The sequence below is a fragment of the Pituophis catenifer genome, unplaced genomic scaffold, assembly GCF_029215685.1.
Source record: "Pituophis catenifer annectens isolate HBS135680 unplaced genomic scaffold, rPitCat1.0.hap2 SCAF_1, whole genome shotgun sequence".
Lineage (NCBI taxonomy): Eukaryota > Metazoa > Chordata > Lepidosauria > Squamata > Colubridae > Pituophis > Pituophis catenifer.
Genome location: NW_027256881.1, coordinates 7483001 through 7771358, shown reverse-complemented (window position 1 = coordinate 7771358; position 288358 = coordinate 7483001). Strand labels below are relative to the sequence as shown.

At 43.1% G+C, this 288358-nt stretch overlaps 5 protein-coding genes across 11 annotated transcripts; 1 reads left to right on the top strand and 4 right to left on the bottom strand.

Annotated features, from left to right (window-relative positions):
- Positions 1-18927: 18927 nt before the first annotated feature.
- On the top strand, positions 18928-54499 carry NOS2 (nitric oxide synthase 2). The gene is made up of 23 exons (XM_070945411.1): positions 18928-19052; positions 23640-23802; positions 25403-25494; positions 25598-25739; positions 28134-28273; positions 29077-29251; positions 29709-29810; positions 30727-30921; positions 32624-32706; positions 33063-33207; positions 34810-34914; positions 35009-35058; positions 35331-35505; positions 36925-37057; positions 39238-39316; positions 41657-41835; positions 43704-43882; positions 45554-45755; positions 47518-47605; positions 49284-49405; positions 50152-50300; positions 51977-52171; positions 54317-54499. Exons 1-23 carry the CDS (start codon positions 18943-18945, stop codon positions 54443-54445), a joined length of 3132 nt encoding a protein of 1043 aa, XP_070801512.1. The 5' UTR covers positions 18928-18942; the 3' UTR covers positions 54446-54499.
- Positions 54500-59493: 4994 nt separating this feature from the next.
- LOC139308439 (galectin-9B-like) lies at positions 59494-84108 on the bottom strand. The gene is made up of 13 exons (XM_070931966.1): positions 84037-84108; positions 80213-80224; positions 77592-77680; positions 73725-73932; positions 73046-73165; positions 72008-72052; positions 71398-71442; positions 67311-67430; positions 66036-66080; positions 63255-63299; positions 62387-62475; positions 60481-60643; positions 59494-59718 (listed from the first exon to the last, which is right to left on the bottom strand). Exons 1-13 carry the CDS (start codon positions 84106-84108, stop codon positions 59572-59574), a joined length of 1200 nt encoding a protein of 399 aa, XP_070788067.1. The 3' UTR covers positions 59494-59571.
- A 2965-nt stretch (positions 84109-87073) lies between these two features.
- Positions 87074-120374, bottom strand: LOC139308490 (galectin-5-like). 5 transcript variants are annotated; one of them, XM_070932043.1, is made up of 13 exons: positions 120238-120374; positions 113484-113528; positions 112168-112212; positions 111514-111558; positions 109242-109286; positions 108594-108638; positions 107205-107249; positions 105374-105418; positions 98434-98553; positions 93590-93634; positions 90948-91036; positions 89720-89882; positions 87074-88739 (listed from the first exon to the last, which is right to left on the bottom strand). In XM_070932043.1, the coding sequence occupies exons 1-13, from the start codon at positions 120238-120240 to the stop codon at positions 88593-88595; spliced, it is 882 nt and encodes a 293-aa protein (XP_070788144.1). In that variant the 5' UTR covers positions 120241-120374; the 3' UTR covers positions 87074-88592. The 5 variants fall into 5 exon arrangements, with proteins under 5 accessions (XP_070788144.1, XP_070788146.1, XP_070788145.1 ...); XM_070932045.1 differs by lacking the exon at positions 107205-107249; XM_070932044.1 differs by lacking the exon at positions 108594-108638 and having other exon boundaries at positions 120238-120372.
- Positions 120375-123799: 3425 nt separating this feature from the next.
- On the bottom strand, positions 123800-147560 carry LOC139308489 (galectin-9B-like). Of its 2 annotated transcripts, XM_070932042.1 has the most exons (9): positions 147352-147535; positions 138949-139037; positions 135060-135267; positions 133603-133722; positions 132162-132206; positions 129036-129080; positions 126914-127002; positions 125009-125168; positions 123800-124228 (listed from the first exon to the last, which is right to left on the bottom strand). In XM_070932042.1, exons 1-9 carry the CDS (start codon positions 147379-147381, stop codon positions 124082-124084), a joined length of 933 nt encoding a protein of 310 aa, XP_070788143.1. In that variant the 5' UTR covers positions 147382-147535; the 3' UTR covers positions 123800-124081. The 2 variants fall into 2 exon arrangements, with proteins under 2 accessions (XP_070788143.1, XP_070788142.1); XM_070932041.1 differs by lacking the exon at positions 132162-132206 and having other exon boundaries at positions 147352-147560.
- A 7230-nt stretch (positions 147561-154790) lies between these two features.
- Positions 154791-239668, bottom strand: KSR1 (kinase suppressor of ras 1). 2 transcript variants are annotated; one of them, XM_070932040.1, is made up of 19 exons: positions 239621-239668; positions 212779-212926; positions 207394-207859; positions 201774-201778; positions 195034-195094; positions 193549-193632; positions 190442-190503; positions 188411-188517; positions 186847-187015; positions 183980-184021; positions 181546-181600; positions 180035-180086; positions 178859-179241; positions 177006-177102; positions 174852-174985; positions 169380-169511; positions 165862-165997; positions 162318-162451; positions 154791-155419 (listed from the first exon to the last, which is right to left on the bottom strand). In XM_070932040.1, the coding sequence occupies exons 2-19, from the start codon at positions 212885-212887 to the stop codon at positions 155341-155343; spliced, it is 2307 nt and encodes a 768-aa protein (XP_070788141.1). In that variant the 5' UTR covers positions 212888-212926; positions 239621-239668; the 3' UTR covers positions 154791-155340. The 2 variants fall into 2 exon arrangements, with proteins under 2 accessions (XP_070788141.1, XP_070788140.1); XM_070932039.1 differs by lacking the exon at positions 183980-184021.
- Positions 239669-288358: the final 48690 nt, after the last annotated feature.

The following is a 288358-nucleotide window of genomic DNA, read 5'->3' as shown; positions in this document are numbered from 1 at the left end:
CAGCAGAAATGTTTCTGGGATGGCTGACAAAATGTCTGGGTGAGTGGATGGATTTTTTATAGAGTCCTGAGGTTTTGTGATTGAGATGCTCCTGGGGGTTGTGCAATGTAGTAAGCCTTGTGTCTTTTGCTATTTCAATGGTGGTCGGTTAATCCTATTGTGTCCTAAAGGTCATGTCCTGTCCTTAGAATTTGGGTGGGGGGAATGTAAATTCTTAATCCCATCAGCCCCAGCTTTCTGTGACCACTGTGGCTGAAGGCATTTTGTTTTTTCTCCATTTCTCCTTTGGGGGAATACAATATTCTGCCTCTTTTAATATTCCCCAAAACATTTCATTCTCTATGGGCGGGGGGGGAGGGCTTCCCACATTTGGGAGGCCCATGGCAACACCTGTGCTAGGCCTCCTAGTTCCTCCCCCATCCTCCGCTTAATGACCCACAAGTTTGTTTAATAATTGCATCGGAAACAACAGGGATAGAGGGTCAGAAGAGGGGTGTGGGTCTTGTGGATGCTTCACTTAACAGCCATCATGACTTTTGACTGTATTGGGGAAGCTCCGTTACAGTTGTGAGTCCAGGACTACCTATATTTGTTAGCTGCATCTTTTACTCACTTGATGTAGATTCTTTGCACACTAGAAAAATGGCAAAAATCTGCAAGAAGTTAAAATTGCCCGGATTGTTCCCAGCGTCCCTCTGTTTTTGCCATTGCAGTCACAATATATATGGCTTGAGATATAGAAAAAAGAGTTGGGCTGAAAAAATATATTTTCAACATATTATTTTTCAATTTTATAGCTCACAGTGGCTTTTCAACAGCATCTGATGCTGAGTTTGCAGCAGGATAGCTTCCTCTCGTACCACTAGATTGCTTTGCAAATATCCAACAAAGGTACACAGTATATACTGAGAAAAACAGAAAGGAAGAGACTAAATTTCTGTTCCTTTTTTGTTTGGTTGTCATCACTGAGGTCAGCCAAGTCTGCCGCCTGCATCAAACTCCCAAACGGAAGTGACACGAGAGGGTGAAGATGGGACACAATGAGGACACAGTACTAAACACTATAAAGTTCCAGAGTTTTCTGCAAATCAATAGATTTTTAGTTTGGGGTGGAATTGCATAATACAGAATCTTAAGATAAGTAAAAGATTAGAAATGGATTTCTGAATAAATCAGTGCAATCAGTACAGTACAGTACTCAATTTACGACTTTAAGCAACAGATTGTCAGTTGCCTGTGATGACTGGGGAATTCAAGCAATTGACTTGAGGTTGTCTGTTTCTTGTTTTGAAAATAGACTTTTCTGTCATGTGTTTTCACTTATTTATTTTTACTTACTGGTATTTTTTCCACCCTGATGTTTGTGGGGCCAGATTTTCATTCATTTGTTCATTCATTTTGGGATGGGCAGAAGATGGACTGATTCATTTCTCTCCTCAACCTGATTTCCCAGCAAATTACATAGGTCAGTTGAAAATTTCTGGGCAAGCTTCTTAATTCAGATGAGAAACTGAAATTAATGGAAAACTTTTCCTAGCAGGATCTGGTTTGGGGCATCCCCTGATGCATTGGATGTGCCTTCAGTAGCTCTTCTTCTCTAAAAATTATTCCAATTTGTTTGTTGCAGTACAATTTAAAAAAAAAATCATCAGCAGGCCTTTATCTCAAGGCTGTTCACTTAGCTGGGTGCTCCAATGCCATTTCTTTTTAAACATTTTAGAGCTGCCTTTGTTTTGCCATCTCAGGATACTCAGAAAATGTGCAGATTCTTTGCAGGCAGCCTGTGGAAAACCACCAATATTTTAATTTGAAGAAACAAAAGAAAAGTGCTGCCAAATAAATTGGTGAAGTATGGAAAGCGATCAAATGATGAATCCATAAAAACAAGATTTTCTTTCAGAAGCCCTACAGATTTTCATGGAAGTAATTTCATAGAATTGGAGTTTTAGTCTGAAGCTTTTTTCTGGGGGTGGGGGTGGGGGTGGGGAGGGGTAGCTCTTAAGCCATTTTGCTCCCTCAAATCCTCACTCAATTTCAGTTGCAGAAATGTGAAAATCAGAAGCATCCTTTCTAAGCCAGAAATGCAAACATATGTAAGCCTCAAAATAAGTGTTAATTCAATTTCTTTTTAAAAAAGCAAAAATCGCAAGGTATCAGCTAGCAACTTTTCAGTTTTCTAATAAAATTTGTTAGTCTGAAAAAGTGCTGGCAGATTCCTTCTAATTTTTGGCTACCAAAAACAAAAACAAACATCATTCTCCTTAACAGGGTTAAATTTGATTTCCATCCAATTTTAGTAAGTATGTAACTATGCAAGTGATTAAATTCAGGTTTAACAGACATTTGGATTGAATGGACAAGCCTCATTAATGCTCCATTGAATGGAGATGTTATTACATGATTGTGAGATTTAATGGGGACCGTTGTCAGGTGAGGATATAATGACACCAGTTTGTTAACATCCTCTGGTGTTGTCCTAAAGGTGCTTTTTCAAAAGGCAACTGGACTTTCCTGGGTGTTTTTTTTTCCTTGAAAAGGTTTCACTTCTCATCCAAGAGGCTTCTTTTAAACTCTGATGAGAAGCGAAACATTTTCAAGGAAACCCCCCCCCCAAGAAAGTCCAGTTGTCTTTTGAAAAGAATTTTGGGTTGAAAAGAATCAACCGTGACCTGGTTGATTGAGAATCACCATAGACCCGTGATGGCGAACCTATGGCACACGTGCCACGGGTGGCACGCGGAGCCATATCGGTGGGCACGCGAGCTCAGCTCTGGCACATATGCACGCAACAGCCAGCTGATTTTCGGGCCTTCCTGGCCCACTGGAAGTTCGCAAAAAGGCCATTTCCGGCCTCCGGAGAGCCTCCAGGGAGATGGAGAAGGTCATTTTCGCCCTCCCCAGGTTCCTAGAAAGGCAAAAAAGGGGCCTACTGGGCCTGCCGTGCCATCATATGCCAAAAGCGAGGGAAGCGTGTGTGTGTGTGTGTGTGTGTGTGTGTGTGTGTGTGTGTGTGTGTGTGAGACGCATACATTGCGGGGGCGGGGCGCATTGAATTACACACCTAAACCCCCTGCACTTCCCCCGCTTTTGGCACGTGATGGCAAAAAGGTTAGCCATCACTGTCATAGACACTCCCTGGTCTTACTCTCTGTTGAACTCTAGAAAGATGCCACCACCACACAGTTTTTCTTATTACTCTCCAGCTTTGTTTTATCTGAATAAAGTCTTTGGCTCTTCATAAAGTCATGGTCATGAAACCCACTCAGAACGATCCTCTTCCAGGTTTCTAGAACCAGGCAAATACAAAAACAAATCAAAATTTCACTTAAAACACCAAATGACCAGTGCAGAAAAGAAAACAAAGCACAGCCACTTTAAAAATCATTCCCTGACTGTTCTCTGGGAGATTTTCCTCCATATCTGAGATGATCAGTGATATATACTGTAATTGTATGAAGATGCAACCCACTTGTCTAGCAGTCTCTGAAGTTGGACTTCCAAGCAGACGGTTGGGATTTTAACGTTAGTAACTTTTTTCTCCCTTCTTGCTTTTTTTAGGCTGCTCATTCGTGACCTGCCCAAATTTGTATTGCGTCATCTTCATGAGACAGCTTGGATCCTTCCCCAAAAAGCCTCTGTGCCAATCAGTTTTGTTCCTCTTAGGATAAGGAATTGCAGGACAGGGTGGCCCCAAAGCGAAAGGGAAAAGATTGGATAAGTTCAACACGCTTGAGTAGGTTGGTTCAAGATCAGATTATCTTATTTTGGTTTGGTCCTTGAGTCAGTGTTAAGTCCTGGTGACTGCGGGTTTCTTGGCAAGATTTCAGAAGTGCTTTGCCATTGCCGACATCCCAGGGCTAAAAGGGAGTGACTGGCCCAAAGTCCCCTAGCTGGCTTTGTGTCTGAAGTGGGACTAGAACTTTCTGGCCTGGTGGTTAAACCACTGTACTAAACTCTCCCATTGCCCTTACTCTTCACTCCTACCCAGACAAGTCCCTGCAGTTTTCTTGGCAGGTGTCTATGGAGATTCTCCGTCATCCAAGTCACAGAAGAAATATCCTTCTGGGTTCAGCTCCAAGTGTGGAAAAAGACACTGGAAACATGGAGACTGCTTGGAAAGATGGTTTAATGGTGGACAGGATCACATGGTTTGAGTTCCTGAACAGAAAGGGGGCAAGACCCAACGAGTCCCCGGGTTTTATGCCCTCTCTGGCTTTGAATTTCTTGGAGCCCAGAAAGAGTATCCTGATTGGTTGTCAGACTCTCAGGGGGTGGGGGTCTTAGCTAGCCTTGCTGGCTGATGTAATCTTTCCAGGTGCCATGTGGTGAGTTTCTGTTGCTAGATGGGTCCTATTGTGTTGCAGATGATGGTCCTTTGACAAAGGATTGGGTTTCTGCCTCTGGCCCATTAACAAAGGGTGGGGGGGTGGCAAGAAGGTGGGAGCTGCTTCGTCTTTAAAACATGCTTCTCCATTTCTCATACAGGGAAACATAATATTCTGCCTTTTTAATATTTCCTAAAATATTTCATTCTTCTAGGAAAGGGGTGGGTGCTAACTTCCTACATCCCAAAGGTGCTTTTTTTCTTCCCAAGAGGCAACTGGACTTTCTGGTTTTTCTTTGAAGGCATTTTGCTTCTCATCCAAGAAACTTCTTCAGCTCTGAAGAAGCTTCTTGGATGAGAAGCAAAACGTCTTGAAAGAAAAACCAGAAAGTCCAGTTGCCTCCTGGGGTGGGGTGGGGGGGAAGCTCCTATGGGATTTTCTTGGCAAGGTTTTTCAGAATTGGTTTGCCGTTGACTTTGCCCCTAAGGCAGGACTAGAATTCATGGTCTCCCAGTTTCTAGACAAATGCCTTAACAACTACGCCAGATTAACTCTCATGAAGTTAGGTTTCCATGTGAAATTTATCTCTTATGCCAAATTGGCTCTCTATTAGTTCATATAGTATACAGGCATACGGACTATATTATTTATTTATTTAATTTATTTATTTATTTAATTTGTATACCGCCTTTCTCCAACAGGATTCAGGGCGGTGAAACAGCCACGGTAAAACATAACATATAAAATTTAAAAGCAGTTTAAAAAACATTAAATAATTTTGGCCATCAATTTAAAACAACCCAGTTAAAACTTTATTTATTTATTTATTTATTTATTTATTTATTTATTTATTTATTTATTTATTTATTTTATTCAATTTGTATACCGCCCTTCTCCTAGTGGACTCAGGGCGGTGCACAGCCAGAACTAAAACACATACCAATACAAAATTTAAAATTATTAAAAGAATTACATAACTTTGGACCAAATTTAAAACAATTCAAATTAAAACCTATTGACAATTTAGAAGCTAAAAAACTAAAAAAGACTAAAGAAGGGGGGGAATTATATATTAATGGAATTAATATATAATTTTTTTTTACTAACGGTTCTGTGGGCCTGGCTTGGTGGGCGTGGTGTGGCTTGGTGGATGTGGCAGGGGAAGGATATTGCAAAATCTCCATTCCCACCCCACTCTGGGGCCAGCCAGAGGTGGCATTTGCCGATTCTCCAAACTACTCAAAATTTCCACTACCGGTTCTCCAGAACCTGTCAGAACCTGCTGGATTTCACCCCTGACTCAACAGCTCCTGACCCGGTTGGCCAAGGATAATTGGAAGCAGAGTCCAATAACCTCTGGAAAGTCACAAATTGTCTAGTCACGTGTCAGATTAACTGGTCACTATGGCATAACAAGACATACCATGGTTTGAAGGGCAGCAGTTTTGGGGACAGTGCACTGCTCAGTCTTTCAGCAGAAGGACCACACTCTAAAAAGTGAATGAGGCCAGGAGAAAAAGTAAGCAGGATTTTTTTTAAAAATGCTTTAAACTGAATTCAAAATGTCACTGCAATACAATTACAGTACTGCAATTATATTCAAGGATTTGTTTTCTTCTTTATGTTATTTTATGTTAAAAATTATTTTTTCATCATTGCATCATCGCGCCTATCAATAGGATCTGATTTGGAGGAAGAGAAAACTCAGCTGAGTCTTGGGAATTCCCTAGTTAGTAAGTCCCACAAGATGCCTGTGAGTTTTAGAAAAATAAATAAATAAGCAAACAAACCTAAATATTCGTCCTGGCCAATAAAACTGTGTTGCTAAACATCCTGCACATTTGTGAGGAAAGTGACTCATCTGTCACTCTTAAAAGTAAGGGACTCCCCACCTATCTTTGCTTGCATTTAAAGAGAGTATAAAATGCAATTGACTTTGTTATATGGTCCAATGAGTGGGTGAATATTCAGAGAGAGAAGAACCTTCTGGCTACAAAGATCTTGCAACAGACAGGTTAAAGAAAGAAAGAAAGAAAAAGCTCAAGGTAAGATCGTTTTCTCCTGCCAGCTGTGTGAAAAGGAATGTTTAAATCTTTGCCTCTGTGGGGCAGCAGAGATTTCTCAAGTTGGATCAGTATAGATATTTTGGCTGAGAGAAGAAATTGGCCAATATTGTCTCGGGCTAAAATGCAAGAGAAAGAAGACTGATGCAGATGCTTGCTGAAGAAACATGCAAATCCCTGGCACGGTTTTTGTCTGTTAGGTTTTGTATGGCACAGGTAACTCCAGAAAGTTCTAGGAACTCAGCCAAGCAGACGGTTCAGCAGACTCCAAAGTGATTTTTTAAAAAATCTGATCCAGGCAGCAGCAGGAACTGATTCAAGAGCTCTGGATCTCAAATCTGCAACGGAGGAATTATGCTGAGGTGTGTGTCCCGCTGAGTTTCTTGGTCTGGTAAGTTCATGGGAAATTGCAACTTTCCTAGGACTTCCTTTGCTCTTGGCACCATCTTCAAATTGATTGGAATTTTGTACAAGTTGAGACTGTGGGTGATTTTAATGCATGGGGGCAGGGGGGGTGTATGTCTTACAAGTTGGTTTAAAAAGCAGCCTTGGAGTAAGCTCTTTAAAGAAATGATTGCAATGCCTTTTACAAATTTAGAACAACTGGATTCTTTTGCACGAGTCCCTCAAAAAGCAATCTACTCCATTTCATCAAATGAAATAGAACAACGGCGATTATTTTGTGATTCATAAATATAGTATGGCGTTTAATGTTATCTTTCAAGAGTTTTTTTTTTACACACACGAATTTTGGATTCAGTTCTGCCCAAATCCATTTACTTCTGGACTAAATTAAAAACAAACAAACAAACAAAGGCTTGTAGATTTTATGTATTTATTTTATTTGTAAAATTTATATACTGCCCATCTCATTATTTGGGATGAAGCTGGGAGGCTGTAGATTTGCATTATAACTCCACTGGCTGCATTAAAGAAAAAGTCGTTCAATATGTTACACTTATAACTGACAATTGGTGGTATTTAGGATGAGTATTTAATGCATTAAGATTGAAAGTCTCTGTTTAGATCTGTAGCCCTCTCTATTTAGGGAGGTTTATTCACTTATAAATATGAGATTTGGAGTTGCACCTTAAACTTTGTCCATATGTAGCAATATGGCTTAAATATGCTTCCTTGTGCTCTGATGAGTGTAATGTACATATACATATATACCACGGATCCTCTAGAGACAGTAGTGATGTTTGGTTTAGAAAGATGGCTGAGTGATTTTGGAGCAGTGTTTCTCTCTTAGCCCAACCAACCTAATAAACTTATACCAGAATAGAATAAAATAACAGAGTTGGAAGGGACCTTGGAGGTCTTCTAGTCCAACCCCCTGCCCAGGCAGGAAACCCTTCACCACTTCAGACAAATGGTTATCCAACATCTTCTTAAACATTTCCAGTGTTGGAGCATTCACAACTTCTGCAGGCAAGTTGTTCCACTTATTAATTGTTCTAACTGTAAGGAAATTTCTCCTTAGTTCCAAATTGCTTCTCTCCTTGATTAGTTTCCACCCATTGCTTCTTGTTCTACCCTCAGGTGCTTTGGAGAATAGCTTAACTCCCTCTTCTTTCTGGCAGCCCCTGAGATATTGGAACACTGCTATCATGTCTCCCCTAGTCCTTCTTTTCATTAAACTAGACATACCCAGTTCCTGCCACCGTTCTTCATATGTTCATACCTCACAGGGTTGTTGTGGGAAAAACAGGAGGAGGAAGGAATATTAGCTACATTTGTTACCTTGAGTTATTGTGGGGTAAAAAATAAATATAGATACATAGATAAAAGACAGATAACTTTGCCCATTTAATATTTGTTTAAATATTACCTAATTATCATTCATGCCCATGCGGCGTGTTCCCCAGTTTTTACATGAAATTGCAAAATAATGGCGTTTCTACATTTTTTTAATGGAAGGAAGCCAGTAATGAAAGTTTCACTCTGTTTTGTAGAGAATGAGAGCCAACTGCTTAAAGGTTAAAAGTACAGGAATGCCCCTTTGAGTTTATTTATCAAACTTGGATGAGTTTCATTAGTGCCCTAGATATGCCTGTGTGCTTTTTTCTTTTTTGCACCTGTACGGAAATGATTTCACATTGCCTTCTTTAGGATTGGTTTTGGATCAGCCTATTGCCTTGAGATTATTATTATTCTCTTTTATTCATTAAACATGAAACTCAGTCAACTGGACATTTAAAAATGTGTCACAAATACCATTGACTGGTGCTAATGGTTGATACGGGTTGCTGCCAGAGTCCTAGGTATCAACCAAGTACCTTCTTAAGATGTACGATGTTCCGAGTAGCGCAGTATTTTGCAGTTCCGCTGGTGTTATTGCAGGAAGCTGCAATTTCTAGAAGTGTTTTGTGTAATTCGTGGACATGGTACCAAGTGCCCCGATGACAAGTAGTAGATGTATAGTAGATGGCTTATCTTGCCATGTTGGCTTGAGATTTGGTATCCCAGTTTTGTGTTTCGTAGGATTATTGTCAATGGAATTAATGCGATGTTGAACAGTAGTGGTGAAAGTGAGTCCCCCTGGAAGATTCCTCATCTGATGTTGACTTCACCAATGTTCTCCCCATTTGCTGTTAGAACTGTTTTCCATTTTTGCATATTTGCTATTATTATTATTATTATTATTATTATTATTATTATTATTATTATTATTATTATTTTGTCTCCCAAACCATCTTAGCGTTTTGAGTTCAACCAACATCACCTCTTTCGTCACCACTCCCTACCTGTGTTGATCAGGAAGTAATAAGAAGGACAGAATTAACAGAAGGATGCTTCTAATGACAGGAAGGGACTTTTTCTTAATGGGATCTGATTGTGAAAAACATAGGAAGAGCTTCCCTTGGCTACGTTAAGCACGGTGCAGAATCTTTATTTAACCCTGTTTCCTTCCTGGATATCAGCACCAAAGACTCTAGTGCAAGGTCTTCAAACTTGGCAGCTTTAAGACTTGTGGACTTCAACTCCCAGAATTCTCTAGCCAGCTAGGCTATCATAAGTCTTAAAGCTGCCAAGTTTGAAGACCTCTGCTCTAGTGTCAAAATAGTTCTGGAGAAGAGCAGGAGTGCTTTCATGCGGGATATCTGTTTTCTACATACGGGTAGTCCTCGACTTATGACCCATCATTTGAGCGACTCAAGTTATGAGCTACCTGAAAAAAGGGAGTTACAGTTTGGTTCTGAACTTCCAATGGTGGTGGGTCTTTCCAGAGGTCATGTGATCACACAATTGGGCACTTAGCAACATGGCTGCATTTATGGTTGTTGCAAACATTCTGCGGTCATGTGACCATGTATTATGATGGCTTTGCCAAATACTAGAAACCATGAAAAGAGAACAATGGGTTTGCTTAATGACTTTGCCACTCTTTTCATGACAGTAGCATTCGTTTTATGACTGCGGCATTTGCTTAACGAGCAGGCTGCATTAGAATAGAATAGAATAGAATAGAATAGAATAGAATAGAATAGAACAGAACAGAACAGAACAGAACATAACATAACATAACATAACATAACATAACATAACAGAACAGAACATAACAGAACAGAACAGAACAGAACAGAACAGAACAGAACAGAACAGAACAGAATAGAATAGAATAGAATAGAATAGAATAGAATTCTTTATTGGCCAAGTGTAATTGCACACACAAGGAATTTGTCTTTGGTTCATATGCTCTCAGTGTACATAAAAAGAATAGATACATTCGTCAAGAATCATAAGGTACAACACTTAATGATAGTCATAGGGTACAAATAAGCAATCAAGTCATACTAGGAAACAATCAATATCAATATAAATCGTAAGGATACAGGCAACAAAGTTACAGTCATGCAGTTGTAAGTGGGAGGAGATGGGCGATAGGAACGATGAGAAGATTAATAGTAGTGCAGACTTAGTGAATAGTTTGACAGTGTTGAGGGAATTAGTTGTTTAGCAGAGTGATGGCGTTCGGGAAAAAACTGTTCTTGTGTCTAGTTGTTCTGGTGTGCAGGGCTCTATAGAGTCGTTTGGAGGGTAGGAGTTGAAACAGTTTATGTCCAGGATGTGAGGGGTCTGTAGATATTTTCACAGCCCTCTTTTTGACTCATGCAATATACAGGTCCTCAATGGAAGGCAGGTTGGTAGCAATCGTTGTTTTTTTTTTTTTTTTTTTTTTTTTTTGCAGTGCTAATTATCCTCTGAAGTCTGTGTCTGTCTTGTTGGGTTGCAGAACCAAACCAGACAGTTATAGAGGTGCAGATGACAGTAATATGGTCATAAATTGAGAACTACCTATATTAATCTGAAAAACCTGGAAGCATTATATGGTTATTTTGAAGCAATTGCCATGGGACTTGTATACAGTCTGTGGTGGAATGTAATCACACAATTGAAGCCTTGCTCTCCTTTTATGTGCAAGGTGGCCATCTTGTCTTTTTGGTCCCGCCCGAACAACCCTGACCTTCCCTTTCTTTTAAAACAAAAAAAAATCTTTCTCTCTTCATGCCTGCTATTTATTTCCTTTGCAGAAACAGATTTTTTATCTTGCTTGGCTAGGATTTGAACGGCACCCAAATCGCCTTGGTCTAGATTATGCAGAGAATGAAGTATCCGTGGGCGTTACTTTGTGTGCCACCATCCAATCACTCCGAGTTGTGGGAAGAGATGGATCTCAACAATAATACGGAAAAAGCAAATGAAAATGTCCACAGGTGAGGCTGCTTCACGTTTCTCCTTGGCTCGAAATCTGGAAATTACCTGAGAAATTACATTCTATTGGAAAACGGCCAAGAAAATTCTCTTCCCCCCCCTCTCTCTTTCTCTCTCTCTGTCTCTTTCACACACACACTCTACAATCTGTAGCATCATGCAGCCATTTGGAAGGTGATATAGTAGTGAAGGCTGGGCTAGAAAATGGGAGACTTGAGAGGCCTAGTGCTCTTTTAGGCACAGAAACAAACTGCACGATGTTTGGCCAGTCCGCATTTCTCAGCCCAACCCACCTCACTGGGCTGTTGTAGTGTGGGAAAAGAGAAGAGGGCATTATGGATATTATAAATCTCATAAATGAAATCTGTGTCCCTCATTTGTGCCATCACAAACCATGATACAATAGTCAGATAACTCTAGAACAGCGATGCCCAATCTTTCCGGGCCATGGACTGGTATCAGTCCACAGGCCGAGGGTTGGGGACAGGGGTGGAATTCAAAATTTTTTACTACTGGTTCTGTGGGCGTGGCTTGGTGCGTGTGGTGTGGCTTGGTGGGCATAGTTTGGTGGGTGTCGCAGGGGAAGGATACTGCAAAATCTCCATTCCCACCCCACTCCTAGGGGAAGGATATTGCAAAATCTCCATTCCCACCCCACTCTGGAGCCAGCCAGAGGTGGTATTTGCCAGGTCTCTGAACTACTCAAAATTTCTGCTACTGGTTCTCCAGAACCTGTCAGAACCTGCTGAATAGCACTTCTGGTTGGGGAGCTCTTCTCTAGAAGATGCAGATATCTATTTGTGTGGAGATGGCATCTTAAGTCTAGGAAAATCTCAGCCATGGTATTGAGAGTGAGCCCTGGGTGAGCCCTCTTTCTTAGTACAGCCTACCTTACAGGACCATCATCCGAACAGAACAGCAAAAGGAAAGCTCAGCCAGGAACGCCTTAAAGGGAAGGTGGGAAAACATGATAAGGTTTTTTTTTTTTAAAAAAACCCTTTTCCCTTGCCCAGCATGGAAATGAAAAGGAAGGGAGACAAGTTCAAAAATCATTATTATTATATTCTACAGGAAAGCAATGAAATTCACAACTATTTTCTTAACAAGGGCGCATCTGGAATTCTTTGAAATATCCACCCAGTTAATTCCCCAAAGCCATCCATTCTGTGAATGGCTTTCCCTGTCTTTGTTTTGTTCCTATAACCAACTTGTTCCCCATTGATCTCTGAAGCAGCTTGACGTGATTCTTTGTTTAGCTCAATGGGTGGTATCCTGGCTTAGCACTCCCTCGACCCACCACCAGCACCCCAGGAAGCCTCTCAGATTTATCAAAGCAATGGGAGCATCACTAGTTCTTTCACACCTGCTTCTCCCCCCTCCCCGTCTCTGTCTCTCTCTCTCTATCTGTCTCTCTCTCTGTTTCTCTCTGTCTCTCTTTGTCTCTCTGTCTGTCTGTCTCTCTCCCCACCCCCAAGTGTTCAAGCAGTTGTCCTGTTGGCTTAATTTTCTCTGGTGTTAGTTTTTCTTTCTGCTGGAAAGATATTAGAGAAAAATACTTTCATCCTATCACCTTTATTTACAAGCAGTTCTCGACTTACCACCATTTGTTTAGTAACCATTTGAAGTTACAACGGCACTGAAAAAAGTCATTTACGATGGGTCCTTGCACTTATGACCGTGGCAGCATCCCCACAGTCATATAATTAAAATTTGGGCATTTAGCAACTGGCATGTATTTATGATGGTTGCAGTGTCTTGGGATCATGTGTGACCTTCCCAGCCAACTTCCAATAAGGAAGGTCAATAGGGGAAGTTGGATACACTTTTAGAATAGTGTGATTCACTTACAAACTATTGTGATTTGCTTAACAACCTTGGCACAAAAAAAAAAGGTCGTAAAATCAAGGACAACTCACTTAACAACCACCTTGCTTAGCAATAGAAATTCTAGTCCCAATTGTGGTCTTAAGCCGAGGACTACCTGTATTAATACACCAACATAGAAGTTCTCAGTTTTGCTGCATTATTTAAGGCAGTGGTGAAATGTAAAATTTGTTACTACTGGTTCTGTGGGCGTGGCTTGGTGGTGGTGGTGGTAATGTGACTGAGTGGGCGTGGCCAACTTTTTTTTTTTTTACTTTTAAAACCATTTTTTCTACAACCACTTCAGCCGAAGAGGTTGTAGAAAAGATGTTTTTAAAAGCCTCTGACGATCCCAGCTGAGCCGCGCAATCATCAGAGGCTTTTTTTTTTTACTTTTAAAAGCATTTTTTCGGCCGAAGAGGTTGTAGAAAAAATGCTTTTAAAAATAATAAAAAAACGGTCTGATGATCGCATGGCTCAGCTGGGCATGGGGGGGGGGCAGGGATTTTTGCTACCGGTTCTCCGAACCACCCGCTGCCATCGCTACCAGATCGGGCGATCCGGTCCAAACCGGGAGCATTTCAACCCTGATTTAAGGGCATCCATGGAAGGGAGTATGTCAAAAAAAGTCGAGATGGTAGCTACAACTATGCAGTCAAAATGTCACCCTTTTTTGCCAAGCGTGGCATATGAACCACATTAAAAAAAAGAGGCAGGCTTTGAACCCACAGCCACAGTCCCTATCTTGACAGTTTCCTCTGGTAAATTCTCCTGACAATGGGCATTTATTACCTAGTGAGGTTTAAACGATTGCATTACCTTTGAGTAGTGCTTCATGAATGGTCCTTCTTCTCCATAAATAAGATTTAACTCAAAACTGAATGAGAGTTTTTTAATTATTCCCTGGATATTTAGGAATGATTCTATTTTAATTGAAGTGTATTTTAATTGAGTGGCATCACCATATTAATACATTACTAACCTTTTTTCATACTCATATGTCGTATGTATGAGTGCACAATGAAAATACCTTTTTGGATTCCTAGGATATCATGATCCTAGCTTATTCACACATTGACATTACAGCTGTTTATTTATAGTTGCTCATGAGTGTTTTTTCTTGCTCTGGAAAATCCACTTTTTAATACATGAAACAGTGATACCAAATATAATTTCTAGTTTTTTAAAAATCCTCAGCAATGATGGTTGTTTGCAGGTGCAGTTTCCTCAAAACATTTTTTCCCCCAGTAGTCATTTGCTTTTACAACTTTAAAGGTAAAGGTTCCCCTCGCACATATGTGCTAGTCGTTCCTGACTCTAGGGGGCGGTGCTCATCTCCGTTTCAAAGCCAAAGAGCCAGCGCTGTCTGAAGACGTCTCCATGGTCATTTGATTGGCATGACTAAACGCCAAAGGCGCACGGAACACTGTTACCTTCCCACCAAAGGTGGTCCATATTTTTCTACTTGCATTTTTTTATGTGCTTTCGAACTGCTAGGTTGGCAGAAGCTGGGACAAGTAACGGGAGCTCACCCCATTACGCGGCACTAGGGATTCGAACCGCTGAACTGCCGACCTTTCGATCAACAAGCTCAGCATCTTAGCCACTGAGCCACCGTATCCCTTTTTACAAAACTTTTTTATTTTTTATTTTATTTTAATTTTTTTTTACAACTTTAGGAAAGTATAAAAATAAATTTGAGGAGATATGACTTCAGATCTCCATCTTAGCCAGAAAATTATCTTGGTATCCTTGGATCAGTCTCTTTCAGCCTGCTTTATCTCTTACTGTCTAGCAAGAGTGGCGACAGTGGCTTCCAAAGAAGATAACATTACTAGTTGATATCCTTCTTTTTTTCCAAAAAGAAAAAAAAAATGTTCCATCCAGGTCAGGGCAATCATTAATGTCATCCTTGACTTATGACCACATCTGGGACTTGAACTTCTGTTTCTAAGTGAGGTGGTTGTTAAGTGAAACATGCCCAATTTTATGATCTCTTTTGCTGCAGTTGTTAAGCAAATCTGGCTTCATCTAATGACTTTGCTTGTTGGAAGATGACTGGGAAGGATCCAAAGAGTGATCACACGGCAACTGTCCTAAATACGCACCAGTTGTCACTTGTCAGAATCTTGATCACATAACCATGGGGATGCTACAACAGTCATAAGCTATCATAACTATGAATGAAGTCAAGGATACCTGTACAGCCATTCTTCTCTAATAGGATCATCATAAAGGACGGGAGTTTTTGGTTGTCTTAGGGCCCGATGACTCAGTGGTTAAAAACACACTTTTTTGGTTGGAAAGTTGAGAACACAGGTTCGAGACCTGAGTGTTGCGCAAGAACTCCCGTTCCTGTTCCAGCTCCTGCCCACAACGCAGTTCAAACATATGCAAATGCAAGTAGATTAATAGGTACCACTTTGGTGGGAAGGTAACAGCACTCGGTGCAACTTTAGTGTAAGAGCCGCAGTGGCACAGTGGTTAGAATGCAGTATTGCAGGCTAACTTTTCCCACAGCCAGGAATCGATCCTGACTATCTCAAGGTTGACTCAGCCTTTCATCCTTCCGAGGTCGGTGAAATGAGGACCCACATTGTTGGGGGCAATAGACTGACTTTGTAAACCTCTTAGAGAGGGCTATATGAAGCGTTATATAAGTCTATAGCCATGCTGGCCACATGACCATGGAAAATGTTTTAGGACAACGCTGGCTCCCTCAGCCAAGAAACAGCGATGAGCACCACACCCTAAAGTCGGGTACAACAAAACAGAGAAACTTTTACTTTTACCTTTTCTCTGGAAATATGTGATCATATCCACTTATTTAGCATAGACTGAATGCTTTACCATCATGCACTTCACAAAGGATTGTTATTTCTCTTTTCTTCTAGTGAGGCAAAGCAGGAAGGTGCTCTTGTTAAGAGCCTGAGCAGGAAACCCAATGGCATCACATTGCTTGAGAAGGCAAAAGAAGTGAGTCTGGTTTTGGGGTCCCTCTATCCAGGAGTGGGCTGCTGGGGATTCGCAGGTGTTCAGGAGAACCTCTAGCTAAGATTCTGTGCAGTTCGGAGAACCCCCAAATCCCAGTCTTGGCTGGCCCCGCCCACCCCTCCCCTCCCAGGAGTCCCCACACGGCCCATTTTGGATGCAGGTAAGTGCAGGGCGCGTGCGGAGGCCTGGGGAGAGTGAAAAATGGGCCTACCGGAAGTTTGGGAGGCCTCCAGAGGGCCTTCGGAGCCTGAGGAGGCCGTTTTTGCCCTCCCAGAGGCTCAAGAAAATCCTCCGGAACTTGGGGAGGGCAAAAACACCCCACCCCCCTGCCATGCTACAGGAAGCCAACCAGGCCACACCCACCATTGCCACGCCCACCCAGCAACTGGGCAGAGAATCCTTTGCTAAAATTTTTGTAGCCCACCCCTGCCTCTATTCAAAGTTAAGACTAAAATACAGAGGATAAGCCAATTAGATAACCCTGCAAGAGGCCGGGAACGATTTTGTTTATTTGTTTATTCCTTTATTATTACATTTACTAGCCACTCATCTTGTGGTTCAAGGTAACTCTGACCAACATAAGATGGTCACCTTCATCTGGAGAGCAACATAATCCCAGTAGCCAGACGAAGATGTCATTTGTTCAGTTTGGGCTTTAGTACATTTTATGAAACTTAGCTTGAGTTAACATGGCAAGTTAAATGACAACTGTAAAATGACAATTGTGAGAGTGTGCCCAAACCTGTGTCCATAAAAACATGCATCATGAAGACGGTTACAAATCTAGTTGCTAAATCTGATTAGTTTTTATTGTTTCCTGTATAGCATCAACTCCAATTCATTTGGTAGTTTTGTGTTCAGAATATTATGCAAAGGCAGACAATGTAGTACAGTAATCAGTTGACAGGTATTCGGGTTAAATGTTTTATGCTGAATTCAATGTCCTACTCAGCTCTGAAGTTTACTAGTGTCTTTGGCCCTTGAAACGAGTTCTTGTGAAGATAAAAATAAATAGTTCTATTGGATGGATGGATGGATGGATGGATGGATGGATGGATGGAAAGATAGATAGATAGATAGATAGATAGAGATAGATAGATAGATAGATAGATAGATAGATAGATAGATAGATAATAGCTAGCCAGAAAGAAAGAAAGAAAGAAAGAAAGAAAGAAAGAAAGAAAGAAAGAAAGAAAGAAAGAAAGAAAGAAAGAGTTATATTGGATGGATGGATGGCTGGCTGGCTGGAAAGAGATAGAGATAGAGATAGATAGATGATAGATAGATAGATAGATAGATAGATAGATAGATAGATAGTCAGACAGACAGACCTGATTTTTAGAGGAAGACAGCAATCAAATACAAATCAAATCTAATCAAATGCCTTGTTTTTGGTTTCTTTTCTACTCAGAAACTTCTCCAGAATAATACCATACAAACATCTAGATGCCCAAGGCATTTAAAAATTAAAAATTGGGAGACTGGAACAATCCTTCAAGATGCATTGCACCATGAGGCCAAAGAGGTAAGAGAAATGCTTAAGATTTAGGTGTTTTTTCTACCTCTCTAGCAGACCACACACGCGTTGAAGTGGCCATAGCAGATTCTCCTCTACTCAGAGAAAGATGAAGAAGACTCTTTAAATAACTGAAGGTTTGTTATCTGTCATTCCAAGTGGCGGCCATAACGGTTACTGTTAGAAGCTTAAAATTACCAGGAAGGCGTATCCTCATTAAAATTAGAAAAAAACTATACTAATGAAAGAAGTTGACAGGGAAACAATTTGCCCAGGAAGGTAGAGGCCTTCTTTTCACTATTCCTGCTTCAGCAGAGTTTGAGCAAGCATCTTTCAAGAATCCATTTGGATTCCTGTTCCAAACACAAGTTGGATTGCTACCGCTTCACTTTTGGGTTCTATCTGTAGGTTCTACCTAATAATGTTTTAAAAAATTATTAAATTCGAAAATAAAAAGAATACACAAAATAAATAAATAAATACATACATACTTACATACATACATAAATACATAAAAGAAAAAAACCTAAAAATTAAACAGGGGCATGTATTCACGTACATAGTTGTACAGTAAACATTTCAGTGAAAGGAAGCCATCATTTGTTACAGTCATCCATTAATTGATAAATTGATCATGTGCCATCAAATTGTTTTCAACTTCTAGCAACCACATACCATAAGTAGATCTTCTCCAGGACGATCTATCTCCAACCTGGTCCTTCAGGTTTTCCAATGGTTGATCTATCTTGCTGCTGGTTGTCCTCTTCTTCTCATTCCTTCCCCCTTTCCCAGCAAGAGAGCCTTTTCCAGGAAGCTGGGTTTCTATATAAGTAGGATAATTTGAGCCTGATCATTTGTACCTCAAATGAAAACTCTGGATTGATTTGCTTAATGATCCATTGGTTTGTTTTCTTGGTTGGTCATGTTATTCTCAGGAGTACAGTCATCCATAACTAATCCGTATTGATCTGAGATCCTGAGCAGATTTTTTCCCCATACTGTGCTTTCCATTGTAAGGGCAACGTTTCATTGAGACGGGTATTAAACCAGTGGTGGGATTCAAACGGTTCTGTTCGGTTCGGGCGAATTGGTAGCGGCAACTGCAGTAGGCCCTGCCCACATGCCCGGATGTAATTTCACCACGTTTTGGAGGTTGTGTGCATGTGTGCACGTGCGGAAGGTGTGCGCGTGAGCAAAGAGCATGCACAGAAGGCTGAGCATGCGTGGAAGATGGTGTGTGTGAGCAAAGTGAGCACGGGTGTACGAGCGTGTGTGCTCACATTTGCAAACCGGTAGGGAAGGCCAGTGAATCCCACCTCTGTTAATTAAACCACCCCAAAGGTTAAACCTAGTACCTGTGCCTACTGCTGATTCTAGAAGTGTTTGCTAATCCATCCCTTTTGCCTGTACATATTTTTTTCCCCAGGGTCTTAACTGTCAGAACAAAGTTTGCCAGGGATCTCTCATGAATCCGAAAAGGTTAATCCGAGGTCCCCGAGAGGAACCCATCCCCAGAGACAAATTACTACTTCAAGCAACTGAGTTTATCCATCTTTTCTACAACACACTTCAAAAGTGAGTCAGGTTTTTTGGGGTTTTTTGGCTTATTTTGAGCTTCTATCCTGTGATTCACTTCCTTTCGGCAATTTCGGAAGACCTTTTTAAAGCTTCAGGCGGTGATTGGCGTAATAGCATTACTCTAATTGTAGTGCTAACGGAGCAATAAACTGCCTTTGTGTTGTCTTAAGTTTGTAAGTGAAACAAAAAGGAAAGAGCAGGTAATCAGGGAATGCGTCTCTCCGGAATTATAGAAAAGTAGTGTGGGAAGAAATGTCCATCTGGGTTCAGTTCCAAGTGGGGAGAAAGACACTGGAAACATGGAGGCTATTTGGAAAGATGGTTTTTAATGATGGACATGGTTTTGAGGTCCTGGGCAAAACAGACACATGGGTGTGTGTGAGAGAGATTTATACCCTCTGTTGGGCTTTGAATTTGAGCTTATATTCTGATTGGTTGTAGACTCCCATGGGGCCATGCAGGGGTTTTAGCTAACTTTGTAGGCTGTCTGTGTCCCAGGCTTGGTTGAGCCTTGCTGGGTGATGTAATCTTCCCAGGTGCCATGTGGTGAGTTCTGTTGCTAGATGGGTAGAGGGCTAATCCTATCTTTGTTGGATCTTGGGTGCGGGCATTTGCCTATGAATAGAACTAGCTATCTCTTTATCTTTTAAGTGCAGACATCTGCTGTGGGCTATTGAGGATGGTTGGGGCTATTAAGAGTGAGTTTGTTTCCTGCCTAAAAAAGCATTTCTCCATTTCTCATCCAGGGAAATATAATATTCTGCCTTTTTAATATTTCCTAGAATATTTCCTTTCCTAGAAGAGGGTGGGTGTTAACTTCCTACAGCAGAAAAGAACAAAGAAAAATTAGAGAACATTTACATTTGAACTCTGCTTTCAGACATCCAAGCTGCTTTACATACAATCCTGCAACCAAAATCAAAAACATTTGGGGGGAGGGCGGAATCTGTGAGAGAGGGACTAACGCTGGTCTTGATGTTCTGACATTTTTGTCTAGATAACGCAAATTATATAATGATGCAATGATGCCCACGACATTCTTGTATCAGGCATTTGTGGCAGGTGCAGGGACCCACATCTTCATTCTCAGCTCTTGCATCCTTGGCAACTCAGATAAAGGGACAACTTCACAGATAGGTAGTTCTACCACCTGCTCTCCTTAAGCCATTCTTTCATGCAGAGGCAGTCTGGAGCAGCCTCACGCTCCCTTTGAAAGGAGGAAGAAACCTGTCATGTACAAAAAGCTTTGTCTCTCGGGTCTAGAGGCGAAGGGTGAGGAGCGCACAGAAACGAAAGCCTTGAGAGGCCTGACCTTGTTATCTCCAAATAGCTGCTGACAAGAGATTAGAAATATAATGGCTGAAAATCACAGTTTCTGAACTCCGGGAGAAATCAAAAGAGGGGGAGAGAGACGAAGGGAAGCTAATAGGATCCGTCAAGACAGATGGAGGCCTCAGCAGGCCATGTTTGGCCTACAGGACTGAAATTTGTTCGGGTAATTATTCATTTAGAACAGAGGTTCTGACCAGTTCTGGAGAACCGGTAGGGGAAATTTTGAGTAGTTCTGAGAACTGGTAGTAAAAATTCTGACTGGCCCCGCCTGCATCTATTCTCTGCCTCCCACGTCCCAGCTGATCGGGAGGAAATGGGTTTTTGCAGTAACCTTCCCCTGGAGTGGGGAAGGAATGGAGATTTTACAGTATCCTTCCCCTGCCACATCCACCAAGCCACGCCCACCAAGCCACACCACACCCACCAAGCCACACCATGCCACGCCCACCAAGCCACACCCACACCCAAAAAATTTTTGAAACCCACCACTGATTTAGAACATAAGAATCTAAGCAGTGCTCTGTTGGATCAGACTCCTGGCCCATTTCATCCAGCAGTCTATTGTCACAGTGGCCAACCAACTGGCCAAGGAAACCCATAGCCTCCCAGCAGATGGCCTCCAGAGATAGTCCCATGACCATCAAGGCTAAGATTGGTCCAATGGCTGCTTGCTTTACTATATATGCATTGCGTGCAATACCATATTTTTCGGAGTATAAGACGCTCCGGACTATAAGACGCACTTTCCTTTTTTGGGGAGGAAAACAAGAAAAAGAGATCTGCCTCTGCCTCCCAGCAATTTTGCCTCATTGCAGCAATCAGCCAACAGCCTGCTTTCATTTTCGTTTTCAGCATAGCTTGATTAGCACAAGAAAAAAAATATGCTCCCAGCAATTTACCTCCTTGCAGCAAGCAGCAGAGGCCCGCGCAGCTATAAGCAATGGCAATCCCTGCAGCCTGAAACAGCTGAGAGTCAGGAGGCCGATCCAACGAACAATCAACTTGTGCTAATTAGGCTGTGCTGAAGCTGAAATGGGCTGTTTCTTCTTGCTGCTTGCTGCAAAGAGGTAAATTGCTGGGAGGCAGAGGCCAAATGGTGGGGGCCAGTGGGTGGGCGGGGCTACATTCGGTGTATAAGACGCACCCAAATTTTCATCCCCTTTTAGGGGGAAACAAGGTGCGTCTTATACTCCCAAAAATATGGTATAACAAAAGTCTGTATTATTTAGTATCTTGCAAAATCTAGGAAGAGTTTCCAGTTGAGACTGTAGAGAGCTAACAATTTCCATTCCGGCTGCGTTCATAGATCTAGTATGGCATAGCATGGTTTGCTTAGTTCTGTGTGTGAACATAGCCATCTTGGTTCTGTAGGAAGTTAGCACCCACCCCTTTCCTAGAAGAATTAAATATTTTGGGAAATATTAAAAAGGCAGAATGTTATGTTTCTCTGGATGAGAAATGGAGAAAAATGTTTTAAAGACGCAGCTCCCATCTTCCTGCTCCCACCCTTTGTCAACGGGCCAGAGGAAGAAACTCAATCTTTGTCAATGGACCATCATCTGCAACACAATAGGACCCATCTAGCAACAGAAACTCACCACATGGCACCTGGGAAGATTACATCAGCCCGCAAGGCTAGCTAAGACCCCCACCCCCTGAGAGTCTGACAACCAATCAGGATACTCTTTCTGGGCTCCAAGAAATTCAAAGCCAGAGAGGGCATAAAACCCGGAGACTCGCTGTATCTCGCCCCTTTTTCTGTTCAGGAACTCAAACCATGTGATCCTGTCCATCATTAAACCATCTTTCCAAGCAGTCTCCATGTTTCCAGTGTCTTTTTCCCCACTTGGAGCTGAACCCAGAAGGATATTTCTTCCTACAGTTCGTTCTACACACCACGGTGAATGGAAGCAATGACTTACTATATGAACCCAGGTTTTATCTTTCTTTATCTTTATCTTTTATTAGATTTGTATACCGCCCTTCTCCTTTCGGACTCTTATATATCTGCTAAGATGAGATTCATCTTTCTTCAATGTTTGTTGACTTCGGTCACTTTTAGTCATGTGGACTTCAACTCCCAGAATTCCCCAGCAAGGTAGCCTGGGTTGAAGTATATATGCATGTTAAAATGGTTGAGGTTGGAAGACAGCTGTCTTAAATCAAGGCATTTTTGTGCCTGCTTATGGCTGGCAAAAGAATATTTAACCATGTAACTGGAGAAGAAAAAGGGAGCTGAAGTTTCGTAAATGTGCATGTGCTTTTTTATATGTTGAAGGCAATGGTGGAACAATGATATAAATCAGGCAGGTTTACTTGTCATTGATGGTTCTCTCCAGGGGTGAAATCCAACATTTTTCCCTACCGGTTCTATAGGCGTGGCTTGGTGGGCGTGGCAGGGGAAGGATATTGCAAAATCTCCATTCCCACCCCACTCTGGGACCAGCCAGAGGTGGTATTTGCCGGTTCTCTGAACTACTCAAAATTTCCGCTACCGGTTCTCCAGAACTTGTTAGAACCTGCTGGATTTCACCCCTGGTTCTCTCCTTGCACTGGTTGTGTGGCATCAAATTGTTTTTGACTCCTAACAATTACATCAATTCCCCTCCCAATCCTGGTTTGATTAGTTATGGCTTAGGCCAGGGGTCCCCAAACTTGGCAGCATAGCTGGCTGGAGAATTCTGGGAGTTGAAATCCACAAGTCTTAAAGCTGCCAAGTTTGAAGACCTCTGGCTTAGGCACAGAATATGAAGGTAGCTTCTTTACTGTTTATTGTTTATTGGTTTACAGCTTTGCAGTTTGAGAAACTACTGTACTGATTGTAGCTGATTAAACAAACCATGTTTAATGGCAAGTTATTAGGTGAAGGATCTCTACTATCTAGAAAGCTGTATTTTTAATGTTTGGAGCCAGAGTTTGCAGACGACTTCTAATCTTACAAGCAAACAATGATGTTATTGGCGCTACAAGGGGGGAAAAAAGTCTTATTATTATGACTCCTGCGGCAATGTGTCAAGGTAATGAGGAATTTTACAGGCTGTCTTCTCCTCCCAGGAACACCATCAATTCAGGATCGCCTGATAGCCATAGGAAAGAATGATGGTTTTCAACATTCACTTGTTTCTTCTGTGCATCTCTTTGATTGACAAATCCCTGAATGATTTTGGAAAACTTTCTGAATTATGTTAGCTTTACCAATATTACTTACTGCCCTGTTCACCACTGTTGCCATTTCCTTTATTTTCTTTGCAGGGCGGAAACGGAAGAGCACACAACACGGCTGGAAGCAGTGGCTCAGGAGATAGAAAGAACAGGAACTTATCAACTCACCAATGAAGAGCTTATCTTTGCCACAAAGCAAGCCTGGAGAAATGCTCCTCGGTGCATCGGGAGAATCCAGTGGTCCAATTTACAGGTGATCCATTTGCTTTTGCTCTTCCAGACTTAACCAGATTCTACTGAAAAAGCCAGGCTTCGGCTCATCCTATTCCATAGTGATAGGTAAAGATTCCCCTAGCACCGGAGTTGGCAACCTTAAACACTCAAAGAGCCACAAAGGTCCTAACTGGAAGCCCCCATTCAATTCTGGAGCCGACCGGGAGTCCGGTTCCCCCACCATAAAGTCTCCTCCTAACTCGGCCTCCTTTTTCCTCTACCTGTCCTAACCAAAAGCCCTATAATTGTGGAGCTGACCAGCAACAGGGAGCCACAGCAGAGGGATGAAAGTGTCACATGTGGCTCCAGAGCCGCGGGTTGCTGACCCCTGCCCTAGCACATATGTGCTAGTCATTCCCGACTCTAGGGGACGGTGCTCATCTCCGTTTCAAAGCCAAAGAGCCAGCACTGTCCAAAGACGTCTCCGTGGTCATGTGGCCGGCATGACTAAATGCCAAAGGTGCACAGAGCACTGTTACCTTCATATCAAAGGTGGTCCCTATTTTTCTACTTGCATTTTTTACATGCTTTGGGATTCCTAGGTTGGCAGAAGCTGGGACAAGTAACGGGAGCTCACCCTGTTACGCGGCACTAGGGATTCGAACCGCTGAACTGCCGACTTTTCGATTGACAAGCTCAGCGTCTTAGCCACTGAGCCACTGCAAAATACCTCCACAAAAATTATAAGACAAAGAATGGAACTCTGGCCCAGCATTCTAGGACTATGTTTAAGATGCTCTGATGATGTCAACGACAAGGTTAGAGATAGGAAAGAATAGGCACACATATTATTGGACTTTACAATCTTAGCAAAGATTTAAATTCTTGAATCCCCAATCTGCCTTTTAGAAGTTCAGAATGTGTAACCTGAAAAAAAGCATGTTTCAGAGAACAATGAAAATGATGAATGAGATGAGAGATTGATACTGTTTCTTTGACCTTCTAGGATAATGCTTCTCAACAACTGTAAGCTGTGCCTGGGGAATTCTGGGAATAGAAGTCCACACAGCTTAAAGTTGCTGAGGTTGAGAAATATTGCCCTAGAGTAGGGGTTTCAAACTCAAGGCCCAGAGGCTGGATCCGGCCCTCCCGAGCTCCGTTTTCACTGTCAGAGGGTTGCAGGAGACGACATCTCAAGGAAGCCCATTTTTGCTGGCAGAGCGCTTGGGCCACCACAGGTGCCCCCGACACGACTGATGTCAAGCTGGCCACACCCTCCCAAGGTCAAACACAACCCTGATTCCGCCCTCAATGAAATCGAGTTTGACCCCCCTGTCCTAGAGAGAACTCTGATATAACTTACAGGCCGTGGAACACTGAAGGTCTCCAGGAAATCTATTTCAGTATGATGGATCTATTCTTGATCAAAGTTGGAGCTACATGATCTATAAGTGTCCTTTCTGTGAGGTTATTATCTGCAAAACATGCTAAACTAACTGGTTTCTAAGAGTCAAGTACGAGTTATCTAAGAGTTATTTAAGATTGCAAAAGTTATATTTCTTGCATTGGGTTGGAAAACGACCTTGGAAGGCTGTATTACTAATATTAAGTTTTCTCATTTACCGATTAATGCCTTTTAGGTGTTTGATGCTCGCAGTTGCACTAATGCTAAAGAAATGTTTGAACATCTTTGTCGCCATTTGGAGTATGCTACAAATGGAGGGAACATAAGGTATGAGCCATTTTTAATATATATATATATATATATATATATTTCATCGGGATCTATAGAATCACTGAGTAAGCTGTCATTCACTCCCACTCTCTTGAAACAGGTCCACCATCACTGTCTTCCCCCACAGAACTGATGGAAAGCACGACTTCCGAATATGGAACAATCAACTCATCCAATATGCTGGCTACCAGATGCCAGATGGATCCATTGTGGGAGATCCAGCCAACCTGGAGTTTACACAAGTATGTACAAAATAAATATCGAGAGTAGTGCATTTTTATTACCATGTTTCCAGGGGTGAAATGCTCCTGGTTCGGACTGGATCACCTGATCTGGTAGCGATGGAGGCGGGTGGTTCAGAGAACCAGTAGCAAAAATCCCTGCCCCTCACCCCATGCCCAGCTGAGCCGCACAATCATCAGAGGCTTTTTCTTTTAATTTTTAAAAGCATTTTTTCTACAATCTCTTCGGCTCAAAAAATGCTTTTAAAAGTAAAAAAAAAAAAAGCCTATGATGATTACGCGGCTCAGCTGGGATCGTCAAAGGCATCGTCAGCTGATGATCCCAGCTGAGTTGCCTGATCGGCAGAGGTTTTTTTTTTTCTTTTAGAAGAAAAAAAGCCTCTGCCGATCAGGCAACTCAGCTGGGATCGTCAGAGCCTTTTGAAAGCATTTTTTTACAACCTCTTCGCCAAAGATGTTGTAGAAGAAATGGTTTTAAAAGAAAAAAAAATTGGCCAGGTCCACCCAGTCACATTAACCCCCCCCACCCAGCCACGCCCACAAAACCATTAGTAACAAATTTTAGATTTCACCACTGCATGTTTCCCTGAAAATAAGGCCCTGTCTTATATTTTTTTGCCATGTGCTCAAAAGCCCGATTGGGTTTATTATCAGGGGACGTCTTATTTTGGGGGAAACAGGGTACTATTGTTAATTTATTAAATTTATATTTTATTTATTTATTTATTTGTTTCCCGCCTTTATTATTTTTATAAATAACTCAAGGTGTTGAACATACCCAACTTCCTCCTCCTATTCCTCTCCCACAATAACAACCCTGAGGAGGGGATTGGGCTGAGAGAAAGTGACTGGCCCAAAATAACCCAGCTGGTTTTTCTGCTAAGGTGGGAGTTGAAGGCATGGCCTCCTGCTTTCTACCTTGATGCTGTAAGACTAGGCCAAACTGGCTCTATGCCGTCCATCTCCCTGGCGGCTTACAACACCTTAAAAGCACAGTATAAAACAACGAGAGCATTAAAACATGAAAAACATTCAGTGTTAGCATTAAAACATTAAATGTTAACAAGAAATTAAATAAAAGGGATGAATAAATGACTGGGATGGAGGTAGGATCTATCTACTATAGAGCCAAGGTGGAACAGTGGTTGGAGTGCAGTACTGCAGGCTACTTAATTCAAATCTCACCGTCTTAGTTCGATTCTCACTGGCTCAAGGTTGACTCATCCTTCCATCCTTCCGAGGCGGGTAAAATGAGGACCCAGATTGTTGGGGGCAATAGCTGATTCTGTAAACCGCTTAGAGAGGGCTGTAAAGCACTATGAAGCGGTATATAAGTCTAAGTGCTGTTGCTATTGCTACTAACCACCTCCAAAGTGGAACATCCCCATCGAGACCTCAGGGCAGTGGCAGGACCAGGTTTTGAGAGCCCTTCAGAAGAGCAAGATGGTAGGGGCTAAGCTCACCCTGTTCCAAAGGGCAGGAGCCACAGCAGAAAAGGCTCGTCTCCTAGACCCCACCAGCCTAAATTCCTAATATACCTCTTCTGCAGGAGTGAGTGGGCTGGGCCAGTCCCATTGGATGAGAGACTGTTCCTCAGTTAATCTGAATCCATGCCATAAAAGGCTTTGAAGATGATGATAACACACCTTGAACTGGACCGAAAAGCAAACCCGCAACCAGTGCAGTTCCCACAGCAGTGGTGTTACCCGGGGTTACCACTACAGGGATGCCTAAAGCTGTCTGTGCTGCTACATTCTGCATCCCCCTTATGGAATGCATTGCAATAGTCCAAACATGAGATGATCAGGGCATTCCACCCAGAGGTGGGCTTCAAAAATTTTAGCAAGGGGTTCTCTGCCCGGTTGTTGGGTGGGCGTGGCCATAGTGGGCGTGGACTAGTCAGTCTCCTGCACCATGGTGGGGGGGCATTTTTGCCCTCCCCGGGCTCTAGAGGCTTTCTTCGAGCCTCCGGGAGGGCGAAAACGGCCTTCCTAGGCTCCGGAGGCCCTCTGGAGGCCGGAAACAGGCCCGTTTCTGGACTTCCTGAAGGCAGTAGGCATGTTTTTTGCCCTCCCAAAGCCTCCATGTGCACCCTGCACTTACCTGCATCCAAAACGGGCCACGTGGGGACTCCTGGGAGGGGCGGAGCGAGGTGAGAGGGACCAGCCAGGAATGGGATTTGAAGCTTCTCTGAACTGCACAGAATCTTAGCTAGAGGTTCTCCCGAACCCCTGCGAACTCCCAGCAGCGCACCTCTGATTCCATCTTTACCAAAACTGCATCCAGTTCCAGAACCCATAAGTCATGGTCTTTGGGCATTCAAGAAGCCGAATACTTTGTCTCCTCTCAAGAAAGAAAGAAAAAGAATCACCACCCTTCTTTCCCTTCTCTCAGCTCTGCATCCAGCTTGGCTGGAGAGCCAAATATGGCTGCTTTGATGTGCTTCCACTGGTCCTGCAAGCCAACGGCCAAGACCCAGAATTATTTGAATTGCCGCCAGAGCTCATCCTGGAGGTGTCGATGGAGCATCCCACGTAAGCATCTTGGCTTCAGATGACAGAAGCCCAGACCTGTTTGTGATGGGTCAGGTGGAGGACTCTTATCAAAGCAAGATTGTTTGCTGAGAGACCTTGGGACAGGTTGGCTTGGCTTTTGTTTGGTTAAATGATGTTGAACTTGTCCTTGGAGATAACAGGCACGTAAAATTGAGCCGAAAGTAAGGAAACGGCAAGAATGTTTAGTCCCGAAGCTTTGCAGCTTTTCTCATCTTGTGTTTAATCAAAATGAGTTTTTTTTTCTCTCTCTCTCTTAATGATATAATTGGGGAAAACTTTCAGCAGATGCTAAGGCCGCTGTTACAAAACAGAGTCCAGACATAGATAGCAGGGCCATTATAGTCCAAATTTCCAGTTACTTGTGTTTTTCCCCTTCCAACAAAGTAACTTTTTTTTTTTGCTTTAATTTATATGCCGCCCTTCTCCGGAGACTCAGGGCGGCTTACAATGCATTAAGCAATAGCCTTTCATACTTTTGTATATTTATACAAAGTCAGCTTATTGCCCCCACAATCTGGGTCCTCATTTTACCTACCTTTGAAAGGATGGAAGGCTGAGTCAACCTTGAGCCTGGTGAGATTTGAACTTGCAGTAATTGCAAGCAGCAGACGTTAATTACAGTGCTTTAGTCCACTGTACTACAGGCTCATTTAATGAGAAGTGGCTGTTGAGGAACTGAGGTGCAGCGTGAATTTAACAATGAAAGAACCAATAGGTTACCCAGTCAAAATAATGGATAATAGATGGCTTGTTAACACAACTCTGTGTAATCCTTTCTGCAGATATGAATGGTTTAAAGACCTGGACTTGAAGTGGTATGCAGTTCCAGCTGTGTCTAATATGCTCCTTGAAGTTGGTGGGTTGGAATTTACAGCTTGTCCTTTTAATGGCTGGTACATGGGGACTGAGATTGGGGTACGGGACTTCTGTGATGTCCGGCGCTACAATATTCTTCAGGTAAGCCTTTGTAAAGATTGGTTGGGGGGTTAAGGTGTGTTTCAGGTGGCCAGAGGCATCTGCAGAGGGTGGGTGGGTGCAGACGATGAAAGCTGTATTTATACCATTTCAATGAAGCTACTGTGTTTCCCCGAAAATAAGACCCTGTCTTATAATTTTTTGAACCCCGAAATAAGCGCTTGGCCTTATTGGGGTGCGTGGAGCAAGACGGGGCTCCTCTTGCAGTCTTACCTGATTTCCAGCTCTGTATCCCTAACCCTAATCAGAGGAAATGACGGGGACCTGCTGCACATGTGTTTAAATATTTTCAGGGAGGGCTTATTTTCAGGAGGGGGCTTATTTTAGTGCATGCGCTCAAAAACCCAATTGGGCTTATTATCAGGGGATGTCTTATTTTCGGGGAAACACAGTAGAATATGACACATTGTGTGTTCCCCATTTTGTCTGCTTGATTCAGGAAGTGGGGAGAAGGATGGGCCTGGAAACAAACAAACTCTCTTCCCTGTGGAAAGACAAAGCTGTTATAGAGGTTAACATTGCTGTGCTCCATAGTTTTCAGGTGAGTGGAAAACGGAGAGGCAAAAGGTCGCTCTTCTCTATTTCTAGCCACTTCCTTTGCAGCGAGAAGGTCTGAAGTTCAGAACTGGGTTTTTTGTTTTTTGTTTGTTTCCTTCAAAGAAGAAAAGGCTTTGTTGGAGATCTTTGCAAGCAACTAAATCAACCATGGATTGGATTAGTTGCTTCTAAATCAATTACCCATCATTCTCTTGCTAAGCAGGATAGTTGTTAAATGAATTTTGCCCCATTTCATGACCTCTCTTGCCACTGTGGTTAACTGAATTGCTGTAGTTAAGTTACCGACAGGGTTGTTAAGTGAATCGGGCTTCCCCATTGACTCTGCTTGTCAGAAGGTCGCAAACGGTGATCACATGATCCAGGAATATTGCAACTATCATGAGTACATACCAGTTGCCAAGTGTATGACGAATTTGGATAGCAGAGGTGCTATTCATCAGGTTCTGGAGAACCGGTAGCGGAAATTTTGAGTAGTTCTGAGAACCGGCAAATACCACCTCTGGCTGGCCCCAGAGTGAGGTGGGAATGGAGATTTTGCAATATCCTTCCCCCAGGAGTTGGGTGGGAATGGGGACTTTGCAATATCCTTCCCCTGGAGTAGGGTGGGAATGGAGATTTTGCAATATCCTTCCTCTGCCACGCCCACCAAGCCATGCCCACAGAACTAGTAGTAAAAAAAATTGAATTCCACGCTTGGACCACAGGGATGCTGCAATGGGTGTAAGTGTGAAAAACGGCTGTAAGTCGCTTTTTTTCAGTGCCGTTGTAACTTCAAACGGTCACTAAACAAATGGTTGCAAGTCGAGTACTGTCGATAAGGCCATGGACTTGTGCCTGAAAGTCTTAACCAATGTGTACACTGGAGCCAAGTAAGTTTTGCATTTCTGTGACTCTTCTAGAAACAAAGCATCACTATCATGGACCACCATTCTGCCGCGGAATCATTCATGAAGTACATGCAGAATGAATACCGGATTCGTGGTGGGTGTCCGGCAGATTGGGTTTGGCTGGTTCCTCCCATCTCGGGTAGCATTACACCTCTCTTCCATCAGGAGATGTTGAATTACATTATTTCACCCTTCTATTATTATCAGGTGAGCTAAGTTCAATTCAGTGGATTGCGTGGTTCATATTAGCATCTTTCAATTCAAAATCAGCTTTTATTTTTGTTTTTTTTCCCATGAAACATTGGAAAACTGGCTTTTGTCATTAATTTATTTATTAGATTTGTAGTTTATAAGTAACTCAAGATGGCTACCATACCTAGTATTCCTTCCTCCTCTTATTTTCCCCACAACAGCCCCATGAGATAGGTTGGGCTGAGAGAGAGTAGCCTGCCCGTCATCCAGCTGACTTTCATGCCTAAAGTGGGATTAGAACTCACAGTCTTCTGGTGATTGGCTAAAGTTACCCAGCCAGTTTTCATGCCTAAAATGGAACTGGATCTCACAATTTCTTAGTTTCTAGGCCAGAAGCTTAACAACCATAAATTGGCTTCCATTAGGGATATATAGGATGGATGGATGGATGTGTCCAGGTAATGAAGATTTAAAGCTGACCAGCCGTTGTAAGGCTGTGAATCAAGATGATGAACTGAGGATGAGTCAGCAGGGTTATTGCCCTTTAAGAAGCTGTCTATATAAAGGAGGCCATGAGAGGGCGTATCTCTCTCCTCGTGTATCATTCTCCTCGCCATGTTCTATCTGCATTGTAGTTCTCTGTGTAGAGTTGAAGAATGATTGCTTGTCTGGTATGTGCCTACCACGTGTATGTCTGTAAACAGAAGTCTCGTATATAAACCACTGTTTGTAAGACAAACATCTGTGTCCTGTATTTTGCTCCTGGGTTGTCTCAAAATAGCGGTCATGCTGTAAACACTCTGACAAGATGGATGGATGGATGGATGGATGGATGGATGGATGGATGGAGTAATTTCCCCAGGTTCTAAGTATTATTCCCATGAAAATTGAGTCCAGACCACCGGTTTATCTCTGCCACCAACTAATTCAAACTTAGTCCTTCCTTCCTTCCTTCTTTTATCCTTTTCCCACATTTAGTTCTAAGCAGAAATTTAGAAAAGATAATTTTGGGAAGCAAGGAATAGCTTAGAACATTATTAAGGGAGCAATTGTTTATGATCAACACAAAGTATAAATATATTATAACTAGACTTGGCAATGATAAGAGCTATGGTGGCTCAGTGGTTAGAATGCAATACTGCAGGCTACTTCTGCTGACTGCCGGCTGCCTACAGTTCAGCAGTTCGATCCTGAGCGGCTCAAGATTAACTCAGCCTTCCATCCTTCCGAGGTCGGTAAAATGAGGACCCAGATTGCTGGGGGCAATACGCTGACTCTGTTAACCACTTAGAGGGGGCTGTAAAGCACTGTGAAGCAGTATGTAAGTCTAAATACTATTGCTATTGCTATTTGTCAAGGAGTAACCCTCCTTGAAGTCATCCTTAACACATAGCAATATCCAAGTGTATCTCTATGTGAAGCTTCCTTGATTCCTAAAAGATTTCAGAATGGCCCAGAAGTAGACACAGATCCATATGAAGAAATACAATTTACCAGTGCTCCAAGTTTAATTTAGCAAGTGCAGAAATCCAATTGTTTCCCACAACAAAGGGAATAAGGGATAGAAGCAGAATGAGGAAAGAGCCAGTGAAGGAAACATGTGCAGGAGAAGTCATAGGTCTGTGGAATCAGTGATAGCTTTATAAGCAAAATTGGGTAACTGGCTTAAATCATGGTAATCTGACATTGAAATGACCAACTTCTCCTATCCTTCCAGGTGGAGGCATGGAAAACACACATCTGGAAAGATGAGAAACACAAGCCGAAGAAAAGAGAGATCAGATTCTGCATATGGGCCAAGTACGTTTCCAGGATAAATTATAATATCCGTCAGGGGTGATAATGCTACCGGTTTGGACCGGTTCGGCAGGAACCAATAACGATGGCAGCGGGTGGTTTGGAGAACCGGTAGCGATGGCAGCACAAGGCTCTGCCCACCTGCCCGGTCGTCGTTACTTCCTGGTTTTAACCAGGAAGTAACCTGTTTTTTACACTCTGCGCATGCGCAGAAGGGTTTGCACATGCGCAGAGGTTTTGCTCGTACATGTGACGTGTGCACTTCCGAACCGGTAGGGAAGGTAAATAGATTTCACCCCTGATATCCATCTGAAAATCTACTCTTGGATCTGGATCAAAGAAAATGTTTCTCTTTGCAGGGCTGTGTTTTTTGCGTCCTCATTGATGCGAAGAGCCATGGCTGTCAGGATCAAAGCAACAGTGCTCTATGCAACAGAAACAGGGAAATCAGAAACTCTAGCTCGAAAGCTGGGGGATATGTTCAATTGTGCCTTCAGTACCAAGGTAAGATGCCTGGGATTGACCGGGACCTATAAATATTGTTTTACTTGTGAAGAAGAGCAATATGGGTAGTCCTTGACTGACGACCACAACTGAGCCCCAAATTTCTGTTGCTAAGCGAGACAGTTGTTAGGTGAGTTTTGCCTCATTTTTACCTTTCTCGCCACAGTTGTTAAATGAATCACTGCGGTTGTTAAGTGAGTAACACGGTTGTTAAGTGAATCTGGCTTCCCCATTGACTTTTCTTGTCAGAAGGTCATAAAAAAACATGACCCTGGGGCATTGCAACGGTCATCAATGCGAGCTAGTTGCCAAGCATCCTAATTTTGATCATTTGATCATGGGGATGCTGCAACAGTTGCTAAGTGTAAAAAATGCTTGTAAGTCACTTTTTTCAGTGCTGCTGTAACTTTGAAGTTGAGGACTATCTGTATTATTACAGATACTTAGAAAATAGCAATAGCAATAGCACTTAGAATGTGCAGAAATGGATAGACTAACGCTTACTATTAAGGATAAAGAAGAAACTGAATATTTTTTGATATGGGACATATTTTATCAATGGCTAGACAATAGAAATAGAAGTTAGAAAGGAGGAGACATAAAAAGAGGAAATGTTTAAGTGGCGAGTTGTTAAAGATGATGATGTTAAGTATTATTGTTATTATATTATTATGTTATTATATAATTACTATTATGGTGATGAATACCACAACAAAGATGTGTATTATGACTATTTAAACATATATACCCAGACCACACACTGTCTGATGAAAATTGATTTTTTTAAAAATTATTATTTTTAATTTGATTTATATGCCGCCCTTCTCCGGAGACTCAGGGCGGCTTACAATGCGTTAAGGAATAGCCTTCATACTTTTGTATATTTATACAAAGTCAGCTTATTGCCCCCACAAACTGGGTCCTCATTTCACCTACCTTAGAAAGGATGGAAGGCTGAGTTAACCTTGAGCCTGGTGAGATTCGAACTTACAGTAATTGCAGACAGCTGGTGTTAATCACAATGCTATCAGTCTGCTGAGCCACCAGGCCCTGTATGTTATATAAATAAAACAAATAAAACACAAAAGCACTTAGACTTATATACCACTTCACAGTGCTTTTCAGCCTTCTCTAAGCAGTTTACAGAGTCAGCCTATTGCCCCCAACAATTTGGGTCCTCATTTTACCCCCCTTGGAAGGATGGAAGGCTGAGTCAATCTTGAGCCTGTGAGATTCGAACTGCCAAATTGCAGGCAGCCAGCAGTCAGCAGAAGTAGCCTGCAGTACTGCACTCTAACCACTGCACTACCGTGGCTCTCGGTGCAGTGTCCCTGCCTTCCACTTATATAAAGCAGAGAGGGTTTATGACGTAGACAAGATAGCTTTCAGAGAAGCTTGTCTTCCACAATGTATTGTGTTAGTACTAAAGCTTGGCTATGTTCTTAAGTAACCTGTGATCCCTTGAGTTCACTTAGCAACTGGCTATATGCTTTTCAGGTTCTGAAAAAAGATGGACAGTGAATGTTATTTTTTGCCTCACCATGTTTTATCCACTTCCATTTACCTTCTCCAGTTCCTGATAACATTCCTTTCTCCTTTTAGGTTACCTGTATGGGGGATTACAACCTAAAAGACCTTGAGAAGGAAAGTCTACTTCTGGTGGTCACCAGCACTTTTGGAAATGGTGATGCACCAAGCAACGGCAAAGTAATACTTTTAATGCATGCTATTATATATTGATTTTCCAAAATCAGTCAAACTATCCATGCAATATAACAATCTTTTTTTTTTTTAATTATAGACTCTGCAGAATGCCCTCTTGTCAATGAAACAACTGAGTAACAAATTCCGGTAATTACTTCCAGAATTTTGCTTATCCCAGTTAACCAATTCCTATTCTTTATTGAACTGTTGTAAGTCGAGGACTGCCTGTATTCTCAATTCTATCAAGCAGCAGGCTTGTGAACTTTTCAATAGGTTGTTAACAGAGGTACTTCAACAGGAATAATCTCAGAAGGAAAAATGCCTGTTTTAAAATGAGATCTCCTCCAACACAAACACTTTGTTCATGATAATATTTTTTTAAAAAACCCAGCATTAATGCAGCTTTTCTCTTGGAACAGGTATGCCGTCTTTGGCTTGGGTTCAAGCATGTATCCAGAATTCTGTGCCTTTGCCCGTCTTGTGCACCAAAAACTTGCACAGTTGGGGGCATTTCCAGTCAGCCCAATGGGTGAAGGAGATGAACTCAACGGGCAAGAAGAAGCTTTTCGGAACTGGGCCGTTCTAACATTTCAGGTAACTACAATAACACAATAAATTGATTGTTTCCTAGTATGATTTGATTGCTTATTTGTACCCTATGACTATGATTCTTGACGAATGTGTCTTGTCTTTCTATGTACACTGAGAGCGTATGCACCAAAGACAAATTCCTTGTGTGTCCAAACACACTTGACCAATAAAGAATTCTATTCTGTTCTGTTCTGTTCTGTTCTGTTCTGTTCTGTTCTGTTCTGTTCTGTTCTGTTCTGTTCTGTTCTGTTCTACTCTACTCTACTCTACTCTACTCTACTCTACTCTACTCTACTCTACTCTACTCTACTCTATAACCTTGATGCCCAGTGAGTCTCCGAGTTTCCAATGTCTCGGCAGCGGATACCAGAATCTAATGATTTAGCTCAGTGTCTTTCAAACTTGGCAACTTTTAAAATGTATGGACTTCAACTCCCAGAATTTCACAGCCAGGATGAGGAATTCTGGGAATTAGTCCACTCATCTAAAAGTTGCCGAATCTGCAAAACACGGCTTTAGCCGATTTCCCTGGGAGAAATGAGGGGTTTGAGGTTTGGCCCAGCCCAGAAACATTATTTATCCTGGGGGGGGGGGGAGAGCCAAGAAAGGAAGAATCTAAATGAGATAAATACAGTACAGAAACAATAAATGACTTTTATAGAAAGGTAACCCTAGCCTTAGTATACAGATAGTTTTCATTTTGCAACCACAATTGGGACTGGCAACTGCAGTTAAGCAAGGAGGTTGCTAAGTGAAACCACAACTGGATTTAGGGTCTTCTTCCATTTTCCTTGGCTTTACAACCTGCAAAGGTTGTAAATGCAAAGATTGGTCTTAAAATTACTTTTTCATCCCCTTCCTAAACAAGGCAGTCATTTAACAAAAACTACTTGCATGTGTTCACCAATTGCTGTTTTATTTCTTGTTTCTTCTTGTCAAAAGCCTGTGTAGAGTCTGCATTTACACCCCATTGCCGATTAGCCAGGCTATTGAATTAACAGGCTCTTTTCTTGGTCTTTCTCCTCTCATTCCCAATGGTGTCCCCTAGTTATCCATTAAATTGTTCTAAGGCACAATGGGGCTAATCTTCTAATCCAGCTTTGCTTTCTAAAGAAGCACATCGTGTCACTTCCATGCATAATGGATGTTAATTACATTGAAAACTCTCACTTTCCTTCTCCATACACATATTAGCCTTGGCCTCCCCAGAAGCTTTATTGTTTGCGTGATCTTGGCAGTTGCTGTGCTGTGAATTGAAACCAGTCTTTTTAAACAAGCCACTTGACTGAAATTAATTTCATTTACTTTTAACCCCCTAACTGGAAGGTTCAAGATGACTAACCCAAAAGCTCAAGATGATTACATAGAATCCTCCATAACCCTAACCCTCCATCTATTCTTTTTATATATATATTTGAGAAGACTGCCTGTGAAATTTTTGATATCCGTGGAAAGCACAAGATCCTGTTACCAAAAGAATATACATGTAAGGAAACCTGGAACCCCAAGGATTTTAGGATTGTATATGACTCTCGGCCATTGGATTTAGAGAAAGGTATGTTCTCCTCTGATCCTTAAATGCCTTTATTTTTAATTGAATGTTATTATCATCACTTTGATCTTTTTTAATCAGTATTTTTCAACGTTGGTGACTTTAAGATGTATGGATTTTATGCTGGCTGAGGAATTCTGAGAGCCCATACTTCTTAAAGTTGCCAAGATTGGAAAACAGTGCTTTAACTCATGGAGTACATCCTAGTAGTTATTAGAAAAATATTTCAAAAATCAAAAGGAATGGGTACTGAATTTGAACAAAATAACCTGTTTTGGGGGTTTTGTTTCAAATTCAGGACAAAATTAAGCATTTTGTCTTGAGTTAATCTACCTGAGGAAACAATGGCAACTTGAAACAAAATTGTGCTTCGTTTTTTTATCACAGGCCTACAAACAAGGTAGAATAAAAGTTAATGCTGAGTCCTATCTACAACATAACTTAACATAAAATTGGCCAAATGGAAGATTTAAAAATAAATATCTATATTTTATTTTATTTTTTTAAAAAAAATCATATATATTATTTTATATTATTTTACATTATCTTATTTGTACATTAGCAAATGGATAGCTGTGTAAACACTCACTTTTATGTTCTAATGAATAGAAAGGAAAAAACAAGGAATTATTTCCAATTCTCGTTCCATACACACTCTGTTGAATTCGTTCCATCATTAAAAGGTGCCAATTGTGTGTTTCAAATTTTATGTTTTATTCCAAGCTCATAACAAAGCATATTCCCCATTTTGTGCCCATCCATTGGGTGACAATGTATGGTAATTATAATTTCAATTATACCTTTGAAATCATAACTGCCAAATCACATTTTCAGATGAGTTATATATAAATTGTTAATAAACTAAAATTGACATTTGCTTCTCTTCAATTAGTCAACTTGCATGTGTTAAAAACAAAACAACAACCACAAAATACAGATTTTGGTTGTGCAGAGACTCACATTCAAAAGGCAATCAAGTAGTCCTTGAATTGCAACCTATCACTTAATGGTTGTTTAAAGATTTGAAAAAAGTAGGTTATGACCTCTCCTCAAAATTATGACTGCAAACCCATACACAATCTCTCTCACACATACAAACATACACACACGCTAGACCCATATTAGAGCCAGAGGGAGTCAAGCTATTCTCCAAAGCACCTAAGGGCAGGACAAGAAGGAACTGGTGGAAACTAATCAAGGAAAGAAGCAATTTAGAATTAAGGAGAAATTTCCTGACAGTTGAACAATTAATCAGTGGAACACCTTGCCTTCAGAAGTTGTAAATGCTCCAACACTGGAAGCTTTTAAGAAGATGTTGGATAACCATTTGTCTGAAGTGGTGTAGGGTTTCCTGCCTAAGCAGGGGGTTGGACTAGAAGACCTCCAAGGTCCTTTCCAACTCTGTTATTGTTCTGTTCTGTTCTGTTCTGTTCTGTTCTGCTCTGTTCTCTTCTCTTCTCTTCTCTTCTCTTCTCTTCTCTTCTCTTCTCTTCTCTTCTCTTCTCTTCTCCTCTCCTCCCCTCCCCTCCCCTCCCCTCCCCTCCCCTCCCCTCCCCTCCTCTCCTCTCCTCTCCTCTCCTCTCCTCTCCTCTCCTCTCCTCTATTCTATTCTATTCTATTCTATTCTATTCTATTCTATTCTATTCTATTCTATTCTATTCTATTCTATTCTTCCATTTTGGGCACTTGGCAACTAGCTCATATTTATGACTGGTTGCAGCGTCCCATGGTCATGTGAATGCAATTTGCAATGTTTTTTGGTTTTTTTTTGCCATTTTCCAGCCAAAAATGTCCATTAGATAAGCTAGATTCAGATTACATGATCCGCTTAATGACTGCAGTGACTGGCTTAACAATAGTTGCAAAAGGGATTGTAAAATCAAGCCCAGTCATTTAACAACCCAATTTACAACCGCAACAGCTTACAAACAGAATGCCAGTCTCAATTGCGATTGTAACTCAAGGACTACCCATATGTGACAGGAGGGCAGCTGGGTGTGCAGATGGCACCTACCAAGAACACCTGAAAAACAGGTGCATCTTTCCCACAGCTGCTCCAGCATCTTGGGGAAAATTGCACTGGGTTTAACATGTCTTGGGATGCTTTTAATATGTTATCTGGAATGGTCCAAATTTTTTTAAGCTGTGACAAAAGACAGTTTGTTTCTTTGTTTTCTCTGTAGCACTTGGTGATATTCATGGGAAAAATGTAGTTCCATTGACCCTCAAATTTCGGCAGAATCTTCAAAGTTCACAGTCCAGGTATTATTTCCTGCTTGCCATACTTCCTTTTTTTTTTTTTAACCCGTTAATCTTCTAACTGCATATAAAGTATGCGTTCAAATTTGCAGAAAGATTTTATTTTTAACTTTGTGCCACGTAGAGGTTGTATTAGCCATTGTGTATTTAGATATGCATTTTGACCAGCATTGCCTAAACCAGGGGTCAGCAACCTATGGCTCTGGAGCCACATGTGGCTCTTTCACCCCTCTGCTGTGGCTCCCTGTCACTCAAAATATGCGTCACAACCACCAATGTGTGACACTCGCTGGCACACGATGTATTGAGCTTTTCAACCCCCGATAGGCCAACCATGGATAAATCCAAGAAAAGAAAAGTTTCAGAAGAAAACAAAACGTTTAATTCAACTACATATGCTAGTTTTGTGGCTGCTCAAGAAATAGTCAGGCACGGGAAGGGTTTTGTGGCTCCCGGTGTTTTCTTTTCTGTGGGAAACGGTCCAAATGGCTCTTTGAGTGTTTAAGGTTGCAGACCCCTGGCCTAAACTTTTTCCATGTGATTATATATACAAACATACTGTTATATTTCAATAAAAGAATTACATAGTACCGATAAGTGGTTACATAGAATTGTTCCAAAATAAAATAATGTTGAAAACCACTGAATTTTAGCTCAATATAAGTGTAGGAAGAAATATCCTTCTGGGTTCTCCAAGTGGGGAAAAAGACACTGGAAACATGGAGACTGCTTGGAAAGATGGTTTAATGGTGGACAGGATCACATGGCTTGAGTTCCTGAACAGAAAAGAGAGGCGAGATACAGCGAGTCCCCGGGTTTTATGCCCTTTCTGGCTTTGAACTTCCTGGGGCCCCGAAAGAGTATCCTGATTGGTTGTCAGACTCCCAGGGGGTGGGGGTCTTAGCTAGCCTTGCTGGCTGATGTAATCTTCCCAGGTGCCATGTGGTGAGTTTCTGTCCTAGATAGGTCCCATTGTGTTAGTTTCTGTGGCTATTGTGTTGCAGATGATGGTCCATTGACAAAGATTGAGTTTCTGCCTCTGGCCCATTGACAAAAGGGGGGGGAGGCAGGAAGTGGGGAGCTGCTTTGTCTTTAAAATGTGCTTCTCCATTTCTCATGCAGGGAAACATAATATTCTGCCTTTTCAATATTTCCTAAAATATTTCATTCTTCCAGGAAAGGGGTGGGTGCTAACTTCCTACATAAGGAAGGGAGACACTTCTTTTTAAGGGCCAAAAGCTACATTCAGTCTTTAAAAGACCTGCCAACCTGTATGTGGCAATAAATGTGGGGTAAGAAGAAAAAAAAATCATCCTTAATCTTCCTTTTTCTTGCTGGAAAAGGTATTAACATTTTTCAACCCCTTGGTGTTAGTCAATTATATCTTTGAATATATAGAAGTTTAATGTCCTTGTCTAAAGAGATTCTCAATCATCCAGGTCATGGTTGTCCCAAAGGTGCTTTTTTCTTAAAGGTAACTGGACCTTCTTGGTTTTTTTCCTTTGAAAAACGTTTCGCTTTTCATCCAAGATCTGAAGAAGCTTCTTGGATGAGATGTGAAATGTTTTTCAAAGGAGTAACAGTAACAGAGTTGGAAGTGTCACTGCGTTATGCGTTTTGTCAGCTGAGCTTCCATCCTAAGACTTACGGTAGCCTGGCCGAGAACTTTATCACGTCTCTGTAGCAACAGAGATAAGACTGTCTTGTGATTTCTGAGCTACTGTGCATGTCCAAGTTTAAGGAAGAAACTTCCTGATCTTTTTCCTTTGTCCGGTAACGATGTAGTTAGTAAGTTTGTTTTATTTCTTTATAATAAAATGTTTCTTAGAATATATTTCGGGTTTTCTTTCTTTAAAGTATACAGCATGGAAAAACAAGATCCATCCGTCTCTAATCAAGTGCAATTACCCCAGGGGGGGGAGTACCGAAGCTGATTTACGCTTCGACAGGAAGGGACCTTGGAGGTCATCTAGTCCAACCCTCCTGCTCACGCAGGAGACCTGTACTAGGGATTCGAACTGCCTACCTTTCTGATCAACAAGTGCAGCGTCTTAGCCACTGAGTCACCTAGGGAAAAATACAAGAAAAAACAAGAAAATCCAGTCCTTGTTGTCTATCTCGTTAGCTTGTGGTTTATGTAGCTTATGGCCATAGAACCCTTCCCTCAACTAAAAATATAATGACTTATACTGAAGTTCAAAATTCTTCCCATAAATGGTGTCAAAGAATCACACCGTAATGCTTCCCACATGAAGTTTGAGAAGTATCCCGTCTTGTGATTTTAACAAGGAAATCCTGTGACGGTTGACTTAAAATGGGTTTGTGTTTCCCTTTCCTTTTCAGCCGTGTTACCATGCTAATTAAACTTTCCTGTGAAGCCAATCAGGAAATCAACTATCTCCCAGGGGACCATCTGGGGATCTTCCCTGAAAACCGAGAAGCTTCGGTTGATGGCATCATCTCCCGCGTTGCAGATGCTCCTCCGTTCAATGAAATCTTTAGACTGGAAACATGCCATGATCGTAAGTTAGGAGTCCCCTTTCCAACTTTTTTTGCTATGGGATATGAGGGATATGATAACTCCACATTAAGAAAACTAAGATCGTGGCCCTCTCAATTCCTGGCAAATAGATGGGGAAGAAATAGACGTAGTGCAGTGGTGAAATGTAAAATTTGTTACTACCGGTTCTGTGGGCATGGCTTGGTGGTTGGGGGTGTGTGCGTGTAATGTGAGGTGGGCGTGGCCAACTTTTTTTTTTTTTTTACTTTTAAAAACATTTTTTCTACAGAAGGCTCTTCTGCCGAAGAGGTTGTAAAAAAATGCTTTTAAAAGCTCTGACGATCCCAGCTGAGTTGCCTGATCATCAGAGGCTTTTGTTTTCTTTTAAAAACATTTTTTCTACAGCCTCTTCGGCCGAAGAAGTTGTAAAAAAATGCTTTTAAAAGCCTCTGATGAGAAGAGGTTGTAGAAAAAATGCTTTTAAAAGCCTCTGATAATCCCAGATGAGCCGTGCGATCATCAGAGGCTTTTTTTTTACTTTTAAAAACATTTTTTCGGCCGAAGAGCTTGTAGAAAAAATGCTTTTTTTAAAAAAAAATAAAAGTCTCTGATGATTGCACGGCTCAGCTGGGCATGGGGGGGGGGGGGACAGGGATTTTTGCTACTGGTTCTCTGAACCACCTGCTGCCATCGCTACCGGATCAGGCGATTTGGTCTGAACCGCGAGCATTTTACCCCTGATGTAGTGACAGATTTTATTTACCTGGGCTCCAAGATCACCGCAGATGGGGACTGCAGCCAAGAAATTAAAAGATGCTTGCTCCTGGGGAGGAAAGCTATGGCAAATCTAGACAGCATGCCAAAAAGCAGAGAGATCACCCTGCCAACAAAAGTGCGTATAGTCAAGGCTATGGTTTTCCCAGTTGCAATGTATGGCTGTGAAAGTTGGACCCTAAGAAAGGCTGAGTGCCAAAGAATTGAGGCCTTTGAACTCTGGTGCTGGAGAAGACTTGATCAAACTGGTCAGTCCTAGAGGAGATCAACCCTGACTACTCTTTAGAAGGCCAGATCCTGAAGATGAAACTCAAATACTTTGGCCACCTAATGAGAAGGAAGGACTCACTGGAGAAGAGCCTAATGCTGGGAAAGACTGAGGGCAAAAGAAGAAGGGGACGACAGAGAATGAAGTGGCTGGATAGAGTCACTGAAGCAGTTGGTGTGATCTTAAATGGTCTCTGGGGGATGGTTGAGGACAGGAAGGCCTGGAGGAAAGTTGTCCATGGGGTTGCAATGAGTCGGACACGACTTCGCAACTAACAAGAACTAATGAGCGGCTATCTTTCCAAGAAAGGGACAATGCATATCCAAATGAATTTGGAGTGAACAGGAAAAAGAAAAGGATACCTCTTTTATCTTGGCATTCAGCTCTTTTCCAATTCGGCAAGAGTGGGCAGCATTTTAGCCTTTCATCTCCCAAAGGGACCTCATAGTGAAGCGATGGCCTTATCAGAAAAGGCGTGTGTGGGGAATTTGGGGCTTCCTTTGTTCCATTTGGGGAGTGGCATTTTTGTTAGCTATTTTCCCCCTGAGTAAAATAGGTGTGTTAAGTCAATTGAGAGTTTAAAGCTCCTTGTTTTACTACTTTCACACTCCAAAATGGAAAAGCCATCCATTCTAAATTGGGTAGCATGATTTAAAGGCTGTGGGGATGAGGTATCCCCCGCAGGGATGATACTGACTTCAATTAACAGTTCAGGTCAACAGGAAAGACCGTTTTGGAAGACAACTGGTCAGATGTATTTATTTTTGACATAGATGAAGTCTCCCCCCAGCTGATTTCCTCTGTTGACTCCCAGAATATATTCTCACCCATTTCCTCTTTCATTCCAGGTGGCTACTGGACTCCTTACAAAAAATTTCCAGCATGTACACTCTCCCAAGCTTTGATGCATTTCCTTGATGTCACCTCTCCTCCTTCCCAGCAGTTGCTAAGATCATTTTCCCAGCTGGCAGAAGATAAAAGTGAGAAGGAAAGGCTGAATCTCTTGTGTCATGTGAGTTTGGGGCTAGTTACAGGCAGGGAGAGAAAATGTTGCTTATAGAGCATGTCTCTGTTTCATCTGCTAGCAGGTGGCCAACCATGGTTGATCTTCAAAAGTTAGGCAGGGTTGGACTTGGTTCTAACGCCAGTTGGTAAAAGCACACTTGGAATATTTCATCCAGTTTTGGTCACCACAATATAAAAAATATATTGGGACTCTAGAAAGAATGCAGAGAAGAGCAACAAAGATGATTAGGGAACTGGAGGCTAAAGCATAGAAAGAACGGCTGCAGGAATTGGGAATGTATGGTTTAATGAAAAGAAGGATTAGGGGTGACATGATAGCAGTCTTCCAATATTTGAGATGCTGGCACAAAGAAGAGGGATCAACCTATTTTTCAAAGCACCTGTAGGCCGGACAAGAAGCAATGGATGGAAACCAATGAAGGAGAGAAGCAACCTAGAACTGAAGAGAAATTTCCTAACAGTTAGAACAATTAATCAATGGAACAATTCGCCTCCAGAAGTTGTGAATGCTCCAACACTGGAAATATTTAAAAAGAGATTGGACAACCATTTGTCTGAAATGGTATGGGGTTTCCTGCCTGAGCAGGAGGTTGGTCTAGAAGACCTCCAAGGTCCCTTCCAACTCTATTATTCTGTTAGTGGTTGGGTGAGAGACCATCAGGAGATTTTATGGCTGTAGACCATACTGGGAAGTTGAAAACATTCCAATAGCAGATCACTTTTGTCCTGCTACTAAAAAAACTACATCAACATGCCTGTATGGTAATCCGGAGTCAAGCTCAATTCAACAGAATCTTTAATATAGCTACAATAATGCAACCCTAGTGAACTGATCAGGGATTGGTAACATAATACCGTATTTTTCGGAGTATAAGACACACTTTTTTCCCTCCTAAAAGAGGCTGATACTCCGAATGTAACCCTGTGTCTTATACTCCGAATGTAACCCCGTGCGCGGTGCCCAAAATGGCTACCCGGAACAGCTGCTGCCTTCTCTTACCCCTTCGCCTGCTTTAGTCTCTGGTGCTCCCTCCAACGATCAGCCGTGCTTTTGAAGCTGTTTTTCAGCCCTAACACAAGCAAAGCAATCCTCCGTGCTTTGCCTGCTTTTCTAATTGCTGCTCCCTCTGACAATCAGCTGTGCTTTAGAAGCTGTTTTTTAGAAGCTGTTTTTTAACCAGCCCTAACCTCAAAACCAGTGAGTGAACTAATGTGCTGAAGCTGACCAGGCTAAGGACTAGCCAGATGAATACCTGGTAGGCAGATTTTTTTTTTCTTATTTTCTTCCCCAAAAACTAAGGTGCGTCTTATACTCCGGTGCGTCTTATACTCCGAAAAATACAGATAACTGTATTAAGGATAACACATTTCCATCTCTGGCTTTGAGTCAAGTTTATGCCTATTGTTATTTCTATGCTCTTTTCCTGTTTAATAGCAATAGCACTCTTAGACTTATACAGTATACCGCTTCATAATGCTTTACGGCCCTCCCTAAACAGTTTACAGAATCAGCATATTTCCCCCAACAATCTTGTGTTATCTCTTGGAATTTTATAAGGTACCATTGTTTCTACAACAGGCTGCACCCCCATTTTGGAGGAGATATAAATCCATAAATAAACACCAATTGCCTGAGTATCTGTATGTTTGTTTTTCACTGTAGAATTTGGAGGAATACAACAAGTGGAAATTTTACAACAGCCCTACTATCTTGGAAGTCCTGGAGGAATTCCCATCCATCAAGCTCTCAACATCCTTCTTACTCTCTCAGCTGCCTTTACTCAAGCCCAGATATTACTCCATTAGTTCTTCGCAGGATTGGGCGCCCCAGGAATTACACTTGACTGTGGCTGTAGTGAGCTATAGATCTAGAAGTAAGTGTTTCTTTCTGTTCTGAAACTTCATTTGGCCCTGTGACTGCAGTGATTCTTCAACAAATGTGAGAGCCAGTTTGGTCTAATGGTTAAAGTACCAGGTTAAAAACTAGGAGATGTGAGTTCTAGTCCCGCCTTAGGCATGAAAACCAGCTGGGTGACATTGGGCCAGTCATTCTTTCTCCACCCAGCCCACCTCACAGGATTGTTTGTTGTGGAAAAAAAATAAGAGGTGGAAGAAGTATTAGCTATGTTTATTCATTTATTTATTTTGTCACATTCCTATGCTGCCCAACTCTCAAAGGACTCTGGGCAGTTTGCCACCTTGAGTTGTTTAAAAATAATAAAAGCAGAATAAAAAAAAAATTAAAAATGTGCTTTTGAACAGCTCAACAGATATTTATACTCCAAGATTATAATCTTTTTCCAGCTGTGCTAGGAATCATCCATTCTTGGAGATGATAAAAAGTTCCTGCAACTAGAACAGTAAATACAGGTAGCCCATGATTTACGACCACAATTGAGCCCCAAATTTTTGTTGCTGAGACAGTTGTTAAGTGAATTTCCCCCCATTTTACAACCTTTCTTGCCACAGTTGTTAAGTGAATCACTGCAACTGTTAAGGTAGTAACCCTTAAAGCGCTCTATGGCATAGGACCTGGGTATTTGTGGGACCGCCTTCTGCCATCGATAGCCTCCCACCGACCAGTACGCTCCCACAGAGAGGGACTCCTCAGGGTGCCGTCAGCCAGGCAATGTCGGCTGGCGACCCCCAGGGGGAAGGCCTTCTCTGTGGCAGCACCTGCCCTCTGAAACGATTTGCCCCCGGAGATACGAAGGATATCGGATCTCCGGGCCTTTCGCCGTGCCCTAAAATCTTTTCTTTTCCATCAAGCAGGGCTGGCGTGACACTTCCCCCCTTTTTTTAGTTTTTAAATTGTCAATGGGTTTTAGTTTGAATGTTTTAAATTTTGGGCCAAAGTCATGTAATTCTTTTAAAAATTTTAAATTTTGTATTGGTATGTGTTTTAGTTCTGGCTGTGCAGAACTGTGAATAAAATAAATAAATAAATAAATAAATTTATTTTTATTTATTTATTTTATTAAACTTATATGCCGCCCTCTCTCCCAAAGGACTCAGGGCGGCTCACAATGATAAAAAACACATAAAATTCAGTATTCAAATATAAAAACCAATGAAATCCCCTTTAAAAAACCCCTTCAGTCCAATCCAGCCAGGCCAAATAGCCATGTTTTGAGGTCACGGCAGAAAGAACGAAGGTCAGGGGCCATCCGGAGCTCCAGGGGGAGCATTTGTTTAACATGGTTGTTAAGCGAATCTTCCTCATTGAGTTTGTTTGTAAGAAGGTCGAAAAAAGTGATCACATGACCCAGGGAGACTGCAATCGTCATAAATATGAGTCAGTTGCCAAGTGTCTGAATTTGGAACATGTGACCATGGGAATGCTGTAATGGTTGTAAGTGTGAAAAATGGTCATGAGTTACTTTTTCAGTGCCCTTGTAACTTTGAATGGTCACTAAATGAACTGTTGTAAGTCGAGGACTACCTGTATACTGAATTCTCAGGAGGTCTTTTCCAACAGCAAAATTCAAAAGCATTAATATCCTTCTTATCCTCTAAGTAAAATCACCATGCTGCGAAGTCTGTCAGCTCACCTTTCTTGTGATTTCAGCTAAACCTTCTCAAAATACTTCACCAAAACATCATATGTGTGGCCTTTTGCTCTCCCTTTCTTCTCAGATGGAAAAGGTCCAGTGCACCATGGGGTATGCAGTGCTTGGTTGAACGCAATGGCCCCGAAAAAGACAATTCCCTGTTTTATTCGCAGGTAAGATCGCAGCTGAAAAAATAACTTGTAACAAAAACTTGAGTTCTCAAACTGAAAAATACCCAAACGGTATCATATCAGGGGTGAAATGCTCCTGGTTCAGACCAGATCGCCTGATCTGGTAGCGATGGTGGTGGGTGGTTCAGAGAACTGGTAGCAAAAATCCCTGCCTTCCCCCCCCACCCCCGCCCAGCTGAGCTGCGCGATCATCAGAGGCTGTTTTTTTTTACTTTTAAAAGCATTTTTTCCTGCAACCTCTTCAGCTGAAGAGGTTGTAGAAAAAAAAAAAGCCTTTAAAAGCCTCTGGGGATCCCAGCTGAGTTGCCTGATCATCAGAGGTTTCTAAAAGCATTTTTTTCTGCATTTTTTTTAGGCCGAAGAGGTTGTAGAAAAAATGCTTTTAAAAGTAAAAAAAAAAAAAGTTGGCCACGACCACCCAGTCACATTACCACCCCCCCCCACCAAGCCACGCACACAGAACTGGTAGTAACAAATTTTAGATTTCACCCCAGTATCATATGAAATACAGGTTGATTCTGTTAGGGATGTAAAGCACATGGACTAATTTTTGGAAAGCGTATGGACTAATTTCTGTACTGTTCAAAGACCTGTAAATAGAAATTAAGAAAACAAGGGAATGGGCTCCACCTTAGTCTTTTCTCCGAGCGAAAATAAAAATAAAATCAGACCAACGAGGCCTAAACATTTCCAATTGGCATAGGTTGAATCTATCTCAATGTACAGGTAGTTTTCTCTTATCGACTGCCCCATTTAGCACCCTTTTGAAGTTACGACGGTGTAAAAAAAACAACAGCTTTGTCACCAATCCTCGCATTTATGACGGTCACATTGTATCATGGTCGCATGATTGCCATTTGCATGCTTCCTAAGAGGCTTGTGACAAATAGAGTTAAGGGACAACACAGAAGGAAAATCGTAAATCAGTGATGCAGAATAGAATAGAATAGAATAGAATAGAATAGAATAGAATAGAATAGAATAGAATAGAATAGAATAGAATAGAATAGAATAGAATAGAATAACAGAGTTGGAAGGGACCTTGGAGGTCTTCTAGTCCAACCCCCTTGCTTAGGCAGGAAACCCAATACCATTTCAGACAAATTGTTGTCCAATCTCTTCTTAAAAACTTCCAGTGTTGAAGCATTCACAACTTCTGGAGGCAAGCAGTTCCACTGGTTAATTGTTCTAAAATCTGTCAGGAAATTTCTCCTTAGTTCTAGGTTGCTTCTCTCCTTGATTAGTTTCCACCCATTGCTTCTTGTTCTACCCTCAGCTGCTTTGGAGAATAGCTTGACTCCCTCTTCTCTGTGGCAACCCCTGAGATATCAGAACACTGCTATCATGTCACCCCTAGTCTTTCTTTTCATTAAACTAGACATACCCAATTCCAGCAACCGTTTCTTTGTGAAGAAGTGTTATAAGTCCGTTGTGATTATGTGGTTTTCTGCTTAGCGACCGTAATGCTTAGCAATAGACTTGCCAGCCCCAATTGTGATTGCTAAGTGAGGACTACCTATATCTCTTTGAAATCTAAAGGAATTAAGACACATGATCTGTTGCAAGATAATCTGAGAAGTGTACATTCATGGAAGAAGAAATACTTACACTTCATGCTTCTCTAGGAGTAAGATATTTTGTTTGTCTCATTGTTATCTAGTGCTGCTGGATTCCAACTTCCAAAAGATCCAAGAAAACCGTGCATCCTGATTGGTCCTGGTACAGGAATTGCTCCTTTTAGAAGCTTCTGGCAACAACGACACTTCGACTTAGAAAAGAAAGGTGAAGAGGGCTTTGCTACTTTCTGAATGATCTGGTTGGATAAATCCATGCGTAACTGAAATGGGCAGTGTTTAGGGGTTGGCATTATCTAACAATTATCACTAGCAATAGCACTTGGGCCTATATAACACTTCATAATGCTTTACACCCCTCTCTAGACAGTTTACAGAATCTTGCCCCCCAACAATCTGGGTCCTCATTTGACCAGCCTCGGAAGGATGGAAAGCTGATTCTTGAACCAGTCAGGATCGAACTGCTGGCAATCGGCAGAGTTAGCCTGCAATACCGCATTCTAACTACTACACCACGGCAGCTCTAATTAGAAATTAGACTTTCCAATTTCTTATTTGGGGTCATGGAATACAAGCCTTACTCTTTTGGAACAACTGCTTAAACCTGTGAAGTAGATCTCGAAAAGAGAAGATGTTAAGATAGGTCTAAAAGTTAACCCCAAGTTAATTTGAGGCAGCCTTTTACGCTTCCTTCATAAGACTCGTGTTCAGCTGTCTCACTCAGTGCTCCAGTTAAGTCATTAAATTGTGATTTTTTGCAACATGGCTTTGTTCCTCTTTAGATGACACCGTGAGTTGCTTCTCTTCTTTCAAAATGTGATAATGTCGGGGCATTTAGGGGCCCTCCTGTTTGTTCTGCTGACTGGGACACTGGACTCCTTCTCCATATTTAGACCCAAACAGTGCCTTGAGCTACCTAAGAAGCCCAATTGATTTTGGCCTTCTGGTTTTTAGGGATCCAAGGGAGAGGTCTGATCCTGCTGTTCGGCTGCCGGCACTCCAGCCTGGACCATCTCTATCGAGAAGAAATGGAGGAGATGCATCGGAAAGGGATTCTCCAAGAGGTCTACACAGCTTACTCCAGAGAGCCCGGGAATCCCAAAGTAAGCCTCCGTTGCATCTTGCCTTTGATATTTTGCTCACAGCAGAGCACTAAATTGTATCCAGAAAGTCCCTGTGGTCAGTGATCAAAATTCAGACGCTTGTCAACTGATTCATATTTATGACCATTGCAGTGTCCCGGGGTCATGTGATCCCCTTTTGCGACCTTCTGACAAGCAAAGATCAGCGGGGAAGCCAGATTCACTTAACACCTGTGCTACTAACTTAACAACTGCAGTGACTGACTTAACAACTGTGGCAAGAAAGGTTGTACAATAGGACACTTAACAAGCATTTCGCTTAGCAACAGAAATGTTGGGCTCAATTGTGGTCATAAATTGAGGGCTACTTGTATGTGTTCTTTATCTTCTCTACCTAAGTAACCTCATCAGCTCAAGTATGTATGGCAGCAAAGCCCACACTTGCTTGCAGTAATGAACTTACCTACCCTGTTTCCCCCAAAATAAGACACCCCCTGATAATAAGCCCAATCGGGCTTTTGAACGCATGGCAATAAGGCCAAGTGCTTATTTCAGGGTTCAAAAAATATATAAGACAGGATCTTATTTTCGGGGAAACACAGTAGTTGGATCACGAAAATTCTGCAAGCAACCAACCAACTTCCAAGAACTGCACAGTTCTACTCTGAGCTATAGATAGTCTCTTCTAATAGCATATACGTTATGGGTGCTGTGCTCTAAAATATTGGGATTCTACTAATTATTTCTCCCAGCTGTGGCATAGATTGTCCAACTACTGGGGCTAGACACCCTATTGCAGTGATGGCTAACCTTTTTGCCGTCGCATGCCAAAAGTGGGAACGCGGGGGGGTCGTGTGTGTGTGTGTGCCCACACCCATAGTTCAATGCGCCCTGCCCCCCCGCGCATGCGTGCATGACCCCCCCCGCCCTCCCCCCCCCACTTTTAGCACGCGATGGCATGGTGGGCCCGGTAGGCCCGTTTTTCGCCCTCCCCAGGCTCCAGAGGCTTTCTTGGAGCCTGGGGAGGGCAAAAATGGCCTTCCCCACTCCACCTGGAGGCCCTCCAGAGGCCGGAAATGGCCTGTTTGCTGTCTTCCAGTGGGACTAGAAGGCCCGATTTTTGCCCTCCCCACGCTCCAGAGTCCAGAGGCTTTCTTGGAGCCTGGGGAGGGCAAAAACAGCCTTCCCCACCCCCCCGGAGGCCAGAAACAGCCTGTTTCCTGACTTCCGGTGGGCTTGAAAGGCCCAAAAATCAGCTGGTCGGTGCACACATGCATGCCGGAGCTGAGCTAGGACAACACTCACGTGCCCACTGATATGGCTCTGCGTGCCACCTGTGGCAGGTGTGCCATAGGTTCACCATCACGGCCCTATTGCCTTCCAAATATTTTGAAGTATACTTCGATTTTCACCTTCTCTTCTTCCTTATTTTTGGAGTGTACGTTTGTCAGTCTTTTTAAAAAGAATTATTCACTTGTAATTTGCTCTGCTCTAAAAAAGCTTTGTAGCCAAAGCATCCCAATTCCACGCCTCCAACAGATAAATGAATTTCATAATCCTGGCTACCAGCCTCACTGGGGAGTGCTAATGGGAACCCAGAAACTTCTGGCAAGCACTAGATTAATGATCCACTTTATGAAGTGATTAAATATTGCAGCTTTCCAAGAAAAAATCTGAATGATATGCAAATGGTTCAGGTTTATGTGCAGGACCTCCTTCGGAAAGAATTAGAAGCAGAGGTATACAGGCTTCTCCATGAAGAAGAGGGACACCTGTATGTCTGTGGGGACATCCGTATGGCCAGCGAAGTGGCTAAGACCTTAAAAGAGATGTTTGCAAAGAAGCTGAGCTTGACCGAAGAGGAAGCAGAGGATTATTGTTTTCAGCTGAAGGTATGATGACCCATTTCCATTTGGTTGGCTGCCAAACTCAATCCTAATCCTGAACTTAATCCGCATTGTAAACATGGTCTTGTAAATGGGCTGAAATCATCCCCCAGTGAGAGTTCTCAACTCATGTCTTGTCATTTGGGGTCATCCAGGCTTCTGGCATTCCTCAACAAAAGGAGGCCGAGTTTATTATTTGGTTGAATGACTTTAAAAATGATCTTCTAAGTGGGCAAGGAAAAGTCTTTGAGGAGCACAAATACTGTGGGAAGTCTTAAGAAGCTGGCAATCTTTGATTTTTAGATAGGCTTTCCAAGCTCAGACCCTAAAAATGGATTCTAATTTCCATCATCTTGCTGGATTAGGGGGTGGCTCAGCAGTTAGGAAGCTGGACTTGTCGACTAGAAAGCCAGTAGCCCAGGTTCAAGACCCGAGCATTACACAATGGGCTGAATTCCCGTCCTCGCCCCAGCTCCTGCCAACCTAGCAGTTCAAAAGCATGTAAATGCGAGTAGATAAATAGGTACCACTTTGGTGGGAAGTTAACAGCGCTCTGTGATGTCATGCTGGTCACATGACCGTGGAAAAGTCTTCAGACAGCACTGGCTCAATGACATTGAAACTGAGATGAGCCCCACCCCCTATAGTTGGCAATGACTAGTGGAATCAAATCTGCAGGTACTCCTTTACCTTACCTTTACACTGAATTAGAGACAATTACTTTAAGGGTGAGCTTAATTCCCATTTCAGAATTGACTAGTTCTATCTTCTCCTCTCCTGTGGCTTTTGGCTATATTATGAGTATCTTTATTTCTGCAAAGTTTTGAGGACAGACCACAAAGTTTAAATACTACGACTGTTAACTTTGTGGTTACTTTTCTTATCAACTATTTAAATATTTACAAATATATAGCATTGATTTCAATTTTTATCAGACTTACGATAGCCTGAACTGCCTTGGATTAAGAATAGGTAAAGGTAAAGGTTCCCCTCACACATATGTGCTAGTCGTTCCCAACTCTAGGGGGTGGTGCTCATCTCCATTTTAAAGCCGAAGAGCCAGCGCTGTCCGAAGACATCTCCGTGGTCATGTGGCCAGCATGACTAAACGCCAAAGGCGCACAGAATGCTGTTACCTTCCCACCAAAGGTGGTCCTTATTTTTCTACTTGCATTTTTTACGTGCTTTCAAACTGCTAGGTTGGCAGAAGCTGGGACAAGTAACAGGAGTTCACCCCGCTACACGGTACTAGGGATTCGAACCGCTGAACTGCTGACCTTTCAATTGACAAGCTCAGCATCTTAGCCACTGAGCCACCGCATCCCTTTGGATTAAGAATATCAGGATGGAAATGTTTAAAAAGAGATACATGGGTTCTGCATGTATCTACATGTGTTTGTGGTGTTCAGTTTGATAGTTGCCATTATTATGGTTTGCTGCACAGCCAGTCAGCTGTTTAAACTGGATTGGGAATTTTTATCCCGCTACTGAGTACTTCCAAGCACCTGGGATAGTCAGATGTTGCTGTTTGAGAGTGTTAACAGTATCATTGCAGGATGTAATCTGTTCCAGGTAAAGCTGACTTTTGCAATTGACTGATGTTGGTTCTGTCAATGCTGCCCAAATGCAGAAGGAAAGCAGAAGTCTTGGACCCCAGATCATGGAATGATCAGGAGGGATCCAATAAGGCTTTTAACTAATTCAGAAGTGATGATTGGCCTCTGCCAGTATGGGCCCCACTCTGTAACCAAGGTAGCTAAGATAACCTTGGAGCTGGTGGGGAGGACTTATTAGATGGCAATCCTGGGCATCTCAATTTATATATTGAATAAGTTGAATAACGTATTTATGGAATATTTCCCCCCAAATTAACTGAGTTTGCAATGTTGGAAGGGTATCCACAGCAAATGATCAAAATGAAAGGCAAGTAGCTGCAATCCAAGCCTTTCCCCTTTTTACATGCATGTAACAAAAGGATCATGGAATTGCACTCCCTATCAGTCAGATTTTGACCCTCCCTACGAATGCTGCTGGTCTGAAGAATTTGTGTTTTAATTGAGTCCTTCCATCCAGGCCTCCATTTAAAATTCCACAGGAATAATACTAAAACAATTCCACCGATTCTTAACTTTCCTTGTTTTGTTTTTACAGAGGCAGAAACGATACAAAGAGGACATATTTGGAGCAACGTTTCCAAAAGAGAACCAAAGAACCATGGAAGAAATAAAAACTGAAGGACCCATAAAAGTCTTACAATCTCAAGCCCAGCTAAAACCTTAACCCTAACTTCCTACCCAGAGGCCTTCCTTAGCCTCAACGGGGGTCCCCAAAAGTTGCTTTTACAGCAGCGTCTGCCAACGTGGACCAAATAAGCAGAATTTGCACCACAAAACCAAATAGTTTGGGTTTTGGATAAAACACTACATACTGTACTATTTTATTTAATTATATTTAATTCTTTTAGACTATGTCTATTTTATTGGAACTTTTGTAGTGATCAGTCTTTATTATATTATTATTTAAATTCCATTCTTGGACAAAGGGGGGCAGCTTTTGTGGGCTGTTTTCACCCCTGCTTTTGTATGTTCAGAAGAGAAACGGCTAACCTCATTTAAAACCAAAAACTGGAACTGCTTATAGGTGCTTGCATAGGGGCATCTGTGGGAAAGATTAAAAAATCAAGATGACAATAGTAATCACATGACTGCATGCATATCACACGTAAAAAGGGACCGGAATTAATTATGCCATTGCAGTTGCCATCCTGACTTTTCTGACTTCCTCTATGGATGCTCCTGGCCGCCCATAATATGTGCCTGAGGCATTGCTGTTGAAGGTCATGTTTTCTAGGCACACAATGTTACAAGGAAAGGAGTGTGATTTCTAGATCGTAGCTATGTTACTAGGGTCCTTCTTCTTCCCAGGGCTGAGAGAGGCACTGGCTGAAGGGTCACTCAGCAGACTTTGTCCCTAAGAAAGGACTAGAACTCAGAGTTGTTAGCCAGTGCCTTAACCTTTACACCAAGCTGGCTCTCAACACCACATCACAACCCGATTTCACATTCCAATAGCATCAACCCATCCCCAATATGTTACTACAGTATTTGCTGAAAATGAATCTACTCTTCTGAGAACTTCACCGATGGCATTACAGCCACCTTTCAAACAGAGGACCAGCATTTGTTGAGAGAGAATTGGTATTGATGATCTTTAATAAGAATTCTGTCTCAAATGGTGGGCTATCGATTATCCCACCTTGAATGCCCTTCAAGAGCCTGTCTTGCCCTCCTGAAGGAGCCGGTCTCAATCAGCACAGGGCAAATAAAATCAGATCATCTATTGACTTGAATATGTTTTTTTGTCTCACATCTTGGGGAATTGGGAAGGATCAATGTGAGGGAAAGAACTGTGCAACAGGACTTGAATAAAACCATTTGTGAGTTCCTCATTGGCACTATTCATTTTTCTACTTGACTGTGTAAACTTTGAAGAAATAACTGTCCATCCTAGATTAGCAGAATTCTCCAATCATTCTCTGTCGTGTTCTGAGTTCTGCATCTGGTGTCAGAGCTAGATTGCTGAGGAACCAACTCCCAATTTTTAATTGATTCACATCTGGATAAATTTGGAGTTTCTTTTGACAAGATGGGTATCACCTCCACACATTGGGCTGTTTTTCATGGACCAGTTTTTTCCATCTGAGCAATTCACAAAGTTGCTGGGCTGCAGTTCTTTGCTGTCAGGGGAGCACTTGACTATCTCCATCCATCCATCCATCCAAATGTGTTATAGCTGTCTAACTCCAATACAGTCTTTGTAGAATAGTGAGTGACCTTCCTGAATCGGGTTATGGCTCTCCCAATCACACAAGGATCATTCTAGTTGCTTTCCCCAGAAGCTATCATGAATAGCACACAGAGGTGGGTAGGCTAAGATGCTGGCCTCACTGGTGTGTGTGTGTGTGTGTGTGTGAGAGAGAGAGAGATATGGTAAAGAAGACACTTTCTGAAAGTGTGTGGTTTGGCACCACTTTGTGAGGAAGCAAAGGAACAAATGGCACAGAAATGGCCATTCTCTGCTCATTTGCTATTGTGATGAGGGCTGAGAAGTCGTTCTCTTCTTCAAAACTGTCTCCCCTCTAAGGTAGAGCAGGAGAATCTGCTCTGAGATGATAACACTTAGGTTCCTCTGTGCAGATCACTAACATCCTTGACTGATGCGTAAAGTTTTCCTTTTTTATTCCCCATCTACATTCTTTGTAAGTAATGTCTTTTTAGATAGTAAATTCCAAGATAGGGCCTATTATTTTGAAAGCTGTTTTTCAGCAAGGAAAGTGCTTATTAAATACTCTGACCTCATCATCATCTTCTTTTAAAGACCACATAATCCCTTGTGGGTTGGAGTCTTGGGCAACTGAATGGAGCTGAGTGTTTACTGGCCGGATGCCCTTCCTGTTGCCAATGCGGAGATTGTTTCAGCTGAAAAATTCTCCTTGTGCCTGGAGAGAGAAATATCTGCCTCTACCTAGGATCGAACTTACAGCCTCCTGATTGTGAGGTGAGAGCTCCACCTCTAGGCCACCGCACCACTCTATTAAATACTCTGACATCACCCAAATAAATTGGGCACCATCTGTCAGGAATATTATGGGTACTTGTCCCATTGAAGTTCCTTTCCCACTTATTTAGCCCAAAGCAGCTAAATCCTGAAATTTCCAATGTGTCTAATTCAGAATCAGAATGTCAGTTTACCACACTTGAGTCAACAAACAAAACTAGATATGAACAAAACTAGTTTATTCAAACAATTAGATTGGAATGGGGGGAACAAACCTGAACTTACATGGTTCTTAAACACTGAAAAGAGCATTTATTCAACTTTAGGTAGTAAAGCTCAACATTTTACATTTTACATCAATTGCACATCTATCCAGTGGTCGGATGAGCCACGGTGGCGCAGTGGTTAGAGTGCAGCACTGCAGGCTACTTCTGCTGCCTGCCAGCTGCCTGCAATTTGGCAGTTCAAATCTCACCAGGCTCTAGGTTGACTCAGCCTTCCATCCTTCCAAGGTGGGTAAAATGAGGACCCAGATTGTTGGGGGCAATAGGCTGACTCTGTAAACTGCTTAGAGAGTGCTGTAAAGCGGTATATAAGTCTAAATGCTATTGCTATTACGATTCAAATAATTAAACAACCGGTTCTCTGCCCTAATGACCGTCTGGGTAGGCCTGTGACTGGGTGGGCATGGCCAACTCGACGTCACTCACATCGAGGGGAAACTCGTCTTGCCTGGCCTCTCCTCGCCAAGCCTCACCCGTCCCCTCCTCTCCCAGCCACTCCTTGTCACACTTGCCTCTCCTCGATTTACAACCACAATTGAGCCCAAAATTTATGTTGCTAAGTGAGAAATTTATTAAGTGAATTGTGCCAAATTTCACAACTCTTCTTGCCACATTTGTTAAGTGAATCACTGCAGTTGTTAAGTTAGTAACACGGCTGTTAAGTGAATCTGGCCTCCCCATTGACTTTGCTTGACAGAAGGTTGCAAAAGGGGATCACATGACCCTGGGAGACTACCATCGTCATAAATGTGAGACAGCTGTCAACCATCTGAATTTTTATCACGTGACTGTGGGGATGCTGCAATGGTCGTAAGTGTGAAAAACAGTCATAATTCACTTTTTTCAGTGCCATTGTAACTTTGAATGGTCACTAAATGAACTGTTGTAAGTCGATTATCTGTACAAAAATACAAAAAGCTTCTTTGCTTGTAAAAAAGCTGCCCTAAATACCAATCATTAGATTAAAAATGGGGGAATACACACTGAAGACAGTTACAACCATCATGAAACCTAAGCCATTCTGTCCGAATAGTCCGAATACTTTCTTTTCCATCAGCACCTGCAACCCGGAGTTACAAATCAGGCAGGGTGCCACAGCACCTTGTGGAATTAAAATAGTTAAAATGCAACAATAACTATCAGCAGCCACCTTTTGCTCATAAAGTGAAACCCTTTAGCAGAGAGGTCATTTAAGCGTTCCAGAAAGTGGGTGGGCATACTTGGGCTACAAAATGCTGAGCTAAAGAGACAAATTAACAAAGTATATAGGGGACCCAGGTTCAAGTGTCTGCCCTCCCAAACTTGTCAGGATTACAATAAAATTAGTACATGCCACAGATATCTAAATAAACTTCAAACCTGGTGCCATGTTACTAAGTCTTATCATGAGAGAAAATTAAAATGAATTGGAGGGAGGATCCACACCCCTACCCCTACCTTTTTTTTAAAAAAAAAAATCTTACTGTAAGTGAGCAATCATGTGCCTTGGCCACTCCGAAGCAATGCAAGAGACTCCTGTCCCAAAGGTGCCTTTTTCAAGAGGCAACTGGACTTTCTGGAAACCAAGAAAGTCCAGTTGCCTCTTGAAAAAAGCACCTTTGGGACAACCACGACCTGGATGACTGAAGAATTCCCATAGACAAGAGACTCCTGTGCTCAGTGAACTGACAAAGCACCCTTTCCCACCCAGGAGAAGCAATCCTTAGATCCACTGGCACCACTTAAAGATACAAGCTGGTCTCACTCACCTCACAAGATATTCTAAGGCAATCATCCAGATTTAAGGAAAGGTTGCATTGGAGGGAAGAGGGAAAGACGCAGCTTGAAAAAGATTTTTTTTTTCTAGGCAGCATTGATTAACTCGATCAGGCAGGTAGCGGCGGTCCGAAAAGATTACCTCATTGCTTTCCAATGTGTGTGTGTGTGGGGGGGGAGACCTCCCGAAGCCTCCCCTTTTTTGTAAAAAACAAAGAAGTCAAAGTTTAGCCAGATCACTCCATCTAGAGAAGATTACGGATCAAGGGAAGAAAGAGGCCCACAATCTCCCCCTTCCACCCTTAATTGTGGACAGAGGAGGCAAGGAGTGGCTGGGAGGGGATTCAGCATGTTGGAAGAACACCCCAAAAGGACAGTGCCAGGAACCAAAGCAGTGTAAAAAATCTTAAAACAACCCTTCCCCTTTAAAAAAGTCAAGCCCCAGAGTAAAAGTACCAGTAAAGGAAAAAAAAAACTCCAGATAAGCCCCCCAGGCTACAGAAAGTCTGGGCATACTGCCAAGAACCATTAACAGCTGTTACAATGTAAGAAGGTTTAACCACAGAGGCAGTTTTTGAAAACACTTAAGCAGGACAATAAAAAGCAGGATTAGGCTAGAAACAGAGGCACACCAGAATGTCTCCTTCCTGCCTTCTTGACAGGATTAACCCCTTAAGGTGGGGAAACAAAAGACTGTTGGAAGGAGATTTCGAATTGCTCAGAAAGTTAACTACCAGTTCTCCCAAACTGGTGTGAACCGGCTGAATCCCACCACTGCATCTATCCAAACATGGACTTCTGTTGACGACTTTAAGCCTGGATGTTGGTCAATGTTATGTCACCGCCCACTTCGAGCAGATTTATCTGATGCAGGTTATGTATGCGATGGTTGTAGTTAAACTGATGATGTCCGTTCACAGCCACCTTAAAGCAGTGTGCTTCACACTGAATCAAGATCTATAAAAAGAAAATGCACATTTGTGATCACCTTAATGGGACTGGATAGTATAACCCAGATCTTTAAATTTTTATAACATCACAAATTACCCATTTCCCAGACAACAAAACAGCAAAGATATTTCACAGAAGCACCTGCAAGATCTGATGATGTCCTCAAAGTGACTAAATGATGAGTATCCAGAACAACTAAAAGTAACTTTGATACAGATTTTAATTCAGTTCTGAGACTTTAGCCTAATGCATGGATTGGTACTGCACCCCAAATTTGGATTTATCTTAGAATCATATTTCAATTTTACAAATTTAAATCAGAATAAATGCTTAGTATGGTAATAAGGATGAAATGAATACACTGTATTATATTATATTATTTATACATTATATTATTGGTAACATAGTATAGTGTATTATTTTATTTGGCGATTTATGTTGTGCTAACCATGGTTCTGATATTTATTACTAGTTCAGGTTTAACAGTGATTTTAGTTGGTGACTGAATTGTGAAATAGTGATTTACTTTATGGCCACTGTAAAAATAGTTGTAAAATCAGGTCTGGTAACTGGATGACTTGATTTTCAACCGCACCAACTTATGACCAAAAATCCAGTCCTAATTTTCATTATAAAGGAGGGTTGTTGTATGGGCGAACCAAGGATCCTGAAGTTCATGCATTAGGCTAGCCTGATAAATGCCAATTTAAGTCAGTTCACACAATCATCTGGCCCAGGTGGAGCAACCCAGGTGGTGCTTTGACTTACGGTAAAGGGTTGGCCACGCAACAGAGGCATCCCACAGGGCAGGTGTCGCTCTGCTGAGCCCCAGCACATGTTGAGCTTAGAGTTTCGAACAATCACGTTCTGATCAAACCGTGGGTTGAGATGGAAAGCAGTATCGTTCCCCACTTTCAGATTGATGTGGAACCTACATGAAAAGACCCAAATGTTGCGCTGCACAATTAGCAGGAAACTATCCACATCCAGAAACTACACAATGGACATTCCAACTTCTGAAGATATTATATTGCTGATTCAAAAGCCATTATTAATCTCAAAGGCGTGTGAACCTGGTAAGCAAGAATCTTTTTGCCAAATAGATTTTCTTTTTTAAGGATTTCATCAAGAGATCTCCACTTCTAGAAAAAAGGGGTCACTCGATAGATGACAAATAGATATAGATAGATGAGAGATAGAGAGAGAGAGAGAGAGAGAAAGAAAGAAAGAAAGAAAGAAAGAAAGAAAGAAAGAAAGAAAGAAAGAAAGAAAGAAAGAAAGAAAGAAAGAAAGAAAGTGTTTTCTGACCTAGGCTTCCTTAGAAATTAAACAGCACAAACTTAGTCCCGGAAAACCTCTTTAATTCATATGGCTTTAAATTAATTTCATTTACAGTCTGCAAGGCTTGATAAACAGTCTTTGAGAGGAAGGTTATTAACACCCACCTATCTCATGTGGAGCACTGCCGAAGAGCTAATTTCCAGACGCAGGGCAAGGCCAAACAGAGTCACAAACAGAAGTTTCAAATCTTGAATCGGCCAGATGAACTAATTGCTTCCTGCAAAAGCTCATGTCCCGTTCACTTCTCTTTTATGTCTTATGGGAGGGGCCAATCATCTCTAAGCCTTCCTCCCAAGTCAACCCTGTTTCCTTAATTGTTCCTGTCTCCTGGCAGCTCTGCGCATGCGCACACTGGGAACAGGCCCACGCTGTTCTTCTGCCTCACTGACGTCAGACTCTGGATACTCTGGAGGCAGCAAAGAACTACCAGACAGCCTTGGCCCCCTCTCTGCCTCTGACTCAGAGCCCTCATCCGAGCCTTCCCCAGACTCCAGGATTGGCCCACGTTCCTCCCCAACCTCCTCACTGTCTGAATCTGCTGCCAGCTCTGCTGGCTACTGGCAGGCCACAACAGAGAGAGAGAGATGATAGATGATATAGAGATTATATAGATAGATGATAGATTATAGACAGAGAGAGAGAGAGATAGATAGATAGATAGATAGATAGATAGATAGATAGATAGATAGATAGATGATACAAATAGATAAATAGATAGACTGTATATAATATAGAGATAACCACATCGTATCCTATCATGCATGGAGTGTGACTAGTAACAATTCTTTATTTTTATTTGCACTTGAAAAAAATAAAAGTACAGCAAAGCTCATTTTATCATATTTAGTACTTTTGGAATGGGTGTGTGCATCCTTAGCTGTGTATCCTTTCCGCTCATTTTATTTCATAGGTCAAGGTAACAGATTTGAACCATGAAGGCTGGTGACAGAGAGGTGTTCCTTTTGTCACCCAACTGGCTGGGCTTCTGGTTGGCCAACTTTGTTCCTGGAAGGAATATTTAAGAAGTATCACCAACTCACTCTAGGCACACTGATGTTCGTTTGCGGTAGCCCTTTATCACCTGTTGATGAAGCCTCCCTTTATTTTCTTTTTCCAAACATGTTTATTTACTTTTTATGGCTAAAGATAAAATACAAAACACAGAAACACCCGTGCATTAGACAGTCGTCTCAAAGGTGCTGTTTCAAAAGGCAACTGATTGTTTTTAACTGTGCAGCCCAAAATCATTCATTTGAAAGGAATTCAGAATAAATGAATTCAGAATAAAATTGTGTGGAAGGAAGTTTTACCAACAATATTTCTTAGCGTTTACCTGTGAGCACAAGGGGACACAGAGCCTGAGACTATTATTGATTTGGATGGGAAAAAGCCACCACAGATGGTAGTTCGGTAAGGGAGAGACTGTGGAGAGAACACAAACACAAACAATATTAGAATTAATCTGAATTTTTTTCCCATTTTGCACTTTCAAGTTATCAATCAGAATTTAGAAAAGGCCAATTGGTGTATACAGGGGTTCAGTGGAGTGAGTCTGAAAAAATCAAAATGTCTGAGGCCACCACATAATCAAATCCTTGCTCTTTTTAATGTGGATGCTCATTCACATAAAAAGAGAACAGAACTTCTATTGCCATGTTGACTGTTGTCCCTTTTTTTTCTACTCAGGAACTCAAGCCATGTGATTCCTGTCCACCATTAAACCATCTTTCCAAGCAGTCTCCATGTTTCCAGTGTCTTTTTCCCCACTTGGGTGGGGAATGGATGGACATTTCTTCCAATAGGATGGAGAAAGTTAACCAGGGAATTTTGGTGTGCGAACTTTAGTTCTGGGTTTTGCTACACTGTAATCCACTTGGCTTTTAGTAAAGCATTCCTTTCACTACAAACGGAGTTGAGGGTCTTTCTTGACTAAAGGACCAAGTCGGGGCAGGTCTGACAGTGATGTCCTGATTCACATAATGTGCAAACTTGGTGACTGGGTCCCCATGCTGAGTCAAAATTCCTACCCATGCTCCTTTGTGCCCATTTTAGAGGATTCCTACCTGAGTAATATCAGACCCCTAAATGTGTGGGACTTTGACCCCCATAATTCCATGCTTGCCTAGGGTTGAAATCCTTCATAATTGATGGGCCAGAAAAAAAACGATGTGCAAATATTGGTAATATGATAAAAGACTTACATAAATTTGTGGCTGAAAGCATTGTCCAATGGGATAGGCAATTGGCTATGAAGAAAAAAGGATAGTAGTCAGGATTTTACATATGAAGGTTTTAGATTTTAATTTTTTTTTAAAAAAAATCCAAATATACACATAAGCCAAACATTTGTCAAAAAGCTTGGGAATCCAACAATTCTTTAAAGCAGAACTGATAGTAATTCCTATTCAGCAAAACACATTTTTAATCCTGGTTCCTCCTCTTTCTGCAAGAGTTAACTGCTTTGTTATGCCAGCTACAAAATGTCTGCCATTTTAGTTACCCATAATGCCTTCTGACATCCTTACCTAGGAAATTTCGATAGCAGCTCACAATGGATACTCCAGTTTCCCCAAAACCCCAGAGTATGGCAACATCACAGTCAGGATGCCAAGACCAGGTACAGCATGAGTATAAATTTCCCAACCAAGAGCCCCCGACAGCTGTTCTCCCTGTATTTCTCAACCTTGGCAACTTTTAAGATGTATGCATTTTAATTCCCAAAATTATCCAGCAAAGATGAAGCTGACTCCACGCATCTTAAAGTTACCACAATTGAGAAATACAAATTGGGAGAAATTTGTAGGCATCTGGTACAATTCACAAAGACACCACATGCATCATGATGTCATTGTATATCTTCCCTTTTGTGCCAACTGGGTAGTAACACCACACCAGGGGTGAAATGCTGCCAGTTTGGACTGGTTCACCCGAAACTGTAGTAAAAATTGCTACCGGTTTGGGCAAACCAGTAGTAAAAAAAATGCTACCGGTTCAGGTGAACCTGTATTTCCGATCAGCTGTGCCGTACGATTTATATTCGCTAGAAAGGAGGAAATCCTGCTCTTCTACTTACCTTTGCAGACTCAGAAAAGGCTTCTTAATCCTCCTTTTTCAGTGCTGCGCAGTAGTGCCTGCAGTGCACATGCACGCAAAGCGTGCTTTTGGCGCACACTGCGCATGCACACGCAAAGCAAAGCAGTAGCAAAGCGAAACGGTAGCAGACTTCAGAGCATTTCACTCCTGCACCACACCATGGGCTGCACTTGATCTTGCAACTCTTGCATCCAGCTCTCTGAAGTAGAACCCAACTGTCATCTATCCCTGCCAATGTTTATGAATGAAATCTTCCTGTTTCCATCTCTCTGTTTCTCAAAACATTGCTCAGTGTGGCAGAGTCCTAAACAGTAAAGACTGTTCTGCTTTCCGCAGAGTTTGTATATCTGTAGGCTATTAGTGTTCTCTAAACATGTATTGAGCTCCATCTAGTGGCCAAAGATAAAACCTTTCATTTTTTAGAAAGCTGATTTTAGTAGTAGTGTGGCCCTACAGAAGGCCCATCCTCCCTCATTCTGGGAAAAAAAACACACCTAAGTGCATCCTGAGAAGCCAGGCTCCATTTTCTAACATTCTGAGGACGCAAAATCACCTGGAGGAATCCAGACTAATCTGTGGTGCATGTTTATCATAGGACAAAAATCCATGTCCCATATACATATATAGCATTGCTGGTGAAACTTGGACTTTATCTGTATTTGTTCATTGTTACACTCATCAGCAACTCAATATTGTTTATTTTGTATTCAGGTTCTTACTGTATGTACTGGCCTGTGGGGCTGCCCTTGAGATACTCAAAGGACCAGCCTCCAGCACCTCAGCCTTGGCCCAGGCCCGCCAGGTGCTAATCTATAACTTGATGGCAACAATCTGAGCCGGAACGTGGTCAGCCATAGATCCTTGGGGCAGCCCTGGAGCCGGCAAGGAACCGCTGCACTGCCTCAGCACCGCCCCCTGGATGGATGGAAGAAAGGAAGGAAGGAAGGAAGGAAGGAGGGAATGGGAAGGAGGGAGGGAGGAAGGAATGAAATGGGAATAAGGAGAGAAGGAGGAAGGAGAGGGGAGAAAGGAAGGAAAGTGATGGGATTGAGAAGGAGAGAAGGAGAAAGGGGCGGGGAGGGAGAAAGGAAGGAAGGGAGGGAGGAGATGGGAATGAGAAGGAGGGGGAGGGGAAAGAGGGAGGGAGGGAGGGAGGGAGGAAGAAAGGAGATGGGAATAACAAGGAGAGAAGGAGAAAGGAGAGGAGAGAAAGGAAAGAAGGAAGGAAAGTGATGGGAATGAGAAGGAGAGAAGGAGAAAGGGGAGGGGAGGGAGAAAGGACGGGAGGGAAGGAGGGAGGAGATGGGAATGAAGTGGAGGGGAAGGAGGAAGGGAGGAAGAAAGGAGATGGGAATAACGAGAGAAGGAGAAAGGGGAGGGAGGAAGGAGGGAGGGAGATGGGGATAAGAGGGAGGGAGGGAAGATGGCCACACCCACCATGGCCACGCCCACCTGCCCCCCCCCAAGGTCAACCACAACCCTGATGTGGTCCTCAATAAAATCAAATTTGACACCCCTGACTGGCAACTATCTCAGAATTAATTCAGGCCAAATACGTTTACGTTAACCATATTTTTCTATTTTTTTATTTGTTAGTTAGATTCATATGCCATCTTTCCTTCAAGCATTCCTTTCCCCAAAGTCTCTACCACAACAACCCTGTGAGGTAGGTTGGTCCAACAAACAAGAGGTGGTACGACGTCATCCAGTTTGGAAACCGGGATTTCTTTAGTCTAACATCTTAATCACTTCACCACACTGGCTAATACTATTCCAACTAGACTATTTCTCTACTTCCTTCCCCATGGTCCAAGAACAGTTACAACAGGGGAGAAAAAAAGGAGACATTTCCATAGGTTTTTTTTTTAGAAAAGGACTGTATATCATACCTGTTTGGGTGTTGGGCAAATTGGTTTGCAACAAACTGGATGGGTCTGGGGGGGAAAAACAGAAATCAAAGGAAATTGTATGAGCAAGTATCAAAACGAAGAGCGACTTCCAGATCAGTGTTTCTCAACTTCAACAATTTTAAGATGTGTTGCCTTCAACCCCCAGAATTCCTCAGCCAGTGAAAAACGCTTTTTAGATGGTAGTGTTGCTTAATGAGCAGTCATTTAGCGACTGTCCAAGGTTATGACACACACACACACCCCGAAGGTAGTTACAACCTGGTTTCAGAGGAATACACACTTCTAGTCACATGACCACATTTTGGAAACTTGGCAATTGGCTCACTTTTCATCAGTTGCAATGTTCTATGATCAAGTGATTGCAATTTATTTTTGCTGGTTTCCATCTTTTTTGGTTGGTTTCTGCTAAAAACACCCCCATGGGAGGGGACTCCCTTTATGACTGCAGCTTTGACTTTACAACTGCTGCATTTGCTTAACAACTGTCCCAAAAAAAGTTTGTAAAATCAAGTCAGTCACGTGGATGCCTCAATTTATGATAATCATGACTTACAGACAGAAATTCTAGGCTCCATTAGAATCGTAAGCCAAGTACTACGGAGTAAAGGACTAAAAATGTGGTGCTTTCTGACATCCTCTCACAACAATCTTGCTAAATATCAAAAGATGGAGGGGTGTGATGGGTTCTCCACTGCCACTGGTCCTGTCACAGCACCCAACGGGGTCAAAAAAATGAAGATGGCGTCTTAATGCCATGCAATCAAGGTTGTGTCTCAGTTGAAGTGCATGATGTCTGTGACACACAGGAGGGATTGTTGGCATTAGGCCACCACTTGGACTTTTTTGTTTTATCTTTCCCCCATATCACCTGGGAAACTGCAGAAAATGTTTGCGTTATTCAAAGACTGGAAGGAAAGAAGAAAGGCATATATTTAATCCCAAGAAAAATAAGGCAGAAGAGCCCTGGTGGCGTGGCAGACTAAAGCACTGTTATTAACATCAGCTGCCTGCAATGCAGTTCAAATCTCACCAGGCTCAAGGTTGACTCAGCCTTCCATCCCTTCTAAGGTAGGTAAAATGAGGACCCAGATTGTGGGGGCAATAAGCTGACTTTGTATAAAATATACAAAAGTATGAAGGCTATTGCTTAACGCATTGTAAGCCGCTCTGAGTCTCTGGAGAAGGGCAGCATATAAATCAAATTAAAAAAAAAAGAGGTGTTTTATAAATAAAATGAATCAATGGAATACTTACAAATGGACCTTGGAAGCTGACTGAGTCCACATCTAGTTGTCCTGAAATTCCGACGTTATTTACTTGGGAAAGACAGACCTTCTGTTTGAATTCCAAATGCAGCTTTCCATCTACGTGAACCTGGCAGACACAGAAGGAAGCATCTTGTCATATCTTTGCAACAAGAACAACAGAGAAGAAAACATCTGTGGATATTCTCTATCATCCAGCAATTATATGCTGCCCCATGGTGCTTTAGAGTTTACAATGTCAGCATATTGCCCCCCACAATCTGGGTCCTCATTTACTGACCTCAGAAGGACGGAAGGCTGAATCAACACTGAGCCAGTCAGGATCAAACGCCAGACTGTGGGCAGAATTAGCCTGCAATACTGCATTCTAACCTCTGCACCACCAGGGCTCCAGGTCACGGTTGTCCCGAAGCTGCTTTTTAATTTAATTTTATTTATTTATTTATTTATTTATTAATTTAATTTGTATACCGCCCTTCTCCCAGAAGGGACTCAGGGCGGTGAACAGCCAAAATTAAAAAACATACAAATGCAAAAGTTAAGATAATTAAAAGAATTAAATCATTGGCTACCCAAATTTAAAACCCCAAATCCATAAAATTTAAAATCCCAATTAAAAAACCATTTAGGCTAGGCTGGCTTGATGAAATAAAAACGTCTTCAGGGCTTTACGGAAGGTCCGGAGGTCCGGGATCAATCGTATTCCAGGAGGCAGCTCATTCCACAGGGCGGGTGCCCCCACAGAGAAGGCTCGCCCCCTGGGGGCCGCCAGCCGACATTGCCTGACCGACGGCACCCCGAGGAGGCCCTCTCTGTGAGAGCGTATTGGCCGGTGGGAGGTTATCGGTAGCAGCAGGCGGTCTCGCAAATACCCTGGCCCTAAGCCATGGAGCGCTTTAAAGATGAGAACCAACACCTTAAAGCGCACCCGGAAGACCACCGGGAGCCAATGCAGCTCGCGCAGGAGAGGTGTTACGTGGGAGCGCCACGTCGCTCCCATAATCACCCGCGCGGCCGCATTCTGCACCATCTGGAGCCTCCGGGTGCTCCTCAGGGGGAGCCCCATGTAGAGAGCGTTACAGTAGTCCAGGCGTGACGTAACCAAGGCATGAGTGACTGTGCACAAGGAGTCCCGATCCAGAAAGGGGCGCAACTGGCGTATCAGGCGAACCTGATAAAAAGCCCCCCTGGCCACGGCCGTCATATGCTCTTCTAAAGACAGCCGTGTGTCCAGGAGGACGCCCAAGTTGCGAGCCCTCTCTGTGGGGGTCAGTGACTCGCCCCCAATAGCCAGAGATGGCACCAGCTGGCTATACCGGGACGCCGGCATCCACAGCCACTCGGTCTTGGAAGGGTTAAGCCGAAGCCTGTTCCTCCCCATCCAGACCCGCACGGCCTCCAGACACTGGGACATCACTTCGAGGGCATCATTGGGGTGGTCTGGGGTGGAAATGTACAGCTGAGTGTCATCAGCGTACAGATGGCATCGCACCCCAAAACCACGGATGATCTCACCCAGCGGCTTCACATAAATGTTGAACAGGAGCGGCGAGAGGACCGACCCTTGCGGCACCCCGCAAGCAAGGCGCCTCGAGGTCGACCTCTGCCCCCCTGCCAACACAGACTGCGACCGGTCAGAGAGATAGGAGGAGAACCACCGCAACACGGTGCCTCCCACCCCCAGTCCCTCCAGCCGGCGCAGCATGATACCATGGTCGATGGTATCAAAAGCCGCTGAGAGGTCTAACAGGACCAGAACAGAGGAACAACCCCTGTCCCGAGCCCTCCAGAGATCATCCACCAATGCGACCAATGCCGTCTCCGTGCTGTACCCAGGCCTGAAGCCGGACTGGCACGGATCTAGATAGACGGTTTCATCCAGGAACTGTGGGAGCTGTCGCGCAACCACACTCTCCACAACCTTCGCAACAAAGCGAAGGTTGGAGACCGGACGATAGTTTGCCAAAACGGCCGGGTCCAGAGAAGGCTTCTTGAGGAGGGGCCTCACCACCGCCTCTTTCAAGGCGGGAGGCAAGAAACCCTCTCTCAGAGAAGCATTTATAATCCTCTGGAGCCAGCCTCGTGTTACGAAAGACCCAGTCCTCACTGTTTGTGGCTGGTCCGTTAGAAAGTCTTTAATCCAGTCACAGAGGGAAAGAGGGAAAATGCAAGTCAGTCAGCTTTTCAATAAGGATGCTCGGCAGAATGGTGTTGAAGGCTGTAGTCCATGAAAAGCATTCTGACATAGTTTTTGGGTTTCTCTAGATGACTCACTACGGAATGTAAAGCAGTAGCTATGGCGTCGTCTGTTGACCTATTCCCCCTGTAGGCAAACCGGTATTGGTCAAAATTTTGTGGGAGTTATGACCTAAGGCAATGATGGCTAACCTTTTTTTTCCTCAGGTACCAAAAACGCATGTGCGTGTGATAGCACACATGCCCACACCCATAATGCAATGCCCCCCATGCACACCCTGCCCCCCTGCGCATACACGTACAACCCCCCCATGCTGCCACACCCTCGGCATATGCGTGTATGACCCCACCGTATTCCCCCCACCAGACTTCCGGTAGGCCCATTTTTCACCCTCCACAAGCTCCAGAGGCTTTCCTGGAGCCTCAGGAAGGGCGAAAATGGCCTCCCCTGGCCCACAGGGGCCGGAAACGGCCTGTTTTCGGACTTCTGGTAGTCCCGTTTTTTGCCCTCCCCGAGGGCAATCCAAAATGGGCCGCGTGGAGACTCCTGGGAGGGGAGGGGCGGCATGGGCATGAGCACACGTCTCCCGCATGCATGGCAGAGACCCGAAAATTAGTTGGCTGACGGGAGGCAAGCGTGCATATGCAGTGGAGCTGACCTAGGGCGATGGCTTGCGTGCCTGCAGAAATGGCTCCACATGCCAACTGTGGCACGCGTGCCATAGGTTCGCCATCACGGACCTAAGGTGTTGAAGAACCAATCTTTTGAAGCACTTCATCACTATAGACGTTAATGCAATAGGTCTGTAGTCATTCAGGCAGTTAATTGCTGTTTTCTTCGGGACTGGGAAGAGAGTGACTACTTTCAAGCATGAGAACACTGGCTGTTTGTAAGGCCAACTGGGAAGTCACAAACCATGTTTTAGAAATGATAAGGACTAGATTCCTCAAAAACACTTAAACCAAGTTGAGATTACTGTTGGTCCTTGACTTACAATGGATCGCTCAGTGACAGATCATCCAAAATGGTACTTGCAACCTTGTTGCGAAGTTACAAGAGCCACCCTTCTCTCCCAATTGTGTTTTGGGCATTTGGCAACGGGTCTGCATTTATGGCCATTTCTAATGTCCCTCTTATCATGAGACTGCAATTTAAGATGTTTTTGTAGAAAATCAGCATTTACGCATAATTTTCGGCAAAAATGGCCCATAGTAAAAAATGGTTCACTTAATGAACCCTGCAAAAAAGGCAACAAAAACAGATCCGATCATGTGATGATCTACATTATGACGGTCACAACTGATGACCATAATGGGAAGGCTCCATTGGGAGACTGTATGGATTACCCAAAGTGGGTAAGAGACTGGATGAGTTGCTCTGTGAAGGAGACGGTTTCTAAACTGATAAATAAAAATAAAGACAAGATCCAAAAAAAGTGTGCCCCAAACTCCATCGGGTTATGTGTGCATTGATGGGGCCCATTTTGCATTTGAGATAGCAGTTTTGCATTCAGCAAGGGATGCTTTGAGACATTTTGTATTTCACATATTTTGAAAAATGCTTTTCCATTGCTACAAGGTAAAAATCGATAACCAAACCCAAGTGTATTTTTTAAAAAAGATGGTGATTATAACCCATGAAGACGACATCGTCTTCATACCACATAGGAGGAGATGTTCACAAGATACTGGATCTCCAAAGGATGCCCTTTGTGGAAAACCATATCATATTTCCTTTCTTCTTCCTGCTGCCAGCCGCCCTTTTCATGTGAATTGCATACAATCAAAGTTGTGTCTCTGTTGAAGTGCATGATGTCTGTAACATGACACATGAGGGATTGTTGGCATTTTTTTTTAAAGAAAATGACCGTATATCGTACCTGTGAGGTTGTTGGGCAAATTGGTTTGCAACAAACTGGATAGGTCTGGATAAAACAGAAACCAAAGGAAATTTTATGAGGAAGGATCAAACTGGCTCACTTTTCATCAGTTGCAATGTTCCATGATCACGTGACTGCAATTTATATTTGCTGGCTGGTTTCTGTTAAAAACACACCCATGGGAGGGGACTCTCTTTATGACTGCAGCTTTGACTTTACAACTGCTGTGTCTGCTTAGCAACTGTCACAAAAAAAGCTTGTAAAATCAAGTCAGTCACATGGATGCCTCAAGTTATGACAATCATGACTTACAGACAGATAATTCTAGACTCCATTATAGTCGTTAGTCATGGACTACAGACTAAAGGACTAAAAATGTGGTGCTTTCTGACATCCTCTCACAACAATCTTGCTAAACATCTAAAGATGGAGAGGTGTGATAGGTTCTCCACTGCCACTTGTCCTGTCACAGCACCCAACGGGGTCAAAAAAATAAAGATGGCGTCTAATGCCATGCATTCAAAGTTGTACCTCTGTTGAAGTGCATTGTGTCTGTGACACACATGAGGGATTGTTGGCATTTTTTAAAGAAAACAACCATATATCATACCTGTGAGAGTGTTGGGCAAACTGGTTTGCAACAAACTGGATAGGTCTGGAAAAAAAACAGAAATCAAAGGAAATTGTATGAGCAAGTATCAACCTCAACAATTTAAAGGTGTGGCCTTCAATCCCCAGAATTCCTCAGCCAGTGAAAAACGCTTCTTAGATGGTACAGGTAGTGTTGCTTAATGAGCGGTCATTTAGCGGCTGTCCAAGGATATGAAAACACCCCTGAAGGTACTTATAACCTGGTTTCTGACAGAGGAATACACACACCTCTAGTCACATGACCACATTTTGGAAACTTGGCAACCGGCTCACTTTTCATCAGTTGCAATGTTCCATGATCACGTGACTGCAATTTATATTTGCTGGTTTCCAGCCTTTTTGGCTGGTTTCTGCTAAAAACACCCCCATGGGAGGGGACCCCCTTTATGACTGCAGCTTTGACTTTACAACTGTTCCGTTTGCTTAGCAACTGTCACAAAAAAATCTTGTAAAATCAAATCTATCACGTAGATGCCTCAAGATATCACAATCATGACTTACAGACAGATAATTCTAGGCTCCATTAAAGTCGTTAGTCATGGACTACGGACTAAAGGACTAAAAATGTGGTGCTTTCTGACATCCTCTCACAACAATCTTGCTAAACATCTAAAGATGGAGAGGTGTGATAGGTTCTCCACTGCCACTGGTCCTGTCAGAGCATCCAACGGGGTCAAAAATATCAAGATGGCGTCCAATGCCATGCAATCAAAGTTGAGTCTGTGTTGAAGTGCATGATGTCTGTGACACACATGAGGGATTGTTGGCATTAGGCCACCACTTGGACTTTTTTGTTTTATCTTTCCCCCATATCACCTGGGAAACTGCAGAAAATCTTTGCATTATTCAAAGACCGGAAGGAAAGAGGAAAGGCATATATTTTTCCCGTCTAAGTACTCCACACATTTAATCCCAAGAAAAATAAGGGTAGCCATTTGTTTATCAGAGAAGGCAGAAGAGGTGTTTTATAAATAAAATGAATCAATGGAATACCTACAATTGGACCTTGGAAGCTGACTGAGTCCACATTCAGTTCTCCTGAAATTCCGATGTTATCTACTCGGGAAAGAGGAATCCTGTGTTTGAATTTCAAATATTTCTTTCCATCTACGTGAACCTGGCAGACACAGAAGGGAGCAGCTTGTCATATCTTCGCAACAAGAACAACAACAGAGAAGGAAATGTCTGTGGAGATTCTCTATCATCCAGCAATTATATTCTGCCCCATGGTGCTTTAGAGTTTACAATGTCAGCATATTGCCCCCCACAATCTGGGTCCTCATTTACTGACCTCAGAAGGACGGAAGGCTGAATCAACACTGAGCCAGTCAGGATCAAACACCAGACTGTGGGCAGAATTAGCCTGCAATACTGTATTCTAACCTCTGTGCCACCAGGGCTCTAGGTCATGGTTGTCCCAAAGGTGCTTTTTCCAAAAGGCAACTGGACTTCTTTGTTTTTTCTTTAAAAATGTTTTGCTTCTCATCCAAGAAGCTTCTTCAGTTCTGATCCAAAGAACTGAAGAAGCTCTTGGATGGGAAGTAAAATGTTTTCAAAGAAAAAAACCCAGAAAGTCTACTTGCCTTTTGGAAAAAGCACCTTTTGGACAGGAACCAAAACAATGGTTGAACCCACCTAACAAACTAACCCATGAAGAGGATTTATCGTGTCCGTACCACATAGGAGGAGATGTTCACAAGAAACCGGATCTCAAAATGATGCCCTTTGCGGAAAACCATATCACATTTTCTTTCTTTTTGCTGCCAGCAGCCCTTTTCGTGTGAATTGCATACAATACAGTTCTGATCAAAACGGACGTTGAAATGGAAAGCAACATCTGATCTGGGCATTTGGCAATTGCCACATTGAAAGTCAACCCGGAATCTGCAGAGAGAGCAAGAAAGAGAAATCATCAGGATGAGGACCATGTGGTATTAAGGTAAATTGAAGAAAGAAGGCGGCCCTGGAAAACCTCTTACAAATGATATTTTTATTCATTTGTTCCACAATACCAGTGTTTCTTAACTTTGGGCACTTGAAGATGTACGAACTTCAACTCCCAGAATCCTCCAGTCAGCATTTGAAAGTTCCCTAGGTTGGGAATCATCGCCAGCACAGGCTTGAAATGTTAAATTTGTGTTTTTGGAACAATCCTGAACTGAATGCATTCAAAGCAGGGTTACTATTCAGCAGGTTCTGACAGATTCTGGAGAACCGGTAGCGGAAATTTTGAGTAGTTCAGAGAATAGGCAAACACCACCTCTGGCTGGTCCCAGAGTGGGGTGGGAATGGAGATTTTGGAATATCCTTTCCCCAGGAGTGGGGACGGAATGGGGATTTTGCAGTATCCTTCCCCTGCCACGCCCACCAAGCCACGCCCACAGAACCGGTAGTAAAAAAAAAATTGAATTCCACCACTGATTCAAAGCTGTAGAGATGATAGTAGATTTTAGGAAAATCCGGTTGTGGCCCTGTGGGAGTCCCGTTCAGAGGAGGAGTTGGAACTGGGACCTTCCCACAGAGATGGCACACCTCTCCCTCGGCATGTTTGGAGAGGCCAGGGGCTGAGGGCGATGCTGCCGCAGGCCCCTCAGGCATTGGGGGAGGTGGTCGACTAGATGGGGAGCTGCCTGGCTTCATGGACGCAAGGGAGGATGGGTTGCTGACAGGCAGCGGATCTCCCCTGGTGAGGAACAGTTCTGTCCTCCACTCGATCCAAGGGCAAGGAGACCGGAGCGTAGGCAGACTTAGTATTCTATTATGATTTATGTTGATTGTTTATTTAGTATGTTTATTTATGACTATCACTGAGTGTTGTATCTTATGATTTATGATTATTGTATTTATGATTATGATCATGATTTATCACTTGTTGCTTGTATGTACACTGAGAACTTCTGCACTGGAGATAATTTCCTTGTACTTGGCCAATAAAGAATTCAATTCAATTCAATTCAATTAAATCCAAATCCAAATCCAAATTCAAATACAAATCCAACTCAACTCAACAGTATTCTACTCTACCCTACTTTACTCTATAGTACTCTACCCTACTCTACTCTATAGTACTCTACCCTACTCTACTCTGTCAGGGTTCCAAGTAATACATCCATAGCAAACAGAACTCTGAGGCAGGTAGATTCCTCAAAGAACAGTTTTATTGGATATATCATATTGGCACAGACTGGTGAAAACCGACTCTAAAGGTTCCTGCGGTTTTCACCTAATTAAAAGTAAACGTTTCTCCCTTTCCCCAAACCAGGGGTCTGCAACTTTAAACACTCAAAGAGCCGTTTGGACCTGTTCTCCACAGAAAAGAAAACACCAGGAGCCACAAAACCTGGGTGGGCATGGCCAACTCAACGTCACTCACTCACTCCCACCCAGTCACATGACACACACCCCAGCCATTTTGCAGTGCAATAGGTGCTGAAATTTCAATCAGACTGAGGTACCCTTCATACAGGTAGTCAACTTATGACCAGCTGCTTAATTTGAAGTTACAGTGGAGCCCCACGGGGCTACTTATGACCCGATTACAAAGTTTCAAGTGTTGCCAGGTCATATGAGTGCATTTTAGGAACTTGACAACCAGCCTGCATTTATAGCTGTTTGCAGTGTCCTGTGGTCACATGACCATGTTTTATGACATTTTTGCTGAAAACCAGCATTTACTTCCAGTTTTTGGCAAAATCAGCCTATAGTGAATGATTGCTTCGTTTAATGACTGCTGCAAAAAAGCTCGCAAAATTGGGTCGGTCACATGGGTGACTTGCTTTACAACCATCAAAAAGATGGGCTCCATTACTGCTGTAAGTTCTATATTTCCACCATGTGCGTATGAGAGAGACATTCTCCTTGTTTAATTCCTAGGATTTTCAAACAGATTTAGTTGAAAGACATCCAATTTTATTCTGTACAGAACTATACAGTTCAGTTCTACACTTTACAACCGGGGTGGAGAACTATGGCCCTTTTACGATTTGTGGATTTCAACTCCCAGAATTCCTGAGCCATCCATGCCCACAAGTCATAAAAGGGCCTGTATTGCCCCATTCACTCACACACACATGTAAGTATGTTTTAGAGAATTTATTAATGTTCCCCAGCAGATCCCTTCACCCATCCTCAGAATTGTCCCAAATAAAGCCAGCCATAAGCAGGCCAAGATTAGTCTACAGGTCAATGGCCAATAATCCATAAAATAATAGAAAGTTGCTCCAGCAAGTAAGTCTACAAAACAAACTTAAATCCATGAAGCAAAACTAAAAGTACATCTATGACAACTCACTTGGGAAGAGAAGTTCAGAGTCTCCAAGGCAGTAAATCAAACAGGAAGCACGAATAAACACACAGCCATAAACCAAACACGTTGTTCCCACAACACCTCACTCTGCCTGCCGTGACAAATAGCTTTCTGGTGTAGCCCATCAAGACAGGTGGGCCTTCTCCCAAGTAATCTGGCTGATCTCCTTTGCTCTTGTCTTTTCTTTGCCCTGCGTGCTCTCGGATCCACCGCGGAAGGCAGCTCCTCCTCCTCGTCAGCCGGATCTTCAGCATGGGATTCTACTTTTATGCATGCTTGCTATCAGCTGCCATAGTAACGGGGAGGGGGGCATGCCATTTGGGTTGGGGAAGTGAGCTGGTGAGATGAAGACCCATGTGCACTAAAAGGAAAGTTTGCTCTCATGAATTACTGCGCTACTGAGTGAGAGTTGTTTACACCCTGTCGAGGCCAACTATCCTAGGACTCCAGATGAGCGAAATACCTGACGACGAGCTTCATACAATAATATACTGGATATCGATTGGACACTCAGCATGCGACCCTGGTGGGAGGGTTTTGGGGAAACTTTCAATCTGTAACTTTCGCGCCTTTTGAATCAGATCTTGCCTTCCTTTCGCTGCTATCATTTCAAACTCAGTAAAAGTACTCCTTTTCTATCACAATGGAGTTGGAGGTTTTCTTTCTTGGGTTTTGAACAGAGGCAGGCCTGACACTCCTCTTCACTCACCTGCAAACTGTCCCCAGCCGAAGGCCCCCCCCCCCCCGTAAATCTCTTTCAGGTGGCAGTTCAGAGTCATCAATTAACCCACTTCCTCATGTTCCAGGAATGAGTTTATTCTCCTTCATGGCATCCTCCGAGGAAGAGGAGTCCAAGGAAGTTGTCCAAAGGAGACATCACAGGGTCATGGTTCCCCAACCCTGTTTTACAATATGAATGTGCTGGGAATGAGTTTGTTTAAGAAATGTTTGTATCATACAGCAACATGAGTGAAGATTCAAATTGACCAGCAATGTCTTTGTACTTATTTGCAAAACTTCAAATCTGTTGGAAAAGCTTCGTTTTCTTACAGAGCTCACTCCCATCAATGGTAGATGATGGTTATACAAGGAAAGGTCCACCTTGTTCAGAGATGGATCTTTCTTCTGGTTGTGGCTTTACTAGTTCCCTGACTGTCTAGATATTTTGAAAAAAAAATTGGATTTTTTTGGTGGAACTTCCCATACACCCCTTTTCTTCTCCACTTAAACGACTCACCTTCTGCAGGACTTCAAAACATTTCCGGTGACTAATACGGTCATCCCATCTTTGAGGCCACCACTAATGGGACCAATAAAAGGAACAGTCTGACCAGAAGTTAAAAGAAAAAAAAAATAGTCATTAAATGGAGAATCTGCTGCAGCTCAAAGACATTAATTCAACTGGTTCATGAATAAATGCTTGGGAAATGCTTGGGTAAAAGAAAAAGGCTCTGACGACCGCACGCCACAGCTGTGATTGTTGGAGCCTTTTTTTTACCTTTTAAAAGCATTTTTTTACAACCTATTTGGCCAAATAGGTTGTAAAAAAATGCTTTTAAAAGTAAAAAAAAAAGGCTCTGATGATCGCGCAACACAGCTGAGATCGTCAGAGCCTTTTTTTTACCTTTTAAAATCATTTTTACTACTGGTTCCAAAGAACCGGTAGTAAAAACATGCCTAAAAAGTAAAAAAAAAAGTTCCAACGATCAGCTGAGCAACACATGATCTTCGGAACTTCCTTTTTTTTTTACTTTTTAAAGCATTTTTAACTACCAGTTCTGGAAAACCGGTAGTAAAAATAATGCTAAAAAAGTAAAAAAAAAAGGAAGTTCCGACAATTGCACGTCGCTCACCTGATCGTCGGAACTGTTTGGTTTTTTTTACATTTTTTACTACCAGTTTGGTGAACCAGTAGCCTTTTTTTACTACCGGTTCAGGCGAACCGAACCGAACCAGGAGCATTCCACCCCTGCTGGAGGTGCTGGGCAGGGAGCCCTTTCCTGCCTTTACTTCCCTGTGCTTGGGACATGGCTGATCTCCACTCAAGCATTTGATAATGAAACCACTCCACCCTTCCCCCCCTCCCCTTTCTCTAGCTTCACTCCTCCAGGCTTGCAGCAGCTGCTTTGCAAAAAAGTTGGGAATCCCCCCCCCCTTTCCAGAAATGCCCACTGACAAATCTTTCCAGAAATAGCCATCTTGTAACATTTAGGTTTTGCTATGACAAATTGTCAGAATCCTGAAAGTCATTTGATTTTGTGGTTTTAAAGTATATAATGAAATATTGAATAATGGGAGGTTGCCAATCAGCCTCCAACCGTCCCTTTTGACTGCTTGTCTGATTGACCCTCATTGCAATGTGATTAATATAAGTGCCCTATGTATGCTATGCTTTAAATTCTGAATCTTAAAGTAAAAGCTTTTAAACATCTACTTCTGCTTCACTGACTATGCTAAAGCCTTTGATTGTGTGGATCACAGCAAATTGTGGCAAGTTCTTAAAGAGATGGGAGTACCAGACCATCTTACTTGTCTCTTGAGAAACCTATATGCAGGTCAAGAAGCAACAGTGAGAACTGGACACGGAATCACTGATTGGTTCAAAATTGGGAAAGGAGTCCGGCAAGGCTGTATACTGTTGCCCTGCCTACTTAACTTATATGCAGAGCACATCATGAGAAAGGCGGGGCTAGATGAATCAAAAATTGAAATTAAGACTGCCGGGAAAAATATCAACAACCTCAGATATGCAGATGATACCACTCTAATGGCAGAAAGCGAAGAAGAACTAAAGAGCCTCTTGATGTGGGTGAAGAAGGAGAGTGCAAAAGTTGGCTTGAAACTCAACATTAAGAAAACTAAGATCATGGCATCCGTCCCTCTCAATTCCTGGCAAATAGATGGGGAAGAAATGGAGATAGTGACAGATTTTATTTTCCTGGGCTCCAAGATCACCGCAGATGGGGACTGCAGCCAAGAAATTAAAAGACACTTGCTTCTGGGGAGGAAAGCTATGGCAAATCTAGACAGCATAGTAAAAAGCAGAGACATCACCCTGCCAACAAAAGTGCATATAGTCAAGGCTGTGGTGTTCCGAACTGCAATGTATGGCTGTGAAAGTTGGACCCTAAGAAAGGCTGAGCGCCGAAGAATTGAGGCCTTTGAACTCTGGTGCTGGAGAAGACTCCTGCGAGTCCCTTGGACTGCAAGGCCATCAAACCGGTCAGTCCTAGAGGAGATCAACCCTGACTGCTCCTTAGAAGGCCAGATCCTGAAGATGAAACTCAAATACTTTGGCCACCTAATGAGAAGGAAGGACTCACTGGAGAAGAACCTAATGCTGGGAAAGACTGAGGGCAAAAGAAGACAGAGAACGAGGTGGCTGGATGGAGTCACTGAAGCAGTCAGTGTGAGCTTAAATGGACTCCAGAGGATGGTGGAGGACAGGAAGGTCTGAAGGAACGTTGTCCATGGGGTTGCGATGGGTCAGACACAACTTCTCAACTAACAACAACATTTCAAGTATTTCATCTCTCTTTGAAACTTAACAAAGTCAATTTAAAAAAAATAAAATATTACATTAAAAAAAACACCTGCTTGTGCAGGGGGTTGGATCAGAAGACCTCCAAGGTCCCTTCCAACTGTGTTATTCTGTTAAATAAGGGATGAACCTCATCCTAAAAAGCCACATAACCTGACCTTGGCTCAATCACAGTTATTGAGCCACAGTTATGGAAGCGCACCAGGAGAACTGCCCGCCACGAGATACTGAATTATAGGACGCCTGGCGTTGTAAAGTGAAGTGGGTGGGTGGGAATCCCGTTCCGTCCCTTCCCTTCTTAAGCAAACCCAACTTACCATATTCAGCAGCTGGCAGTGGAATCCGAGAAAGAAAAGGAAATTCCGGCAAGTTTGTCTAGTTTGGCGAGAGGACTTTTTCCTCCCAACTTAAGGGAAAGAGATCTTCGCACATGCAGGTTCGCGCTTAAATGGAGCAGAGCGGAGCCACGAGGTGGGGGAGGTCAAAGAAAGGGGCGGAGCCTTTCTGGAGATGGAGGGGGCAGAGGGAGGAGATAAGTTGGGAGGGGGGGTCAGTGCTGCTCCCTAAAAGGCCGGAGTGGCTTGAATGTGAGGGGGTGGGATGCTGGTCAGGCGCTCTGCTTGCCCCCATTCCTTACGCCCCCTCGATCTTCCACCCACTCTCTGGTTTTTCCCTATCGTTAGTCACGGAGGTGGCTTGGAAGTAGGTTATGGGTCAATTTAAGGTAGAATTGCAACATGTCAATAAGGTCATACCCATGATCGGGGTCATGGGACCAGAATTGAAATATTGCGGGGATTCACACGACAGGGACGAACCTGCAGCTAACTGCTTTCCAAAGTCAGCCTATTTTGTGGGGAAGGGGGAATCTCATAAACCAGAACCTTCCAGTGTGATCAAGAGGCAGACTACAATCTCCATAATCCTTAGCCTTTTGTCCAGAATGGTATAAGGTCTCCTGCTCGAGAGGGTGGGGGGCGGAGGTTGGGCTAGAGAAGACCTCCAAAGCCCCTTCCAATTCTCTTATTCTGTATTCTGCTCCTGGGACAAAGCATCTGGTGATACTTCAGCGACATCAGATATGACCAAATGAAAAGAAAAAAAAATCAACTTGATTTTGACAGGAGTCAGTAGAAGTGGGGGTGGAGCAAGTAAGTCCTCCTGCCTCCTTAGCTACCATTAACCACACATGCGGTTTCTGCAGGACTCTGGTGGATAATCTTTGGTTTATTTTCACTTTTCTTATTTTTACACTGAAGGGGCTGGGCAGGGATCCCCTTTCCTGCCTCTCTATTTCCCTTTGCTTGGGACAGGGCTGATCTCCGCTCAAGCACTTGACAATGAAACCGCTCCACCCTTTCCCCCCTCCCCTTTCCCCAGCTTCATACCTCCGTGCCTGCAGCTGTTGCTTTGCAAAAAAGCTGGGAATCCCCCCTACTCTTTTTCCAGAAATGCCCCCTGACAAATCTTCCCAGAAATGATCCAGCAGCATGGAAGGGAGAATAAGAATTAGACCCATCAGCAAACCAGGGTGTTCATTTTTCTTCTTTCAATATATATTTTGTTACGTTGGCATGTTCATAAATTGGACCTGTTGCTCATGATTTTTTTCCAGAAGTTTTGAACCCTCTTTTATTACCTTTGTCAATGACTCAAGGTGGCCAACGGGATCTAATAGTCCTTCCTCCTCTGATTTTGTTTGAAAAAAGGTGCCACGTTCTAAACCTTCACTAGCTATAAAATGCCAACTCAGAGCCTGGTCTAGCAAAGTTAGAATATCAAACACCAAACATAGAATAATAGATTGGAAGGGATCTTGGCGGTCTTCTAGTCCAGGAGTCCCCAATCCCCAGTCCATAGAATGCCAGTGTTGGAAGAAATATCCATCTGGTTCAATTCCAAGTGGGGAGAAAGACACTGGAAACATGGAGGCTGATTGGAAAGATGGTTTATTGATGAAGCAGAACCACATGGGTTTTAGGTCCTGGGCAGCTGAACACATGGAATGGAGAGAGAGAGGTATTTATACCCTCTCTTGGGCTTTGAACTTGAGCTTCCTGTTCCTGTGGCAAGAGCATGTATTCTATTGGTTGTCATACTCCCAGGGGGATATGCAAGGGTCATAGCTATCTTTGTAGCATATCTGAGTCTCAGGCTTGGTTGAACCTTGCTGGGTGATGCAATGTCCCCAGGTGATTTTGCAATGTGGTGAGCTCTGCTGCTAGATAATCCTATTATGTCCAGAAGGGTCATGTCTTAATCCCATCACCCTGGAGCTGGATATCTTTCATTTTGTAGATAGGCTGGCCCAGTCCTCCTTAATTGGCACCAAATATCTGCTGGGGGCAGGGAGCTGGTTTCTGTCTATAGAAACATGTTTCTTCTTTAGGGAAATATAATATTCTGCCTTTTTTCAAAATATTTCATTCTAGGAGAGGTGACTTCCCTCAATCTCCCCTTTGGGCCATTAAAGTGTGGGTTTCACACTTTTTCTGGTCCAAGATTAGGAATTGATCTGATCAGGGAGAGTTGATTATTTTAAATTTTTTTTCTGATGCAAAGAGGGAGGCATTGATAGAGGTATCAGAAAAGGATTCCTTCAGTGGCTTCCAAAAGGAGAGCTTTCAACCCATGAAGGTCTAGCAGCCAGGGCAAAAGTTCTCAAAATAAATTTACAGAATCCAATTTTCTATGCCAATTATTTTTAGATGTTTGATGTCATTTTCTGTGAGCTTCCAGTCAGGTTTGAAGCAAGCACAAGCCCAAAAATTCTTCACAGCCATGGTTTTGCTTTAAATAACTACCCATTTCTAAGGGTGGTTTCCTGAACCTGCCTTAGCTCTTAGTTTAGTGCATCCAGGGTTTGTGAGGCCAAATTCAGTTTAGCCAGTGTGCAATCCAGGCAATTAATATGTTTCAAATTATACCCTAGGAGGAGCCCTAGGACTCCTACTAATGAGACCACCAGTGGAACATACTCAGCCTTGCTGGGCAGCATCATTTGTAAGTCACAACCAGGGCTTGGGGTTTGGAGATCTCTTTTCTGCTACCTCTTCAAGTGAGGGCATTGCCTTAGGGGGCATGCCCCCTCCCCCATGGAATTGGCAGTGAGGTATAACTGCTTGGGCCTTAGTGCCACAGTGCAAGAACCAGTCTAGGAGAAGCTTTTGTCTGGAGGTAGGTGAAGGGAATAGCTTCAGTCTGATTCTGAGTGGGATGTCTTGTGTGTGTGTATGCAGCTACTTCTACAATACAGGGAATACAAACTTGCTGGGCAAATTTCCCTCTCAGAAGTTGTGAATGCTCCAACACTGGAAGTTTTTAAGAAGAGATTGGATAATCATTTATCAGAAGTGGTGTAGGGTTTCCTGCCTAAGCAGGGGGTTGGACTAGAAGACCTCCAAGGTCCCTTCCGACTCTGTTATTCAATATTTTCATTTGGTTGGCTGCCAAACTCAATCCTAAACCTAATCCGCTTTGTAAACATGGTCTATGGAAGGGGCTGAAATCATCCCCCCAGTGAAAGTTCTCAACTCATGTCTTGTCATTTGGGGTCATCCAGGCTTCTGGCATTCCTCAACAAAAGGAGGCCGAGTTTATTATTTGGTTGAATGACTTTAGGAATGATCTAAATGGGCAAGGAAATGTTTTTGAGGGACACAAATACTGTGGGAAATCTTAAATTGGCAATCTTTGATTTTTAGATAGGCTTTCCAAGCTCAGACCGTTAAAAAAATGGATTCTAATTTCCATCATCTCCCAAATTATAGTCCAGCATACTGGATTAGGGAGTGGCATGGTGGCTCAGCAGTTAAACTGGACTTGTCAGCTGGAAAGCTGGCAGCCCAGGTTTGTTACCCAGGCACTACACAATGGGCTGAACTCCCGTCCTCGCCCCAGCTCCTGCCAACCTAGCAGTTCAGAAGCATGTAAATGCGAGTAGATAAATAGGTACCACTTTGGTGGGAAAGTAACAGTGCTCTGTGACATCATGCTGGTCACATGACCATGGAAATGTCTTTGGACAGCACTAGCTCACTGATGTTGAAACAGAGATGACAAAAGTAATCGCATGACTGCATGCATATCACATGTAAAAAGGGACCTGAATTAATTATGCCATTGCAGTTGCCATCCTGACTTTTCTGACTTCCTCTGTGGATGTTCCTGGCCGTCCATAATCTGTGCCTGAGGCATTGCTGTTGGAGGTCATGTTTTCCAGGCACACAATGTTACAAGGAAAGGTGTGTGATTTCTAGATCATAGCTATGTTGCTAGGATCCTTCTTCTTCCCAAGGCTGAGAGAGGCACTGGCTGAAGGGTCGCTCAGCAGACTTTATCCCTAAGAAAGGGCTAGAACTCAGAGTTGTTAGCCAGTGCCTTAACCTTTACACCAAGCTGGCTCTCAACACCACATCACAACCCAATTTCACATTCCAATAGCATCCAACCCATCCCCAATGTTACTACAGTATTTGCTGAAAACGAGTCTACTCTTTTGAGAACTTCACCGATGGCATTACAGCCATCTTTCAAACACAGGACCAGCATTTGTTGAGAGAGAATTGGTATTGATGATCTTTAATAAGAATTCTGTCCCAAATGGTGGGCTATCGATTATCCCACCTTGAAGGCCCTTCAAGAGCCTGTCTTGCCCTCCTGAAGGAGCCGGTCTCGATCAGCACAGGGCAAATAAAATCAGATCATCTATTGACTTGAACATGTTTTTTTGTCTCACATTTTGGGGGATTGGGAAGGATCAATGTGAGGGAAAGAACTGCGCAACAGGACTTGAATAAAACCATTTGTGAGTTCCTCATTGGCACTATTCATTTTTCTGCTTGACTGTGTAAACTTTGAAGAAATAACTGTCCATCCTAGATTAGCAGAATTCTCCAATCATTCTCTGTCGTGTTCTGAGTTCTGCATCTGGTGTCAGAGCTAGATTGCTGAGGAACCAACTCCCAATTTTTAATTGATTCACATCTGGATAAATTTGGAGTTTCTTTTGACAAGATGGGTATCACCTCCACACATTGGGCTGTTTTTCATGGACCAGCTTTTTCCATCCGAGCAATTCACAAAGTTGCTGGGCTGCAATTCTTTGCTGTCAGGGGAGCACTTGACCATCTCCATCCATCCATCCATCCAAATGTGTTATAGCTGCCCAACTCCAATACAGTCTTTGTAGAATAGTGAGTGACCTTCCTGAATCAGAATATGGGTCTCCCAATCACACGAGGATCATTCTAGTTGCTTTCCCCAGAAGCTATCATGAATAGCACATGGAGGTGGCTAGGCTAAGCTGCTGGTCTCACACGGGGGTCATATGGTGAAGACACTTTCTAAAAGTTTGTGGTTTGGCACCACTTTGTGAGGAAGCAAAGGAACAAATGGCACAGAAATAGCCATTCTCTGCTCATTTGCTATTGTAATGTTCTGACTTTGGCTTCCAGAGAAAGCACAAGTCACAATTTTAGTCCTAAAATTGAGACGACTGTGAATTGTGGTCATTCACAGCCCGTAATGATTCACTAAGTCTGTTAAGATTCTGACAGATGTCTGCTCGAGTTGACACAGTCTTTCAGGGTAATATTGATAAGCACCCACCTTTATCTCCCTTGAAATGCTGCCAGAGACCTAGTTGTCAATTAGTTTTGCAAGGCCAAACGGAGCAGAATCAAACGGACTTCTCAGAGCTTGAATTGACTATATGAAGTAATTGCTTCTTGCAAAGGTTCACATCTGTTTGCTCCTCTTTTATGTCTTATGGGAGGGGCCAATCAACTCCAAGCCTTACTCCCGAGTCACCGTTTTTTTCTTTAATTGTTCTTGCCTTCTGGCAGTTCTGTGCATATGCACACTGGGAACAGGCTCACACTATTCTTCTGCCTCGCTGATGTCAGCTTCCGGAGGCAGCACATAACTACCAGATGGCCCTGGCCCCCTCTCTGCCTCTGATGCAGAGCCTTCGTCTGAGCCTTCCCCAGACTCCAGGACTGGCCCCCGTTCCTCCCCAACCTCCTCACTGTCCAACTCTGCTGCCAGCTCCGCAGGCCACCGATGGACCACAAGATGTAATGAGGGCTGAGAAGTTGGCTTCCTCCTCTTCAAAACTGTCTCCACTCTAAGGTAGAGCAGGAGAATCTGCTCTGAGTGTCAAGGTTCCAAGTAACACCCCCAATGAAATCAAACTCCGAGGCTTGAAGTTCCTCAAAGCTAACTTTTATTAGAGATGTCATATTGGCATATCTGGGAAAATCCGAATCTGAGAGCTTCCGGGTTTTCCACACCCAAAAGAAAGTTCAAGACCTTGCCCCTCTCCCACATGTCCATCACACATCCAATCAGTTACTGTCCAGAACAGACAATAGCTCCTCATTCTTCTCCACACAGCTGCAGGGCCCCATGGCCTTGACCAGGGGTGGGTTCTACTTACCTTTACTACCGGTTCACAACGGGGCCGCGCGCGCACGTCGCTTTGCTCGTGCGCTCTTCTGCACATGCACAGAAGCGTTCTGATGATGTCATGGGTGGTAGGCGGAGCCTCCCTCTGGTTTTACTACCAGTTCTATAGAACTGGTCCGAACCGGGGGCAACCCACCACTGGCCTTGACTTTCTATAAAGAATTTTATTGTGACTACATATCTTCTTCCCTCTATGCAATCCCCCCTCCCAATTTCCCACAGTAGGATTTGTGGCAGGCCTGAAGCCTGAAGGCACAAAGGTAGAAATATGGCTTCCAGGTCTGACACTGAGATGATAACATTTGGGTTCCTCTGCGCAGGCCACTGACATCTTGACTGATGATTAAAGTTTTCCTTTTTTTCTCCCCAGCTACATTCTTTATATGTCATGTCTTTTTAGATTGTAAATTCAAAGACAGATGATTATTGTGTAAACTGTTTTTCGCAAGCAAAGTGCTTTTTAAATACTGTGACATCACCCAAATGAACTGGGCACTTATCTGTCAGGAATCTTATTGGCACTTGTCCCGTCGAAGTTCTTTTCCCATTTACTTAAATTCTAGAGACCAAAGTAGCAAAAAGGAAGGATGAAATCCTGAAATTTCCATGGTGTCTAATTCAGAATCAAAATGTCAGTTTATCACACTTGAGTCAGCAAACGAAACTAGATATGAACAAAACTAGTTTATTCAAACAATTAGATTGGAAGGAAAAAAACAACTATGGTTCTTAAAAACTGAAAAGAGCATTTGTTCAAACTTTAGGTAGTAAAACTCAACATTTTACATCTATTGCATATTTATCCAGTGGTGGGACTCAAATAATTTAACAACTGGTTCTCTGCCCTAATGACCAGTAGGGTAGGCGTAGCTAACTCAGCATGACGTTAAGGGGCTCCTCGCCCGGCTTCTCACCCCGCCCGGCCCTGCCTCACCCCTCCCCTCCCAACCACTCCTTGTCACACCCAGCCTCTCCTTGACTTATGACCACAATTGAGCCCAAAATTTGTGTTGCTAAGTGAGAAATTTATTAAGTGAATTTTGCCCCATTTCACTTTTCTTGCCACATTGGTTAAGTGAATCACAGCAGTTCTTTAGTTAGTAACATGGCTGTTAAATGAATCTGGCCTCCCCATTGACTTTGCTTGTCAGAAGGTTGCAAAAGGGGATCATATGACTCTGGGAGATTACCACTGTCATAAATGTGAGACAGTTGTCAACCATCTGAATTTTTATCATGTGACTGTGGGGATGCTGCAACGGTCGTAAGTGTGAAAAACAGTCATGTCACTTTTTTCAGTGCCATTGTGACTTTGAATGGTCACTAAATGAACTGTTGTAAGTCAAGGATTATCTGTACAAAAATACAAAAAGCTTCTTTGTTTGCAAAAAGCTGCCCTAAATACCAATCATTAGATTAGAAATGGGGGAATACACACGAAGACAGTCACACCCATCATGAAAACTTAAACTATTCTGTCCGAATACTTTCCTTTTCATCAGCATCTGCAACCTGGAGTTAAAATCAGGCAGAGCACCTTGAGGAATTAAAATAGTTAAAATGCAATGATAACTATCAGCAGCCAACTCTTGCTCATAAAGTGAAATCCTTTAGCAGAGAGGTCATTTAAGCTCTCCAGAAAGTGGGTGGGCATACTTGGGCTACAAAATGCCAAGCTAAAGAGACAAATTAAGAAAATATATTGGAAGTACACCCCAAAAGGACAATGCCAGGAACCACTAAAGCAGTGTAAAAAGCTTAAAACGACCCTTCCCCTTTAAAAAAGTCAAGCCCCAAGGTAAAAGTACCAGCAAAGAAAAAAAATAAAAACTCCAGAGAAGCCGCTCAGGCTACAGAAAGTCTAGGCGTACTGCCAAGAACCATTAACAGTTGTTACAATGTAACAAGGCTTAACAACAGAGGCAGTTTTTGAAAACACTTAAGCAGTAAAGATAAATTTAAAGATAAGATAAAGTTAAGTAAAGTTAGGCAATAAAGATAAGCAGAATTAGGCTAGAAACAACACACAGAGGCACACCAGAATGTTGCCTTCCTGGCAGGATTAACCCGTTAAGGTGGGAAAGATAAAAGGCTGTTGGAAGGAGGTTTCTTCCAACAGCCGGTTCGCCAAACTGCTCAGAAAGTTAACTACCAATTCTCCCAAACTGGTGTGAACCGGCTGAATCCCACCACTGTATCTATCCAAAAATGGACTTCTATTGGCGACCCTTAAGCCTGGATGTTGGTCAATGTTATGTCACCGTCCACTTCAAGTAGATTTATCTGAAGTAGGTTACATAGGTGATGTTTGTAGTCAAACTGATGATGTCCATTCACAGCCACCTTAAAGCAGTGTGCTTCACACTGAATACAGATCTATGAAAAGAAAATGCACATTTATGATCACCTTAATGGGACTGGATAGTATAACCCAGATCTTTAAATTTTTACTTTGTCTATTATAATAATAAATTACCAATTTCCCAGACAAAGCAGCAAAGGTGTTTCACAGAAGCCCCTGCAAAATCTGATGATGTCCTCAAAGTCACTAAATGATAAGTATCCAGAACAACTAATACAGATTTTAATTCAGTTCTGAGATTTTAACCTAGTGCACCCCAAATTTGGATTAATCTTAGAATCATATTTCAATTTTACAAATTTAAATCAGAATAAATGCTTCGTATGGATAAGGATGAAATTGATACACTGTATTATATTATATTATTTATACATTATATTATTAGTAACATAGTATAGTGTATTATTTTATTTGGTGATTTATGTTGTGCTAACCATGGTTCTGATATTTATTACTAGTTCAGGTTTAACAGTGATTTTAGTTGGTGACTGAATTGTGAAATAGTGATTTGCTTTATGGCCACCATAAAAATGGTTGCAAAATCAGGTCTGGTCACTGGATGACTTGGCTTACAACCGCACCAATTTATGACCAAAAATCCAGTCTTAATTTTGATTTTAAGCAGTGTAGCTTTTAAACGAGTGTTACTGTATGGGTGAACCAAGGATCCTGAAATCCATGCATTAGGCTAGCCTGATAAATGCAAATTTAAGTCAGTTCACACAATCATCTGGCGCAGGTGGAGCAACCGAACTGCTTTGACTTACGACAGTGGTTCCCAAACTTTTTTTGGCCATGCCCCACCTAAGCATCTCTAAAATCCTGATCACTCCTCCCCATCCCCCATGACATATAATTCTTACTATTCAAAAGTGACTCCTACTCAGCAGAGGAAGCTATTAACTTGGTTTAAACAAGGTTCCAATTGCCCCCATTAAAAATAAAATTGTCCCCCTGTGGGGCGTGGGCCCCACATTGGGAACCACTGACTTACGGTAAAGGGTTGGCCACGCAACAGAGGCATCCCACAGGGCAGGTGTCGCTCTTCTGAGCCCCAGCACATGTTGAAGTGAGAGTTTCGAACAATCACGTTCTGATCAAACCGTGGGTTGAGATGGAAAGCAATATCGTTCCCTGCTTTCAGATTGATGTGGAATCTATATAAAAAGACCCAAATGTTGTGCTGCAGAATAAACAGAAGACACCCACACACACACATCCAGAAACTACACAATGGACATCTGAAGATATTGTATTGCTGATTCAAAAGCCATTATTAATCTCAAAGGTGTGTGAACCTGGTGAGCAAGAATCTTTTTGCCAAACAGATTCTCTTTTTTAAGGATTTCATCAAGAGATCTCCACTTCTGGAAAAAGGGGGTCACTCGATAAGATGATAAATAGATATAGATAGATGAGAGAGAAAGATGATAAATGATGGATATAGAGATGAATCGATAGATGATAGATAGATAAAGATAGATAGATAGATAGATAGGTAGGTAGGTAGGTAGGTAGGTAGGTAGGTAGGTAGGTAGGTAGGTAGGTAGATAGATAGATAGATAGATAGATAGATAGATAGATAGATAGATAGATAGATAGATAGATAGATGATACAAATAGATGATAGATGATCATATCCTATCATGCATGGAGGGTAACTAGTAATGATTCTTTATTTTTATTTGCACTTGAAAAAAATAAAAGTACAGCAAAGTTCATTTTATCATATTTAGTACTTTTGGAATGGGTGTGTGCATCCTTAGCTGTGTATCCTTTCCGCTCATTTTATTTCATAGGTCAAGGTAACAGATTTGAACCATGAAGGCTGGTGACAGAGAGGTGTTGCTTCTGTCACCCAACTGGCTGGGCTTCTGGTTGGCCAACTTTGTTCCTGGAAGGAATATTTAAGAAGTATCGCCAACTCACTCTAGGCACACTGATGTTCGTTTGTGGTAACCCTTTATCACCTGTTGATGGAGCCTCACTTTATTTTGTTTCCCCAAAACATGTTTATTTACTTTTTATGGCTAAAGATAAAATACAAAACACAGAAACACCCGTGCATTAGACAGTCGTCTCAAAGGTGCTGTTTCAAAAGGCAACTGACTGTTTTTAACTGTGCAGCCCAAACCATTCATTTGAAAGGAATTCAGAATAAATGAATTCAGAATAAAATTGTGTGGAGGAAGTTTTACCAACAATATTTCTTAGCATTTTACCTGTGAGCAGAAGCAGACACAGAGCCTGAGATTATTATTGATTTGGATGGGGAAAAGCCCCCACAGATGGTAGTTCGGTAAGGGAGAGACTGTGGAGAGAACACACACAGAAACAATATTAGAATTAATCTGAATTTTTTCCCCATTTTGTACCTTCAAGTTATCAATCAGAATTTAGCAAAGGCCGAATGGTGTATACAGGGGTTAAGTGGAGTGAGTCTGAAAAAATCAAAATGTCTGATGCCACCACATAATCAAATCCCTGCTCTTTTTAATGTGGATGCTCATTCACATAAAAAGAGGACTGGGCTTCTATTGCCATGTTGACTGTTTTGACCTCCTCCTGGGGACATCTTGGATTATCCACCTAAGCGTAGATTTTTCCCCTGAGAAAGTACCAATGGTCCTTCCTGGTCATAATTGTAAATGTCCACTATTGGCCTTAGCCTCTGGCATCATTCAGGTTTTTTCCAAAGCACTAAGGCCGTACCATGATTCACTGCTGACCTCTTAAGATTTTTCTTCAAAACGTTTTCTGGCCCAAGCCATTCAAATTTCCCACAATGCCCAAGGAACCTAGTTCAATCTGGTGCACTGTGAGAAATTCCAATGATGCTCAAGCCCAACCCCCAGCACTGATTCCTTCCTATTGCAGCTCTTATTAGAAAAGATTACTAAAAGATTATTCGAAGTCCAAAGAGCTTCCATTTTATGTGACCTCGCATTCCTACGCAACTGCCGAGATCAACATTTAATCCCCACAGCTTCCAATTGAAATTCCACTCCAACTCTGCAGCCACCAAACACATCATGAAAAGAACAGAATTGGCCCTAATCAGGGTGGATTTGATTTAAATTGAGTTGATTTAAATCACAATTTAAATCATGATTTAAATCACTAGTAAAAAGGCTTGATTTAAATCAATTCGATTTAAATCATAATTTTTAAAGAGCAACTGTGTTGCAGAATATACAGCCTCATGCTACATAACTAAGCTCCATTTCATGCTGAATAAACCAAATTATTTATGTATCTTAAATAGAAAACTATCTTACGATAGATTTTTACCCCAAAAGTTTTTTATTAAAATAATTTCGATAAAAATCAAAAAAATCCAATTTAAATCAAAAAAATCAGATTTAAATAAAAAAAATCTGATTTTTTTGATTTTTTTAAAAAAAAATCATTGATTTTTATCCACCCTGGCCCTAATCAGAAATGAACTTCACACAAAAAGATTCCTCCTAGACCAAATCAACAAAGATCTCCTCACACTTCACCTCAAACTCAGCAACAAAATCCACCCCGCACTTTGGGACAACTCGCCGTCTGGAGAGCAGAAACAGAGATCACCCTCAAGACAGACACACACACCAACAAACTCCAAAGACTACTAGAACTCCAGAAACAAACCCCTCCCCCCTCATAGCCACACATGAAACAAACAGTGCATAACATCTCAGATAGGATCCTCACCAAAGCCGAAACCAATGTCCTTTTCTAAGGATTCAACATTGCAGTCGCTCCCAAACACATCCCCACTGAAACCATTATATGCGGAGCTGAAACCAGCCTGACCAAAATCACATTGCTCCTAGAAGCACGAAGCCGAAAACACCAGCCTGAAGATGACGAATGAGACTTTGTCGAAACATCGCCAAGACACTTCCAATTTTACGCGGGAGAAAACCCAAATAACCAAAGACCTACACACACACACACACACACACACACACACACACAGATATATGTGTGTGTGTGTGTGTGTGTGTGTGTGTGTGTATTACAAACTATTCTAAAAATACGAGTTCCAGGTATATTAGTATGGCTGACCAAAGCTTAGTAAAATAAAATTTAATTCTTTTAAAATTTTAAGTTCCGGAGTTTGCAGGATGTCTGCTTCTTTCTTTATGTGTGTGTGTGTGTGTGTGTGTGTGTGTGTGTGTGTGTGTGTGTGTGTAGATGGGGAAGAAATGGGCTCCAAGATCACTGCAGATGGGGACTGCAGCCAAGACATTAAAGATCACTTGATCCTGGGGAGGAAAGACATGGCAAATCTAGACAGCATAGTAAAAAGCAGAGACATCACCCTGCCAATAAAAGTGCGTATAGTCAAGGCTATGGTTTTCCCAGTTGCAATGTATGGCTGTGAAAGTTGAACCATAAGAAAGGCTGAGCACCAAAGAATTGAGGCCCAAAATTATTTATTCAAATATATTTGGACAGTAAGAGACCAGGGGAGGAGAAGAATTGGATGGAGAAAGTTAACCAGGGAATTTTGGCATGCAAACTTTAGTTCTGGGTTTTGCTACATTGTAATCCACTTGGCTTTTAGTAAAGTATACCTTTCACTACAAATGGAGTCGAGGGTCTTTCTTGACTAAAGGACCAAATCGGGGCAGGTCTGACAGTGATGTCCTGATTCACATAATGTGCAAACTTGGTGACTGGGTCCCCATGCTGAGCCAAAATTCCTACCCATGCTCCTTTGTGCCCATTTTAGAGGATTCCTACCTGAGTAGTATCAGATCCCTAAATGTGTGGGACTTTGACTCTCATAATTAGGGTTGAAATCCTTCATAATTGATGGGCTAGAAAAAAATGACATGTGCAAATATTGGTAATATGATAAAAGACTTACATAAATTTGTGGCTGAAAGCATTGTCCAATGGAATAGGCAATTGGCTATGAAGAAAAAAGAATAGCAGTTAGGATTTTACATGAGAAGGTTTTAGATTTTAAAAAATATCCAAATATACACATAAGCCAAACATTTATCAAAAAGGTTGGGAATCCAACAATTCTTTAAAGCAGGACTGATAGTAATTCCTACTCAGCAAGACACATTTTTAATCCTGGTTCCTCCTCTTTCTGCAAGAGTTAACTGCTTTGTTATGCCAGCCACAAAATGTCTGCCATTTTAGTTACCCATAATGCCCTCTGATAAACTTACCTAGGAAATTTCAATAGCAGCTCACAATGGATACTCCAGTTTCCCCAAAACCCCAGAGTATGGCAACATCACAGCCAAGATGCCAGGACCAGGTCCAGCATGAGTATAAATTTCCCAACCAAGAGCCCCCGACAGCTGTTCTCCCTGTATTTCTCAACCTTGGCAACTTTTAAGATGTATGCATTTTAATTCCCAAAATTATCCAGCAAAGATGAAGCTGACTCCACGCATCTTAAAGTTACCAAGGTTAAGAAACAGTGGACAGTGGATGCTGATGCTAGTCTTCGTCTCAAATTCTTGCCAACTGTCTTCAAGCATTTCCCAGCAACCACTTCTGTGTTATTTTACATATTTCATTTATGTCACTGTTCATTTTAATCAAATAGCTCTTGCAGGCATCACAGCAGTTGAAAAACCTACCGTACCTGTTTTAGCAGAGGCGAATTGGGAGAAATTTGTAGGCATCTGGTACAATCCACAAAGACACAACATACATCATGATGTCATTGCACATCTTCCCTTTTGTGTCAACTGTGTAGTGACACCACACCATGGTCTGCAATTCATCTTGCAACTCCCAGCACTCTGTTTATGAATGAAATTTTCCCGTTCCCAGCTCTGTTTGGACAACCATTTGTCTGAAATGGTATAGGGCAGTGATGCCTAACCTTTTTGCCATCGCGTGCCAAAAGTGGAGGTTGCACAGGGGGGGTCACGTGCATGTGTGCCCATACTCATAATTCAATGCGCTTCCCCCCACTTTTGACACATGATGGCACGATGGGCCCGCTAGGCCCGTTTTTTCGCTCTTCCCAGACTCTAGAGGCTTTCTAGGAGCCTGGGGAGGATGAAAACAGCCTTTTCCACCCACCCCGGAGGCCCTCTGGAGGCAAGAAACAGCTTGTTTCCTGACTTCTGGGGGGCTGGGAAGGCCCAAAAATCAGCTGGCTAGCACGCACATGCGCACTGTAGCTGAGGAAGGGCAATATTCGTGTGCCCACCGATATGGCTCCGCGTACCACAGGTTCGCCATCACGGATATAGGGCTTCCTGCCTGAGCAGGGGGCTGGACTAGAAGACCTCCAAGGTCCCTTCCAACTCTGTTATTCTATTCTATTCTATTCTATTCTATTCTATTCTATTCTATTCTATTCTATTCTATTCTATTCTATTCTATTCTATTCTATTCTATTCTATTCTATTCTATTTTCTATTCTCCTAAACAGTAAGGACTGTTCTGCTTTCAGCAGAGTTTGTATATCTGTAGGCTATTATTGTTCTCTAAACATGTATTGCGCTCCATCTAGTGGCCAAAGATAAAATCTTTCATTGTTTAGAAAGTTGGTTTTAGTAGTGTTGTGACCCTACAGAAGGCCCATCCTCCCTCATTCGGGGGTGGGGGGAGTGGGGGAGAAACACACCCAAGTGCATCCTGAGAAGCCAGACTCCATTTTCTATCACTCTAAGGATGCAAAATCACCTGGAAGAATCCAGCCAAAATCTCATATACACCCTCCTGTTCGTTTAATGAAGCTTCAAGATCTCAATAGATGGTCTGGTTTATTGAAGGATAGGTGGGCTTAGCTGGGTGTCAAGCTACACACAAGGTACAGGTAGTCCTCGAATTACGACCACAAATGAGCCCAGAATGTATGTTGCTAAGTGAGAAATTAGTTAAGTGAGTTTTGCCCCATTTTAAACCTTTCTTGTCCCAGTTGTTAAGTGAATCACTGCTGGAGTTAAATTAGTAACACAGTTGTTACTGTGAATCTGGCTTCCCCATTGACGTTGCTGGTCAGTTGTCAAGCATCCAAATGTAAATCACGTGATCATGGGGATGCTGCATGGTCATAAGTGTGAAAAACGGTCATAAGTCACCTTTTTCAGTGCCTTTGAACAGTCGTTAAATGAATTGTAAGTTGTAGACTACCTGTAAAGTGTAGTGAGGATAAGGACCATACCACTTTGCTCTGCAGGAAAGGGGTGCGGTTACTGAATGTGACCTGGCTAAGCAAATACCAACATAATAATACACATAAAGATCAATATCTAAAGTCTGTCTTACGATATTATTTAACTTCCAGGATGAGTGATTAGATCTATATAGAGATAGACCTCGACTTATGATCATAACTGAGCCCACATACAGCAAATGCAGCGGACACTTTTTTACTAGAAATTGGAAATTAATTCTAGTTTCCTGCAAAAATATAAATTGTGCTTATATGATTAAGGATGCTGCAAATAGCCATAAATGTAGGCGCTGGAGAAGAGATGTTGGAAATTAGAATCTGGGTCATAAGGAGTTTTTTCAGACTCTGTTGTAACTTCAAAATGGTTGCTAAGTTGTGGACTACCTACAACAGGGGTATCAAACTCAAGGCCCCGCCCCCTGGATGGAAAGAAGGAAGGAAGGAATGAGATGGGAATAAGCCTCATTGAGCCTTGGTGGCGCAGCGGACTAAACTGTTGTTAAAGTAGCACTTAGCTGCCAGCTGCCTGCAATTACTGCGAGTTCAATTCTCACCAGGCTCCAGGTTGACTCAGCCTTCCATCCTTTCGTAGGTAAAATGAGGACCCGGTTTGTGGGGGTAATAAGCTGACTTTGTATAAAATAGAACACCGCTTAGCCCCCCCCCCCAAAAAAAGCTCTACTAAGCAGGTATATACAAAAGTATGAAGGCTATTACTTAATGCATTGTAAGCTGTCCTGAGTCTCCAGAGAAGGGCGGCATATAAATCAAACTAATAATAAATCAAACTAATAAATAAGGAGAGAAGGAGAAAGGTGAGGGAGAAAGGAAGGAAGGGAGGAGATGGGAATGAGAAGGAGGGAGGGGAGGGGAGGGGAAGGAGGGAGGGAGGAAGAAAGGAGATGGGAATAAGGAGAGTAGAGAAAGGGGACGGAGGAAGGGAGATGGGAATGAGAAGGAGGGAGGGGAGGGGAGGGGAAGGAGGGAGGGAGGAAGAAAGGAGATGGGAATAAGGAGAGTAGAGAAAGGGGACGGAGGAAGGGAGATGGGAATGAGAAGGAGGGAGGGGAGGGGAGGGGAAGGAGGGAGGGAGGAAGAAAGGAGATGGGAATAAGGAGAGTAGAGAAAGGGGACGGAGGAAGGAGGGAGGGAGATGGGAATGAGAGGGAGGGAGGGTAGACGGCCACGCCCACTGTGGCCATGCCCACCTGGTCTCCCAAAGTCAACCACAACTCTGATATGGCCCTCAATGAAATCAAGTTTCACACCCCTGACCGACAACGATCTCAGAACTACTTCAGGTGAAACACATTTAAATTAACCAGATTATTTCTATTTTTTTATTTGTTTGCTTGTTAGATTTATATGCCATCTTTCATTCAGGAGCATTCCTTCCCCCAAAGTCTCTACCACAACAACCCTGTGAGGTAGGTTGGTCCAACAAACAAGAGGTGACCCTAAGTCATCCAGCTTGGAAACCGGGATTTCTTTAGTCTAACATCTTAATCACTTCACCACACTGGCTAATACTATTCCAACTAGACTATTTCTCTACTTCCTTCTCCATGGTCCAAGAACAGTTACCACAGGGGAGAAAAAAAGGAGACATTTCCAGCCTCAACAATTTTAAATGTGTGGCCTTCAACCCCAGAATTCCTCAGCCAGTGGAAAACGCTTCTTAGATGGTACAGGTAGTGTTGCTTAATGAGCGGTCATTTAGTGACGCTCCAAGGTTATGACAATCACCCCCTCCCCCGATGATACTTATAACTTGGTTTCTGACAGAGGAATACACACACCTCTAGTCACATGACCACATTTTGGAAACTTGGCAACTGGCTCTCTTTTCATCAGTTGCAATGTTCCATGATCACATGACTGCAAATTATATTTGCTGGTTTCCAGCTTTTTTGGTTGGTTTCTGCTAAAAACACACCCATGGAAGGGGACTCCCTTTATGACTGCAGCTTTGACTTTACAACTGCTTAGCAACTGTCACAAAAAATCAAGCCAGTCACGTTGATGCCTCAACTTATGACAATCATAGCTTACAGACAGAAATTCTAGGCTCCATTACAGTCGTAAGTCAAGGACTACCTGATAATACAAAAATGTGGTGCTTTCTGACATCCAGAACAATCTGGATTTTTCACAACAATCTCACTAAACTTCAAAAGATGGAGGGGTGTAATAGGTTCTCCACTGCCACTGGTCCTGTCAGAGCATCCAACGGGGTCAAAAATATCAAGATGGCGTCCAATGCCATGCAATCAAAGTTAAGTCTGTGTTGAAGTGCATGATGTCTGTGACACACATGAGGGATTGTTGGCATTAGGCCACCACATGGACATTTTTTTAATCTTTCCCCCATATCACCTGGGAAACTGCAGAAAATCTTTGCATTATTCAAAGACCGGAAGGAAAGAGGAAAGGCTTATATTTATCCTGTGTAAATACTCCACACATTTAAACCCAAGAAAAATAAGGGTAGCCATTTGTTTATCAGGGAAGGCAGAAAAGGTGCTTTATAAATAAAATGAAATCAATAGAATACCTACAGTTTGACCTTGGAAGCTGACTGAGTCCATATCTAGTTGTCCTGAAATTCCGACGTTATTTACTTGGGAAAGACAGACCTTGTGTTTTAATTCCAACTGCAGCTTTCCATCTACGTGAACCTGGCAAACACAGAAGGGAGCAGCTTGTCATATCTTCGCAACAAGAACAACAGAGAAGATAACGTCTGTGGAGATTCTCTATCATCCAGCAATTATATTCTGCCCCATGGTGCTTTAGAGTTTACGATGTCAGCATATTGCCCCCCACAATCTGGGTCCTCATTTATGACCTCAGAACGATGGAAGGCTGAGTCAACCTTGAGCCAGTCAGGATCAAACTCCAGACTGTGGGCAGAATTAGCCTGCAATACTGTATTCTAACCTCTGTGCCACCAGGGCTCCAGGTCATGGTTGTCCCAAAGGTGCTTTTTCCAAAAGGCAACTGGACTTCTTTGTTTTTTCTTTAAAAATGTTTTGCTTCTCATCCAAGAAGCTTCTTCAGTTCTGATCCAAAGAACTGAAGAAGCTCTTGGATGGGAAGTAAAATGTTTTCAAAGAAAAAAACCCAGAAATTTTGGAAAAAGCACCTTTCAGATAACAGAGAAGGAACCAAAACAGTGGTTGAACTCACCTAACAAGTTAACCCCCGTTAGCAGCTTATGAATAAGACAAATTCAAATCTTTATTGTCAATGCCTTGGTAGTACAGTGGTCTAAGGCACCCTGTTATTAAGCTGGTTATTAAGACCAGCTGCCTGCAATTACTGCAGGTTCGAATCTCGCCAAGGCTCAAGGTTGACTCAGCCTTCCATCCTTTCTAAGGTAGGTAAATTGAGGACCCAGTTGTGGGGGCAATAAGCTGACTTTGTATAAATATACAAAAGGATGAAGGCTATTGCTTAACGCATTGTAAGCCGCCCTGAGTCTCCGGAGAAGGGCGGCATATAAATCAAATTAAAAAAAAAATGCACAACATGTGTACAATGAGATTGGCTGAGCCTCCCTTAGTGCAACACCCCCAACACAAATACATCTCAATAACTCACAGTGAAAGAAAGAAAATCCCTAACCCAGTAAATCATACTAACAAACACACAATCCTCTATACATATATGTGCATAACATTTTGTTGTTATTAGTTGCGAAGTCATGTCCGACCCATCGCAACCCCATGGACAACGTTCCTTCAGGCCTTCCTGTCCTCTACCATACTCTGGCGTCCATTTAACCTCACGCCGACTGCTTCAGTGACCTCGTTCACTGCCGTCCCCTTCTTCTTCTTTTGCCCTCAATCTTTCCCAGCATTAGGCTCTTCTCCAGGGAGTCCTTCCTTCTCATTAGGTGGTCAAAGTATTTTGAGTTTCATCTTCAGGATCTGGCCTTCTAAAGAGCAGTCAGGGTTGATCTCCTCTAGGACTGACCGGTTGGATCGCCTTGCAGCCTAAGGGACTCGCAGGAATCTTCTCCAGCACCAGAGTTCAAAGACCTCAATTCTTTGGTGCTCAGCCTTTCTTAGGGTCCAACTTTCACAGCCATACATGGCAACTGGGAAAACCATAGCCTTGACTATACACACTTTTGTTGGCAGGGTGATGTCTCTGCTTTTTACTATGCTGTCTAGATGTGCCATAGCTTTCCTCCCCAGGAGCAAGCGTCTTTTAATTTCTTGGCTGCAGTCCCCATCTGCAGTGATCTTGGAGCCCAGGAAAATAAAATCTGTCAGTATTTCCATTTCTTCCCCATTTATTTGCCAGGAATTGAGAGGGCCAGATGCCATGATCTTAGTTTTCTTAATGTTGAGTTTCAAGCCAGCTTTTCCACTCTCCTTCACCCGCATCAAGAGGCTCATTAGTTCCTCTTCGTTTTCTGCCATTAGAGTGGTATCATCTGCATACCTGAGGTTGTTATTTCTCCCAGAAATCTTAATTCCAACTTTTGATTCATCTAGCCCCGCCATTCTCATGATGTGCTCTGCATGCATATAAGTTAAATAGGCAGGGCAACAGTATACAGCCTTGCCAGACTCCTTTCCCAATTTTGAACCAATCAGTGGTTCGGTGTCCAGTTCTCACTGTTGCTTCTTGACCTGCATATAGGTTTCTCAAGAGACAAATAAGATGGTCTGGTACTCCCATCTCTTTAAGAACATTTGTTGTGATCCACACAATCAAAGGCTTTAGCATAGTCAATGAAGCAGAAGTAGATGTTTTTCTGAAACTTCCTAGCTTTCTCCATGATCCAGAGTATGTTGGCAATTTGATCTCTAGTTCCTCTGCCTCTTTGAAATCCTGCCTGTACTTCTGGTAGTTCTCGATCCACATACTGCTGGAGCCTAGCTTGTAGGATTTTAAGCATAACCTTACTAGCATATGAAATGAGTGCAATGATGCGATAGTTTGAACATTCTTTGGCATTGCCTTTCTTTGGAATTGAAATGAAAACTGACCTTTTCCAATCCTGTGGCCAGTGTTGAGTTTTCCAAATTTGCTGGCAAATTGAATGTAGCACTTTTACTGCATCGTCTTTTAAGATTTTGAATAGCTCAGCTGGAATACTGTCTTCTCGCTTTGTTGTTGCTCAGATTTCCTAAGGCCCATTTGACTTCACATTCTAGGATGTCTGACTCGAAGTCAGTGACCACCCCATCGTGGTTATCAGGGATGTTAAGCTCATTCTTGTATAGTTCTTCTGTGTAATTTTGCAGCCTCTTCTTAATCTCTTCTGCCTCTGTTAGGTCCCTGCTATTTTGGTCCTTTATCATGCCCATCTTTGCATGAAACGTTCCCTTCATATCTCCAATTTTCTTGAAGAGATCTTTGGTCCTCCCTACTCTATTGTTTTCTTCTATTTCTTTGCACTGTCCATTTAAGAATGCATGGTTTTAGTTGCTACCTCTTGTACAATGTTGCGAACCACTATCCATAGTTCTTTAGGCACTCTATCAGATCTAATTCCTTAAATCTATTTGTCACCTCTACTGTATATTCATCAGGGATATGATTTAGTTCATACCTGAGTGGCCTAGTGCTTTTCCCTGCCTTCTTCAATTTAAGTCTAAATTTTGCAACAAGAAGCTCATGATCTGAGCCACAGTCAGCTCCTGGTCTTGTTTTTATTGACTGTATAGAGCTTCTCCATCTTTGGATGCAGAACACATAATCAATCTGATTTCTGTGTTGACTGTCTGGTGATGTCCATGTGTAGAGTCGTTTCTTGGGTTGTTGGAAAAGAGTGTTTGCTATGACCATCGTATTATCTTGACAGAATTCTATCAGCCTGTGCTCCGCTTCATTTTGTACTCCAAGGCCAAACTTGTCTGTTATTCGGGTTATCTTTTGGCTTCCTACTTTAGCATTCCAATCCCCCATGATGATAAGGACATCATTTTTTGGTGTTAATTCTATAAGGTGCTGTAGGGCTTCATAGAACCAGTCAATTTCATCCTCTTCAGCACCAGTGGTTGGGGCATAGACTTGGATTACTGTGATATTGAATGGTTTGCCTTGGATTCGAACTGAGATCATTCTGTCATTTTGGGGATTGTATCCCAGTATTGTTTTTCCTACTCTTTTATTGATTATGAAGGCTACTCCATTTCTTCTGAGGGATTCTTGCCCGCAGTAGTATACCTGATGGTCATCTGAATTAAATTCACCCATTCCTGTCCATTTTAGTTCACTGATTCCTAAGATGTCGATGTTCAGTCTTGTTATCTCTTGTTTGACCACGTCCAGCTTGCCTTGATTCATGGATCTTACATTCCAGGTTCCTATGGAGAAAAGATCTTTACAGCATCGGACTTTCCTTTCACCACCAGATGCATCCACAGCTGAGCATCCTTTCGGCTTTGGTACAGTCGCTTCACTCTTTCTGGCACTACTAGTACTAGCTGTCTGCTCTTCCCCAGTAGCATATTGGACACCTTCCAACCTGAGGGGCTCATCTTCCGGCATCATATCTTTTTTCTTTTTGGTACTGTCCATGGGGTTTTCATGGTGAGATACTGGAGTGGGTTGCCATTTCCTTCTCCAGTGGATCACATTTTGTCAGAGCTCTCTGCTATGACCTGTCCGTCTTTGGTGTCCCTGCATGGCATAGCTCATAGCTCCATTGAACTACACAAGCCCCTTCGCCCCGACAAGGCAGTAATCCACGAAGGGGTGCATAATATCACATTATGATATATTGCACCAATATGAACATGTTGCACATTGCGCCGGCGTCTATCATACTACATCATTGGCATCCTTCAGTTTCAAGAGACTATGGTATCGTGCTCTGGAAAGAGGTCCTAAAACAGCATCTAGTGTGACTAGAAAGGCCAATTCGAGAGTGGCAATCCCTTCCACACTGAGGGCAGATACACTCTGTCCCCTGCCCAGCCCCCGGATTTCGCTGGTTCCGGGACTGCCTCTTTGCCTCAGCCTGCCAAACAAGTGTCTCTTCGAATTGGAGAAGGCCATGCTGCATCTTTAGCATCCAAGCTGAACGATCGGAGGTCAAGGTTTCCCAGTTGTTAATGTCCATTCCCAGGGCTTTTAGGTCCCTTTTGCAGATATCCTTATATCACAGCTGTGGTCTCCCTCTGAGGCGCTTTCCCTGCACTAATTCTCCATACAGGAGATCTTTCGGAATCCGACCATCAGCCATTCTCACGACATGCCCCAGCCAGCGTAGATGTCGCTTTTTCAATAGTGTATACATGCTAGAAATTCCAGCACGTTCCAAGACTGCGCTCTTTGGGACTTTGTCCTGCCAGGTAATGCCAAGAATTTGTCGGAGACAGCGCATATCATACTACATACTTATGATGTTATGTTGCTTTCAGGAGTCTGACAACCCACGGATAAAAGCTGTTCTTCAGCCTGTTCGTACGACTGGCTATGCTTCTGTATCTCCTGCCCGATGGCAGGAGAGTAAAGAAGTGCTGACCAGGGTGTGAGTCGTCCTTGAGGATTTTCCTCACTCTTCAAAGGCAGCGAGTCCTAGTGATTTCGTCTAGTGATGTCAGGGAACAGCCTATGATGTTTTGAGCCATGCTTATCACACTCTGTAATGTCTTTCTATCTGTGGTTGTCAAGCCAGCATACCATACCATAATGCAATACGTGAGGACGCTTTCTATTGTGGCCTGGGAAAAGGAGGTCATCAGTTGTTATTCCGCCTTGTTCTTCCGCAAGACCCTAAGGAAGTGGAGTCTCTGTTGGGCCTTCCTGGCCACCTGGATTGTGTTGTTTTTCCAGGTGAGGTCTTCGCTAAGATGGACTCCCAGGAATTTGAAAGAGGGGATTCTCTCCACACAGCCCCCCCCCTCGATGTAAAGCGGGGCAGGTTCCTCTCTCTTCTTCCGGAAGTCTAGTACCATCTCCTTTGCCTTGCTGATGTTCAGGTGCAAGTTGTTTTCTGAGCACCATATGGATAATTTTTGAGCCTCCCCCCGTATGCTGCTTTGTTTGCATCTGTAATAAGACCCAGTATGGTGGTGTCATCTGCGAACTTAATGGTCATAGTGGATGGGTCAGAAGATACACTATCGTATGTGTACAATGAATACAGGTTTGGACTGAGCACACAGCCCTGAGGAGAGCCAGTGCTGAGCTTCAGGAGGACGATATAAAAGACCCAGTCCTCACTGTTTGTGGCCGGTTCATTAGAAAGTCTTTAATCCAGTCACAGATGGAAGAGGGAAAATTCAAGTCAGTCAGTTTTTCGATAAGGATGCTCAGCAGAACGGTGTTGAAGGTCTATGAAAAGCATTCTGACATAATTTCCTGGTTTCTCTTCTAGGTGACTCACTACGGAATGTAAAGCAGTAGCTATGGCGTCGTCTGTCAAATTATTCCCCCTGTAGGCAAACCGGTATTGGTCAAAATTTGCTGGGAGGCATGACCTAAGGTGTTGAAGAACCAATCTCTCAAAACACTTCATCACTACAGACGTGAATACAATAGGTCTGTAGTCATTCAGGCAGTTAATTGCTGTTTTCTTCGGGACTGGGATAATAGTGGATGCTTTCAAGCATGATGGAACACTGGCCGTTTGCAAGGCCAACTGGGAAGTCACAAACCATGTTTGAGAAATGATAAGGACTAGATTCCTCAAAAACACTTAAAACACTTAAACCAAGTTGAGATTACTGTTGGTCCTTGATTTACAACAGATCGCTTAGTGATCCCAATTGTGCTTTGGGTATTTGGCAACCAGTCTGCATTTATGGCCATTTGCAATGCCCTTCTACCATGAAACTGCAATTTAAGATGTTTTTGTAGAAAATCAGCATTTACTCCTAATTTTTGGCAAAAATGGCCCATAGTAAAAAATGATTCACTTAATGAACCCTGCAAAAAAGGCAACAAAAACAGGTCCGATCATGTGATGACCTACATTATGACGGTCACAACTGACGACCATAATGGGCAGGCTCCATTGGGAGATTGTATGGAGTACCCAAAGTGGATAAGAGACTGGATGAGTTGCTCTGTGAAGGAGACGGTTTCTAAACTGATAAATAAAAATAAAGACAAGATCCAAAGAAAGTGTGCCCCAAACTCCATCGGGTTATGTGTGCATTGATGGGGCCCATTTTGCATTTGAGAGAGCGGTTTTGCACTCAGCAAGGGATGCTTTGAGACATTCTGTATTTTACACCTTTTGAAAAACCAAGTATACTTTTAAAAAAGATGGTGATTATAACTCATGAAGAGGACTTATCGTCTTCATATCACATAGGAAAAGATGTTCACAAGAAACTGGATCTCCAAAGGATGCCCTTTTCGGAAAACCATAGCATATTTCCTTTCTTCTTGCTGCCAGCCGCCCTTTGTGTGTGAATTGCATACAATATAGTCCAATGCCATGCAATCAAAGTTATGTCTCTGTTGAAGTCTGTGACACACGAGGGATTGTTGGCATTTTTTAAAGAAAAGGACCGTATATCATACCTGTGAGGGTGTTGGGAAAATTGGGTTGGAACAAACTGGATAGGTCTGGATAAAAAACAGAAATAAAAGGAAATTGTATGAGGAAGTATCAAAACAAAGAGCGACTTCGAGGTCAACGTTTCTCAATCTCAACAATTTTAAGATGTGTGGCCTTCAACCCCCAGAGTTCCTGAACCAGTGAAAAACGTTTCTTAGATAGTACAGGTATTGTGTCTTAATGAGCGGTCATTTAGCAAGGCTCCAAGGTTATGACAACCACCCCCACCCCCGAAGGTACTTATAACCTGGTTTCTGACAGGAATACAGGCACCTCTAGTCACATGACCACATTTTGGAAACTTGGCAACTGGCTCACTTTTCATCAGTTGCAATGTTCCATGATCACGTGACTGCAATTTATATTTGCTGGTTTCCAGCCTTTTTGGTTGGTTTCTGCTAAAAACACACCCATGAGAGGGGACCCCCTTCATGACTGCATCTTTGACTTTACAACTAATCTATGCAAGATTAGGTTAAAAGATTCGTCTCCTCTCTCTCTGTGTGTACACACACACAGAGAGAGAGGAGACGAATCTTTTAACCTAATCTTGCATAGGCGTGTGTGTGTGTGTGTGTATGGCTTTTTTTGTCCCCCTCTTATCCCTTCCTTCGATTTCTTTTTTTCTTGGAAACAAAGGAGGTGCAAGGACGACAGGTGGGATTGTCCCAAAAAGCGAAACCCCAAAATTAAAAGAATGGCTTTTCAAATCCTTAAAAAGTTACGATGCCAACCCTGGGCCAGTTATTTCTCTTTTTCCTTTGGGGGAGGGAAAGTTGCCTTCTCCCCCAGGAATGGGATGGGAGGGGAAAGAAGGAAGGAAGGAGATGGGAATGAGAAGGAGAGAAAGAGGAAGCAGGGGAGGGAGGGAGGGATAAAGGAAGGAAGGAGATGGGAATAAAAACGAGAGGAGGAAGGAGAGGGGAAGGGAGGGAGGGAGCAAGGAAGGAAGAAATGGGAATGAGAAGGAGGGAGGGAGGAGATGGGAATAAAAAGGAAAGAAGGAGGAAGGAGAGGGGAAGGGAGGGAGGGGGCAAGGAAGGAAGGAGATGGGAAGGAGAAGGAAGGAAGGAAGATGGGAATAAAAAGGAGTGGAGGAGGAAGGAGAGGGGAGGGAGGAAGGAGATGGGAATGAGAGGGAGGGAGGGAAGCTGGCCATACCGACCCTGACTCCCACGCCCATCCAAGGTCAACCATAATCCTGATGTGGTCCTCAATGAAATCGAGTTTGACATTCAGTCACTCAGTCTGTCTGTCTGTCTATCTATCTATCATATATCTGTCTGCCTATTATCTATCTATCTATCTATCTATCTATCTATCTATCTACCTACCTATCTATCTCTATCTACCTACATCTATCTATCTATCTATCTATCTATCTATCTTTCTGTCTGTCTGTCTGTCTGTCTGTCTATCTATCTCTATCTACCTACATCTATCTACCTACCTACCTCTATCTATCTATCTATCTATCTATCTATCTATCTATCTATCTATCTACCTACATCTATCTATCTATCTATCTATCTATCTATCTATCTATCTATCTATCTATCTACCTACCTACCTACCTACATCTATCTACCTACCTATCTATCTACCTACCTACATCTATCTATCTACCTACCTACATCTATCTATCTATCTATCTATCTATCTATCTATCTATCTATCTATCTATCTATCTATCTATCTCTATCTACCTATATCTATCTATCTATCTATCTATCTATCTATCTATCTATCTATCTATCTATCTATCTATCTATCTATCTGGACTGTTTGTCATACCTGTGGGAATGTTGGGAGAATTGGATTGGAACAAACTGGATAGGTCTGGGGAAAAAACAGAAATAAAAGGAAATTGTATGAGCAAATATCAGAATGAAGAGTGACTTCTAGGTCAGTGTTTCTCAATCTGAACAATTTTAAAATGTGTGGCCTTCAACCCCATAGAATTCCTCAGCCAGTGAAAAACGCTTCTTAGATAGTACAGGTAGTGTTGCTTAATGAGCGGTCAGTTAGCGACGCTCCACGTTTATGACAACTGGGGTCAAAAAAATGAAGACAGCGTCTAATGCCATGCAGTCAATGTCATGCCGGACTCAGGGCGGTGTACAGCCAAGATAAAAACCAGCAATATAAAAGTTAAAAACAATTTAAAATTATTAGATAGATTTTTGCAGGAAATTCTAGTTTCCTGCAAAAACATAAATTGTGTTTATATGATTAAGGATGCTGCAAATGGCCACAAATGTAGGCCTATTGTCAAGTGCACAAAATGTGGTTATGTGACCGTAGGTGCAGGAGGAGTGATATACGATGCCAGTCCTTGGCCAGTCATTTCTTTTTTTCTTTTGGGAAAACAACAAGCAGCAGGTATCTGAGTGGGCCTCCCGGGCTCTTAATAAGGGCCACATTTAAATGCTGAGGGGCAAGGGGAAGTCACCTTCTCCACCAGGAATGGGAAGGAAGGAAGGAAGGATGGATGGAAGGAGATGGGAATGAGGAGAGAAAGAGGAAGCGGGGAAGGGAGGAAGGAAATGGGAATAAAAAGGAGAGAAGGAGAGGGGAAGGAGGGAGGGAGGGAGGAAGGAAGGAGATGGTAATGAGAAGGAGAGAAAGAGGAAGTGGGGAAGGGAGGGAGGAAGGAAGGAAGGAAAATGGGAATAAAAAGGAGAGAAGGAAGAAGGAGAGGGGAAGGAGGGAGGGAGGGAGAAGGAAGGAAGGACATGGGAATAAGGAGAGAAGGAGAAAGGGGAGGGAGAGAGAGAGGAAGGAGATGGGAATGAGAAGGAGAGAAAGAGGAAGTGGGGAAGGGAGGGAGGAAGGAAGGAAGGAAGGAAAATGGGAATAAAAAGGAGAGAAGGAAGAAGGAGAGGGGAAGGAGGGAGGGAGGGAGAAGGAAGGAAGGACATGGGAATAAGGAGAGAAGGAGAAAGGGGAGGGAGAGAGAGAGGAAGGAGATGGGAATGAGAGGGAGAGAGGGAAGCTGGCCATGTCGACCCTGGGTCCCACGGCAATCGAAGGTCAACCATAATCCTGATGTGGTCCTCAATGAAATCGAGTTTGACACCCCTGATCTACAACAATCTTAGAACTTGTTCAGGCCAAATACATTTAAGCTAACCAGATCTATCTATCTATCTATCTGTTGTCTGTCTGTACTGTATGTCATACCTGTGGGAATGCTGGGAAAATTGGGTTGGAACAAACTGGATGGGTCTGGGGGGAAAAACAGAAATCAAAGGAAATTGTATGAGGAAGTATCAAAACGAAGAGCGACTTCCAGGTCAGTGTTTCTCAGCCTCAACAATTTTAAGATGTGTGGCCGTCAAGCCCCAGAATTCCTCAGCCAGTGAAAAACGCTTCTTAGATGATACAGATGGTGTTGCTTAATGAGCAGTCAGTTAGCGACGCTCCACGTTTATTTAATTTAATTTAATTTCCAATTTATATACCGCCCTTCTCCCTGAGGACTCAGGGCGGTGTACAGCCAAGATAAGAACATAGAATACAAATATTAAAAACAGTTAAAAATATATATAAATTTGGCCCGAAAGTTAAGAAATCACAAACTGATTAAAAGAATTTAAAAATTTCTTCTTAAGACAGCCCGGCTTGCTGGAAAAGATGGGTTTTAAGGGCACGACGGAAGGCATTGAGGTCTTATGACAATTGGGGTCAAATTATGACAACTGGGGTCAAAAAAATGAAGATAGTGTCTAATGCCATGCAGTCAAAGTTGTGTCTCTGTTGAAGTGCATGTCTGTGACACACATGAGGGATTGTTGGCATTTTTTTTTAGTAAAGGACTGTATATCATACCTGTAAGGGTATTGGGCAAATTGGGTTGCAACAAAGTGGATCCATCTGGAAAAAAATAAAAATCAAAGGAAATTGTATGAGCAAGTATCAGAACAAAGAGCGACTTCTAGTATTTGAGTATTTCTCAACCTCAACAATTTTAAGATGTGCGGCCTTCAACCCCAGAATTCCTCAGCCAGTAAAAAACGCTTCTTAGATTAGGGGCTTCAAACTCAAGGACCGGGGGCCGGATCCAACCCATGGGGTGATTAGATCTGGCCTGCAGGGCCACCCTGGAAACGGCAAAGAACCAGCCCACAGTGCCTCTGCCACCGAAAACGGAGCTCGTGAGGGTTTCAATCCGTATATGGCCTTGTTCAATCTATATACATAACCGGAGCCTAAGCCATATATATATATATCTCCTCTTCTAAGTCAGCATTTAAATAAGCTGTATAATGATATATAGAATATTTTTATGAAGCTGCTAACGTTATTGCAAGCCTTATTGTCTCGCTTTTCACAGTAGGTGCAAAAATCTCATCATAATACATGTTCTTTCTTTGTGTGAATCCCTGTGCAACTAATCTTGCTTTATATTGTAATTCATTATTATGTAACACTTTCTTCTTGTAAACCCATTTGCACCCTACTGCTTTTTTCTCTTCTGGCAGTCTTATGGGAGTAAACCAGGGGTAAAATGCTCCCGGTTCTGACCAGCCAAGCTCTGACGATCCCAGCTGAGTTCCTTTTAAATGGCTCGTAGCAAAAATCTCTCCCCCTCCCCCCCTCAGCTTGCTTACCTTAGCTGCTGGTCGCAACACCTTGCTGTAATCCCTGCAACTGCAATCGATTGCATCAGCAAGCAACTGAATCTCCCTGCCTACAATCAAGCAGGCAGGGAGTTGTGGAGCTTTGCTGGCTGAGGAATTCTGGGAGTTGAAGTCCACAAGTCTTAAAAGTTGCCAAGGTTGGAGACCCCTCTTCTATTGGATAAGTTTTTTTCCCCTTTGGGAGCTTTAAAAAAATAGTTAATTGGGTTTTTTGTTAGTTGTTCTTTTTTTAGACCTAGCCATTTAAAGTTTAGGAAGTTTTAAATTTAGCTGCTTTTATATAAAAGTAAAAATAAATTAAAATAAAACAATATTTGTGCAGCTTTCTGAGATTTAGTGTGTTTCTGTAGTGTTTCACTCTAACTACACAAACATACAAAATTTCACAAAGCTGAATGTGGAATTTTGTGTGTGTAAAGTGTGAAAGTTGGTTTTTTGGGCTTTTTGTGGCTGTGTGAGGTTCCTGCTTGTTGCAGGGGCCATTTTGGGTCTAGCACAGCTGCTTTTACATTGTGGGTGAGCCAGTTGTGTTGTGTTGTGTGTGTGTAAAATGTGAAAGTTGTTTTTTTTTGGGGGGGGGGCTTTTTGTGGCTGTGTGAGGTTCCTGCTCGTTGCAGGGGCCATTTTGGGTCTAGCACAACTGCTTTTATATTGTGGATGAGCCAGTTGTGTTGTGTTGTGTAGGTTAAAAAAGGGCAAAGAAGTGACATTGACTTGGCCACGCCCACCTTACCAACAAGCCACGCCCTCCCAGTCACCTTACCACCAAGCCACGCCCACTAATTAAGCCACGCCCACAGAACCGGTAGCAAAAAATTTTAGATTTCACCCCTGGAGTAAACACCCGATGCACATCCATAGATTTCATTTCCTCATCCATAGCCTCCTTCCATTTTTTTTATTCTATTTTGGGCAATAACAACATTTCATGATAACTTTGAGGTTCATATCTTACACTGTATGCTCTGACCTTACTAGCAATAAACCTTGCAGGATGTACACCCTTGTTACTCCTGTCTGATCTCCTAGGCATTATATGTTCCTGTGTTCCTGTTTCTGGCCTCTCCTTTTCTATTTCTGTGTCATCTGTGCTTTCATGCTTTATCATAATTTCCTGACAGTTAGAACAATTAATAAGTGGAACAACTTGCCTGCAGAAGTTGTGAATGCCCCAACACTGGAAATTTTTAAGAAGATGTTGAATAACCATTTGTCTGAAGTGGTGTAGGGTTTCCTGCTTGGGCAGGGGGTTGGACTAGAAGACCTCCAAGGACCCTTCCAACTCTGCTATTCTATTCTATTCTATTCTATTCTATTCTATTCTGTTCTGTTCTGTTCTGTTCTGTTCTGTCCTGTCCTGTCCTGTCCTGTCCTGTCCTGTCCAATCTATCTATCTATCTATCTATCTATCTATCTATCTATCTATCTATCTATCTATCTATCTGGACTGTTCGTCATACCTGTGGGAATGTTGGGAAAACCGTGTTGGAACAAACTGCATACGTCTGGAAAAAAAAAAACAGAAACCAAACGAAATTGTATGAGCAAGTATAAAAACGAAGAGCGACTTCGAGGTCAATGTTTCTCAATCTGAACAATTTTAAAATGTGTGGTCTTCAACCCCAGAATTCCTCAGCCAGTGAAAAACGCTTTTTAGATGGTACAGGTAGTGTTGCTTAATAAGCGGTCATTTAGCGACGCTCCAAGGTTATGACAATCACCCCCTCCCCCGATGGTACTTATAACCTGGTTTCTGATAGAGGAATACACACACCTCTAGTCACATGACCACATTTTGGAAACTTGGCAACTGGCTCTCTTTTCATCAGTTGCAATGTTCCATGATCACATGACTGCAAATTATATTTGTTGCTTTCTAGCCTTTATGGTTGGTTTCTGCTAAAAACACACCCATGGGAGGGGACTCCCTTTATGACTGCAGTTTGACTTTACAACAGCTCCGTTTGCTTAGAACTGTCACAAAAAAAGGTTGTAGAATTAAACCAGTCACGTAGATGCCTCAAGTTATGACAATCATGACTTACAGACAGAAATTCTTGGTACACATGAGGGTTTGTTGGCATTTTTTTTTAGTAAAGGACTGTATATCATACCTGTGAGGGTGTTGGGCAAACTGGGTTGCAACAAAGTGGATCCATCTGGAAAAAAAACAGAAATCAAAGAAAATTGTATGAGAAAATACAATTTGTTTCTCAACAAATTTCAGTGTTTCTCAACCTCAACAATTTTAAGATGTGTGGCCTTCCACCCCCAGAATTCCTCAGCTAGTGAGAAACTCTTCTTAGATCAGGGGCGTCAAACTCAAAGACCGGGGGCCAGATCCAGCCCATGGGGTGATTAGATCTGGCCCACAGGGCCGCCCTGGAAACAGCAAAGAACCAGCCTGCAGTGCCTTTGCCAGCGAAAATGGAGCTTGTGAGGGCTGTGTGTGGCCCTCCTGAGAACCGTTTTCTCTGGCAGTGGGTCGCAGGAGGCCATCCCAGACATAAACAGAGCTTGCGAGAGTTGCATGAGGACCTCCCCGAGCTCTGTTTTTGTTAGTAGAGGGTTTCAGGAGGCTGTCGCAGCCGAAAATGGAGCCTGGGAGACTGTTTTCGCTGGTAAAGTACTAGGGCCACCAGAGGCAACCCCACGACATGAGTGACATGCTGGCTACACTGACCCTGCCCACATCCACCCCGGGCACCTGAGGTCAAACACAACCCTGATGTGGCCCTCAACAAAATCGAGTTTGATACACATCTTAGATAGTACAGGTAGTGTTGCTTAATGAGCAGTCATTTAGCGGCTGTCCAGGGTTATGACAAGCCCCCCTCCCAAGGTACTTGTAACCTGGTTTCTGACAGGAATACAGATACCTCTAGTCACATGACCACATTTTGGAAACTTGGCAACTGGCTCACTTTTCATCAGTTGCAGTGTTCCATGATCATGTGACTGCAATTTATTTTTGCTAGTTTTGGTTGGTTTCTGCTAAAAACACACCCATGGGAAGGGATTCCCTTTATGACTGCAGCTTTGACTTTACAACTATTGCGTTTGCTTTGCAACTATCACAAAAAAAGCTCGTAAAATCAAGCCAGTCACGTGAATGCCTCAACTTATGACAATCATGACTTACAGACAGAAATTCTAGGCTCCATTACAGTTGTAAGTCAAGGACTACCGGATAATACAAAAATGTGGTGCTTGTGAAGTTTAGCAATCTCGCTAAACTTGAAAAGATGGAGAGGTGTGATAGGTTCTCCACTGCCACTGGTCTTGCCAGAGCACCCAATGGGGTCAAAAAAATCAAGATGGCGTCTAATGCCATGCAATCCAAGTTGTGTCTCTGTTGAAGTGCATGATGTCTGTGACACACATGAGGGATTGTTGGCATTTTTTTTAAGTAAAGGATCGTATATCATACCTGTGAGAATGTTGAGCAAATTTGATTGCAAGAAAATGGATTGGTCTGGAAAAAAACAGAAATCAAAGGAAATTGTATGAGCAAGTATCAGAACAAAGAGCTACTTCTAGGTCAGTGTTTCTCAACCTCAACAATTTTAAGATGTGTGGAGAGGAGGCGGGCCCAGCTGTTAAGGAGGAAAGCTGTGGAAAGCTCTGTTATAGAAAGTCATTTTTCCAGCGAATTCCAACTGATCGGTGGACTTTGTGGAGTCCTAGTTCCCTTGGAGGGGGATTGGAAGAAAGAGGCGCTCTGCGGTGTAGCTCTTGGCAGCAGTCGAGAAAGCGAGTGGCAGAAAAGCCTCGGCAGTCAAAAAGTCAAAAATCAAAGTTGTCAAAGCTGTGCCACATGTGCAGCCATGAAGAAGTGAACAGGGAAGCCCCCAAGTCTGCTCCAACAAGTGGCAGACCCATCCCACCTGTGAGAGGAGATAGTAATGGATTTTATCATAGAGCTCCCGAACAGTGGGGGGAATATGGTCATTGGAACAGTAATAGACCTGCTCTCCAAACAAGCCCACTTTATAGCTTGCTCAGGTCTGCCATCAAACTAACAAACTAACAAAAATATTTGTAAAACATATCTAAAGACTACTCCACGAAATACTTAAGGCTAAAACTCCCCTGCAAGAAACTGGGACCAAAACTCATAGGACTGTTCCCAATAGTGAAAGTGACTAATCCAGTTACATTACAGCTGAAGCTTCCCCTCCTACTAGGGACCGTGCATCCAGTTTTCCACAGCAGCTTGCTGAAGCCAGCTGTAGAGTCTCAACTAAGACCAGACGACCAGCCAGCCCTCAAGCCAATCATAGTGCAAGGAGAGACACATTACGAAGTGAAGAAAATTTTAGTCTCAAGGTTATACAAAGGGAGGCTACAGTACTTAGTACAGTGGAAAGGATATCCCCTCTCAGAAGCCATAAGGGTAAGCTTCCGGTTGACGTCACAGCGGGAATGGCTGGAGAATAGCGGCGCTGTGCCGGGTTTTGTGAAATGCAGCCAGCAACTGCTTGCCCAGAGATCCTAAGGGATCAAGCCACCCTGGAGGGCTGGTGAAGAAAAGAGAGGTGCTTCATTGATCACGAGGAAACCACAATTTCCTCATTGATCCAAAGAAAGTTCTCCTGAACAGCAGCAAGGACAACGGCCATTTTGGGCAGTCAGAAGGTGGGATAATAAGGATACTAAGATCTTGTGCTGAAGCGATGCGTGGACTTAGCAGTGAAACTCTAACCCCTCTGACTGGTTGACAATCAACTATTTTTTTATTTTTATACTCTGTTAAATGCTGGAATTGGAAGCAGGGGAGCCATCTACTGGAGGACGAAGATTACTGCAAAGTGTGAAATTAAAAGAAAAGTGATGAAAGGAGAGAAAGTAAACAACACCTGGAAGGCTATTTGACCTTGACTTTATCTTAGTAGGTGACTTGGATGCTTGGAAATATTTAGTGAGCTTTTTGAAGATCCACAAGACAAACTAAATTAAATACTAAAACTTTATTGAAACTGTGCATTGAAAAGTGGATTTGAAAGATTTGAGGGGACCTGGTGGGCCAAGTTGGATTTGGGTTATTAACATTACATGACAGATCATTCTACGAAGCAAAAGAAGAAAAGCAATAGAAGGGAAAAGAAAAAAGAAAAAGAAGAAAAGATAAATAAGACTTTAAAATCTGGACAATTGGGAAGGTCTAAACTGGAAATTATAAAGACTGTAAAGCATAAATGTATAGATTTTAAGGACTAGAAATTTAAGGAACTTGAAGGAATAATTTTGGGATTGACAAATTTTTTATTAAAAATTGACTTTTTTGGAGTTTTTAGATATTGGGATAATGGTATATTAGAGGAATATTGAGTAATTTTTAATATATTAATTTGGTACAAAATGATCCAGCAGGAGACAATAAAGTTCTATGAAGAAATGTTAGTTAAAAGTATTTACAAAAATGTGACAAAAAATCATAAGGAGATTGAAGATTAAATATTCATGGGAATATTTAAAGATGAAGGACCTGCACTATCATGCATATTAAGGTCTGAAGGGCCGAAATAAAATCAATGTTAATTTGGGTGTTGAAATTGTGACCTTTAAGTATATCAGATTGGTGTTTTGCAGCCCTGGCAGGTGCTTAGCTTGCAAAATGTTGTAGGCAAGGAGGAAGCGTATGCTTAAAGTGCATGTAAAAATAACCATGTTGTAACATTTAGGTTGGAGGAATGGACAACTGGTCCTGTTGCTATGACAAGCTGTCAGAATCCTGAAAGTCATGTGATTTTGTGGTTTTAAGGTATATAATTAAATATTAAAGTTAAGAATTTTGCAGAGACACAAAAAAGAATGTTGATGGAAAGAATTAATATACAGCTAGTTTAAAAAGTGAAGTATTTAGGAATACAACACCAAAATGTGCAACAATCAAAGAGGATAATTATATGAAACTGGTGAGGCAAATTAAACAAAATCTGGAGAAATGGAAAGACTTACAATTGTCACCATCAGGAAGAATAGCTACTATAAAAATGAACATTTTGCCAAGAATACTATACTTATTTCAAACCATACCAATAAAGCTGGAGAAAAAAATACTTGGAAGAATTAAATAAAATAATATTAAGATTTGTTTGGTTAGGAAAGAAAGCCAGAATAGGCTTAAAAATGTTGCAAGAAACCAAAAAAAAGAGAGGGGGTTTTGGATTACCAGATTGGGAATTGTACTACCAGGCCTCGGTACTCACATGGGTGAAAAAATGGATTAGCTTGAGACATATAAGATTTTTAACCTTAAAAGGGCTTGATCTTCAACTAGGGTGGCACACCATTTTATGGTATGGGAAGAATAAGATACGTAGTTATTTCCAGAGACACTATGTTAGGAATGCACTGTTATCAGTCTGGTTTAAAATAAAAGAACAACAAAAGCCAGAAAATACCAATCTGGCTTTCCGCTGTGGAAGCACTGGTACATCCTAATGTTATTAATGTTATTAATATAGAAAAAAATGTAAGATACAAAGACATTTTGAATGATAAAGGAGAACTAAGGGATAGATATCTCATGGTGGCCACATGCAGCTACAATCTCGTTATGAAAAAGATGCTAAAATGTACCGCTGTAATAAAGAGTTAACAGAGTTAGACCACATATTAACTGGAACAGATGATAAATTGATAAAGAAATTATATTGTTATATATCTATCTATATATAAAAGCGAAATACCATTCATGCATCATCACAAAATCTCCAGAACCGTAAAGCCTACAAACTTGATATTTGCCATGTATGTTCCTCTTGGCTTCTAAGAAAGGATTTTTTGAAATGTCCATCAGAGCATTATATTTCCTATATTATTATTAACACGCTCTGATGCTAAGGAGTTTTCCTCCCCCTCCCCACCTGAAAAGAAATCTGTTCCAAATGCAAAACACAAGCAGAGGAAAGGAGTTTCAGTTTTACTTTCAAGACAGCAAGCAGGGGATAGGATAGGGGAGGCTTCTGTGGGGCAAGGTTGAAGGAGAGAAGGGGGATAGGATAGGGGAGGCTTTTGTGGGGCAAGCCTGAGGGAGAGAAGGGAAGAGAATAGGGGAGGCTTATGTGGGGCAAGGCTGAAGGAGAGAAGGGAATAGGATAGGAGACGTTTCTGTGGGGCAAGGCTGAGGGAGAGAAGGGGATAGGCTATGGGATGTTTCTGTGGGGCAAGGCTGAGGGAGAGAAGGGGATAGGATAGGGGAGGCTTATGTGGGGCAAGCCTGACAGAGAGAAGGGGATAGGATAGAACATCTTTCTGTGGGGCAAGCCTGAGGGAGAGAAGGGGAGAGGAGAGGCCGATCATAACTATTCATTAATTTTCAAGCTGTAAGTGTTGATTTTTCAAGCCTGATCACATAGTTTCGTAGCGGAGAACGGGTATTCAGCTAATTAAGTATAAATGATTGCCCGGGCTAAAAACTTTCGCTATGCAATAGAATTAGATAAATGGCAGAAACTATGGGACAGAAATGTTAAACTGACTATGTCAACTGCATATAAAGAAAATCTGTATAAAATGTTTTATAGATGGTGTTTCGCACCGGCAAGATTGGCTAAAATGTATAAAGATAGATCTGCTAAATGTTGGAAGTGTAATCAATCATTGGGCTCATACTGTCATATGTGGTGGACTTGAATATTTTTTGATGTGGGATGTATTTTATCAATGGTTAGACAATAGAAACCGAAGTTAGAAAGGAGCTAAAATGTTAATGTGGAGAGAATTCAAAGATGATGAAGTTATTTATTATTGCTATTATACTACCGTGTTTCCCCAAAAATAAGACAGGGTCTTATTTTCTTTTGATCCCCGAAATATGACCTTGGCCTTATTATTGGGGGGGTCTTATTATTTTTGAGGTGCAGGAGGCCCCTAAACATCGGCCAACTGCAGGGGGACTGGTGCCGGAGTGCCGACCAGTTGCTTCGCTGGTGCCGTTCAGGCCGCTGCCTCCAGCAATCGTGGCAGCTTTTAATTTGCTTCCCTTGCAAACAGCACGAGGTGAGGAGGGGGGGGTGAACGGTGGGGGAACATGCCCCACGCGTACCTGCCATACATCTGGAACGGCCTCGCAGAGGCCCCTCCCGCAAACCGTAGCTTGCGCACCCCTTCTCTTAGTGGCGGCCACAAAGAGCGGCCACAAACAAACTCTTGCCAGCCCTAGTCCTGTCAACCTAGGGGGAGGGGGTACTGGCACCAGAGCTCTGAGCAATGGCCGGTATGGGCTGTCTGCGCAGCCATGAAGTGGGATCGGCATGGCCGGTTCTTGCCCACAGCATTGCCGGTGAGGATCAGGTCAGAGCCGCTGCCGCCCAAGATCAGGAGGCCAGATTCGGTGAGCCGGACATACCGCTGCCACTCAGGAAAAGAAAGAGGAGGCACTGCGAGAGAGCCCATTTCTGACGTTCTTCTCCTCCTGGGCGGCAGCAGCGTGTTCAGCTCCCCGAATCAGATCTAGGCCGGCGAGGGAGAGTAGTAGGTGGGGAGGCGGAGAAGCGAGACACATGGAGTGCCATCTCTTCTCCCCTCCCTTACCAGCCATGGTAGGAGCTGGAAATCAGGTAAGAAGTGAGACGCAATCCAAAGTACTTCATTGTAATACACCATTCCCCTCTCCTGTATACAAACCCCAACCTAAGTGGCAAGCTAAAAATGAAAATAAAAAACCTGAATGTTTTAGGCAACAGCTCACCCGAAGGAAAAGCTGTTTGAGTTTCTGAGCCCACCAAGTGCTGGAATTTATTGCAGCGAATAAAAACAGACAGCTGACATAAAATTCCAGCAGGTTCTAACCAGTAAAAATATTTATCAAGCTAACAAGGGAAGGACTTTTTCATGTAACAATAGCCCAATGTGGGGAAGGCATGTCTTTATATTTTACCTTTGGGTTGAAGCCCCATTTCGTTCCATGCCTCTTGCTTCTCCACCTCCCCACCCCTTCCAAAATCAGGCTTGCCGATGTCAGCCAGCAAGGGGGAGTGGCGGGTGGGGAGACGGAGAAGCAAGAGGCATGGAACGAGATGGGGCTTCAAGTCTTTCCCTTGTTAGCTTGATAAATAAATGCTGTTTACATGGCAGTTGCACATGCATCTAAGTATTTGGGGGGGGGGTCATTTTCGGGGGGGCTTATTATAGTGCATGCGCTCGAAAGCCCAATTGGGCTTATTATCTGGACATGTCTTATTTTCGGGGAAACACGGTATTATATAGTTATATTATTAATATTGTGATGAATATAACAACAAATTGTGGACCTTGACTGTTCAAATAACTGTACCCAGATCACACACAGTTTGAGGGAAATGGAAAATAATATAAATAAAACAAATAAAACTTTTATTTAAAAAATGAAATATTGATTAATGGGACATTGCCAATCCACCTCAAGCAATCCCTTTTGATGCTTGTCTGACTGACCCTCATTGCAATGTGATTAATATAAGTGCTCTCTGTTTGCTATGCTTTAAATTTTAATAAACCTCTGAATCCTAAAGTGAGACTTTTGTGGTGTGCTCTCTGTTCAATTGTTATTAAGTGCAGCTATGCCCAATGATCTGTTTTTTTCCCCCCCAACACTGTGTATTTTCACTTTTATATACTGGACATATATATTATACCTAGTTGTAAACTCGGAATAAGAATGATTTTCTTATATAATTCTAACTCTATTTTGATGTCCAATCTGGGTTTTTTTATCTGATGTTTCCGTGCTTTTATTTTGATTAGGAGTTAAGAAATTATTTTTACTACATATTTACATCTGTACTGCAGAAAGTTCCAAATAAATCTATTTTGTCACTTTTTAACTTTCCCCCCTTTTTGATCCCCTTTCCCTCAATTTTTTTTTCTTTTGGTTATTTTGTATTTCAAGTATTTCATCTCCCTTTGAAACTTAATATTACATTTTAAAAAACTGCTTGTGCAGGGGGTTGGATCAGAAGACCTCCAAGGTCCCTTCCAACTATGTTATTCTGTTAAATAAGGAGTGAACCTCGTCCTAAAAAGCCACATAACCTGACCTTGGCTCAATCACAGTTATTGAGCCACAGTTATGGAAGCGCACCAGGGGAACAGCCCGCCACGAGATATTGAATTATAGGCTGCCTGGCGTTGTAAAGTGAAGTGGATGGGTGGGAATCCCGTTCCGTCCCTTCCCTTCTTAAGCAAACCCAACTTACCATATTCAGCAGCTGGCAGTGGAATCCGAGAAAGAAAAGGAAATTCCGGCAAGTTTGTCTAGTTTGGCGAGAGGACTTTTTCCTCCCAACTTAAGGGAAAGAGATCTTCGCACATGCAGGTTCGCGCTTAAATGGAGCAGAGCGGAGCCACGAGGGGGGGAAGGTCAAAGAAAGGGGCGGAGCCTTTCTGGAGATGGAGGGGGCAGAGGGAGGAGATAAATTGGGAGGGGGGGTCAGTGCTGCTCCCTAAAAGGCCGGAGTGGCTTGAATGTGAGGGGGTGGGATGCTGGTCAGGCGCTCTGCTTGCCCCCATTCCTTACGCCCCCTCGATTTTCCACCCACTCTGTGTTTTCCCTATCGTTAGTCACGGAGGTGGCTTGGAAGTAGGTTATGGGTCAACTTAAGGTAGAATTGCAACATGCCAATAAGGTCATACCCATGATCGGGGTCATGGGACTAGAATTGAAATATTGCGGGGATTCACACGACAGGGACGAATTTGCAGCTAACTGCTTTCCAAAATCAGCCTATTTTGGGGGGAAGGGGGAATCTCCCGAGCCAGAACCTTCCAGTGTGGTCAAGAAGCAGACTACAATCTCCATAATCCTTAGCCATTTGTCCTGAATGGTATAAGGTCTCTTGCTCGAGAGGGTGGGGGGCGGAGGTTGGGCTAGAGAAGACCTCCAAAGCCCCTTCCAATTCTCTTATTCTGTATTCTGCTCCTGGGACAAAGCATCTGGTGATACTTCAGCGACATCAGATATGACCAAATGAAAAGAAAAAAAAATCAACTTGATTTTGACAGGAGTCAGTAGAAGTGGGGGTGGAGCAAGTAAATCCTCCTGTCTCCTTACCTATCATTAACCGCACATTCTGTTTTTGCAAGATCCTGGTGGATAATCTTTGGCTTATTATCACTTTCTTATTTTTAGGCTGGAGGGGCTGAGCAGGGATCCCCTTTCCTGCTTCTCTACTTCCCTTTGCTTAGAACAGGGCTGATCTCCGCTCAAGCACTTGATAATGAAACCGCTCCACCCTTTCCCCCCCTCCCCTTTCCCCAGCTTCATACCTCTGTGCCTGCAGCTGTTGCTTTGCAAAAAAGCTGGGAATCCCCCCTACTCTTTTTCCAGAAATGCCCACTGACAAATCTTCCCAGAAATGATCCAGAAGCATGGAAGGGAGAATAAGAATTAGACCCATCAGCAAACCAGGGTGTTCATTTTTCTTCTTTCAATATATATTTTGTTATGTTGGCATTTTCATAAATTGGACCTGTTGCTCATGATTTTTTTCCAGAAGTTTTGAACCCCCTTTTATTACCTTTGTCAATAACTCAAGGTGGCCAACGGGATCTAATAGGCCTTCCTCCTCTGATTTTGTTTGGAAAAAGCTGCCACGTTCTAAACCTTCACTAGCTACAAAATGCCAACTCAGAGCCTGGTCTAGCAAAGTTAGAACATCAAACACCAAACAGAATAATAGATTGGAAGGGATCTTGGAGGGCTTCTAGTCCAGGCGTCCCCAACCCTCGGTCCACATGCATGCCAGAAACCTGCCAGAAATGGGAACCTTTACCTTTATGAATGCTGCTGGTTTGAACAATTTGTGTTTTATTTTTTTTAATTTTTTTAAAAACAATCTTTATTAAGCATAAAAAGATAAAATATCACATTAACTACATACATTATAAAATATGAAATAAAGAAAGATAAAAGAACAATAAGAACAGAAAGGAAAAAGAGAGACAAAAAAGGGAGAGACACACAAAAGAAAGAGAAGAAACAACAAAAAAAGAAAAAATACAGTATAATAATATATATATTGTAGCTTGTATTACACTTTGTGTTTTAATTGAGTTCTTCCATCCAGGCCTCCATTTAAAATTCCACAGGAATTATACTAAAACAATTCCACCGGTTCTTAACTTTCCTTGTTTTGTTTTTACAGAGGCAGAAAGGATACAAAGAGGACCTATTTGAAGCAACGTTTCCAAAAGAGAACCAAAGAACCATGGAAGAAATAAAAACTGAAGGACCCATAAAAGTCTTACAGTCTCAAGACCAGCTAAAACTTTAACCCTAACTTCCTACCCAGAGACCTTCCTTAGCCTCAGCGGGGGTCCCCAAATGTTGCTTTTACAGCAGCGTCTGCCAACTGGACCAGATAAGCAGAATTTGCACCACAAAGCCAAATGCATGTAGTTTGGGTTTTGGATAAAACAGTACAGACTGTACTACCATGTTTCCCCGAAAATAAGACCCTGTCTTATATTTTTTTGAACCCCGAAATAAGTGTTTGGCCGTATTTTCCGGGAGGTCTTATTATTTTGGGGCACGTGGAGCAAGATGGAGCTCCTCTTGCAGTCTTACCTGATTTCCAGCTCCGCATTTAAATATTTTCGTGGCGGGCTTATTTTTGGGGGCGGCATATTTTAGCACATGCGCTCAAAAGTCCAATTGAGCTTATTATCAGGGGATGTCTTATTTTTGGGGAAACAGGGTATGTTATTTAATTATATTTAATTCTTTTAGACTATGTCTATTTTATTGGAACTTTTGTAGTGACCAGTCTTTATTATATTATTATTTAAATTCCATTCTTGGACAAAGGGGGCAGCTTTTATGGGCTGTTTTCACCCCTGCTTTTGTATGTTCAGAAGAGGAATGGCTAACCTCATTTAAATTTCCATTCTCTGTCGTGTTCTGAGTTCTGCATCTGGTGTCCAAGCTAGATTGCTGAGGAACCAACTCCCAATTTTTAATTGATTCACATCTGGATAAATTTGGAGCTTCTTTTGACAAGATGGGTATCACCTCCACACATTGGGCTGTTTTTCATGGACCAGCTTTTTCCATCTAAGCAATTCACAAAGTTGCTGGGCTACAGTTCTTTGATGTCAGAGGAGCACTCGACTATATCCATCCATCCATCCATCCATCCAAATGTGTTATAGCTGCCCAACTCCAATACAGTCTTTGTAGGTAGAATAGTGAGTGAATGCTACAGATTATGGCTCTCCCAATCACACAAGGATCATTCTAGTTGCTTTCCCCAGAAGCTATCATGCATAGCACACTGAGGTGACTAGGCTAAGCTGCTGGTCTCACACGGGGGTCATATGGCGAAGAAGACACTTTCTGAAAATGTGTGATTTGGAACCACTTTGTGAGGAAGCAAAAGGTACAAATGGCACAGAAATGGCCATTCTCTGCTCATTTGCTACTGTAATGAGGGCTGAGAAGTGGTCTTCCTCCTTTTCAAAACTACACAAAGACAGAGATTATTATTTTGTAAGCTGTTTTTCAGCAAACGAAGTGCTTGTTAAATACTCTGACATCAGCCAAATGAACTGAGCACTTATCTGTCAGGAATCTTATTGGCACTTGTCCCGTGGAAGTTCTTTTCCCATTTACTTAAATTCTAGAGACCAAAGCCGCAAAAAGGAAGGATGAAATCCTGAAATTTCCATGGTGTCTAATTTGGAATCGGATTGTCAGTTTACCACACGTGAGTCAGCAAACAAAACTAGATATGAACAAAACGAATTCATATGATTCTTAAACATTGAAAAGAGCATTTATTCAAACTTTAAGTAGTAAAGCTCAACATTTTACATCAATTGCGCATCCATCCAAAAATGGACAACTTTAAGATTGGATGTTGCCTTCCTGCCAGGATTAACCCCTTAAGGTGGGAAAGACAAAAGGCTGTTGGAAGGAGGTTTCTTCCAACAGCCGGTTCACCGAACTGCTCAGAAAGTTAACTACCAGTTCTCCCAAAGTGGTGTGAACCGGCTGAATCCCACCACTGCATCTATCCAAAAATGGACCTCTATTGGCGACCCTTAAGCCTGGATGTTGGCCAATGTTATATCACCATCCACTTCAAGCAGATTTATCTGAGGCAGGTTATGCATGCGATGGTTGTATGCAAACTGATGCTGTCCATTCACAGCCACCTTGAAGCAGTGTCCTTCACACTGAATCCAGATCTATGAAAAGAAAATGCACATTTGTGATCGCTTTAATGGAACCCGATAATACAACCTGGATCTTTACATTTTTATTTTGCCTATTAACATCACAAATTACCCATTTCCCAGACAGCCAAGCAGCAAAGCTGTTTCACAGAAGCCCCTGCAAAATCTGATGATGGCCTCAAAGTCACTAAATGATGAGTATCCAGAATAACTAAAAGTAACTTTGATACAGATTTTAATTCAGTTCTGAGATTTTAACCTAGTACATGGATTGGTACTGCACCCCAAATTTGGATTTATCTTAGAATCATATTTCAATTTTACAAATTTAAATCCGAATAAATGCTTAGTAATAAGGATGAAATATATACATTGTATTATACTATATTATTTATACATTATATTATTAGTAATATAATATAATGTATTGTTTTATTTGGCGATTTATATTGTGCTAACCATGATTCTGATATTTATTACTAGTTCAGGTTTAACAGTGATTTTAGTTGGTGACTGAATTGTGAAATAGCGATTTGCTGTATGGCCATTGTAAAAGTTGTTGTAAAATCAGATCTGGTAACTGGATGACTTGGCTTACAACCGCACCAACTTATGACCAAAAATCCAGTCCTAATTTTGATTGTAAGCAGTGTAGCTTTTAAAAGAGTGTTATTGTATGGGTGAACCAAGGATCCTGAAATCCATGCATTAGGCTAGCCTGATAAATGCCAATTTAAGTCAGTTCACACAATCATCTGGCACAGGTGGAGCAACCAAACTGCTTTGACTTACGGTAAAGGGTTGGCCACGCAACAGAGGCATCCCACAGGGCAGGTGTCGCTCCTCTGAGCCCCAGTACACGAACTTAGAGTTTCGAACAATCACATTCTCATCAAACCGTGGGTTGAGATGGAAAGCAGTATCGTACCCCGCTTTCAGATTGATGTGGAACCTACATGAAAACACCCAAATGTTGAGCTGCACAATTAGCAGGAAACTATCCACATCCAGAAACTACACAATGGACATTCCAAGTTCTGAAGATACTATATTGCTGATTCAAAAGCCATTATTAATCTCAAAGGCCTGTGAACCTGGTGAGCAAGAATCTTTTTGCCAAACAGATTCTCTTTTTTAAGGATTTCATCAAGAGATCTCCACTTCTAGAAAAAAGGGGGTCACTCGATAGATGATAGATACAAAGGTAGATACAGATACAGAGATGGATAGAGATAGATAGATAGATAGATAGATAGATAGATAGATAGATAGATAGATGATATAGATACAGAGATAGATACAGAGATAGATGATAGATGAGATAGATAAGATATAGATTAGAGATAGAGATAGATGATAGATACAGATAGATGATAGATAATATAGATAGATGATAGATGGATGATAAAGATAGATAGATGATAGATAGATACAGAGATAGATGATAGGTAATAGATGATAGATGATAGATAAGATAGATGATAGATAGATAGATAGATAGATAGATAGATAGATAGATAGGTAGGTAGGTAGGTAGGTAGGTAGGTAGGTAGGTAGATAGATAGATAGATTAGATAGACAGACAGACAGACATTACATAGATAAGACAGAGAGAGGCAGGCAGGCAGACACATAGAGGATCGTACCCCATCATGCATGGAGGATGACTAGTAATGATAGGTAACAGCTCTGAACCATGAGCATAGGTGACAGGTGTGTTCATTCTGTCACCCAACTGGCTGTGCTTCCTGGTTGGCCAACTTTCTTCCTGGAAGGAATATTTAAGAAGTATCGCCAGGGTCGCTCTAGGCACGCTGATGTTTGTTTGCGTCCCGTCTGCAACTTCTTAAAATTGCAGCATCTTTTCTAGAAGTCAGCATGATCCAGGAAGAAAAAAATGCAGGCTGTTTCAGAATTTACTGACAAGTGCAAAATGAGCCCCCTCATGGGCCACAAAACACCATTTTCCCTTTGAATTCAAAGTGCTGCACAAATATATTACCTTCAGTCACTGCAGCTACGTCACAATCAATTGGTTAGTCTTTAAGATGTCTCAAAGGTTTTTCTTATGCTGATGTACTTTATAGACATTTCAGGTTTATATAGATAGTCCTCAACTTATGACTACAATGGAGCCCAACATCTTTGTTGTTAAGTGAGAAATTTGTTAAGTCAGTTTGGCCTCTTTTAATGACCTTTCTTGCCACAATTGTTAAGTGAATCACAGCAGTTGTTAAGTTAGTAACATGGTTGTTCAGTGAAACTGGGCTTCCTCATTGACTTTGCTTGTCAGAAGGTCGCAAAAGTGAATCACGTGACCCCAGGATGCTGCAACCGTCATAAATATGAACTAAATATGAATTAATGCCAAGCCTCTGAATTTTGATCACGTGACCATGAAGATACTGCAACGGTCATAAGTGTGAAAAACGGTCATAAGTCATTTTTGCCGGTACCGTTGTAACTTTGAATGGTCACTAAATGAACCGTTGTAAGTCGAGGACTACCTGTACAATATCCTGGTAGATGATACCACTTGCATTAGACAGTCGTCTCAACGGTGCTTTTCCAAAAGGCAACTGACTGTTTTGAACTGTGCAGCCCAAAACCATTCAATTGAAAAGAATTCTGAATAAATGAATCTGGAATAAAATTGTGTGGAAGGAAGTTTTACCAACAATATTTCTTAGTCTTTACCTCTGAGCAGAGGGGGACACAGAGCCTGAGACTATTATTGATTTGGATGGGAAAAGGCCCCCATAGATGGTAGCTCGGTAAGGGAGAGGCTGTGGAGAGGACACACACACAAAAACAATATTAGATTTAATCTGCCTTTCCTCCCCATTTTGTACCTTCAAATAATCAATCAGAGATAGCAATAGCACTTAGTCTTATATACCGCTTCACTGTGTTTTATAGCCTTCTCTAAGCGGATTACACAGTCAGCCTACTGCCCTCAACAATCTGGGTCCTCATTTTTACCGACCTCAGAAGGATGGAAGGTTGAGTCAACTTTGACCCGGTTAGAATTGAACTACCAAACTGCAGGCGGCCGGCAGTCAGCAGAATTAGCCTGCAGTAGTGCATTCTAACCACTGCGCCACCACAGCTCATCAACAAAGGTCGACTTTATACAGGGGTTCAGTGGAGGGAGTCTGAAAAAATCAAAATTTCTGAGGCCACCACATAATCAAATCCCTGCTCTTTTTAATGTGGATGCTCATTCACATAAGAAGAGAACAGAACTTCTATTGCCATGTTGACTGTTTTGATCTCCTCCTGGGGACATCTTGGATTATCCACCTAAGTGTAGATTTTTCCCCTGAGAAAGTACCAATGGTCCTTCCTGGTCATAATTGTAAATGTCCACTACTGGCCTTAGCCTCTGGCATCATTCAGGTTTTTTCCAAAGCACTAAGGCCGTACCATGATTCACCGCTGATCTCTTAAGATTTTTTTTCAAAAAGTTTTCTGGCCCAAGCCATTCAAATTTCCCACAATGCCCAAGGAACCTAGTTCAATCTGGTGCACTGTGAGAAATTCCAATGATGCTCAAGCCCAAACCCCAGCACTGATTCCTTCCTATTGCAGCTCTTATTAGAAAAGATTATTAAAGTTGGGTTCACACTGGCTCATTTTATTAGATATCTTAGATTTATGCCTTCCTTGTCTTCTGGAGCCTCAGGGGGCATATATAACACTCCCTCCCTCCATTATCTTTGCATAACAATGACACAATGAGGCTGGTTGAGCTGTGAGAGAACAGCACGCCCAAAGCCCCCCATGGCAGATGGGGGGCTTTGAAGCGGAGTCCAACACCTAATTGCCCACATTTGCTCTCCCACATGCTTAATCCTTAAGACATGTTAAGAACTCCTAGTTGCTGAGTTCCCATATCAGGCACAGCCTACACTAAATCAACAACATTATGGCTGAATGTGATTGTCAGGACTGCCATCATTTGCTTGAGTTTCACTTTCGCTGTCAGTCTGAGGGCGGGAGTCGAAGGGGAGGAGGTTGAATGCTTGGGAGAAAGTGAAACTAATGAAGCCAACTACTCATCCTACCACCCAGAGAAGGTCAAAACTCTGGGAATGGAATGCAATGACTCACCAACCCGCCTGCCGTGGAAGCAACTGTTCCCAAAACTATTTATTCAAAACATACTTGGACAATAAGGGACAAGGGAAGGAGAGGAATTGGATGAGGAAAGTTAACCAGGGAATTCTGGCGTGCGAACTTTAGTTCTGGGTTTTGCTACACTTGTAATCCACTTGGCTTTTAGTAACATATACCTTTTATTACAAATGGAGTCGAGGGTCTTTCTTGACTAAAGAACCAAGTCGGGGCAGGACTGACAGTGATGGCCTGATTCACATAATGTGCCACATGGTGAACTGGGTTCCCATGCTTTTAGAGGATTCCTACCTGAGTAGTATCAGATCCCTAAACATGTGGGACTTTGACTCTCATAATTAGGGTTGAAATCCTTCATAACTGATGGGCCAGAAAAAAACGACAAGTGCAAATATTGCTAATATGATAAAGAGCCTTGATAGTACAGTGGTCTACGCACCCTGTTATTAACACAGCTGCCTGCAATTTACTGCTGGTTCGAATCTCTCCAAGGCTCAAGGTTGACTCAGCCTTCCATCCTTTCTAAGGTAGGTGAAATGAAGACCCAGTTTGTGGGGGAAATAAGCTGACTTTGTATAAATATACAAAAGTATGAAGGCTATTGCTTAACGCATTGTAAGCCGCCCTGAGTCTCCGGAGAAGGGCGGCATATAAATCAAATTAAAAAAAAAAAAATACTTACATAAATTTGTGGCTGAATGCATTGTCCAATGGGATAGGCACTTGGCTATGAAGAAAAAAGAATAGCAGTCAGGATTTTACATGAGGAGGTTTTAGATTTTTTTAAAAAATATTCCAAATGGATTAGTTTTTATGGGTTAGTTTTTAATTGTATAGCTTTGGGGTTTTAAATTGGGGGCCAATTGATTTAATTTATTTTAGCTATCTTAACTTTTATATTGTATGTATTTTAATTTCGGCTGTTCACCGCCCTGAGTCCCCAGGGGGAGAAGGGCGATATATAAATTCAAATATAAATAAATAAATAAATAAAATAAAAATATACACATAAGCCAAACATTTATCAAAAAGCTTGGGAATCCAACAATTCTTTAAAGCAGGACTGATAGTAATTCCTACTCAGTAAGACACATTTTTTAATCCTGGTTTCTTCTCTTCCTGCAATTGTTAACTGCTTTGTTATGCCAGTTGCAAAATGTCTGCCATTTTAGTTACCCATAATGCCCTCTAACAACCTTAACCTAGGACAGGGGTCGGCAACCTGTGGCTCCGGAGTCGCATGTGGCTCTTTTAATCCTCTGCTGTGGCTCCCTCCTTTCATCCCTCTGCTGTGGAGAGAAGCAGCTGACGCCGCTGCTGTTACCGTCTTCGTGGCCTGCCCACTGCTCTTGCAGCGCCTTGCGCAGCACAGTGAAATTTAGCATGCTTCACAATGGAGGAGATTGGGTCCCCCCCCCTCCTGAAGCCCATTATGACATGGAGCCACAATGCGATCCTGCCACACTCGCCCCGGCAAGAACAGCAGCATTGGCCATGGGGTGGGCCAGTGTCGCGGGGCGGAGAGTAGATCACGTGTTTCCCCAAGTGACCGAGGTGCATCCAGCACCAACAAAGGCTGGAAGTAGCTGCCCATTGTTTCCTGCTACAGTCTGTTGGGGGGGGGAAGAGAGAGAGAGGGAGAGGGGTGGGAGTGAATGAGGTTGAGTTGGCCACGCCTACTCAATCACACCGGTTGTTAAATTATTGGTTCCCGGTGTTTTCTGTGGGAAATGGGTCCAAATCAGAGGTGGGTTTCAGCAGGTTCTGACCAATTCTGGAGAACCGGTAGTGGAAATTTTGAGTAGTTCGGAGAACCGGTAGTAAAAATTCTGACTGGCCCCTCCCCCATCTATTCTCTGCCTCCCAAATCCCAGCTGATCGGGAGGAAATGGGGATTTTGCAGTATCCTTCCCCTGGATTGGGGAGGGAAAGGAGATTTTACAGTATTCTTCCCCTGCCACGCCCACTAAGCCACACCCACAGAACCGGTAGTAAAAAAAATTGAAACCCACCACTGGTCCAAATGGCTCTTTGAGTGTTTATGGTTGCAGACCAGTGGTGAAATCCAATTTTTTTTTTACTAGCGGTTCTGTGGTCGTGGCTTGGTGGGCGTGGTGTGGCTTGGTGGGCGTGGCAGAGGAAGGATACTGCAAAATCCCCATCCCCACCCCACTCCTGGGGGAAGGATATTGCAAAATCCCCATTCCCTCCCCATTCTGGGGCCAACCGGAGGAGGTATTTGCCGGTTCTCCAAACTACTCAAAATTTCCGCTACAGGTTCTCCAGAACTGGTCAAAACCTGCTGAAACCCACCTCTGAATGACACCACACCATGGGCTGCAATTCATCGTGCAACTCTGGGCTCTCTGAGGCAGAACCCAACTGTCATCTCTCCCTGCCAATGTTTACGAATGAAATCTTCCCGCCTCTCTGTTTCTCAAAAGATTGCTCAGTGTGTGGCAGAGTCCTAAACAGTTAGGATTGTTCTGCTTTCAGCAGTTTGTATAGCTGTATGCTGTTCTTGTTCTCTAACATGTATTGAGCTCCATCAAGTGGCCAAAGATAAAAGCTTTTATTGTTTAACTTTTAAAAAGTTGGTTTTAGTAGTGCTTTGGCCCTACATCCCTCATTCTGGGGGGGAAAAAAACCTAGGTGCATCCTGAGAAGCCAGACTCCATTTTCTAACATTCTGAGGATGCAAAATCATCTGGAAAAATCCAGCCTAATCTGTGGCGCATGTTCATCGGCAGACAAAAATCCATGTCCCATATACCGTACATATAGCATTGCTGGTAAAACTTGGACTTTAACTGTAATTTATTAAACCAGCAACTCAACACTGTTTATTTTGTATTCGGGTTCTTACTGTGTGTATTACTATTTTCCCCAGTTTCACCATCCTGTTCCTTTAATAAAACGTCAAGATCTATCTAGATCAGGAGTGTGTCAAACTCAAGGCCCGCAGGGTGCTTAGATCTGACCCACGGGGCCACCCTATATACAGCGGACCAGCCTGTGGTGCCTCTTTCTGGGAGTGGGTTGCAGGAGGCCGTTGCAGCTGAAAACGGAGCTTGGGAACCCGTTTTCGCTGGCAGAGTGCTTGGGCCACCACAAGCGTCCCTAACACAAGTGATGTTGAGCTGGTCATGTCCACCCTGGCCACGCCCCCCAGCCCCCCCGAGGTCAAACACAATCCTGATGTGGCCCTCAATGAATCGAGTTTGATACCCCTGACCTCCAACTCTCTCAGAATTCAGGCCAAATACGTTTACGTTAACCAGATTATTTCTATTTTTTTTAATTTGTTTGCTTGTTAGATTTATATCCCATCTTTCGTCTAGGAGCATTCCTTTCCCCAAAGTCTCTACCACAACAACCCTGTGAGGTAGGTTGGTCTGACAAATATACTACGTCATCCAGCTTGGAAAGCGGGATTTCTTTAGTATAACATCTTAATCACTTCACCAAACTGGCTAATACTATTCCAACTAGAATATTTCTCTACTTCCTTCTCCACGGTCTAAGAACAGTAACAGGGGAGAAAAAAAAAGGAGACATTTCCATTTTATATATATATATATATATATATATATATATATATATATATATATGTATATGTATATGTATATGTATATGTATATGTATATGTATATGTATATGTATATGTATATGTATATGTATATGTAATATGTATATGTATATGTATATTTGTTTATGTATATGTATATGTATATGTATATGTATATGTATATGTATATGTATATGTATATGTATATGTATATGTATATGTAAGGACTTTATGTCATACCTGTGAGAATGTTGGGAAAACTGAGCTGGAACAACCTGGATAGCTCTGGGGAAAAAACAAAAATCAAAGGAAATTGTATGAGCAAATATCAGAACGGAACGCTATCTCTAAAGCAGGGATCTCCATCCTTGGCAACTTGGACTTGTGGACTCTGAATTGTGAATTCTGGGAGTTGAAGTTCACAAGTCTTCAAGTTGCCAAGGATGGAGGCCCCTGTTCTAGATCAGTGTTTCTCTACCTCAGCAACTTTAAGATGTGTGGACTTCAACTCCCAGAATTCCTCAGGCAGTGAAAAATGCTTTTTAAATGGTACAGATAGTGTTGTTTAATGAACTGTCATTGAACGATGCTCCAAGTTTACGACAAACACACACATACACTGAAGGTACTTACAACCAGGGGTGAAATTCAAAATTTTTCCCTACCGGTTCTGTGGGTGTGGCTTGGTGGGCATGGCAGGGGAAGGATGTTGGAAAATCTCCATTCCCACCCCACTCTGGGGCCAGCCAGAGGTGGTACTTGCCAGTTCTCCGAACTACTCAAAATTTCTACTACCGGTTCTCCTGAACCTGTCAGAACCTGCTGGATTTCACCCCTGCTTATAACCCGGTTTCTGATAGAGACATACGCACACCTCTAGTCACATGACCTCATTTTGCACACTTGGCAATTGGCTCAATTTTCATCAGTTGCAGTGTTCCATGGTCATGTGACTGCAATTTATTTATTTATTTATTTATTTATTTATTTATTTATTTATTTATTTATTTATTTATTTATGGTTAGTTTCCAGCCTTTTTGGCTGGTTTGTGCTAAAAACACGCCCATAGGAGTGGACTCGCTTTATGACTGCTGCATTTTGCTTAACAAATGTCACAAAAAACGGTTTCTAAAATCAGGTCCGTCATGTAGGCGCCTCAGTTTACGACGATTATGACTTAACGACAGAAATTCTAGGCGCCATTACAGTCATAAATCGAGGACTACCTAAAATTATAATACACAAATGTGGCGCTTTCTGACATCCTCTCACAACAATCCCGCCAAACTTCAAACGATGGAGAGGTGCGATAGGTGCTTCACGGCCGCTGATCCTGTCAGAGCTCCCCCCCCCCCAAAAAAATCAAAGATGGCGACTAATGCCATGCAATCAAAGTTGTGTCTCTGTTGAAGTTCATCATATTTGGGACACACATGAGGGATTGTTGGCATTAGGCCACCACCTGGATTTTATTTTGATCTTCCCCCCTCAAATCACTGAGAAACTGTCAGAAAATCTTTGCATTATTCAAAGACCGGAAGGAAAGAAGAAAGGCATATATTTATCCTGTTTAAATACGCCACACATTTAATCCCAAGAAAAATAAGGGTACCCATTTGTTTATCAGAGGAAGGCAGGAGAGGTGTTTTATAAATAAAATGACATCAATGGAATACCTACAACTGGATTTTGGAAGCTGATCGAGACAACATCTAGTTCTCCGGAAATTCCGATGGTATCTACCCGGGAAAGAGGGATCCTGTGTTTGAATTCCAAATACAGATTTCCATCGACGAGAACCTGGCACACAAAGAAGGGAGCAACTTGTCAAGTCAGAACAAGAACAAGTTACAACAAGAACAACAGAGAAGGAAATGTCTGTGGAGATTCTCAATCATCCAGCAATTATATACTGCCTCATGGTGTTTTACAGCACTTGCTGGGTGATTTATGATGTCAGCATATTGCCCCCAACAATCTGGGTCCTCATTTACTGACTTCAGAAGGATGGAAGGCTGAATCAACACTGAGCCAGTCAGGATCAAACTCCAGACTGTGGGCAGAGTTAGCCTGCAATACTGCATTCTAACTTCTGCCCCATCAGGGCTCCAGGTCACGGTTGTCCCAAAGGTGCTTTTTCCAAACTGGATTTCTTTGCTTTTTCTTTGAAAATGTTTCACTTCTCATCCAAGAAGCTTCTTCAGTTCTGATCTGAAGAACTGAAGAAGCTTCTTGGATGAGAAGCAAAATGTTTTCAAAGAAAAAAAACAAACACCAGGAAGTCCAGTTGTCTTTTGGAAAAAGCACTTTTGGGACAACAGAGAAGGAAGCAAAACAATGGTTGAACTCACCTAACAAGCTAACCCCAGTTAGTAGGTTATGAATAAGGCCAACTGGGAAGCCACAAACCATGTTTTAGAAATGATAAGGACTAGATTCCCCAAAAACACTTAAACCAAGTTGAGATTAGTGGTGGTGCTTGACTTACAACCAATCACTTAGTGACGGATCACTAAGCGAAGTTACAAGGGCCACCCCTCTCTCCCAATTGTGTTTTGGGAACGTGGCAATCAGTCAGCATTCACAGCCATTTGCAGTTTCCCACGGTCATGTGACTGCGATTTACGATGTTTTTGTAACAAATCAGCGTTTACTTCCAATTTTCAGCAAAAATGGCCCATAGTAAAAAATGGTTCACTTAATGAACCCTGCAAAAAAGGCAACAAAAACAGATCCGATCCTGTGATGATCTACATTATGACGGTCACAACTGATGACCATAATGGGAAGGCTCCATTGGGAGACTGTATGGAGCACCCAAAGTGGGTAAGAGACTGGAAGAGTCGCTCTGTGAAGGAGACGGTTTTTAAACTGATAAATAAAAATAAAGACAAGCTCAAAAGAAAGTGTGCCCCAAACTCCATCGGTTTATGTGTGCATTGATGGGGCCCATTTTGCATTTGAGAGAGCAGTTTTGCACTCAGCAAGCGATGCTTTGAGACATTTTGTATTTCACACATTTTGAAAAATGTTTTTCCATTGCTACAAGGTAAAAATCAAAAACCAAACCTAGTGATTTAAAAAAAAAAAGAAAGATGGTGATTATAATCCACAAAGAGGAGATGTTATCTTCATACCACATAGGAGGAGATGTTCACAAGAAACCGGATCTCAAAAGGATGCCCTTTTCGGAAAACCATATCATATTTCCTTTCTTCTTCCTGCCAGCCACCTTTTTCATGTGAATTGCATACAATACAGTTCTCATCAAAACGGACGTTGAAATGGAAAGCGACATCTGATCTGGGCACTTGGCAATTGCCACACTGAAAGTCAACCTGGAATCTGCAGAGAGAGCAAAAAAAGAGAAATTTACAGATTAACAGGGTTGGAAGGGGGCTTTTAGGTCATCTAGTCCAACCCCTCCCACCCATCTGGATGAGGACCATGTGGTATTATGGTAAACAGAAGAAAGATGGTCCTGGAAAACCACTTACAAATCTTGTCTTTTCTCTGCCCTACATACTCTTGGATCCACCATGGAAGGCAGCTCTTCTGCCTCTTCACTGACCTGCAAACTGTCCCCAGCCAAAGCCCCCCATAAATCTCTTTTGGCCAGCAGTTCAGAGTCATTAATTACCGTATGTTTCGGAGTATAAGACGCACCTTTTTACCCCCTAAAAGGGGGTGAAAATTTAGGTGCGTCTTATACACCGAATGTAGCCCTGCCCACCCACTGGCCCCCACCCTTTGGCCTCTGCCTCCCAGCAGTTACCTCCTTGCAAGCAAACAGCAAGAAAAAACAGCCCCATTCAGCTTCAGCATAGGCTAATTAGCACAAGTTGATTAGATCGGCCTCCCGATTCTCAGCTGATTTGCTCTCAGCTGTTTTGCACAGGCTCTTCTGCAAGCTCTTGTTTTGCAAGCTCTTTGCTTGCTGCAAAGAGTGCTGGAGCAGATTTTTTTTTTCCCTAGCTAAAACGAAACTGAAAGTAAAGCAGGCTCTGCTGCAACGTGACAAAATGAGGCAGGGAGAGAGATTTCTTTTTCTTTTTGCTCACCAAAAAAGGTAGGTGCAAACAATGGGAAACTTAGGGCAAAAGAGGAGAGTTCAAGATTTTAAAACACAAAAGAAAAGAAGGTCTATTTAACTAGGGAATTGTAATAATTGAGATGCTATTAATTGTATATTGTGTTGAAAGCAGAAATGGTTAAGTTGTGGTTTGGAGGAATATATGGGGAAAATTATTTGGTTTATTATTATTGGTAAATATAATTAATTGATTTGTAAGAAATTGGATTGCATAAAAATAATTGGAATATTCATGTTCATATTGATTAATATACGAAAAAGATAGTTATAACCAATTGATTTATATAAAAATGTTGAATTTGTATTAAACAATTGTAGTATTAAATAATTAACCAATGTGAGGATGGATATAAAAATAGATGACAATGGGAAGGGGTATAATATAGAATAGAAGGGAAAAATTGAATTTGATTAAGATTAGAGTTGAGAATGAAGGGTAATATTGGTTTTTTTTAAAAAAAAATAGATGTGGAATAAATATGGCAAAAAGGAAATATAGAAATTGTAAATTTAATTGAAATGACTAAACACTGTTTAAATTGTTTAAACACTAAACACTGTTTAAACCAGCCAAATACTCTGTTCAAAGAAAATACATTGTATGTTTGTATGTGTGCTTGTCTAAAAAATAAAAAAAACTTTTTAAAAAAAAAACAACCAAAAAAGGTAGGTGCGTCTTATACTCCGGTGCGTCTTATACACCGAAAAATACGGTAAACCACTTCCTGATGTGCCAGGAATGAGCTCATCCTCCTGCGAGCCGGCCTCTGAGGAAGAGTGAGAGGAGTGGTCCAAGGGAGACATCACAGGGTCATAGTTCCCCAACCCTGTTTTACAATATGAATGTGTTGGAATGGGTTTGTTTAAGAAGTGTTTGTAGGTTCAACCTGACCAGCAATTTCTTGGTACTTATTTGCAAAACTTCAATGAAGTTCAACAGAGGATGCTGTTAATATGACTGCACTACATCCTACAACATCTTGAATCTCCAAAGACCTATGCAAGGGTCCTCTTTGTAGACTTCAGCTCAGCATTCAATACCATCATTCCGGATATTCTTCTAAGTAAACTAAACCAGCTAGTGGCACTTGACCACACTTGTAAATGGATCATAAGCTTCCTAACAGACAGGAAGCAGCAGGTGAAGCCAAGCAGAATCACATCACATGCCTGCACAATTAGCACAGGGGCCCCCCAGGACTGTGTGCTCTCTCCACTACTCTTCTCTCTATACACCAATGACTCAGTGGTGGGTTCCTCCCGGTTCGGTCCGGTTCGGCAGAGCCGGTAGCGGTGATGATATGACGTCACCGAACCGGTTCTTTCCCCCGCCCTCCCAACCCCCCCGCCCTCCCACGTTATTCTTACCTTTTATTTGGTCCCACCCCCAATTTATTGCTGCCTCCTGAGTCCCAGCTGATGACTAGAGGGAAAAAAAACTGTTTAAACTCTTGCCGCCGGGCTTCAAAGGGCCGCCCTACAGCTGATCAGTGTTAAAAGCAAACAAATGAGTCAGGTCGTAAGTGCGAGGACTGGTTGTAAGTGCGAGGACCTTCCAGAAATGACTCTGACCAGCTAGCCACGCCAACCTAGTCACATGACCTCCAAGCCACACCCACAAAATAAGCCACGCCCACAGAACCGGTAGTAAAAAAAATTAGAACCCACCCCTGCAATGACTGTATCTCAAATGATCCCTCTGTTAAAATACCGAAGTTTGCAGATGATACAACAGCGATTGGTCTCATTCAAGACAACAATGAATCTGCATACAGATGGGAGGTTGAACAACTAGCCAGAACAATCTTGAACTAAATACACTCAAAACTGTAAAAATGGTGGTGGATTTTAGAAGAAACCCACCTATACTACCACCTCTTACAATACTAGACAACACAGTATCAACAGTAGAGTCCTTCATGTTTCTAGGTTCTATCATATCTCAAGACTTAAAATGGACACCTAACATCAAAAACGTCATCACAAAACCTCAATAAAGAATGTTCTTTCTGCGCCAACTCACAAAGCTCAAACTGCCCAAGGAGCTGCTGATCCAGTTCTACAGAGGAATTATCGAGTCTGTCATCTGCACCTCCATAACTGTCTGATTTGGCTCTGCAACCCAACGAGACAGACAGAGACTTCAGAGGATAATTAGAACTGCAGAAAAAACAATGGCTACCAACCTGCCTTCCACTGAGGATCTGTATACTGCACCAGTCAAAAAGAGGGCTGTGAAAATATTTACAGATCTCTCGCATCCTGGACATAAATTGTTTCAACTTCTACCCTCAAAACGATGCTATAGAGCACTGCACACTAGAACAACTAGACACAGGAACAGTTTTCCCCCGAATGCCATCACTCTGTTTAACAACTAAGTCCCACAACACTGTCAAATAATTTATTAAGACTGTACTACTATTATTATTCTCTTCCTTACTAGTATCCATCTCTTCCCATTTATTACTATAACCATGTTGCTTGTATCTTTCAATTTGTATTGTTTTTATTTGTTTCCTAGTATAATTTGATATTGTTTCCTAGTACAATTTGATTATTAGTAACCTTCACTATCACTAAGTGTTGTATCTTTTTATTCTTGATGAATGTATTTTATTCTCCTTATGTACACTGAGAGCGTATGCACCAAAGACAAATTCCTTGTGTGTCCAATCATACTTGGCCAATAAAGAATTCTATTCTATTTTATTCTATTTTGTTTCAGAACTCATTCCCATCCCATCAATGGGATAATTATTGTAAATGATTGTTATACAATATGGACTGAAAGGTCCACCTCATTCAGAGATGGAACTTTCTTCTGGTTGCGCCTTCACTAGTTCCATGACTGTCTAGATATTTTGAAAAAATCTGGATTTTTTGGTGGAACTTCCCATACACCCCTTTTCTCCTCCACTTAAATGACTCACCTTCTGCAGGACTTCAAAACACTTCCGGTGACTAATATGGTCATCCCATCTTTCAGGCCACCATAAATTGGACCACTAAAAGGAACAGTCTGACCAGAAGTTAAAAGAAAAAAAAAATAGCCATTAAATGGAGAATCTGCTGCAGCTCAAAGACATTAATTCAACTGGTTCATGAATAAATGCCTGGGAAATATAATAACATGTCTGCCTCCATCCTACCCCAAAAGTGCTTTAAAACACTTTTTCTCAATCTGAGAACTTTCAAGATGTATGGACTTCAATTCCCAGCATTCCCCAGGTCCACCACCAGTAATAGTTTGTCCAACCAAAAGCACCTGACAACTGTTAAACCGGTATTTGTCAACCTTGGGTAGTCTAAGATGTCTGGACTTCATCTCCCAGAATTCCCCAGATAGAGAGCTGCTTGAAGGATTCTGGGAGTTGAAGTCCATACCTCTTAAAGTGCCCAACATTGAGACACACAACAATATACACAGAGAGTAATGACTGAACCTCAGTCTTTACCCAGGCATATTTTAGCTTCACTTTGCATCTTAATTTATTTATTTTATTTATGTTTTTAGTATATATCTTTGGGAGTACGTGTTTATCTTTTATGATTTTAAGCAGTGGTGGGATTCAAATCATTAACCAGTTCTCTGCCCTAATGACCGGCTGGGTGAGCATGGCCATGATGGGCGTGGCCAGGGGGTGTGACAGGCAGCACTCGGCCTCCCTGCAGCCTCCTGGGAGCAAAAGCGAGCCACGGGGGGCGGGGGTGTGTGCCGCACCCCGTTTTGGGCCTAGTAGGCCTTCCTGTAGCCTCCTGGGAGCAAAACCGGGCTGCGGGATGGGCATCGCAACCCAACCACCCCGCGGCTTGTTTTGGGCCTAGTAGGCCTCCCTGCACTTACCTGGGAGCCAAAATGAGGCGCATGGGGACTCCTGGAAGGGGAGGGGCAGGGCCAGCCGGCAATTTAACAACTGGTTCACTCAAACCAGCTGAATCCCACCACTGATTTTTAGCCACCCAGAGTTACCCTGTGATAAGATGGGTGGCCAATAAAATTTATAAATAAATACATAAATCTCAGGCAAACTGCATAAACAAAGAAACAGATAAAGCAAACAAAACAAAACAAGCAAACTTCACAAATAAACCGACAAAATAAGCAAACAGAATCCCAGCATTCTTTCTTAGGCCTAGATACTCGTCAACATCTTCATCAACGATTTAGATGAGGGCATAAAAAGGAAACTCATCAAATATGGGGAAATAGCCTCAAGATCCAGAAACATCTTGACAATACTTGAACACTGGGCCCTATCCAATAAAATGCAATTCAATGGTGAGAAAAATAAGGTTTTACATTTAGGCAAGAAAAACTGTATAAAATAGAATAGAAATAATAATAGAGTAGAGTAGAGTAGAGTAGAGTAGAGTAGAGTAGAGTAGAGTAAGGGAAGGGAAGGGAAGGGAAGGGAAGGGAAGGGAAGGGAAGGGAAGGGAAGGGAAGGGAAGGGAAGGGAAGGGAAGGGACCTGGCTCAACAGTAATAACTGTGAGTGAGATCTAGGAGTCCTAGTGGACAACTACTTAAGTATGAGCTTGCAGTGTGTTACAGCTTCCAAAAATATCAAGACACTCCTAGACTGTAACAACAGAGGGGTTGTATCAAGATCATATGAAGTGTTAGTACTGCTTTATACTGCTTTGGTGAGACCACACTTGGAATATTGCACCCAGTTTGGATGTATTGTAATGATATAATGATATTTATAATGATATTAAAAAAAGATGTTGGGACTCTAGAAAGAGTGCAGAGAAGAGCAACAAAGATGATTAGGGGACTGGAGGCTAAAACACATGAAGAACAGTTCCAGGAATTGAGTATGTCTAGTTTTAGGACTAGGGGGGTGACATGATACCACTGTTCTAATATCTTAGAGCAGTGTTTCCCAAACTTTTGACATATGTGTACTCCTTCTATAATTTTCGTAACGCTGAGTACCCCTCTGTGGGCGCAGCTAAGCACAGTGCAGTGGATATTCCCACGTGATCCCCACCAAACTCCGGTGCAACGCGTACCCCCACCAAACTCTTCCCGTATCCCTGGGGGTACGTGTACCACACTTTGGGAAACACTGTTTTAGAGGCTGCCACAAAGAAGAGGGGGGGATCAAACTATTCTCCAAAGCACCAGAGGGCAGGACAAGAAGTAACTTGTCAAAGAGGTTGGAAAACTTACCAAAGGGAGAAGCGACCTAGAACTAAGGAGAAATTTTCTGACAGTGAGAACAATTGATCAGCGGAACAGTTTGCCTTCGGAAGTTACGGGCGCTCCAACACCGGAGGTTTTTAAGAAGAGATTGGACAGTCATTTGTCCAGAATGGTATAAGGCAGAGGTCCTCAAACGTGGCAGCTTTAAGACTTGTGGACTTCAACTCCCAGAATTCTCCGGCCAGCATAGCTTTCTGGGAGTTGAAGTCCACAAGTCTTAAAGCTACCAAGTTTGAAGACCTCTGGTATAAGGTCTCCTGTCCGAGCGGGGGTGGGGTGGGGGCTGGTCTAGAAGGCCTCCAAAACCCCTTCCAATTCTCTTATTTCTGTATTCTGCTTACGGGTAAAATCATCTGGCCATACTTCGGCGACGTCAGGTATGACCAAATTAAAATAAATAATCAACTTGCAATCCCCACCCCTCTCGCTACCCTCTAATGAAGCAAAGGAAGGGCCTGCTGGAAGCAGCTTGCAAACTGCACTCCCCGGGGATGGGGAGAAATGGAGCAGTGACAGGGGTCAGTAGAACGAGGAAGCAAGGGTCCTCCCGCCTTGCCTCCTTACCTACCGTTAGCCACATGCTGTTTCTGCAAAGCCCCCTACTGGAAGATAATCTTTGACTTATTTTCGCTTTCTTATTTTTTACGATGGAGGTGCTGGGCAGCATCCCCTCTCCTGCGTCTCTACTTCCCTGTGCTTGGGACACAGCTGATTTCCGCTCCAGCACTTGATAATGGAGCAGCTCCACCCTCCCCCCTCCCCCCCTCCTTCCCCAGCTTCAGTCCTCCAGGCCTGCAGCTGGCTGCTTTACAAAAAAAGCTGGGAATCCACCCTCTCTTTCCAGGAATGCCCACAGACAAACAGAGGCATAGAATCAAAAGGCTCCAGCTGGTCCAGAATGCAGCCGCGCGGGTGGTTATGGGAGCAACGGGGTGCTCCCATGTGACCCCCCTCCTGCGCGAGCTGCACTGGCTCCCAGTGGTCTTCTGGGTGCGCTTCAAGGTTTTGGTTACCACCTTTAGAGTGCTCCATGGCTTAGGACCGGGGTATCTACGAGACCGCCTTCTGCCACCAGTAGCCTCTCACCGACCAGTACGCTCCCATAGAGAGGGGCTCCTCAGGGTGCCGTCGGCCAAACAATGTTGACTGGCGGCCCCCAGGGGGAGAGCCTTCTCTGTGGGGGCACCCGCCATCTAGAACGAGCTCCCCGCGGAGATATGGAGGATCCCGGACCTGCACGCTTTCCGCCATTCCATCAAAACATTTCTTTTCCAGCAGGCCGGCCTGGCCTAACCTCCTCTCTTTTAAACTGTTTTTTAAAATTTTTAAAATTTCTAAATTTTAAATTTTGTCTTATGAATTTGGGGGTTTTAAATTTCGTTCTCTGAGCCAATTATTTAATGGTATTTTAACGGTTTTTAACATTGGTATTATATGTATTTTATTTGGCTGTTCACCGTCCTGAGTCCTTCGGGAGTAGGGCGGTATACAAATTTAATAAATAAATAAAATAAATAAATAAAATCACGGGAAGTATAGTACCGTTTATAAAACCTTAGTAAAACCACACCTGGAATACTGCATCCAGTTTTGGTCACCACATTACGAAAAAGATGTTGAGACTTTGGAAAATGTGCAAAGAAGAGCAACTAAGATGATCAAAGGCCCGGAGGCTAAAACATATGAAGAACTTGCAGGATTTAGGTTTGGCCAGTCTAGAGAAAAAGACTGGCGGGGACATGACAGCAGTATTCCAGTATCTGAGAGGCTGCCACAAAGAGAAAGGGATCAACTTATTTTCTAAAGGCAAGACAAGAAGCAATGGATAGAAACTAATCAAAGAGAGAAGCAACCTGGAACTAAGGAGAAACTTCCCAACAGTGAGGACAATTAACCAGTGGAACAGCTTCCCTTCAGAAATTGTGGGTGCTTCCATCACTGGGGTTTTTAAAGAAGATACAGGACATCCCCTTGTCTGAAATGGTAGGGCTTCCTGTTTGAGCAAGGGGCTGGACTAGAAGACCTCCAAGGTCCCTTCCAGCTCCATTCTGATTGATTGATTGATTGATTGATTGATTGATTGATTAAGTTGCCAAATTGACAAAACACCACCTTAAGAGATTTGGAAGAGCAGGATGGTTGTGCCAAACGGGGCTTTTTACTGTAGTTTTTGTGTTTACTACAAATCAAACATGTTCCTTTCCCTTTAAAAAAAATCCCCTTACTGGGAAGGGAAATGAAACGGAGGATGTGCTAGAAAGAAACTGAAACAGAAACCACAGAAGTCTTGTGATACATGGGTGTCACAAAGTCACTCAGAAGGTTGTGCAAAAAAAAACCATGTTGTGGCAGTTTGATCTTGACTGCAACTGTTATTGAGTGGTTTGATTTCTGGTGGCCGCCCATTTTAAAACACAACTCTGGGTGGCTCACAACAAAACTAAAACCCAGAACTAGAACCGCCATAAAAATGTTCAATCATAAAGTCATGCTTTAGTACCCTTTTGATCATACTTCAAGTGCTTCAATAAAGCAATTTTCGGAACACTATGGATACGAGTTGCGTGTACACAGCTCTATGCAGGTGTTTGGTATAAAAATGTGTATGTTGTATGGCTGGGGAGGAAAAAGATGGCAGAAGTTGCCAGGAAGGGGACTGTGGACTTCAATTCCCAGAATTCCCCAGCCAGCCATTCCCTGACTTGAGGAATTCTGGGAGCTGAAGTCCATACATCTCAATGTTGCTGAGCTTGAGAAACACTGAGGTTAGAGGCCTTAACCAAGATGCCATCTTGAGCTGGAGAAAAATGGCACCTTCTCGGGAGTTCAGAAAAAGCTGAGAAACACTGCTCTAACCGGTAGCAGCAGCATTCTTTGATCTGTACGTGTTCACCAGTGGTGGGTTTCATATTTTTTTACTACCGGTTCTGTGGGTGTGGTTTGGTGGGCATGGCATGGCTTGGTGGGCGTGGCTGGGGAAGGATACTATAAAATCTCCATTCCCACCCCAATCCAGGGGAAGGTTACTGCAAAATCCCCATTTCCTCCCGATCAGCTGGGACTCAGAAGGCAGAGAATAGATGGGGGCGAGGCCAGTCAGAATTTTTACTTCTGGTTCTCCAAACTACTCAAAATTTCCACTGCTGGTTCTCCAGAACTGGTCAGAACCTGCTGAAACCCACCTCTGGTGTGCACCTTGAAGGAAACAGACCAACATCTCCATCCTTAAGCAAACAAGATAGCCACTGTACTATAGGAAGTCTGACAGGTCACTTTAATGACTGTAGGACAGACATTCAAAAGGACATTTACAATGCAAATTCAAAGTTCTGAGTGATACAGAGAGAGGGGGGAGGGAGGGAAAGAGAGAGAGAGATAAACAGAGAGAGAGACAGAGAGTGAGTGTCATAAGTTTACATTTTGCATGCTCAGCAACCAGCCCACAATTACAGTTGATGCCAGAATTTTATGTTGTTTGGCTTATTTTTTATTGTTATTAGTTGCAAAGTCGTGTCCGACCCATCGCGATCCCATGGACAACGTTTCTCCAGGCCTTCCTGTCCTCTACCATCCTCTGGAGTCCATTTAAGCTCACACCTACTGCTTCAGTGTCTCCATCCAGCCACCTCATTCTCTGCCGTCCCCTTCTTCTTCTTCTTCTTCTTCTTTTATTATTATTATTATTATTATTATTATTATTATTATTATTATTATTATTATAATAACATAAACTGACATACAAAACATACAACATTTATATATAAACTTTCTTCACAGGTATTTCGTGATGGTCTTCTTTTGTTATTCACATTTCCCCTTATTTCTCTTTATATTATTCCAGGGTGGATTTGATTTAAATCGAGTTGATTTAAATCACAATTTAAATCATGATTTAAATCACTAGTAAAAAGGTTTGATTTAAATCAACTCGATTTAAATCATAATTTTTAAAGAGCAACTGTCATCTCTGCTACTCCTTTGACCCACTATTGACTCACCGATAGTCCCAGTGTTGCAGAATATACAGCCTCATGCTACATAACTATTTCCATTTCATGCTGAATAAACTAAATTATTTATGTATCTTAAATAGAAAACTATCTTAAGATAGATTTTTACCCCAAAAGTTTTTTATTAAAATAAATTAGATAAAAATCAAAAAAATCCGATTTAAATCAAAAAAATCTGATTTTTAAAAAAAATCATTGATTTTTATCCACCCTGTATTATTCCATTAACTACTTGTCCCTTTCATTTTTAATTACAGTATATTTCTCATCATTCATATCAATTTTCTAACTTTTATATTTTAATAAATTTGTACAATACTAGACAATACTACACAGTACCAACCATAGAGACCTTCAAATTTCTAGCTTCTACCATGTCGCGAGATCTAAAATGGACAGCTAACATCCAAAAACATCATCACAGTAGCACAACAAAGAAAATTCTTTCTTTCTTTACTTTCTGGTCTTTCTATCTTTCCCCTCTATTTTTCTTCTTCATTTTTCCTATCCTCCAGCCATTTATACCATTTATGCCAAATTTTATAATATTGTGTCTTCCTTTTCTTTAAGTTCTTTTGTTAATTTATCCATTTCAGCACATTCCAATTTTTTTTTATCAATTCTTCATCTGTTGGTATATTCTCTTTTTTCCAATTCTGGGCATAAACTATACATCCGTCCCCTTCTTCTTTTGCCCTCAATCTTTCCCAGCATTAGGCTCTTCTCCAGTGAGTCCTTCCTTCTCATTAGGTGGCCAAAGTATTTGAGTTTCATCTTCAGGATCTGGCCTTCTAAAGAGCCGTCAGGGTTGATCTCCTCTAGGACTGACCGGTTTGATGGCCTTGCAGTCCAAGGGACTCGCAGGAGTCTTCTCCAGCACCATAGTTCAAAGGCCTCAATTCTTTGGCGCTCATCCTTTCTTATGGTCCAACTTTCACAGCCATACATTGCAACTGGGAAAACCATAGCCTTGACTATACACACTTTTGTTGGCAGGGTGATGTCTCTGCTGTCTAGATTTGCCATAGCTTTTCTCCCCAGAAGCAAGCGTCTTTTAATTTCTTGGCTGCAGTTCCCATCTGCGGTGATCTTGGAGCCCATTGGCTTATTTAGCATACACATTTAATAAATTATTATTACTTTTATTTATGCAGTCATTAAAATTCATGCGTCGCCCTTCAGAAACAGACTTTTCATAATGCGCTGGGTAGATCCAACAAAGATAAAGCAGCTCCATTTGTTCAAAACAGGAAGAACAATTTTAGAATTTTAGAACTGCTTTTCGTGAACCCAGGAAATGTGTTTCGCTGTACACTTTGTTACCATATTGGTAGTTCAGTATGATTTGGGTGATTGTTTTTACTATGTTTCTTGAGTTTTAAAGTATTATTTTGGGTTTCTTGCTTGGAAAAGATAAAAATGAAGCTTTGATTTTTTTTGGATTTGATGATTAGATTTGTTATGATTTTAGAAATACTGTATATTTTCACTTTTACTATTGAACACATACATATATTATACCTAGGTGTAAACTCGGAGTAAGAACTATTTTCTTATATAATTCTAACTCTGTTTTGATGTCTAACCTGTTCTTTTATTTGATGTTTCTGTAGTTTTATTTTGATTAGGAGTAAGAGATTTTTTTTACTACATATTTATATCTGTACTGAAGAAAGTCCCAAGTAAATCTCTCTAGTTTGTCACTTTTTAACTTTTCCCCGTTTTTTATCCCTTTTCCCTCCATTGTTCCTTTTTTTTTTGTTATTTTGTATTTCACCTCTGTTTAAAACTTAACAAAACCGATTTAAATAAAATTAAATATTAGGTAAAAAATAAACTAAAATAAATAAAAATAATTCAACAGGAGGGGGTTGGATCAGAAGACCTCCAGTGTCCCTTTCAACTCTGGTATTCTTTTTAAATAACGGGTAGAACCTTGTCCTAAAAAGCCACGTAACCTGGCGCAATCACGGTTATGCCTATCTTGGAATCAAGCGCACCAGGGGAACAGCCCGCCACAAGATACTGAATTATAGGATGCCTGGAGTCGTAAAGTGAGGTAGGTGGGGAATCCCTTTCCATCCCTTCCCTTCTTAAGCCAACCCAACTTACCGGTTTGTAATAAGGCGGCTGAAAGGTCATTTTCGGCAGCTGGCAGCTGACGATAGGACTTTTTCTTCCCACCTCAGAAGGAACGAGATCCTCGCAGATGCGGCGCCGCGCTCGAATGGACCGAAGCGGAGGCGCGAAGGGGTTGGTGTGGGTAAAGGAAAGGGGCGGAGGCTGCCGGAAACCGGGGTGGGAGGGTGGAGATAAGTGGGGGGGGGGCCGTCAGTGCTGTTCCCTAAAAGCCCGAAAGTGCTTTGAATATGACCGAGGGCTGCTGCTTGTCACGCGATCTGCTTGCCTCCATTCCCACGACCCCCCCCCTCGCCCCCGATTTTCCGCATCGCTCTCTGGTGTTTCCCAAGCGCTAGTCGCGGAGATGGGTTGGAGGCAGCTGATGGGTCAATTTAAGGAGGAATTGCAACATGCCAATGGGGTAATAGTGATGCCCATGATCGGGGTTATGAGAGCACATCTGAAATACTGCGGGGGTGGGGGGCGTTCACACCACAGGGACGAACCTGCAGCTTTCCAAATTCAGCCTATTTGGGGAGGGGAGAAGGAATCTCGCAAGTCAAGAACCTTTCGGTTACGATCAAAAAGAGGCAGACTACAATCTCAACACAAGGTGGTGTGTTTTTTTTTTACAATAACACAGTTGGAAGGGATCTTGGAGGTCATCGAGTCCAACCCCCTCCTCACCAAGAGACCTGTACTCGGGGATTCGAACTGCCGATCTTTCGGATCGACAAGCTCAGTGTCTTAGCCACTGAGCCTCCAAGTCAGGTTCTTCATCATCCTTAGCTTGGGAAGATTGGTATGAAGTCACCGTAACCCCCGAGACAGGCTTATTCCCCCCACCCCACCCCACCTCTCCCCTTCAGTTTGCATTAGAAAATCAATGACTTTTCTCTTTTTAAATTGTAAATTTTAAATTTGTCTTAACCATTGGGGGTGTTTTTAATTTGTCCCAGGCCAAATTATTTAATGTGGTTTTATACTGTCTTTTTAAATTTTGTAATCTATGTGTTTTAATTTTTGGCTGTTCACCGCCCTGAGTCCTTCGGGAGTAGGGCGGTATATAAATCTAATAAAATAAAATAGAGAAATACGCCTGCTCAAAAAATAAAGGGAACACAAGCAGAAGACATCTGAGATCTGAATGAATGAAATAGCCTTATTAAATACTTTGTTCCTTACATACAGTAGTTTTGTGTTCCCTTTAGTTGTTTGAGCAGTGTATAAACTACGGTAAGTAAAGAACAAAGTATTTAATAAGGCTATTTCATTCATTCAGATCTCGGATGTCTTCTGTTTGTGTTCCCTTTATTTTTTTGAGCAGTATATTTCACTAAGCGCTTTAGCTCCAAGAGACTGGGTAAATTCTTTCAATCTATTACACAAGAGAGAGCAACCCCTTCCTTTAAAGTAAACTAAAGGTTTACTTTAGTAAAATAAATTAAGGTTAATGTTTGGCCGAAATGGGACACTAGTACTGAGTAATCAAAATGAAACAAGCATGTGACCCAAAGTTAAAAGTTTATTCTTCCAAATGCAATCCTCCTTTAAATGATTATTAATTGTCCGTCTCTACCATTTCAGATCCACCAGCAGCCACTTAATAGTCTAAAATTAATGTAAACTAGAAAAAAAGGTCTTTCTGGTTTTTTTTTTTTGCTGGAATAAAAGGGAACTGTGTGCCCAGCGTACTATATTGTTCAGAACAGATTTGGGCTAAATTCTTAACAATACTTTTGAAAGCAAAGCAGTGATATTTCAGCATCTTTTTTAAAAAAATTAGCTGTATCCCCAGAATTGCAATAGTGAGACTACCTCTTTAAAATGACTATGGTTGGCTGGGGGCTACTGTAACTATTTGCCTACCTATCAGCAAAGCTAGGTACATCAATGCTCCTACCTACCAGCATTGGAACCAGAATGTACTCAGAAAGGGAAGCCCGGACTTCAATAACTGGGGAAGAAGGGGCACCAGGACATGTAATAGGTAGTCCCCCAACTTACAACCATTCATTTAGCAACTGTTTGAAGTTACCACAGCACTGAAAAAAGTGATTAATGACTGGTCTTCGCACTGTAGGAAGTTAGGACTCACCCCTCTCCTAGAAAAAATGAAATATTTTAGGAAATATTCAAAAGACAGAATATTATATTTCCCTGGATGAGAAATGGAGAAACATGTTCCAAAGCAGCTTCCTGCCTCCCCCCCCACCTTTGTCAATGGGCCATTAAGTTCTCAGCCAAGCTCACTCATTCCCCCCACCTTTGTCAATGGACCATCATCTGCAACACAATGGGACCCATCTAGCAACAGAAACTCACCACATGGCACCTGGGAAGATTACATCAGCCAGCAAGGCTAGCTAAAACTCCCACCCCCTGGGAGTCTGACAACCAATCAGGATACTCTTCCTGTGCCCCAGGAAGTTCAAAGCTCAAAAGGACATAAAACCAAGGCACGCTCAGCATCTTGCCCCTTTTCTGCTCAGGAACTCAAACCATGTGATCCTGTCCACCATTAAACCATCTTTCCAAGCAGTCTCCGTGTTTCCAGTGTCTTTTTCTCCACTTGGAACAGAACCCAGAAGTATATTTCTTCCAACAGCACTTACGACTGCCGCAGCATCCTCACCCGATCAAAATTTGGGTGCTTGGCATCCGGCATGTATTTACTACAGTTGCACATCATGTGATTGCCAGTTATGACTTTCCCAGGCAGCATCTGACCAACAGAGTCAATGGGGGAAGCCAGAGTCGCTTAACGATCGTCTGTTTCACTTAACAACGGTGGGGATTTGCTTAACAGAATCGGGCACGACTCACTTAACAATTGCCGCGATTGTCCCAAAGGTGCTCTTCAGAACTGAAGGAGCTTCTTGGATGAGAAGCGAAATCTCTTCATGGAAACAACCGAGAAAGTCCAATTGCCTTTTGGAAAAGCACTTTTAGGGGTAACCATGGACGATTGAGATTTTCCATAGACAATTGCCTTGATTAGCGATGGGAATTGTGGTCTCAGTTGTGCTTGTACATCGAGAGCTACCTGTACACGTAATTTCAGGTTGGAGGCAGGCTGCTATTGCGATAACTTTACAAACTATCCATGCTGGACTTGTCTACCCTTTGCCTCATATTTGTCACAAGTCTCTAGGCCAATGTTTCTCAACCTTAGCTATGTAAAACTTGTCGACTTTTTAAAATTCTCTCTTCCTCCTTCATTAGTTCCCTATTCCTGGAAGGCTCGTGTCTTCATAGGTTAGGAATGCATTAATTTCTATCAGTTTTGTGTCCATATATCAGATAGATGCCCAATCCTTTGCAGAGGCTCTGAAGTTTTAAAGAGACAAATGGACGTCTTATGTGTATATAAATGTTAAAAAAAGGACTAATGTTTTTGTCCTTGGCCACTTTGAAAGGCCCCCAGGAACTACAAAGAGGATCACTTGAGCATAAGGTACATTTTAGTCGTCCTTGTTCTGACCTAGGCTTCCCCAAAAAGCACGAAGCAGAATCCTGGTCCCGACAAAACTTCTTTTATTAAACGAACAGTGAATTTCTCTCATTCAGCCAAGTCTTTTAAGGGAGAATTTATAGTCACAGACCTTATCTGGCTTGGCTGATAAGCTGCCAGGCTGACATCTTCAAAACTTGGCAAGGAGTTTCGGAGAGTCATAAACCAATTAGGTAAACTAATTGTCTCCTGCAAACTCCACTCCCCTTTTGCTCCTCTTTTATTCCCTCTGGGAGGGGCCGTTCATCATCCACCTGTGGCCTTACTCCCAAGTCGACCCTTGTTCTTTAGCTGTTCCCTTCGTCTGGCAACTCTGAGCCTGCGCACACTGGGAACATTGCCTCACTGATGTCTGACTCCAAAGGCAGCTGATAACTGGCATACGGCTCTGGCCCCCTTTCTGCCTCTGATGCAGAGCCCTCATCAGAGCCTTCCCCAGACTCCAGGACCGGCCCATGTTCCTCCCCAACCTCCTCACTGTCCGAATCTGCTGCCAGCTCCGCCGGCCGCTGGCGGACCACAATAGTTCTGTTTCATGCTACAACTGTTCAGTTCATTCAGAAATGTTTGCCAAAGGATTATTTTTAAGGGTTTGGAAATTTAAGCATAACAATGTCTCTCTTGGGCCATCTCTGTCTTCAGGCTTGTAGATATAGTAATAGCAATAGCATTTGGATTTACTACTGCTTCATAGTGTTTTACAGCATACTCTTAAGCAGTTTGCAGAGTCTGCAACAATCTGGGTCCTCATTTTACCGACCTCGGAAGGATGGAAGGCTGAGTCAACCTTGAGCCAAAGAGGATTGAACTCCTAGCAATCGGCAGAGTCAAACTGCAATACTGCATTCTAACCACTGTGCCACCACAGCTCATATCTAGAAATATCCATACAATGCAATAGTGGGATTCAGCCGGTTTGGGAAAACCGGTAGTTAAATTGCTGGCTGGCCCCGCCCCTTCCAGGAGTCCCCACGCACCCCATTTTGGCTCCCAGGTAAGTGCACGGAGGCCTCCTAGACCCTGACCCAGCGGCCTGTTTTCGCTCCCAGGAAGCTACAGGGAGGCATCCCCCCACCCCCCAGTGTTGTTTTTGCTACCAGCTGGGTGCAGGAGGCCGAGTACCACCTGTCACACCCCTGGCCACGCCCACCATGGCTATGCCCACCTAGCCCGTCATTAGGGCAGAGAACCGGTTGTTAAATTATTTGAATCCCACCACTCAAATGGTGTCTGATAATGATATGTGTATCGAAATAACTTCCATGGGATTGTATCATTTGTATCATGAGGTTGGCTGTGAAAACAGAAGTTGTGTTATTTCACCTGTGGTATCACAAAACACATGTCATTTGCCCTCTATGCCACCACCTTGGATCCCCCCTCCCAAAGCTCTAAAAAGTTAGTATTTTTGCAGAAGGTAAGAAAAAGGTAGCAGCTCCTTTTTCAGGAATGGCTGAAAAACATCTGATGTTTTCTACAGAACCGCCAACTCCCAATTATAGTTATCCTAACCCAAGTTATATTTTAGTTACATCCCAAAGCCACAGCAATGGTCAGCATTATTTTTGTAAAAAAAAATGCCATCACATCAGGTGTTTCATCCAGAGCAAAATTTTATTCACTTAAAGAAACTCTAAAATATTCAGAATTTCATTAGCACAGAATGTTCTTTTTCAGACTTTTTTTTTCCTTCTCAACCGCTGAAAAAAACAATACAGAACTCTTTGTTAATACTAACCATTTTTAAATTAAATTAATAGCCATTTCAGAAGACAAACTTAGTTGATAGAAAGTATTTATATATTTATATATATATTTATATATAGACGTGTGTATTTACTGTACAAAGTTTACATTTAGGGGGGGGAAAAGTAAATTTTCTCCAATATTACAGACTTAAAAGTTTACGTACAGGGTTTAAATTGTGACTAGGGAGACTCTTGATGTACAGATGTGCTTCCCTTTAAAAAGAACCAGAAAGACATAACCTCACAGTGCTAATTCATTTTCTTACAATCAGCATTAAAAGAGTAATTAACAAATGATAGCAGTTTTTTTTCCTTGATTTGTTTTGTGCATGTGTGTTCCTGTGAAAAATTCCTTTTACCTTAGATGAGGGGAAAATGTGAGTCATTCTCTTACTTGCTGGCAGATGCATCTGGATATGTAACAGTGTAAACAGAAGTGGTTTATAAGAGTAGAATCTGTATTGAAAGTAGAGATTTTAGGGGAGGAATCACACTTAATTCCGGCTGTCACAAGAACCAGGACACAGGAATTCAGTGGAGCAAATAACCTTAATTTTATTGTTTATTATAATAATTGCAACTAATATGAATTCTCTTCTGTATTTTGTAATTTTCCTTCCTGGCATATTTAAAAATAATAATCATAATTTGCAGGCAACTTTTTAAGGAACTGGCAGGCAGAGACAGTCAGAGGGAGATGTCTTGTAACCTCAGGTCAGTATTTCTTTACTTTGGCAGCTTTTAAGATTTGTGGACTTCAATTCCCATAATTCCCATGGCTGGCTCGAGATTTCTGGGAGCTGAAGTCCACACGTCTTAAAGTTGCCAAGGTGTGATGTTTTAATGTCAAAAGTGGACTGAGCCCATAATGTCACCAGTGAACCACCCATTTCCCATTATCCAGACCACCATTCCAATTTTTATTCTCCATGTTTCAATGATCAGAGAGATCGGAAAAGAATGTTTATACCACTTATATTACTTCTGTTCTCTGTTTCTGAATGTTAAATCGAAAGAATATTTCAGAAACAAGGAGAAAGAAAAGAACATTGCACCAATGACCTAAGAGTTGGGTCCAGATTAATCTAAAGGCAATATACTTTGTTTAATATTTATTGTGTTCATAAAAAGGGCAGTTCTGAATAAACAGGGCTTCCATTCCTTCACGAGGGGGGCAGGGGAAACATGGGTTTAGATCATGGTTACGAATAGGATTGAAGCATGTTACTGCAAACCTGGATGAACAGACTGTTATCCCTCTTGTCAAGAGGCCCAGGATGATGGGATCTAGAGTCTAACAATACAGAATCTAGATTCTATAGGTTTCTCTATTCAGATTAAGTAGTCATTACTTGGGACAGGGTGGTAGCTGTGTAGAAGTGTGCAAGAACTGCACACATGCACACACAATTACCTTACTCCCCTTCCCATTCCTGCCCTCTCGTGTATGAGAAACTCTGCTTCCAATCTGCATCCGATAAGTGGTGGTTTACAAAATCTGAAAAAAAAACTTAGAATACAGATCACAAAGATAGGGATTGGGTGGTTTAACGAGATTCCGGAAATTGATAGTAACCCGCTTTTAATTTGTTGTAAAAAAATAATAATAAATGACTGGAATGCCCCTGGTCACCAACACCCAACGCAATCTGAGGGAATTCTTCTTTACAAAGATAAAAGGTAAGATGGCGATTTTCAAAGGTACAGAGCCACAGCTTATCTCAGGTCTCCAGGTAAAATGGCTTTAGGGCAGGGGTGGGCAACTGTGGCCCTTTTACAACCTGTGGACTTCAACTCCCAGAATTCCTGAGACAGCCAAGCTCTCTCAGGAATTCTGGGAGTTGAAGTCCACAGATTGTAAAAGGGCCACAGTTGCCCACCCCTGCTTTTAGGGCATCTTATTCTATTTGATGCTCATTTTCCATTGGGCAGCTTCAGAGATGCACATACATGCTCAGAGGTCCTGTCTACCCAGTAGGATTATAAAGCTTTCAAACTGCAGGTTGGCTGGGAAGAAAGGGGCCCTGCAATTTTCCAGGCCTTCCTCCAAACTTGGAAGGCTCCTTGGAGGAGTGAAACTGGGCCCTGCAGACAGCTTAGGTCAGAGGTGGGGAACTATGGCCCCTTTTATGGCTTGTGGACTTCAACTCCCAGAATTCCTGAGCCGGCTGGCTCAGGAATTCTGGGAGTTGAAGTCCACAAGTCATAAAGGGGGCCATAGTTCCCCACCCAGGCTTAGATGCTACCATGCTGTCCCTCAAGACCTATCAAAAAGTCCTTTTTCAACGCAACATTCAAAACTTTTGCTTCTTGATCAACAAAACCCAGATTTGTAACCGTTAAATACTGCCCGAATAATTTTGAAATAAGAAAAGTGCTAGTGAAAATGCTTGGTGGTGGTGTTGATGGTGGTGGTGGTGGGTTTTTTTTTTAAAAAAGACACCTTTTTATCATGTTTATTATTAACCGTTAATCCACACAGAGAAAAAAAAAAGTCATCCAAATGTAAACATTTCAAAAAGGAAGCCTCTGACTTAAGCAAACACATCAAACATCCATATTGGGCGGGGAGGACTCGCCATCTTCTCCTTCCGTAACTTTTGGGATCTTTCCGTTTTAAGATCGCAGGCAGGTTTTTTTTCCCAGGTGTGTGAATGGCACAGAGGGGGGTGGGGGGAAACCAAAACCAGGAGCCAAGGATCATTAAAACACAGCAAGCTATATCTTTTGATTACTGGATTCCAGATCTCCCAGAGCAAATCGTTCAAAACGGATAACCATTTTGCTACTGTTAAGGCTGAAGGAGGAAATGGAGGAGGAGAATGGGGAGTGGGGAGGAAAGGAAATTAAAACAGTTACATGTTAATTTCTACTGTAAAATGAAATGCCAAATGAACAAATTGATTCTAATTTCCAACACAGAAAGCAAGACATTGAGGCGCTCCTATATAAAATGTGCGTGCACTTCAAATATTTTGGAACAACTAGGGATTTTCTCCCATTGCGTTTTCTCATTAAAAAATAATTTTTCAGCCTAAGAGAACCTCATTCATATCCCTGTCCTACAAGAAGGGCCACTCTAAAGTATTTGTGAGTCTTAGGGCACTTTTTGGTCTTGACAAAAGGACTCAACCTTATTTGAGCCTCCCAATTAACTATCACACATTGTGACAAGTCATAAAACAGGTGCATCCACTGCTGCAATTTTATTACCTTTTTTGGGGGGGAAGGTCGTTAAGCAACCACCGTGGTCCTAAAGTGAACTCTTTCCCAGAAGACTGTTCTAAGTTATGACAAGACAGGTTCACAGATCTGATGGCTGTCCCCCCACCTGCCAGTCAGGTGATTGCATTTTGGGTACTCAGTAACTGGGCTGCATCAATGGCCATTTGCAGCATTCGGCAGTCGCACAAGCCATAAAGGAGAAAATTTGGGGCTCAGGGTTGAAATGTGGGGTCCTTGGTGCTCTCTGAGCTTGCTTGTTTTCTTGCCGACATTTCATTACCAGGGGTGAAATCCAGCAGGTTCTAACAGGCTCTGCAGAACCGGTAGCGGAAATTTTGAGTAGCTCGGAGAACCAGCAAATACACCTCTGGCTGGCCCCAGGAGTGGGGAGGGAATGGAGATTTTGCAATATCCTTCCCCCAGGAGTGGGGAGGGAATGGAGATTTTGCAATATCCTTCCCCTGCCACGCCCACCAAGCCACACCCACAGAACTGGTAGGGAGAAGTTTTGGATTTCACCCCTGTTCATTACCCAAACTAGGTAACATCAACTAGCACTGATGATGTTATCTAGTTAGGGTAATGAAATTTCGGCAAGAAAACAAGCAAGTATAGAGAGCACCAAGGACCCCTCAGTCACATCACTTACAACTTTTTTTTGCTGGCTTTGGTTTTTTTGGTTTCCAGCAAAAAGCACCCATTGCTGACAATGGGTTCACCTAATGACTGCAGTATTTGCTTAATGACTGCAGAGCTCGGTTTACAACTGCCACATTCACTTAATGATCTGGGGGGTGGGGAATATTATACAATTAAGTTGGTTATGTGGATTCCACAGCTTCATGCCATCATGACATGTGATGGAAATTCCAGGCTGTTTTACAATTGTAAGTCGAGGACTAGCTGTACTATGAAAGGAAATCGTGTGTCGGATGTTATTTTTATGGGCCACGTTTAAATATGGACTAAACCACATTTAAGAGCCTTGATAGTACAGTGGTTTAGTGCACCCTGTTATTAACACAGCTGCCTGCAATTTCTGCTGGTTCGAATCTCTCCAAGGCTCAAGGTTGACTCAGCCTTCCATCCTTTCTAAGGTAGGTGAAATGAGGACCCAGTTTGTGGGGGCAATAAGCTGACTTTGTATAAAATATACAAAAGTATGAAGGCTATTGCTTAACGCATTGTAAGCCGCCCTGAGTCTCCGGAGACGGGCGGCATATAAATCAAATTAATATATATATATATATATAAACACAGAGAAAGATTTTGGATTTAGCTGGGTAATTCTCTTCTGATGCTTTGCTCACTATTGTCTATGAAAAAATGTAGCCTGGGTATTTGGAAGGCTAAGTGGAATTATTATTATTATTATTTATTATTAGTCCAATTTATATGCCGCCCTTCTCCGGAGACTCAGGGCGGCTTACAATGTATATACCTGCTTATTAGGGCTTTCGGGCCCCCCCAAGCGGTATTGTTCTATACAAAGCTGGCTTATTGCCCCCACAATCCGGGTCCTCAATTTACCTACCTCGAAAGGAAGGAAGGCTGAGTCAACCTTGAGCCTGGTGAGATTTGAACTTGCAGTAATTGCAGGCACTGGCAGCTAAATGCTAGCACTTAACAGCACTTAGTCTGCTGCACCACCGAGGCTCTTGCAATGAATGAAACCCAGGGCCTTTCTAGCTATCGGACTGTAGGCCTTTCCTTTTGAGATCCTTTACAGAAGAAAAGCTGGAATTGGAAGACCCAGAGTTTCCCATGCTCTAAGGCAGCAGTCACCAACTAGTGGTCCATGGACCACTGGTAGTCCATGAGAAAATTTTGGTGGTCCGCAGAAAAATTATTTGCATTTTTTATATTGCACTAAATACTATTTATCTTTTTAAAAATTCATATTAGTGGTCTGCGGCATTTACAGTTATGAATTTAGTGGTCCCTGAAGTCTGAAAGGTTGGTGACCCCTGCTCTAAGGCATCTTATCATCAATTCAATTCCTTCTGCAATTGATTAGCCAAACAGGAATAATTAATCTCTCCACTGCTTTCTGCTATGAGATTTCCATAAAGGAAAAATGCCATGGCTTGAAACATTTGGAACCGTTGAAACATGATTTGTTGCTTATTTTAAAAAAAGACATAAATGCATTTGGATAAGTCGGGAGTTCAGAATGAACTGCGGAGTCCTTGATGTTCTCTGAATGTGCTTGTTAATTGCCGATATTTCGTAACCCAACTAGGTAACATCATCAGTATTAGTGAGTGTGGGATTTCCTCCCTGTTCAGCCCTCAACAGACACATAGAAATAAAGCACATTTACACACCATTCAAGAGACAATAAAACCATTAAGAAAGACACAAAAAGACCAGTACACATCCTCTCCAGCAATCAACACCCAGATAAGCAAGAATTAACACAACACAAGCAATCAACCAAAAAACAATAGTCTAATCCAGGGGTCTCCAACCTTGGCAACTTTAAGACTTGTGGACTTCAACTCCCAGAATTCCTCAGCCAGTTTTGGGAGTTGAAGTCCACAAGTCTTAAAGTTGCCAAGGTTAGAGGCCCCTGGTCTAATCAAGGAACTACCAAGGAGAAAACCACATCCCAACCTGCACCGGTAGGACAAGTAATTGTACATAAAAAGGCACCAAACCCCACACTCACTAGCACTGATGATGTTACCTAGTCAGGTCACGAAATGTCTGCAAGCAAACAATCAAGCCCAGAGAGCACCAAGGACAATGCATAACATAAATAGGACTACACTGTAAAATCAGTAAAATGACTTCATGTTCAAATACCCCATGAAACTATTGTTCCCATTTCAACCGGACAGCCATTTAAAAATGTTCTGGCTTTTAATACAAATAAATAAACAAATAAATACAAAGCACAATCCTCTTTCTCCTTCTTTCTCTTTCATGCATGCGCTAACGCTTCTTCCATTTATGGAAAGGCAGAATATACGTACATTAAAGTGATAAACAGGAAAAGTATACAATATATTCTAAAAAGACAACGGAAGTGATGCCATCGCCTTTGAAACATGCAAAGATATACCACTTTTGACACCATGAAAAATTAGCCAACTCAGCACTTATTACAATTACTCATCAGTTCAGGGTTTTTTGTTTTTGTTTTTGTTTTTTTTTAAGACTCAGTCTTAATTCATCCCCTGGCTGGGTGGGATAAAAATTTATACATTTCTAATTAGCCCCACTGGAGCTGTTATGGAAGAATGAACCCCCGTTTTTTGTTTTTTTTTAATGTCTCTCTTGCTGGAAGTCAAATGCACACTACAGTTCAATGTGTCTTTATTTTAAAACTTGCCTACAAAAGACAAGCACACAATGTTGTTGTTTTTTTTTCATTTTGTGTTTTGCTTACACCTTGCAGACCAGGCTGGTGATAGGAGTACAGAGAGAGAGAGAGAGAGTAACAGAGAAAGCACTGGAAGAGTGGGGGGAGTGAGGAATCTGGCAGGTGAGTTGCTCCAAGGAGCAAGGGGCGGATGGGTGGAGAAGTGGAAAAAAAATTCCTCTTAAGTTCAGTGTTAATAGAGAGGCAAAGAGTTCTTAACAGACAGGTCACTTCACATGAGCAGCCCACACACCAAGAAAAGAGGCGGGACGGAAGAAGGAACCGTTAGCAGCATCGGGGAGCCAGGGGGGCGGGCACTCAAGGGTTAAAAATGGAAACGGTGAGCGCAAGGTCCGAGCTGCTGGGTGGATTAGTCACAAGTGCTCATGCAAGAGGAAATTCAGCTATTGCGCCAGGAGCTACAACCTGTAAGAGAGAAAGTAGAAGGAAGACACACAAAAAGGGAAGAGAGTTAGTTCACAGTCAAAAAAAGGTTTGAAGGTCAGAAGCACAGGGGAAAAAAAAAAGAGATTTGTGTGTTTGGCCCCTCAGAGCTCATTTTCCTAACTGAACTCCATCGTCTATGGCAGGGGTCTCCAACCTTGGCAACTTTAAGCCTGGCGGACTTCAACTCCCAGAATTCCCCAGCCAGCTTTGCTGGCTGGAGAATTCTGGGAGTTGAAGTCCGTCAGGCTTAAAGTTGCCAAGGTTGGAGACCCCTGGTCTATGGAGCTTCTCAATCATCCAAGTCATGGTTGTCCCAAAGGTGTTTTTTTCATGAGGCAACTGGACTTTCTGTTTTTTTCTCTGAAGACGTTCCACTTCTCCTCCAAGAAGCTGAAGTGGCTCTGATTGATTTTCCCACCATCCAGTCAGAGCTGAAGAAGCTTCTTGGAGGAGAAGAGAAACGTCTTCAAAGAAAAACCAGAAAGTCCAGTTGCCTCATGAAAAAAACACCTTTGTGGACAACTGAGCTAATCATATTCTTACCACTGGTTCGTCGCGCGTGCGCGCACCTTCCACACACGTGCTTGGCCTTTTGCGCATGTGCTTTGTGTGTGCGCCTTCCACGCATGTGCCCACCCTCGAAAATGTGGCTAAACAGGACGTCTTTACGCCAGGGCAGGTAGGCAGGCCCACCCGCTATCTCCGCTACCGGTTCGGAGAATATTCACCAGAGGCTGAATACCACCAGTGGAACTGATCCCACAGAAATGGGGGCCTTGGATGGTCTGAGGGTTGTTGTTTTGTGGTTTTTTTTTTGCTCTGGGAAAGAACTCCAAGTACAAACTCTTTTGTACTTGACTGCGCTGAAAAAAGTTGAAAGTTAATGCCTTTTTCCCCTCTGCCTCTTTGCCCTACACTTCTCTTTCTCCTTTTTTTCTCCTTTCCCCACCCACTTTCCTCTTATCTTTACGGTTATTTTCCATTTATCTTGTGAAATTAATACATTTATGAAATTATTAATAAAATTCTTGGGGGGAAAAAGAACTCCTAGGTTTCTTCCGAAGTGATTAACATAACTAGATCTTAGGATTCTATGAAAGATCCTGAAAATGAAAAGAGGACAGGTAGTCCTTCGCCTTACGACTATAATTGAGTCCAGAATTACCATCATAAAACATGTCAGTCATTAAGTGGGTCACCACGTGACTGTGCCTGATTTTGTGACTTTTATTTTTTTGTTGTGATTGTTAAATGGATCGCCATTTGAGATGATGGGAAGTTCAGAAGCAAGTATAATGTTTCAATGGTGCAGGGAAGATATTTTTTTGGGGGGGTGAGATGCATGTTTCTCATATTTCATCAGGTGCCACAATATTGGTTAGCAGCATGAGAAAAGGGGATTACAGGTAGTTCTCGACTTACAATCACAAATTCTGGGACCAGAATTTCTATTGTTAAGCAAAGCGGTTGTTAAACGAGTTGCACCCGATTTTACAACTGCTTTTGCCTTGACAAAGTTCTGCAGTTGTTAAGTGAATCAGGCAGGCATTAAGCGAATCCAGCTTCCCCAATGGACTCTGCTTGTCAGAAGCTGGCTGGGAAGGTTGCAAATGGCGATCACAGGACCATAGGGATGCTGCAACGGTTGTAAGCGCGAGGACTGATTGTCACTTTTTTTCAGTGTCGTTGCAACTTACTAAACAAATGGTGGCAGATCGAGGACTACCTGTAAGACGGATATGGCTGCCTGCGTTTTGGCTAGGAGGGCTTCTGTCTAGGCTTCAGGGATGTCTCAAAAGTCAAGATGGCAGCCGAAGCTCTGGTTGTTCTTTTATGTGCATTGTACATAAGATTGATAGGCAACTTTACAATACATGGACTTCAACTCCCAGAATTCCCTAGTCAGACAGCCTTCCTCCCTTCTTCCATGTCCCTTCTTCCTTCCTTCCTTCCTTCCTTCCTTCCTTCCTTCCTTCCTTCCTTCCTTCCTTCCTTCTCTTTTTCTTTCTCTTTCCTTCCTTCTCTCTTTTTCTCTCTCCTTTCCTTCCTTCCTTCTCTCTCTTTTTCTCTTTCCATCCTTCCTTCCCTTTTTTCTCTCTCCTTTCCTGCCTTCCTTCCTTCTCTCTTTTTCTCTCTCTCCACCCTTCCTTCTATCTCTTTTTTTTCTCTCTCCCTCCCTCCCTCCCTTCCTTCCTTCCTTCCTTCCTTCCTTCCTTCCTTCCTTCCTTCCTTCTTTCCTTCTCCCATGTCCTTCCTCCTCTCTCCCTCTCTCCCTTTCTTCCTGCCTGCCTGTCAACAATTCAACCAGCTAGCTTCAGGTATTAAAAAATTATTTTTTAAACAGCACAACACTCCTTGGAAAAAATCTGTCTTGGCACAGTCATATTCACTCTGAGAACAAATGAAAGTGAAAGAAAAAGTGTGGTGGGAGGAGAACAGAGGAGGCAAATTTAATGTTGGATGATATGATTTGTTTAAAGAAGTTCCATTTTATTAAATAGCCGCTTTATTTAGGAAACACACACAATTGATACGTTATAATAAATATGTCTATCAAACCTGCTGCCCTGGGACCATCTCTCATTTGTTCATCAATCAAAAGCCTAATAAAATGCAATTTTTGGAAATAGACGAGACAAGGAGAGACAATACATACTCAGCTGATTTCCAGAAGTGTCCCGGGTGAGAAAGCCTCCGGTTAAGCTTTGGCAATTTTTCAAGCATTTCCATCAAGAGGGTGAAGCTGGGCCGCTCAGCCACATCAAAAGCCCAACACGCCGAGAGGATTTCCTACAAGATGACAATAATCTTTTTTTTTTTAAAAAAAAAAATTAACCCACAGCATCCTTGGAAAAGAAAGCCATTCGATTACGAAGAGCCCAAACTGTACAAGGTTTAAAACGTAGTCTGGGTTAACTGCAAGCTGCCCAAATAAATTGCATTACAACATCTATAATCCTGTGTGGCAATGGTCAGTTTGAAGATGGCGACTTCTAAGAGCTGCTTTTAACCAGCCTGACTTGGAAGGAACTGTAAAGCCATAGGTTAGACCTCGAGATTTATAGATTGAATTTAGTTGCAGATCTCCGGCTCTGTTGTGTCTACAAATACAGGCATTAATGAAGAAGAGACTAGAAAGCCACTTGTCTGGAATGGTATAGGGCAGGGGTGTCAAACTCGATTGCATTGAGGGTCGCATCCGTGTTCTGTTTGACCTCGGGGGCCGGGTGGATGTGGCTGGGGTGGGCGTGGCCAGCTTGACATCACTCGTGTTGGGACACCCCTCCCAGATTCCGTTTTTGGCTGAAAAGGCCTCCTGCCGTGCTCTGCCAGTGAAAACGGAGCTCGGGAGAGCTATGTGCGGCCCTCCTGACCTCCATTTTTGCTGGCAGAGCGCTGCAGGAGGTCATTGCACCAAAAACGGAGTTTGGGAGGGGTGCGAGTGACATTGAGCAGGCAGAGGCACCGTGGGCCAGTCCTTCGGTGTTTCCAGTGTGGCCTCATGGGCCAGATCTAAGCACCCCATGGGCTGGATCCAGTCTGCACGCCTTGAGTTTGACACTCCTGGTATAGGGCTTCTGTTGTGACCTAGGCTTCCTGAGTCATTAAAACACCCAAGTCGTCCCAAAAACCTCTTTTATTGCAACAGCTGTGAATTACGTTCATTCACAGCTGAGTCCCAATTAGTTGCAAAAAGTCCTTCGGGAGAAGTCCTTCGGGATAATCACCAACCTTTATGTCCCCTGACACTCTGCCAAAGACCTACTTGGCAAAGCCACACGGAGTCCAGAAATAAACACAGATGCTGACTGGGAACAGAATTAACAATGTTGCTTTCCTGCAAAGGGCCCACGTGCCTTTGCTCCTCTTTTAAGCCTTATGGGAGGGGCCAATCATCTCTTGGCCTTACTCCCAAGTCATCCCTTTTGCTTTAGCTGCTCTTGCCTTCTGGCAGCTCTTCACATGCATGCACTAGGAACAGGCTTCTCCTGTTCCTCTGCCGCTCTGATATCCGACTCTAGAGGCTCCGGAGTCTGTGCATGGCCCTGGCCCCATCTCTGCCTCCGATGCAGAGCCCTCATCCGAGCCTTCCCCTAGGACTGGCCCATGTTCCTCCCCAGCCTCCTCACTGTCCGACTCCGCTGCCAGCTCCGCAGGCTGCTGGCAGACCACAACAGTTTCCTGCTTGAGCAGGGGGTTGGACTAGAAGACCTCCAAGGTCCCTTCCAACTCTGTTATTCTGATGAATTGGATACCGAAAACAGGGCCCCCAATTGCACAGGTATCAAGCATATTGTATCTCTTCTTGCATCTCTTGTATAATCTGTCATCTGCTGCAGGTGGTTAGAAAAATTGACATGAGCCCACCCAAGGGGAAGGGGAGGTTCAGGTATCAGGCAGGAGAAGTCACTATCCTGGGAAACTGGTTGGGGTGAAAAAGGAGAACCTACGGCTAGTCCTCAACTTATGGAGCCTGGCATTTTTTTTGTAAGTCATGATGGTTGTCAATTGGGGCACCTATACGACTGATCTGAATTTAGGTTTTTTTTTTTTTGCAGCAGCCATTAAGTGAGTACAGCAGTCATAAAACAAACACAATGATTAACTGAACATGGCAGTTGTTAAGCAAGTCAATGCACCCTTTCTGGCAAAAAAAATAAATAAAAAGTCTTAATCGCATCACATGACTGCAGAATACGGCAACTGGTCATAATGGCGAGCCAGTTGCCAAACACCTGAAATGTAAGTCAGGTGACTGTGGGGGAGTGCCACTGTTGGAACTCTGGAACTGGGTCATAAATACTTTGGGGGAGGGGTCTGTGGTAACTTTCACTGGTTGCTAAGTGACTGATCATTTAAGTGAGGACTACCTGTATTGCCAGGAGTCGGATTCAGCTGGTTCAGACCGGTTCGGGCGAATTGGATGCTAATTTTACATCTGGTTCACCGAATCAGTAGTTGCAAGGACTGGGTGGCCCCTCCCCTCCCACCCCTCCCCTTCCAGGAGTCTCCACGTGGCCTGTTTTGGATGCCAGGTAAGTGCAGTGCCCGCGCGGAGTCTCTGGGAGGGCAAAAAATGGGCCTCCCAGAAGTTCTGGAAGTCCGGAGCCCGGAGGAGGCTGTTTTCGCCCTCCCAGAGGCTTGAGGAAAGCTGTTGTGGTCCGCCAGCAGCCTGCGGAGCTGGCAGCGGAGTCGGACAGTGAGGAGTTTGGGGAGGACAATGGGCCAGTTCTGGAGTCTGGGGAAGGCCCGGACGAGGGCTCTGCGTCGGAGGCAGAAATGGGGCCAGGGCCATCTGGGAGTGATGCGTGGACTCCGGAGCCTCCAGAGTCGGGCAGCAGAGAGGCAGAGGAACAGGAGGAGCCTGTTCCTAGTACATGCATGCGCAGAACTGCCAGAAGGCAAGAGCAGCTAAAGCAAAAAGCACGACTCAGGAGTAAGGCCAGGAGATGATTGGCCCCTCCCAGAAGGCTTAAAAACGGCTCTTGGGATCTTTGTAGGAAAGCAACGTTGCTACATTTGTTTCTTGTCGGCATCTCTTGCTTTTGAATTTCATGGGGTTTTGCCAAGAAAGGCCTTTGGCAGGGTGCCAAAGAAGACAAAGGTTGGTGATAAGGCCGAAGGATTGTTTATGAAGAATGTTTTGGAACTGATTTGTACTAAGCTGGGAATGAAGTAATTCTCAGCTATTCTAATAAAATATGTTTGTTTAGGACTGATTGTGTCTGGTAATAACTACTTGGACCTAGGTCACAACAAAAGCCTCCAGAGCCTTGGAAGGGTGAAAACACCCCCTGCCCCTGTGGTGCAGGAGGCCGAGTAGGCCATGCTAACCATGGCCACACCCACCCAGCAACCAGGCAGAGAACCGGTTGCTAAAATGTTTGAATCCCACTCCTGTGTATTGCTAATTATTTTAAAGGGGTTAGAATACAATGTGTGCCACCTTGAATGGCGCTCTTAAATGAAAAGCGAGATATAATCCAAATTAATAAAAAGTAGGCATACTTGGGTGCCCAAGGCTCCTTGGGGTGATTGAGAACTTAAATTCAAGTCCCACCTTATCCGTGAGACAAGGGCAGAACACATGAATGGGAAGCGTATCCTTCCTCTCTGTTGCCCCGGCAGCACCTAGATCCAAGATTCCTGGATCAAACTCTGGGACTCCATGGCGTTGAGGTTTGGTCATATCTACTTACCCCGACTTCTTTCCCCAGGCTACTCGCTTGCAGGACGTGCTTCATTCCTTCACCGCTTCCGATCTGCCAAATCAAGGCCTCCGCTGGCTGGCTCTGAAAGGGCCATTCTCTGGCCTGGAGCTCGTACCACACGGTCCTGAGAAGCAAAGCAGTTCCAAGTTGAAGGTCTGCAATGTTGACAGTCATGTCACCAAATAGGCATTCATCCATCCATTCATTCATTCATTCATTCATTCATTCATTCATTCATTCATTCATTCTCTTTTAAAATCAGCCAGTGGAACAGACTGCCACATGAAGCAGCATGTTCTAGCTGGAAGATAGAAGTGAATCAGAGGTGGGTTTCACCCAGTGGTGGGTTTCAAATTTTTTTACTACCGGTTCTGTGGGCGTGGCTTGGTGGGCTTAGCATGGTGGGCGTGGCAGGGGAAGGATACTGTAAAATCTCCATTCCCTCCCCACTCCAGGGGAAGGTTACTGCAAAATCCCCATTTCCTCCTGATCAGCTGGGACTTGGGAGGCAGAGAATAGATAGGGGCGGGGCCAGTCAGAATTTTTACTACCGGTTCTCCGAAGTACTCAAAATTTCCACTACCGGTTCTCCAGAACTGGTCAGAACCTGCTGAAACCCACCTCTAGCGGAAATTTTGAGTAATTCTGAGAACCGGTAAATACCACCTCTGACTGCCCCCCCCCCATATATTCTTTGCCTCCCAAGTCCCAGCTGATTGGGAGGAAATGGGGATTTTGCAGTAACCTTCCCCTGGAGTGGGGAGGGAATCAAGATTTTACAGTAGCCTTCCCCTGCCACGCCCACCAAGCCACGCCCACCAAGCCACACCCACAGAACCGGTAGTAAAAAAAATTTGAATCCCACCACTGGAGTGAACACTTGAACTTCTGTATAAAAGGTGGGGTTTAAATAAATCAAATGCCAGGCCAACCCGGATGAATGTTATCTTTTTAAATTTTGGGGCTGATAGAATCCTGAAGGTGACACAAGCTTTTGTGTCTTTTCTGCTGGTGTTCCAATGTCATGCTGGCTGGTGTTTTTGAATGTTGCAAAGCTGGAGGCAAACTTGGAAACCAGTATTGTGACAACATGCTCTTGGCGTTTTCATAAGCTAGAGAAGATTGCTGTACACGTATTCTATTCTATTCTATAGTTGTTAAGTGAATCACTGCAGATGATAAGTTAGTAACCTGGTTGTTAAGTGCTCGGACTTCCCCTTTGACTTTGCTCATCAGAAGGTCACAAAAGGTGATCACAGACCTTTGGACACTGTAATGGTCATAAACATGAACCATTTGCCAAGCAAATGATCTGAAATTTTGATCACGTGACCCTGGAGATGCTGTAAAGGTCGTAAGTGCAAAAAATGGTCATAAGTCACATTTTTCAGAGCCGTTGTAACTTTTTTTATTTTTTTTATTTTTTATTTATTTATTTTATTTTTATACCGCCCTTCTCCTGCGGGACTCAGGGCGGTGTACAGCCGAGATAAAACATAGCATATAAAATTTAAAAACAGTTTAAAAAACAATTAAATAATTTCGGCCCGAAAATTAAAACAACCCAATTAAAACCGAATTCAATTAAAACTGAGAGGATGGGATCAAGCCAGCCAGGCTAGATGGAATAAGTGTGTTTTCAGGGCCCAACGAAAAGTCCGGAGGTCTGATATCGTGCGTATCTCAGGGGGTAGGTCATTCCAGAGGGCAGGTGCTGCCACAGAGAAGGCTCTCCCCCTGGGGGTTGCCAGCTGGCATTGTCTGGCCGATGGCACCCTGAGGAGGCCCTCTCTGTGCGAGCGAACCGGTCGGTGGGAGGCTATTGGCGGCAGAAGGTGGTCTCGCAGATACCCCAGCCCTAAGCCGGGGCAGGCTTAGGGCCGGGGTCTTTGAACGGTCCCTAAACAAACTGTTGTAAGTTGAGGACTACCAGTACTATGATTGGGACTATGCTTGGAGAGAAAAAACTATTTTTCGTTAAAAAAAAAGAGACAAGAGAGTTGAAATTTCCCGGAACAGCAATTTTCAAATGTCATGGCTTTTGAAATGTAATTAATTTTCACAAGATGTAAAATATAAAAATCAGTGAACGCAGGTTAACACTCACACCCACGTATGCAAATATTTCACTAGATTTTTGAAAACATGTTGGCACCTTTTTCAACTATTTTCAACGCTTAATTGCATAGAACTGCTAAGTGAAAGTGAGAATCACGTGACCGCAGCGGCAACCCAGCCGCACTGAAGCAGCTACAGCTTCCCCAAATTTCAGTTCCTCGGGGAACACGAGTCCTCATCTAATTTAGCTCGTTTAGCTACTTGGTTCAAAAAGTATTGCCCTATGACAGGGGTCCTCAAACTGTTTAAACAGGGAGCCAATTCAGAGTCCCTCAGACTGTTGGGGGGCGGGACCAGCTGGCTGGGTGTGGCTAGGTGGTCATGTGACTGGGTGGGTGTGGCCAATTCAGCAGTCCATTAAACAATACACGCAAATTAAACTTTAATTTGTTATGCTCCTGGGGGTGGAAAACAGGTTGGTGAAGGGATGTGGCTGCCTTGGGGGTAGGAGAGGGACTTCTGTTTGTGTGTGTGTGTGTCCCTTCCCCTTCACTCCCCTCCCCCTTGTGTGTCTCTCTCTCCCTCCCTCCCTCCCTCCCTCCCTCCCTGGAGGCCGGGGATGGTAACAGTACCACTCTGCTGCCCAAAATGGGTCCGTTTTTGGTCTCATGAGGCCTCCACACATCCCGTTTTTGGCCTCGGCCTCCAGAAGGTGGGTGGGGGCCAGCGGGTAGGTGGAGTGATGTGGGCAGAGCAGCGTCATGGTCCCACGCGGGCCTGATTAATGGCTTTGGCGGGCCATATCTGGCCCCCGGGCCATAGTTTGAGGACCCGTGCCCTATGATGTACTATTTCACCCAGTTAAAGTCCTTACAATGACAGTATTAGCAGTACATGGATTATTTTTGGGGGGGGGGATTAGTTTTCCTGCTCTACAATAGCAATAGCACTTAGACTTATATACCGATTCACAGTGCTTTGCAGCACTCTCTAAGCGGTTTACAGAGCCAGCATATTGCCCCCAACAATCTGGGTCTTCATTTTACTGACCTTGGAAGGATGGAAGGCTGAGTCAACCTTGAGCTGGTCAGGATCGAACTCCTGATAGATGGCAGAGTTTGCCTACAATACTGCAATTCTAACTACTGCGCCACCTGGTGGCACCTGGTGGCATAGTGGTTAGAATTCATGATGGTGTGCAACACATTATGATTTTTCCAGAGCATGATATGGAGTGCCATCAAGGCACTGACTGTGTCTTTCTCAAAATTCCCTAGCCAAGTTAAAACATGGGCTATATGGGGCTTTCAGATTGTCTCCCATCCAGGCGCTAACCAATTCCAGACCTGCTTAGCTTTTTCCAGATGTCTCTCTTTTTTTCTAGAAAGACAGGATATTTTGGCTGACATTGACAAGAAGCACCTGCTATGACCTTTCCTCGTTCTTACCCAAAAGCATAGACATCCGCAGCTTTGGAGAAGGGCAGCTTATCTTCACCTTTCCCGGGAGCCATCTCGCGCACAATCTCGGGAGCCAGGTAGCACAGCCAATCATGGTGCAGCTTCAGTTCATTTTCACGCCTGATGTCAGAAAGAAGGAGATTAAAACAGGACTGGGCTGCCGGTAAGGGCTGGATAAATTCAGGTGGACCTGAACCAAATCCGTCAAGACTCTGATTCCCAAGTATGTAATTGCTCCATCAACAAATGATTCTTCACTACAATCCTTCTCAACTTCAACAGCTTTAAGATGTGTGGACTTCAACTCCCAGAATTCCCCAACCAGCCACACATCTTAAAGGGGCGACATGATAGCAATCAGCCTATTTTCCAAACCACCTGAAGGCAGGACAAAAAGCAACGGATGGAAATTAATCACGAAGAGAACCAATCTAGAACTAAGGAGAAATCTTCCTGACAGTGAGAACAATTAATCAGTGGAATGACTTGCCTCCAGAAGGTGCTCCAACACTGGAGGTTTTTAAGAAGAGACTGGACAACCATTTGTCTGAAATGGCAGAGGGCAGTGATGGCGAACCTTTTTGTCGTCGCGTGCCAAAAGTCTGTGTGTGAGTGTGCAACAGCGCGTGTGTGCGTGCCTGCACCAGGGGTGGGTTCTAAATTTTTTTACTACCGGTTCTGTGGGTGTGGCTTATTTTGTGGGTGTGGCTTGGAGGTCATGTGACTAGGTGGGCGTGGCTAGCTGGTCAGAGTCATTTCTGCAAGGTCCTCGCACTTACGACCCGACTCATTTGTTTGCTTTTAACACTGATCAGCTGTAGGACGGCCCTTTGAAGCCCCGCGGCAAGAGTTTAAACAGTTTTTTTCCCTCTAGTCATCAGCTGGGACTCAGGAGGCAGCAATAGATTGGGGGTGGGACCAAATAAAAGGTAAGAATAACGTGGGGGGGGAGAACTGGTTCGGTGATGTCATATTGTCACCGCTACCGGCTCGGCCGAACCGGACCGAACCGGGAGGAACCCACCACTGGCCTGCACCCATAATGCAATGTGCATGTGACACCCCCCCACACCCCGCACATGCGCACATGATTTCCCCCGGGCTCCCCCATGTATGCACGCACTCCCCCGTGGCCCGTTTTTGGTCCCAGGAGGCTGCAGGGAGGCCTGCTAGGCCCAAAATGGGCTGCGGGGGGGGGGGTGCATCGCACCCTCCCATGCTCCCGCCCTCCGTGCATGCACACATGGCTCCCTGTGAGCATACACACACATGTCTCGCATGTGCCCCACCCCCCATTTCATGCGCGGCAGAGACCCAAGAATTAGCTGGCCGGCAGGAGGCAAGCGCGCATGCGGGGTGGAGCTGAGCTGGGCGACGGCTCACGTGCCCGCAGAGAGGGCTCAGCGTGCCACCTGTGGCACACGTGCCATAGGTTTGCCATCATGGGCATAGGGTTTGCTGCCTGAGTAGAGGGTTGGACTAGAAGACCTCCAAGGTCCCTTCCAACTCTGCTATTCTGTTAAAGTCCATCGAATGGAAAGACTGGACAATATTCCAACTTTTGTTTCCTAGATCCTGTTGCCTCAAATTTAAGGCTTTGTTATTAGCATTTTAAAAGGTGATATTAGCTATTTTAACAATGGCAGTTTGGGCCTCTTTTTTTCAAATTTAAGAAAGCACATTTTCCCCTTCTTAGTCAAGGCCATTTCTTTGGTATGCGAGAACTTGCTTTTTCAGCAACTACTACACAATAGACAGCTTATTTGGAAAGTCCTTGAATACTTTCAAGAAAGATATCAAATCTATCTGGGACAGAGTTAATGTGACCCGTAAACATTGTGGAATGTTATCTAGGATCAGTCTTTTCTATTGTTCAAGCTTCACATGCAATTCATGTCTTTTACTGTTTGATCGTTTGCTTAGTGACGTATCACATATACTGAACATATGTATCATTTGTTTCTGTACCCTGTAAAAAGACTTGACTGCCCACCCCTCTTTAATAAAGGTGTTTTGCTTTGCCCGAATGACTTGGTGATTTGTATTTACAGGGGGGCAAAGAAGCCCCTTTGCAAAGGTTAAAGCAAGGGTCTCCAAACTTGGGAACTTTAAGACTTGTGGACTTCAACTTCCAGAATTCCCCAGCCAGCATGGGGAATTCTGGAAGTTGAAGTCCACAAGTCTTAAAGTTCCCAAGTTTGGAGACCCCTGGTTTAAACCGTCTCTCTCTCTCTCTCTCTCTCTCTCTCTCTTTATTTATTTATTTATTATTTAAATTTTTATACCGCCCTTCTCCCGAGGGACTCAGGGCGGTGCACAGCCACAATAAAATACGTAAATCCATAAAATTTAAAAACAATTTAAAACATATTAAATAATTTGGCCCTATATGGCCCTCTCTAATTCGGGGATCACATTCTTATCAAGCCAAACTCTGGAGCCTGAATTTGGAGGCAACAGCAGTAAACATTAACCTTGTGTAGCCTCTACCATTCCTGAAATATGGCTCTCTGCTTGAATTCCAAGTCTTTAAAAAATTATTTTGATAGTGAATTTAAGCCCTGCAAAGAAAATTAGAGGGGTGCGGTGGCTCAGTGGCTAAGACGCTGAGCTTGTCAATCAAAAGGTCGGCAGTTCAGCGGTTCGAATCCCTAGCGCCGCGTAACGGGTTGAGCTCCTGTTACTTGTCCCAGCTTCTAGGGACCTAGCAATTCAAAAACACGTAAAAAATACAAGTAGAAAAATAGGGACCACCTTTGGTGGGAAGGTAACAGTGTTCCGTGCGCCTTTGGCTTTTAGTCAAGCTGGCCACATGACCACGGAGACGTCTTTGGACAGCGCTGGCACTTCGGCTTTGAAACGGAGATGAGCACCACTCCCTAGAGTTGGGAACGACTAGCACGTATCTGCAAGGGGAACCTTTACCTTTTACCTTTAAAGAAAATGAAGCATGTTCCACTTAAACTTATGCATTTTCACAGCAACTTCATCCTTCTTTACTTGGATCTACAACTTGAAGAGTGTGAATCCCATTGAATTCAACGAGAGGGTTCAAAACGGGGGCTTAACAGTCTTTGTATTGATTCAGTGGCACTTCAGGCAATTGGTGCAAATTATAAGTCTCCAAGTGCAGAAGGCTGTTTTCAAGCAAAATAAGTGATAAAGAACAAGTATATCTTCTTCTTTCTCAGCTACAAGCCTGGAAACCAACAGTCCAGGAAAAATGTGGTCATTGGCTTCCTAGAATTACTACGTGGTTGTGGCAATCGGGTGAAAAGTCAAAAGCAAGTTCTAAAGTTAGCCGCATCTCATAAGAAAGTTGAAATATATGACTCGCTGCATGTCACACAAGTTTATCAGCATTTTATTTCTGTAGGAAAGAAGCGGCTTTCCAGTAACGAACTAACCAAATACATCAAATAAATAAAATGTAAGAACAAGACTTTCATCATATCGTTATGAAAGTTTCCAACATAAGAACCAGGCTGTAGATTTGAAAGCAGCAAAAGTGAGATTTAAATCCAGGTGAATGAAAAAAGCACTGGGGAATTTCTATTAGATTATATGATAGCACACATGATATGATGATATGATATGACATTATAGCAGGATTCCAGTATTTGGGAGGTTGCCACAAAGAAGAGGGAGGTCAACTTATTTCTCAAAGCATCAGAAGGCAAGACAAGAAAACAATGGATGGAAACTAATCAAAGAGAGAAGCAACCTGGAACTAAGGAGACCCATCCTAACAGGGAGGACAATTAACCAGTGGGACAGTTTCCCTTCAGAAATGATGGGTGTTCCATCACTGGAAGCTTTCAAGAAGAGACTGGAGCCACTTGTCTGAAATGGTATAGGTGTCAGCACTTCAAACTACATTCGTTCCAGTGCTGACATAAGGAGGAGAAGAGGGGGCAGCTGGCAAGAGGACACTTGACTTCTCACCTACTTATTTTCCCTGAAGATAATATCCCCTAGGAGATGGGTTGGGAGGGGGGACATTCCTGGGAGCTGAAGTAGTAGATATGGGGAGAGTGATTTGGAAGATGGCCAATGAGACGCAGAGAATTGGGGAACGGAAAGGGAAGGTTTGGGGTCAGGAAGTCAGTGTTGGCTTCGACATAATCGGGGACAGATTGTCGTGCTTAATAAATGAAAGATTTCATCAAAGACTATTCATTTGGAAAATGCAATTTATTTGAGACGACATCGAAACCTGACAATAGGGCCATGATGGTAAACCTATGTCAGAGGTGGCACACAGCGCCCTCTCTGTGGGCACGCGAGCTGTCGCCCCAGCTCAGCTTTGCCACACATGCACATGTGCCTCCTGCTCGCCAGCTGGTCTTTGGGTCTCTGCTGTGCATGCCCGGGGTGCACGCGGGGGCAGGGCGTGCATGCACAAGGGGGCAAAGCCCATGCGGGGGCTGCACTCACATGTGGGGCGCGCGGAGTATGTGAGGGTCGCGCGTGCATGTGTGGGGCCGGTGCATGTGGGGGGGCCATATGGATGTGGGGGGCATGCACAGGGGGCACGTATGTGTGGGCCACACGCGCATTGCATTTTGCGGGCACACGCGCGCCTTGGGCACTTGGTCCGGCAAAGGTTAGCCATCAGTGGTATAGGGTCTCCTGCTTGGGCTAGTCACTAGAAGTCCTCCAGGGTGCCTTCCAGTTCTATCCTGGTTAGATGGAGAGCCATCATTACGGAGAGAAGATCCCTAGTTTTATTTCCATCTCATCTATGGATATCAAAACCTGAATTTGCAAATCTTTCCCTATGAAAAGCTAAGTCAAGTCCATACAGGACTTGAGATTATTTCCTAATCATAAATGATTGAGGCACTGAAGATCAGTATCAATTTTTTAAAAATAAACCTTAAACCAAGAGGAAGCCCCATGCCAATAGCTACATATCCAACCATGTAAATATAGGCATGCTGCCTGGGGAATTCTGGGAGTTGAAGTCCACACATTGGTGGACAAAGTTGATGGAATTGAAAACCACTGATTTAGAGGCTGCCCGATTCCAAATAACTCTGGGCGGCTTGCAAAAATAAAAGTACAGATGTTATGAATTCAAAAGAAATGCAGGTAAAAAACACATTACTTCCTGGTTAAAACCAGGAAATAACGACACCCGGGCGGGTGGGCGGAGCTTTGCTCCGCCATTGCTACCAGATCACCGAACCAATCACGACGATCGCTACTGGATCGCCTGATCCAGTCCGAACCGGGACCATTTCACCCCTGGTATGTATGGACATCAGAACCTTAAATCCAAGCCATACATTCCTTTCTGGGGGTCCATTGTAACTTTAAACAGCCACTAAGCAACCAGTCAGGGATTACCTATACTTCTTTGGATGGATTCTGGATTCCACAGCTAAATCAGAGGTGTAGATTTTGAACCTGACGGCTAAGAGAAACTAACCAGAACTACAATCATGGGAAACCTACCTTCCTTCTTGAACCACTCCAGAAATTCCAAACAAGCCAAAGTCAGTGATCACGACTTTCCCATTTTCATAGAAAATGTTCTTGGATTTGAGATCTTTATGCACGATCCCTTTTGCATGAAGGTACCCCATGCCCTGGGAGGAAAAAATAATCATATATATGTGTGTATGAATGGGAGAAAGAATGTTAAACAGAAATATATATACCGTTGTTTCTATCTTGTTTCAACGATAAACAGAAAAATGTATAATTATTTTGACCTTGCTTCAGTCTTCATTCAAAATCCACTCAATTGCCTGATTTATGTTCCCTGGGGGGGTTGTTTGACTGTTACTTAGCAAATTGTATGAAGTTAGCCACTTTATAACACAGTTAATGGCTTTGTGTGTGAATTCAGTATTGTAATTAACTAAAACATGGTTAAATGATAATAGGTTAGCACAGTGTGGAAACACCCAAACAATGATGCAATGGCAGCTTGTTTTGAAAGGTCCCTAGCAGCAGCAGGCCTGTGATTCACGTTATTTTAAGACCTCGCCACAGCCAAGAATCATGGTTCTAGGTTTGAGGCAGTGATGAAATCTAAAATTTGTTACTACCGGTTCTGTGGGTGTGGCTTGGTGAGGGTGGGGGTAATGTGACTGGGTGGGAGTGGCCATTTTTCTTTTTTTTAACCTTTAAAACCATTTTTTCTACAACCTCTTCGGCCAAAGAGGTTGTAAAAAATGCTTTCAAAAGCCTCTGACGATCCCAGCTGAGTTGCCTGATCGTCAGAGACTTTTTTTCTTTTAAACGCCTCTGACGATCAGGCAACTCAGCTTGGATCGTCAGAGGCTTTTAAAAGAAAAAAAGCCTCTGCCAATCAGGCAACTCAGCTTGGATCGTCAGAGGCTTTTAAAAGAAAAAAAGCCTCTGCCAATCAGGCAACTCAGCTTGGATCGTCAGAGGCATTTAAAAAAAAAAAAGCCTCTGATGATCACATGGCTCAGCTGGGCATGGGGGTGGGTGGGGTGGCAGGGATTTTTGCTACCGGTTGTCCGAACCATCCACCTCCATCGCTACCGGATCAGGCGATCCGGTCCGAACCGGAAGTATTTCACCCCTGGTTTGAGGCCAATATGAATAAGACTTATGGCTTGGATCGCAGTTATGTTTCTGCTGAGGAGATTCAAGGGAGAGAAAGTATCCTTAAATTAGTGTTTTCCAACCTCAACCATTTTTTTTATTTATATATTATATTATATTATATTATATTATATTATATTATATTATATTATATTATATTATATTATATTATATTATATTATATTATATTATATTATATTATTATATTATATTATATTATATTATATTATATTATATTATATTATATTATATTATATTATATTATATTATATTATATTTCTATACCGCCTTTCTCCCGTAGGACTCAAGGCGGTGTACAGTCAAGAAAAATATAGACACACAAACATCATAAAATTGCTAATTAAAATTATTACTTAGTTTGGTCAATTAAATAAAACCCAGAATTAGATAACATTTAAAAAATCATTCACATGTTTGTATGTTTAGCCCTGCCTGTTGGAACATCAGGGTCTTGAGGGCACGGCGGAAAGCACAGAGATCAGGGATATTTCGTATCTCAGGGGGCAGTTCATTCCAAAGGGTTGGAGCCCCCACAGAGAAGGCCCTCCCCCTGGGAGTCGCCAGTTGACATAATTTGACTGACGGTACCCTGAGTAGTCCCTCCCTGTGAGAACGAACTGGTCGGTGGGAGGCTATTGGTGGCAAAAGACGGTCTCGTAGGTACCCAGGTCCTAAGCCATGGAGCGCTTTAAAGGTGATAACTAACACCTTGAATTTAAGATGTGTGGACTTCAACTTCCAGAATACCCCTGCTAGCACTGTATTCATTACACATCTTAAAATGGCTAAGGTTGGGGAAAGTTGCCTTGAATGAACACGGTGTGAAAGGAGAAAGCAATAGGAAAAATAATAAACTTTTTAATGTATTGAAATAAAACCCAGAGACTCTTTTACAACCAGAGTCCAGCACAGTGAAATTGTTCTCCTCCACTAGAATGAAGCCTAGGAAGGGCAGCTGCCTTCTTCAGAAGACATTCAACGCAAACCCCTCTGCAAAGTCCTTCTTACCTTAATAATCTCCTGAGCTATCTGCCTGGTCTTGTTGATATCCAGTGGTGTTTTGGGATCCCTGACTACTGAGTGAAGCGTCCTTCCTTTGCAGAAACTAAGGAAGACAAGCAGACAAATGCATTAGAAACAAAGCTTAACAACAATTGGCAACTCTACTGTAGAAGCAGTACAGGTAGTCTTCGACTTATGACCATAATTAGGACTGGAATTTCAGTCGCTAAGAGATGTGATCTCTCTCAGAACAGAACAGAATAGAATAACAGAGTTGGAAGGGACCTTGGAGGCCTTCTAGTCCAACCCCCTGCTCAGGTAGGAAACCCTATATACCATTTCAGTCAAATGCTTGTCCAATCTCTTCTTTAAAACTTCCAGTGTTGGACAGTGGTGAAATGTAAAATTTGTTACTACCGGTTCTGTGGGCATGGCTTGGTGGTGGAGGTGGTGGGGTGTTAATATGACTGAGTGGGCGTGACCAACTTTTTTTTTTCTTTTAAAACCATTTTTTTTTAAAGCCTCTGAGAATCCCAGCTGACTTGCCTGATCGGCAGAGGCTTTTTTTCCTTTTAAAAACATTTTTTCTATAACCTCTTCAGTTATCATTAACCATCTTTAACTTCAACCCTGAGTCTTCAGAGAAAGGCGGCATATAAATTGAACTAATTAAATTAAATTAAATTAAACCCAATACACAAAATATAAGCTGCTATGTCCGATGAAAACAAACTAGGGTTAGGCCGAATTGATACATTGCACTGAAGCATATGGGTAGTCTTTGACTAGTCATCACAACTGGGACCAGAATTTCTGTTGCTAAGTAAGGTGGTTATTAAGTGAGTCACATCTGATTTTACTATCTTTTTTTTTGCCATGGTGCAACTGCAAACGACTGTGGTTGTTAAGTGAATCACACAGTCATTAAGAAAAACCGACTTCCCCCATTGAAGCTGCTTGTCTGAAGCCTACTGGGAAGGTCATGAATGTTATTTATTTATTTGCTTGTTTGTTTGTTTGTTATTTGATTTCTACAGCCAGCAATCTCAATCAATCATGAAATTAATTAATTAATTAATTCATTCATTCATTCAATTTCTACAGCCACCCATCTCAGTCAATCATGAAATTCATTCATTCATTCATTCATTCATTTGATTTCTACAGCCACTCATCTCAATCAATCATGAAATTCATCCATTCATTCATTTGATTTCTACAGCCACCAATCTCAGTCAATCATGAAATTCATTCATTCATTCATTCATTCATTCATTCGATTTCCACAGTCACCCATCTCAATCAATCATGAAATTCATTTATTCATTCATTCATTCATTTGATTTCTACAGCCACCAATCTTGGTCAATCATGAAATTCATTCATTCATTCATTTGATTTCTACAACCACCCATCTTAGTCATTCATTCATTCATTCATTCATTCATTCATTCATTCATTCGATTTCCACAGCCACCCATCTCAGTCAATCATGAAATTCATTCATTCATTCATTCATTTGATTTCTACAGCCACTCATCTCAATCAATCATGAAATTCATTCATTCATTCGATTTCTACAGCCACCAATCTCGGTCAACCATGAAATTAATTAATTAATTAATTAATTAATTAATTAATTAATTAATTAGATTTCTACAGCCACCCATCTCAGTCAATCACTCTGGGCAGCTTGCAATTCAGAAAAAATATATTACCATTAAAAGACTAACTTCTGATGCTCTTGTTAGGTTCTGTTTTGTAATTGTTGCTGGCCACACTTAAGGCGTGACAAGGAGATAAGCAGCCATACAAATAGAAACAAAGGGCCTGGGATCGACCAAGATGATGATCCTTACCTGGTAATGATTGCTAGATGAGGGGGGTTCATGCAAGCACCCATAAAAAGCACCACATTTTCATGCCTGGTTTGCCGGTAGTTCATCACTTCCTTCTTGAAGAGCTTCAGGTGATCCTGGTTGTTCCCATCTATCTCCAGCAAACGGATGGCCACCTCTCCATGCCATCTCCCCCGGTACACCTTGCCCCACCGTCCTTGGCCAATAGGGTCTCCCAGTTCAATCTGCTCGAAGGGAATGTCCCATTCCTGCAAGTAGACGCTGGTTTGGCTAGCCTTGCGTGAGATCATCCCCCGCCATCGTGAACGCCGGGTTGGCAGGTCATCAATCTCATCTTCATCGTCCTCAGCTTCCATCTTGTTTTGCTCTTGGTCGTCCGTGTGCTTGGGAAGAAAGGGGGAACAATAGCAATAAAGATGAACACCCCAAACTTGGAATCCCACCACATTCTCCCCAATGAAACCAACCAGGGGTTGCTGGGTGGGCGTGGCCATGGTGGGCATGGCCTAGTCAGCCTCTTGCACCATGGCGGGAGGGGTTTTGCCCTCCCCGGGCTCTGGAGGCTTTCCTCAAGCCTCCAGGAGGGTGAAAACGGCCTCCCCAGGCTCCGGAGGCCCTCTGGAAAATGGCCTGTTTCCGGCCTTCCTATACTTCTGGTAGGCCCGTTTTTCACTCTCCGCGAGCCTCCGCGCATGCCCTGCACTTACCTGCATCCAAAACGGGCCGTGTGGGAGGGGTGGGCGGGGCCAGCCAGGAGTGGGATTTGGGGGTTCTCCGAATTGCACAGAATCTTAGCTAGAGGTTCTCCCGAGCCCTTGTGAACCCCCAACAGCCCACCCCTGGAGCCAACTGTGCAACTATTTGGATTATTCTCTATCCCAGGGTTACTCAATCTCAGCACCTTTTAAGATATGTGGACTTCAACTCCCAGAATTCCCCAGGCTGAGAAACACTGCTCTTCCTATGTAATACGTTCAGCTTCTATGGTTACCTACATATTCACCAAACGAGCTATAATCAATAAAGGGGATTATTGGTAGCTCAGGGTTGAAATGAGGGGTTCTGGGTGCTCTCTGAGCTTGTTTTAGTTCTAGTTTTCTTGTAGATGTTTCCTTGCCCAAACTAGGTAACGTCATCAGTGCTAATAGGGAGCACTGCTAGCAAGGGGGAACTTACTTCTGTGTCCCGTTCTTCAACTCCATCAGTCTCTAGGGGCACCTCAGCATTGCTGGAGAGAAGAAAAAGAAGAGAGAATGGGTGAACTGATCTTGCAAGGTCACCCTTATTTGACATGCCTGATGTAGACATTTGTTAATACAATTAACACTGTGAAAACAAGAACACAATTCCCTTGGTGAAGCTCATGTTGACGCTGTACAGTAAGACTCTCAGACTGTTTCTCCTAATGGACATGGCCTTGCATAGCCGTATTCAAACTACAATCAATGAACAATGGGTTCTAGTTTTATAGAAGCTTATAAGGGAATTCACGGTAACAGAATGCACAAATAATAAGGGTTGAGTTTACTAGTCATCAAAGTTCTCCAATTCTCATTTCCGGGATTAACCGCTTCCAGTCTAGACTGCAAAGAAGACAGTGTGACATTTGTGAGGACCACATGTAGGGAAGGGCATTGAAGAAAAGGTGGAATAAAATGCATAACACAACACCACAGGATATGTAACACAATCTTGCTGCAACAGGCATAGGAGGTTTTTTTTTCTCTTGAGGGTGGGCCACTTTTCTCTTTCTTTCCTGCCCTCTCAGCAATTGTCACTAGGAAGAACCAATCATTCTGGCCAGAACAGATTGCATGCAGAAAGGGCTTTTTTTCCCCCTAATTAGACTACTGTAACGATATGACTTTTGATTAAATGGGGTTCCCCCACTATAAGCCATGAAACCCTCTTTCCAAGGGTACCTTTCCTATCCAAGCAAGATAAGATATAGGGTTAAAGGCATCTCATTAAAAGGGATTTTGAGTAAGGTTGTCTCAGCCCAGCAGGCTGTATCATCTGGCAAATCAGATACCCAGATCAAATATTTAAAACAGAAAAAAGAATGTTGTTGTTATATTTACTGCTGACCACTAGGAGGCACCATACAACTGATTTTGTCCTTGTATTGGAATTTGTAAGAGCCTCCATAGAAAGAAAGAAAGAAAGAAAGAAAGAAAGATAGATAGATAGATAGATAGATAGATAGATAGATAGATAGATAGATAGATAGATATACACACACACATACATCTTTATCTTTATCTATATCATCTATATCTATATCTATATCTATCTATCTATCTATCTGTCTGTCTGTCTGTCTGTCTGTCTGTCTGTCTATCTGTCTATCTATCTATCTATCTATCTATCTATCTATCTATCTATCTATCTATCTATATCATATACAGGTATTCTCGACCTTTTTTTTTTTTTTTTTTTTTTAATTTGATTTATATGCCGCCCTTCTCCGGAGACTCAGGGCGGCTTACAATGCGTTAAGCAATACCTTTGACTGTAATTGAGTTTGGCAATTACACTCATACACTCATACACTTTTTTACACTTTTTATTTACACTTTTTTACACTTTTTCAGTGCTTGTAATTTGGAATGGCCGCTAAATGAATGGTTGTAAATCGAACACTACCTGTAAAGGGAAATGCTGGAGACAAATAAAAAGAGACTTACTTAGTACTTTCTGTAGTTTCAGGAGGCTGCGTTATTTGTGGAGTACCAGGAATTTCTAAAAGAAAGAAGAATATATGGGGAAAAAAAGACTGGTGTGCACAATTCTCAAGTTCTCACTGTTAAATAGGTAAATTTAGTAATTTACTGGTAAATTCAGTAACATACATCAAAGAAATATTTAGCTGTAGAGAACTAAAAAGTCAAAATGGATAACCCACAAAGCCACAGGGCAAAAGCCTGCTTGAGGCTGGATTAGTTTTAGCTGGGGAATCAGACACCCTCTATAAATTCCTATCTAGAAGCAATGAAATATTTAATAAAGTTGTAGCTCAGGGTTGAGATGAGCGGTCCTTGGTGTTCTCTGAGCCCGGCTGTTTTCAGACCAACAGTCAAGAAGTAAACAATACCCCAATCAAGGAACTGCCAATTAAGCCAACAGTAAACAACTGAACCAAAGAACTTCCAAGACCATTCCCATCAACACTGACAGGGCAAGCCAGTTTAATATAAACTGAGAGCAAACCCCATTCCTTACTAGCACTGATGATGTTACCTAATTGGGTAATGAAACGTCTGCAAGAAAACAACCAAGCTCAGAGAGCACCAAGGATCCCTCAATGATGGATTTGTTTTCACAGGCAGGAACCTTCTAAAATGGGATTTCCTCTACTGCATCAAAATTATGACTTTCAATCTGAAAAACCGTCAAACTTGATGAGTGGCGTTCACAGGAGGAGAGGGGCAGAGTCAAAAAAGGCAATATGGCAGTGTCCTTGTGATGCAAACCCTGCCTGGTCAAAAGGGGTGGGGTCTTGCATTATGACACCACAATGGCAGTCTTGTCTTTCTGACACAATCCTATGGCTACAACTGTTATTGGCACTAGCACTATTATGTTTTGGCAGCAATTTCCTCTCCAAGCTTGTTTCAATTTAGTTTCTGAACATTTTGTTACCAGACTAGGTAACATCAGTAGCAGGTTTTTCTTGTCCTTTTCTCCTTAGCTTATAAATGTCCACTTTTATGTATATGTATCTATGTGCCACTAAAACTCTCGTCCCTGTAACCTTTAATTGGGAGAAACAGTATAACTATGTTTTTTTAAATTTGATTTATATGCCGCCCTTCTCCGGAGACTCAGGGCGACTTACAATGCGTTAAGCAATAGCCTTCATACTTTTGTATATTTTCTACAAATTCAGCTTATAGCCCACACAATCTGGGTCCTCATTTTACCTACCTTAGAAAGGATGGAAGGCTGAGTCAGCCTTGAGCCTGGTGAGATTTGAACTTGCAGTAATTGCAAGCAGCAGATGTTAATAACAGTGCTTTAGTCTGCTGCACCACCAGGGCTCTTTTGAACCAAGGTTACCTTAAACAGGTCACCTTACAGAACATGGGACCAAAATCTGGGCCCTATGACTCCCATTGAACTGAAATTTGGCAGATTTTATAAAAACAATTCATGACCTTTATGACATAGTGTAAAATGTCATAAAACCTTTTCCGTGATGTTTATGCTCCTTACATGGGCTATTTCTAAGACAGGTGCACATCTCTGTAGGTACCCCACCTTTTCCAGTGAAGGCAGCATATTAGAAGCTCTGGCCCTGTGGAAGACTTTGAGGAATGTGGTAAGGAAACCTCTCTCTGATAGGTCACAGGCAGGGATGGGCTCCTGGAGGTTCGGGCGAACCTCTAGCCAAGGATCACCGGGGTTCAGTGAACCCCCAAATACCACCCCTGGCTGGGCATGTCCACCCTGCCTCGCCCCTCCCAGGAGTCTCCACACAGCCCGTTCATGATTCCAGGTAAGTGCAGGGGCCGCGCAGAGAGTGTGGGAGGGCAAAAAACGGGCCTACCAGAGGTTCCGGAAGTCTGGAAACGGGCCTGTTTCCGGCCTCTGGAGGACCTCTGGACCCCGGGGGAAGCTGTTTTTGCCCCCGTAAGGGCTCAAGAAAAGCCTCTGGAGCCTGGGGAGGGTGAAAAATGCCACGTCCCCCCTGCTGTGGTGCAGGCGGCCAACTAGGCCATGCCCACCACGCCCACACCCACCCAGCAACAGGGCAGCGAACCCGTTGCTAAAGGATCTGAAGCCCACCCCTGGCCACAGGTTGTCTAATTGTTCATAAAAGGGGAAATGCATTGAATTGATTTGTGCAGAGAAAAGTCAAAGATCATGCTTTATTATGTCGCAGTAGCATGCGCCTATAAAACTTTTGCTATAAAAGAACAGGGATTGGAACAAATGACGTCACAAGAAAAACGAATGGTGTGTTTTCAGTAAGCAGGAATGTAGTGTGGAGAGCGCAACATGCAGGAGAAAAATCGGTCTCTCTCTCTTTCTCTCTCTGTGGTTATAAAAATAAAAAAATAAAAATTGCAGGAAAACCAAGTGATGTTTGAGCAGCTACATGTTAGAAGATAAACTTACCTGGAAAGATAAACTGTTGTCTATGCTGAATGTAGTGAGCGGCTGTTTAGTTTGGGTTTGGTTTAGGCAGAAAGGGAGAAGAAAGGGGAAGAGAAAAAGACAAAATAAAAGATCACAGTAGTTAAAAAGTTAGCACATGAGGCGATTAGTGTGTGTGTGTGTGTGTGTGTGTGTGTGTGTGTCTGTAGTAAATTAATCCCAGTTCAGTTAGTAAACTGTAAATAAGCAACCAATGAATGCTTCTGAGTGCAGGCAGTTAGGGAAGCATGCAGCCAGTTGGAAAATGATTTTATTTTATTTTATTTTATTTTATTTTATTTTATTATTTTATTTTATTTTATTTTATTTATTTTATTTATTTTATTTTATTTTATTTTATTTTATTTATTTTATTTTATTTTATTTTATTATTTTATTTTAATTTATTATTTTATTTTATTTATTTTATTTTATTTTATTTTATTATTTATTTTATTTTACTTTATTTTATTTCATTTTATTTTATTATTTTATTTTATTATTTTATTTTATTTTATTTATTATTTTATTTACTGTTATTGTTATTTTTTCATTATTTAAAAGAGGCAGAAAATTAATGCTTAGTGGAGAAAGAGACCTAGGAGGAATTGCCTCAGTGGTAGGTTTCAAATTTTTTTACTACCGGTTCTGTGGGTGTGGCTTGGTGGACGTGGCATGGCTTGGTGGGTGTGGTTTGATGGGCATGGCAGGGGAAGGAAACTGCAAAATCCCCATTTCCTCCCAATCAGCTGGGACTTGGGAGGCGGAGAATAGATGGGGGCGGGGCCAGTCAGAATTTTTACTACCGGTTCTCCGAACTACTCAAAATTTCCGCTACCGGTTCTCCAGAACTGGTCAGAACCTGCTGAAACCCACCTCTGAATTGCCTCCATTCAGAAACCGAGTTCCTTTCCCCTCCTCTTTATGCTGCTTGCAGGTAGTCCTCGACTTACAACTATTTGGTGAGTGACTGTTTGAAGCTACAATGGCACTAGAAAAAGTGACTTACAACCAGTACTTGCACTCATTGCAGCATCCTTATGGTCACATAAGCAAAATTCAGACATGTAACAACTGGCTCATATTTATGAGCCCTGCAGAGCCCTGGGGTCATGTGATCACCTTTTGTGACCTTCCGTGCAGAAGCTGGATTCGCTTAGCAACCGTGCTGCTGATTTAACAACTTAACAATGATTCATTTAACAACCGTGGCAAGGAAGGTCGTAAAATGGAGCAAAATTAACTTAATTGTCTTGTTTAGCCACAGAAGCTCAATTGTGGCTGTCACACAAGGACTACCTCCGATGTTTGCTTTTTCCAGAGAGAGAACGACATCAGTATGTTTTAGCAAATATACAAATTCTCAGATAATATATGGATAAAGAAATGTATTACAGCAGAAAATCTGATGAACAGATACCTGCCAAGAATATATGAACACTATTCTAGTCCACAAAAGTTTCAGGCTAAGAATATTTTGGAAGTGTCCAGCTTCTCTGGGGAGGGGAACCGAGCAGCCTTGATCTTTAAGTGATCTGCTACAGACTCACTACAAAAATGCAGGCAGACAAAGAAGTAGGTTTGTGGTGGGATTTTTAATTGCAGACGTTAAGTATCACAACACGAAGTTGTTTTTGTTTTTGTTTTTGTTTTTAATTTGATTTATATGCCGCCCTTCTCCGGAGACTCAGGGCGGCTTACAATGCGTTAAGCAATAGCCTTCATACTTTTGTATATTTATACAGAGTCAGCTTATTGCCCCCACAAACTGGGTCCTCATTTCACCTACCTTAGAAAGGATGGAAGGCTGAGTCAACCTTGAGCCTGGTAAGATTCGCACCTGCAGTAATTGCAGGCAGCTGTGTTAATAACAGGGTGCTTTAAACCACTGTACTACCAAGGCTCCTATTTTGACTTTTCTAGGCACTCTTGGAACAAGTTAGAGGAGAAACATTTCTCTCATCAAAATTGCTTTGGGTAGCGAGATGGGCAGCACATAAATTTAATAAATAAATGTGGGTTGGGCGGCTTTATTGTTTTCATGTGAACATCTCCCAGACAACTCTTTTTAGTGGGTATTGTGGCCCGCCAGCGGAGCTGGTGGCAGACTCAGACAGTGAGGAGGTTGGGGAGGAACATGGGCCAGTCTTGGAATCTGGGGAAGGCTCTGATGAGGGCTCTGCATCGGAGGCAGAGATGGGGCCAGGGCCGTTCAACAGTTATCAGCTGCCTTCGGAGTCGTATATCAGTGGGGCAGAAGAACAGCTGGAGCCTGTTCCCGATGTGCGCATGCGCAGAGCTGCCAAGAGAAGAGAACAGCTAAGTAACAAGAGCCGATTCAGGAGTAAAGGCACAGGGAGACAGTGAATGGCTCCTCCCATAGGGAATAAAGAGGAGCGAAGGGGAGGGGAGTTTGCAGGAGACAATTAGTTCAATTCATGAGAGTGAAGATCTGTTCCTGACTTCTTGCCAAGTAATTGCTGCTACAGCATGGCGTTTGGAAGATACCGGCCTGGCAACTCTCCAAGCCTGATAAAGGTCTGTAGTTGTGAAATCTCATGAGAGACAGTTTGCCGGGACTTTGCTGGAGAGGAATTTCCCTTTAATCTAAATAAAAGAAGTTTTATCGGGACGAGGAGTCCGCTTCATGCTCTTGGGAAGCCTAGGTCAGAACAGTGGGTAACTGATAAATTAAAACAAGATGCCATGGCAAAGAAAAGCAAAAACCGGTTGCATCTTAACTTTACTGAGTTGAGTTTTTATTTTGATTTCTTCTTTGGCTGGGCAGATTGCGCAGAAGGTAGTCTTTGGCAAACCTGGAGTTTTTTCCTCTTCTGAAAACAACTTACCTGGGAAGTTGAACCGGCTGTCCCGCTGGCCCATGGGTGATGGGTTTGGGGGAGGCGTTGCGCTGGGGGGATTGGAAGACTGGAAGGGGGCTGGAGAGGATGGTGTGGAAGAGGTGGTAGAAGACGGGTTGCTACTGGAGTCGAGGTGATTGATTGCTGTGGGATGTTCCTGCGAGAGATCAAAGCAACACTGAAATCTTGGAAATTAGTGATTTTTGAGATCAGATGAGACAAAACATCATTCTTGGCTTTCCTTCCTTAGCCAGAAAGCTTTGTTTTAAGTCTCTGAGCTCAAGCCATAACTAGCTATGTCTGGCCAACCTCTTAAGACAGAATGGTCAATTCATAAAACACTTGCAGCCGTTTTAATCCCAAAATGGCTTTCCCTATAGATCACAATGCTGCTAAAATCTGGCATCTAGATACAGGTACTTCTCGGCTTACAACCATTCATTTAGCGACCGTTTGAAATTACAATGGCACTGACAAAAGTGACTTGCAACCGATCCTGACACTTACAACTGTTTGCAGCATCCCTGCGGTCACGTGTTCAAAAATTTGGGCGCTTGGCCACGGGCATGTATTTACAATGGTTACAGCATCTTGGAATCATGTGGTCGCCATCTGCAATCTTCCTAGCCAGCTTCTGACAAGCAAACTCAATGGAGATTCGCTTAATGACTGTGTGATTCACTTAACAAAGGCAGAGATTTGCTTATCAACCTTGGCAAAAATGTCATAAAATTGAGCGTGACTCACTTAACTACCTTGCTTAGCAATAGAAGTTCTGATTCCAATTGTGGTCGTAAGACGAGGACTGCCTATACTGGCTTTCAGTAGCACAGGTTTCATTACAATGTGTTTGCTAAACACTGTGCTGGAATCCAACTGCAGGTGGCTTTACCTCCGGCCTCACCCCCACATGGCTCTGTGCATGTTCTTTGTAAAACTCAATACCAGGAGTGAAATGCTCCCGGTTCGGACTGGATCGCCCAATCCGGTAGCGATGGAGGCGGGTGGTTCGGAGAACCGGTAGCAAAAATCCTTGCCCCCCTCCCATTGCCCAGATGAGCCACGCAATCATCAGAGGCTTTTTTTATTTTTAAAAGCATTTTTTCTACAACCTCTTCAGCTGAAAAAATGCTTTTAAAAGTTAAAAAAAAAGGCTCTGATGATCGTGCGGCTTAGCTGGGATCATCAGAGGCTTTTAAAAGCATTTTTCCTACAACCTCTTCGGCCAAAGAGGTTATAGAAAAAATGTTTTTAAAAGGAAAAAAAGCCTCTGCCGATCAGGCAAGTCAACTGGGATCGTCAGAGGCTTTAAAAAAAAAAAAAAGAAAGCCTCTGCTGATCAGGCAAGTCAGCTGGGATCGTCAGAGGCTTTAAAAGCATTTTTTTACAATCTCTTCAGCTGAAGAGGTTGTAGAAAAAATGGTTTTAAAAGCTAAAAAATAAAAAAGTTGGCCACGTCCACTCAGTCATATTACCCCCCCACCCCCACCAAGCCACGCCCACAGAACCGATAGTAACAAATTTTACATTTCACCACTGCTCAATACTATACCTTTTTAGCTTGGGCTTTTGGAAGAGTCCCAAACTGTGGTTCTGAAGGCCGGTCCACCGGATTATTGATATCGGAAGGGACACTCTCTGTTCTCCTTAACCGTGGTACTACTGAAGCAGAGAGAAGACAAAAATCAGCATTTTACTTAGCCTTCTTAAAACTACAACAGCAACACCGAATTCAGAATAACAGAGTTGAAGGGACCTTGGAGATCTTCTAGTCCAGTGTTTCTCAACCTTGGTAGCTTGAAGAGGAGTGGACTTCAACTCCCAGAATCCCCCAGCCAGCAGCGGGGGATTCTTCAAGCTTCCAAGGCTGAGAAACACTGTTCTAGTCCAACCCTCTGCTCAAGCAGGAGATCCTATATCCGTGATGGCAAACCTATGGCATGGGTGCCACAGGTGGCACGCGGAGCCATTTTGGTGGGCACGCAAGTGTTGCCCTAGCTCAGCTCCAGCACGCATGCATGCACTGGCCAACTGATTTTCAGGCCTTCTGGTCCCACTGGAGTCGGGATACTGTTTGTTTCCGGCCTCCGGAAGGCCTCCAGGGGGATGGGGACGGCTGCTTTTGCCCTCCCCAGGCTCCTAGAAAGCCTCTGGAGCCTGGGGAGGGGAAAAAAACGGGCCTAATGGGCCCACCGTGCCATTGCATGCCAAAAGCAGGGGGAAATGTGGGGGTGGGTCACATGCGCATGTGCGGGAGGGCGGGGCGCATTGAATTATGCATGTGGGCACCCGTACCCGCTCCCCCCGCTTTTGGCACGCGACGACAAAAAGGTTAGCCATCACTGCCCTATATCATTCTGGACATATGGCTATCCAGTCTCTTCAGTGATGGAGCACCTACAACTTCTGAAGGGAAACCATCCCAGCAATTAATTGCGATGCCAACCAGCCAAAGACAGACGGGAGTAATATGTTATGTCAGAGGCTCTCATTTAGTCAGAATAACAGAGTTGGAAGGAACTTTGGAGGTCTTCTAGTCGAATCCCCTGCTCAAGCAGGAAACCCGATACCCTTTCAGACCAATCATTGTCCAATCTCTTTTTAAAAGCTTCCAGTAATGGAGCACCCACAACTTCTGGAGGCAAGTCATTCCAATGATTAATTGTCTTCACTATCAGGAAATTTCTCTTTAATTCCAGGTTCTCTCCTTGATTAGTTTCCATCCGTTGCTTTTTGTCCTGCCTTTTAGAAAATAAGTTGACCCCCTTCCTCTTCTTTGTGGCAGCCCCTCAAATATTGGAACACTGCATTCATGTCTCCCCTAATTCCTTCTTTTCACTAGACTGGACAAACCCAATTCCCGCAACCATTCTTCATGTTTTAGCCTCCAGGCCAGAGGTGGTATTCAGCAGGTTCTGACCAGTTCTGGAGAACCGGTAGCGGAAATTTTGAGTACCGGTAAATACCACCTCTGACTGGCTTCTGCCTCCCGACTCCTAGCAGATCGGGAGGAAATGGGGATTTTGCACTAACCTTCCCCTGCCACACCCACCAAGCCATGCCCACCAAGCCATGCCACGCCCACCAAGCCACGCCCACAGAACCGGTAATAAAAAAAATTTGAATCCCACCACTGCTCCAGCCCCCTAATCAGTAGTGAAATCCATTTTTTTTTACTACCGGTTCTGTGGGAGTGGCTTGGCGGGCATGGTGTGGCTGGGCGGGCGAGGCAGGGGAAGGATACTACAAAATCCCCATTCCCTCCCCACTCCTGGGGGGAAGGATATTGCAAAATCTTCATTCCCACCCCACTCTGGGGCCAGCCAGAGGTGGTATTTGCTGTTTCTCCGAACTGCTCAAAATTTCCGCTACTGGTTCTCCAGAACCTGTCAGAACCTGCTGGATTTCACCCCTGCCCCTAATCATCTTTGTTGCTCTTTTCTGCACTCTTTCCAGAGTCTCTACATCTTTTTTATAATACGGTGACCCGAACTGGATATAACTGAACATAAAAACTTAACATAAACAGCAAGTAATCCGGTTAAGAAGAAGAAAAGTTTAAAAAGAATATAAAGGCACTTACTAGGCAAGAAAGATATTCTACAGGGTGGGGCTTCTTTGGTGCATTTGTTATGACATTTTAATCTGCAAAAAGGAAAAGATACATTAGGTACAAGCTAAGCTAAATTGTGGTCAGAGAAAATATTCCCACTGCTCTTCTCAGGGGAAAGCAGGAGGCACCGATCAGAGTGTGAAGTTGGGATTGGAAAGACCAAATTCAGTCCCAGAACTTGGCTAGGAAGCTTTATGGGTGTCCAAAGTCCTGCAGTTGTGTTAGATTGAAAGTCCCATTAACCGCAACTAGCATTGATCACAGCTCATCCAATGACCCTGTCATTAAATGGAAATCGGAATACTTGTTTTTGCAAACATAAGCCAGCATCCTAATCATTACATCATGCTAGAGGGTTTGGGGTTTTTTTTTTAATCCAGGGAAAATATAGCATCATAATCTAACTCAGTGTTTTTCAAACTCAGCCAGCCTCATGCTGGCTGGAGTATTCTGGGAGTTGAAATCCACACATTGTAAAGATGCTGAGGTTGAGAAACCCTGATCTAACTTATGTTCTACTTTTAAAGTGCTCTAGCGTTCTACTTCAAAAATTCTGATTTACCTTCTTAACCTCACTAGCAGTCACTCCAGTAACTCCAGTAACAACAACATTAAGTGTTGTACCTTATGATTCTTGACAAATGTATCTTGTCTTTTTATGTACACTGAGAGCATATGCACCAAAGACAAATTTCTTGTGTGTCCAATCACACTTGGCCAATAAAGAATTCTGTTCTGTTCTGTTCTGTTCTGTTCTGTTCTGTTCTGTTCTGTTCTGTTCTGTTCTATTCTATTCTATTCTATTCTATTCTATTCTATTCTATTCTATTCTATTCTATTCTATTCTATTCTATTCTATTCCATTCCATTCCATTCCATTCCATTCCATTCCATTCCATTCCATTCCTATTCCTATTCCTATTCCTATTCCTATTCCTATTCTATTCTATTCTATTCTATTCTATTCTATTCTATTCTATTCTATTCTATTCTATTCTATTCTATTCTAACTCATCCAAGTCAATTTCCCAATAAAGCATCAATCTTGTGAAGGGCAACTCACTTGCATCAACTAGACCAGGGGCCCCTAACCTATGGGCTGCAGCCACTACCGAGCTGCGGCTTATTCACAATGGGCTCACGACCATACTCATGCGAGCACCACAGGCACTCTCTATCCCACTCGTACGAGCGTCACAGGCACTTGCGGCCCCACTTGCACGAGTGTCGCAGGTGCTCTCAGCCCCCCTCGCATGAGCACCAGTTACACACGTGCACATACGCACACTGTGCCTGCCCCTCCCACAAAACCATCCCCTCTTTTCCCAATGTTTAGCAACATTGCTTTCCTACAAAGAGCCTTTGCTGCTCTTTTAAGCCTTATGGGGAAGGGTCAATCATCTCCTGGCCTTACTCCCGAGTCGTCCCTTTTGCTTTAGCTGCTCTTGCCTTCTGGAAACTCTGTGCATGCGTGCACTAGGAACAGGCTCCTCCTGTTCCTCTGCCTCTCTGCTGTCCGACTCTGGAGGCTCTGGAGTCCGTACATCACTCCCAGATGGCCCTGGCCCCATCTCTGCCTCTTACACAGAGCCCTCGCCCGGGCCTTCCCCAGACTCCAGGACTGGCCCATTGTCCTCCCCAGCCTCCTCACTGTCCGACTCCACTGCCAGCTCCGCAGGCTGCTGGTGGACCACAACAGTGCGCGCACGCTTACTTCACTCACACGCACGCCTTACACACATGCACGCTGCATCAAAAACACGGCGATTGTATAAAATGGAATAGCGCCAGGGCAGGTGGGCAGGCCCAGCCGCTGGCCATAATTACCAGTTCGCCCGAACTAGTCCAAACCAACTGAATCCCACCCCTGCTATATTCCCATTTTGCAATGTCTCTTTTTCTTTTCTTGAACACTCAGGGAAAGTTACACAGAGTGTCTTCAGCATCTCCTGCTTCTCACTGTTATTCTCATCCAATGATCTTATTCCCTGTTTGACCATTTTCTTTTAAGTTACTCCACAGGCACTTTCCATAGCAGAGACTGTATCTGAACTGATTATTCCCTGTAGTCATACAGTGATTCATTCACTTTTGACTCTTTTCTGGCAGAAAGACAAACATTATAATTACAGACTCCAGTCCTTTGCTTTTTCTATTCAGGGCAAAAAAAAAAAATGCTTTTATTTTTTTTATTCTCTTCCCAGGCTCTCACTTAGCAAAATATAAACTTTTGACTAAAGAAAGATTTGTTTGGGATTCTCCCCAAAACTCCCATTAAGTTGTACACTCAACAAGTGAGTGATCTTAGGATCCTGGCTGCTTTATATTTTTCTTACGATCTCTGCTTACTCAGCCGGAAGTAGTCATGTAATCAGTCACTGGGCAATCGGCAGATTTTACACAGCAATCCTTGTAATCAGCAGCTCTTCAGGGAATGACTTTTTCTGCTCTGGAGCTGAGTGTGCAGTCTTCAGAATATGCAGGTTCTCTAGTCATTTCCCTCCTTTCTTTTCTGTTGAATTCCCCAGGTGAATTCCTGCTAGGGTTCTTTGTTTGCTTGCTATGTTTTTATAGACTACTAGCTGATAACCCGGCGTTGCCCGGGTATTCATTTTTTTAAAGAACCAATCCTCCTTACCAGAGGGAGCCCCCTTGTGGAGTACTGTGAAGCCGTTACCATGGCAACTCCACTGTGCTATACAGTAGAAGCCATTTTAAGGCACAACAGGCTGTATCTTAACAGAACTTGAATCCAAAATGCACACTATCACTGTCAAAAGTACTATGATTTGACACTATAGATATAATTCACTCCTTTTCATTTCAGTGGCCCAGATGTTCCAGAGTTATGCTGGAACACACACACACACACACACACACACACATCCCGAGGGGTGTTAGGGGTGTCTTACCCCCACAGTATTTGTTTCCAGAGGATAAGTCATCTGTGTACCAAGTTTCGTTGAAATTGCTTGAGGCGTTCCAGAGTTATGCTGGAACATGCACACACACAAAGCCGTTTTTATATATATAGATAATTTTCAACCACAAGGGGAATGCCATTATCAGTGGCTTACCTGCAGTGTTTGCATTTTACTCCAAACATCATGCTTTTCTGACACACTTGGCACACCTGAGAAAGCCAGGATTTGGTAGAAAACCTGAATGAGAGGAAAACAGAACACAGCGATAGAAGAAGATGCTGAATTAAGGAAAGCAATATTATTGGTGAAAGATACACAGACAAACTACGAGGCCACATATCAAAATACAGGTAGTCCTCAACAGTTCATTTAGTGACCGCTGTGCTTAGCAAAGGAAATGCCGTTCCCCATTGTGCTTGCAAGTTGAGGACTACCTGTATAACTCTTACAATTCCAGACAATTCCCCATACTAGCTTGGGTAAATGAGGTTTGAAATATAGCTCAAATCTGGACTGATTAATTCCACTTTTTTCCCGTCATCGCCCCCATAGCCAAATGAACAACAGAAGTTGGAAAAACAACAATGCCATCCATCTCTAAGACAACGATGCTTATACAGGTAGGTTTTCTTAGGGGGCTCTTGTCGCTTCAAACTTTTCTTCACCACCACCACATCATTATGCAACTAAACTGGGAAATTATTCCAGCCCCACTCAGATCAGCCAAGGGCTTGCAGGGGATTGAAACCAGCCTTTGACAGAGGCTGATTGGGACTTGCATGAAGGTTAGTCTGAGATTGTCTTAAGGTTGAATCATTGCAACTTAGACTAGACCAGGGGTCAGCAACCCGCAGCTCTGGAGCCGCATGTGGCTCTTTCATCCCTCTGCTGCGGCTCCCTGTTGCTGGTCAGCTCCATAATTGATAGGGCTTTCGGTTAGGACAGGTAGAGGAAAAAGGATGCCATGCTAGGAGGAGACTCTATGGTGGGAGAACTGGACTTCAGGTCTGCTCCAGAATTGAATGGGGACTTCTGGTTAGGACTTTTGTGGCTCCTTGAGTGTTTAAGGTTGCCAATCCCTGGACTAGACTTAGATTTTTTTTGTGGTTAGTTCCAGGCACCTTCCTTGGTCAGAGCAAGGCAGTTAGGCAGAGAGTTGTTGGACCTCACCTGAAAACACAACACAATCCAGGTGGCCAGGAAGGCCCAACAGAAACTCCCATTTCCTTAGGGTCTTGCGTAAAAACAAGGTGGAACAACAACTGATGACCTCCTTTTACCGGTCCACAATAGAAAGCGTCCTCTCTTATTGCATCACTGGGGGTTGTTAATATGATTTATTGGGTTAGGGGTTTTCTGTCTTCACTGTGAGTTGTATTGTGTTGGGGGGTTGGTGGTGCACCGAGGGAGCTCAATCAATCTCATTGTACATACGTTGTGCACTGACAATAAAGATTTGAAATTGAAATTGAAATTGACTGTACCAACTCCTCCCACACCAACCTCAGGGGTTTCCTCCCCAAAGTATGTTGCAGACAAGTCTAACTTGGATGGTTAACTTGCAAAGCAGCTCTACCCAGATAGCTGAGAATCTTCATCAGCATTGGACTTGTGTGTTCAACCATCTGAAAAACTCACCTGTGTGTTACAGACAGGCCGATATCTCTTCGTACCGCTTGTGGCGATCCCTGGGGTAAATCTAGGAAAATAAGATTTTTTAAAAGTTGACGTATTAGTTGACTTAAATGCCTTTTGTCAAATGGCCTGCAAAGCAGACAGCCTGTCAACTTCGAAACGGATCTAGGCTACTGCAGCCATCTTTTCATTTCTCAAAAATGAAAAGTGAAGAGGCTTGGAATGCCAGACCAGATGATAACACCAGATCGTCCCGTGGGAACCAAGGTCATCTCAACAAAGGCTGGCCAGAGACTGGAAGGAGTTGCCAGGAAGACGCCAGAACACCTACCATATTTTTTCGGACTATAAGACGCACCAGAGTATAAGATGCATGAAGATTTCGAAGAGGTAAACAAGGGAAAAAAAGTTTTTGTCCTCCCCAGCCCCCAGGAGCACTCTGCAGGCCTCCCAAACCCTCTGCACCTGTTTTTGCGAAAAACGGGCTTGGTTTTTTTTGCAAAAAACAGGCTTGTTTTTCACAAAAAAATGGGTCTGCAAAGGGTTTGGGAGGCCTGCAGAGTGCTCCTGGGGGCTCGGGAAGGCAAAAACGTGAAGTGGGGGGGGTTTGGGGGTTTGCTGGGAAAAATTCTGGAGTTGAAATCTTCCCGTCTTAAACTTGACTGAGTTGAGGTACACTCCTATAAATTATTATATTATATATAAATTATTATATTATATATAAATTATTGAGTCTGTCATCTGCACCTCTATAACTGTCTGGTTTGGCTCTGCAACCAAACAAGTCAAACATAGACTTCAATGGATAATTAGAACTGCAGAAAAAACAATTACTACCAACCTGTCTTCCATTGAGGACCTGTATAGTGCATGAGTCAAAAAGAGGGCTGTGAAAATATTTACAGACCTCTCGCATCCTGGACATAAATTGTTTCAACTTTTATGCTCAAAAAGATGCTATAGAGCACTGCACACCAAAACAACAAGACACAAGGACAGCTTTTTTCCCAAACGCCATCACTCTGCTAAACAAATAATTCCCTCAATACTGTCAAATAATTTACTAAACTGTATTACTATTATTCTTCTCTTCCTTACTAGTATCTATCTCTTTCCACTTATTACTATAACCATGTTTCTAGTATCTTTAAATTTATATTGTTTTTATTTGTTTCCTCGTACGATTTGATAGCTTATTAGTAACCTTGACTATCACTAACTGTTGTATCTTTTTATTCTTGATGAATGTATTTTATCCTCCTTATGTATACTGAGGGCATATACACCAAAGACAAATTCCTTGTGTGTCCAATCACACTTGGCCAACAAAGAATTCTATTCTATTCTACTCTAAAGCTTCTAGCAGTTTTTTTCCCCTTTCCCAACTCTAGGTGGCACCAAATTCTCATTTCCCAATGTCTTCTGGTACTGTATGTATATTTCTTAACAGAATTTTAAATTACTTTTTTTAAAAAAAATATTGTTTTCCCAACAATGGTGGAGGGCAGTCAATTGCTGGGAATGTGAGAGTACTGAGCCCAGTCAATTGCTGGGAATGTGAGAGTACTGAGCTCATTTTCCATAAATCCATGAGGTTCTTCAAATAACAAGCAAGTCTTTCCAGAAGCAGAAGAAACTCTGAGGTCACCTTAGATTAAAATAAAAATAACAGAATAACAGAGTCGGAAGGGCCTTTGGAGGTCCTCTAATCCAACCCTGGCACAAAATGCGGCCGCACGGGTGGTTATGGGAGCGACGTGGAGTTCCCATGTAACACCCCTCCTGCACGAGCTGCACTGGCTCCAGGTGGTCTTCCGAGTGCGCTTCAAGGTTTTGGTTATCACCTTTAAAGTGCTCCATGGCTTAGGACCTGGTTATCTATGGGACTGCCTGCTACCACCAATAGCCTCCCACTGGCCAGTACGCTCCCATAGAGAGGGGCTCCTCCGGGTGCCGTCGGCCAAACAATGTCAACTGGCGGCCCCTAGGGGGAGAGCCTTCTCTGTGGGGGCACCTACGATCTGGAACGAACTCCCCCCGGAGATACAGAGGATCCTGGATCTGCGCACCTTCCGTCGCCCGCTTAAGACTTTTTTATTTCATCAACCTGGCCTGGCCTAAATCTTCTCCTCTTTTTAAATGCAAATTTTAATCTGTTTTTAAATTATGGGATATTTTAAATTTGTTCAGCCAAATTATTTAATTCGTTTTTATTCTATTTTAAATTTTTGTATTTATGTGTTTTATCTTCTGGCTGTTCATCGCCCTGAGACCTTCGGGAGTAAGGCGGTATAGAAATTTAATTAAAAAAAAAAAAGAAACCCTGTTCAAGCGGGAGACCCTATACCATTCCAGACAATTGGCTATCCAGTCTCTTCTTCAAAACCTACAGTGATGGACAGTGGTTGGATTCAGCCGGTTCTCTCCAGTTCAGGCGAACCGGTACTGGTGACTGTGGTAGGCCCCGCCCACCCAGCCAGATGTAATGTCGTCCTATTTTGCCACCTTTTGGAGGCCATGTGTATGTGCTGAAGGCACGCATGCGAGCAAAGAGCATGCATGGAAGGCCGAGCATGTGTGGAAGGCATGCGCTCACATTTGCGAACCGGTAGGGAAGGTAAGTGAATCCCACCTCTGGTGATGGAGCATTCACAGCTTCTGAAGGCAAGCCACTCCACTGATTAATTGTTCTAATTGTCAGGAAGTTTCTCCTTATTTCTAGGTTGCTTCTCTCCTTGATTAGTTTCCATCCATTGCTTCTTGTCTTATCTTCTGGTGCTTTGGAAAATAAGTTGACCCCCTCTTCTTTGGATATTGGAAGACTGCTATGTCACCCCACTAGTCCTTCTTTTCTCTAGACTAGACCTACTCAATTCCTGCAACTGTTCTTCATATGCTTTCACTTATTTATTTATTTATTTATTACATGTATTTATATGCCGCCATTCTCCCGAAGGACTCAGGGCGGCGAACACAAGTTAAGAAACAAGTACAATAAAATCACTTCCAATCCCTTAACCATCTTTGTTGCTCTTCTCTGCACTTTTTCCAGAGTCTCTGCATCTTTTTTATATTGTGGTGACCAAATGGATGGTCTTACCAAGACCTTATTATACATGTAATCCTTGACTTACAATAGTTCGCTTAGTGACCATTCAAAGTTACAACAGCAGAACAGAACAGAACAGAACAGAATAAACTATTCTCAAATGAATGTCGATCTTTAGGTGTTAAATTTGCTAATGCAGGAACATGCATCTGAAAGCATAATTTTCTTACCTAAGGGCTAGGTTGTTCTGCCCCTAGTCATATAAATACAAAGAAGGATAATTTCATGTACATCTGTGGTTGTGAGCTTACGATTTCATGCTTCAGAGTTTTGAAACACTTCATAATGAGATTGAGGTTTGGGTTAGCAGTGTTTTGGCAGTTGTGTCTGAGAGCGATTATGTAGTAATGTTGTTTGGGTGGCTGAGGAAATGAAGGAACTATGCAAAGCAGTGTTGCTCAACCTTGGGAACTTTAAGATGTGGAGCTCAGTTCCCAGATTTCCCCAGCCAGCATAGCTGACTGGGGAATTTTGGGAGTTGAAATCCATTATCTTAACGTTCCCAAGGTTGAGAAACACCGATATAAAGGAAGGAGAGCTAGAAAAAAAAAAATAATTCAAATATTTGACAGTCCAAATGCAAAGCTGCTGAACATCCAGGATCTAACAGATTTAATAGATTAACAGAGTTGGAAGGGACCTTGTAGGTCATCTAGTCCCAAGCAGGGGATCCTACACCATTTCTGACAGATGGCTGTCCAGTCTCTTCTTGAAAGCCTCCAGTGATGAAGCTCCCACAACTTCTGAAGGCACCTTCTGTTCCATTGGTTGATTGTTCTCCCTGTCAGGAAATTTCTCCTTATTTCTAGTCCTCAACTTACGGCCTGTTGCTTAGAGACCGTTCTTACGACTTGGATTTTAAGTTCTGACATTCAACCCCTGCCCCTGCGATAATGTGACTGCACATCAGATGCTCAACAACCGGGCCACATTTACAGCCATTTGCAACGTCCCACGGTCATGTTTTTGCATTGGTTTTGTCGAAAACTGGCATCTACGTCTGGTTTTCAGCAAAACTGTCCACATGGTGAGCCATTGGTTTGCTTAACAATGAAGCATTCACTTAATGACCATTGCAAACAAGATCATAAACGTTTGTCACAAAACTTGAGTCTTAAACAGCCTGGCATTAAGCATGGGGTTGGACTAGGTGATCTCTAACATAGCTTCCAATCCTATAATATAGGGCAGTGATGGAGAACCTTTTCAGCACCGAGTGCCGAAAAGGGGGAGCAGCACAAATACAAATAAAACCTTCTTGGCTACCAACCCACTGGACTATGCCACGTGCAAAATGACTGTACTCCATCTACGAGGCCGATCTGAAATTCTCTTCCTCTCGAAAATGCACTTTGAAAACAATTTCCCTTTTATCAGCTTGAAAGAGAAGCCTTGGGGGAAAAATAATATACAAGAGAATGCCTCTGCTCCGTCTCCAATTTTAGCCAAGCTTGAGTAGATGATCATCTGGTAGGAACATTGTAACTGGGTCATTTAATGTAAGGCAGAGGTCTCCAAGCTTCCCAGCTTTATGGACTGGCCCGGGGGGTAGAGGGGGGGCAAGAGAGGACGATTCCGTGTAAGCACAAATGGAGCATCGCGCACAAGCGCAAGTGCTCACTGCTGGCGTAAATAGAGCTTCCTGCACAAGTGTAAGGACTCGCCACTCACACAAATGGAGCTTCTCGTGCGAGCATGAATGCACGCCAATCACACAAATGGAATTGCACACACCACGGCCTGGTACCAGGACATGCCCCGGGAGTGGGGACCCCTGATGTAAAGGCTCCCTCCGCAACGTTCAACTTACATGTTCTCTGAGCACCCTTCTATAATTCTGTGAGTGCACTCACTCCATTTCTTTGGTGTTCCTAATTTAGAATAGAATAACAGAGTTGGAAGGGACCTTGGAGGTCTTCTAGTCCAACCCCCTGCCCAGGCAGGAAACTCTACACCACTTCAGACAAATGGTTATCCAACATCTTCTTAAAAACTTCCAGTGTTGGAGCATTCACAACTTCTGGAGGCAAGTCGTTCCACTGATTAATTGTTCTAACTCTCAGGACATTTCTCCTTAGTTCTAAGTTGCTTCTCTCCTTGATTAGTTTCCACCCATTGCTTCTTGTCCTGCCGTCAGGTGCTTTGGAGAATAGCTTGACTCCCTCTTCTTTGTGGCAGCCCCTGAGATATTGGAACACTGCTATCATGTCACCCCTAGTCCTTCTCTTCATTTAACTAGACATACCCAATTCCAGCAACCATTCTTCATATGTTTTAGCCTCCAGTCCCCTAATCAACTTTGTTGCTCTTCCCTGCACTCTTTCTAGAGTCTCCACATCTTTTTTACATCGTGGCGACCAAAACTGAATGCAGTATTCCAAGTGTGGCTTTACCAAGGCATTATAAAGTGGTATTAACACTTCACGTGATCTTGATTCTACCCCTCTGTTTGTGTTTGTGTTTGTTTTCCCTACTGCAAGATTTTAGGTGAAGAATGGGGAAGGGGGATATGGGGCTGCCCTCCCCCCCGATGGTTCTGGGTAGAAGAAAGTCAGCACAGAGAAGGTGTAGCTGTAGCTCATTTCAAGCACTCGACTTTCAAGAGCCATTACAGGCCAGACAAGAAAGCCACAGCAAAATAGACCCACCCCAGCTGCACAGAATGTTTCAGCCCCCAAAATGAAAGATTTTTCAAAGAAAAAAGCCAATAAAGTCTAGTTGTCTTTTGGAAAAGCGTCTTTGGGTTCTCTGACAAAACACTCATCAGTGTCCCACTGTTTTCACACATAAACTGGTGATGTGGGGTGTTCTATTCCAACATGCTGAGGATGAGGATGAGAAAGACTGGTATAAAGAGCCTATCTAATAGACAGGTCTATTTGTCCTAAAACAACTTTCCCAAATCTGGGAGCCCTTCAAATGAGCGGACCTCAATTCCCAGAATTCTCAGCAATGGCTACCATAGTTGAGGAATTCTGAGATTTGCTTAACAACCACATGATTCACTTAATAACTGCAGTCATTTGCTTAACAGCCATGGTGAAAAAAGGTCATCAAATCAGACATGACTCGCTTAATGATCGCCTTGATTAGCGACCAAAGTTCTGATCTCAATTGTGGTTGTAAATTGAGCACCATTGTGTCTTTAAATTATTCTCTGGATGTTAATGTACACATCTTCAAACACAAATTTCTTGGCTAGATTAGCCAAAATAAAACCCCAGTTAAACAAAACACAATTACCACGCTCCAGACTTGCCAAAGCAAATAAATCAAGGTGTGGTTTTATATTATGGCCTGGTTCACACAGCATGCTAGATTCCCACAATACATTGCACCACAAAGAACCCAACACACCATCTTGGAGACACTCAAGTTTAAACATGGGTATATCTTGATAATCGTTGAAAGTATGAGAGAAGTCAGAATACAGGGACTCAAGCACTTTGGGGAAGTGCTACTTTGTCAACTTCCTCTCCTCCCCTTAATTTTTTTTTAAAAAACAACTTTCATTAAGAAACAATTGGTCCTACTATTCCGAGGTCAACTTTCCGAGGAAGATAAGTCTTTTTCTGCGGCCTTTTCACCCCCTCTGGAGCAGGAATAAAGTTTGCCAAAATAAAGCATCTCTTACCAAATCTAAAAAAAAGACACAAAAAAGAAAGAAGGGAGAAAATTGTCATGAGTCGTAATCATGTATCGATCATGTTTACATACAAAAATCACTTTATAGTTGAGTCACACAACTGAATCATCCAATTCAGCATTGCTGCATGACAACATCTCTGCAAGATTTCACAAGGAGGAGTTTTTTGCAGCTCCCAAGATGTTTAGGGTTGAATCTGAGATTGTTTGCATGTAAGGCAGAACCCGGCAAATTTCTGGTTCTAAGCAAAGCAGTGAAAATGCACATATATCAATTCTTCTTGTGCATACTTTTGTCTTCCGATCTAACCAATGGATTGAGGTAGTCCTCAATTTACGACAGTTAGAAGTTACAATGTTGCTGGAAAAAAAGGACTTATGAGCCGTCGTGGTAGAAGTTACGAGCAACCAGCCATCCTTGTGATCACGTGACTGAGATTCAGAGGCTTGGCAACCAGCTAGCATGCACGAGGGTTGCAAGATCCAGCAGTCACGCGATCGCAATTTGCAATTTTTTCCAGCCAGCAAAATCAAAGGGAAAATCAACAGGGAAAGTCATAAATCATGATAATAGCATTTTAGTTTTATATACTGTCCCATAGTGCTTTACAGCACTCTCTGGGGTGGTTTACAATATCGAAGTGTATTTTGCATATTGTCCCCAACAATCTGGGCTCTCATTTTACTGACCTCAGAAAGTTGGAAGGATGAATCAACCTTGAGCCCGGTCAAGACTGAACTCCAGGCTATGGTCAGAGTTTGCCTGCAATACAGGTAGTCCCCGACTTACGACCACAGTTGAACCCAAAATTTATGTTGTTAAGTGAGAATTTGTTAAGTGAGTTTTGTCCCATTTTACGACATTTCTTGCCACAGTTGTTAAGCGAATCATTGCAGTGGATAAGTCAGTAACCTGGTTGTTAAGTGAATCTGGCTTCCCCCATTGACTTTGCTTGTTAGAAGGTCGCAAAAGGGATCACATGACTCCCCTGGGACACTGCAACGGTCATAAGTATGAACCAGTTGCCAAGCATTTGAATTTTGATCACATGATCATGGGGATGCTGCAAAGTTTGCAACTGTGAAAAACGTTCAGTAAGTCACTTTTTTTCAGTGCCGCTGTAAATTTGAATGGTCACTAAATGAACTGCTATAAGTTGAGGACAGCCTGTACTGCACTTTAACCATGGAGCCACCAGGCCTCTGTTGTGATAATGCGGTGCCTCACTTAATAACTATAGTGACTCACTTAATGACTGTGGCAAAAGAGGTTGTAAAATCAGGTGTGGTTACCTGATGCCTCACTTAATGACAGTGCTGCTTAATTATGAATTTCCCAGTCCCAATTGGGGCTGCAAGTCAAGGAATATCTACCTAACTACAAAGCTACTAAAAAGGAATAGCTACCTACCTACAAGCTAATGAGAAGAATTAAAAGCCCTTCCAAATATCTTTCAGCCTGTATTCTAATTACTTTCAAGAGAAACAGTCTTAGTTCTACATTCTTAGCCTGATTCCAATCAGCTCTGGGCAGCCTACAGTGTAAAAACAACATATAATCCAAAATGCACAAAACACTAGCAAGCTAGCAAACCTGGCTAACATGACAAACACCTACAAGGATATCTACAGGTAATCCTTAATTAAGGACTACAATGGAGCCTGCCCATCACGATCTTAAGTTGTGAAGGTTGTAAGTGTGGACATTTCACTGTTCTGATTTTACAACTTTTTTGTAGCAATCATTAAACAACCGCCACGGTTATGGGACTACTGTGGTTGTTAAGTGACCGCTGGGGTCATTATTACTACATTCGTATTGGAAGCACCTTACCAAGACGCTTATGGGTTGAAAGGATTAGCCAGATATCACCGCTGCTCAGGGGATGCCTGAGAAGGCGCTTTTCGTGTCCTTGGTTTTCCCACCAAGGCGGTACCTGTTTATCTACTTGCATTTGCATCTTTTCAAACTGCAAACTAATGGCTTGCTTTGGGCTAGTTTTGCTGAGAACCTGAAGTAACTGATGGTTTTCAGCAAAGCTATCATAAAAAAACAGTGACCTGAGCAAGAGGTGCTGCAAATGGCCATAAAAGCAGGCAGGGGGTGGGAGCAACCATTGGAACTAGGTGGTAAGTATTCCCAGGGACGTCCATTGTAATTTTGAATAATCTAAGCAAAGTCAAGGAGTAACTGTATTATCCTTGCTGAGAGAAGAACCTGATCTTTAAGACCTTCCAGATCATGGGGATGTTGCAACTTTGCGGATTAGTCATAAATCCACTTTGTTCAGTGTCATTGTGACTTTCAACAGTTGGTGGATGAATGGTAACCCAAGGACGCCTGTACATTTACTGTGTTTCCCCCAAAATAAGACCCAGTCTTATTTTCTTTTGGGCCCCAAAATAAGCACTAGAGCTTATTTTTGGGAGGTGTCTTATAAAACCTACTTAATAACCTGCACAATCAGGTAGCCGCCCATTCCGTCTGGTTGCTCATGATGCCACAGCCACGAGGCGAGGCAGGGGCCTGGAGCTGCCCCACACACCCTGCACTGATTTACCTCAGGGCCCCCGCAGCCAGGCCATCCATACCCTGACACCTGCCTCGCCTCGCGTTCACGGCACCAACACACCGCTCGGCCGCCTGCTCTGTTGCGGCCTCAAGCAAGCAGAAGAAGTGGGCTGGCGGCCATGGCGGCTCCTGCTGCACATGGCTGTTGGTGCTGCCGCCCCGAGGGAGTTGTCGGGGCATGGATGGCGTGGCTGAAGGGGCTATGAGGTAAACTGGTGCGTGGCATGTGAGGCAGTTCCACTCCCCCACCTCACCTCATGACTGTAGCACCGCGAGCAACCAGACAGAATGGGTGGCCGGGCAGCTGCGCAGGCTCTTAAGTAGGGTTTATTTTGGGGGTAGGGCTTATATTAGGCACATACATAAAAATATGCTAGGGCCTATTTTTGGGATAACATTAATGTATAAGAGTTTTGAGAGATTCAGAATCCCACCAGGGTTATTCATTCATGATTGAAATACAGTTGCAAGAAAAAGTATGTGAACCCCTGGGGATTACGTGGAGTTTTGCATGAATTGGTCATAAAATGTGCTCTGAACTTTATCTAAGTCACAACAATAGAAAAACACAGTCTGCTTAAAATAATACTACACAAACATTAGATGTTGCCAAGTTCAGAGCACATTTTATGACCAATTCATGCAAAACTCCACATAATCCCAAGGGGTTCACATACTTTTTTCTTACAACTGTACATTGTTCTAGGAAATCACCAAAACAGGCTTGCAAAGCATGGTTTGTGTCATTTCCACCCAGGATGTTTTAATTACCATTGTCTGAAACAGGCTTACAAATCATGGTTGGCTAATCATCATTGCATATTTCTGTCACTGCCAAACAGCTGTTTTAAAAATTGGGGGTTGGTTTACCCTTGTTTTTATTTTGTTTTTGTTAGCCACTCAGCTAATACATACAGGTAGTACTCAACTTACAGCAGTTTGTTTAGTAACCATTCAAAGTTACAACAGCACTGAAAAATGTGACTTATGACCGTTTTTCAAAGTTATGACCTTTACACCGTCCCCATGTGATCAGAATTCAGAGGCTTGATAACTGGTTCATACTTATGACCGTTAACTGTGTCCCAAGGTCATGCAATCACCTTTTGCGTCCTTCTGACAATCAAAGCCAAGAGGGAAGCCAGATTCCCTTAACAACCATGTTACTAACTTAACAAGTGCAATGATTCACTTAACAACTGTAGCAAGAAAAGTCGTAAAATGGGGCACGTTCACTTAACATTCATTTAGCAACATAAATTTTGGGGCTCAGTTATGGTCCTAACTTGAGGACGAACTAAAACTCCCCTAAATCTTGACTCCATTTGTTTGAATCATCATTCCGTACATTGGGACCCTTATACTCCCCAGAATACTACAGCAGCCCCCATTCTTAACAGTCAATCTAGTTCTGCCCACACATCCCCAGTGGGTCCCAAAGCATGTACCGTATTTTTCGGAGTATATGACGCACCTTAGTTTTTGGGGAGGAAAATAAGAAAAACGCTGATTGGTGGATGGATCGACCTCCCGGAATATCCCCAATCAGCCTTTTCCAGAGGTAAATTTTAGCAAGAGGTTTGTTGATTGTGAGCTCTGTGCCTTGCTTTTTTATCAGCCTCTCAAACTTCTGAAACGCAAATCGGGGTGGGTTCTAAATTTTTTTTTACTACCGGTTCTGTGGGCGTGGTTTATTTTGTGGGCATGGTTTGATGGTCATGTGACAATTCTTTAGGATTTAGCAGAGGTACTGGTCTACCAGGCTTTTAACTGCTTGCAGAGCTGTACCGGTCTACTCATTTGTTTTTGGAGGCTCCGGTCTACTCATTTGTTTTTCGAGCACACTGGTCTATCACCACACTGCCTTTTAACACTGATCAGCTGTAGGACGGCCCTTTGAAACCCCGCGGCAAGAGTTTAAACAGTTTTTTCTTTCTAGCCAATCAGCTGGGACTCGGGAGGCAGCAAATAGATTGGGGGCGGGGCCAAATAAAAGGTAAGAATAACGCGGGGGGAGGGCTGGAGGGCCCAGCTCCCGAACAAAGAGAACCAGTTCGGTGACGTCATATTGTCATCGCTACCGGCTCGGCCCCGAACAAAGAGAACCAGTTCGGTGACGTCATATTGTCATCGCTACCCGGCTCGGCCAAACAGGGCCAAACCGGGAGGAACCCACCACTGATTCAAATGCATGGATTCATACTTACAAGTATATGTCCCCTTAACAACCACCGCAAAAAAGACCATAAAACCACTTCTTCTTTGTGGCAGCCGTGACTTACAACCGTAATGACTTATGACCAGATTTCTGGTCCCAATTGCAGTCATAAACCGAGGGTTACCTGTTAGTCATTCAAGGTGTCTACCCACTTCAAATAAACACCACTTGATGACCCAATGAAAAACAATGAAAAAAAAATGCAATTTATAGAACAACAACTGAACAAGAAGGTTTTGACACCTTTCCTGAGATTCGGAAGTCAATTTTTCCCAGGGTCAGGAGCAAACACAGAAGGTCTTTGAATGTGCTATGCCAGTATTGGCGAACACGCACACACAGGGGAGTGCCGTAAACCAGAAGAGCAGCTTCCCGGCACGCATGCGCAGGAGCGCCAGAAACCAGAAAAGCAGTTCCCCGGTGCGCATGCACAGGAGCGCTGAAAACCACAAGAGCAGTTCCCCAGCATGCATGTGCGCATTGGGAAGCTAAGCTTCCAGTTTCCAGCATGCACATGCGTGCCAGTTACCTGGTCTTCCGGTTTCTGGCACGCATGCGTGGCTGCCATGCATGTGCACGCCAGAAACCAGAAGCTCAGCTTCCTGGTGGTTGCATGAACACCAGGGAGCTGCTCTTCCGGTTTCTGGTGCTCCCATGCCTGTGAAGACCAACCCAGAAGAGCAACAGGCGACGACTGGCGTGCCCAGAGAGATGGCTCTGCGTGCCACTTCCAGCACGCATGCCATAGGTTCGCCATCACGGTGCTGTGCTATGCTAATACCAATAGCAAGGAGAGGCAAGAAGCAGAAGGACACTTACTTCATAGGAGGAACTTCGTCTATCCGATTGCCGAGCTGGGACTCATGAGACTTGCTCCTCGTGAGGGTTGGGAAGTTGGGCAGCAGCTGGAAAACCTTTCGGCTGGGTGGAGGCGGAGTCCGTGGTGGCTTCCCTCTCTTGAGCTGAGGCGTGGTCGGCGGGGTAATGGCAGTACTGTGAGGAGTTCTGAGGTTCCGCCGCCCACAGTGAGTGGGGAAAGCAAAGGATTCCAAGAGGCTATCGGCAAAGGTAGGGGTACCTTGACTCGTGGGCAAGTTGTCCGAAGAGGGGATGGTGGAGACCGAGACAGAACGAGGCTGTGGGCCATTGCCTTTCAAATGGGAAAGGTTGCCTTGTATCCATGAGAGTCCTGGAGGGCAGGGTGAAAGTTCAGAAGGGGGCATCAGACTGGTTTCTCGGCAAACATCAGGTGGATTCCACACCAGATGGTCTTTGTACTCTCCACCTGCATGGAGATAGGAAGTCACTGTTCAAAGAAAGCCATACTTGAAACAATGAGGAGCACTGTTTGGGACACAGCAGGCTAAGGCAGTGTTTTTGAATCTTGGTGACTTCAAGATTTGCGGTACCAGCACAATTGTGTGGAGAAGCATTGTGTAGGCATGGCTGTCTGGGGAATTCTGAGAATTGAGGTCCACGCACCTTGAAGTTGTCATGGTTGACAAAATGAGTGGACCACGCATGAAGTGTTAATACACCACCCATCTCCTTCCACTTATGACTGTATGACTGTAACTTGGTTGCTTGTATCTTTACGATTTATATTGATATTGTTTCCTGATTGCTTATTTGAACCCTATGACTATCATTAAGGGTTGTACCTTATGATTCTTGACGAACGTATCTTCTCTTTTATGTACACTGAGAGCGTATGCACCCAAGACAAATTCCTTGTGTGTCCAATCACACTTGGCCAATAAAGAATTCAATTCTATTCTATTCTATTCTATTCTATTCTATTCTATTCTATTCTATTCTATTCTATTCTATTCTATTCTATTCTATACAAAAAAAGTATAAAGTGGTATTATAAAGTCACATTATAATGACTTGGTAAGGCCAAACTTGGAATATTAGATCCAGTTTTAATTGCCCCGATATAAAAAAAAAGATGTTGAGACTCTAGAAAGAGTGCACAGAACAGCAATAAAAATGATTAGGGGGCTGGAGGCTGAAACAGATTGCAGGAACTGGATATGTCAAGCTTAATGAAAAGAAGGACTAGGCGTGACATGATAGCAATATCTGAGGGGCTGCCACAAAGAAGAGGAGTTGAACTTGTTCTTCAAAGCAGGGGTGTCAAACTGGAGGCTCGCGGGCCAGATCCATCACGCACAGGCCACATCCACCCCGGTTCCACAAAGGCAAAAAAAAAGTCGCAATACGTCACGTGACATCAGGTGACACGATCGAGTTTGACACCCATGCTCCAAAGCATCTGAAATTAGGACAAGAAGCAATGGATGGAAACTAATCAAGGAGAGAACCAACCTAGAACTAAGGAGAAATTTCCTGACAGAACTATTAATCAGTGGAATTGTATAGAACTCTTGTAATAGAATGTGAAGGAGGAAAATTATTTTTATAGTTTTCTTATGTATGATGTACACTGAAGATGGCATTTAATTTCGTTGTACGAGGTGCAGTGATAATAAAGTAAACTATGGAACAACTTGCCTCCAGAAGTTGTGGGTGCCTCCATTACTGGAGGTTTTTTAGAAGAGATTGAGAACCATTTGTCTGAAATAGTATAGGGTTTCCTGCCTGAGTAGGGGGTTGGACTAGAAGACCTCCAAGGTCCCTACCAACTCTGTATTTCTGTTACAGATAGTCCTCCACTTATGACCACAATTCAGCCCAAAATTTCTTTTGCTGAGACACTTGTTAAGAAAAGCGCCAAGTTCCCTTCCAAATTTGATATTCTGTTATTGAAAAACACTAGACTAAGGGGGTGGATTTATTTATTTATTTTTGCTGGCAACTATAATTTCAAGCACCTGCCTTGCTGAAGTTCCATGCTCTACTCTTTAGTTTCTCTTGTGCAGACACTAGTGAGTCTCTGAAAGACACAGAAGGCAAGACAAGAAACAATGGATGGAAACTACCAGTAATCAAGGAGAGAAGCAACCTGGAATTGAGGAGAAACTTCCTAACAATTGAGGACAATTATCCAGTGGAACAGCTTTTGCCTCCAGAAGTTCTGGGTGCTTCATCACTGGAGGTTTTAAAGAAGAGACTGGACGGTCACTTGTCTGAAATGGTATAGGGTCTCTTGCTTGAACAGGGGGCTGGACTAGAAGACCTCCAAGGTCCCTTCCAGCTCTATTCTGATTCTGATTCTGATTCAAATGTGTAATGGGCTGTGAGAATAAAGAAGACGGGGGGGGAAAGCCACAGCCGAGATAACATTCAGAGAAGAGATAGCTCACAGTAGGAGCAGGGCGGAAACAGCGTTTCAGAAAGAAACACCCCAGTTCTCTGGAAAGGAGAGGCAAGAAGTATTTTCAGATTTGCATGATTCTGTTACTATGAATAAGTGTCCCTACTCATGGTTTCAATAGAAAAGAGTATTTGTAGCTCAGGGTTGAACTGTGGAGTCCTTGATGCTCTCTGATCTTGGCTGATTGCTTGCAGACATTACCCGACTAGACAACACCCTAATACCGTCATGGCGAACCTATGGCACACATGCCACAGGTGGCACATGTAGGCCTCTCTGCTGGCACGCGAGCCCTCGCCCCAGCTGAGCTCTGCACACGTGCCTCCCGCTGGCCACCTGATTTTCAGGTCTCTGCAGCGCTGTTGTTTAATCAAAATGCAGTTAAAACACTATACAACCCATCACTATATACCAGTGGTGGGTTGCTCCCGGTTTGCACCGGTTCACAAGAACCAGTAGTAAAAAATTGTAGTAGTTTCGAGAACCGGTAATAACATTGGCTGGCCACGCCCCCGAACCGGTCCCCGGCCCAGTCGCTGCTCACTTATCCCACCCACCTCATCAGAGGCTTTTTTTTTTACTTTTAAAAGCATTTTTCTACCACCTCTTTGGCCGAAAAAATGCTTTTAAAAGTAAAAAAAGAAAAGCCTCTGATGATCCCGCGGCTCAGCTGGGAACGTCAGAGGCTTTTCAAAGTGTTTTTTCTACAACCTCTTCAGCCGAAGAGGTGGTAAAAAAAATGCTTTGAAAAGCCTCTGACAATCTCAGCTGAGCTGCCTGATCGGCAGAGGCTTTTCAAAGCATTGTTTTCTGCAACCTCTTAAGGTTGTAGAAAAAATGCTTTTAAAAGTAAAAAAAAAAAAAAAAAAAGTTGGCCACGCCCACCGTCACATTACCCCACCAAGCCATGCCCACAAAATAAGCCATGCCCACAAAACCAGTAGTAAAAAATTTTAGAACCCACCCCTGCTATATACATCCAACAAGAACAGGAAGTGCCTCACAGGAGCAGATAGAGGTAAATCCTAGAGTGGTAGGAAATGCATCACTGAACAATGGAGATGAATGCTAGAGAGGAATAAAGCTGCATACAAGGCAGACATAACACCTGTAACAGTGTAGGCGTGCAGAGGGGAGGCGCGGGAGCACGGAGGGAGGTGCAGCGTGGCCCCCCCATGCCCCATTTTTGGTCTCAGGAAGCTTCAGGGAGGCCTGCTAGGCCCAAAACGGGGCGTGGGGGGGGGAGGGTCGTGCGCGCATGCGCGGGGGAGCACGCTTAGGGGTGGCATGCATGTGTACAAGGGCTTGTGCGTGTATTGTATTATGGGTGTGGGCACACGCATGCGCGCTGTCGTGTGTGTGCGCGCGCTTTCGGCACGCAAGGACAAAAAGGTTAGCCATCACTGCCCTAATAGTTATTTAATAATACTTGCTTAATAATGCCCTAACTGGGTAATATCCTAACAAAGAAACTACCGAAATGAATAATCAAGTAATAAAACAATACCTTAATTGAGAAATTACCAAGGAGAAAATCCACACTGGCAGGACAAGCAGCTGTATATAAACAGGGAGCAAACTCCACCCTCCCTCTCAATGATGACGTTACCTAGTTGGGTCATGAAATGTCTGCACGCAAACAACCAAACTAGGAGAGCACCAAGGACTTCACAGACATACACAGGACTGCTTTGTAAAATCAGTAAAATGACCTCATGTTTCATTTCCCCATTAAACTGTTTCCCCCCATTTCAAGTGGGCACCGCTGGGGAATTCTGGGAGTTGAAGTCCACACATCTTAAAAGTCACCCAGATTGAGAAATGGCTGCTTTAATGCATGCTGCAATAGCTGAAGGCAGGAATAAAGTCTTAAAAACAGAAGTGGGGAATCTTTTGTTGTTTTGCCAAGAAGAATCATATTCCTGGGGTTGAGGGTGGGGAATAGTCCAACTAGGGCTGCATGGGGTTTGTGAGAGATTCTGAACCCAAAGCATAAAGTAGGGGGGCAGGAAACCCAAAATTAAAAAAAAAAAAAAACATTCAGTCTCACTTCCCTTGAATTTAAATTAAATGTGGGTAACTGGACTATTTTTCCAATTCATCAATTTTAATCTATTATCCTTCTCCCAGGTTAAATATTTTGGTAGCTTTGGAATTTGGGAGGTTGCCCCCCAAGCTTTCACGAGCTACTTTTAAAATCCCTCCCTCCTGGTGTTCAGCCCACCTTAACTCTTCCACCCACACCTTTCTAAGGTCTAACCTGCCCATGTGCCAAAAAACAAAAAACAAATCCAACAACCCCAAAAACAAAACAGAATAACAGAATAAGAATTGGAAGGGGCCTTGGAGGTCTTCTAGTCCAGCTCAGGCAGAAAATTCTATACCATTTCAGACAAATGGTTATCTACTCTCTTCTTAAAAACCTCCAGCGTTATAACACCCACCACTTCTGGAGGCAACTTGGCAAGTCACAACTCCTCCCACGGTGCTTGCCTGCTCCCGCTTTTCGCACTTCTCTCTTCTCTCTGGGTTAGCCCCAGTGATGGAATTCATTTTTTTTTTTTACTACCGGTTCTCTGGGCGTGGCTTGGTGGGCGTGGTGTGGTGTAGTTTGGTGGGCGTGACAGGGGAAGGATACTGCAAAATCCCCATTCCCTCCCCACTCCTGGGGGAAGGATATTGCAAAATCTCCATCCCCACCCCACTCTGGGGCCAGCGAGAGGTGGTATTTGCCGGTTCTTCGAACTACTCAAAATTTCTGCTAGCGGTTCTCCAGAACCTGTCAGAACCTGCTGATTAGCACCCCTGGTTAGCCCCCATCTCCCTGTGAATTCAAGGAAAGCGTCTTCCTTCCCAAATCCCCATTCTCTTCTCCTCCCCCCCCACCTCAAAAACCCACTTGTGCCCAGGAGCCTTTGTTTTACCCATCCGCGTTGCTTTCCTCAAGCAGGTAAGGGCTCCGTTCAGCCGGGAACATTCTTCCGTGCTGGCTCCGTATCTCTTCATCGTGTCTTTGACTTTCAAGTCGTTCATCTCCAAGAAGGCATCGAGAGTGAGGTCCTCTGGAATCCTCTGCAGAAAAGAGAGATGGGGTTGGGGAGGGGGGAGAGATTTTCAGAAGAGGGTCAGACTCAGCTTCCTTCTCCCCACCCCTGAGGGAAAGTTTTCAGAGATTAAGTTGGAGGGTTGCTCTCCGCAGTATTTGGGGACTGAATGAGTCAACCCCTTTGTGGTGAGGCGATGATGAAGGATTTCACCAGGGTCAAAATAAGAGACCTCCACACAATGCATTCAAAGCATTGCAGCAGCTGCTTTGGCTCGTAATCCTTCCTGCATTTCTCTCTCTCCCTCCCTCCCTCTCTCTCTCTCTTTAAAACAAGAATAAAGGAAGAAGACATGGCTTTTGCTGCTCAATGGCCCAGTCACTTCGGGCTTTCGGGCAATGACGAAGCAGAAGCGGGAAAGGCTGGCCCAGGTTCATGCACCATCAACCCTACGCTTCTCCCCCTTGCAAGCAAAAGAGCGACATTGTGCGCTGACCTTTGCCGGAATCGCAGCGTTGCCAAAACTTTCCACCCAGCATCGCAAATAGCTAGACGAGCCTGTTACAGCCAGCGTGCAGGAGCACATGCCAACGCTTTAAAGAGGCTTGCTTGGGGCACGCCTGGCTGGATGGCATGGGATGGGTGTTGTGCTCCAACGCAGCTGGAAGGAACAAAATTAGGGGAAGCAGATTTCAATCAGCCCAATAAAACTGGAGCGGGGAGGGAACTTTCAGTAATCTAGGACGGAAGCTGGGCTAGGGATTGATTTCCACCCTCCCGAAATCAGAATAATAATAATAATTGGAATATCTGCAGGAAATAACGTTTGCCTGCAGGCAAGTACTGGGAGAGAACACAACAGGCAAAGTTAATAGAAAATATAGAAGCTTAAATGCTTGGCGACTTTAGAATTCAAACACAGCTGCCACACAAGACCCCAGACTTAACAAGAGTCAGTAAGATTTTTTTTAAAAAAATCTGGATAATGGATGCTGTAATACCTGGAGACATCAGAAAGATAGCAACCATTCTAATAGGTGTCTTGGATGCCGTTCGAAAACATCCGCAGCACCACTTGAATACCATCTGTATTGACAAAATCGCCCTCAATTAATTACGAAAGGCAGCTTTACTTGGAACAGCTTACATCCTGTGACAATATATCTTAGACACCATCAAACGTCAACACCCGCCTATCTTGTGTCCTTGCGAAGGACTCAATAGGTAGACAAAAATGCCGTATCACCGAAACATCTGGCTGTGTGACAAACCATAATTATAGGGTAACCCAGGGATGAAATGCTCCCGGTTCGGGCGATCCGTTAGCGATTGTGGCAGGTGGTTTGGAGAACCCGTAGCAATGGCAGCGCGAGGCTCCACCCACTCACCCGGGTGTCATTACTTCCTGCTTTTAAAAAAATGCTCTGACAATTGTGCGCCACAGCTGTGATTGTCAGAGCCTTTTTTTTTTTTTACCTTTTAAAAGCATTTTTTACAACCTATCCGGGCGAATAGGTTGTAAAAAAATGCTTTAAAAAGTATTAAAAAAAAGGCTCTGACGATCACGAGACACAGCTGATCACACACCGCCACCCCCACGCGTTGTTCTACTTACCTTCCCAAGTCTCCTTTTGGTGTGCACTGCGCATGCGCCCATGTGCCCGCACCTCGCATTTGGTGCATGGTGTGCACTGCGCATGCGCATGTGCAGTATGCATTTGGCGCGCGGCGCGCAGCGCGCAGCCAACAAACCGGTAGTAAACCGGTTCAGATTTCACTACTGGGGTAACCTATAGGTTAGATTCACAGTCAAAAACTGGGGGAAACATAATAATTCAAGTCCAAGGAGTAAGAATTATTGGTAGCATCTGAGGCAGTTCCAAGCAAGCTATTAAAAAATAAAAAATAGAGCATTTAGGTCCAACAAATTTAAAGTGTCCAAACATCAACAGAGTTCTATAGATATTGCTCCAAAAACTCCAATCATGATTAGTATAATGGCAAATTTCTTTTTTTGTAAGTATTTGATTCCAATTTGCAAGTCATGGCATTTTGTAAATTTTTTTGGATTGCTTTTCCTAAGTCCTAGCATCACTTGGTATAGTAACAACAATAAATCAAACTTTCTTGTTTTCAAAGACTGTTAAGAAAATTATTATTAATAATTATTATCACTTACATAGGATCTGACTCCCAACAACTCTAATGCTAGAGGGTCACACGAAAACTAAAATAGATTTAATTGAAACTGGCTTTTAAACGTAATTCAGATCAATGCATTAATAAGATTACTCTCCGAAAGCAGGCACTTATTATTATTTAATAGTCTCTTCTCCGGCCCACTATAATTACAATTTCATAAGGTCCCTGGGAAATCTTGAGGAGCTTCAGATGTACATCTTAGCACTAAATGTCTATGGAGATTCTCAGTCATCCAGGTCGTGGTTGTCCCAAAGGTGCTTTTTCAAAAGGCAACTGGACTTTGTTTTTTCCTTGAAGATGTTTTGCTTCTCATTCAAGAAGCTTCTTCAAGTTCTCCAGAACTGAACTTCTCCAGAACTGAAGAAGCTTCTTGGATGAGGAGCGAAATGTCTTCAAGTAAAAACAAAGTCCAGTGGCCTTTTGAAAAAGTACCTTAGCTCCAAGTTATTATTCCCTCCAACTCCCTACACAGTCACTCATGCCCTCGTTACCTCCCGCCTGGACTATTGTAACGCTCTCTACATGGGGCTCCCCTTGAGGAGCACCCGGAGGCTCCAACTGGTGCAGAGTGCGGCCGCGCGGGTGGTTATGGGAGCAACATGGTGCTTCCGTGTGACACCTCTCCTGCGCGAGCTGCACTGGCTTCCGGTGGTCTTCCGGGTGCGCTTCAAGGTTTTGGTTACCACCTTTAGAGCGCTCCATGGCTTAGGACCTGGCTACTTACGGGACCGCCTACTACCACAAACAGCCTCCCACCGGCCGGTACGCTCTCATAGAGAGGGGCTCCTCCAGGTGCCATCAGCCAAACAATGTCGACTGGCGGCCTCTAGGGGGAGGACCTTCTCTGTGGGGGCACCTACTATCTGGAACGAGCTCCCCCCGGAGATACGGAGGATCCCGGATCGGCGCACTTTCCGCCGTGCTTTGAAGACACTTCTATTCCAGCAGGCCAGCCTGGCCTAATTTTTTCCCCTTTTTTAAATTTTAATTCGTTTTAAATTATTGGGAGTTTTAAATTGTCTCGGGCAAAAATTATTTAATTGGGTTTTAATCATGTTTTAACTTTGTATTTATGTGTTTTATTTCATGGCTGTTCACCGCCCTGAGTCCTTCGGGAGTAGGGCGGTATACAAATTTAATAAAATGAAATGAAATGAAATGAAAACTCGAGAACCAATCTGTGAGAGGGAGAGAAGGTCTTTCCATAGGCCAACTACCTAACCAACTACGGTAATAAATCCAAAGTACAGAGGGGATTCAAACTGAGAGCATCCAGATTCGTGACTCCATCTCACAAGCACCAAGCTGCATCAGCTGTCAAAACACAGGCTTTGCCTTAATACATGGAAGCCTATGGCGGGAGTCTGGAAAGGAAAAGGGCCGTGTGCAGCCCAAAAGCATGCCAGGGAGGGTTAGATAACTGAGAGCAGGCCGAGATCCAAGTCACGAAGCCAAGGAGCTGCAGCGTGTGCTAGAAATCTGTTCTAACACCAGATGATGCAAGAACATGGCTTAATGTGTACTGTACTTTCACAAAACAACAGCTTTTTGCTTCTAGAAGGGAGGTGGGATCCCCCTCCCCTTTTCTTTCCTCCTCTTCCCTGAACAAAAAAAAAAAGCAAGGAAAAAAAAAAAAAAGCAAGCCAGAAGGCATAGAACTGGAATTATCCACCCTAAGCAACATCAATGCTCCAAAGCCGTGTTTCTCAACCCTAGCAACTTTTAAGATGTGTGGGCTTCAATTCCCAGAATTCCCCAGCCAGCATTCTTGGTTGAGAAACAATGGCTTATACAGAGGTGGCCTTCACATAATTTAACAATTGGTTCGCCCAGACTTGAACATGTAAGAGCGTGCGCTTGCTCGCTTTGCGCATGTGTCTTGTGCAAATGCGCACGGTGTCAAAACCACAGCGATTGTATAGGATGAGATAGCTTCGCTTGTGCGCACGCCTTGCGCACATGCACGCTGCATCAAAAACACGGTAACTGTATAAGATGGGATAGCGCCGGGGCGCCACTGGCCGTAACTACCAGTTCGTCTGAACTGGTTCGAACTGGCTGAATCCCACCCCTGGGCTTATAGGCTGGAAGGATGATGATGATCATGACCAGTGAAGGTTACGACAGATCCCCCCAAAAAAGTATTTACACCCTTATTCTAAGTTCTAATGGCCCCCAATCATGTGACTGCATTTTGGGCACTTGGTATTTACAGCTGTTTGCAGCATCCCGCAATCCCATGACTGCGATTTATGACATTTTTGTCAAAAACTGTATTTCACCGTCTTCCCACCAAACCAGAAGATGGATTTCCCCCTCTTGTCAACCTGATGCAAGCAGGTGTAAGATATGTCCGTTTCTAGATATCAAGGGCAAACTGCAACACGGCTCTGAAGTGATTTGAAAGTGGCACCTGAAAAGAGAGAAAGCTTGTTTTGTCACAAGCACACATTTATCTAGGCCAGCACTAAACAGGCAGCACCCACAGAGAAAAGGTGACATGCCTTTAAAAGGGATTAAAAGAATATTAAAAGGAGTGGCATGGTTGCATTTTTTATCACCAGAGCAAAGTATACCCTTGAAAGCTGGCTGGTAAATCCATGCACAGTGGAGGTACTGAAAGGGACAGACTGAAAATAGAAAAAATAGATTGGAAGAATTGACAAAATAGTTTTATCTGCCTCTTCCATAAACATACACTTATATATTTACCTGATGAAGCAGGTTGAGTTAAGAAACAGTAACTGGCCCAAAGTCATCCCATTAAGGTAAAGGTAAAGGTTCCCCTCGCACATATGTGCTAGTCGTTCCTGACTCTAGGGGATGGTGCTCATCTCCGTTTCAAAGCCGAAGAGCCAGCGCTGTCCGAAGACGTCTCCGTGGTCATGTGGCCGGCATGACTAAATGCCAAAGGGCGCACGGAACGCTGTTACCTTCCCACCAAAGGTGGTCCCTATTTTTCTACTTGCATTTTTTATGTGTTTTCAAACTGCTAGGTTGGCAGAAAGTGGGACAAGTAATGGGAGCTCACCCTTTAACGGGATTCGAACTGCTGAAGGGGTATGCAAAACATTTCACTACAAAACAGTTACAGTTCAGACGTTTGCTAAACAGCACATTTCAAGTGGAAAGTGGGGTGTTTTGAGAATTTTTTGTCAGAGCTTTGAGCTAGACAAAAAGCTATCTTAGGTTTGAAGTTTGTTGTGTTTGAAATACGTCATTTTGTGGTCTTAAACTTGAAACAGGTTTTTTTTTAATGAATTTGGGGTTACTGCCCATCATTTCCATGGCTGAAAGTAGATGTCTTCGAGATTATCGAAGTAGATTATCTTTGAGACCGCCTTCTGCCACATAGCTCCCAGCGACTGGTAAGATCCCACAGAGTTGGTCTTCTCCGGGTCCCGTCAGCTAAACAATGCCAGCTGGTGGGCCCGCAGGGGAGGGCCTTCTCTGTGGCTACCCCAGCTCTCTGGAACCAGTTACTTCCTGAGGTCCAGAGCATCCCCACTCTATTGGCCTTCCGAAAAGCGGTGAAGACCTGGCTTTTCCGGCAGGCCTGGGGCCGTTGATCTCGCTCTTGTGATCTGGTGAGATCCGGCCATGAATGGTGTGAATGAGTTTTTAATGTTTTTATTGTTTTTAATTTTTAAATGTTTTTTTATAATGATTTTTTAAAATGTATTGTGAGCCGCCCTGAGTCTTCGGAGAGGGACGGCATATAAATTGAATTAATCAAATTAAATTAAATTAAATTAAATTAAATGTGACCTTGATTTTGCCTGCCCTAATACATCACTAAGGGCTGCATAACACTGCAGAATAATATGCTCTATCCAGTGGTGGGATTCAAAATTTTTTACTACTGGTTCTGTGGGCGTGGCTTGGTGGGTGTGGCATGGCTTGGTGGGCATGCCAGGGGAAAGATACTGCAAAATCTCCATTCCCTCCCCACTCTAGGGGAAGGTTACTGCAAAATCCCCATTTCCTCCCAATCAGCTGGGACTTGGGAGTCAGAGAATAGATGGGGGCGGGGCCAGTCAGAGGTGATATTTACCAGTTCTCTGAACTACTCAAAATTTCTGCTACCGGTTCTCCAGAACTGGACCGAACCTGCTGAATACCACCTCTCGCCCTATCACCCTATTCCTCTCCTTGGTGATCTCCAAAAGCTAAGCAAAGAGGAACCTGGTTAGTTTCTGGATGGGAGACCACCAAAATATCTCCAGGCACTTGGTCAATGTTTCTTAAACTTGGCAACTCTTAAGATATGTGAACTTCAAATCCCAGAATTTCCAGGCCAGCCATATATCAAAACCACAGCAAATGACTTCCATTTTATGGCCAAGAAAAGTGTATGGACAAGACCATGAAAATATCAGAAGCTAAGCTCAACTCAAAGGGGACTTGATAGATGACATTGGATGACAGTCACAACCATAAAACCACACAATTAGCTGTCAATCAATGAAATTAAAAAGTGGCACGAGGCTGGAAAAGTCATGGGGGAGGAGGAGAAGGAAGAAGAAGGAGAAGGAGAAGGAGAAGGAGAGGAAGAAGAAGAAGAAGGAGAGGAAGAAGAAGTCATAAGTCACTATTTTCAGCACCGTTGTAACTTTGATCACTAAATGAACTGTTGTTAAGTAGAAGACTACTTGTATTAAGTTTGCCATAGAGCTATTTATAAAAATAATAAAGCAGGATATAATTCAAATAAATAAAAAATGGAGCGAGAAACTACACCAGGAAACTAAAATCAGGGATTGAAAAAAAAATCACTAAAATTGTTTTTTAAAAATGTCTAGACAAGATTAAAAATAAAACACAATCACAGAAAAATATCAAAAATTGTTTTGGGTAGGAGATTACCATGAAAACAATCATTTTCTTTAGCCGGAGAACATGTTCCAATCTGCTCAATTGCCATTTTCCTGAAGTGCTGGACAATTCCTGCCTTTACCAGCTTAATTGTATGTGTTTTCCGGGGAAGAGGAGAAATGTAATGCAAACATCTGGAACATTCCAGTTCAAGGAACATTGATTAGTTTGTTCATTAACATAATTATGCATGCTGAAAAACTGGCAATCTCTGCATTTCATGTGCTATCTTCTCACATAATCGGTTGCCAGAACTGGATCCTGGAACATGTTGTTAATGCTTGCCAATGGGCTGGCTTGCATCCAGAATCTTAAAAAGACCTGCTGTCAGTTTGCAGAGGAGGTTAGGAGTACAGTAAGAGCAGTGGTGGGTTGCTACCGGTTTGCCCCAGTTTGCCCACCCACCTGGACATCATCAAAAATGCTCTGCGCCCGCACAGACACTTCTGTGCATGCGCAAAAGCGCCACACACCTGCGAAGTGAGCATGCGTGCCTGCGCGCTCCCAATAGCAAACCAGTAGCGAAGAAAATTGAAACCCACTACTGAGTAAAAGCCAATGAGAATAGTTGATTTTTACTCACTCCTGCAACTATACCCGTGATGGCGAACCTATGGTACGCATGCCACAGGTAGCATGCGTATGCCATATCAGTGGGCACGCAAGCTCAGCTCCGGTGTGCACGTGCCAGCCAGCTGATTTTCGGGTCTTCTGAGCCCACCAGAAGTAGGGAAACAGGCTGTTTCCTACCTCCAGAGGGCCTGGGGACGGTTGTGGAAGGCCTGTCTTTGTCTCTCACCTGGCTCCAGGATCTCTCTAGGAGTCTGGGGAGGGCGAAAACAGCCTTCCCCACCCCCCGAAGGTCCTCCAGAGGCCGAAAACGGCCCGTTTGACAATTTCCAGTGGGACCGGAAGACCCGTTTTTTGCTGTCCCCAGCCTCCAGGGCCTCTCTGGGCGCCCTCTCTGGGGAGGGCGAAAACAGCCTTCCCCTTCCCCGGAGGCTGAAAATGACTCGTTTGACAACTTCCGGTGGGACCGGAAGGCCTGTTTTTTTCTGTCCCCAGCCTCCAGGGCCTCTCTAGGAGTCTGGGGAGGGCAAAAACAGACTTTCCCTCCCTCGGAGGTTGAAAATGGCTCATTTGACAACCGGAAGTTGTCAAATGGGCTGTTTTCGGCCTCCGGAGGACTTCCGGTGGGGGAGGCCATTTTTGCTCTCCCCAGACTCCTAGAGAGGCCCTGGAGCCAGGTGAGAAAAAAAACAGGCCTACCGGGCCTTCGTGTGCCAGGAGTGGGGGGAGCTGCGCGCGTATGTGCGGGGACGAGGCACATAGAATTATGGGTGTGGGCACGCGCACGTGAGACCCCCCCACACCCTCCCCCTTCCTGGCACGCGTTGGCAAAAAGGTTAGCCATCACTGATCTATACTTATTAAAAGTTTTCAGTGTGCATCTTTTTGTTTTGAAACCAAAACATCAGACAACAATGCCAGCCCAGATCTAGGGAGCTCGACAGTTTTCCTGGTGAAAATCTCCTTTCATTGTTGTTTGGTCTAACATCATGTTTTAATAGGGATATACAGCATGGGTCATAATAATGAATTTTTTTTTGGAGTGGGGAGAGATAAAAAAAAATTGATTGAACTGCTAGGGCTTCTGAGCAACCCAGAAAGAGTCTGGTTCCTTAATCAACACTAGGCTGGATCCTTGCTGAGAAATGCATAAAGAATTTTGCAATTGCTGCTTAAGTATCAAAGGTCAGAATTCAGGCGAAGCAGAACCCCAGGACACCTGTCAGCCCAAGAGGAATGCATCCCTCACACACATACACACAAACACACACAAATGCAATATTCTAGCTCAAGCAAGCTATTATTAGCAAACAAGATCAGTGCCAACTTTGGGAGAGGCGTAGAAGCCTCGTTCTTATTAAGCCTTGTGCCTGGGCTGGGCTGCCCCAGCTAGTAACTGGGGGAAGCCCAGAGGTCTGAAAGCATCTCATACAAATATGTTCCCTGAATCTAGAAAGCTAGCATATCAAGGACAGAGAGTAATTCTGGCAAAGACTTAACCCTTGCTAAATTATTCCAAATGGAGGCTGTTAGGCTTAGAAAACTCCTAAACTAAGAAAACCTATATTGAGAACCCTTGTAAATTAAGGAAGGAGAAAAATGCAAATGAACAGCAATCCTGATACTTGCTTTTCTAAATTCAAGACTGCTTTTTTGGTCCCTTACTCTTTTTAAATTCGATGGGTCATTCAATTCAAAAGTTCCCCTCCTGTCTAAGCCATCCAAGTTTCATCACAGGAATTTTAGAATACCAGAATGGAAAGTAAGGGAAAGATTAAAACACAGCCAATGTGATTATATTTAGATTTTCCTAGTGACTTTAATTTGGCAGGCTGACAGGGGAATTCTGGGAACTGAAGTCCATACAGCTTAAAATTGCCAAGACTGCAATAGACACGTGGCCTGATGAATTTACCATGTAAGTGTAAATCTATAATGCCGAAGGAAAATCCCACACTGGGAATCATTAGGAATAGATCTACCAATATCAAATTGCCACTATAAGACAGTGCATCCATGTTTGAAAGTTCTATAAAGTTTAACTCAATGTATCTCAAAAAGAATTTGGTGAGTGTTTCAAAAGAAAGAGAAATCGGGTAAGGATTTCAGCAAAAACTGTATTTCTATAATCTGAAGGATATTTTAATATCCTTTAACTCAGTGGTGGGTTTCAAAAAAATTTACCACCGGTTCTGTGGGTGTGGCTTGGTGGGTGTGGCATGGCTTGGTGGGCGTGGCTTGGTGGGCGTGGCAGGGGAAGGATACTGTAAAATCTCCATTCCCACTCCAAGGGAAGGATACTGTAAAATCTCCATTCCCACTCCACTCCAAGGGAAGGATACTGTAAAATCTCCATTCCCTCCCCAATCCAGGGGAAGGTTACTGCAAAATCCCCATTTCCTCCCGATCAGCTGGAACTCGGGAGGCAGAGAATAGATGGGGGCGGGGCCAGTCAGAGGTGGTATTTATTGGTTCTCCGAATTACTCAAAATTTCTGCTACCAGTTCTCCAGAACTGGTCAGAACCTGCTGAAACCCACCTCTGCTTAACTGGAATTCACAGTCTACTTTCTAGCAACTGGGCTTTCTACAGTCCATTCTGGGTACATTATCTTTATAAATTACTTAAAGGAGAGAATAGAAGAGACACTCATGAAATCTATGCATAATACAAAGCTGGAGGATTTTCTAACAGCTCCAAAACACAACCACAAATTTCAAAATAATCTTGAGAGGCTTTGGGCCTCATCCAACAAAACAAGATTCCGTGTTGAGAAATGCAAGATCCTGCATTTAAGCAGGAAAAACCGGATGCACAGGTACAAGTTAGGCGGTAGCTAACTTACTTAGGGAGAAGAATCTGGGTATCTTGGTAGACCTTGGGTTAAGCACAAGCCAGCAAAGTGCTACAATTGCCAAAAGAACCAATGCAGTTTTGGGGCTAAAGTCAAGAGAGATATAATGTCAAAATCACAGGAAGTTTTAGTATCACTCTGTGCTGGAACACTGCCCAGTTGTGGTCATCAATACAGAAAGGATGCTGAGGAACAGGAAATAGTGCAGACAAGAGTGAAAAAAATTATAAGAGGCTAAGAAGTCAAATCCGATGAAGAGCTATTAAAGGTAAACAGAAGGTCAATGGGAGATATGGTAGCAATCTTCTAATGCTTGAAGGGTGTCACAGGGAAGAGGGTGTGGACTTATTTTCCAGTGCTCCCAAGGATAAGACAAGAACCAGTGGGAAGAGGTTTTTCAGAGAGAGAGAAAGAGAGAGTCAAACCTGAAATAAAGAGGAATTTCTGGATTACGAGAGCTACTAAGGTGTGGAATAGTTTGTCTTCTAAAAATCATGCGTTCCATCACTTGAGGGTTTCAAACAAAGGTTAGAGAGCCACCTGTCTGAAACGTATTTTTCAACCTCAGCAATTTTAATAGAATAGAATAGAATTCTTTATTGGCCAAGTGTGATTGGACATACAGGGAATTTGTCTTTGGTGCATATGCTCTCAGTATACATAAAAAGACAAGAGATATTCATCAAGAATCATATCAACACTTAATGATAGTCATAGGGTACAAATAAGCAATCAAATCATATTAGGAAACAATCAATATAAATTGTAAGGATACAAGCAATAAAGTTACAGTCATGCAGTCATAAGTGGGAGAAGATGGGTGATAGGAACGATGAGATGACTAATAGTAATAGTAATGCAGACTTAGTGAATAGTTTGACAGTGTTGTGGGAATTATTTGTTAAGCAGAGTGATGGCGTTCGGGAAAAAACTGTCCTTGTGTCTAGTCGTTCTGGTGTGCAGTGCTCTATAGCGTCGTTTTGAGGGTAGGAATTGAAACAGTTTATGTCCAGGATGCAAGAGATCTGTAAATATTTTCACAGCCCTCTTTTTGACTCGTGCAGTATACAGGTCCTCAATGGAAGGCAGGTTGGTAGCCATTGTTTTTTCTGCAGTTCTAATTATCCTCTGAAGTCTGTGTCTGTCTTGTTGAGTTGCAGAACCAAACCAGACAGTTATAGAAGTGCAGATGACAGACTCAATAATTCCTCTGTAGAGCTCCTTGGGCAGTTTGAGCTTCCTGAGTTGGCGCAGAAAGAACATTCTTTGTTGTGCTTTTTTTGATGACGTTTTTGATGTTAGGTGTCCATTTTAGGTCTTGAGATATGATAGAACCTAGAAATTTGAAGGTCTCTACTGTCAATACTGTGCTGTCTAGTATTGTAAGAGATGGTAGTATGGGAGGATTTCTCCTAAAGTCTACCATCATTTCTATGGTTTTGAGTGCATTCAGTTCCAGATTATTCCGGTCGCACCATGAAGCTAGTTGTTCAACCTCCCATCTGTATGCGGATTCATCGTTATCTCGAATGAGACCAATCACTGTTGCAAAAGATATACCATATATATATTTCAACTCCTAGAATTCCCCAACCAGCAATGGTTGGGCCAATTTTGGAAGTTGAAGTTCACATAATTTAAAGTTGCTCAGATTGAGAAATACTGGTGAAGGGTCCTCCCTGGGCAGCAGGCTAGACTAAAAGACCATTAATGTCTTTTCCTAGATTCTATTAATCTTAACCACTATGTCAAATTGGTTTTAGGTAAAAAATGTTAACATCATTCTTTAATCTATGCAGAACAATGAACATTCAAGTCTTGAGTTTGGTTTGTGTCTTTAAAATAAATTGTAAAATTGAGGTGGCTAATTTGGAAAATTCTGTGTAAATCACTACAAGTAATCCTCAACTTATGACCCTAATGGAGCTTGGTCATCACAGTTATAAGTCATGATGGTCGTAAATTGGATCCCTCAAATCATGAGTGAGTGTTTTGCAGCACTCATTAAGTGAACACCGCAATAGTTAAGCAAAGCAATGTTTGCCATGGGCCAGTTTTGCCAAAAATTGTGAGTCAATGGCAGTTTTCAACAAAACTGTTATAAAATACCGTTTTCAGTAAAGTTACATAAAGTTGTAACTTCAAACAGTCGCAAAGCAACCAGTCATAAGTCGAGGACTCTCTGTAATCAACATAGATGGATTTGCCCAGCCAGCTAGGAAAAAATGGGACTGCTTGGTTTCTGGCATGGGATGCCAACACAGCCATTATCCAGCCTTACAATTTCTTAGTCTTGTGTTTGTAGAGCAGAGCACGCTAGCACTGAAACTTCTCAAAAAGAAAGTTCAAAAGTACAAACCTATCGAAAAATGAAACTTTTTTCTTGAAGTGGTTCCCCTGCTTCAGAAATAGAGAGGATTGCTTGCAGTTGTCTAACTGTACGAGCAAAGTTACAGCAAAGGTGTCCCTAAATCTCATATCCTAGGAGCGAACACAGTGGTGGGTTTCAAATTTTTTTACTCCCGGTTCTGTGGGCGTGGCTTGGTGGGCGTGGCATGGCTTGGTGGTGTGGCTTGGCAGGCTTGGCAGGGGAAGGATACTGTAAAATCTCCATTCCCTCCCCAATCCAGGGGAAGGATATTGTAAAATCTCCATTCCCTCCTCAATCCAGGGGAAGGATATTGCAAAATCCCCATTTCCTCCTGATCTGCTGGGACTTGGGAGGCAGAGAATAGATGAGGGCGGGGCCAGCTTTGCTGGCTGGGGAATTCTGGGAATTGAAGTCCACACATCTTAAAGTCGCCAAGGTTGAAAAACACTGAAGTAAATAAAGCAAGATCTAAACCTCACTTCTCAAATATAATAAGAAGGCAACTGTTTCCAGCCTTCGGAGAGTCTCCGGGGGGTGGGGAAGGCTGTTTTTGCCCTCCCCAGGCTCCTAGAAAGCCTCTGGAGACTGGGGAGGGCAAAAACGGGCCTACCGGCCCCATCATGCCATCACATTCCAATAGCGGGGGGAGCATGGGGGCTTACGTGCGCATGCGTGTGGGAGCAGGGAGCATAGAATTATGGGTGTGGGCACACACGCGTGCGACCATCCTGCACTCCCTCAGCTTTTGGCACGCGATGGCAAAAAGGTTAGCCATCACTGGACTAGCAGACCTCCAAGAACCCTTCCAGCTCTGTTATTCTGTTAAATATTTTTGACACCTGCCATTCCCCCCAATTATTTCATTGCTTCAAGCCATTGCAATTTCCCCAATGAATCCAGCTATCAAATACCAAAAATGAAAGAGAAAAAAATATAGAAGGGTTGACTTGCTCAAACATGCCTTGAAAGATAAGGAGTTGTTTTAACTATTTGGAACGCATCCCAACACAAACACCAGCAGGTATACAAACACACAGAACAACAATAACAAACATATTCAGGGAAGGATCTGATGGGGCATAGGGAGATAAAATAATCCACATTATTTTCCTGCATTACTTGCTTCCTTGCTCAATCTTGTTTTGTTAATCAAAATCTCAGCAGAGGGTTTGCCAAGGATGGAGTTTCGGGTAAAAAGGTAAAGGTAAAGGTTCCCTTCGCACATATGTGCTAGTCGTTCCTGACTCTAGGGGGCAGTGCTCATCTCTATTTCAAAGCTGAAGAGCCAGCACTGTCCGAAGACATCTCCGTGGTCTTGTGGCCGGCATGACTAAATGCCAAAGGCGCACGGAACGCTGTTCCCTTCCCACCAAAGGTGGTCCCTATTTTTCTACTTGCATTTTTTACGTGCTTTTGAACTGCTAGGTTGGCAAGAAGCTGGGACAAGTAACGGGAGCTCACCCCGTTACGCAGCACTAGGGATTCAAACCACTGAACTGCCGACCTTTCGATTGACAGGCTCAGCATCTTAGCCACTGAACCACCGGGTAAAGCTGTGTTATAAAATAAGCAGCTATGAAGGAAAAAAAGAGATCAGTTTTACCATCTAAAGAACTTCTCCCCGCTCCCCACCCAATTCCTCGAGTCTAAAATTAGCTAATTGTGCCACTGAGTCTATAGCACTTGATTTGCTCCAAGGGTGTATTTAACGCTTCACAAGTATGAATAGAACTCGCTTAGGGGGGAAAATATGCCCTTTTCCCAACTGATAAGCCCAGTTAGAGAACGGCAGGCTAATTACAAAACACTTAAGACTGGACCTATTAGTAGATGGTTTATTAGTGATTTATTTTTACAGATAGTTCTCCAATTACCATCACAGTTGGGACCATAGCTAAGCCAAGTACAGGTAGTCCTCGGCTTGCAACAGTTCATTCAGTGAACGTTTGAAATTACAACAGCACTGAAAAAAGTGACTTATGACCGTTTCCCGCAGTTACCACCTTTGCAGCATTCCCATGATCATGTGATCAAAATTCGGATGCTTGGCAACTGACTCATATTTATGACCGTTGCTGTGTCCCGAGGTCATGTGATCCCCTTTTGCGACCTTCTGACAAGCAAAGGCAATGGGGAAGTCAGATTCACTTAACAACCGTGCTACTAATTTAACAACTGCAGAGATTCACTTAACGACTGTGGCAAGAAAGATTGTAAAATGGGGCATAACTCATTTAATAAATTTCTCACTCAGCAACATACATTTTAGGCTCAACTATGGTCGTTAAGTCGAAGACTCCTGCAGTTGTTAAGTGAGTCAAGCCCGATTTTCTGAATTTTTTTTGCCATGGTTGTTGAGTGAATCTCTGCAGTTGTTAAGTGAAATATGAAGTCGCTAAATGAATCCAGATTCCCCCATTGATTTTGCTTGTTGGTTGTGAAGTGCCAAAACTTTGGCACATGACCATAGGAAAGCTCCTTATGAGGGCCAATTGTAAGTAATTTACCAATCGTAAGTTTTCAATGCAGCTGTAATGCAACTTCTAATCAGTGGTGGGTTACTCCCGGTTCGGCCCAGTTCCACTGAGCCGGTAGTGGTGACGATATGACATCACCGAACTGGTTCTGCCCCCCCCCCTGCGTTATTCTTACCTTTTATTTGGCCCCACCCCCAATCTATTGCTGCCTCCTGAGTCACAGCTGATCGGCTAGAAGGAAAAAAACTGTTTAAATTCTTGCTGCGGGGCTTCAAAGGGCTGCCCTACAGCTGATCAGTGGTAAAAGGCAGTTTGGTGGTAGACCGGTACCTGCAAAAATAAATGGGTAGACCGGGGCCTCCAAAAACAAATGAGTAGACCAGTACAGCTCTGCAAGCAGTTAAAAGCCTGGTAGACCAGTACCTCTGCTAAATCCTAAAGAATTGTCACATGACCATCAAGCCATGCCCACAAAATAAGCCACGCCCACAGAACCGGTAGTAAAAAAATTTACAACCCACCCCTGCTTCTAATGTTTGCTGAACAAACGGTAAGTCAAGGACTACCTACAATAGTAGATGATTTGACAGAATGGAGAGATTCCAAGCTGTAAGCCTGACTAGAAAGTCAAAAACCCATCCAAGAAGGAGTCAGTGTCAAGCACTCCTGTGCTGATGGCTAAAAAATACCAATAGTCTTCAATTTATGACTGATCACTTAGCAACCATTTGAAGTTATGATGGATATCCCACATCTGCTTACAACCCGATTTTGAAGTAATGACAGGTGCTTCATCTCCCATGGTCATATGATCAAAGTTCAGATGTTTGGCAACTGGTTCATATTTACGACAGTCGCAGTGTCCCGGAGTCATGTGATCCCCTTTTGCAACCTTCTGACAAGCAAAGTCAACGGGGAGGTCAGATTCACTGAACAACCATATTACTCATGTAACTACAGCGATTCACTTAGCAACTGTGGCAAGAAAGGTTGTAAAATGGGGCAAAACTCACTTAACAACTGTGTCACTTAGCAACAGAAAATTTTGCAGGCTCTGTTAACAACTTGCTGAGGGAAAAGCCAGTTTTAATAGCCTTCCGGAAGGCCAGCAGGTTGTCCACAACAACCCTGTGAGGTAGACAAAACTCAGGAGAGAGCAGGTATTGCATCTGTGGGCCAGCTCCCTCTTATTTTGTCCCTCAAACTATCTTATGAAGTAAGATGACCTGAGAGAAACTGATTGATCCAAAATCCCCAAGAATGAGCTCGGCTTTTCTAAATTCTTGGCTATGTATTTTTTTAAAAACCCTAGCAGTTAGCTCGCAACTCACGTCTCCTGAAGAAAAGAAACGAAGGTTCCTCTGTGGTACTGAGAGGATTTCTATTAAATTATTGCAATAAACTGAATTAAAACCCAATCCTAATCCCGCTATACAGTGATTTAAGCACACCCCATTTGGAATACTGTGTCTAGTTCTGGAGACCTCACTTTAAAAAAGATACTGATAAGGTGGAGCCCAGAGATGGGCAACAAAATAGTTCAAGATCTGAGGGACAAAACATGTCAGGAGAGATTGGAGGAATTGAATATATACAGCCTGGAGGACAATACATATTGGACATTGGACTGGTTGTCCAATCTCTTCTTAAAAATCTCCAGCAATGGAGCACCCACAACTTCAGAAGCAAGCTGTTCCACTGAATAATTGTTCTAATTGTATAGAATAGAATAGAATAGAATAGAATAGAATAGAATAGAATAGAATAGAATATCGGAACGGAACGGAACGGAACAGAACGGAACAGAACAGAACAGAACAGAACGGAATGGAACAAAATAGTTTGTTGGAAGGGACCTTGGAGAGCTTCTAGTCCAAGGGTCTCCAACCTTGGCAACTTTAAGACTTGTGGACTTCAACTCCCAGAATTCCCCAGCCAGCTTTGCTGTTGAAGTCCACAAGTCTTAAAGTTGCCCAGGTTGGAGATCCCTGTTCTAATCCAAGCCCCTGCTTAGGTAGGAAACCCTATACCATTTCAGACAAATGGTTACCTAATCTCTTCTTAAAAACTTCAGTTTTGGGGCATTCACAACTTCTGGAGGCAAGTTGTTCCACTGATGAATTGTTCTAACTATCAGGAAATTTCTCCTTAATTCTAAGTTGCTTCTCTCCTTGATTAGTTTCCACCCATTGCTTCTTGTCCTACCCTCAGGTGCTTTGGACAATATCTTGACTCCCTCTTCTCTGTGGCAGCCCCTGAGATATTGGGACACTGCTATCATGTCTCCCCTAATCTTTCTTTTCATTAAACTAGACATACCCAGTTCCTGCCAACGTTCTTCATATGTTTTAGCCCCCGGCCCCCTAACAGCAATAGTGATATAGCCCTCTTAGACTTATACACTGCTTCTCATCTTACTTCACAGAAATGACTTAACAGAAAGAGTAGCAGAAGGTTGGAACCAACTTCCAGCAGAGGTAATGGGTCAATCATTGGTAAATGAGTTTAAACATACTAGAGATAAACACATGGCCATCATCCAACAAATTTTTTTTTAAAGTAAAATAAAGAAATAGTTATAAAACAAACTCGAAGGGCAGACCTGATGAACCACTAAGGTATCTGCTATCAGTTTTCTATGTTTCTATGTTTCTGTCTTCTTGCTGCCAGTCCACCACCTTCACTCTGCTCACAGAGAGCCGGATTGATAGATGGATGAACAGATTTTGGTGGTTTCACCTACCTCAAGAACTGCGACATCTGGGCAGAGGAGGTCTCTCACACTCCGCAGCATGACTGGCTGCGTGTCCTTCCTGCTCGCAGGAACTTTCCCAGTGGCCCAGTTCCATAAACACTCCATTGTTCACACGGCAATCTCTCCCGCCGAACTAAAGGATCTGACAGCCAGTCATTAGCCTGGCTTTAAATATAGGCTTTCCAGATTTAAAATGGAAGGAAAGAAAGAAAGAAAGACCCAAGGTAAGAAAGCAAGCCACTGTTTGAACAGAGCAGAGATTTCCCACCCCTGAAACCAGAAGCCGCTTGGAAAACATCGGCCTTTGGAAAGACAAGCCACTCTGGGATCTTGTGGAGTCAGCAGATATTTTAAATTGTAGTCGACGGGCTATTTATGAAAAAAAAAAGGGGGGGGGAGGAGGGTCTCGGGGCTTTCCAACCTGTCTGGAAGATTTATTTTTGGAATTGGCTGAGCAGAAAGGGACACAAAACAGCATCCCAGCGCTGGGAAAATATAAAGGCAGAGAAAACCAGGAAAAAGGGGCTAATGGTCTGTTTGGAGAAGCCACCGGGGTGGAGTTTGTATCTTCTGATATTGATCAGATGGAAAGCAGCTCTGTTTGCACTTTTCCCAGCTGTTTCTTTGACAGTGATGTTGTTATTCGTTCAATCGAGTCTGACTCTTGGCGCTTCTAAGTCTCTCCACATCTGTCAATCTTGCACTACTTCTTTGAGTTGATCTATTGCTTTGGCTGATGTCAACTTCGGTGGTGTCCGGCGACCATGTTCTTAGTCCCCTTTTACCATCTTATTCTTCCAAACGTAATTGCTTTCTTCAGTGAATTCCCCCCCACGTCACATGGCCAAAATAAGTGAGGGCCCCCTTCGCAATTTTGCCTTCTAATGACACGTCTGGTCTTCTGAATCTTGTCTCGGGGATATTTGCAAAAGGGTCTGCAGTGCTAGTTAAAGATCTTGGAGGTCCATAATAATCTGGGGTACAAAATGCCTCAGCCCATTATACCTGACTGTTCTTTGCTGGTATGGATGACAGGCAGTGGTGGGATTCAAATAATTTAACACCCGGTTCTCTGCCCTAATGATCGGCCTGGTGGGCGTGGCCAAGGGTGTGTGACAGGCAGCATTCGGCCTCCTGCACCGCCCTGGGAGCAAAAACGGGCTGCAGGGGAGAACGTGCCATCACCCCCCGCACCCCATTTTGGGCCTAGGAGGCCTCCCTGCAGCCTCCTGGGACCGAAAACTGGGGGGGCACTGCACTCCTTGTGCCCCATTTTGGGCCTAGCTAGGAGGCCTTCCTGAAACCTCCAGGGAACAAAAACGGGCCGTGGGGGCGGCACTGCACACACACCCCACGCCCCATTTTGGGCCTAGGAAGCTTCCCTGCACTTACCTGGGAGCCAAAATGGGGTGCATGGGGACTCCTGGAAGGGGCAGGGCAGGAAGGGATGGGGCCAGTCAGCAATTTAATTACCGGTTCGCCCAAACTGGCCCGAACCGGCTGAATCCCATCACTGATGACAGGAGTTGCAGTCTTGTTTCTCTGAAAGGCACCAGTTTATCGTGTCGGAATAAAACTGGGAAGATTTAAATCTCATCTCATCTTAAATGTCTCTAATCTCTCTCTCTGAATGCAAACAAAGAACTATGATCACTAGGTTCTGGCTCCAGACAGATGAGTGTTTCCTTTCCTTTTTTTAAAGTAGCACAATACCAAGTCATTAATATGCTGCGCATGATCATCCGACTCTTTTTCCAAATCCTTCATAACAAGCTTTACAAGGAAATTGGAGATTTTTTTTAAAAAAGTTTTTTTTTTTTACATTTTTGAACTACCCATCTCCCTCAAAGAGATACCATCCAGTGGAAGGGAGAAGGGAGAAACTGCTACAGGGTTGACGTTCGATGGATGAAAAAATCAAGCTGTGTTGTTTCAAATATAAGAGGAATGCAAAAACATAGTAAATTTGACACTTGAAGAGATTAAAATGTTCATTCTTGAATTCTTCACTTAGCCAGATATCCATGGAGAATCTTTGAAAGAAAGCACCTTGGGGTTAGTCAGATAGGAAGCTCTGCAGAAGAGGCCATGATGACGACCTTATCTGCTTTAGTCCTCAGCAATTCAGGACTGAATTCTCCAACCAGTGAAGTGAAGGTAGATAAGTCTAGGCCTGTGATGGCAAACCTATGGCATGCATGCCTGAAATGGCACGCAAAGCCATGTCACCTGGCACGCGCAGTGTCACCTGTTCCACTTCTGGGTTTCTGGAGCGCATGCGCGCGAGACAATCAGCTGACCTTTTTGCATGCAGCAGTGCCGGAAACTAGAAGAGCTGGTCTTCCGTTTTCCTGCATGAGCATGCACGCAGCCAGCTGATCGTCACGTGCGCATGTGTGCCAGAAACCCGGAAGAGTAGCTGGCTGAAACCGGAAGTTCAGTAGCTGAAACCGGAAGTTCATTTTTAGGGGGGATGCATACGCTCTGGGCAGCTCTTCTTCCGAATTGCAGCCCAGATGCACAGGCGCGCGCACACACCCTTTTCGGCACTTAGTACCAAAAAGGTTCGCCATCATTGCTCTAGTCTAGGTGATAGACCTGACCCTTAATGATGGATAGCAAGGTCAGATATCTTAAGAAGTTGGAGATAATCTTGATGAGCCAGTGACAACAGGAGATCAACCTGTGGTCGTGAAGACCACCATGGGATGAGAAGGATGAAGGTGGCATATCCTTTGGTATCTGTGAGGATTCTCTTCAAGAAGGAAATGGTGGAAAGACATACAGGAGACATCTGAACCATGGAAGCAGGAAGGTATTAGAAACCTAGCATCTATTCCCCTTTTGCTGCAGAAATGAAGACACTGGAGATTGTCCCAAGATCCAGACAGCAATCTCGAAGTTGCCCAAACAGGACTAACAAATTGAAATTCAATGTAGAGACGTAATGCCATGACTGTAGTCCTGTTGGAGGTCTGAGCTGCCTTTTATCAGAGCGTTCCCCAGGATCATTCCCACGTACAACAAATCAACCCAGAGTACTCAGTTGAGGTGCAGAAGATCTAGCTCAAATTATCCTACTTTGGACACATTATGCAAAGACCCAGCTCTCTGAAGAATACTTTAATAATGGGAAAGGTGGAAGGAGAAAGAACAGAATGTTCAGGTTGACAAGGTTGAGGGACTCGGTTACGGCACAATGGGTACACAGTTAGAAGACTTGAAATATCAGGTTAGGGAACCATCAGAATGGAGAAAACCTTTCAACAAACAGTCCTTGACATAGGACCATAATGGAGCCTGCAACAGTGATAGCAACACACCACTGCAAGTGAGTCATAAAATGGCTCGGCTACATGATCGACCCGATTTTACAATGTTTTTTATGGCGGTTGTTAAGGCGAGTGTAAATGTGGCCATGTTGCTGAGTGCCCAAAGTTTGGCCACATGGCCACAGAGGGAGCCCAACCGTTGGAAATTCAAATTTGGGTTGCAAGTTCCCAAATGGTTGTAAATTGAGGACTACCTCTATGTAGTCACTAAGAGTCGACCCCAATTTGATAGCACATAATCAATCCCTCAATTGAAAAGGGAACATGTAAACAAAGACGGATCCAAGGGAAATTGTAGAGATTGCCAGAAATTGTAGAGATTGTGTCAGAATGAGCTGAGGCCTGCAAGAAATGTCTGAAATACCAATAACAAAAATTATCAGTTACAGAAGGAAAGGCAAAGAGGTTTTGGAAAGGGGTATATTGGTAATGGATGACAGCAAGAAGGCAGTGTGGGGTAGCTCATATTTTTAATCTCTCTTTTCTCAGGAGAACTGAAACTGTGGCTGGCCATTGTTGTGTGACCAGTAGGAGGGAGCTGCAGCTCAGAACAGAACAAGAGAGCATAAAAAAAAAAAAAAACTCTTAGCTAATTTAAACAAATGCCAGTCTTGAGGGCCAGATGGTTACAACATAGTGTACTGAAGGAACTAGCAGAATCGCTAGCTGTAATCTTTGTGAACTCCTGAAGAATTCGCAAAAAAAACTGAGGAGGAGTGCAAACACATTAGCAGAGGGAGTCAGAAAGATCTAGATCAGTGTTTCTCAACCTTGGCAACTTGAAGATGAGTGGACTTCAACTCCCAGAATTCCCCAGCCAGCTGCTGGCTGGGGAATTCTGGGAGATGAAGTCCACTCATCTTCAAGATGCCAAGGTTGAGAAACACTGATCTAGACAGACTTCAACTACGGGCTAAAAAGAATGAAATTAACTAAAAGGAAACATAAAATTCTCCAACAGGAAAGAGAAGGGAAGGGTTACCCAGCTGCTTTCATGCCTAAGATAGTGTTAGAAGTCACAGTCTCCTGGCTTCTGGACCAACCTCTAACCACTAGAGCAGGGGTCCCCAACCACCAGGCCACGGCCCACTACCGGGCCTTGAGCCGATCGGAACCGGGCCACGGAAGTGGCAGGCGAGCACGTGTGCATATGCGCACATCCCCTCTTGCGAGACCAGTGGGTGAGCTTGTGCGCGTGTACTCCATTTGCCCACCGCTGGCACAGAACACAACAGCAATCCTGAGAAAGAAGGGCAAATGAGGATTTCTTAATATGCTGAAGCTGGCAAAAAAAAATGTTTTGGGGCATCCTTGAGACACTGGAAGTGTGTCTAGCAGCATTTTCTGTGAAATATTGGTGGTGGGGGGGTATGACACATGTAATTATGTACTGTGCAGTAGTCTTTGATTTATGACCAGAATTGGGACCAGAATTTCTGTCGCTAAGTGATACGGTTGTTAGATGAGCCCAATTTTATGACCTAATTTGACATAGTTATTAAGAGAATCATACAGTCATTAAGTGAATCTGGCTTCCCACACACTGACTTTGTTTGTTGAAAGCCAAGGTTGCTTGCCTCGGCAGACATGAAAGACTAGAAACTTGTTCTTTTCTGCCAAACATAAAAGCAGACATTCACAAGTTAAATTCCCCAGCTATCAGCCTCTTTTTCTGCGCAATTGTTAAAATAAACACAGGATTAGGTCGTAATAGTTCAGGAAAATGTGTTGCTAAACAAGTTTACTTTTTCCCCTGGTGGAAAGTTGAGCAGGGAAATTGGTTAGACGTGATAACATCTCATGCATTTTGCTGATGTGTGTCTTTACTTGAAAACCGAGGCAGAAGTCAACAAAATTGTGCAAAAGCTGTCAGACCTCATCCCACAAAAGGAAGGACTGACATGAAATACAATGCAGGTTGATGAATAATATAATATCTTTCCTGCTGTGCTTTTCCAAATAAAGGGAGACCTGGGATAAGCGATTGGAAAAAATACCTTGCAATGAATTCTTGTGTGCACTTTTCCAACCCCCTTCTCATGCCAGCACCTTTCAAGCCACTCAGAGACACCCCCCCCAAGACACCCCCCCCCACAAAGTTTCCTCTTTAGAAAGAAGTTATGGTGTAAATAGAATAGAACAAAATTCTTTATGGGCCAAGTGTTATTGGACACACAAGGAATTTGTCTTTGGTGCATATGCTCCCAGTTTACATAAAGAAAAAATAAATATATTCATCAAGAATCATAAGATACAACACTTAGTGATAGTCATAGGCAGGGCCGGATTTTCCTATAGGCTAACTAGGCTTCAGCCTAGGGCCTCAAGATCAAGAGGGGCCTACATTCAAATTGTTAGCAAAATTAAAATTACACTTTCACTATAGGTGAAAGGGCCTCATAAGTGGAATAGCCTAGGGCCTCTTTTCATCTAAATCCGGCCCTGGTCATAGGGTACTAATAAGCAATCAAAACATACTGGGAAACAATAGTAATAATAAACATACTAGGAAACAATAAAAAGCCTTGTTGAAGGGAACACTTTAACAGCTGCCAGAAAATCATGTTGAATTTTAGTGAGGTTTGAAAGCAAATTCACTTTATGGACAATGAACTCTGGAGATTATGTGTTGAGGAAGAAAATATGTCACAAAAACAGACTGCCAAAAAAAACCACCCCTCCCCACAAAAGGCATAAGAAGGCATAAGAAATCAGGGCATTATACATTGAATACTTTTCTGCGCAGATAGAAACATTACTGTTAGTCCTCAGTTTATAACCACTATTGGGGCCAGAATTTTTGTGTTAACAGAGGGATAGAATCAAGATCACGTGAAGAGCCCTTGGGATGCACCCGGAGACTTCAGCTAGTCCAGAATGCAGCCACGCGGGTTGTTACGGGAGCCTCTCGTTACTCCTGTGTAACACCTCTCCTGCGCGAGCTGCAGTGGCTGCTGGTAGTCCTCCGGGTTCGTTTCAAGATGCTGGTGCTCACCTATAAAGCCCTACATGGCGCAGGCCTGGGACCATCTTCTACCATCCTCCCATTGTCCTGTGCGCTCTCACAGAGCGGGCCTCCTCAGGATGCCGTCAGTCAGACAATGGCGGCTGGCGGCCCCCAGTGGGAGAGCGTTGTCTGTGGGAGCGCTGACCCTCTGGAACGGTTTGCCCACCGGGCTTAGGACAGTACCCGACCTCCTCTCCTTCCGCCGCGAACTGAAGACGTGGCTTTTTCATCAAATGGACTGACCCGTTGAGGGGGGTTTTTACATTGTAATAATTTTAATTAATTTTAATTGGATTTTAATTTATATTTAATTCATATTGTTGAATTTTTATCTTGTAAGCCGCCCTGAGTCCTTCGGGAGAAGGGCAGCATATAAATTGCAATAAAATAAAAAAATAAAAAATAAGTGTTAATACCACTTTATAAGGCCTTGGTAAGGCCACACTTAGAATAGTGCATCCAGTTTTGGTCGGCACGATGTAAAAAGATGTTCAGACTCTAGAAAGAGTGCAGAGAAGATCAACAAAGATGATTTAGGGACTGAAGGCTAAAACATATGAAGAACAGTTGCAGGATTTGGGCATGTGTAGTTTAATGAAAAGAAGGGCTGGGGTGACATGATAGCAGTGTTACAATATTTGAGGGGTTGCCACAAAGAAAAGGGAGTCAAGCTATTCTCCAAAGCACCTGAAGGCAGGGCAAGAAGCAATGGAGAGAAACTAATCAGGGAGAAATGCAACCTAGAACTAAGGAGAAATTTCATGACAGTTGGAACAATTAATCAATAGAATGACTTGCCTCCAGAAGTTGTGGGTGCTCCAACACAGGAGGTTTCTAAGAAAAGTTTGGACAATAATTTGTCTGAAATGGTATAGGTTTTCTGCTTAAGCAGAGGGTTTGACTAGACAACCTCCAAAGTCCCTTCCAACTCTGTTATTCTATTATTCTGTTGCTGAGTAAGGCAGTTGTTAAATGAGCTGTGCTCAATTTTACAACCTTTTTTCCCATGGTTGTTAAGTGAATCACAGAATCAATAAGTGAATCTGGCTTCCCCCATTGACTTTGCTTGCCGGAAGCTGGCTGGGAAGATTGAAAATAGTGATCGTGTGATTCTGGGATGTTGCAACTGTCATAAATTAATTAATTAATTAATTAATTAATTTATTTATTTATTTATTTATTTATTTATTTATTGGTTCGATTTATATGCTGCCCTTCTCCGGAGACTCAGGGCAGCTTAGAATGCGTTAAGCAATAGCCTTCATACTTTTGTATATACCTGCTTAGTAGGGCTTTTGCCCCCCCCAAGCGGTGTTCTTTTTTATACAAAGTCAGCTTATTGCCCCACAAACCGGGTCCTCATTTTACCTACCTCGAAAGGATGGAAGGCTGAGTCAACCTTGAGCCTGGTGAGATTTGAACTTGCAATAATTGCAGGCAGCTGGTGTTACTTAACAGTGCTTTAGTCTGCTGCGCCACCAAGGCTCATAAATACATGCTGGTTGCCAAGTTCCCAAATTCTAAACACAAAACCATGGGTGGGGGGGGGTTGCTGTGCTGGTCGTACGTGTGAGGACTAGTGCTCAATGGTTGTAAGTATGAGGACAAGTCGTAAGTAACCTTTTTCAGTGCCATTGTAATTTCAAATAGCCGCTAAATGAGTGGTTATAAGTCGAGGACTATCTGTATAGCAAATGGCAACAAATTAAAGTTCTTAATGAGAGAGTAATCCTAAATAAAAAATAGGGAGGTCACCTATACCCATTAACCACAACAATTATTCAATTATACCCATGCAAAAACCATGGACTTTCTTTGCCTTACCTCAGGGGTGTCAACTCAAGGCCCGTGGGCCACATCCAGGGTGCTTAGATCTGGCCCGCGGGGCCGGCCTGGAGACAGCGAAGGACCAGCCCGTGGTGCCTCTGCCAGCGAAAAGGGGTTCCCGATCTCCGTTTTTGGCTGGGATGGCCTCCTGCAATCCTCTGCCAGCGAAAATTGAGTTTTTCACTGGCAGAGGTTTCCAGAAGGCCGTCCCAGCCGAATACGGAGATCAGGAGCCCCTTTTCGCTGGCAGAGCACTCAGGCCACCACAGGCACCCCAACACAAGTGACATCAAGCTGGCCATGCTCACCCTGCCCCCCCCAAGTCAAACACCACACTGATAAAATATAAACTGCATATAAATTACATAAATAAATAAATAAATAAATAAATAAATAAATAAAAAAAAATGATGCGGCCCTCAATGAAATCGAGTTTGACACTACTGCCTTACCTGGATGACGTCCTTCCGCAGGTTTACAAGGTACAACCAGTCGCTGAGCCTGGGATAGCTGTTCAGCTCAACCGTCCTGTCATTTAAGGGGACGCTGAGCTTGCACTGTAACTGGATGCCAATATAACGGACCAGTTTCACCTGTGGGAGGAGGAGAAAAAGATTAAAATGGCTCCAAGAAGTGAGTCAGAAACAGCAAAATGGGAAGGAACTGGCATGGATATCGTTTCATTCACAAACTGAAACAAGGCAACCTTTCAGTGTTGCTCATTCTGTCAATGGTTAGGGATGCATCAAGGTATTTTATTCACTGTCCTTTTGCTTGGTGATCAATACTCAGCCTCCGTATTCCGTATGTGTAAAATGGGTATAATTGAATTTTTATAACTTGGGGGGAAGAATGTAAGCGGTGTTACATTCCTTCTTGTCAAGACAAAAAACATGTGATCTAGTCAGTTACCTTGATGTTATTTTCTTTCAAAAAAAATTTTTTGCTTCCTCACCCTCCCATCCCCATTTTCCTGTCTTGGCTTTTAAGAAAACATAATTTACCAGGCCCTTCTGAATACATACAGTTTCAACTCTACAATGTGCTCACTTGACTTAGGAGATGCTGCTAAGGAAAGCTGTATTTTTTTTCTGATAACAGGAAGGAAAGTCAAACAAGGAAATGTTCTCTTGATAAAATAAAATAAAATAAAATAAAATAAAATAAAATAAAATAAAATAAAATAAAATAAAATAAAATAAAAAAATAAAATAAAATAAAATAAAATAAAATAAAATAAAATAAAATAAAATAATAAAATAAATAAAATAAAATAAAATAAAATAAAATAAAATAAAATAAAATAAAATAAAATAAAATAAAATAATAAAATAAAATAACTTCGGCCGGGGGGGATATTGAGAATTATCTATAATAAGATTATTAGCCTCAATCCAATTTATGTCATAGGTCTCAATATTTCTATTATTCTTTTTACATGGAAACTTCTGTATTCACTGACCCTTGCAACTTTCCTTAATGTAGGCTGTTAAAAAGGTTTTTTTTAAAATTAACATCAGGAGCATCCGCAGGATGATTAAAAAAAATTAAAGAGGTTAACTGAGAGCACGCTGCTGAAGCTCCTCCCCCTTTAATGTATGACCTATTGAAAAGAGGGCGGGGCTTTGTTTGTGTGGTCACAGATGCCATTTTGACTTTTTGGAGCAGCCCTGTAGACACACCTGTCTAACCTGGTTTTTAAAATCAAATTTTCCCTTTGTGTACAAAATTTTGACTTAGAATAGAATAGAATAGAATAGAATAGAATAGAATAGAATAGAATAGAATAGAATAGAATAGAATAGAATAGAATAGAATAGAATAACAGAGTTGAAAGGGACCTTGGAGGTCTTCTAGTCCAACCCCCTGCCCAGGTAGGAAACCCTATACCAGACAAATGGTTATCCAACATCTTCTTAAAAACTTCCAGTGTCGGAGCATTCACAACTTCTGCAGGCAAGTTGTTCCACTTATTAATTGTTCTAACTGTCAGGAAATTTCTCATTAGTTCTAAATTGCTTCTCTCCTTGATTAGTTTCCACCCATTTGGGCTGTCAACCTCTATCCAACTTGATAGAGATTGACAGCCCAAATCTTTGCAGCCCACAAAAAATATAAAAAAAAATAAAGAGGAAGGAAGGGAGGGAGGGAGGGATAGATAAAGAAATGGTTTCCAATCTTCTTGACAGCGATTATAGTTACATTCATATTTTGCCTTCTCTCTCTCAAATTACTTACTTAATTTCATTCTTTGCATAAGCTTTCTGATCTTTAAACTCATAAATCACAAGTTTGTTTTTCTCTTTTTTTCAGCAAAAAATCCATGAAGGGCCAACTCATAGCTTTTTCTCATGGCTTTTTACACTATGTCACCTTAGGAAAAAAACAACTTTCATAGTCATATCTAAAATCAAATACTCTTCCCCCTGAGGCAATTAAAAAAAAATTCTGAAATGACAAGCTACAAATATCTTCTTTGTTTGATAAATAACATGCTCAACCTTTCCTCCCCCTGTGGCCATAAAGTTTTTCCGGTGCTGTTTTTCCAGTAATTTCAGCAACGAAAGCACATGGCTGTCTAAGCCAGAATAAATGTGTCTGGCCTTAAAATATTATAAGGTCAATTTTTATTTTGAAGAAAAAACTTTCAGTTGCCCTAAAGGAAGTTTGTAAAAAAAAAAAAAAAAAATGGAGAGACCTTCTCAGTTTGATCTATTTTTCATAAACTAATTGTTTTTTTCCTACTTTTAGTTTTCTACATAGGGTACCTCTTTCCCTACCCCTCCCAAATGAACTAGAGGAAACCTACCTATAGGCTGCTTGGATCAAATTTCTATCATCTGGATAGATTTATGTACAATCCTCTTTGTTGCCTGCCTAGCAGGAAGGCAGGGTTGACCAACTACTCTCATTTGCGAAGTCCAATTCCAACAATCTAGGCCAGAGGTCCTCAAACTACGGCTCGCGGGCTGGATAAAGCCTGCCAAAGCCATTAACCTGGCTCGTGTGGGACGAGGCTGCCCCGCCCACATCGCCCCACCTACCCACCGGCCCCCACCTGCCTTTTGGAGGCCGAGGAGGCCAAAATTGGATGCCCAATTTTGGGCAGGGAGAGAGGGAGGGAGAGGGAGAGAGAGAAAGACACACACACACACACACACACACACACACACACACACACACACACACACAGAAGCCCTCACACACACCACAAGGCAGCCACATCCTTTCACTAACCTGATTTTCACCCCCAGGAGCATAACAAATTAAAGTTTAATTTGTGTGTATTGTTTAATGGACTGGTAAATTAGCCATGCCCACTCAGTCACATGACCAGGGGTGAAGTCCAGCAGGCTGATGTGATGTGATGATGTCACATCCCGGGCTTTGGTTTGGCTCCGAGTTTGAACACATGGCAAGCCCTCAAACTCGGAGCCAAACCAAAGCCCGGGATGTGACATCACAGCCATCTGCTCAGGACATTACATCAAAAAACTCAGGATATCACAACATTAGAACTCAGGATGTTAACACACAGCCCATTACCTAGGTCGTTAAAACACAAAAGACTAATGGGCACACATCAAGGACCTCACCCACTAAGGATGTTACAAAACATCTGACTAATCTGCAAACATCAACTCCATCAACCAATCAAGATGTAACAACACAGGCAACCAACCCGCTCACAGCAACAAAGCCAGCACCCCACACCTCCCCACCAGTATTTACAGAGAGACGGCAGCTCCAATCACGCTTTCCTTGCACAAGCACGAAGCCGAAGACACCAGCCTGAAGATGACGAGTGAGACCTTGCCGAAACGTCGCCAAGATACTCTCAATCTTACACGGGAAAAGATCCGAATACACCAAAACTTAGTCTTGGTGTATTTGGGTCTTCTCCCGTGTAAGATTGAGAGCACTTTGGTAACGTTTCGACAGAATTTCATCTGCCATCATCAGGCTTATGCAAGGGGTCTTCTGCAGCAACTGCCGTTACTATTTCAAATCTGGTGCTGGTAGTCTGCTTTGCTGGGATGGCCCCACCTCTTCGTTCTGATTGGTTGGGAGTCCCAGTCTGTGTCTATTGGTTTGGCTTCGGGTGTACGGTCGGTTTTTCTCCACCAGGTGGCAGGGCTTCATCTTTGTGGCTGGCTGGAATGTGATTTGGTTGGAGGTCTTGGGGTGTGTGTGTCTGGCTTCTGGGTGTAGATTTTCTGTCTGTGGGTGCTGTGGTGACTAGGCCTTGTCAACAAACAAGTCTCAGGAGAAGACCGCTTTTATGTGCATATTCTTTCTAGCCAGGTTTTACCTACGTAAGCTAAGTTGTTCCACAGCCCTAGTGCTGTGGAACAACTTAGCTTACGTAGGTAAAACCTGGCTAGAATATGCATATATATATATATATATATATATATATATATATATATATATATATATATATATATGTATGTATGTATGTATGTATGTATGTATGTATAAAGTGTTTTTCTATCGAGGCACCTGGTCTACCCCAGCATGTGGGAGGGAGCATACTGCATCCCTTTCGCCTTTCTGCTCCAATCCAGGAGCTCTCAAGCAGTCGCATTCATGACAAACCATTTTATACCAATGGCTATATATATATATATATATATTAATAAATACAAGCTTGACAGCTGGATGATGGTTGATTTCAACTCCCAGAATTGGTATAAAATGGTTTTTTCCTTCTCAGTGTAAAACTAAGATGGGAAGTAGCAGGGTGAAGAGACAGAGGCAAGATTTTATGTATCCTGGGTTTATAGACAGAAGCTTTCTGGGGCTTCCTTCGTTTTTTCCAACTCAGACAACTCAAGACCCACACTAAAATTTTCATAAATTTCCTGTCTCAAAAGACTGAAAAACCACACACCAATTTTCAGTAAGTGAAGCCACAAGTCTTTCCAGCCGGGGAGGTGGGGAAAGAAAAAGAAGTTGGGGGCCAGATGGTGTTCCAGGTTGCCCCTCCCTGATTTAGACTGTAAAATTTTAAGATGAAATTCTTTCTTTTGCAAAACTGTCATGTTTTTCAGATGTTATCTGAGAACTGGGTAGGACTTGCTCATCCAAATAGAGACTCACAGAGCTGGGAGAACAAGTAAATGACTGAGCAAGCTGCCAGGACATTAAACCCCCATAGATCTTGCTCAGACTCCGCTTTGGGAAGAAGGGAAAGCTGCTTACACTTAGATGATGGCCACCTGTCAGCCCTTCGAGGTAAACCAAGCCAGGAAAGATACTCCATAAGATCGCTAGCAGTCTACTTTATTGACATAGGCTAAAGTAAGATCTTGAAAACCTGACTGCATTTCCCCTTCCTTTTAGACCCAGGAAATTAAGACAGAATTCGTTTGAATTTCTTTTTAACATTTTCTTTGTTCCCCAGACTTAGAACATATTTTTATAACCATCACTGCTTAGTTTCTCCAGAGTTCTCACTGTGGCTCTCAGAATTAATTGGAAGGGACCTTGGAGGTCTTCTAGTCCAACCCCGTTCAAGCAGGAAAACTTATACCATTTTAGACACATGGTTGTCCAATCTCTTCTTAAAAATCTTCAGTGATGGAGCACCTGCAACTTCTGGAGATAAGTTGTTTCACTGATTAATTGTTGTAATTATCACAAAATTTCTTCTTAGTTCTATGTTGTTTCTCTTCTTGATTAGTTTCCATCCATTGCTTCTTGTCCTGCCTTCGGGTACTTTGGAGAACAGGTTAACCCCCCCCCCTCTTCTTTATAGATATTGGAACACTGCTATCATGTCACACCCCCTAGTCTTTCTTTTATTAAACTAGACATACCCAATTCCTGCAATTCTTATTTATATGTTTTGGCCTCCAGTCCCCTAATCATCTTTATTGCTCTTTTCTGCACTTTCTCCACATTGTTGCCAACATATGTTGTAAGACCTGGTATGGATTGGGGTTGGGGTGTGTGTGTGTGTGTGTAAGCAAAGGCTTGGATCCTCCAAATTTCACTTCAGATGGATCTTTTGAAGGTGTAGAAATGTATGCGGTGAATTTTGGCTACCCACATTCATTCTCACCTCTACCTCCCTTGACTTGAACTCAAGAATAGGTGGAATGTAAATTTAACAAATAAATGGTGTTAGGTGACCACTGACCCATTGGGACATCCTTTCCGAGAAATTTCCTTACCTCAATGATTCCTCATTCCAAGATTCCTCAATGCCTTCAACAATGGCAGAGATCCTAATATACCGTCTTCACTGGATCCCACTTGGGAAACTTTCAGAGATGGGTCTGCCTTGAAAATATCCCATGTTGAATTATATAACCCAGTCAGACATCAGCACAGGAACTGTTTTATGACATTTTGTATGAAGTCATAAAATGCCTTATGATCTTTTTTATGTCCTGAAATGTTTTGTAAAATTTGCCAAATTTTATAAAAATGCCAGTTCCATGGGAGTTATGGGTCCCAGGTTTGGACACACTCTGTAATCTTAGCCCATCTGAGATACCTTGGTTCAAAAATTGTTATCCTTTGAGTTTTAGTAGTATATAGATGGTAGTGAAAGTACTGGATTAGGAGATAGGAAATAGGACTATGGGAAATTTAGGTTTTATTTCCCATCAGCCACAGAAGCTCCCTGGTGCAAACTTGAGTCAACGTCCGAAAGGCGTTTTTTTCAAAACTGGACTTCCTTTGTTTTTGCTTGAAGAAGTTTGGCTTCTCATTTAAGAGGCTTATTTAAGTGGGATATACATCTAATAAATAAATAGTAATTAGTGATGCTTCCCAAGAGAATTTGGAAGGCAAAAACATCCTATATTAAGTCTTTGCATGCCTCTGACACAAATATCCCCCACTTGTTGCTTTTCATCACTTTCTGGTTAACATCCATACAAAGAATGCAAATGGCTTTCCCCAGAACTGGCTAAAGACAATTTTTCCTCAGAACTGGCTAGACAGTCTTTCCCCATCATCTAACACCATTTACTACTTTCTAGGTTTCAGCAGTTCCTTCCACGTTGGCTACCTTTTCCAGAGAACCCACGAACCCGTGGCTATTGAATTTTGCTTTTTAGTTAAAGGAAATGATGGGAAATGGATACTCCCTGGCTTCACATAGTATTTTATAATATTTTAATTAATCTCCTCAGAAACAGGTGTCTGCAAAAAAAGTAAGATTTTACCTAAAATTAAAAGTAAAAATCTTAAAAATAAGATTTTACTTAAAATAAAAATAAAATCTTAAGATTAAGATTTTACTTAAAAGCCAGTACAGTCCTAAGCTTCATTGACAGAGGGATAAAAACCAAGATCACATGAAATATTAGTACTGTTTTATAATGCCTTGGTAAGACCACATTTGTGTCCAGTTTTGGTCGTCATGATATAAAAAAGATGGTGAGACTCTAGAAAGAGTGCAGAGAAGAGCAACAAAAATGATTAGGGGACTAGAAGCTAAAACATGAAGAACGGTTGCAGGAATTGGATATGTCTAGTTTAGAGAAAAGAAGGACTAGGAGTGACATGATAGTAATGTTCCAATATTTGCCACAAAGAAGAGGGGATCAACATATTTTCCATAGCACCTGAAGGCAGCAGAACAAGAGGCAGTGGATGGAAATTAATCGAGAGAACCAAGCTAGAACTAAAAAGTAATTTCCTGACAATTGGAACAATTAATCAGTAGAATAACTTGCCTCCAGACATTGTGGCTGCTGATTGGACAACCATTTGTCTGGAATAGTATAGGGCAGTGATGGCTAACCTTTTTGCCATCACGTGCCAGGAGCGGGGTGGGTGGGTTGCGCGTGTGCATGCTCACACCCATAATTCCATGTGCCCTGTCCCCGCGCATGCGAGTGTGACCCCCCCCCCCATGCTCCCCCTGTTCCTGGCATGCGATGGCACGATTTTTGCTCTCCCCAGCCTCCAGAGCCTTTCTGAGGTGTCTGGGGAGGGCGAAAACAGCCTTCCCCACCACCAGGAGGCCCTCCGAAGGCCAAAAACAGCCTGTTTGCCAACTTCCTGTGGGACTGGAAGTTGGCAAATGGGCCTCCGGGGGGGTGGGAAAGGCTGTTTTCGCCCTCCCCAGACTCCTAGAAAGGCTCTGGAGGCTGGGAAGAGACAAAAACAGGTCTTCCCCACCACCACCCCAAGGGCCTCCGGAAGTAGGAAACAGCCCGTTTCCCTACTTCTGGTGGGCTCAGAAGGCCCGAAAATCAGCTGGAGCTGAGCTCGCATGCCCACCAATATGGCTATTCGTGCCACCTGTGGCACACGTGCCATAGGTTTGCCATCACGGGTATAGGGTTTTCTGCTTGAGCAAGGGGTTGGACTAGAAGACCTCCAAGGTCCCTTCCAACTCCATTATTCTGATAAGATGCTGAACTTGGAGCTCATTGCAAGCCCAACAGGCTGGCTATCCTTGTTTGGCTATAATCCCTGCCTGTTTTTTCATGAGTTCTTGTTATGAGAACACACAGGAAACTTACATCAAGTCCAACAAGCTGACAATTTCTCTCTTGCCTACCAAATTTGTCCAACCTAGCAACTTTCAAAGTGCCGACACAACAATTTCGACTATTACGCCGCTATCATATCTGGAGTGTGCCCGACCAGATGGAAAATGTGATTTTCAAAGTATGTTTTGCACAAAGCCGTAAAACCGATGAACTCAATTGTTTCTGTTGCTTCCTTGGGACTTAGAAAGCCTGCGAATATCTTCAAGAGTCCTCACCTTTGTTTCTAACGTCTGGATAGGAAGTGAACTCTTATTTTAAAGAAGAGTGAATTTAAAAGCAAGAGCAGTGTGTGTGTGTGTGTGTTACCAAAAAATAGACAAGAGAATGAAACTAGCACACCGATCCACACTATGTTTCATTTCCAAACTGAGCTGTGAAAGCTGCTCACAGTTCTCCATCCTACAAAATGTATGAACCTATAGTCCCCACTCTCCCCATTGCTCTTTAGTGGTAGACTGTTGTTAAATGTGGAGGCTTAAGTAATTTTCCCACCCAGCTTGCCTCCAGAAATTGTGGGTGCTCCAACACTGGAGTTTTTAAAGATGGGATTGGACAACCATTTGTCTGAAACGGTGTAGGGCAGTGATGGCTAACCTTTTTCTCGTTGTGTGCCGAAAGCGCGAACGCCCCGCGCATGCGAGTGTGCCCCCCCTGTGCATGCATGCACGACCCCCCCACGCTCCCCACATCACCCCGTGCATGCACACATTTATTTATTTATTTATTTATTTATTTATTTATTCAATTTATATCCCGCCCTTCTCCTAGTGGACTCAGGACGGTGCACAGCCAGAACTAAAACACATCAATACAAAATTTAAAATTATTAAAAGAATTATATAACTGTGGCCCAAAAATTTAAAACATTGAAAACTAAAACCCATTTGACAAATTTAAAAGCTAAAAAAGACTAAAAGACAAAAAAAAAGGGGGGGGTGTTTCATGCCAGCCCTGCTTGATGAAAAAGAAAAGTTTTTAGGGCACGGCGAAAAACCCGTGACCACATGACCCCCCCGCACCCCATTTTTGGCTTAGCAGGCCTCCCTGCAGCCTCCTAGGCCCAAAAACGGGCCACGGGGGGGCACACTGTTCCCCCCCACGCTCTCTCCTGCCCTGCACATGTACACGCTCTCCCCTGCGCATGCACATGTGTCTCCCACATGAGCCCCGCCCCGTGCACATCCCAAAAAGCAGCTGGTCAGCGGGAGGCACGTGCGTGCATGTGTGGTAGAACTGAGGTGGGTGACGGCACGTGTGAGAGAGCTCTGCATGCAGCTGTGGCACGCGTGCCATAGGTTCACCATCACGGGTGTAGGATTTCCTGCCTGAGCAGAAGGTTGGACTAGAAGACCTCCAAGGTCCTTTCCAACTCTGTTATTCTGTTAAGGTTAACCAGAGATAAAGACTTGCCATCTTGCTCTAATTTCCTGCTTTGTTTAATACGTTTACTATATAGAGCAATGTTTCTCAATTATTTTTTTTTTAATTTGATTTATATGCCGCCCTTCTCCGGAGACTCAGGGCGGCTTACAATGTGTTAAGCAATAGCCTTCATACTTTTGTATATTTATACAAAGTCAGCTTATTGCCCCCACAAACTGGGTCCTCAATTTACCCACCTTAGAAAGGATGGAAGGCTGGGTCAACCTTGAGCCTGGGGAGATTCGAACTTGCAGTAATTGCAGGCAGCTGAATGTTAATAACAGGCTATTAGTCTGCTGCGCCACCAGGCTCTTCCTGGCAATCTTGGCAACTTGAAGATAGGTGGGACTTCAACTCCCAGAATCCCTCAGTCTACCCACCTTTACGTTGCCAAGAAACACTGAAATAGAGTCTTTCTTCCATCAGTTCCAGGCATCACAGATTTTATTTCCTTTCGCGGTTATAGTTCCATAACAAGATTTGGCCAAAGGTCAGCACCCAGTCTCTACAGTCTGGATCACAAACGTCCTGTTTAATTTTCTATGAATACCTGCACTTTTATCACATCATCCACATTGGACCAGTGTAGTATATACAGAAGAAATAGCAATTAGCTAATCGCGGAATACTGTTATAAAGTAAACATTGGGATGGTTATATATGTAAGAGATGAACCTTTAGCCAAGCCCATTCTATCCCAGTTCAGAAGTCAACCTCAAACAGGATTTGAAAAAGGTTCTTGAGGATCAACTTAGAACTAAGGAGAAATTTCCTGACAGTTAGAACAATTAACCAGTGGAACAACTCGCCTCCAGAAGTAGTGAATGCTCCAACACTGGAGGTTTTTAAGAAGATGTTGGATAACCATTTGTCTGAAGTGGTGTAGGGTTTCCTGCCTAGGCAGGGGGTTGGACTAGAAGACCTCCAAGGTCCCTTCCAACTCTGTTATTCTATTTCTATTTCTTCTGTAGCCACCGAAATAAATAAGCAAAAAGGCAACTTCTCTATCACTCTGGTCCACCATTGGTTTAGCTCCCACCCCGCCCGGGCACCTCTATCTCTCTGAGATTGATTGACACAAACAATCGCATCACTTCATAAGCAACTCTCAACTTCAGCCTGTGGGTTACATAGCCTGGCTGGCTAAGGAATTCTGGGAGTTGAAGTCCACATGGCTTAAAGTTGCCAGCTTTCAGAAACATTGAGGTTACAGGTGGCTTCAGCTAGTATCCAGGTAGACAAGATTTTCAACTTTTCCCATTTCAGAGACGCAGTGAAATCACTTTTGGCTGAAACCTGTTATCACACCATCATCGGCTTGCCTGCAATCTGCAATCTACGTCGGTGAGCTTACGAGAAGAAGAGGGTCAAGACCGTGGACATCCTCATGTAGATTTTGGGTTTCACGCAGTGGTGGAATTCACATTGTTTTACTACCGGTTCTGTGGGCGTGGTGTGGCTTGGTGGGCGTGACAGGGGAAGGATACTGCAAAATCTCCATTTCCACCCCACTCCAGGGGAAGGATAATGCAAAATCTCCATCCCCACCTTACTCTGGGGCCAGCCAGAGGTGGTATTTGCCGGTTCTCCGACCTACTCAAAATTTCCGCTAGCGATTCTCCAGAACCTGTCAGAACCTGCTGAATAGCATCCCTGGTTTCAGGGCAGTACTTTCATGAGTGTAATGTTCCAAAGTATGATCCATGGCATTCCCAAGAACACAATTCTGCTTTATTGGAAGAGGTCATCCGATCGTGCCTTGCATAAAGGAATAAAACACTGCAATAAACAAGTACATACCAGTGGTGGGTTGCCCCCGGTTCGGACTAGTTCGCAAGAACCGGTAGTAAAACCGGTAGGAGGCTCCTCCCACTGACCTGGACGTCCTCATTAGTGATCTGTGCATGCGCAGAAGCACGCACACACGCTGGCACGATGCGAACCAATAGTAAAGGTAAGTAGAACCCACCCCTGGTACATACATTCGATTTTACAGCTACTAAGATTGTTGGACGAGCAGGCACAAAAACAGCCAGGGAAATGATTGAAGCCTGGGAAATCAGTCAACAGGAGGGCTGATTTACCCTCAGCTTTTCAAGTACTTAGGAGGCAGGAGCTTGGCAGCACAAGGAAACAACAGCCAAGGATTTAATAGCCAGCCATCAACACCCCAATCTACATCTAAAAAGCTACACACAACAGGTAACATATAAATACCACACACAGAACAGCCTAAAGCACACAGAGAAGTTCCCTGACGACGGGCTCCAGCACAAATCTGAAAGCTTGGAAAACAAAATCTCTAGTCCCTATGACTGACCCAGATTGGAGCCTGCAACATTATCCTGGGAGAAATATATTCGCCTTCATTCGTGAATAAAACATGGCTCCTTTTGTGACCCAATACAGGTAATCTTTGATTTATGACCACAATTGGGGCCAGAATTTTCATTGCTAAGCAAGGGGACTGTTAAGTAAATTGGGCCTGATTTTATGACCTGTTTTTGCCACGGTTGTTAGGCAAATCACTGCAGTTATTAAGTGAATCACATTGTTGTTAAGCAAATCCAGTTTCCCCCATTGACACTACTTGTTGGAAGCCAGTTGTGAAGGTTGCAAATGGCGATCACATGAATCTAGAACACTTCAACCATCATAAATAGAGGCCAAGTCCCATGTTTTGATCACGTGACCGTGGGAATGTTGCTACCCTTGTATGTGCAAGGAATGGTCATAAATCACTTTGCCGCTATAACTTTGAACGATTTCTAACAAATGGTTGTATGTCAGGCTTTACATGTACAAGGGGCTCCATTTCACTAATAGCAGAAGCAACAGAATTAAAAGCACTGTTTAAAGCATGATGATTGACCCAATACATGCATTCGCGCACAGCCCTTGCATGCATCCCGCCCCCACGCATGCCCACATGCACCCCCCCATGCATGCTCGTGTGCGTCCCCCGCACACATCCCGCCCCCCATGCATGCGCAGCAGAGACCCGAAGAGACCCGCTGGCCAGCGGGAGGCAGGCGCACATGCGCAGCAGAGCTGACCTGGGACGACGGCTCGCGTGCCATCATAGAGAGCACTGCGTGCCACAGGCCTAGGCCTAGGGAACAAAGCTGTTACAGAATCTGGTAGTCCTGCTAGGAATACTTTGAAATCTCCTCCCAGAGGGGAGCAACAGAAACAGTCCGTGAAATAGGTGTGTGGGGTCCAGGGCCGGATTTAGATGAAAAGAGGCCCTAGGCTATTCCACTTATGAGGCCCTTTCACCTATAGTGAAAGTGTAATTTTAATTTTGCTAACAATTTGAATGTAGGCCCCTCTTGATCTTGAGGCCTTAGGCTGAGGCCTATAGGAAAATCCGGCCCTGGTGGGGTCTCTGACAATGCTTCAAGCTCTAAGCACACAGCACTTATAGTCTTGGCAACTTGCACTTAGCAAACCAACTTCTAAACTAACTCCTAAGCTACCTTCTCTCTGTTATTATACGAGACCTGAGTGTGTTTTTGTGGGTTTTTCTGCATGGCCAGTCAGCCCATGCTCTGGGACATTAACATCTTGATAGACAAGAAGGCCTTACGCAAAGACCTTTTGCATCAGTTACCCATTTAAGTTACAAGAAAGACTGGTTATAAAGTAGGGGAAAGGGGAAGGCTATTTAGGCAGGGCTACGCAGGGCTATTCCTTTCCAGGGACACTGCAAGGCTCGGAAAGGCACTGAGACATTTATCAGATATATTTGTGGGCCCCTCCCAGTTAAGTGAATCAAGTGCCTCTCCCTTTGCATCGGTAGCCCAAACTGGCTACGAGCCGGATGAGGACTACAGGTAGTCCTCAGCTTACAATAGTTCATTTAGTGACCGTTCAAAATTACAACAGCACTGAAAGGAAGTGCCTCGTTTAGCAACGGTTGCTAGTTACGAAAATGATGAAAAGGTCATTATTATTCATTAGCCACCCATTCTTACCACATGGTAACTCTGGGTAACTCTGCAATCAATCCTTGCATTGATGACCTTCACAGGTCTGTAAAAGCCAAGGAAAGCTGAAGTAAGATTGTAAGTACCGTTATGGTTTCATTTAGTGACCACTTTGCTTAACCACCAAGTGGCCAGACCCAACTTTGGTCAACAAACAAGAAATATATCTATAGGTTTATATTATTTTCCTTTACTGCTTTTTTTAAAGATTTCTATAAAGGATTGGGGGAATTGGGGGGCGGGGCTTTCTACTTCATACTCATGTCTTTTTTCATGAAAATATGTTCTGTGCTCTTTACTTGAAAAAAAATACATGAATGTCATCTGTAACCTCTGGATCTATCTGTTAAGAATTAAGATGAAAAGCACCGTTTGTAAGGGTCTCTGGACATCTCTCAACTACAACTCCTGTCAATTTTTTATTTATTTGTATCCCACTTTTATTATTTTTAGAAATAAATCAAGGTGGCGAATATATCCAACACATTTTCCTCCTCCTATTCTCCTCACAACAACAACCCTGTAACCATGATACTGTACTGATACTGATCAAGAATTATCTGGATCAAGAGTTCTTCTTTTTTAGTGGTTTTTTTTTACCCCACCTTTATAATTTTTATAAATAATTCACGGTGGCAAACATATTTAATCTCTTTCCTCCTATTTTCCCCATAACAACTACCCTGTGAGGTAGGTTGGGCTGAGAGAGAGTGATTGGCCCAAAGTCTCCCAGCCGGCTTTCATGCCTAAGGAGGGACTAGAATTCTCAGTCTGCTGGTGATTGGCTCAAAGTCACCCAGCAGAGGGAGGGAGGGAGGGAGGGAGAGAGAGAGAGAGAGAAAGAAAGGGAGGGAGGGAGGGAGGGAGGAAGGGGAAAGAAAGGAGCGAGGAAGAGAGAAGAAAGAAAGAAAGAAAGAAAGAAAGAAAGAAAGAAAGAAAGAAAGAAAGAAAGAAAGAAAGAAAGAAAGAAAGAAGGGAGGGAGGGAGGGAGGGAGGGAGGGAGGGAAAAGAAAGGAGGAAAAAAGAAAGTAGGGAGAAAGAAAAGAAAGAAAAGAGAAAAAGGAGAGAGAGAGAGAAAGAAAGGGTGGGAGGGAGGGAAGGAGGGGAAAGAAAGGAGGGAGGAAGAGAGAAAAAGGAAAGGAAGGAAGGAGGGAAGAAAGAAAGAAAGAAAGAAAGAAAGAAAGAAAGAAAGAAAGAAAGAAAGAAAGAAAGAAAGAAAGAAAGAAAGAAAGAAAGAAAGAAAGAGGAAGTGAATAGGGTTACACATATACTCACCATAGAACCCACTAACCCTTATAAAGCAGGCTAAAAAAACAAACCAATAAATTCCCATCTGCTTGTTTAGGTCAAACTACGCAAAGAAAATATTTCTGTGCCAAAAATGTCAAATAATAGCACGTCTATAAACACGGAAGATTGAAAACATCTGTTGAAAATGTAGAAATACCCAATGAAAGAGGCAGAGGTCTGTTCCTAATTGTCTCAATGGCCTATTTCTTAATGGAAATTGTTTCGATATATCAATTGCTTCTCTAGGTGAATAATTATATTTTCTCAGATGCATATTTTACCAGAAAGACAATTAACTCCCAGACCAAAAGATTTTGCAAGTAACATTTACTGAAATGTTTGAGCTCATTTTTGGAGGGTGGAGGGAGGAGGACAGATAAAATACAGTAGTTTAAACTAATACAATTGGCAGGGTAGAAAATTGAATTAGCTGCTATAATTTTCATCCTACTGTGCTATGCATTGGCTCAAGGTATATGTTGCGCCATGCTATGGTCTATTTAATCATGCTAAAGTTTTATTAAATAAAACTCAATTGACTGAATTCCCACATCACTCTTAATGTTTTTCAAACTTATTAATTATTATTGCTTCAAATTATTGCTTCATAAAGGTTTTTCAACCTTGGTGGGCTAGTCAGCCCATTTCAGATTAGGAAAAAGGTCTTAACAGACTTCATACCAAATCTCTGAATCAAGAACATGTAAAGTGTTAGTACTACTTTATAATGCCTTGGTAAGATCACACTTGGAATATTACATTCCATTATTTTGGTCGCCATGATATAAAAAAGATGTGGGGACTCTAGAAAGAGTGCAGAGAAGAGCAACAAAGATGATTAGGGGATTGGAGGCTAAAACATATGAAGAACGGTTGTATGAATTGGGTATGTCTAGTTTAATGAAAAGAAGGACTAGGGGTGACAAGATAGCAGTGTTCCGATATCTCAGGGGCTGCCACAAAGAAGGACTCAACCTCTTCTCCAAAGCACCTGAGGGCAGGACAAGAAGCAATGGATGGAAACTAGTCAAGGAGAAAGGCAACCTAGAACCAAGGAGAAATTTCTGACAATTAGAACAATTAATCAGTGAAACGACTTGCCTCCAGAATTTTTGGGTGCTCCAATACTGGAGGTTTTCAAAAAGAGATTGCTTTCCTGTTTGAACAGGAGTGTTGGACTAGAAGTCCCCCAAGGCAGGGGTGGGTTCTAAAAATTTTTACTACCGGTTCTGTGGGCATGGCTTATTTTGTGGGCGTGGTTTTATGGTCATGTGACAGTGGGTGTGGCTTGATAGTCATGTGACTGTGTAGGCGTGGTCAACTCAATGTCACTCACGTCAAGGGGAGTCATAGTTTTTTAGCCACGTCCCCTGTTCTTTCTTCTCAGACTCAGTTTCGACTCAGTCAGCCTGAGAGAAACATCTCTAGCAGATCTGGCTTTCAGCCACTGTCTGTTCGATTATCTCAGAGTCACTGTGAGTTTTTTGACCAAACAATTCTTCAGGATTTAAGCAGAAGTACTGGTCTACCAGGCTTTTAACTGCTTGCAGAGCCATACTGGTCTACCCATTTGTTTTTGGAGCACACCGGTCTACCACCACACTGCCTTTTACCGCTGATCAGCTGTAGGGCGGCCCTTTGAAGCGCCGCAGCAAGAGTTTAAACAGTTTTTTGCTGCTCTGCCACCACCGAGAGCATCTGAAACCACTTTCAGGCAACTGCCAATCTACCACCACCGAGCGGTTTACAAGGAGCAGATCGGTTCTAGCCGATCAGTTGGGAGGCTTCTTGGCTTCTCAATTTAAAGCTACGGTGCCTTGTTTTTTTTTCTTTTCTTTGTCAAGTGAGTCCTGATTTTTTTCTTCTAGCCGATCAGCTGGGACTTGGGAGGCAGCAAATAGATTGGGGGTGGGACCAGGCAGAGATGGTATTTACCGGTTCTCCAAACTACTCAAAATTTCTACTACCGGTTCGCAAGAACCAGGGAGAACCGGTAGCAACCCATCACTGCCTCAAGGTCCCTTCCAACTCTGTTATTCTCCCACGATTCTCTGTGTAGCTTCTTTTGGTCTAAAGGAACACTTGATGGCACAAAGTTTGTATCTGTAGCCTGTAGAACTCACACATTATTGAAAACATAATAGATTAAGTATGATTTGGGGAAGAAATGGAGGTAGTGACAGATTTTATTTTCCTGGGTTTCTAGATCACTGCATCGCGCGGGTACGATGCGAACCGGTAGTAAAGGTAAGTAGAACCCACCCCTGAGTAAAATGTAATAAATATGTTGGTGTATTTATATGATACAAGGTGCATTGAAGGGTTAACATACACAAATTAGTATGGGGCCCCTATGCTCATGGGACTCATGGGCAAGTGCCCATCCGGCCCATGCATTAAGACAGACCTGGGACTGCCTGTATTTTGCTACTTCTTCCAATAAACATAACCGAAGAATCTGTATCCTTGCTTCAGTGCTTTGTAGCTTCTACTTCTGATATGGACTGGGAAAATGTTTGTTTGTTTGTTTATTATATCTATGCGCTGCCCATCACATCTCCACCTTGACCACGTTTTCAAAGAAAACACTGGGTGACAGCTACACACCCTAGGACAGGGGTGTCAAACTCAATTTCATTGATGGCCACATCACAAGGTTGTGTTTGACCTTGGGGGGCCAGGGTGGGCGTGGCCAGCTCAATGTCATTCATGTCCGGGGTGCCTATGACCGCCCAAGCGCTCTGCCAGCAAAAACAGGCTCCTGAGCTCCGTTTCCTGCTGCAACAGCCTCCTGCAACCCTCTGCCAACGAAAATGGAGCTCAGAGGGTCACATGCAGCGCTCCTGAGCTCCATTTTCGCTGGCAGAGGCACTGCAGGCCGGTCCTTCACTGTTTCCAGGGGGGGCCCCCTGGGCCAGATCTAAGCATCCCATGGGCTGGATCCAGCCCCTGGGCCTTGAGTTTGACACCCCTGCCCTAGGACCAATTCATGTGGCTGATAACCATTTCTCTCTCTCTTTCTCATAGATAGATAGTCTTATAAAGCATAGTCTTATCATGGCTAGGATAATTGCATAATACAGAATCAGTGCTTAAGTCAAAACTATGCAGTTTTATTTATGCTTATTCAAAATATTTCCAAGATCACTTTCAAGGTTAGGAATTCTCCCCAAGCAACTCACAATAAAACTTCATGCTATGAAAACCAGGTAAAAGCACTCGATATTGATAAAATCCCCAGATGCCAAGAGTGAAAACTTTTCACCCAGTCAATACAGTACTAAGAAAAAAAGTCAAGCCATAGAAGCAGTTCAAACTAGACTTGATTCATACAGTACATTCCACTGAAAATAAATATTTTCAAGTTTTCTCTTTAGAAATTGAGCAAAATAGCCACTGCAGAAAATATGTTCTGATAGAGATGATGGATGGATGGATGGATGGATGGATGGATGGATATACTGTAGATAGACAGGCAGACAGATATTGTAGATGGATGGATTAAAATGCAAATCAATTATAAATTTTTTGAAATGCGTTTTTCTGGATTTTTTTTGTTATTATTCTGTCTCTCACTGTTAAAATAAACCAACCATTAAAATTACAGATTGATCATTTCTTTGTCAGTGGGCAAGCGTACAAAATCAGCAGGGGATCTAATTCCCCCCACTGTATATATCTCAACATTTACCATATTAAAATGTATTCATTGTTGCTACTGCTACTACTCCTGCGAGAGCTGCACTGGCTCCCAGTGGTCTTCCGGGTGCGATTCAAGGTGTTGGTCACCACCTTTAAAGCACTCCATGGCTTAGGACTGGGTTATATCCGAGACCGCCTTCTGCCATCAACAACCTCCCACCGGCCAATACGCTCCCACAGAGAGGGGCTCCTCAGGGTACCGTTGGCCAAACAATGTTGACTGGAGACATCCAGGGGGAGAGCCTTCTCTGTGGGGGCACCAGCCCTCTGGAATGAGCTGCCCCTAGAGCTCCGTCTTAGCCCCGACCTGTGTACTTTTTACCGTGCCCTTAAGACCCTCCTGTTCCAGTAAGCCAGACTGGCCTGATATGAATTTTATTATGGGTGTATGTGTGTTTTAAATCTGCGGGCCAATTTTATATACTGATTTTAATTTGGTTTTAAATTTTATAAATCTATGTGTTTTAATATGGCTGTACACCGCACTGAGTCCTTCGGGAGAAGGGCGGTATAGAAATCTAATAAACTTGAAACTTGAAACTTGAAACTACTTCTCTTCAACATTTTATACACACTTATACACACACACGCACACACAAACGCACACACTGGGATGAGGTGATCCCCTTTTGCAACCTTCTGACAAGTAAAGTCAATGGGAAGCCAGATTCACTTAACAACTGTGTTACTAACATAACAGCTGAAATGATTCACTTAACAACTCTGGCAAGAAAGGTGGTAAATTGGGGCAAAATGAACTTAACGATTGTCTCACTTAGCAACATAAATTTTGGGGTCAATTGTGGTTGTAAGCCGAGGGCTAACTGTACACTGAACAATGATACACCCATTATCACTGCATAGGTAGTCCTCAACTTACAACCATTTGTTTAGTGACTTTTCGAAGTTACAAGTGCCTTAGGGACGAGTCCTCAATCTTATGACCATTGCAGCATCCCCGTGGTCAAGTGATCGCAACTCCCAGAATTCCTCAGCCAGCAGACATTTTAAATTTGTCAGGTTTGAAAAACACTGATCTAGCTATTCCATGCATCTGAGGAAATCAGCTGGCAGCTCACAAACCTTTTTCATAACAAGCGTATGAATGAAAAGTTTATGAACTCTTTTCGTAACACTTGTTAGTCATAAAAAGTCCTTCTAAACTCCTGATTTTTCAGTGGATTAGAAAGACAGTAAAATAAAGAGGCAATACACAAATACGACATACAGAATGCATCAAAAAAAGTAAGCCACAATTAAACAGAACAGAAAGTAGCGAAGTGAAGAAAAATATAATCCAAATGTTGTGATACATAAATTAGAGCATGGGTGTCAAACTCGATTTCATTGAGGGCCACATCAGGGTTGTGTTTGACCTCGGGGGCCGGGGGCGTGGCTAGGATAGGCGTGGCCAGCTTGATGTCACTCATGTCAGAGGCATCTGTGGTGGCCCGAGCGCTCTGTCAGCAAAAATGGGCTCCCGAGCTCTGTTTTCAGCCATGACGGCCTCCTGCCACCCTCTGCCAGTGAAAACGGAGCTCGAGGGGGCTGCCCGAGACTGTCACGGCAGAAAACGGAGCCTGGGAGGGTCACACGCGGTCCTCCCGAACTCCATTTTCACTGGCAGAGGCACCGCGGGCTGGTCCTTTGCTGTTTCTAGGGCAGCCCCGCGGGCCAGATCTAAGCACCCCTTGAGACGGATCTGGCCCCCGGGCCTTGAGTTTGTCACTCCTTAATTAGAGGTTGAGGAGACAGTTCTTTATTTCACCCACAGCAACATAATCCACAGAAATGCAAAATGGATCAATGAATTTGGGGGCAACGTAAATTTTCCAAAAGTATTTGGAAAAACTTTTAACTACTCTCTGAGGACTGAGCAGACATTATGGTCACAGGGTGAATACTTCTCTCTTTTACGGGCAGGCAAACGAATTAAATAATGAATTTTTATTCCTTAGAATGGATAAGGAAACAGAATAACCATGAAGAGTGAGTCACCCACTCTGAGAACTGCAACATTTGGATGCAGCACTCACTGGTTCCTGCCCCAATAGCATTTGAGGTTATTCAAGTCTTGCAACACAACCCTAAAACTACCCAGGAAAACCCAAAGTTGAGAAAAAAAAAACACGCCATGTGTTGCCAGTCTTTGCAACTGTGGCAAAGTTGCACATTTTCCACTTGTAATATGCACATAAAAAAAAGCCCATTCTTCTTTTTAAGAATTCTTAAATTCTTAAAAAAAAAAAAATCCACTTTTGAGTGTTCAGGCCGACAGAGGTGTTAACACAGAAGAGAAGGACCTGGAATTATCATGTGACTTTTTTATAGCAAGAAAACATCCGTTTCCCCATCTTGGTATTTGTCACTGTAGTGTATACAAATTCAGCTCTCTAATTTTAGGGTTTTGCCTCATTTATATTGAATATTCTACTGTATAGTGCAATATTAATACAATATCAGGGGTTTTCAATTCAATTGTATAGAACAGTGATGGCTAACCTTTTTGCCGTCGTGTGCCAAAAGCGGGGGAGTGCGGGGGGGTCACGCACGCGCGTGCCCACATCCATAATTCAATGCGCCCTGCCCCCCACTCATGTGCATGTGACACCCCCCCGTGCCCCCCCCACTTTTGGAACACGATGGGACGGTGGGCCTGGGGAGGGTGAAAACGGCCTTCCCCCACCCCCCTGGAAGCCCTCCAGAGGCCGGAAGCTGCCCGTTTCCTAACTTCTGTGGGACCAGAAGGCCCGTTTTTCGCCTTCCCAGGCTCCAGAGCCTTTCTAGAAGCCTGGGGAGGGCAAAAACGGCCTTTCCCACTTCCCCGGAGGCCCTCTGGAGGCCAGAAACAGCCCATTTTCCAACTTCCGGTGGGCCCGGAAGGCCTGAAAATCAGTTGGCCGGCATGTGCATGCACGCTAGGGCAACGTTCGTGTGCCCACAGATATGGCTCTGCGTGCCACCTGTGGCACGTGTGCCATAGGTTCGCCATCGTGGGTATAGAATGTGAAGGATGTGTGTTTTTGCTTTATTTATGTTTAAGTACAATGTACACCAAAGATGGCATTATTTTCGTTCTATGAGGTACAATGACAATAAACTAATTAACTAATTTGGAATCATTCACTCCGATTCTCCTGTCAAATACAACAATGTTGGGTTTTGATACCTCAGTTTGGTCCTTTGCTGCATTTGCAAAATACAGGTAGTCCTCGGTTTACAACAGTTTGCTTAGTGACCATTATGAAGGCACTGAAAAAAATGACTTATGATCGTTCTTCACACTTACAACCATTGCAGTATCCCCATGGCCATGGGATCAAAATTCAGAGGCTTGGCAACTGGCTCATATTTATGACGGTTGAGGTTGTGGGGTCATGTGATCCCCTTTTACGACCTTCTGACAAGCAAAGTCAATGGGGAAGCTTGATTCACTTAACAACTGTGTTACTAATTTAACAACTGTAATGATTCACTTAACAACTGTGGCAGGAAAGATCATATAATGGGGTAAAACTCACTTAACAAATGTCTCACTTATCAACAGAAATTTTGGGCTCAATTGTGGTCGTAATTTGAGGACTACCTGTATGTAACATTCAAGTTCTCCATTAAGAACAAATGCATGCACAGCACCACCAACACATCACTAATCTTACCACAAACATTTCTTACATATATATTAAGGGTGGGGGTGTTTTTTGTTTTTTTTAATTTGATTTATATGCCGCCCTTCTCCGGAGACTCAGGGCGGCTTACAATGCGTTAAGCAATAGCCTTCATACTTTTGTATATTTATACAAAGTCAGCTTATTGCCCCCACAATCTGGGTCCTCATTTTACCTACCTTAGACAGGATGGAAGGCTGAGTCAACCTTGAGCCTGGGGAGATTCGAACTTACAGTAATTGCAGACAGCTGGTGTTAATCACAATGCTTTTAGTCTGCTGAGCCACTAGGCCCTTTTTTTAACATGACCTTGTCTTATAGACCTCACTTAGCAGTCACAACTGGGACTGGCCACTGAGCCCCTAAGCGAAATATCACATAAATACGACTGACTTACAATTGGACAATAAACAAGTCACCTGCATTGTTAAGCAAGACACCATTTAACTGCAAATTGCTATTTTACAGCCAGCTTCTCCACTGATTGTACTTGTCAGGAGTTGGCCATGAAGCATGCAAATGGTGAGCAAGTGTCTGCGAGACATTGCAATGGTCATAAATGCGAGGACTGGTCATAAAATGACTTCTTCAGTGCCATCGTAACTTCAAACAGTTCCTAAACAGGCCTGTTGTTAAGGGAGGTTTACCTGTACTCCTTGATAGTCTTAAAACCATTCACTAAGCATTCATTTATATTAACAAATGCTTTATTTCCATCATCTACTCCAGGGGTGTCAAACGCAATTTCATTGAGGGCCGCATCAGGGTTATGTTTGACCTCAGGGTGGGCGTGGCCAGCTCAACATCACTCATGTTGAGGGCATCTGTGGCGGTTCTTGCACTCTGCTAGCAAAAAGGGGCTCCCGAGCTCCGTTTTCAGCTGTGAAGGCCTCCTGCAACCCTCTGCCAGAGAAAACTGAGCTCGGGAAGGCCACCCGTGGCCCTCACAAGATCTGTTTTCGGCTGTGACGGCCTGCTGCAACCCTCGAGCTCTGTTGTCGCTGGCAGAGGCACTGCGGGCCGATCCTTCGCTGTTTCCAGGGGGGCCCCATGGGCCAGATCTAAGTACCTCATGGGCTGGATCCGATCCCCAGGCCTTGAGTTTGACACCTGTTCTGACCTAGGCTTCCCAAGAGTATGAAGCAGATGACAAAAACCCCTTTTTATTAAGTTACTGTGAATTCTTCTCATTCACATCCAGCAAAGTCTTTGAAGGGAGAATTTACGGTCACAGACCTAATCTGCCTTGGAGAGCTGCCAGGCCCATATTTTCAAAACTTGGCAAGGAGTCACGAACCAATTAAGCTAACTAATTGTCTCCTGCAAACTCCACTCCCCTTTCGTTCCTCTTTTATTTCCTCTGGGAGGGGCCATTCATCGTTCACCTGTGGCCTTACTCCCAAGTTGACCCTTGTTCTTTAGCTGTTCCCTTTGTTTGGCAACTCTGCGCATGCGCACACTGGGAACAGGCTCCAGCTGTTTGTCTGCCTCACTGATGTCTGACTCCGAAGGCAGCTGATAACTGGCATACGGCCCTGGCCCCTTCTCTGCCTCCGATGCAAAGCCTTCATCAGAGCCTTCCCCAGACTCCAGGACTGGACCATGTTCCTCCCCAACCTCCTCACTGTCTGAATCTGCTGCCAGCTCCGCTGGCCACGGACGGGCCACAACAGACACCCCTGCTCTACTGCTATCACATTCAGGAGCCAAGCTTAAATTCTACATTTACACATTTAAAACAATGTTTAATCCATGCTATTGTACACTTTTTCTAAATCAACAAATGTGCATAACATCCCTACTTTTGTCAAAAATACAACTGATACCTCCCGCTTTGTCTGGTACAATATCACACTGTGCTGATTTTTAACATATATCCCTTTTTGATCACAATACCTTCACAGGTGCACCTTTAACAAGGACACAGAAACATATCTATTTCTTTCTTGGATTTCATTTAGTAATTTCTTCTCTTTTTCAATTGCTCTTCTCACATTCCAAGGTACAACTTTTCATAATTACAATTAATACAGCCAGTCCTCAACTTACAACAGTTCATTTAGTGACCATTCAAAGTTACAGCAGCACTGAAAAATGTGACTTATGACTATTTTTCAGAGTTATTGACCTTTGCGGCTTCCCCATGATCATGTGATCAAAATTCAAATACTTGGCAATTGGTTCACATTTATGACCGTTGCTGTGTGCCAAGATTATGTTATCTCCTTTTGCAACCTCCTGGCGAGCAAAGTCAATGGGAAGGCCAGATTCGCTTAACAACCGGGCTACTAACTTATCAACTGCAGTGGCAATGGTGGCAAGAAAGGTCTATAAAATGGGGCAAAACTCACTTAACAAATGTCTCACTTAACAACAGAAAATTTGGGCTCAACTGTGGTTGTAAGTCGAGGACTACCTGTACCAGTGGATCCATAGAAACTGATTCCGTAGTCCACCATGTCTTTGGTCAATTTCAGCTTTTACATACAGTAAAATTTGTGGTGGAACAGGGGCTAAAGGATTAAAGCAAAGGTCTTCAAACTTGGCAGCTTTAAGACTTGTGGGCTTCAACTCGCAGAATTCTTCAGCCAGCATAGCTTGCCAAATTTGGGGGCGCCTGGATTAAAGAGATGTTGCAGCCTAGAATTGCCTCGCCCTGTGGAAGGAAATGACATAGGCCAGTGATGGCTAACCTTTTCCGGATCAAGAGCCCAAAGTGTGCACGCGCACGCAAACCCCCCCCACATGCACCCCACCCTTGCGCATGTGCATGCCCCCCGCATGTGCTCCACCCACCGCACATGTGTGTGCGCCCCTTGCATGCACCCCCCACGCATGCATGGCAGAGACCCAAAGACCAGCTGGCCGGCGGAGGCGTACGCACATGCATAGCAGACCTGAGCTAGGGCGATGGCTCGCGTGCCCCCTCTGGCACGCATGCCATAGGTTCACCATCACGGACATAGGCTGTAGTGTAGGAGATGACCAGGCTGAGCCCAAAGGAGGAGTCAAATGCATCATGAGTTCCTGCACACCCGCAAGAGATCTAAGCCCAGCCCACCTTGAATGCCTCTCTCATCTGCCGCTCATTTCCCTTAATGGCCAGTTGGTCAGATTCTTGCAGAGAGCTTAAGCTTGCAATAAATCTTTATACTCATTTGAACTGCCCGGATCTCCTGATTTCCCCAGCACTTCACATTAATCTGACTGTGGTAGATAAAACCTTTATCTACCACAGTGGCCGCCAAACTTTGGGGCACCAGGGACCGGTTCTGTGGAGAAAGGTTTTTCCGCGGACAGGAGGGGGCGTGATTTCATGTGTTGCCTGCATCCCGTGGATGGGGCTTCAATTGTTTGCGCAGCCCAGTTTCTGGCATGCTGCAGACTGGTGCCAGTCCACAGACTGAGGGTTGGGGACCCCGGATCTACCAATTTCCAAGGGAATAAAATCGGTCTGGCGAGATTGTTATAAAATAAGTGATCAATAAAGAAACTAGTCTATTCATAGAGTTGCTTTGGTTCCTTGCTCCTAATTTTTTTTTTTTTAGTAGGTTAGAAGATGCAAGTAGTCCTTGATTTACAATCACAATTGAAACCGAAATTTCCATCATAAATTATTGTGGTCATATGTTGAATCGGATCCAATTAAAATGATCATTTTTACAATGGTGGTTAAGGAAATCATCGTGGTTGAGTGAATCAGTGATCATTAAGTGAAGGCCACAGTGGTAATGCGAACCCATTCTTCCAAATTGGTATGTTTAGACAGGTCACAAATTGTGATCACGTGACCGCAAGACACAGCAACCGGTCATGAATGCGAGTCAAGTGCCTCAATTGCAATCCCAATTCCACAGAGAAAATACAATAGTTGTAAGTATGAGGATTGGATGTAAGTGTGAGGAATGAACTTTTTTCAGTCCCACAACTTCCAATGACTGCTAACCTAATGGTCATACGTTGAGGACTACCTGTAGTAGATTAATCAGATCTACACCTAGTAATGTACTGCTAAATATTCAAGAACTGCCTCTGGCAGCTCCGTAGCCACCATGATGCCATGCTGCTAGCCACGGAAAGACTGATTGGCACATTAGGCAGTAAGACTCACCTCTGCGGACAACCAGCATGCAAATTTCCAGAAAAAATAACAATCAGCTCTGGCAAGCTGCTACAAGCCAACTCCAGCATATCACTGAGCATACCACATAGGTTCTTCTCTGTTGGCTGTAGAGACTGCACCATAGCAAAATATCAATACCAGTAGAACAGGGGTCCCCAACCCCCAATCCGTGGCACTCCAGCAACCATGCCGCAAGTGAAGCCCCATCCATGGGATGAAGGCAGCATGCAAAATCACACACAAACACACCTGGTCTGTGGAAAGCTTTTTCCATGGAACCTGTCCCTGGTGCCCTAAAGGTTGGGGGCCACTGCAATAGAAGACAATATCTGTAGCTCAGGATTGAAGTGAGGAGTCAGAACAGAATGACAGAGTGGAAGGGATCCTGGAAGTCTTCTAGTCCAATCCCTGCTCAAACAGGAAACCTATACCATATCAGACAAATGGTTGTCCGATCTCTTCTTAAAAACTTCCAGTGTTGGAGCATCCACAACTTCTGGATGAAGTCATTCCACTGATTAATTGTTCTAATTGTCTGGAAATTTCTCCTGAGTTCTAAGTTGCTTCTCTCCTTGATTATTTCCATCCTCTGCTTCTTGTCCTGTCTTTAGGTGCTTTGGAGAATAGCTTGACTCCCTCTTCTTTGTGGCAGCCCCTCAAATACTGCTGTCATGTCACTCCTGGTTCTTCTTTTCATTAAACTAGGCGCACCCAATTGCAGCAACCGTTCTTTATATGTTTTATCCTTTAGTCCCCTAATCATCTTTGTTGATCTTCTCTGCACTTTTTCTGGAGTCTCAACATTTTTTACATTGCATTTTTTACATTGCAGCGACCAAACCCGTTGTTGGTGCTCTCTGAATTTGGTTGTTTGCACCAATCATATCTGGCACACTCTGGCACGCTTTGACCAAAATTCAATTTTATGGTCATTTCTTCTATGCAACCTAAAATCCCTAACTTTGCATACCAAGATATCGTTGTCTGCCACACCACCAATCAGGAGCTAAATGTAATTTACTCACATAAACCAAAGAAGGCACTTATTCCAGACGTTTAATGCATCTGGAGTAAAATAGACTTGCAATATCATTCAATGCTGAGCTGAGCACGCGTCTGAGCCGAGAGATGCATTATCCAAAAAAAACCACTGGGTTTTGAAAAGTGCACCGGTGCGACAATATTTCAGGATCAAAAGGCACGTGCACATGTACACTCACCCGCCCATAGACGTATGCAAGATTTCTGCCAACGTTAATATTATTTATTGGCTATTTATACCACCTCAGCAAGCGGCAGCACCTGGTCTAGGCTTAGAAGCTAAGCAGGGTCAGGCCTGGTCAGTATTCAGATGGGAGACCATTCCATGGGGACTGAAAATTAGACCGGGAAATCATCCTTTAAAAATATCCCAGAAGGCAGCACTTAAAACTATTTCCGAGCCATTGCCGAGAAAATTATACGAGTATAATCATGAAGCTACCCTCATGAAGTCAAATCCTCAAGAGAGTGTTGATTTTCCTTCCTTGCTATTTATACAATAACTAAGCAAAACTCCCAGTACACAAGCTTGCCTTTGAAGGGGAAAAAACCCAAAAACCATGACGTCAAACCATCAGAAAAACAACACACACCACAGGAGGGCAAAGTTTGCTGACATGATTTTATAACTAACTTTACAGATTTTTGTTTGCTGACCTGGCTTTTTCTAAAGAAAAAAAAAAACTACACTAAGATTTCTAGATTTCAGGATAGATGTTAAAATCCAATTTTTGATTTAAATCGCCTTCAGAACAGTAACAAGACTTCAAAACAAGAAAGAAGTAAAGGCCCAATGGGAAACACAACAAATCTTCACAAACAACCCCCCCCCCTTGTCCGCCCCCCCCCCGGACACATGGATGCGAGTTCGGCTTTTTATATAAGGTTTTGATCTCAAATACGCTGTGTTCAAAACACGAGACCAGAAACCTCTGAACTTCAAAAGTTAAACACACTCAGTAACCAATGAGGTTAAGCCAATGCATCTCACGGCCTCAATTTTCCGCTGCTGAGAAAGATCTCCCTTGTGTTTTTTCACACACACAGGCTGGGTTCAGGGATGGGCTTCACAAATTTTAGCAAGGAGTTGTCTGCCAGGTTGCTGGGTAGGCGTGGCCATGGTGGGCGTGGCCTAATCAGCCTCCTGTACCACAGAGGGAGGCAGGGGTGAAATATAAAATCTGTTACTACGGGTTCTGTGAGTGTGGCTTGATGTGGGGGGTAATGTGACTGGGTGGGCGTATCCAACTTTTTTTAAAAAAAAAACTTTTCAAAGCATTTTTTCTAATGCTTTGAAAAGCCTCTCTGCCGATCAGGGAACTCAGCTGGGATCGTCAAAGAGGCTTTTTAAAAAATGCCTCTCTGCCAGATCAGGGAACTCAGCTGGGATCATCAGAGACTTTTCAAAGCATTTTTTTAACCACTTCTTCGGCCAAGAGGTTGCAGAAAAAAATGCTTTGAAAAGCCTCTGACGATCCCAGCTGAGCCGCGCGATCATCAGAAGCTTTTTACTTTTAAAAGCATTTTTTCATTGGAAGAGGTTGTAGAAAAAACGCTTTTAAAAGTAAAAAAAAAAAAGCCTCTGATGATCATGCGGCTCAACTGAGCATGGTGGGGGGGGGGCAGGGATTTTTGCTACCGGTTCTCCGAATCACCCACCGCCATCGCTACCGGGAGCATTTCACCCCTGGCGGGGGCACATTTTTGCCCTCCCCGGGCTCCAGAGGCTTTCCTCAAGCCTCCAGGAGGGCGAAAACAGCCTCCCTATGCTCCGGAGGCCCTCTTCCGGCAGGCCCATTTTTTGCTGTCCCCGAGCCTCTGTGCGTGCCCTGCACTTACCTGCATCCAAAACGGGCCACATGGGGATTCCTGGGAGGGGAGGGGTAGGAGGGGAGGGGCCAGCCAAGAGTGGGATTTGGGGGTTCTCTGAACTGCACAGAATCTTAGCTAGAGGTTCTCCCGAACCCCTGGCTGGGTTTATCCAAGAAACTTTAACCAATTTAGTGAACTTCTTAAGTAGCTGAATGCATTCAAGATGCTAAATCTGTTTAGATGAACTCTGGTTAGGTATTTGGCGGCTTAGTCTTTTGGGCAAAGCTAGTCCAACCCATTATTTTTTTTCTTTTTAAGTACAGGTAGTCCTTGACATACAACAGTTCATGTATTGACTGCTTGAAGTTACAACGGCACAGGAAAAAAGTGATTTATGACCGTTTTTCAGACTTATGGCCATGGTAGCCTCCCTATGGTCAAGTTATCCAAACTGGGAAGCTTAGCAACTGGTTCGTATTTAGGATGGTTGCAATGTCCTATGATCACCTTTTGTGACCTTCTTACAAGCAATGGAAAGCCAGATTCACTTAACAACCGTTTTACTAATTTATCAACTACAGTGATTCACTTTGCAATCGGGGCATGGAAGGTCGTAAAATGGGAGGAAATTCACAACATATATCTCACTTAGAAACAGAAAGTTTGGGCTCAATTGTGGTCGTAAGTCGAGGACTACCTGTACTGTGTAAATCCAGAAAGTGGATGAAATCAACCACTGTAATCAGCCATGCAATCACAGCTGTATCTTTTTCAAGAATGAGCCTATAAGTCAACAAGCAGCAGAGATAATAAAACAATATTTTTGAGACCCTCAGATTTTATTACCCAAACCACACAAACATTCCAGGTTTCTCCTATTCGTGCTGAATTATGACCATTTTATAAACCATACAAGTCTGCATTAAACCTTCTGATGGATTCTTGGGTAGGGAATGTTGGTTACTATCTCAGCAATGCAGGATTTCAAGCTTCCAGGGTCATTTGGATGCCAGCTAGTCAGCTAAGAAGTATAACAACTAACTCCTTTCCCGTTCTCAGCATCCAAAAGTAAAGGGTAGTCCTTGACTTATGTCCACAATAGAGCCCCAAATTTCTGTTGTTAAATGAGACATTTGTAAAATCAGTTTTTCCCCATTTTTCAACCTTTCTTGCCACAGTTGTTAAGTGAATCACTGCAGTTGTTAAGTTAGTAACATGGTTGCTAAATGAATCTGGCTTCCCCATTGCTTTTGCTTCTCAGAAGGTCACAAAAAGGGAATATACGTATGATCCCAAGACACTGCAATCGTCATAAATATGAGTCAGTTGCAGGGGTGAAATCCAGCAGGTTCTGACAGGTTCTGGAGAACCGGTAGCGGAAATTTTGAGTACTTCGGAGAACTGGCAAATACCACCTCTGGCTGGCCCCAGAGTGGGGAGGGAATGGGGATTTTTATTTTTTTTATTTTTTTTTTATTTTAAATTTATATACCGCCCTTCTCCCTGAGGACTCAGGGCGGTGTACAGCCAGAATTAAAAAACATAAAATACAAATATTAAAAAACAATTAAAATATATATAAATTTGGCTCAAAATTAAAAATACAAACCAATTAAAACATTTAAAATTTCTTCTTAAGCCAGCCCGGCTTTTGCAGTATCCTTCCCGTGCCACACCCATCAAGCCATGCCACGCCCATAGAACCAGTAATAAAAAAAATTGGATTTCACCACCGGTCAGTTGGCAAGTGTCCGGATGACCCTGGGGATACTATAATGGTCATAGGTGTGAAAAATGATCATAAGTCACTTTTTTCAGTGCCGTTGTTAACTTCGAAATGTCACTAAACGAACTGTTATAAGTCAAGGACTATCAATACTGGAAAATGATATCCCACTATTTTTTCTTTCCAACGAGAACGGACCCAAACAGAGAAAGTGGTTTGTAAGCAAGTGATAACCCCAATGTCAAAACAGAGAGATTATTGTGTTTGAACAAGTAGCCATTGCCTGCTCTTTGGGCTTTAAAGCATCAAGAAGGGTCAACAGTCCAGATGTGGGAGAGTTGGCTAGTAGGGAGGGACAGAGTAAATTCTATGTTAGTGCAAAGCAAAGGACAATTTTAAAAAACACCCAGATATAAGGGCAGTGGTGGGATTCAACCGGTTCGCACCACTTCAGCCGAACCAATTGTTAAATTGCTGGCTGGCCCTGCCCCGCCCCTTCCACAAGTCCCCATGCACCCCGTTTTGGCTCCCAGATAAATGCAGAGAGGCCTACTAGGCCCAAAACGGGGCACGGGGGTGGGTGGGTTGCGGTGCAGCCCCTCCTCGTGGCCCATTTTTGCTCCCAGGGTGCTGAAGGGAGGCCTACTAGACCCAAAATGGGGCACAGGGGAGTGTGGCGTGGCCCCCCGCAGCCCGTTTTTGCTCCCAGGGGGGTGCAGGAGGCCGAGTGCTGCCTGTCACACGCCCTGGCCATGCCCACCATGGCCACACCCACACCACCAGTCATTAGGGCAGAGAACCAGTTGTTAAATTATTTGAATCCCACCACTATATAAGGGTATGTGGGAATGAGTTTGTGGAGAAAAGAGATGCAGAGAACAGAGGGTGTAGCCCCCAGCTGCATAAGTGGCAGAGAAAGAAACTCAGAAAGGATCCTCCCTAACTTATCAGGCCATAAAAGGAGACTGGCAGGAGATCTGAACTTTCAGACTAGCAAGATTCTGTTAATGTGGCCTTACATAAAGTTGTATTTGCTCATCTGTCTGCTTCCTGTCTGGTCTACCTAGAAAGGCTGACAACGAGTTGCTAAACCCACATTGATAAAGATATGAAATAGGACTAGAACCTGAGATCTAGCTTTCTACTTCAGTTCAGACTCAAAGGTCAACCCACCAACTTTGAACCAATCTTTGTCCAGCCAGGTTGCTTACTGACATTTTAAAGTGAAATCTGGTTTTCCTGAAACCGTTGACTTAAGCAAGATCACAAACTCAGATAATCTTGGTTGGTCTTAAAACTGGATCAGACCTGATCAGTACTTGGATGGGGGCCATCAGGAAATCTCAGAGCTGATTGTGCCCATTTAAGTCAGAAAAAAACAACAAAAGAAAATAAATTTCCCAGAAGAAACTACTGTGTTTCCCCGAAAATAAGACCCTGTCATATATTTTTGAACCCCGAAATAAGCGCTTGGCCTTATTTTCGGGGAGGTCTTATTATTTTGGGGCGCGTGGAGCAAGACAGGGATCCTCTTGCCGTCTTACCTGATTTCCAACTCTGTGTTTCAGTGGTGGGTTCCTCCCAGTTCGGCCTGGTTCTGCCGAGCCGGTGGCGGTGACGATATGACGTCACCGAACCGGTGGCGGTGATGATATGATGTCACTGAACCGGTTCTGCCCCCCCGCCCCCCCGTGTTATTCTTACCTTTTATTTGGCCCCACCCCCAATCTATTGCTGCCTCCTGAGTCCCAGCTGATCGGCTAGAAGGAAAAAAACTGTTTAAATTCTTGCCGCAGAGCTTCAAAGGGCCGCCCTACAGCTGATCAATGTTAAAAGGCAGTTTGGTGGTAGACCGGTGCCTCCAAAAACAAATGAGTAGACCGGTACAGCTCTGCAAGCGGTTAAAAACCTGGTAGACCAGTACCTCTGTTAAATCCTAAAGAATTGTCACATGACCATCAAGCCACACCCACAAAATAAGCCACGCCCACAGAACCTGTAGTAAATATTTTTAGAACCCACCCCTGCTGTGTTTAAATATTTTCAGGGGGAGGCTTATTTTAGCGCATGCACTCAAAAGCCCGATTGTGCTTATTATCAAGGGATGTCTTATTTTCAGGGAAACAGGGTATGAACCCCCTTCCATATCAACATCAATAAAATTACAACCTCAGCTTGAGAAAGAATGTACTTTTACGGGAGAGGCAAGACTAAAAAAAACCAAGCATGTACAACCAACAAAGCTGGGACACTACGAATAAAAAACAAAATGCAAAATCCTCCATAGAATTAGGCATAACCCAAATTACACAAACGTTTACACTCCCTCAACACATTTGAACAAGTCAGTGACAAACCCAGCAACTGCATTTATAGTATAAGTAGTCCTTGACTTACAACAGTTCATTTAGTGACCATTCGAAGTTACAACAGCACTGAAAAAGGTGAATTGGGATTGTTTTTCACAATTATGACCATTGCAGCATCAGTTGGTCACGTGAACAAATTTCAGGAGCTTGGCAAATGACTCATATTTATGACAGTTGCAGTGTCCTGGGGCCTTGCAACCTTTTGACAAGCAAAGTCAACGGGGAATCCTTGACTTACGACCACAATTGAGCCCAAAATTTCTGTGCCTAAGTGAAACATTTGTTAAGTGAATTTTGGCTCATTTTACAACTTTTCTTGTCACCGTTGTTAAGTGAATCACTGCAGTTGTTAAGTTAGGAACCTGGTTGTTAAGTGAATCTGGCCCTCCAAATGATGTATTGCATCAATCTTCTACGGTACGCCGAATGATAAATTATACTGCAGCTGATTTTACGATCTTTTTCTTCTTTTTTTTGCTGCAGTTGTAAAGTGAATCACTGCAGTTGTTAAGCAGGGCATCATATGATTGCAACTGGTGACCTTCCCTGCTGGTTTCTCTACTGAGATTGATTGTCAGAAGCCAGTTGGAAAGGATGCATATATTGGTCATGTAACCTGGTGCTACTACCGTCGTAAATGCACAATGGTTGCCAAGCATCCACATTGCGATCCTGTAATGGCGGAGATACTGCAAAAGTCATAACTGTGACGCCTGAACATAAGTCACTTTTTTTCCATGTGTTGTGGTCCATCAGCGGCCTGTGCAGCTAGTAGCTGATTCCGACAGTGAGGAGGCTGGTGTGGTGCTGCGCCAGCAGGCTGTGCAGCTGGCACTCGAGTCAGACAATGAGGAGGCTGGAGAAGATGTGGTGCCAGAGACGGGGATTCAGCCAGGGCCTTCAGAACCTCCAGAAGCTCCCATAAGTGAAGAGGAAGAAGAGGAGGAGCCTCTTCTTGATGCACCAGCATGCAGAGCTGCCAAAAGGCAGGAGTGGCTCTTCAGGAGGAGGTCTCCTCGAGAGTAAGGCTTGGGTCTAATTGGCCACTCCCTTAGCCTATTTAAGGAAGGACGACGACTGAGGCAATTCGCAGGGAACAACTTCCTTCACTCTCCTTCACGTCTTGATCTTAGTTCTCTGCAAATTGCTTCTGGGCTTTCTGTCAACCATAGTAAGATTATGATTATTTATTCTTTGGATTCTTGTAGGCTGTTAAGAAAGTTTATTAACGGGCTTTGTTTGGAAAAGATTGATTAAATTTAGTAAACTAAGGTTTGTACAGACTTTGTGTGTGCTGCGTTCTTTGGGGTCCGTAGCTGGGGCAGAACACCATGCCATTGTAACCTCGAATGGCCGCTAAGGAAAACAAACATCAGTGGAGGACTACCTGCCTACAGTACAGACCAGGAAAGGTGCTCTAGTGCTCCCAGCACCTACTAGTTTCAAAAATCAGCGTCTTAATCTATTTCCAATCCACCTTGTTCTCCTGAGTGACACAACTGGAAGCAGGGAACGAGGAACCAAAACATTCTGGACGTTAAATGAGGACCTGACTATGTAGACAGCGAAGTACAAACTGGTCTTGTTGGCACTTGAATGGGAAATTTCCAGAGAATCCTGAAGCTGTAAATTAACCAAGATGTTAAAAAAAACATCCCACAAGCTAGGAACTCATCGTCTGCATAATGTTTCCAAGAAATCTGCATGGAATCGCCCTGGGGAGCACAACTAGAAAGAGACTTTATAGCACTGTTACTATTTTTTCCCTCACGTGTTTCTGGCACCCCATGCCACAGGACTGCCCAATTTCTATTGTCTTCAGAAGTTGGCAAGCCTTCAAACCAAGGCCTTCACGCCACTTTTGACTATTCTGTTAAAGAGATTCCACTGAAATAACAGAATGACGAAATTGGAAGGGACCTTGAAGGTCTTCTAGTCCAACCCCTTGCTCAAGCAGGACACCCTATACCAGGAGTCTGCAACCTTAAACACTTAAAGAGCCATTTGGACCCGTTTCCCACAGAAAAGAAAACACCGGGAGCCACAAAACCCTTCTTGTGCCTGACTATTTTTTCAGCGGCCACAAAACTAGCATATGTAGTTGAATTAAATGTTCTGTTTTCTTCTGAAATTGTTCTTTTCTTGGATTTATCCATGGTTGGCCTATCGGGGGTTGAAAAGCTCAATAAATCTCATGCCGGCGGGTGTCGCACATTGGCGGTTGTGATGCATAGTTTGAGTGACAGGGAGCTGCAGCAGAGGGGTGAAAGAGCCACACGCGGCTCCAGAGACGCAGGTTGCTGACCCTTGCCCTATACAATTCCAGACAAGTGGCTGTCCGGTCTCTTGAAAACCTCCAGTGATGGAGCACCCACAGCTTCTGAAGGCAAGCTGTTGCACTGGTTAATTGTTCTCACTGTTAGGAAAATTCTCCTTGTTCTAGGTTGCTTTTCTCCTTGATTAGTTTTCATCCATTGTTTCTTATCTTGCCTTCTTGTGCTTTGGAAAATAGGTTGAACCTCTGTTCTTTATGGCAGCCCTTCAAATATTGGAACACTGCTAATATTATCATCCCTAGTCTTTCTATTCACTTAGATATACCCAAATCCTGTAACCATTCTTCATATGTTTTAACCTCTACCTCCCTAATCAGAGGTGAAATCCAGCAGGTTCTGACAGGTTCTGGAGAACCGGTAGCGGAAATTTTGAGTAGTTTAGAGAACCGGCAAATGCCACCTCTGGCTGGCCCCAGAGTGGGGTGGGAATGGAGATTTTGCAATATCTTTCCCCCAGGAGTGGAGGGGGAATGGGGATTTTGCAGTATCCTTCCCCTGGAATGGGGTGGGAATGGAGATTTTGAGGTATCCTTCTCCTGCTATGCCCACCAAGCCACGCCCACAAAGCCACACCCACAGAACCGGTAGTAAGAAAATTTGGTTTTCACCACTGCTTCCAAGTATGTGATCATCTGCTAAGCATGCCAACACTCCAGGACTGAATTTTATGGCAATCCTGCCCAGATGGCTAAATCATGTTGGAAAATGTGGCATTTTGCTGGAAAATGGAAGACCTGTGAGAACTATAAGTCACCAGCAGAGAAAATAAAAAACCTCTCCCCTCAATCTCATGTGGAACATTTATCATAGACACCCACTGTAGCAAGTACCACTCACTGATGCATAACACTGAGCCATAAACCAACCCTGGTTATAAAATAAGTCTAATTTTATTTCCTTCCACTTTACAGGCCTTGGCCTTAGAACGCTGAATAAATTTGTGAGGGTTTTTAATTGTAAAGTTCAAAACCACAGATCAATCTTTTTCAAACTTAACTCTTCTCCCAAGCAAAACCCACTGGGTTCTCTGGGTTTGAGTTGTATAACGTGGCCTGCATATAACATGGCCAGCTGATTCAGGTTTTTCAGATTGTTTGAATCCAGCCAATGTGTTTATAAGCCATCATTCATGGTTTAAGCTCGGTGTTTCTCAACCTTGGCAACTTGAAGTTGTGTGGACTTCAACTCCCAGAATTTCCTAGCCAGGATTCTTGAAGATTTACTTCAGCTCCCATGCTGGTTGAAGAATTCGGAGAGTTGAAGTTCACACCTCTTCAAGTTGCTGAGATCTGTTCCACAAACTACAGCTTAGAGCAGCTAGCTGTGAATCCAGTAGTGATTTTTCCTGATCCGAAGCATGCTTTCCTGTTAATAAGGGCTCCTTTGAACATAAATATACGTTATAAGTTAATAAAGGGTTAGATTTAATTAAAGAAGCATTTTCTCCTACATAACTTTGAACCATTTACTGATGAAGATTTTCTGCTTTCTTAACGGAAAGTTTTTTTTTGTTTTTTTTTTAAGAAAAACCATGCTCTGTTTAGCATGGCTGAAGGAAAATGGAAAATGTTTAATGAACTGCAGATGCAACAAAATAAAATCCATGAAAGCAAGAACAAAAACAGGAAAATGTGGGTTTTTTTTGCAGCTTTGCCCCCCCTTATCACCCACAAAGAACAGCGATGAAAACCCTGCCCACCCCCACCTCTTTAACTAAAGTCTCACATTCCTCTACTACAGTACATTTGTGCTCTCTCAGATGTGCCTTTTCCTGTTATTGAATCTCACACACGTTTTTTCGGCCCTGCACGCCATCCATCTCAAAATGGTTGGCAGAAGGATGAACGCATGTTTAAAAACTTTGGCAGCATTTGGAAAAAAAGACCCCCAGATCCCGGAGGGGGGGGGAGACAAAATCCCAAATTTTGCATTGCATTGGAACAGCTTTAAGCCTACAAATTAAAAAAAAAAAGGTGTAAAGAACTCTCAAGCCCAAAGAGCTGCCCCCCCACCTCGTGAGATCACCTGGATTTTTGCTGGCCTGTTTGATGACTCCCTAAACAAAACTGATTTGCAACCATTCATAATTCAAGACGGTTTGTTCCCCTCGCTGGACAGTGGAGTCTAGGAGCTGCAGTCTTCACTACTCTGCCCAGAAGACGCAGAAGCATCAAAATCAAACTTCTAAAGTGGAAAGGTGAGATTTTTCTCCCTCTGCTTCAACTTTTCTCGGAGAAAAAGCCTGAGTGACGACTGTGCCACAGTGAGAAGAACACACAGCTCCTGACACCGAAAGTCCAAAGCACACACACTGTGATGACTCAGAGGTTTACTCCCACAAGCTAAACCCTCTAAACTCAGACAGGCTCCAACGTTCAAGAGGTTTCTGAAATTGCTGCCTTGTACAATATCCTTTTTACTAAGAAGAAGTGGATCCAAGCCTCAGCCCTTTCTTTTCTCTGATCTAGCCGTCTCTCCCAAGATGCTGGAGCAGCAGGAGAGGAGGGATCCCAGCGTCACAGCACCCAGGATGGGAAGGCATGTTCTCACCAGTTCCAGTGTCTTACCTGGCACCAACCATCGCTTCTTCCAGCTGTAGTGAGTGGCTGCCCTTCCCACCAGGAAGTCCACCGCTCGAGAGATTTACCTGGACGCCTGGCTCCAACTGTATAGCAGTTTATCAGAGGCAGGGCGGCTAGACCGGTCCAACCCTGTCAGCTCTGTCGTCATAGCCAAACCCCCCCTCCTCCTTCCTGTTCCCCCACTGCTACCGGATCAGCATGAAGTCAGTTAGCAGATCTCAGCCAGCTGTGTTAGCGGGGCCAAATTGTTCGGCTCCTTAGGGAAAGAAGCAAGCCAGGCATCCTTCTTCAGCTGCACGCGGTGAAGCTCAAAGGATCCACCCATGTTTCTCTTTGCAAGGGGCAGGGAGAATTCGCAGTCCACATGCTGTCATGCCAGCAGGACTGCAACGGCAACCCTTCGCATCGGAAAGCAACTGGAACAGAAAGCGAGCACTGATGTCTCACACCAGGAATTCGACTCTGCCCATAAAAAGGGAGATTATGGTTTTCCACAGAGAATGTTTTTTTTTTTTTGGAAGACAAAGAATAACTAAGCCGGCTTTGCAAGTAGGCAGACAAGGGAAATGGTAGGATCTTAAAGGGTGCACAAAGGTAGAAAAATACGGAAACAAGTTACAGTGAGGAGCGGAGTGTGAAGATGGTAGAAGTTGCTGAAATAGCTACTCGGAGCTTTCCTCAATTGATCAGGGAAGGAGCAATTCTGTAACTACTTTTATAAAAAGTCGAAAAACCCTTTACAGTACAGGTAGTCCTCAACTTACTTTTCGTTTAGTGACGGCTCGAAGTTACAATGACATTTTTAAAAAGTGACTTATAATCAGTTTTCACACTTACGACGATTGTAGCATCCCCATGAGATAAAAATTCAAGACGCTTAGCAATTCTGATAGGTTGCATGGCCTCAGTGTCCTGGGGTCACAAAATTCCCCCCCCCACTTGCTTCTAACAAGCAAGGTTGATGGGGCAGCCAGATTCATTTAACAGTTTTGTCTAATTTAATAACAACCGTGATACACTAAACAACTGTTGCAAGAAGGGTCATAAAATGGGGCAAACTCGCTTAACAAATGTTTCACTTAGCAACAGAAATTATGGGTTCAGTTGCAGTCATAAGTCGAGGACTGCCTGTATGGACTTTTTGCTGAAAACAGAGAAAAATTAATTGGTGATTTGGGGTTTACAGGTTTTAGAAAGTGGTGTTTTTTGGAAGAAGGGAACTTCTTAGATTAAAAGTTGCTTTGTTAGATTGTTTTGTCTCTTTCACTTCACTCGCTAACGTTTTATAACTTTTTCTATTCTTCCCCTTAAATTTTTGTAATCTAACTCTGCATAAAATACTTTTTCAATAAAACTATGCATACATTACATTTATACATATACCACACTTACATATACATACACACACATCATGTATGTTTGTTTGTATGCTTGGATTTTTGATGACAGTCTTAGATTTGAGAGACCAGGATCACCATTCTGTGGATAAACTGTGATCACATCACAAAATCAACATTGCCACAAATAACAAATTAGTGAATTTTGGATGCTCAAGATCAAACCTTCTTTAAGGTTTGCAATTTAAGGAACCTGCAATTACTGCAGGTTCGAATCTTACCAGGCTCAAGGTTGACTCAGCCTTCCATCCTTTCTAAGGTAGGTTAAATGAGGACCCAGTTTGTGGGGGCAATAAGCTGACTTCGTATAAATATACAAAAGTATGAAGGCTATTGCTTAACGCATTGTAAGCCGCCCTAAGTCTCCGGAGAAGGGCGGCATATAAATCAAAAAATTTTTTTTTAAAAAAGTGGTCCTCCTAGATTTGTGAGACTTCAACTTCCAGAATTCCAAGCATAAGCTAAAGGTAAAGGTTCCCCTCGCACATATGTGCTAGTTGTTCCTGACTCTAGGGGGCAGTGCTCATCTCCGTTTCAAAGCCAAAGAGCCAGCGCTGTCCGAAGACGTCTCCGTGGTCATGTGGCCGGCATGACTAAACATCAAAAGTGCATGGAACACTGTTACCTTCCCACCAAAGGTGGTCCCTATTTTTCTACTTGCATTTTTTATGTGCTTTCGAACTGCTAGGTTGGCAGAAGCTGGGACAAGTAACGGAAGCTCACCCCGTTACGCGGCGCTAGGGATTTGAACCGCTGAACTGCCAACCTTTCGATCGACAAGCTCAGCGTCTTAGCCACTGAGCCACTGCCTCCCTTCAGAATTCCAAGCATACTGTCTAGGAATTCTGGGAGGTGGAGCCCAAGAAGCATTTCCCAATTATTCTTCTGCTTTCTATCAAACTGCTATTTGTTTGCTTTTGGCTTAAGCAGGAACCCAGTCACTTGTGATTTATTCAAGAATCATGGCAAAATAAACAGTAGCTAAGCCTCATACATGAACCAGGACACTGCTAAACCAACTCAGTCCAGAGAGAAGTTGTCAAAAAGTCTGTCGGTTGAAGTTAACACCAGTTCTTCGATCTAAATGCGCCAGTCGCGCCCACTTTGATAGGGAACTGCTAACTTAGCTCTCCTCAGGAAGGTTCAAGTGCTGAATTCTCCTATTTGGCATCTGACTCATATTTATGACGGTTGCATTGTCCCGGGGCCACGTGTGATCCTCTTTTGCAATCGTCTGACAAGCAAAGTCAATTGGAAATCCTGATTCACTTAACAACTGTGTTACTAATTTAACAACTGCAGTGTTTCACTTAACAACGGTGGCAAGAAAGTAGGGTAAAATGGGGCAAAACTCACTTAACAATGATCTCGCTTAGCAACAGAAAGTTTGGGCTCGGTTGTGGTCGTAAGTCGAGGACTACCTGTCCTGCAAATTCCACTATTCTGACTTTATTTATTAATCAAATTTATATTATGTTAGAAATGTAACCTTTGCCAATTATGTTTCTGCTCTAGTGTTTGGCCTAATTCAGCAATTTCTCCCTCCCTCCCTCCCCCAAAAGAGTATTAAAGAAAGGCATTTTCTCTCCAGCCGCCAGACAGAATAATCCTGTCTTCTCTCAGCACACTTTCCATAGAGGTAATTGCTCCCTGGTGTCAGTGCAGCAGTGAATAATTTATTGGCATCTCTTGGCTGACACTGATTGAAAGAAGAAAGACCATTTAATTAAAAGAGATGGAGGAGAGGGTGGATAAAATCCATTAAAAGGATGGATGGACAACCACAATCTGCCAGCCAAAGCTCTTCCAAATCCAGAAATGATAGACAAAGGCTAGAAAAATACCTTGCAATTTCTATCACTTAAGATATTTTCTGTTCAAGCAAATACCAGAAACTGAAAGCCAGCCTGCCTGCCTCCCTCCCTGACCTTCTTTCCTTTCCTTCTTCTCCCTCCATGCCCTCCCTCTTTTTCCCCCTTCCTTCCTTCCTTTTTTCTTTTCCTTCTATGCCCTCCCTCCCTCCCTCTGTCCCTGACCTTCCTTCCTTTCCTTCTTCTCCCTCCATGCTTTCCCTCTCTTCCTCCCTCCCTCCCTATGTTTTTCCTTTCCTTCTATGCCTTCCTTCCTCCCTCCCTTCCTCTCTTTTTAAAAATGCAAGGTAAAGATAAAGATTCCCCTTGCACATATATGCTAGTCATTCCCGACTCTAGGGGGCGGTGCTCATCTCCGTTTCAAAGCCGAAGAGCCAACGCTGTCCGAAGACGTCTCCGTGGTCATGTGGCCGGCATGACTAAACACCAAAGGCGCACGGAACGCTGTTACCAATTTTATAATATAATTCTTAAACACACGTCCCCTGCATGAAATAAAACAATCATGCCAGCCAGCATGTGTGCTCAAGAAGGAGCGGGACACACCACATTTACATTTACATTTACATCAAACCAACTTTTGCCAAAGTCTTAGGCCGCTCTTGATCACAACTTGGAACTTCCCAGTGCTGAGCTCCACAAATTCATTCCTTTCTCTGCAAACAGATGTTTGGGATAAAGAAATGATCTTATCTGTGATTTATTAGCCAAGTCACAATTTTGAGAAGGTTATCGGTCTTTTTATGAACACATCTAATCTCCTCAAGGCAACAGATGCAAGATCCTTGATTATCTAAAAGTAAAGACTCAGCTGAGTCAAGCTCAACTCTTCAGTTTTTGTGGTAACAATACCGAAGTGGTTTTCCACAGACTTCTTACAGGATGTGTGTTTTTTTTACTTCCTAGCTAGGTCCCAGAATGTCATGGAAGTATTGTCATAGTATGTCTGAAGTTCTAAGCAAAGAGCTTTTATTTTTTTGGCAAATTCAATAGTCCTAGGTCCAATAAATTAAAAACATCTAAATATAAATACACGTGAAGCGTTAATACCACTTTATAATGCCTTGGTAAGGCCACACTTGGAATACTGCATTCAGTTTTGGTTGCCACGATGTAAATAAGATGTTGAGACTCTAGAAAGAGTGCAGAGAAGAGCAGCGAAGATGATTAGGGGACTGAAGGCTAAAACATATGAAGAACGGTTGCAGGAACTGGGTATGTTTAGTTTAATGAAAAGAAGGACTAGGGGTGACATGATAGCAGTCTTCCAATATTGCTCCCAGGGCCATCTGGGAGCGATGCACAGACTCCGGAGCCTCCAGAGGCGGACAGCAGAGAGGCAGAGGAACAGGAGGAGCCTGTTCCTAGTGCACGCATGCGAAGAGCTGCCAGAAGGCAAGAGCAGCTGAAGCAAAAAGGACAACTCAGGAGTAAGGCCAGAAGATGATTGGCCACTCCCATAAGCCTTAAAAGAGCAGCAACAAGCCGTTGGGTTCTTTGTAAAAAAGCAACGTTGATTCCAGTGCTTCTTGTCAGCATCTCTTGAACTTTGTGGGGGGTTTTGCCATGAAAAGCCTTTGGCAGGGTGCCAAAGGCATCAAAGGTTGGTGATAAGGCCGAGGGACTGGTTATGAAGAATTTGTTTTGGACTAAGCTGACAATGAATTAATTCTCAGCTGTTTTAATAAAATAAGATTGTTCAGGACTGAATTGTGTTTGGTAATCACTACTTGGGCCTCGGTCACAACACAACCCTAGGAAGAAGGCAATGGTAAACTATTTCTCAATTCTTGCCAAGAAAACTACAGGGACTAATCCAGGCAATCGCCACCATCAATGCTGACTCGAAGGAGAGCACACAGACACACACAGACACACTGCAGTGAGGAGAAGGTAGAACAATGAAGCTATAACAGTCTTTGCTATTTAGAGCAAGGAGAACATTCTTTTTACGACAGGAAAAGCAATCCTTTTGTTTAAACTCCCCTTGTGTCTCCACACTGATAGACACGGCCCTTTTTTTTCATGGCGATCAATGATGCTATTATTTGTTTCTGTATTACCGTGATCCTACTATGTAATCTTTAATACCAAGGTAAATGGCTCCTGTCATCAGTTTGCAACCTCTAGATCGGCGGTCCTCAGCTTTTAAGTCTTGGTGAGTGGGGAGAGGGAAGCGGGCTGCACAAGCGACAGGCTGGCCCTCCGCTCATGCAAGTTGAACTGCATGTGTGTGCATATACATGTCAACCCACCGCTCACGCAAGTTGAGTTGCGCGCATGTGTGCCAGCCCCCTGCTTGAACAGCCCGGTTCCAAAGAGGCCACAGCCCGGGGGTTGGGGACCCTGGTATAGGGTCTCCTACTCGAGCAGGGGCAGTGGTGAAATGTAAAATTTGTTACTCCGGTTGTGTGGGCGTGGCTTGGTGGTGGAGGTAATGTGACTGGGGTGGGTGTGGCCAACCTTTTTTTTTTTTAACTTTTAAAAGCATTTTTTCTACAACCTCTTTGGCTGAGTTCCCTGATCGGCAGAGGCTTTTGTTTTCTTTTAAAAGCATTTTTTCGGCAGAAGAAAAAATGCTTTTAAAAGTTAAAAAAAAAAAAAGCTTCTGATGATCGCGTGGCTCAGCTGGGCATGGGGGGGGGGGCAGGGATTTTTTGCTACCGGTTCTCTGAACCACCCGCCGTCATCACTACCGGATCGGTCAATCCAGTCCGAACCGGGAGCATTTCAACCCCCTAGTCCAGGGGGTTGGACTAGAAGACCTCCAAAGTCTCTTCCAACTCTGTTATTCTATGTTTTATATCTAGGCTTCACAGGAGGCCAAGGAAACGTTCTGCGTTTCCCATTTTCCTAAGCACTTTTTGCAGCTTGAAAAGGTCAACAGTACATTCATAGGGCTTTCTATAATTAATGAAGCACACGGTGACTTATTTTTGGTATTTTTTTGGCTTTCTCAACTGTCCAGCATGCATCAGCAGTAATGTTTCTGGTTCCTCAACCTTTTCTCAAGCCAACAGGAACATCTGGCATTTTCCTTCCCATGTAGGGGTCTTTAAGTTATACAAACAAAGTACACTCACCATATATTCTTAATGAGAATTCCCTTCCACTTCATCATCATCCTTCTTCTGCAAAACTAGGACTGTTTTAGCTTCATCTAACTTCTAGTCTACACTTATGCTTGCCAGACACACAATCCCAAACACCACAATCAGAGGCTATAATCAGCAGGGCGGCTGCACAAGATATGAGATTAAATCACTTCTCTAATGCTTAACGTTCCTTATGCAATCTTTATCGAAGGCTCTCCCTTAAGGATTTGCACGCCAAGAGCTCTATATGAATTTATATTTTTACGCACATCAAAGTGTGCAATGAATATACCTACCTTCCAGGGAATAATAATTTGCTGCCTACTGTATATTTTAAAAATCTATAATAAACTGGGCTTTTCAGACGCAGCACGCAGCTGCACAGCCATCAATGCAGGGGTGAAATCCAGCAGGTTCTGACAGGTTCTGGAGAACCAGTAGTGGAAATTTTGAGCAGTTCAGAGAACTGGCAAATACCACCTCTGGCTGGCCCCAGAGTGGGGTGGGAATGGAGATTTTGCAATATCCTTCCCCCAGGATCCTTTGCAGTATCCTTCTCCTGCCATGCCCACCAAGCCACGCCCACCAAGCCACGCCCACCAAGCCACACCCACAGAAACAGTAGTAAAAAAAATTGGATTTCACCACTGCATCAATGCATAATAAAAATATCGTATGTGTGTTGGGTAATCTTCGACTTACAACCATTCACCATATCAAATATTTAAAGTTAAAGGGGCAGTGACAAAAGGACCCTACAACCAGTCCTTGCACTTATGATCATTACAGGATCCCTATAGTCACGTGATCAAAATTTGGGCATTTGGCAACTGGCATGCATTTACAACAATTGCAGTTTCCCAGTATCATGTGATCATGAGCCCTTCTCATTCGACTACATGACTCAGTTAATACAGTGATTCACTTAACAACTGGCCCAAAAAGGTTGTAAAATTGGGTGTGATTCGCTTAACAACAGCCTTGTTTAGGCATGGAAATTGTGGTCCCAGTAGTGTTTATGAGAACTTCCCATATTGCATTCATGTTGGCTATGGGTTTCTTACTGGACTTAGGAGTCCTTCAAATATCTATTCCCTTATATTTGGTTCTCTGAAATATTTACCATTATCTGATGTCATAGGAAATGAGCGCCTTGCATTAATTTGCATAGAAGAAATGCTACTCTTTGTCACACTAATTCAGATTTCACATAGGTGGAAAAAAAGCAAATCCATAAACATTTATTATACAGCATATATTGGAATTTCCCAGCAAGTTTCATAAACATAAGGCAATAGGAAGCATTTACTTATCTAATGAAAGAGAGGAAAACATTTAATGAACTCTGCAGTCTTATACATCTGGAAGGCAAAACAGCGTTTCAGGGTGCATATAGACATGCCACTGATCTGCTTAAAGCAGCTGCATCTTTTAAAATTGTTTTTTTCATTTTTCATTTTATGTTATTGTACTTCCATTGTTTAGTTGTATTGTTTTATTCCTTTGTTAATGTTATGTTTACATTTGTATCATTTTTAAAATTTATTTCATTTTATCATTTTCATTTTATTTTTTTCATTTTATTTTCATTTTATTACATTTGTATACCGCCCTACTCCCGAAGGACTCAGGGCGGTGAACAGCCATAAAATAAAACATATAAATACAAAATTTAAAATAGAGATAAAATGAAAATTTTCATTTTATTTTATTTTATTTGTTGCTTTATTGTTTTAAGCTACCCAAAAAAATAACCCCAGGGAGAGATAGGTGGAAAATAAATAACAAAAATAAATAGTTTTCATTGTTTGCAACATTTGCATTGATGTATGGTTGCTTTATTTTTTGAGTGGCTATTTTGGGGGTGGGGGTGGGGGGGTATTATTTATGTTTTCATTGTACGCTGCCCAGAGTCATGAATGTGAAATGGGTGGCGATTTAAATTGAATAAATATAAATGAAATAAGTGGATAAACACTTTATCAGGACTTCGCAGCAGTGGTGGGTTTCAATTTTTTTTTACTACCGGTTCTGTGGGCATGGCTTGGTGAGTGTGGCATGGCTTGGTGGGCATGGCAGGGGAATAATACTGTAAAATCTCCATTCCCTCCCCAATCCAGGGGAAGGTTACTGCAAAATCCCCATTTCTTCCCGATCAGCTGGGACTCGGGAGGCAGAGAATAGATGGGGACGGGGCCAGTCAGAATTTTTACTACCGGTTCTCCAAACTACTCAAAATTTCCGGTACTGGTTCTCCAGAACTGGTCAGAACCTGCTGAAACCCATCTCTGCTCTGCAGCTTGATATTTGGAACAGAGATCACCCCCCCACAAATAACTTTTCTTTTCCGAATTTATGACTCTTGAATTGCTATCCCATTTCACTACTTAAAAGAGCTGTGCAGAATTAATTTACTCTTGACCTCTTGCCAGGAGTGGGCTGCTGGGGTTCGCAGGGGTTCGGGACAACCTCTAGCTAAGATTCTGTGCAGTTCGGAGAACCCCCAAATCCCACTCCTGGCTGGCCCTGCTCACCTCGCCCCTCCCCTCCCAGGAGTCCCCACGCGGTCCGTTTTGGATGCAGGTAAGTGCAGGGCGTGCACAGAGGCTTGAGGAAGGTGAAAAATGGGCCTACCGGAAGTTTGTCCGGCCTCCAGAGGGCTTCCACAGCCTGGGGAGCCTGTTTTCGCCCACCTGGAGGCTTGAGGAAAGCCTCCGGAGCCCGAGGAGGGCAAAAACACGCCCCCCTCGGTCGTGATAGAATAGAATAGAATAACAGAGTTGGAAGGGACCTTGCAGGTCTTCCAGTCCAACCAGTGGTGGGTTCCTCCCGGTTCGGTCCGGTTCGGCCGAGCCGGTAGCGGTGACGATATGATGTCACCGAACCGGTTCTCCCCCCACCATCCCAACCCCCCACCCCCTATGTTATTCTTACCTTTTATTTGGTCCCACCCCCAATCTATTGCTGCCTCCTGAGTCCCAGCTGATGACTAGAGGGAAAAAAACTGTTTAAACTCTTGCCGCGGAGCTTCAAAGGACCGTCCTACAGCTGATCAGTGTTAAAAGCAAACAAATGAGTCGGGTCATAAGTGCGAGGACTGGTCGTAAGTGCGAGGACCTTCCAAAAATGACTGACCAGCTAGCCACGCCCACCTAGTCACATGACCTCCAAGCCACACCCACAAAATAAGCCATGCCCACAGAACCGGTAGTAAAAAAATTTAGAACCCACCCCTGAGTCCAACCCCCTGCCCAGGCAGGAAACCCTACACCTCTTCAGACAAATGGTTATCCGTAGGGTTGCCAGGTCTGCTTCCAAAAAAATAGCGGACAAGCGGGGGGGGGGGAGGGGTGGTGGTGGTTAAGTAGTAAAAATTTTTTTAAAAAAATTTACAATTAAAATATATATTTTCTTACAAACATTTTAACACGCATTAAAATAATCACTTCAAAACTTTACTTAAAATTCAAAACATCAAATATATTCTAATAATATGTAAAATATTAAATTACATTTTAATGCCATCATCAAGCTTTTGAATAAAAAAATGTCCACTATTTGGTGAAAAAAAAAAACAGTGAACATAATGTGAAAAAAGCGGACTGTCCACTCAGATAGTGGACACCTGGCAACATTAGTTATCCAACATCTTCTTAAAAATTTCCAGTGTTGATGCAGAAGGCCGACTGGGCCACGCCCACCGTGGCCACGCCCACCCAGCAACCGGGCAGAGAACCCCTTGCTAAAATTTTTGAAGCCTACCCTTACCCCTTGCTGTTTTCCACTTAACAAAATTGCCACCCCAGGTGAGGCTCAACATACCCCTCCCCAAAAAAACCCCAAAAGTGCTTGTCTAATGCCACACTCAAAAACCGTGCCTTAAGAAAGCTGTTTGGTGCCCCCACCGATTGCCAAGACCCAGAGAGACGTGCAGCAGCCTTGTAAGGTTTTCGGCAAGGGGGGGAAAAAGAACACCTGTCAAGGATTGAGAAAGACAGCACATGTCGCAAGCTAAGACGGCCCCATCATTTCCCTTTTGCCTGTAGCAATGTTGTGAAGACAGGGAAAGTACCCCAGAGATAGGGAAGGTGCTTAGTCACTGCAAAACCAACAGAGTTATTGAAAGAGAGGACAGGCTGATAAGCCATCCTTACCAGAGCAATTCAGGAAAGTCATAAAATGCAGATAGTCCTCGACTTACAAAAGGTCATTCAGTGACCGTGCGAACGGCACTGGAAAAAAGGGGGC

Excerpts from the sequence above, each read along its gene's own strand:
- LOC139308490 (XM_070932043.1), bottom strand. Across the intron at positions 108,639-109,241 it reads TTTGCCCAATACCCTTACAG|ACCCATCCAGTTTGTTCCAA; the intron begins GTATGATATACA and ends TTTTCCCCCCAG. Across the intron at positions 105,419-107,204 it reads TTCTCCCAACATTCCCACAG|ACCTATCCAGTTTGTTCCAA; the intron begins GTATGACAAACA and ends TTTTTTATCCAG.
- LOC139308489 (XM_070932042.1), bottom strand. The coding sequence starts at position 147,381 with ATGACCTTTCAGCCGCCTTATTACAAACCG. Across the intron at positions 133,723-135,059 it reads TGAACATCTCCTCCTATGTG|GTTCTCGTCGATGGAAATCT; the intron begins GTATGAAGATAA and ends TTTGTGTGCCAG. Across the intron at positions 129,081-132,161 it reads TTTTCCCAACATTCTCACAG|CCAAGTGCCTATCCCATTGG; the intron begins GTATGACATAAA and ends TTTTCTTCATAG.
- LOC139308439 (XM_070931966.1), bottom strand. The coding sequence starts at position 84,108 with ATGACCTCCAACAGCAATGCCTCAGGCACAGATTATGGACGGCCAGGA. Across the intron at positions 66,081-67,310 it reads TCAGCTTCCAAGGTCCATTT|ACCCATCCAGTTTGTTGCAA; the intron begins GTAAGTATTCCA and ends TTTCCCCCCCAG. Across the intron at positions 59,719-60,480 it reads TGCGTGGCCAACCCTTTACC|ATCTTGATTCAGTGTGAAGC; the intron begins GTAAGTCAAAGC and ends TTCTTTTTATAG.
- KSR1 (XM_070932040.1), bottom strand. The coding sequence starts at position 212,887 with ATGAACGACTTGAAAGTCAAAGACACGATGAAGAGATACGGAGCCAGC. Across the intron at positions 177,103-178,858 it reads CATCTAGCAATCATTACCAG|TTTCTGCAAAGGAAGGACGC; the intron begins GTAAGGATCATC and ends TGTCTTCCTTAG. Across the intron at positions 165,998-169,379 it reads GCGGATGTCTATGCTTTTGG|GACCGTGTGGTACGAGCTCC; the intron begins GTAAGAACGAGG and ends TTTGCTTCTCAG.
- NOS2 (XM_070945411.1), top strand. The coding sequence starts at position 18,943 with ATGAATCCGAAAAGGTTAATCCGAGGTCCCCGAGAGGAACCCATCCCC. Across the intron at positions 32,707-33,062 it reads AGATTCTGCATATGGGCCAA|GGCTGTGTTTTTTGCGTCCT; the intron begins GTACGTTTCCAG and ends TTCTCTTTGCAG. Across the intron at positions 43,883-45,553 it reads GTCATGTGAGTTTGGGGCTA|GAATACAACAAGTGGAAATT; the intron begins GTTACAGGCAGG and ends TAGAATTTGGAG.